The sequence below is a fragment of the Acartia tonsa genome, chromosome 8 (genome assembly GCF_053477335.1).
Source record: "Acartia tonsa isolate MP-2025a chromosome 8, ASM5347733v1, whole genome shotgun sequence".
Classification (NCBI taxonomy): domain Eukaryota; kingdom Metazoa; phylum Arthropoda; class Copepoda; order Calanoida; family Acartiidae; genus Acartia; species Acartia tonsa.
The window spans coordinates 2,069,365-2,357,722 of NC_137267.1; the positions used below are offsets into that span (position 1 = coordinate 2,069,365).

The 288,358-nt window shown below is 31.8% G+C and overlaps 1 protein-coding gene across 1 annotated transcript; it reads left to right on the top strand.

Annotated features, from left to right (window-relative positions):
• The first annotated feature begins 4,897 nt into the window (after positions 1–4,897).
• Positions 4,898–112,935, top strand: LOC145325791 (uncharacterized). Its single transcript, XM_080168752.1, has 10 exons — positions 4,898–5,524; positions 80,213–80,278; positions 80,850–80,907; positions 93,870–93,957; positions 98,715–98,779; positions 102,756–102,852; positions 103,021–103,060; positions 106,739–106,828; positions 106,995–107,065; positions 111,962–112,935. Exons 1-9 carry the CDS (start codon positions 5,508–5,510, stop codon positions 107,047–107,049), a joined length of 576 nt encoding a protein of 191 aa, XP_080024878.1. The 5' UTR covers positions 4,898–5,507; the 3' UTR covers positions 107,050–107,065; positions 111,962–112,935.
• Positions 112,936–288,358: the final 175,423 nt, after the last annotated feature.

A 288,358-nucleotide genomic window follows, 5' to 3' on the forward strand; every position in this document is an offset into this window, starting at 1 on the left:
TACATAGATAGATAGAGCAATCACAAATAAAAGGATAGATAAACTAATTTTTCTTATGTAGGTTAGGTTAGATTAGGTAGTTCTGCTTACTGTTCTATTTGAACATTGAAGTATAGATTACTAGCGGCAGCTATGCCCCTAGAGTCAAATGTGGGGCTCTTGGGGTCGTGGAAAGTCGTACCCTATCCTTTCAATTACAGTTTTTTAATGAAAAAGTTTTTAAAATTTTTTTGGAGGGAGACATTATTTTCTAGGTGTGATTTCTCTTGGGGTGGTGGTAGTACCCTTCCCCCCAAAAATTATAAACCTTACCAGGACCTATGGGAAGCTACGATGTAAATGAAAACCATAACGGTTCAGTGGTTTGTGAGATCCCTTGGTTCACACAGACACACATAGATCCTGTTAATTTATTATTAGGATTATGTCACCTAAAGTTATAAAAACGAACTCATTCATTTGCAACTTTGTGTACTTGTATTAATTTGGATAGTCCAAAATCTTCAATCCAATATTTTTATCTACAGAAGGAGTAATTTTCTTTTTTGGGGACTTGCACCTATCTATCTTCTATTGTCTTATCCTTTAGGAACTAATCTTTTATTCAGATTATATATAGATGTATAGTTTGAGGGATAGATAGATTGTAGGATTATAAGTTTTATAGGATTATGTAACTGAGAAGAACAAACTTCATACACCAGGATATACTAGAATAGATTTAATAATGGATGGATGGATGGATGGATGGATGGATGGATGGATGGATGGATGGATGGATGGATGGATGGATGGATGGATGGATGGATGGATGGATGGATGGATGGATGGATGGATGGATGGATGGATGAATGGATGGATGGATGGATGGATGGACGGACGGACGGATGGACGGACGGATAGATGGATGTCCGGATTGACGGACGGACAAACGGATAGATGGATGTCCGGATTGTTACATGGATAGATGAATTTATGAATGGATAGATTGTTACATGGATTGATGAACTTATGGACAGATGAATATGATAAGATGTATTGAATAACGCTATGATAATAAAATAATTCCTTTATAATTAAATATTATAGTTAGGTATACAAATAGATTATGTGTATAATGTAAAGATTACATTATTAATTTGTGTTATCCCTTTAATCAATCTCAAAAGCTCTCAAAAACCTTGATTATATAATTATTATCCACGTTATACCGTATCAATAAGATAATTTTCAAGCAGCATTTGTAAGTCCTTAACGTGGCTGAATTGCAGTCGAATAAATCAGTTTTGGACGTCAGTTTAAGTGTAGAATATCTTTGCTCTTAATAATAGTGTGATAATATTATAATATGTTAATCAATATTATTTAATGAGAAATATGATCATATCATAATTTAATAAGAAGGGAATTTTTATTTTATTACGTATACCTAGTCCTTTCTTAAAAGCGAAGTTTTTCTATAATTCAAAATGTCCGTCTCCGTTTGTCTGTAATGGTTAGATTTTTTGTTGTTAATTTGATATGTTAAAATTGTTCAATAAATTTGATCATTTTTATAACAGTTAGATATGTTTTATTAAGCCTATCAAATTTATAATACTAGAAAGTTATATTCGTCTGATATTATAGTAATGATTTCTAGGACAACAATGTAATTTTAAAAGCGATGCATCTCTATAATCAAATCCTAAAAATTAAAGTATGTCTTTTTAATGCATCCTGTAATTACAAAAAATGTTATCACAAATTTGTTTAAACTTAAAAATAATGTTCTGCTCATTAAATGTTGAAACCTTTCAAAAATTATTCTTAGCCTGTCGTTCATTCCTATTTTAAAGCTTTTATTGATGCTGTCATCCTTGTTTAAAATAATAATTTATTGGGAAAAACAATACGTCAAATGCCACGCTGAGTTCAAACTAACATTAATAAACAAAATTAGATAGGGTAGCAGATCTAAACTTTTACCAGAAAGTAAATAGGTCCATTTAAATTTATGCTCTGCTTAGTAAGTTCAGAAACTTTACAATAGTTAATGACCGTTTGTTATACTGTCATATTGTAGAGGTTTGCAATCGTAGATGTTGTCATTCATTTTTGATGTATCTAACTAAATAGAATGTACTTTTAGGGAGCTTTATATTGGTACCAATAAGGTTTCAGGCTATTAGCAGCTTACTCTAAGAAAAAATGTATTTGTTTTTTAAAATGTTATTCCCTAGCCACAACAATATCGGAAAATTTATCTAAATTTATCTCGCTTATTTTCTTCAAAATTTTAACATAATATGAAAAACAAAGTATGTACATATACATATTTTATTAAAAATAAAAGAAACAGCAAAATTTTTCTAAGGTTCTGTCCGTCCGTCACTACGTCATTAATAAGTCATACATAATAATACATTTCTTTCTAATTGCAGAAATATTACAATTCAAAGTTTTATCAGGGATCTTAACCCTTAACGGTCGGGGGGGGGGGGGGGCGGTTTTTTCTATCTCATTCTCTGTGTGTGAAAGATAAAGAGCCCAAACTGCGTGACTTTTTAAGTATGGGTATGACACATAACTGAGAGTTGGAATTTTTGAATATCTCCATCCTAGCGGGCACAGGATGTCAGCAAACCTGGCATGGTCATCCAGGTAAAGAGCAAAAATCTTTTTTTGACTAAAACAAAGCATTTTATCATACCAAAATACTAAAATATCCTCTAGTAGTACATCCTAATATGAAATACAGGTGTTCAAGTCACTTTTAGGTTTCAGGTTTGATCCTGCAGATCCTGATCCTCCAGGTCTCCAGAAATCTTTAAAAGGCTCCTGTGGCAGCAATTTTCGACTTAGAGACTTCAAATTTTAAACTTTAGCTTTTCTTACATGTCTACATAACATATTAAAATTTCATAAAGATCCGCCGCGTTTTCCCGCCGACCTTCGACTGCGGCGACTGGCAGCTGCAAAGTACAGCTGCGGCCGATGAAATTTATATTTTGATATTTCTAATGTAAAATTTACATAAAGATAAACATTTTCTGGAAAAAAATTGTTCTTCTAGCTTCAAAATCAAGAAAATTAGAGACGTTCGAAATTTTTAAGTAAAAAAAGACCTAAAAACCAAGGTTGTTAAATAAAAGGGTGAAGGAAGCGAAAATTTTACTTAGACGTATAAAAGGTCAGAAATTCGTAATTAAAGAGGGGACTTGCACAAAATTTTTTAGCCCTCTAGCTCTAATAGGAACTGAGATAAGTTGCGGCAAGGGGCCCGACTGTAAAGGGTTAGGGGATAGGATAAGGAACTTTTGGTACCATTGTAATTTACCATCCAAGATCCTCTTCCTCACTGATTTTTTTTATTTTTTTTTTGCTGCACCAGTTATCGACCCAATTGATCTTGTTTCATTGAAATTATAAAATGCTTACAATTCTAAATAGCAAGGCTATTCAGTCGCCTGCAAGCCTCAACCTTTTAAATTTTGAAATCTAGTTAAATTCTAAACATTACCAAAACATTGCAATCCATCTTTTAAAATTTTTGCCTAAGTATCTGATGGGTTAAAATTTGAGGTTTAATTGCGGCTTTCGCCAGGCTGCTGAGTCCTGAGTTAAATAACTGTTATAATAAAATATGAAAAAATATTCTAAAAATAAAAGTTAAATTGCTGCAACTGTAATTTTTTCTCTCTCAAATCTAAAGCACAGAAAAAAAACACTATCCGTACGGTTTAGCAAAAATAAGCATATGTTGATAGACTTTATTGATAAAATTAAGTGTAGTTTTTAAATCAAATAATTCCATATTTAAAATACTTTAAGAATCGGGTATTATAATTTAAATAACATAAACCTTACGGTATCTAAAAAGTAATAATTTAGTATCTATAATGTTTTTTTCATGTTTTCTAGTTTCTTCAATTCATTGTATTATGTTGGAGTTATCGCCATTAATTAGCGCGATATACGTAGAGCCAATATAAAACAGAGCTCAAACCCGTTTAGATGCATGAAATTTTTTTTTTTGATCGATCTACTGATTTTTAAAATTGTATTGCCATTTGAGTAGATTTGTCATCTAATAGGTATCTAGTAATGGTTTTAATTCCATTTTGGTGAATTTTTTTAGCTAATTTATATGCCAACTGCAAAAAGTGCATCCCAAAGTTTTCATATAACTGGAAAAAAAGTTGGTTGTAGTTTAAAAAGTGGAAATATGTGACCAATTCTCTCTGTTTTTTTCGGAGGAGCGCAGATTTTCCATAATTTGGCCTTGTCTGTTTGTCTTTACTTTACATTTTATTTAAATTGCATGGTCAACAATAATTATTACCGTTTTATTTTTATTTAGTACCTAACAACTTTTTCTACACATAAACTTCAAATTTTCATCAATTTAACACTCCCTCCTTCTCGGGTGGGTTCGAACCAGCAATACACAGGTATGGTATCCAGCATTCTATGAGGGATATTTATTTATCATATGTGGATACAGTTTATGTCTGATTTGGTGTACCTTAATACTAATAACTTCTAATGAACGGGTCTTATTCTTTTAAATATATATCAACTAAAATACTGATAGGTTTACAATTACATGTAAAGTAGTTTTGATTTTAAACTTAGAGAACATTTCTACTTATAAATGATATGGATTTACAAGTACTTGTTTTTTACAAATTGTTTCATAGAAAGTTTAAAATTAGATACTTCTGTCCTTGGAATAAATAGTTACAAATAAATAGATAACATATAAGTAGATAGATATTTTTTTAGCATAGAACATATAAAGACATCTATTTTTCAAGATAGAAAAATATCCATTATATTGTTGTGTCCTAAAAAGTATTTCATTAACATTCCTTAAATTAATTTACTAATTAATCTGTATTATATTTTTAGATCAATATAATGTTCGATAATGTTGTTTCAAAAAGTGAAGTTAAGATATAGTTCTTAAAAATATAATAATTAAAAAACAAAAGTGAAAAGTTACAAATTACAGCTATATATTTAGCAAAGTTTGTTATTAGTTTAACAGAGAAAAAGTTTAATACTTCTTTGAAAAATAATGTCACTGCATTTATTGTGAGCTTAACTTTAAACTTAAAGTGAAAAACCTTCTATAGATTATAAAAAAAAACACTACAAAATATGTTTCTATAATTATGGTAGAATACATACTTTCATATTAAGTGCAAAAATATAATCTTGCAGTATAAAAGTTAAAAAAATTTGTTCTAAAAATAGTCACCAGATGACTTAATTGGATTTTTTATTAAACTAAATCTAGCTTTTAAAAAGTGATTTTGGTTCTTGAAAAATCTTCAAGATTTTATAACATACAGTTATGTGAGTGACAACATAAATTCAGTGGCCTAGACGGTCACCAGGGTGAAAAAGTTAAGATTTTAGTTCCTAAATTATCCGCTAGGTGTTGTTAGTTGCTCTTCTCCAAGCTGGTTTCATTGAGCCGGCAACAGCTGATCGGGCCAACAACTGGGCCATGCCTGAAGATGCCACTTAGCCTCAGGTAAACTATATTCTATTGAATTCAGTGATTTTAAGAGATAAGACAATTAATGGTATATTGATTGTTTTTTCTTCATGAATAGTTATCTAAACAAATCTTGTAATACATCCAAATTATTTATTTAAAAGCTAATATGCTACTATTTGAACTAACCAATCAATATTTTAAGACAACAATTGAAAAAAAAAACAAATTTATAAACTTTAGGTACTTGCATTACTTATAACCTAGTCTTGTGGCGGGGGAGGGGAAAAAATCGGACTCCCTTATTTAAGTTAAGGTTTTAAAGGATTTATAATATATTTTTTTGGGTTGGGTGGAAGGTTTTATGTAACAATAGTTGTAAATCTTCCCAAAACCTATGAAAAGTTACATCGTAAATGTGAAGCATAGCGGTTCAGCTGTTAGCGAGATCATTTAGTACAATCAGACACAATAGTAATATTTTTTTAAAAATAATGCAAGACTTTTGGTTGAACTTTCTTTCTATCTACTTATCCAAAAATGAAATATCTATCTAATGTATACATCTTCCCATATCCATTGTGTTGGTTTTTGTTTAGTTTTGTGTGCAGGCCAATAGATGTATCATTATAGATGGACAGTCAGACACAAAAATTGAAAGGAATTTTTAAAGCGCCTTGTTTTCATCTAGAGATATATAACGAGTGAATGGATTTATCCTAAGAAAGTCATATATTTATAGTGGACTTAAATAGTTGAGATAATAGTTATGTATCGAACCGTTTCATAGACAGCTTCCCGCGGATATTAAAATGCAAAATTATAAGATTTGCACGGGCTACAAAACTAGTAATTATATTATGATTTTTTTTATTTATTCGTTAAAATTGTCTCAAATAGGGTGTTATACATGAATTTTAAGTATAACTGAGAACTGATTCTAATCCAGCGGATGTTAGTTGGTTTCAAAGCCATACTGAAAAAAAATAGGTATCCTCTCGTATCAAAATTTGTAGACTTTCTAACCAAAAATATAGTCGGATTGATCCTCCTACTCTGTTTTTCTATTGGTCTAATATGATATTGTTTATCTAGACTTTGTATATTTATTTGCAGATCTATCAAAATTTTTGTTCCCCCTGAAGGTCTGCTTCTGACAAATATTGTCTTTTTTTCCATTTTCTCATTTTTCACCACAACTATATCATTAATAGATAATATAATTTCTCGTATTCATTCGAATCCGTTGGATAGGAACCGGTTCTCATCCATACGAATAAACTATGTCTAGCATCGTATTATATCCAGCTTTCTACGAATATAAAAATGTACAATCAAAAGATTAAAACCAGTTTTTTAGCCGGTGCCTTCGGCACCTCGGGGCTAAAAAAACTAGTTTACTCTTATAATTGTACATTCTATATCCGCGGAAAGCCGTTTATAATACGATGCGAGAAATAACTATTCCAGTATGGCTTCCAAACCGATTAATATCCGCTGAATTAGAACCGGTTGTCATTGATACTTAAAGCACAACCATCATAAATAGTTTATCTAATCTAATTTTTATAACTTATAGTCCTATTATATAAAGTAGTAAGGTCTTTTTGTGAAGGATCTCTCAACCGATATTGTTCTTCTTTACAGAGAACCTTCTTATAAATCTAGGGAAGGTTTTTAACTATTTTGGGGGAGGGTATCTCCACCCTAATAAAAATGATCTTTTACCCAAAATATTTTTTTTTCTTATTTATTTTTTAAACTCAATTTGGGACTTTTTGGGAGATTTTTCCACCTCTCATCCAGTGCCACTAGAGGCTTCTGGATGTAGAATAATGTAGCCTCTAGTAAAATAATATATGAGCTTCGTTTCTTATGGATTTTTGTCATCCTTGTTCTTTCTGTATTTTCTTAAGTTTCTATCTATTTATACATATATTTGACAATTTGGATATATAGTTACTTGGATCTTACACCAGATGTTCATATTCTCAAATAAAGTGAAACACGCAGCGGGCTGAATTTTTGTCCCTGTCATTATATCCACGGACATTCTCTATCCACTATTCTGTATCTGTCTATATATATATATATATATATATATATATATTTGACACTGTAGAAGTTGCTCCTCAAAGGTTTGTGATTTAATTGAGTTAAAATCCAATAAGTGCATCGTTTCAAATGTAACCCACACACACACATACACAAAATACACACAGACAGACACACAAAACGTACACAGAAAAATTCCCATAGAAGTTTACAAATTTAGAATCACAATTAGGACATAAAAAACTTAATATTTTTAAAGAGATCTAAAGGGTTTAGACAATTGTCGATGAATTAATATAACACGTGATTACCCTCTTTGTAGATTACAGTTAGTTTTTGAATCGTTTGAACACTCAACTTAATTAACCAAACAATCAAAATACAATAAAAGGACTTAAAGTTGATGATAACGAATAAGAAACTTTGGGGACTAGTGTGATAAACAGCCCAATGTCACCTCCTTCTCTTATACATTCGTTTTTTTTTAGTCTGTAACTATACACTATACATATTTATATAATTATCTATCTATCTTTCTGTCTACTATTTTATTTAACTATTCAAGGATTAAAGTAAAAGAATAGAGGGGGCACGAGCTATATGTAACTATACCCACGCGTTGGTGACCCTGTGCCGACTTTTAATTGAGTCCTAGATAATCAATTGAATATCAACCAATAGCATAGGAAATAAAAACACAGCTAAGTCGCTACTAAAAAGTAGAAAGCAATTTGCTAAGAAACGAAAAATATCCCAACCACTTGGTCTAGGTTATTCATCTATACTTATACCTTTAATTATTCAAGGAATAAAGTAAAATAATAGAGGGGGCACGAGCTCTATGTAACTCTTCCCATGGTTTGGTGACCCTGTGCCGAATTTCAATTAAGACTTTGAATATCAATTAATAGGAAATATAAATACAGCTAAGTCGCTACAAAGAGCAGAAAGATATTTGGTGGAAAACGGAAAAAGATCTATATAATACTCTATATACCTAAAGGATGGAGACTCTGTGCCGACTTTCAATTGAGTCTTTAAATATCAACCAATAGCATAAGAAATAAAAATACAGCTAAGTCGATACAAAAGAGCAGAAATCGATTTGGTGGAATCCGAAAAAAGAGGTACATAATACTCTACCTAAAGGATGGAGTGGAGACCCTGTGTCGAATTTCAATTGGGTTTTTGAATATCAACCAATAGCATCGGAAATATAGACACAGCTATGTCGCTACTAAAGAGCAGAAAACAAATTGCTAGCAAAAGAAAAAGGTCCTTATTACTTTGGCTAGGTAGTACATCTATACTTTTACATTTATTATTCAAGAGCTTGATCTTATTTGTAAGGCTTCTTGAAAATAAATTTACCTGTACAATACAATAAATTTAGAAAATTTTATTTATTGCATATTTTAATAAACAAGCAAGTCTATCTATAATACAAAGTAGAATGATGTCTATCTGTCTGTCCGTCCCTTAAGATCTCGGTAACCATTGAACCGATCGGATTCTACTCTCTAGGTAATATACCTACTGATCCTGTGGTGGTTTTAGGCTATTTCATTGGGGTGGTGGGACACTCCTAACCCCCCCAAAAATGAAAAAAATCCCCCCCTCAATTTTTTAAAAAAATATTTAAAATTAGTGGTGGAGATACTTAATTTTTTTTTAATTATTTAAAATTTGTGGGGGCATCTCCAGAGGTAATTATTTTTTTTCTTTAATTAACTCTTGGGGCAAACGAAGCTACCATATCATAGTTAGATTTGACTGATTAAAGTCTGTCGGTATAGCTATGGGAAAAGTATCTTGATATGTTTCTTAGGGAGGAAGGGGACATTGGGCTGTATTACACTAGTCTTCAAAGTTTTATAATAACGTTTTTTATTCGTTTGCATAGCAACTTTGGGGACTTTTATTAAATTGTTATTGGTTGGTTCATTAAGTTGAGTTTCCAAACGTTTCAACCACAAATTGTAATCTATAGAAAGAAGTGATTTTATATTTCATCATTAAGTATGTACAATGTACATCAATTTATCGGCCATTGTCTGATTTTTTAGATCCCTACAAATACTTTAATTTTTTGGATGTGGGGTGCGTTGCTAGGGTTACTTTTTCTTTGAACGTGTGTATGTACCATTCTTCTCCCCTCTGGACTGGTAAGATATACATATCTGCCTGGTGGTTAGCGAGATCTTTCTATACACAGAGAGACAGTAAGATATCCGGTTACTTTTATATAATTATAAAGAGTGTAATTAATATTATTTTTCCTTATTTAATTTATATTATATTACCCAGTGATCTTAAGGGATAAGATAATAGGCCATAAATATCAAATTTAATTACATTTATATACAATGATGATAGACAAAAATACCCCTTTTTTAAGTTTATTGGTTGGTTTGCACACGGCACTATTTTGGGACAAGCCATTAAAATTTCATTAAAAGTACAAGATTAGTTTAATAAAATAAAATAGTTATAAAACTTTGGGTACCCGTCCGTCCCCAATGTCCCCTCCCTTCCTGATGATAAGACTACCTAAACTCTGATATACATTGCGGTAAATATTACATTAATATGTAATAAGAACAACTACAATTATACACATACATACATACATTTTTTCCTTGCGAGGCTACTCTAAAATTCAGTCAGTATATCTATCCGTTGGACTCTCCATATGGCTTTAAGGGTTATGTGTTTTTCTCGGCTGCTGTTCAAAATAGATTGTTGATTTTTTTATTGAAAATTAGGGAAGGATAAGCCATGAGTTTTTTATTACATAATGTTTCTTATTTGTTGGCTTTGAGGACATTTATTGAAATTTTTGGTTAGTTCATTAAGTTGAGTATCAAAACATTTTAACCACTTATTATAAGGGATAATTTTGTGTATAAGCATTGGTGATGTATATTAATTTATCGGCCATTGTCTCATCTCCTTTAGACCCCTGGGTGATTTGATGCTGTTATCCTTGTTTTAAGCATTATTTGATACTTGATAAACAGTAAGAATTTATATGTCTGTAAATAGCAAAAAAATAACAAGTTAGCATTCTTTTTTGGGGGCATGGATCTAAAGGGATAAGACAATTGCTGATAAATTGATGTACGTCCCCTATAATAATACACAAAACTACCTCTTCTCTAGATTAATATTAGTGGTTGAAACATTTGACCACTCAACTTAATTCACCAAAGTCCCTAGAGTTGTCAAGCCAATAAGAAAACGTTATCATAAAACTTAGTGACTAGTGTAATAAACAGACCATTGGCCCCTCTCTCTCTGGATTTAAGTCCATTGAAAGATAGAAAATATTTAGTTGTATTCTGGTAAGCCGAGCGTTCTCGGCCCACAGGGTAACGAGTTCGAGTTCAACGAGCCCTAGCCTTTAATTATTCTACCAAAACAAACAAGCAGGATTCAATCATACAGAAATTATATATTTAAACTGAATAATATTTACAAGCAATGTTTACTATATATATACAACAGATTATAACAATGGTTAGGTTTGAAGGGGGTGTGGGACGCTAGGGCTTAGCTCCCGGCGGTAGACAGGCTGTGGGGGCAGTGGTGGTAAAAGGGGAGGCAGCGCCTCCCGGTTATATAAGCGCGTGAGGGACGCGTGATAGTTGCATGTTTGAGTCCCCTCCCCACATTTAGGCAGGCCAGTTTGACCGCTGGGTTGCGGGGTCAACAGCGGTCATGAGATAGATGGTGATATAATAAGATTAGTGCAGGGGGTTTGTTATCATAAGTCACAGCGAAGCAACTCTGTAAACTGCCTGTCCGTCTGGGTGTCGTATTACCACAACCTCCCCTTCAAGGGTTGCGTGGCTCCCGAGCCACCAGGCCTTGAACCTGGGGATACGACAGCCTATGCCTGCGCAGGACAGGCTCTTCTTGGGGCACAGCTCGATGGAGGACAGCTCGGGCTACACAGGCTCCCCGGGACACTCGTTGCTCGGTCTGACTGTGGTTGGATATCAGCATTGTCAGCTCCTGGTTGGCTTCTAGGCGTGGGTTGGCGACGGCCAAGCCCCGCCGCTGGAAATTTTGCCTCGTCTGCAGGATTAGCTCTGCCTCAGCTGGTAACTGGACACGGAGGCCTAGGCTGACTCTGGTGGTTCCTAAGGGGGGAATGACGATGGCAGAGGGCGCATAGAACTCCATGGGGGCGCCTGCTTGATTCAGGTTGCTTGGTCTCCTACCTCCTACCCGGATGGGGATGGCTGTCATCAACAGGGGTCACATGGCTTCAGCTTCGTCTTCTGGGGCGGCCTCTTCCATCGCAGTGGCTGGTTCTTCTCCTACAGGCTCGCTGCTGGCTGGCAGGTTCTCCATGTCCGCGTCAGGATTCCAGATGGCATCTCTGGGTGGCTCTGGAGCGGGCGGCGGCGGCGGTGGTTCGTTGGGCTGCTCCTGCAGGTTCTCCTCTACTGGGTCACGATCCTGACCGCTAGGCTGTGGGGCGGCTGCGGCTGGCTGGTGCACTGGGAGCTGTCCTGGGTCGCTAGCTGCGGGCGCCGCCGCTCCAACTGGCAGCTCGGTGGCATCCTCGTCGCCGTCCATATCAACTTGGATGTCTGCTGGGATCTGGTGGGCAGTCACATCTCCAGTGTATTTGCGCAGTCGGCCTACATGCGCGGTAACTTCTGAGATCCTGGCTACTGGGGAGGCAGGTTTGATGACATAATGTACTTCTGTAGCTTGCCTTACTACTTTCCAGGGGCCAGTCCATCTCTTGGTAATCTTGGCTGCCTTCTCTGGCACCAGGCGGGGGGCCAGGTACCAGACCAAGTCTCCAACCTCATACTTGGCCGTGCCTTCGTAAGCTGCCGCGCTCCTCCGGATGGCTCCCTCCTCCTTCTGCTGGATGGCATCATACACCGCATAGTAGCGCTGCAAGAGAGCTTGGACGTTGGCTGGAACTGAAGCATATTCGGTCTCTGGCAGCCGCAGTACCATGTCCACCGGAAGTTTGGCCTCTCTCCCAAAGAAGGCCAGGAACGGGGTCACGCCAGTGGATCTGCAGGCCTTGGTGTTGTAGGCGAAGGCAATGGCAGGCAAGTGGGGCTCCCAGTTGTTATCGTCCCTGTCTAGGAACAGACGCATGCCTGTATTGAGCGTCCGATGGAACCTCTCCACTCGGTTGGACTGCGGGTTGTAGGGTGGTGGATGTGTCAGGCCAATCTCAAGCCTGGAGGCCAGTTCCTGGAATACCTGGCCGGTAAACTCCATTCCATTGTCGGAATGGATCTTCAGGGGGCATCCGAACGTGGCCAGGTGGCGGTGCAGCAGGGTCTCAGCCACCGTGAGGGTGCGCTTGTTGGGGATGGCGTAGAGGCTGACAAACCGGCTGAACCCATCTTGACAGGTGAGGATATAGCGGTTCCCAGCTGGGGTCTCTGGCAGTGGCCCCACCAGGTCGATAAATAGGACTTGCTGTGGATCCCTTGCTTCAGTCTCTCCTTGGTAACCTTCTGGACACACTCAGGGCAAGTCTGAACCATCAGGTGGCAAAGGTTGTGGATATACTCAGCCTGCTCTGCTAATTCTTCGGCGCTAGCCGTTGGCATGTTGGCGTCTTCCCGGCGGCTGAGGGCGTCGGCGTTGGTATTCTGGGTGCCAGGCCGGTGGCAGACAGTAAAATCTAGGGCCGCTAGCTCCTCCTGCCAGCGGGCCACCATCCCTGTTGATGTGTTCAGTGATTTCATTTGCAGCAAGGCTGAGGAATCAGTGTTGATCTGGAAGCTGCGGTAGGACAAGATGCCGTGGAATTTTCGGATCCCATACATAATGGCGGCCATCTCTCCCTTCCAGGACGGGTAGCGCGTCTCAGGGTCGGTTGTCTTGCGCCCCACGGCGGCAATCAGCCTCTCCTTGCCATCCTGGCATTGACTCAGTATGGCAGAGATGGCGCGGCTGCTGAAATCTGTGGTGAGCTGGAATACCGCTGGCAAATCAAACCTGGGCGGCGCTCGGATGGGGGCCTTGCGGAACTTGTCCTTGAGTTGCAGCAGCTGGGCTTCCATCTCAGGCGTCCAGGTTAGGGTCTTGGCCGTCTTCTGCCGATTCATCTCGTAGGTGAGGTCTGCATACTCTGGGATGAACAGGCGGTAGTATCCAAAGAACCCCAGCAGCGCCAGCAAATCCTTGGGGGTGCTGGGGGCTGGCCAGTCCAGGATACGGTCAATATAGTCCTCCTGCATGGCTATCCCCTCACGGCTGAGGGTGTGGCCCAGATAATCCACCTTGGATCGAAACAGCTTGGTCTTGGCTGGCTTGAGGCGGATTCCTCCCCTGCGGTGGGCTTCCAAGACCTCTTGGAGCCTGGCCAGGTGGGCCCAGGTATCCTGGTGGAAGGTCAGGACGTCGTCAAGGTATGACTGGAGGTTGGCTGTGCCTAGTGGATTTAGGACCCCTGCAATAAACCTGGAATAGACAGACGGTGCCGTAGCCAGGCCAAAGGGCATCCTTTTCCATTGATACAAGCCCCTGGGGGTGGTGAAGGCGGTGCAGGGCCGGCTGTCCTCGGACACACGGATGGTGTAGTATGCGGCTACCGCGTCTAAGGCACTGTAGACACGGTGCCCTCCAGCTCGTTCTACCAACTGCTGGATCCTAGGCAGGGGGTAGCTGTCCAGCTCCAGGCACTTGTTGAGGGCTCTGTAGTCGACGGCCCAGCGGGTGCTCCCGTCCTTCTTCTTGATGGGCACCAGGGGGCTGCTCCAGGCGGAGTCTGACGGCTCTATAACTCCCTCCTGTAGCCAGGTGTCCAGTTGTTTCTCCAGTTCAGCCTCTTGCCGCGGGTTCAGATCCCTGAATCTCTGGCGGATCGGCTGGGTCCCTGGCTTGAGGCGCAGCTGCAGCTCGACCACGTCTGTGCAGCCGGGGGTAGAATTGGAGAAGACATCTCTGTATTCTGATAACATAGTCCAGACCTCCTTCTTGAGCAAGGGGTCCTTGCGCAGGAACTCGTTGTCTTCCATCTCCAGGGCCTCCCACAACTCCTGCATTTCTGGGGGCTCAGCAGGCTCTTGGAACGAGTGGAGGCGCGGGGGAGGCGTATCAGAGACCTCTAGTATGTCAGGCTTGACCAGCTCCCCAGCCACTGGGAGGCCAGCGTCCAGCAGGAGGGGCACCTCCCCTTCATTTACTACCAATACTCGAAACACAGTGGCGGAGCCAGGCCTGTGGGCATACAGGCCTTCTGGGATGACAAGATCCTCCCCAAACCTCTGTTCTGGGGCAGCTAGTTGGATGGCATCCTTGGTGCGATGGCCTACTAGCTCAACAGGGACTGCCATGACCCCACGGCCAGGCAGGACCACCCGCTTGGCTGTGCGGAGCTGGGGTGGCTGGCCATCAGTTGGAGTGACAGCGCTTAGCCTATACGTGGCTGGTGCGGGGTCAGCTTTGGCTCCGGGGCCCACCGGCCGCGACTTGACGGGCTCGGCTTCTGGAGGGGCTGACGTGTCGGAGCCAGGGGTGGCTCCGAGGGCGTCCGGCCACGACTTGACGGGCTCGGTACTGGGAGAGGCCGAGGTGCTGGGTCCAGCTTTGGCTCCGTGGGCGTCCGGCCGCGACTTGACGGGCTCGGCGCCGGGAGAGGCTGAGGTGCTGGGTCCAGCCTTGGCTCCGTGGGCGTCCGGCCGCGACTTGACGGGCTCGGCGCCAGGAGAGGCTGATGCCTGGGAGTTGAGTGTGGCTCCGGGTGCCGCAGACCGCGACTTGACGGGTCTGGGCTCAGGCTGGGCTGGCTGACTGGCCGGGGGCCCCAGGTAGAGGGGGCCAGGTGGACACGGCTGGCCGTTGATAAAAGTGTCGGCGGAGAAGATGGGCTCTGGAGGGCTGGCAATCTCAGGGAACGTTGTTGGCAGGCTCTCCCTCGGCACCTTGGGCACTGGAGGCAACCCCATGGCTAGCAGGTTGGCCCCCTTGTGTGCGTTGAGCTCAGTGTCCACCCAGTGCGTGCCTTTCTCAACCACACGCGGCTGCTCTGGCAGGGGGCCTGGCAGAGGCCCCTCATAACTTAGCTCTCTCTCGGCTGTCTCCCGGTCAATGGGGACGCCACGGAGTGGGATAAACTCCCCACGCACCCACAAGCAAGGTGGTTGCATGTCGAAACAGAGCCTAGTTCCGAACTCCTTGAGAAAATACCCTCCTAGGTTCAGAGGGTGTGAGAGGTTCCGGACCACAGTCACGTGGTATAGATGGAGTATAAGGGTGTGTGAGACTGCCATATATAACTCTTTTAATTTTCCTATTACCTGGAGGGGCTGGCCTTCCTCGTTAGCAGTCAGGATTTGGGTGTTGTCCGGAATTAACATGCGTTGCACGCCCATCGCGTGCATGAGGTGTTCAGAAATTACAGCAGACCCTGGTACACGGTTGCCAGAATCGATCATGGCATCAACCTGTACATGCTGGGCAGGGTCAGGAGTAGGAAACCTCACCCTGACATGGCAGGGGAAGTGGAGGTCCTGCCCTTGAGACAAGGGGGCCTCTCGTTCGGCTGGGGTTGGCAGAAACTTCGGTGGTGGCCGAACCGCCGCTATGGTGGTATCGCTTACCATGGTGGCTTAGACTGTAGCTTCGAATCACTAGAGCTTATTAATTATCACTGGGTCAACAATTTTATATTTATTTTTATCACTTGGTTGACATTTATACACACTTATGTGTTGTTATCACTAGGAGCTCTAGGTGTGATTCTGGAAGCACTGGCAGCAGGGAATGTCCGTCCTGCAAGGTTCAGAGGGGTGACGGCGGTAGGGAATGACCCGTCCTACAGCGCCGCTGGTTCGAATCCCGAAAATGGCGGCAGGGAATGGCCCGTCCTGCAGCGCCTCGGGTTCGAATCCTGGAAGGCAGCGGCAGGGAATGTCCCGTCCTGCCGTGCCTGTGGCTCAAAATCTGCTATCCGTCGCAGTGGTAGGGCTTACTTGTGTGCTGAAGCTTCGCAGCCACACATTGCCTTCTTAGGGAGACCAGCACCCAGCTGTCTGTCTCGTAGGTTTGGCCTGGGTGTCCTGGGGCTTGTCCCAGCTACACTTGCCAATTTAGACTCAGTTCTGTAGCCGTCTGAGCTAAATTATCCGATTGCCGTGGCTGCGCATCTAGCGCTACTCCTACACGGCACGGAAAAAGCGTCTTAACTGGCGCTTTTAGCAGGCTAAATCTGCTTGCCGTAGGCCAGAGGCCCACATATTGCGTTCAAAATGATGGAAATTCGACCTAAAAAGGCCGTCTCACGGGTCAGTTGGCTTCTCAGTTGGCGGCTGATTGTCCCCTTACTTGCCAAAGGGTCCAATCAGAGGTAGAATAGGCTAGTTTCTGTAAGGCTCGATTGAAACACGCTGACACCAAGTTCTGGTAAGCCGAGCGTTCTCGGCCCACAGGGTAACGAGTTCGAGTTCAACGAGCCCTAGCCTTTAATTATTCTACCAAAACAAACAAGCAGGATTCAATCATACAGAAATTATATATTTAAACTGAATAATATTTACAAGCAATGTTTACTATATATATACAACAGATTATAACAATGGTTAGGTTTGAAGGGGGTGTGGGACGCTAGGGCTTAGCTCCCGGCGGTAGACAGGCTGTGGGGGCAGCGGTGGTAAAAGGGGAGGCAGCGCCTCCCGGTTATATAAGCGCGTGAGGGACGCGTGATAGTTGCATGTTTGAGTCCCCTCCCCACATTTAGGCAGGCCAGTTTGACCGCTGGGTTGCGGGGTCAACAGCGGTCATGAGATAGGTGGTGATATAATAAGATTAGTGCAGGGGGTTTGTTATCATAAGTCACAGCGAAGCAACTCTGTAAACTGCCTGTCCGTCTGGGTGTCGTATTACCACAGTATATTTATATACAGAAATGTATGTACATGAATTACATTCATTATTCTTTCCTAGAGAGAATATATAACTAGATTCTTCACTCACGGAATAAGGGACAAGCAGACGGACGGAAAAAGTCAATTGAAATATGCTCAACAAAAACTGAAAAATATTTTAGGGATTATCATAGAATTATAGATCCGGGCTTAGAAAACTTTTATTTATAATTTTATGATTTTTATTTTAATATTCATAAAAATTGTCTCCAATGCGATAATATACATGATTTTAGTAAGGCAGGACCTAATATAAATCGGTTTTCAAGCTAAACTGGAAAACAACTCCCCGACAAAAGTCCCTTTGATATCAGAGCTTAATGATTTAACATACATTTGGAACTATATATATAATAGTTTTATGTTGGTCATAGGAATCTTCACAACAAATGTTAAACATTTATCTTAATTGAGATCAGATTGGTTACTTATTGCATAGTATCACAGACAGCAGATATTAAAATAAAAAATCATAATATTAAAGCCAGTTTTGTTAGTCCCAAGGGGCCGAAGTCATGGGATAAGAGAACTGATATCAATTTCATAAGTTGTATTCAATAATCGTGGAAAATTGTCTGTAATACAATGTTAAACATGGTTTTTCGGTATTGCTGTAACCGATTCTACTCCAGCGGGAATAAATTGGTTTTAAAGCCACACTGGAATAGTTATTTCTCACATCGTATTATATCCAGCTTTCCACGGTTATAGAATGTACAATTATATTATTAAAACCAGTTTTTAGCCCTGAGGTGCCAAAAAATTATAACAATTATTCTTTAATCCCTGAATCTTGCTAGCTTTACAATGAAGGCATTAATTAAGTACATATACTTTGATAAGCTAACAAAAGGCATCATTATAGATATATATGTGTATTACATATCTATATTAGACCTAAACATTATTTTTATAAAGTTTTTTTTTCATTTTCCTCAATTTAAAATATTTGTGTCCTCCTATTAAATAGATCATCAGTTCCAATTAAGATGTATAAATAAGAGTTAAAAAAGATATGTCTTTGCATTTTGAATCCTTTTAATAGAATAAATAATAAGCAACAAGAAAGAAGTATGTGTTAATAAATTGTACCCCCTGCAGGGGTTTTACACCTCATATCCTGATTGGTCTTGGTGGGGGATTATCATTTTGATATGAAAATGGGGAGGTGTTTAAAAGGAATTTTAAAGAGAAAATAGGTAAAATTGTATCATATGCAGTTACAATTTAATACATATTATATAAAAAAAATACTGCTTTGGATATTGTTCACGTCATGCACTTTCAAAGAAGATATTTGTCCTTATGTGGGCAATAGATATGAATATTGATATGTAATACTGAGGAAGTCTAACTGTATATAGATATGAATATTGCTATGTAATAAGGAGCCAGTCTAACTATATATGGATAATAATATTGATACATAATACTGAGCCAGTCTAACTGTTTAGCTTCTGTTAGCCAGTCTAACTGTATATAGATAGGAATATTGATATGTAATACTGAGCAAGTCTAACTATATATAGATATGAATATTGATATATAATACTGAGCCAGTCTAACTGTATATATATATGAATATTGATTTGTAATACTGAGCCAGTCTAACTGTATACAGATATAATATTGAAATGTAATACTGAGCAAGTCTAACTGTATATATATATGAATATTGATTTGTAATACTGAGCCAGTCTAACTGTATACAGATATAATATTGAAATGTAATACTGAGCAAGTTTAACTGTATATAGATATGAATATTGATTTGTAATACTGAGCCAGTCTAACTGTATATAGATATGAATATTGATATGTAATACTAACCTCATGCTTATTATTGCCAATATTATTATACAAAGCTCTTGTATAAGCAAACATTTGAATGTTTTTTTCTTACAGTTTTTGGGCTCTATGTATTTCTTTTCTTCTAAATTCAATAATAAAATTAATCTCAGACACCTAAACCTTTATAAATAAAATATATGGTTCTATTTTAAGGACTACCTTAATTGTTTAAATGCTTTAAAGTATGCATATTCATAATTTTATGAACTTTAATTATTTATATGCCCGATAATTTTATCCTCAGAAACAAGAGCAATAAGTGGAATGATTAAGATGGAAAGAAATGAATACAATAAAAAAGATGTAACTAAAAGATGAAACAAGACAAACCAAAACATTTTTTGTTGTGTTGCATCTATGTGTATTTGGTGCCAAAGATGCCTGATATGAACCAAGTATGGATAGGTATGCTTACACATTATAGCAAATAATCCCATTAATTGTAGCAAAAGAAATAGTTTGTTTTATTGTTTTTCTCATATTTTTTAAAAAGTAAGAAACTAGTCAAAATTCTTCTTATTAAGTTCTAATAATTGTCAATAATTCTAAATTTAAGTTAACCCATTAGTGCCCAACTTCCCCCCTGTCGTCAGAATCGCTTCAAATTTTAAACACAGCTTCCTTAAGGGATTGTAAGACATTTGTATTTTTAGATTTTTTGATTTGTGGCATACCAAAGAAGTTTTTTTTTTGCGTCGTTTCCGACGCATTCGGACTAATCATTTTTCCCATGCGTCTATTATGTACCATATCGGACTAATCATCTTAGACTTTTACTGTATAATCTATTAGTTGCTTCGCCCCTAACCTCTAGGGTGGGTGGGGAATGTCAGAAAAATAGCATAAAGCCATCCCAAGATATTTTTAAAGCTTTCCTGATAAGTAAAACCAATTCAGACCCGAAATTTCTATAATCTTTAGCTTCAGACAAAAACCTTACTACTTTATAGTATGGAACACTATACTAGCAGCGGTTACGCCCCTAGAGGCATTAAGGGACCCTTGGGTTGGGGGGGAGTCAAACACCCTCTTTTACTTACAGTTTTTAGAGGAAAATTGATAAAAAAAATTGAGAGGGGTTTATTATTTTCTAGGGTTGATTTCTCCTAGGGCGGTTGTGGTACTCTCCCCCAAAATAGTTATAAACCTTACCAGGTCCTATGAGGAGCTACCATGTAAAGGAGAACAATATCGGTTCAGTGGTTAGTGAGATCCCTTTGTACACACAGACACATATACATAGAATGTATATCCTGTTACTTTATTTTAAGGATGTACATAACACAGATACTTTACAATCAGTGTCTGTCTGTACGTCCATTCGTCTATATAAAACAATTCAGAATATAATTATTTGGTACTAGTAGCTACGCCCCTAGAGGCCTTTAGGGGCACTTGAGATGGGGAGAGGTCATTGAATTCAACAACAATATTTTTGTTTTAGATTTAAAAAGAATTAATTTAATTAAGTTAATTCTTTTTTTTTTGTGTTGGCGATTTCTCTTTGGTTTTTTTTTAAGGGGCTATTTCTCTTTGGAGGGTGGTGATACTCTCCCCCAAAATAATTATAAACCTTACCAGGTTCTATGAGAAGCTACCATGTAAAGGAGAACCATATCGGTTCAGTGGTTAGTGAGATCCCTTAGTACACACAGACACATGTAGAATGTATATCCTGTTACTTTATTATAAGGATACATCACACAGATACTCTACAATCAGTGTCTGTCTCTACGTCCATTCGTCTGTATAAAACAATTCAGAATATAATTATTTGATACCAATGGCTACGCCTCTAGAGGCCTTTAGGGGCACTTGAGATGGGGAGAGGTCATTGAATTCAACAACAATGTTTTTTTATTTTAGATTTAAAAAGAATTAATTTCATGTAGTTTATTATATTTTTTCTTGTGTTGGTTGTTTTTTTTAAGGGGCGATTTCTCTTTGGAGGGTGGAGGTAACCTCCCAAAAATAGTTATAAACCTTCCCAGGACCTATGAGAAGCTACAAAGTAAAAAAAGAAGCATATCAGTTAAGCAGATACACAGAGAGATATCCTATCACTCTATTACAATGCTTTAGCTAAGAAATATGATTTTGTCGACAATTATATTGAACAACCCAATACATGACAAACCCTCGCGTCGCCCCCCCTCCCAGCCCCTGTTAGTCCCCAAAGTTTAATAATAACTTTTTCTTATTTGTTGTCTTGCCAACTTTGGGGAATTGTATTTGTATTTTGATTGGTTGGTTTATTAAGTTAAGTGTCCAAATGTTTCAACCACTAAATGTAATCTACAGAAAGATTTTATGGTATAATAGCCCTGAGTAAGTACATCAATTTATCGGCCATTGACTTATTACTTTAGATCCCTAACAAATACATTTCTTAGTTGTAGTGTAGTTGTTAATTAATTGGATGCAATTGTGTATATACAGACGGACGTATATACAGACAGACCATAATTGTAGAGTATCTGCGCTATTTTCATGAATCCCTTAACAGCTAGGCTGCAATAAAAATTACAGAAGTATAAACATATTTACAGTCTTTAATTGGCTGTAATTTTGATATATAGATAGACATACATACATTCACTAGTTGTAAGGTAGCTATTATTTATTTGGATGCAATTATGGAAATACAGACAGGTGGACGTACAGACAGACCCTAGTTGTAGATTATCTGTGCTACTATTTTTATATCCTTAAAATAAAGTAACAGGTTATTGTATGTCTTTGTGTGTGTATCAAAGGACCTTGCTAACCACTGAACCTATATGGTGCTCCGTTACATGGTAGCTTCTACTAGGTCCTGGTAAGGTTTATAGCTATTTTGAAGGAGGGTACCACCCCCATCCCGAGAGAAATCACCCCTAGAAAATTTAAAAAAACAAAATTTAAAAAAAACTTTTTTTTTTAAAATTGTAATTGAAAGAGGGGATTTGACTCCCCCCGCAACCTAAGGGCCCCTAGATGCCTCTAGGGGCGTAGCCGCTGCTTGTATTGTATTCCATACTAAAAAGTAGTAAGGTTTTTTGTCTCAAGCCAAAGATTACAGAAATTGCGGGTCTGAATTGGTTTTACTTATCAGGAAAGCTTTATAAACACCTTGGGATGGTTTTGTGCTATTTTCCTGACATCCCCCACCCACCCTAGAGGTTAGGGGCGAAGCAACTAGCAGATTATAGGAGATTATACAGTAAAATTTTAAAATGATTAGTCCTATAAGGTCAAAAAGGACGCAATGGTTAAAATGATTAGTCCTAATGCGTCGAATACGACGCACAACAAATTATCAAAAAAAAGTATGTAAACTAACTAAAATTAAAGAAAACTTAGCAGAAACTAAAAATATATAATAGATGCTATAATTAATTATAAATAAGTATGTTTTAATTCATTAATAGAAAAAAGTTAGACCTGGTGTGGAAATTTTTTCCTATTTTTTCCACCTCTGCCATGAAAATATGATTTCATCTGGTCATCGAATTAAGTGAGAGCCCAAGCAATGTAGAGGACAAAACTTGAAGCTCTATTCAGTTATTTACAAACATTTAAAAAGGACAGCACAAAAAAATAGAGTGATAGTATAGGTTTGAATTTGTGCGTCGTTTAAGACCCTATTGTCATTAATGGGTTAATTAGGAAAGTGAATTTTTGTCAAATTGTTTTGTAAATCTACATGTTTTTGTTTTATTTTAGATAAAGTTTTTCTTTTTTTTTGACAAAACACCATACAGAAGAAATAGGTAAATGGGGAAAGAATTGTCCTCTAACAAAAATAGGCTTTTGGGGAAGAAATGTCCTCAGAGAAAAAAAGTGGCGGGGTAAAATATGTAATGGGGAGGAGGGAAGAGAAATTGTATGTGGCTCAACCGGAAATTGGAACTACATTCTCTTGATTTGTCTTTTCCCTTCCCACACTGATTTGATCATTCATAGATAGATAGATAAATAACAATAGAGATATCTAGATAGATAATTGGTAGATTTGAAATTTAATTTTATAGAATTATATAAATCTTTATAAAGTTTGGAAGATAAAATAACTAGTATTTGATGTCTATCATCAATAAATTCATTCATGTATTGATAGACACATAGAAAAAGGAGTGGACAGATTTAAATGTTAGATAATATATAAATGGATAGATATAAAGATTGGCAGTAAAGAAGGTTAATATTTCATAATATTATCAATACCATTAATTTTTCAGCGTATCTAGATTTTAGTTTATTTTTGACAAAATGTGTGAGATATTCATAAATTAGCATAAGTCATTCCTTTTCAGAAATTACAAGATTTTTTTATAACTTAACATAAAGATTTTTTTCTATAGATATAGATTTTATATATTAATCTCTTTCAAATATTTGAATATTTCCAAGTTTGGATTATATCATCCTTTTTTGTATTTGTCTTTTTTTTGCAAGATTTGTATTCCTAGTTGATGTGGTATAGATTTCTCTATGACCTACCTACTCAAAGTGAATACTAAACAATGATATACATAAATTCATATGTACAATCCAACTATAACATCAATATTTGTTTTCTTATAACACCAACATAAAAAGTCTTAGGTGAAATCTATGAAAACTATTTTTAAAAAAGCTATAAATAAACTTGAAGCAATTAATCCAGTTTATTTTATTGTTTTCACTTAAACATTCATTTAATTTTAATTTGTTTAATTCTAAAACTTAAAGATATTTATACAAGACTGGTAATTTGTTTCTTTAAAGCCAATTAAGTAATTACACAATTTATATACAAATAACCATTGAATATAGCAAAGTGTATAACTGTAACAATTTTACATTGTAGCCAAAATCATTTACAAAAAATTGCCCTTGATCTTATTATTATTTTCATTTTATAAAAAGTTTAGTTTCTCATGATAGGTTTCAATGAATGTTATTAGATATAATGGTAATGGCAACAAAATCTTAACCTTTCCCCTTCATATTTCCTTTTTCCTTCCAACCTCTCCCCCTCCCTCATCTCTCTCATTTTCTGTCTCGCTCATTCTGAAAAGGAGCAAGAAATGAAAAGTTCTTATCCTTCATCTTTTAATTAAAAGTTTGCCTTTTTAGCTGTGGGGGGTAACACGGATACACAACAGTAGATTGGCCCAATATTTTATGCTTTTTGAATTACAGGGAAACACATCATTAGACTGGTTCAATATTATTATCTGTTGGGGGTAACACTGATACACAACAGTAGATAGGCTCAATATTTTATGCTTTTTGGTTTACAGCACATCATTAGATTGGTTCATTATTATGATATGTAAGAATAAAATGGATACACAATGTTAGGCTGGTACATTATAATTATCTGTAGTTGATAATATGGACAGGCTCAGCATAATTGTATGTGAGGGGTTGTATGGTTGAACAAGATTAGGCTGGCTCAATTCTACATATTATCTGTAAATCAAGAGTCTGACACAATAGTTGTAACATAACATTGATATGAACTGTGATTAGGGGTGACTCAAATATACATGAACTATTGGTAAGAATCTCTTATAGTTTTAGGGATTTTCAATATTTCTATAAATTTAAAATAACTGATGATAAAATTACTATTCCAAGAATAAATGCTAATCTTACTGAAATATGACACTATAGATAAAGTCAGATTGCTAAGCAATTTAGATTTATAATAATATTTTACATTGCTTTGAAATGAGTTTATTTAATCATTTTATAGAGAATTTGTAAATATTTAAATTGAATTGTTAAACAACTAATAAATAGAGATAAAAGTTTTTATTAATTTAAATTTTTGGGATTTTTGAAAGGATTTTTCTTTGAATAGAATTCTTTCACAAACCAAATTTAATTTTTCAGAAGGGAACTAATAATAATTATATTATTCTGTTTCGAACCAAAATTTTTTGTATAAATATTTGAATAATTAAATTATGTAAATATGAAATGAGGGTTTAATTTGAAAAAAAATAACATCTGCCAACAAAAACTTTGTAATATAATATCTTATAAGAAAAGCTACAGTACTGAACAGAAATATTTAACTTTCAAAATTTTGCGACATCCTTATCAGTAATTCTTTCTGGCAAATTAATTATTTCATGTTTTTCAAAATTGGGACGGTCTAATTCGACCAAGTTCCTAGTTTCTCTGTACCATCACTGCCTCATATTTCACATCCTCAAAGAGTTTTATATTTACAAATAGAGACAATACCAAGTAAATTAAAGGGATGTAATTAAAGTTAAAGCAAAAGGCAAACTTTACTATATAATTTTTTTAATAAATAAAAATATTTTACAGAATTGGTGTGACACCCTCTAGTTTCACGCTAAATAAAACATTTTCTCCTTTCAGAAAGAGATTCCTAAATGAATTGCTTTTCACAAATTGGATAAACATTTTACATAAAAGTATTTAAATTTTTTGGCCTTTAGTTAAATTTTTTGCATTTTTTATTGAAAACAATATTGGTAGCGGGAAAAAGTGTCTCAAAAATCAGCTATGTGATGTCATAAAAATAGGGAGAAGAGAGGGGAAGTGTTCAAGAAAAGCCCTAAAAAAGAGATGGATAATCATTTTTATGACGTTACGTGGCTGATTTTTGAGACTCTTTGTCCCGCTACAACTATCAGCTGCGTCCCTTGTATTTGGGGGCTCATTGTCAAAATAGGTTTGGAAGAGCAGACTATCAATAACAATGAAATGAATTTTTTCAAGAACTAATAGTAAAATTACAAAAATACCAAATAAATATCTTTTGATAGTAGTTTGCTCTATTTACACTTCTTTTATGTTGGCTTTGATTAATTTCTTTTAGAGGTTGATAGGGTTATAATAACACTGTAATTTTCTTTTTATAGAATTATATTTAGAAAGGAAAAAGTTTTTTTTTTCTTGAAATATAAAACTAAATAGAATTAGTTTCTTCTTTTCATTTTTGCTTTTCAATGATTTGTGCTATATTTTGTTTTTTGAATGTTAAGATAAAATATGAACATCTTAAATCCCAAAACTTGATGGACCAAGGTTCTTGATTGGTGTAATAATTAAAGAACAAAAAATTTGTTTTCATTGAGAAAGCAAAGTCAATGTGCATAGTACCCATCATACCAAAGGGTTTGATTTATTTTAGTTAATTAAACAATTTTTTTAGGTATGTTATATAATTTTTTAACCAATTATTCACATTTTTTAAAGTGAGTCAATTTTTATCAAATTATCATTGGGAAATTCAACAATTTTTTTAAATTGAGAATTCACTGAAAAGTTGATTTGCTGTGTCAGAAACAACTCTCAATGGCACACCAAAATCTATGAATTTATCAAACCATAAATGAACCCATAAAATTGACATGTTTATAGGACTTTATGGTAAAGAAATCTTTTTCTCTCACTTTTTGCATTTCTATGCCTATTACATAGTTGAACATAACATTTGCTAAAACCACATTTGACTTTAAACACAGAATTTGATGATATTTTTTATTAATCTGCATATTTGTTACACTGTAAACTCTGGTAAATTTGAATTTTATGATGGATCCTTTTCAATTTATTTGAAAGGTTTGTATGTTCAAAATAGTAAGTTTATCAAATATATACACTTCTTTATTATTGTATGTTCTTTATATAACAATAACAATTAAATAAAATCTGCATATATATGAAAAGCTCAGTATGGTTCCTTTTAAAAAATGAAGAATTTGAATAAAATATGCAAAATGTTATGTGAACAGCTGAAAAGTTTATGACTTGTCTTTTTATATGCACATTTCACATACAGCTATTCATCTATTTCTTCTTCATGTTTTTTCTTTTCTTTTTTTGTCATTGAATTTTATTTTTTTGCAAAATAGTAAAAACAATTATCTATATTTCTTTAACTAAAATAAAATTCTTCTTGTAGTTTTGGATAAAATCCTTTTTTATTTTTATACTTATTTATTATAAATGAAAATCTCAGATTTCTTATAATTGAAGAATTCAGTTATCTTAAAATAAGGATTTTCATGTTATTTAACATTTAAATTTCACAAAAACAAGGATGACAAGATCCATAAAAGCGAAGCTCTGAAACTGTAGTACAAACAGACATTAACACTTAGTGTCAGAACTAAATAATCATAATACAAATGAATAAGAGTCAAAGCAAAATTGTGAGTAAATTTGTTGAAAAACTGCTTGATACAGGATAATGTTTATGGACATACTTACATTTTTAGGACTTGATTATAGAGTTGCTTTGCTAATGATATTGTACTTTGTTGTCCCATGAATCAGTATACCAAAAATCAGAACATTCGGATAATTAGTTCACATAAACATTTGTTGTTAAAAAAGTAAAAAATCAACATGTTTAAAATGGACGTACAGACATTCTGGTAATGATTATAGAGTTGATACGCTTTCTACAGGGTCATTCGAGAGAAATGATTTTTTATAAAAACTTAATTATGCATAGAAAATAAAACAATTATGTAAAATCCTTTATATATTTGGAAAACCTATTATGGGACATTTATGTTTTAAACATTTGAAAATGATTATTTCAACAAATTATGTCCTAAAAACCGGTTTTTCCAAAGGCTTTTTTTCGAAGATTTATTGATTTAAAGGTTGTAAAAAAATGTGCACCTTTTTGAAATTCAAATTGCGCAGCTTGTGTTAATAGTAGAAAAATATTATGCATATCGTTAGAATCGTCACAAGCTCTGTTTTTTAAATATATAACCATATAAACCATTCCTATGCTACGCATAGTATAGGCGCTACGAGGTAAAATGTTCCAATTTCTTAAAACTTTTCAACCTTTTTCTCAAACTTTTCAACGTAGCTCCTAAACTATAAATAGCACATAAACGGGTCTTATATTTTCAAAAATTAGAGCTTATGACGATTCCAACGATATGCGCAACATTATTCTACTATTAACACAAGCCAAGCAATTTGAATTTTGAAATGTGTGTATTTTTTGCACACCCTTTAAATCCATAAATCTTCGAAAAAAAGGCCTTTGGAAAAACCGGTTTTTAGGGCATAATTTGTTGAAATAATCATTTTTAAATATTTGAAACATATATGTCCCATAATAGGTTTTCCAAATATAAAAAGCATTTTACATAATTGTTTTATTTTCTATGCATAATTAAGTTTTTTAAAAAATCATTTCTCTTGAATGACGCTGTAAAATATACCTAACTATACAGGAATCCCCATGCAAAGTTTGAAATCGATAGAACATGCCTAAATTAACGAAAAAAGCTATCTGTCTCAGATGTACGGACAGGCGGACCTACCCTAATTATAGAAAAGCTTCGCTTTTAAAAATATATTAGTAATGTATAGGTTTAAATCTTTACAATATAAATAATTTTTAACAAGTTTTGTTTATATTACAAGAAAAAAACTTGAGTCAATTTATGAATCTATCTATCTATGTGGCATGTTTATTGGTATAATAGTTAACTCACTATGTTGTGGTGGTATGGTTCGGCTGAAGGCAATTAACTTATATGAACCATTATACCACTACATAAATATCCATATAATCCTGTAAAATATTTTCATCCAAGAAGCGAATCAATTGAAATTTATCCCGATATATACATTTAAAAGATTTATCAAAATATGGGCTAAGCAAAAAAAGTGCAAATCATTATAAAATAAGGCCTGGAGAAAGATTCAAAGTTCCTAAATAATAAAATATTACTATTTAAAAAGGTTTAAAATTACATATTAATAAAACAAAATAATCTTTTGATATGCTTGCTAAAACAGCTATTTGTAAAATCTTCATGAAAAGAGATATACATAATTTTGGACAATATGTAGAAACACTAAATATAAATCCTAAATGCTATTCAGTGGAGTGTTAGTGTTTGAGTGTGTTTTTAAGGAAAAATTCCAAACATAAATTTAGAAAATTTTAATAAATAGCATAGATATATGCATATAAACATGTAGATTATATAATATTTCATCATTGATACAGACATTGCATTGTTATAGAGAAGTTGTAAAAAAGAATATATATATAATACATGTATTTTACATTATTATGGTAAAAAGATATTGTTAGAATATGGGATCAAATTTACTCCTTCTCACTTTTTGTATATTCACATTTATCATTTTATCTCTTTATATATTGTTAAGAAATAGGATCAAATTTCTTGTCTTTGCATTTATTCATAAACCTAGCATAAATGTTTTCATAAGCTATGAACCTTACTTTTTCCATCTGTCTGTCTTTTTACAATAAAACAGAAGTGCTTAAATAAAAACACAAAATTTGTAATGTTACCTTATTTTTATTTATAATGAAGGATTATTCAAGATGCACCATAGGATTTGTTGCATTTCAGTTGAAACTTTCTTCTTGTTTACACTTCTATCAACTAGTTGATGCTACCATGAATCAACTATTAGAAGATAGTTCGGTACACCGACAAACGTCCTAATACGACAAACGTCCTAATGCGACAAACGTCCTACGCGACAAACGTCCTAAGCGACAAACGTCCTACCGCGACAAACGTCCAACTGCGACATCTCTTTAGTAAAACGTCCTAAAAATTTTCAAAATTATGAAATAAAAAAAATCTTCCAAATTTAAGGACAAAATCCTCTAATTGTAAGAATACTTATCAATATAAAATTCAAAATGGCGATAAAACACAGGAAAATAATCTTTAACTGAAATTAAATTTTTTTGAATAACTTTAACCATAGGCTAAATTTTAAAAATCTGTCCGACAGTTTTCCCAAAGTCTGTGTTGGCTATCAAATGGTATGGTTTCGAACCCGATACATCCTTGCATTACAAAATTCGACCTTTAAATTTTTAGGACGTTTTACTTAAGAGATGTCGCAGTAGGACGTTTGTCGCTTAGGACGTTTGTCGTGTAGGACGTTTGTCGTAGTAGGACGTTTGTCGCGGTAGGACGTTTGTCGGTGTACCGATAGTTCGATATTTAGCAGGTAGAATTAAGTAGATTTTTTTTTTATTTTGTTAAAAGGTTTTCAAGTTGTATTATAGGAAAATTTAAGATTTGGTGATTACTCAAAGGAAACCGTTTTCTAAACTTATTATCATGTTTTTTTTTGTTTACCCAATCTTTATCAATTAAAAAGGTGATTTTGAGGAAAGAAAGAATTGTAGATCAATAACTATCATCGTCATTTCATCTCTGAATTAAAAACAAAACTGTTTTTGGTTTAATTTTCTGGTCTATTGTAATAAATACTTTTTTTTATTTATCATTCTGTGTAAAAAGAAGTGAATGGAATTCCTAAACATTTATTAGCCACATTCCCTCCATCTTTTATTGGAACACATAAAACCCCACTTTTATTCTTGTTTTCAACTTTTGATAAATATGTGTAATTTTAGTTTAAGTTAATAAAAGGTTTTAAAAGCTTAAAAGTTTAGCGGTCTTTAAAAAGCTTAAAAAAAAGTTAAAAATAAGAGTAGGGGGGTATTTTATAGACCACTTAGCAAAAAGAGGAATTGTACCAATTCATTGTTTATCTCTGTGCTATTATTTGATCCAATATTAGTATTATATACATTATATCAGGCATCATATCATTTTAAATCGTAAGGGATTTAGATTTTTAATTATCTAATTTATAAAAATATTGATAAACACTTTTCTTATGTTTTACACTTTTCTAAAAATTGAATGATATAAGTGCATTGAGTTAGATTTTTTTAAAATAAGGATAACAAGTTAATATTCACGAGAAAAAAAAAAGTTTAGAAAACTGCAGAAAAGTTAAGTGCCAAACTGTTTTGTTTCTAAATGTGTTATCTATAATACAAAGTAGAACGATGTCTGTCTGTCCGTCTGACCGTCTGTCCGTCCGTCTGTCTGTCTGTCCCTTAAGATCTCGGTAACCACTGAACCGATCGGATTCTACTCTTCAGGGTATCTACCTATTGGTCCTGTGGTGGTTTTAAGCTATTTTCTCGGGGGGTGGGACACCCCCAACCCCCCCAAAAACCAAAAAATCCCCCCCCATTTTTTTTTTTTTTTTTTTTTTTTTTTTTTGAAGGAGTTTCCATGGTCCTTTATGGTCTCTCGCAATAATTTTTTTTTATCACCTCTTGGGCAAAGCCCCTAGAGGCTAGGGGCGAAGCCGCTAGTGATTATATGAAGCATAACTAACAACTAGATTAGATATATATTTTTTAGTGAGCTAATACTACAGTAATCAATTCAATATAACATTATCATAAATTTGGGATAAAAAATAATAAATTTTAAACAGTTTGGTATATTTAGATGAAAAATATGTTTTGGAAACTTCACTATGCATTAATTTGTTTTTAATACTAATTCAATCTAAACCTTCCATCTATACTCCCAACACACCCCACCCAAAGGCGTGTTAAGTTAGAAAAAAAAACCCGCAGAAACGGTTTACACAGGATGTACTGGGACCTTATGGTGAGTTCAGAACATGCTTTCCCTAAATTGAGTTAGTACCTTCCCATAATAGAAAATTTTAAAATTACTTTTGGTGATCAAATTTTACTTCTATTTTTAGACCACCTTAACCTAACCTGCTTTATTGTCTTATTTTGCCTTTCATGTTTATCATGCAAATTCGCTCACATTACAGTTGAAATGACAGATATTGGAGCTTTCTAAAAAGGTCTCTAACATTTTTCTAGCTCTAATACTTTTTGAGATATTTTATTTTAAAGTATTGTTGTAAAAACATCTTTTACACAGCAAAAAGTTGAAATAAAAAATTAGTTATTTTAGAGAAAATTTCAAGTATCTTCATGTAAATCTCTCTAATATTGCTCCAAATTGACCAAATTGGTCAGTTAAGGTGCCTAAAACTATCTACATTCAATGGACAATACAAATCCACACTTTTTAAGACTTTATAAGTCAAAAGGAGCATGATGAAGTGAATTTTAAAAATGCTGAAGGAAAAAATATTTGCTGTTTATTTAAATAAATTGAAATTTAATCAACTTAAGCAAGGATTTTAAGATAAGTTATGGGGTATAAAGTTGTCACTTCGTAATGAGAAAGCCAATAAAACACAATCATATGATATTTTGAACCAATAGAAACATATCTTAAGAAAAATAGACATAATCATTGAAAATAAACAAGAAATTTGTTAGAATTTTGAGCATTTTCAAGCAGTTTACAAATGTAATCTACTAACTCTAGTAATTTTTTCTAAGAGTAGTTGATTGGCCTTTTAAATTTTTTATAACCTTATGAAACAAAATTAGTTTTTGCCACCTTAAATAAGAAATCATAGTATTTTAAAGACTTTCATGGATGATCTCATATATAATAAAAGAAACAATTTATTCTTAAGCCACATTTTTTTGTTAATATACACTATTAGGTACTCTAAACTAATACTGAGATTTTTAAAAATAATAAATCATAATCAATTATGAGTTTCTTGTACCTTAAAGCACATTTTACATTATTAAAAATGCCTTAAAAGTGATTTATAATTTAAAAAATTAAATTACATTTGTTTCTTTGATATTACATTTTAGCCTTCTCCTGTTGACTTATAAAGTCTCAAAAAGTGTGGATTTGGATTGTCCATTGAATGTAGATAGTTTTAGGCACCTTAACTGTCCAATTTGGTCAATTTGTAGCAAAATTAGAAAGATTTACATGAAGATACTTGTAATTTTCTCTAAAATAACTAATTTTTTATTTCATCTTTTTGCTGTGTAAAAGATGATTTTATAACAATACTTTGAAATAAGATATCTCAAAAAGTATTAGAGCTAGGAAAATGTTAGAGACCTTTTTAGAAAGCTTTAATATCTGTCATTTCAACTGTAATGTGAGCGAATTTGCATGATAAACATGAAAGACAAAATAAGACAAAAAAGCAGGTTAGGTGAAGGTGGTCTAAAAATAAAAGTAAAATTTAATCACCAAAAGTAATTTTAAAATTTTCTATTATGGGAAGGTACTAACTCAATTTAGGGAAAGCATGTTCTGAACTCACTATTAGGTCCCAGTACATCCTGTGTAAACCGTTTCTGCGGGGTTTTTTTTCTAACCTAACACGCCTTCGGGTGGGTTGTGCCAACTATTTACATATCTACATTTCTATTTATTTACAAACAGGTTTAGTTAATCTTAGTACTGTTTTGTAAAATCTATTTATATGTCTATCTATATATCTATCTATCTCCAGACAAGTCTAATTCATATATTTTTAAATCTAAATACTAAATTAACCAATAAGTTATCTATATATTTATATATATATCTATCTATTTACATTTATATCTATGTATCTCCAGACAAGTCTGAAATATATATTCTGGAATGAATAGCCCTATCATGGTTAAAATATTCATACAGACCACTTCTCTCTCTACTGCTTTATTCAAATATCTAGGGATAGTATATCAATAAAAATAATGCTATTTGTTTATAATGCCGTTTGAAAACATTTGTCCTATTTTGTATAAAAGTATGACAACAATATATTAAGATTGAGAACATGAGAGAATATTATTTTCTAGTGTCCTCAGGTATTTATGCAAAACAAATCTTTTGAATGAAAAATAAAACTCTATAGGAATATATTCTTTGATTTTGGACTGCCAATAATTTTTCTTTCAAATTCTGGGCAAACTCTGTTTACTTATTGTGTCTTATTTTAACATCTCACATTTATCTTATCAAATTTCATGGATTTTGTATATTTCATATTTTTTTGGTTATTTCATAAATGTACATTTTTCAGGGAGAAGGAAATTTAAGGGATAAGACAGTATAAAATAAATTTAGATACATCCATATTATTAATAACCCGCGACCGTAGCTCAACACGTAGCGCATCCGCTCGTCGTCGGGAAGGTGATAGGTTCGAATCTCGGTCCGACACCGCGTCATAACTAAAGACGTTAAAATGGTTCCTACTGCTGCTATGTCAGGTGCGCGACATAAATAGTTAGAGTTGGGGGAATGCCTTGGCCCAAAACAGGCGCAACTCACTACCATGCACAGTTAGGACTTTTCAGACAAAGGTCGTGCAATCAAAGGGTTGGTTGTCTGATGGCAAATGGACGCTTTACACCACAATCATAGGGCTTAGGGCTGACAACCCTATCCCATATCCATAAGCCACATTGTTACAGAAACACTGACGAATTGTCAGCGGCCTATGCTCCCCCCTGTGGAGTGAAAAGGGCTTGTTACTGTTTTATAATGATTATTAACAAAAGTATCCTCTTGTAGATTAAAATTATTGGGTGAAAAGTTAGGACCCTTCTAGTTTGGATTTAAGTAATTAAGATTAAAAAAAGAGCCAATGAATAAGATAACATGGTTACAAAAACTGTGTGTATCAGTGTAATTTACAGTTCAATGTCTCCATGCTTGATATTTTTCAATCTATCTTCTTTGGAAAATCTTTTAATTCAAATGATTTTCTTTTGACAGATATACATTGTAAGTTAAAAATCTATCTGAAAAGTCCTTTGCCTTACATTTAGTTTTATATTCATCTACCTATCAATCCAAATGTATGTCTATCTGTCTATCAGTTTATATAAAACAGTATTGGCAACATTTTCCTTCTTTCTGTATTAAGATTTCCTTCTAAAGTTGGTTCTGTGGTTGTTGAACATACTATCATTACAATGCTGAAAAGTTAGCTATATTTATGAAATCATTGGTAATTTCAAGAAAATAACATTTAATGAAATATCTATCCTATCTTATAAATGAATAAGGTTTGTTAGTATTTCAGTGAATATTTTACTTATCACAAAAATTATGGAATTTTTTTTGAGAGCTTTATATAAAATCATTGATGGTTACAGTCTAATTTGTGTTTATCATTACATCTTGGAATGATTTTTATATCCTTTTCTTTTCTTTTTCTAATCAAGTGCCCCTAAATACAAGGGGTGCAAGTTTCTTTCCTAAAGCCAGTTGAACTAGAAAATGATTGTACATAAGGACTGCAGAAACAGCTGTAAATTTATTGATTCCCATTCCATGGCTAGCACCGAAACCTTTTAGAAAGAACGTCCATGTAATAGTGCCAATTTTTTAATTATAAACAGTATGTATTTTATCATATACCTTGATGATTAATTGTTAACCAAAGTTGAATTATTATATCCCATGAGTTTTTACTCTCAAAAAACAAGAGTATGCTATTATTGTTAAAGTAAAAAACTACGCATCTAAATTGTTCTTTTTTGAATAAAATGAAAAAAAAGCAGGATTATTTTTTAAAATCAAAGAATAAAATAAAGTTATACTTTTGATAAAAAAGTAAAAGTCGAATCTATACTCTCCATATAGAGGTTTCCAAAGATTGTTTCATTAACTCGCCCCTTTGTTTTTTCTCCTCTTAATAAATTTGTAAAATTTTTTGGCAAAAATATATGAACATTTATATGCTCAGTATACAATATATACAAAACTCTCTCTGATATAAACATAAAACCACACTATTCCAAATTTAGGACCAACTAGATTCAATTTCAAAAGTTGTACAGCCTTTTTTTCACATAATCTTTTCCAATAGCCTTCAATTACACTAACTAACTATTCTTAACACAAACTTTCTATTGTATTTGGTTAAAAAAATAATGATATGTGAATAAAAAAGCACTTTTATTACAGGAACTTTTTATTTGAATTTCTTAACTGTGCATGATAATGAGTTGCACCTGTTTGAGGTCCAAGGTATTTTTCACTATTAGTGTCACGTTCAGACGTAGCAGCAGTTGGAATTATTTTTAAAATCTTTACTCAGACACAGTTAGGACCCGGAACGAACCCGACACCTCCGTAACAGCCAGCCGACACGTTACCAATACGCTAATACCGATTTGTGTTAATTCTACATAATAGTGTCTTAAGGTTTTGAGATGTCATGCCTATTTCAGCAGTATATATCTTGTTAAAATATCTATAGTACTGATTTTTCCCCCCTATGAAAATATTTAGAAACTTTTTTGCGTATCCACTTTTTCTTTTTAGTTACATTTTTTATTTTTATAAAAATATTATTTTATCCTTTTTAAATTAGTTTTTAAAGCAAATCTACAAAAATGCTAACATTGTCAGTCCTCCGTCTGTCCTGAAGGGGTTCATTACTTAAATTCGCAGCTCTTAGTTGTCGGGGTTCTGAAGGGATAAACCTAAATTTGATGTACATCCCCGACGATGATACACAAAATTACTTATTAAGCCAACGAATAAGAAAGCTTTAGCTTAGTTACACCGAGAAAGCTTATTATTTTTGTATTTAAAATAGCAGTTTAAGATAAATTCTATTTAAATTTATATAAGAAAAGGCTAAAGAAATTTATTATGGATCTAAAATTACGTAATTAAATTTCAACGATGCATCGTCATGGCACCTAATTTCCTTAGCAACGACAATCACCCCAACACAAATTAATGTAATTTTGTATGTTAAAATAGTCATTAATACTTGTTATTTATTCCTTACTGTTACAAAAATCACCATGCGAAATTTTAAAAGGATAATCCATTTTTAACATACCTAAGTAAACGATTATAGCTATTCCCATACAAACTTACGGATAAACCTAATTGTATAAAAGCTAGATAGGTATAAAAGGATAATGTATTATACATCTGTAGATATAGATATAAAACTAAATGTAGGTTAGAAACACGGTTTTCCTTTCTCTGTAAAACCCAAAAAACAAACAATAAATTGTCTGATCTTCAAACAAACAAAAAATCCAACACTTTCCCTTAAGCTGAAAGTGATATAGGATATATAAGAACTTGAAGATTCCTGCAGGGATCAGGTACACAAGTTTTAGAGCTCCCTTGAGGTGCTAGAAACTCCTTTCAATAATTAAAGGGGAATGAGGGTGTGATTTACATGGTTAAATCGTTTGTTTGAGGAATTCACAAAATGATCCTTTTCTTAATCGGTATGTGGATAGAAATATAGATAGATAATATGAATCATAAATAGATAGATAGATTTTTGTCAGAAATATGCATTTATTAAAACTGAAGACATACAAGGACTTAAATTTAGGAAGCCTTTGATATTAGCAGTCTGTAAAAGAGATAGAAAGTGAATAAGAAAGAGACAAAGAGAGAGAGAGGGAAGGAAAGGGGTGTGTGTGTGTGAAAAAGAAAGCGAGCGTGGGAGGGAGATAAATAAGGAGAAATAGTTTACAGACAGAAAATAATTTGTTTTTAACAATTTATTTTTATAAATATTAATTTTAAAACAGATAAATTTTAATTATAATTGAATTTTGGGGAAACAAGAATGACAATATTCATAGATTTCAATAATTAAAGAATGGTTAGATGGATAAATAGATTATTAGGTGAATACATTGGTAGCTTAATAAACGTATAAAATACAAATATTTAGATATATAGAGAATTATGGATAAATTGATGAATGGATTTCAAAGGGATGAATATATAGATAGATAGATGTATGAAAAGATGGATTGATAGATAGAAAGACAGATGATCAAATAGATGGATATATACATAGATAGATAGGTGCATTTTAATGTATTTTTGGTGCAAAACCCTTTAAACTCAATTAAGATTTGGACAGAAAATGATGAATTACACGGAAATTGTGCCACGGGTGTCCATACAAAATCTATAAAAAATACATCAAACTTATATTAGTTAACATTGTCAAAAACCAAACAACAACGAATTCTACAGAAGGGGTATTTTGTTTATAACCATGGTGGATAATTTTAAATAAATTCGATTGGAAGACAGAAAACTTTGGCTATAAACTAGTTGTAAAATTGATGAACATATTTTTGTAATAGCAAACCAGTGTTGCACTCTTTCTAAAAAAATATATAAAAAATCTGACTTTTAGTAAAACAATGGAAAATTAATTTCAAAATTAAAAAGGGACATTACCTAAAGACTTCCAGAAAAAGGTTGGTCAATCAAAGAATCTCCATCTGACCTTAGTTTCTGAAGGATACAATTATGTACACCCCAATAACGATACATGAAATTACCTTTACTGTATATTGAACCAACTTGTTGAAAAGTTAGTAACAACCAATCATTAATAAATGTTCCCAAAGTTTTGAAGCCATTGAAAGAGAGAACGATTTGATAAAACTTTGGGTACCAGTATAAATGATCTTATTTCTCATTAACCTTACAAGTGTTGTAAATTCCATAAAGTAATCAAACTTGTTATGTTGTTCTTTTCAAGAATGTTTTAATATTTTGGTATGATATTTTATTTTATTTTTAGGTATGTAATAATCACAGAAGACTGAATCTTTATTAATAGGTCTAAAAATTGTATCTGTGAAGCAAAAACTTAGCAACTAAATTTTGCATTTGGCGCTTATTGTTTATAAAGAACACAACTCTTAAATACAATTTTACATTTTTGGGTTTGCCATTCTGTCAGTACACTTGTACACTTGTGCAAACAGACATAATACCTTTTTTGTTTGTAATATGTCTATCAAACTATTTATCTATAGATAAATATTAGTCTATCTATTTAAAGAGTTGTAGCTGTCAATATATTCATCTACCTAAATATTACATTCTTGTTTTATTTATTGAGCTATTTATCTTTCTTTTCAATAATCTTTTACATGTCCTATATGAATTGTTTTAAATATTTCCATCTCTTTTTGATTTCTATTTGTTGATATCTGAACTGAACATACATACATTAGCACTTTTGTCTGTATTATTCCTGTTATTCTTTTACATGAATAGCTAATGTAATTGTCCATCTATTTATCTATTAAACTAATAAAAAAAAACGTAGATTTAACAAGAGAGATATTCATTTTATAACACACATACCAAAAATAGTAATAACACTATTTTAATACATTATTAAAATATTTATAGACAAACAATAAAATTGAATATGAATAAAAGTTTAGAACAATACATTATGAATAATGTACAGTGTTAAAAAACCTTGTATATCATCTATCTGTTTATCCAAAGGATAGATTACTAAACAAACAAACATGTATACCATTTTTTGTTTACCTAACGTGATATAGATATACAAGAAAGTATGTATAATATGCAGTTTTACTTGGATCTTACACCAGATTTTCTCTAGTAAAGTCAAACACGATGCGGGCTAAAATAACGAATTCCCTTTTCCACACCCCCCCCCCCCCTCCTTCCATTCTACCGGATGAACGAACTGACCAATAAACGAGTAACTTCTTAGCAAGCTAAATATATGACAAGTTTTCCCCAATCATAATATCCACGTATAGATAATAGATATAAATAATTATCTTTATCATTACTAAGTGGCTTAGCCCTTTGCCACTTTTCTGTCAAAAATGGAGATAAATTTTACCTCCCATTTAATTTTCTAATGAAAGACTAAAAACGGTTTTAAATCAATTTAGACCAAACCTTTTGTTTTCTACTAAATCTTATTGAACACACATGGCAACTATATATTAAAACATATTTATATAGAGAAAAGGACAGACAGGCAGACAAACTGGATTATAGTAGCAACTGCTCAGATTAACTTATACTATACCTATAGCTTATACCACATTCGTCCTACCTTAAAATCTAGGAAAGAGGCAACTTAAAAAAAATATCTTTAAGCATCCTTGCTGGAAAACGAATTAAAGTAAAATGTAGGACTATGCAAATGAATATAAAAGGAGGTACTTTTCCCAAAACTGAAAACGAACCACTAATTACCACTCCCCCCGCAAGAAAAAAAAAGACATCTCTGTAAAACAAAATATCTACAACTCTAAAGTTTTTAAATTGGCCATTACTGACTTATTATCTATATTCTTCAGAAATCTAAAGGGATAAGACAATGGCCTATAAATTAAAGTACTTGCCAATTATAATAAACAAAATCCTGTAGATTTCAATTGTTGGTTAAAAATAAATGAACCAATTAAAAGTAAATCAAAGTAAAACCCATTTGGATCAGCAATTTTTTAGATCTTTAGCTTTAGACAAATACAATCTTTTTACTATGGGATGGTTGGTGGTTATTGAGGGCCCAATGGACAAAAAAGAAATCTAGTAAATGTAAGGAAGAAGGGCAAATAACAAAATCTGCAGTGAATATCAAGTAACAAATGGGTTAGCTCTCAGGAATATTAAGGGACAAGACAATATCCGATAAATTGATAATCAACCCCAATGATGATACACAAAATTGCTCCTTCTGTAGATTTCAATTAGGGGTTGAAACATTTAGACACTTAAATTAATGAACCAAATAATCAAAATTCAATGAAAGTCCCCAAGGCTATTAAGGCAACGAATAAGAAACGTTATTATAAGACTTTGTGGACTAGTATATCTCCTCCCTTTCTAGTAATAGATAGAAAAGTAAATATAAAAAGATCTCGGTAACCAATGAACCGATTGGATTCTACTCTTCAGGAAATATACCTACTGGACCTGTGGTGGTTTTAGGCTATTTTCTTGGGGGGTGGGACACCCACGTCCTACAACCCCCCCAAAAACAAAAAATCCACCCCTAGTTTTAAAAAAATGTATTAGTGGTTTCATTGGTTCCATCTTTAATTTTTAGTAGCGAAGCTACTCTATAATTCACTTTGTCCGTCCGTCCGTCAGTCCGTCAGTCCGTCAGTCCGTCAGTCCGTAACGCTATGGGGGAAATGGGATTTACTCAGCTCCTATAAAAGATAGAATGCTGAAATTTTTTGACAATTAAGTATAAAACATCGATGGCAGTAGGACCGCTTATTAGCAGGTTTTAGGCTATTTTTGTATTTTTCACATTTTTCTCCGTATCTTCAGTGTTAATGGTGCGATTTTCAAATTTTTTTCAGTTATAGATATCTAAATTAAATTTCCCTCTGTTTAAAGAAAACAACCATGACGTTCAGACTGCCTTTAAGCAGGTTTTAGGCTATTTTTGTATTTTTCACATTTTTCTCCATATCTTTGGTGTTTATGGTCCGATTTCCGAAATCTTTTTAGTTATAGATATCAAAATTAAATTTCCTGTCCCTTAAAGAAAACAACTATGACGGTCAGACTGCCTTTCAGCAGGTTTTAGGCTATTTTTGTATTTTTCACATTTTTCTCCATATCTTTGGTGTTTGTTTTAGGCTATTTTTGTATTTTTCACATTTTTCTCCGTATCTTCAGTGTTAATGGTGCGATTTTCAAATTTTTTTCAGTTATAGATATCTAAATTAAATTTCCCCTTGTTTAAAGAAAACAACCATGACGTTCAGACTGCCTTTAAGCAGGTTTTAGGCTATTTTTGTATTTTTCACATTTTTCTCCATATCTTTGGTGTTTATGGTCCGATTTCCGAAATCTTTTTAGTTATAGATATCAAAATTAAATTTCCTGTCCCTTAAAGAAAACAACTATGACGGTCAGACTGCCTTTCAGCAGGTTTTAGGCTATTTTTGTATTTTTCACATTTTTCTCCATATCTTTGGTGTTTATGGTACGATTTCCAAAATTTTTTCAGTTATACATATCAAAATTAAATTTCCCCTTGTTGAAAGAAAACAACCATGACGTTCAGACTGCCTTTAAGCAGGTTTTAGGCTATTTTTGTATTTTTCACATTTTTCTCCATATCTTTGGTGTTTATGGTACGATTTCCAAAATTTTTTCAGTTATACATATCAAAATTAAATTTCCCCTTGTTGAAAGAAAACAACCATGACGTTCAGACTGCCTTTAAGCAGGTTTTAGGCTATTTTTGTATTTTTCACATTTTTCTCCATATCTTTGGTGTTTATGGTCCGATTTCCGAAATCTTTTTAGTTATAGATATCAAAATTAAATTTCCTGTCCCTTAAAGAAAACAACTATGACGGTCAGACTGCCTTTCAGCAGGTTTTAGGCTATTTTTGTATTTTTCACATTTTTCTCCATATCTTTGGTGTTTATGGTCCGATTTCCGAAATCTTTTTAGTTATAGATATCAAAATTAAATTTCCTGTCCCTTAAAGAAAACAACTATGACGGTCAGACTGCCTTTCAGCAGGTTTTAGGCTATTTTTGTATTTTTCACATTTTTCTCCATATCTTTGGTGTTTATGGTACGATTTCCAAAATTTTTTCAGTTATACATATCAAAATTAAATTTCCCCTTGTTTAAAGAAAACAACCATGACGTTCAGACTTCCTTTTTGCAGGTTTTTGGCTTTTCTTTATATTTTTTACATTTCCCCCCATATCTTTGGTGTTTTTGGTCCAATTTTAAAACTTATTGGGATATCAGTATCAAAATAATTTTTCCCATTGTTATGAGCATCTTTTATGTAATTTATTTTGACCATCATCATTATACAAAATATTTTCTCCAATATATCAATTAATAAATACACTTTAAATCTACTTGTACGTATTACCATCCATGATTTTTTTTGTGCTTCGCTACTTATGGATGTTGTCATCCTTGTTTTTAATCATCTCTTTGGGCAAAGCCCCTAGAGGCTAGCGGTGAAGCCGCTAGTGTTATAAATAATAGTAACTTCGCCTCTAGCATTCAGGGGCTCTGTTTGTATAGGGCAGAAGATGGCTAGAAAAAAGTAATACCCATCCAGAATTTATCAGAAAAATATAGCCTAAAAACACTAGGAACTATGTTATTAAAATTAAAAGTACTAGTCTTGAAAAACACTTACTTCTTTAGTTTTTAAGATTTAATTAATTAATTAACGACAGCTAGACCTAAAAGTAGCATTCGATAAATAAATAAATTAATTACATTTTTTCCATATCAACATTAGTATCATTATTACAAGAATATTTGATACACAGGAAATCTCTTATTATCATCATTAACCCCTCTTCTTCATTTATATATATTTATTCCTTTTATGCTTTTCAGAAACAACAAAAGTTTATAGCAAAATTTGCTGGCACTTATTATATACAGTGTGTTTTTTTTTATGAGAACTTTTTGAAAGCAATTTTACCCCACTTATAGTTATCAGAATTTAATGATTAATGGCCTATTTTCTTCGTTTTTTAAGGGAAATTGTGAAACAACAAAAAAAAATTACAGTTTTTGTTGAAAAAGTACAGTAAAGTTGAAAATTAAAAACTTAGGTGTCAACATATAAAATATAGTCCTTTCCATGACATCGCTCCATATGGGGCGATGATTTTCTATAGCTCCTTCAAGGAGCTATAGCATAGCCTCTTATCATATGGAGCGATGTGATAGCCCCTTTTAAGGAGCGTTCATATCGCCTCTTATGATAAGAGGCTATGCTATAGCTCCTTCATGGCCTCTTAATAGCTCCTTTGAAGGGGCGTTAATATCGCCTCTTATGATAAGAGGCTATACTATAGCCCCATGATGGCTCCTTCATAGCCTCTCCATCGCCCCTCCATAGTCCTTTACCTCCAGTGCCCCTTCATCGCTCCTTCATCGCCCCTACATCGCTCCTTCATCTCTCCTTCTTGAAATTTATATTAAATTGTACTTTGATGGCCCCTACATCGCCCCTACATCGCTCCTTCATCTCTAATTCTTGAATTTTATATTACATTGTACTTTGATGGCCCCTACATCGCTCCTCCATCGCCCCTACATCGCTCATACATCGCCCCTACATCGCTCCTTCATCTCTCCTTCTTGAAATTTATATTACATTGTACTTTGATGGCCCCTACATCGCTCCTCCATCGCCCCTTCATCGCTCCTCCATCGCCCCTACATCGCTCCTTCATCTCTCCTTCTTGAAATTTATATTACATTGTACTTTGATGGCCCCTACATCGCTCCTCCATGGCCCCTTCATCGCTCCTACATCGCCCCTACATCGCTCCTTCATCTCTCCTTCTTGAAATTTATATTACATTGTACTTTGATGGCCCCTACATCGCTCCTCCATCGCCCCTTCATCGCTCCTACATCGCCCCTACATCGCTCCTTCATCTCTCCTTCTTGAAATTTATATTAAATTGTACTTTGATGGCCCCTACATCGCTCCTACATCGCTCCTTCATCGCTCCTACATCGCTCCTACATCGCCCCTTCATCGCTCCTTCTCCAAATTTATATTACATTGTACTTTGATGGCCCCTACATCGCCCCTCCATCGCTCCTACATCGCCCCTCCATCGCTCCTTCATCGCTCCTTCTCCAAATTTATATTACATTGTACTTTGTAGCCCCTACAACGCCCCTCCATCGCTCCTACATTGCCCCTCCATCGCTCCTACATCGCTCCTTCATCGCTCCTTCTCTAAATTTATATTAAATTGTACTGTGATGGCCCCTACATCGCTCCTACATCGCCCCTTCATCGCTCCTTCTCCAAATTTATATTACATTGCAACTTGATGGCCCCTACATCGCTCCTACATCGCTCCTCCATCGCCCCTTCATCGCTCCTTCTCCAAATTTATATAACATTGCAACTTGATGGCCCCTACATCGCTGCTACATCGCTCCTCCATCGCTCCTCCATCGCTCCTACATCGCCCCTTCATCGCTCCTTCCACAAATTTATATTACATTGTACTTTGATGGCCCCTACATCTCTCCTCCATCGCTCCTCCATCGCCCCATCGCCCCTTAATAGCCCCTTACCTTAATTTATATAAAAAAGCCCCTACATAGCCTCTCCATCGCCCCTTAATAGCTCCTTACCTTAATTTTTATAACATAGCCCCTACATAGCCTCTCCATCGCCCCTTAATAGCCCCTTATCTTAATTTATATAACAAAGCCCCTACATAGCCTCTCCATCGCCCCTAATAGCCCCTTACCTTTATTTATATAACAAAGCTCCTACATAGCCTCTCCATTGCCCCTTAATAGTCCCTTACCTTAATTTATATAACATAGCTCCTACATAGCCTCTCCATCGCCCCTTAAAAGCCCATTACCTTAATTTATATAACATAGCCCCTACATAGCCTCTCCATCGCCCCTTACCTTAATTTATATAACATAGCCCCTACATAGCCTCTCCATCGCCCCTTAATAGCTCCTTACCTTAATTTATATAACATAGCCCCTACATAGCCTCTCCATCGCCCCTTAATAGCCCCTTACCTTAATTTATATAACATAGCCTCTACATAGCCTCTCCATCGCCCCTTAATAGCCCCTTACCTTAATTTATATAACATAGCCCTACATAGCCTCTCCATCGCCCCTTAATAGCCCCTTACCTTAATTTATATAGCATAGCCCCTACATAGCCTCTCCATCGCCCCTTAATAGCCTCTTACCTTAATTTATATAATCCTTACCTTAATATATATAACATAGCCCCTACATAGCCTCTCCATCGCCCCTAAATAGCCCCTTACCCTAATTTATATAACATAGCCCCTACATAGCCTCTCCATCGCCCCTTAATAGCTCCTTACCTTAATTTATATAACATAGCCCCTACATAGCCTCTCCATCGCCCCTTAATAGCCCCTTACCTTAATTTATATAACATAGCCCTACATAGCCTCTCCATCGCCCCTTAATAGCCCCTTACCTTAATTTATATAGCATAGCCCCTACATAGCCTCTCCATCGCCCCTTAATAGCCTCTTACCTTAATTTATATAATCCTTACCTTAATATATATAACATAGCCCCTACATAGCCTCTCCATCGCCCCTAAATAGCCCCTTACCCTAATTTATATAACATAGCCCCTACATAGCCTCTCCATCGCCCCTTAATAGCCCCTTACCTTAATTTATATAACATAGCCTCTACATAGCCTCTCCATCGCCCCTTAATAGCCCCTTACCTTAATTTATATAACATAGCCCTACATAGCCTCTCCATCGCCCCTTAATAGCCCCTTACCTTAATTTATATAGCATAGCCCCTACATAGCCTCTCCATCGCCCCTTAATAGCCTCTTACCTTAATTTATATAATCCTTACCTTAATATATATAACATAGCCCCTACATAGCCTCTCCATCGCCCCTAAATAGCCCCTTACCCTAATTTATATAACATAGCCCCTACATAGCCTCTCCATCGCCCCTTAATAGCTCCTTACCTTAATTTATATAACATAGCCCCTACATAGCCTCTCCATCGCCCCTTAATAGCCCCTTACCTTAATTTATATAACATAGCCCTACATAGCCTCTCCATCGCCCCTTAATAGCCCCTTACCTTAATTTATATAGCATAGCCCCTACATAGCCTCTCCATCGCCCCTTAATAGCCACTTACCTTAATTTATATAATCCTTACCTTAATATATATAACATAGCCCCTACATAGCCTCTCCATCGCCCCTAAATAGCCCCTTACCCCAATTTATATAACATAGCCCCTACATAGCCTCTCCATCGCCCCTTAATAGCCCCTTACCTTAATTTATATAACATAGCCTCTACATAGCCTCTCCATCGCCCCTTAATAGCCCCTTACCTTAATTTATATAACATAGCCCTACATAGCCTCTCCATCGCCCCTTAATAGCCCCTTACCTTAATTTATATAGCATAGCCCCTACATAGCCTCTCCATCGCCCCTTAATAGCCTCTTACCTTAATTTATATAATCCTTACCTTAATATATATAACATAGCCCCTACATAGCCTCTCCATCGCCCCTAAATAGCCCCTTACCCTAATTTATATAACATAGCCCCTACATAGCCTCTCCATCGCCCCTTAATAGCCCCTTACCTTAATTATGTAACATAGCCCCTACATAGCCTCTCAATCGCCCCTTAATAGCCTCTTACCTTAATTTATATAACATAGCCCCTATATAGCCTCTCCATCGCCCCTTAATAGCCCCTTACCCTAATCTATATAACATAGCCCCTACAAAGCCTCTCCATCGCCCCTTAATAGCCCCTTACCTTAATCTATATAACAAAGCTCCTACATAGCCTCTCCATCGCCCCATAATAGCCTCTTACCTTAATTATGTAACATAGCCCCTACATAGCCTCTCCATCGCCCCTTAATATCCCCTTACCTTAATTATATAACATAGCTCCTACATAGCCTCCCCATCGCCCCTTAATAGCCCCTTACCCGATTTTATATAACATAGCCCCTAAATAGCCTCTCCATCGCCCCTTAATAGCCCCTTACCTTAATTTATATAACATAGCCCCTACATAGCCTCTCCATCGCCCCTTAATAGTCCTTTACCTTAATTTATATAAATAGCCCCTATATAGCCTCTCCATCGCCCCTTAATAGCCAATTTATATAACATAGCCGCTACATAGCCTCTCCATCGCCCCTTAATAGCTCCTTACCTTAATTTATATAACATAGCCTCTCCATCGCCCCTTAATAGCCCTCCATCGCCACTTAAAAGCCCCTTACCTTAATTTATATAACATAGCCTCTACATAGCCTCTCCATCGCCCCTTAATAGCCCCTTATATCCTCCTTCAAAACAGTTATACACCTTCCCAGGATCTATTGGAAGCTACCCTATAAAGGAGAACCATATTGGTTCTGCAGTTAGCGATCTTCTTTGATACATACAGACAATGATCCTGTTACTTTTTATAAGGATTAAAAATAAAATGGCCTAAAGCCATCTCATTACCCATAGGAAGCTTCACTGTAAAGGGGAACCATGTCGGTTTAGTGGTTAGCAAGGTACAGACAGACATACATACAGACAAAGATCCTGTTACTTTATTATAAGGATTAAAATAAAATAGTTATTAACCTCCCCAGGACCTATGAGAAGCTACCCTATTAAGGAGAACGATCTCAGGACCTATAGGAATCTTCACTGTAAAGGAGAACCATATTGGTTCAGCGGTTAGCAAGATCCTTCGGTACAGAAAGACATTCATACATACAGACAAAGATTCTGTTAATTTATTTTAAGAAATACAGATAAAATTGTTATAAACCTTTCCAGGCCTAAAACCATCTCAGGACCTAATTTCTGCCGTTGACAACTCGAGTTAAGTTACTATATTATTTTTACAATGTTTAACTTATCTGTTATTATTGGCTGACGAAAAGTTTGGGCAAAAAAAAAATTTATTCTTCAATGAAATATCTCTCCAGTATAATTTTGCCAAGTGCTAATTTATTAAGAATAAAGTTTGCCACAAATTTACCAAAAAATCTCATTGTCATTTCGCCAGGGAGGATTAGGATAGTTCCCAAAGTGTTATAAGTTGGCTTATCCAAGAGTGCTGTCTAGTCTCCAAAGTTTTATAATACCGTTTTCTTATTCGTTAGATTAACAACCTTGGGGACTTTTTATTGTTTTGTGATTGTTTAGTTCATTAAGTTGAGTGTCTAAATGTTTCAACCACTAATTCTAAACTAAAGAAGGGGTAATTTTGTGAATCATCAATGGGAATAATTAATATATAAACATACATATATATACAGTGTTTTTTTTTATGAGAGCATTTTTGAAAGCAATTTTACCCTACTTATAGTTATCAGAATTTAATGATTAATGGCTTATTCTCTTCGTTTTTTATAACCATTAACAGAAAAGCAAAAAAATATTTCAGTTTTTATTTAAAAAGTACAGTAAATTCAAAATTTCAAAACATGGGTGTCAACATCTAAAATAGTTATTTCTCGCATCGTATTATAAACGGCTTTCCGCGGATATAGAAAGTACAATTATGAGATTAAAACTAGTTTTTTTAGCCCCGAGGTGCAGAAGGCACCGGCTAAAAAAACTGGGTTTAATCTTATGATTGTACATATCTATATTCGTAGAAAGCTGGATATAATACGATGCTAGACATAGTTTTTTCGTATGGATGAGAACCGGTTCCTATCCACCGGATTCAAATGAATACGAGAAATGGTTTTAGCGCATTTTTCTTATGCTCAAATCTTCTACCCTTTCCAAGAATGGAGGGAGTACATTGGGGGGCCAGTATTCCCTCCCTGGTTGAGATATGGCCTTCAAATTTCAAAATGTTCTAGTACATGTCACAAGTAGTATCTATATAAATTTTTAGCTCAATATCTCAACTTTGAAGCGTTTTGCAGCCATTCTTGCAAAGGTAGATTATAAGAAAAATGCACTAAAACCATTTTTAGATGTTGACACCTAAGTTTTAAATTTTTTAATTTACTGTACTTTTTGAATAAAAACTGAAATATTTTTTGCTTTTCTATTAAAGGTTATAAAAAAGAAGAGAATAAGCCATTAATCATTAAATTCTAATAACTATAAGTAAGGTAAAATTGCTTTCAAAAAAGTTCTCATAAAAAAACACACTGTATATATGTATATATATCATTTTATCGACAATCGTCTTATCCCTGTAGATCTCTGATTATCAGAGCATTTTTGAAATATTTGCTGCTTATTTTTTGGCTGCCTTTGGCAAAATAATTTTTTTTCATAAAAAATGTATACAAAATTATCGTATTAATTTGGTAAATATATCATTGCACTTGAATTATTTTTAAGTCACTAACGGCTAATCCCATAGATGACCCTAGGAGTACTTTAATGAATAGATGTGGTGGAGAGGGGGGGGGAGGGGGAAGGTTAAGAATTTAAGGGAAGTGATACCTTCCGGGGGCTGAAAGTGTTAGTCCCCTCCCCAAAATGAAAACTTTTCCTGCGAGTAAAATAAGCTTCAATGTAAAGGAGAAGCATATCGGTTCAGTTGATACTGATAAACATCCTGTTACTTTAATGTAAATATTAGTTTAAGGATAGTCTGTATAATCTCAGGGATAAAGGAAACATTAGGCAATTTTTACAATAGTCTCCAAAGTTTTATAATGAAGTTTTCTTATTCGTTGGCTCAAAACTTTGGGGACTTTTGTCATATTTTGGTTGTAGTGTTGCAATTTTGTGTATCGTTATTAGGGATGGATAAAAATTTATCGGCCATTGTCTTATTCCTTTAGATCCTTGGTATAATCAACTGAATAACAGTTCCAACAACAAAAATTAAGATATTGCTTCGCTTTTTATGGACAAATATCCTGTTATTTTATTATAAGGAAAAAAAATAAACTATCTTAAAATCATCTCAGTACTCAGCGGTTAGCAAGATCCTACGGTATAGACAGACAGACATACATCATATCGGTTTAGCAGCAAACGAGATCCTTTGCTACAGACAAAAAAAAACTTTGTATATCGACTAGCGGCTACGCCCCCAGCATCTATTGGCTCTGTATTCAAAGGGGAATGAATAAAAGCCTAAAGCCTTCCCAGGACTTAAAATAGAATAGCCTAAAACCATCCCTCGACTTAAAATAAAATAGCCTATAGCCATTACAAGACAAATATTAAGCTTACCTGAAATAGAAAGCCCAATCTGTTTAGTAGTTATTGAGATCTTAAGTTTCAGAACAGAAAGCCTTACTAACGTGGACAAACACAGGATATTTCGGACAAATGTCGGAGTGGACATTATATAAGTAAAACGCAGAAGTGTCTATAATATCTTAAAAATTAGGTTTCAACAACATTTGTTTAGTTATTTCTACACAGGTTAGGTTAGGTTAAGATATAAATATACAAATAAGCCCCCTGCAGGGGTTAGGCATATAAAAAAACATATTTGACAGTTGTAAACAATGTGAGAAAAAAATATGTTTTAGTTTAATGAAATGTTCTATCTGTTTCAAACCTTTGCCTTTCGATAGAACTTACCTACTTTGGAAAACTGTTAGACTGATTTTAAAATTTCAGTCTGTGAGAAAAGATATTCAAGATTTTTTTTTGTTTTGAAAGATTTTTATCTTATAAATAAAATAAAAGACACTCCTGCGTTTTACATAAGCAATGTCCACTCCGACGATTGTCCCATTCCTAGGTTTGTCCACTCCAACGTTTGTTTATGTTTTACTACTTTATATAATAGGATAATATGTATTCTTCTTTTATATTTCTCTTTTCTTATTCACTTGCAGCTGCGCTCTTTTTAATGTAAGGAGGCAGAAAAATAGCCTAAACCAATTAGGGGCTTAAATCTGAAAATGAAAAAGCAAAAAACCATCCCATGACCTATGTGAAGCTTCCCTTAAATGGAGAATTTAGTCAGTTTATGAAATTTTTAAGCTTCAGACCAAAAAAAATACTTTTTTTGTTAAAAGAGAGACTTTTCTACAATTAGGGCTAGTCCTTTCGTCATTGCTCTTCTCATTAAGTTAAGCATGTGGTTTTCTCTGCTATTGTTAAAGATAGACTGTTGAGATTTTTAGTGAATATTCCCATGACATAAGTATATCCAGTCTATAAATTATTTTGTCTGTCTCTCAATTATGCTTCAAAAGACTTAGGTTTCGTGATAATCTTTGAGTAATAGCATATTCTCTTAAAGTCTGCTCTATAACTTACTTTGTCTGTTTGTCCATTATATGATCCTTATTCAATATTCTATTTAACTAAAAAATTTCATTCTCTTAGTTTATTTTTTTTCTTTATTTCATTATGTTATTATATTATTTATATTTATTTTATTAATTCATTATATTTTCATTATAATTTTCCTTTTTAAATGCGAAACTTTTCTATAGTAAGGATTGGTTTGTCCGTACGTCCAAACGGTTAGACGACATTTTCTTTAATTTAGACATGTTATAAATATCCTATCGATTTCAAACTTTGCAGAATGATTTCTATAACAGTTGGGTACAATACTATATTCATTACTAGAAAGTATGTACGTCCATTTTTTTGTATAATATCATTGTCCCATTCATCTGGGTTTTGGAGTAATGTTTCTTAGGACAACAAGGTTTAGTATTATAATCAAATACTAAAAATAAAATTATGCCCTTTTACTATATTCTATACTAGCAGATTCGCCCCTAGCCTCAGGGGCTTTGCCCCAAGAGGTGATAAAATTTTTTTTTTGGCGAAATTCGTAATAGGACCAAGAAAATCTTCAGCAAAAAAAAAAATGGGGGGGGATTTTTTTGTTTTTGAGGGGGTTGGGGGTATCCCACCCCCCAAGAAAATAGCCTAAAACCACCACAGGACCAGTAGGTATATTCCCTGAATAGTAGAATATAATCGGTCCAGTGGTTACCGAGATCTTAAGGGACTGACAGACGGACAGACAGACGGACAGACAGACGGACAGACAGACAGACGGATGGACAGACATCATTCTACTTTGTATTATAGATTTACGCTAATTTTAACAAAATTTATGTTTGACCTCCTGATTTTAGAGCTTTGCTTTTGTGAATGTTGTTATCCTTGTTATCTTGCTTTTTTTTCCTTTTTCATAACCTATTATATAAAGTAGTAATCTTTTTTTTGTCTGTAGAAAAGCTAACCGCTGAACCTATATGGTTCTCCTTTACAGTGAAGCTTCTTTTAAGCTCATAGAGGGTTTATAATTATTTCGAGGGAGGGTATCTTCACCCTCCCAGAAAATTCACCCCAAGAAAAATATTACCCCATCCCCTCAAAAAATCTTTTTAACTTTTTAAAAGCAAAGCTTTTCTATATTAAGGATCAGTCCGTACGTCCGTAACGGTTAGCTATTTTCGTTAATTTAGGCATGTGATTCCTGTAGTAGAAAGGTACGATTTAGAAAGTCTATAATCATTATCAGAATATCCGTACGTCCATTTTAAGCATACTAATTATTAACTTACAACAAATTTTTATGTATCAAAATTATCCGATTAATCTGATTTCTGGGATACTGATTCCTAGGACAACAAAATAGAATGTTATAAGCGAATCATATCTATAATCAAGTCCAAAAAATGTGAGTACGTCCTTAAGCATTTTCCTGCATGTAAGCAATTTCTCAATAAATTTACTTACAATTTTGTTTCGAATTTTAAATTTATGTTCTGACTATTCAGTTCTGACACTCTACATTATTAATGTTCATTAAAGGACGCCTGCAAGAAATAACACGCTTTAACTGCTAAAAGACTGCCACAAGAAGACCCAATACCCCAAATTATAAGCCTTCAGCTTCAATAACAAAAAAGTTCTAGGCATTTCAAAATAGCATTTTATGTACAATGGAATTTTTGAAAGATTTCCAATGCTCATAAAAGAAAAAACAATATTAAATTACGTTGCCTAGACATAAAATTATAACCTCATCTTTGTCAGAAACTTAGATTGCCTGTAACTGATTACATTTTTACAATAAAAACACCACATTTCATAGTCAAAATCTATGAAAAAAAATCGATTTAAATTGCATTTTTAAACAAAAATCATAGCGGAAACAAAGGGGTAAACTAATACAAGCTTAGCTGTGATTGGTTGTTAAGCTGATTCAGCCTTCTGATTGGCTACAGTACATTCGGTACAACGCAAGTAAAACTTATTTTTTTTTAATGATTTTGACTATAAAAATGGGTATTTTTATTGTAAAAATATAATTAGTTACTGGAAACCTAAATTTATGACAAAAGTAAGCTTATAATTTTGTTTCTAGGCCACGTAGTTTAATTTTAAAGTTTTCAACATGAGCATTGCAATTCTTTCAAAATTTCCATTGTACATAAAATGTCATTTTAAAATGCCTAGAACTTTTTTGTTATAGAAGCTGAAGGCTTCAAATTTGGGGTATTTGGTCTACTTGTGGCAGTCTTTCAGCAGTTAAAGCGTGGTATTTCTTGCAGGCTTCCTTTAAACTTTTTTCTACCGTTTCAGAGCTTTGCTTTTATAAATGTTGTCATCCTTGTCATCCTTTTAAAACTTAAATTTAAAACTGTAGAGGGTCACATTCCTTCCTTACCTTAATGCCCTACCTTCTATAATGAAGGGGCAATACAATTACAGAGGCTGTACAGGAGCCATAAAGGGCCTATGTTATATAAATTAAGGTAAGGGGCGATGAAGAGGCTATGAAGGGGCTATGTTATATAAATTAAGGTAAGAGGCTATTAAGGGGCGATGGAGAGGCTATGTAGGGGCTATGTTATATAATTAAGGTAAGGGGCTATTCAGGGGCGATGGAGATGCTTTGTAGGGCCTATGTTATATAAATTAAGGTAAGAGGCTATTAAGGGGCGATGGAGAGGCTATGTAGGGGCTATGTTATATAAATTAGGGTAAGGGGCTATTTAGGGGCGATGGAGAGGCTATGTAGGGGCTATGTTATATATATTAAGGTAAGGATTATATAAATTAAGGTAAGAGGCTATTAAGGGGCGATGGAGAGGCTATGTAGGGGCTATGCTATATAAATTAAGGTAAGGGGCTATTAAGGGGCGATGGAGAGGCTATGTAGGGCTATGTTATATAAATTAAGGTAAGGGGCTATTAAGGGGCGATGGAGAGGCTATGTAGAGGCTATGTTATATAAATTAAGGTAAGGGGCTATTAAGGGGCGATGGAGAGGCTATGTAGGGGCTATGTTATATAAATTAAGGTAAGGAGCTATTAAGGGGCGATGGAGAGGCTATGTAGGGGCTATGTTATATAAATTAGGGTAAGGGGCTATTCAGGGGCGATGGAGAGGCTATGTAGGGGCTATGTTATATAAATTAAGGTAAGGGGCTATTAAGGGGCGATGGAGAGGCTATGTAGGGGCTATGTTATATAAATTAAGGTAAGGAGCTATTAAGGGGCGATGGAGAGGCTATGTAGGGGCTATGCTATATAAATTAAGGTAAGGGGCTATTTAGGGGCGATGGAGAGGCTATGTAGGGCTATGTTATATAAATTAAGGTAAGGGGCTATTAAGGGGCGATGGAGAGGCTATGTAGAGGCTATGTTATATAAATTAAGGTAAGGGGCTATTAAGGGGCGATGGAGAGGCTATGTAGGGGCTATGTTATATATATTAAGGTAAGGATTATATAAATTAAGGTAAGAGGCTATTAAGGGGCGATGGAGAGGCTATGTAGGGGCTATGCTATATAAATTAAGGTAAGGGGCTATTAAGGGGCGATGGAGAGGCTATGTAGGGCTATGTTATATAAATTAAGGTAAGGGGCTATTAAGGGGCGATGGAGAGGCTATGTAGAGGCTATGTTATATAAATTAAGGTAAGGGGCTATTAAGGGGCGATGGAGAGGCTATGTAGGGGCTATGTTATATAAATTAGGGTAAGGGGCTATTTAGGGGCGATGGAGAGGCTATGTAGGGGCTATGTTATATATATTAAGGTAAGGATTATATAAATTAAGGTAAGAGGCTATTAAGGGGCGATGGAGAGGCTATGTAGGGGCTATGCTATATAAATTAAGGTAAGGGGCTATTAAGGGGCGATGGAGAGGCTATGTAGGGCTATGTTATATAAATTAAGGTAAGGGGCTATTAAGGGGCGATGGAGAGGCTATGTAGGGGCTATGTTATATAAATTAAGGTAAGGAGCTATTAAGGGGCGATGGAGAGGCTATGTAGGGGCTATGTTATATAAATTAGGGTAAGGGGCTATTTAGGGGCGACAGGGTTTCGGATCCGGATCCGGATCCGGATCCGCAAGGATCCGCATATTTTGAGTCCAAGGATCCGGATCCGGATCCGCAAAAAAAATGCGGATCCGGATCCGGATCCTTAGACTCCAAAAAATGCGGAAAAAATGGAAAAATCTACCTAAATTTATATAAAATCTCACACATTCTCTTGATGAGAGCCAATCTTTAAGGTTTAGGTTCAGACTTGAAAATTAAAAGTATTTTTGACTTCGAATTGAAGAATTAATTTTTTTGAAAAATTTGGTGATTTTATTTTTATTGTCAAAGATCCGGATCCGGATCCGGATCCGGATCCGCACTGACCAAATTTTGAGGATCCGGATCCGGATCCGCATAAAATCAATGCGGATCCGAAACCCTGAGGGGCGATGGAGAGGCTATGTAGGGGCTATGTTATATATATTAAGGTAAGGATTATATAAATTAAGGTAAGAGGCTATTAAGGGGCGATGGAGAGGCTATGTAGGGGCTATGCTATATAAATTAAGGTAAGGGGCTATTAAGGGGCGATGGAGAGGCTATGTAGGGCTATGTTATATAAATTAAGGTAAGGGGCTATTAAGGGGCGATGGAGAGGCTATGTAGAGGCTATGTTATATAAATTAAGGTAAGGGGCTATTAAGGGGCGATGGAGAGGCTATGTAGGGGATATGTTATATATATTAAGGTAAGGATTATATAAATTAAGGTAAGAGGCTATTAAGGGGCGATGGAGAGGCTATGTAGGGGCTATGCTATATAAATTAAGGTAAGGGGCTATTAAGGGGCGATGGAGAGGCTATGTAGGGCTATGTTATATAAATTAAGGTAAGGGGCTATTAAGGGGCGATGGAGAGGCTATGTAGAGGCTATGTTATATAAATTAAGGTAAGGGGCTATTAAGGGGCGATGGAGAGGCTATGTAGGGGCTATGTTATATAAATTAAGGTAAGGAGCTATTAAGGGGCGATGGAGAGGCTATGTAGGGGCTATGTTATATAAATTAGGGTAAGGGGCTATTCAGGGGCGATGGAGAGGCTATGTAGGGGCTATGTTATATAAATTAAGGTAAGGGGCTATTAAGGGGCGATGGAGAGGCTATGTAGGGGCTATGTTATATAAATTAAGGTAAGGAGCTATTAAGGGGCGATGGAGAGGCTATGTAGGGGCTATGCTATATAAATTAAGGTAAGGGGCTATTAAGGGGCGATGGAGAGGCTATGTAGGGCTATGTTATATAAATTAAGGTAAGGGGCTATTAAGGGGCGATGGAGAGGCTATGTAGAGGCTATGTTATATAAATTAAGGTAAGGGGCTATTAAGGGGCGATGGAGAGGCTATGTAGGGGCTATGTTATATATATTAAGGTAAGGATTATATAAATTAAGGTAAGAGGCTATTAAGGGGCGATGGAGAGGCTATGTAGGGGCTATGCTATATAAATTAAGGTAAGGGGCTATTAAGGGGCGATGGAGAGGCTATATAGGGCTATGTTATATAAATTAAGGTAAGGGGCTATTAAGGGGCGATGGAGAGGCTATGTAGAGGCTATGTTATATAAATTAAGGTAAGGGGCTATTAAGGGGCGATGGAGAGGCTATGTAGGGGCTATGTTATATAAATTAGGGTAAGGGGCTATTTAGGGGCGATGGAGAGGCTATGTAGGGGCTATGTTATATATATTAAGGTAAGGATTATATAAATTAAGGTAAGAGGCTATTAAGGGGCGATGGAGAGGCTATGTAGGGGCTATGCTATATAAATTAAGGTAAGGGGCTATTAAGGGGCGATGGAGAGGCTATGTAGGGCTATGTTATATAAATTAAGGTAAGGGGCTATTAAGGGGCGATGGAGAGGCTATGTAGGGGCTATGTTATATAAATTAAGGTAAGGAGCTATTAAGGGGCGATGGAGAGGCTATGTAGGGGCTATGTTATATAAATTAGGGTAAGGGGCTATTTAGGGGCGACAGGGTTTCGGATCCGGATCCGCAAGGATCCGCATATTTTGAGTCCAAGGATCCGGATCCGGATCCGCAAAAAAAATGCGGATCCGGATCCGGATCCTTAGACTCCAAAAAATGCGGAAAAAATGGAAAAATCTACCTAAATTTATATAAAATCTCACACATTCTCTTGATGAGAGCCAATCTTTAAGGTTTAGGTTCAGACTTGAAAATTAAAAGTATTTTTGACTTCGAATTGAAGAATTAATTTTTTTGAAAAATTTGGTGATTTTATTTTTATTGTCAAAGATCCGGATCCGGATCCGGATCCGGATCCGCACTGACCAAATTTTGAGGATCCGGATCCGGATCAGGATCCGCATAAAATCAATGCGGATCCGAAACCCTGAGGGGCGATGGAGAGGCTATGTAGGGGCTATGTTATATATATTAAGGTAAGGATTATATAAATTAAGGTAAGAGGCTATTAAGGGGCGATGGAGAGGCTATGTAGGGGCTATGCTATATAAATTAAGGTAAGGGGCTATTAAGGGGCGATGGAGAGGCTATGTAGGGCTATGTTATATAAATTAAGGTAAGGGGCTATTAAGGGGCGATGGAGAGGCTATGTAGGGGCTATGTTATATAAATTAAGGTAAGGAGCTATTAAGGGGCGATGGAGAGGCTATGTAGGGGCTATGTTATATAAATTAGGGTAAGGGATTATTTAGGGGCGACAGGGTTTCGGATCCGGATCCGGATCCGGATCCGCAAGGATCCGCATATTTTGAGTCCAAGGATCCGGATCCGCAAAAAAAATGCGGATCCGGATCCGGATCCTTAGACTCCAAAAAATGCGGAAAAAATGGAAAAATCTACCTAAATTTATATAAAATCTCACACATTCTCTTGATGAGAGCCAATCTTTAAGGTTTAGGTTCAGACTTGAAAATTAAAAGTATTTTTGACTTCGAATTGAAGAATTAATTTTTTTGAAAAATTTGGTGATTTTATTTTTATTGTCAAAGATCCGGATCCGGATCCGCACTGACCAAATTTTGAGGATCCGGATCCGGATCCGGATCCGCATAAAATCAATGCGGATCCGAAACCCTGAGGGGCGATGGAGAGGCTATGTAGGGGCTATGTTATATATATTAAGGTAAGGATTATATAAATTAAGGTAAGAGGCTATTAAGGGGCGATGGAGAGGCTATGTAGGGGCTATGCTATATAAATTAAGGTAAGGGGCTATTAAGGGGCGATGGAGAGGCTATGTAGGGCTATGTTATATAAATTAAGGTAAGGGGCTATTAAGGGGCGATGGAGAGGCTATGTAGAGGCTATGTTATATAAATTAAGGTAAGGGGCTATTAAGGGGCGATGGAGAGGCTATGTAGGGGATATGTTATATATATTAAGGTAAGGATTATATAAATTAAGGTAAGAGGCTATTAAGGGGCGATGGAGAGGCTATGTAGGGGCTATGCTATATAAATTAAGGTAAGGGGCTATTAAGGGGCGATGGAGAGGCTATGTAGGGCTATGTTATATAAATTAAGGTAAGGGGCTATTAAGGGGCGATGGAGAGGCTATGTAGAGGCTATGTTATATAAATTAAGGTAAGGGGCTATTAAGGGGCGATGGAGAGGCTATGTAGGGGCTATGTTATATAAATTAAGGTAAGGAGCTATTAAGGGGCGATGGAGAGGCTATGTAGGGGCTATGTTATATAAATTAGGGTAAGGGGCTATTCAGGGGCGATGGAGAGGCTATGTAGGGGCTATGTTATATAAATTAAGGTAAGGGGCTATTAAGGGGCGATGGAGAGGCTATGTAGGGGCTATGTTATATAAATTAAGGTAAGGAGCTATTAAGGGGCGATGGAGAGGCTATGTAGGGGCTATGCTATATAAATTAAGGTAAGGGGCTATTAAGGGGCGATGGAGAGGCTATGTAGGGCTATGTTATATAAATTAAGGTAAGGGGCTATTAAGGGGCGATGGAGAGGCTATGTAGAGGCTATGTTATATAAATTAAGGTAAGGGGCTATTAAGGGGCGATGGAGAGGCTATGTAGGGGCTATGTTATATATATTAAGGTAAGGATTATATAAATTAAGGTAAGAGGCTATTAAGGGGCGATGGAGAGGCTATGTAGGGGCTATGCTATATAAATTAAGGTAAGGGGCTATTAAGGGGCGATGGAGAGGCTATGTAGGGCTATGTTATATAAATTAAGGTAAGGGGCTATTAAGGGGCGATGGAGAGGCTATGTAGAGGCTATGTTATATAAATTAAGGTAAGGGGCTATTAAGGGGCGATGGAGAGGCTATGTAGGGGCTATGTTATATAAATTAGGGTAAGGGGCTATTTAGGGGCGATGGAGAGGCTATGTAGGGGCTATGTTATATATATTAAGGTAAGGATTATATAAATTAAGGTAAGAGGCTATTAAGGGGCGATGGAGAGGCTATGTAGGGGCTATGCTATATAAATTAAGGTAAGGGGCTATTAAGGGGCGATGGAGAGGCTATGTAGGGCTATGTTATATAAATTAAGGTAAGGGGCTATTAAGGGGCGATGGAGAGGCTATGTAGGGGCTATGTTATATAAATTAAGGTAAGGAGCTATTAAGGGGCGATGGAGAGGCTATGTAGGGGCTATGTTATATAAATTAGGGTAAGGGGCTATTTAGGGGCGACAGGGTTTCGAATCCGGATCCGGATCCGCAAGGATCCGCATATTTTGAGTCCAAGGATCCGGATCCGGATCCGCAAAAAAAATGCGGATCCGGATCCGGATCCTTAGACTCCAAAAAATGCGGAAAAAATGGAAAAATCTACCTAAATTTATATAAAATCTCACACATTCTCTTGATGAGAGCCAATCTTTAAGGTTTAGGTTCAGACTTGAAAATTAAAAGTATTTTTGACTTCGAATTGAAGAATTAATTTTTTTGAAAAATTTGGTGATTTTATTTTTATTGTCAAAGATCCGGATCCGGATCCGGATCCGGATCCGCACTGACCAAATTTTGAGGATCCGGATCCGGATCCGGATCCGCATAAAATCAATGCGGATCCGAAACCCTGAGGGGCGATGGAGAGGCTATGTAGGGGCTATGTTATATATATTAAGGTAAGGATTATATAAATTAAGGTAAGAGGCTATTAAGGGGCGATGGAGAGGCTATGTAGGGGCTATGCTATATAAATTAAGGTAAGGGGCTATTAAGGGGCGATGGAGAGGCTATGTAGGGCTATGTTATATAAATTAAGGTAAGGGGCTATTAAGGGGCGATGGAGAGGCTATGTTATATAAATTAAGGTAAGGGGCTATTAAGGGGCGATGGAGAGGCTATGTAGGGGATATGTTATATATATTAAGGTAAGGATTATATAAATTAAGGTAAGAGGCTATTAAGGGGCGATGGAGAGGCTATGTAGGGGCTATGCTATATAAATTAAGGTAAGGGGCTATTAAGGGGCGATGGAGAGGCTATGTAGGGCTATGTTATATAAATTAAGGTAAGGGGCTATTAAGGGGCGATGGAGAGGCTATGTAGAGGCTATGTTATATAAATTAAGGTAAGGGGCTATTAAGGGGCGATGGAGAGGCTATGTAGGGGCTATGTTATATAAATTAGGGTAAGGGGCTATTTAGGGGCGATGGAGAGGCTATGTAGGGGCTATGTTATATATATTAAGGTAAGGATTATATAAATTAAGGTAAGAGGCTATTAAGGGGCGATGGAGAGGCTATGTAGGGGCTATGCTATATAAATTAAGGTAAGGGGCTATTAAGGGGCGATGGAGAGGCTATGTAGGGCTATGTTATATAAATTAAGGTAAGGGGCTATTAAGGGGCGATGGAGAGGCTATGTAGAGGCTATGTTATATAAATTAAGGTAAGGGGCTATTAAGGGGCGATGGAGAGGCTATGTAGGGGCTATGTTATATATATTAAGGTAAGGATTATATAAATTAAGGTAAGAGGCTATTAAGGGGCGATGGAGAGGCTATGTAGGGGCTATGCTATATAAATTAAGGTAAGGGGCTATTAAGGGGCGATGGAGAGGCTATGTAGGGCTATGTTATATAAATTAAGGTAAGGGGCTATTAAGGGGCGATGGAGAGGCTATGTAGAGGCTATGTTATATAAATTAAGGTAAGGGGCTATTAAGGGGCGATGGAGAGGCTATGTAGGGGCTATGTTATATAAATTAGGGTAAGGGGCTATTTAGGGGCGATGGAGAGGCTATGTAGGGGCTATGTTATATATATTAAGGTAAGGATTATATAAATTAAGGTAAGAGGCTATTAAGGGGCGATGGAGAGGCTATGTAGGGGCTATGCTATATAAATTAAGGTAAGGGGCTATTAAGGGGCGATGGAGAGGCTATGTAGGGCTATGTTATATAAATTAAGGTAAGGGGCTATTAAGGGGCGATGGAGAGGCTATGTAGGGGCTATGTTATATAAATTAAGGTAAGGAGCTATTAAGGGGCGATGGAGAGGCTATGTAGGGGCTATGTTATATAAATTAGGGTAAGGGGCTATTTAGGGGCGATGGAGAGGCTATGTAGGGGCTATGTTATATATATTAAGGTAAGGATTATATAAATTAAGGTAAGAGGCTATTAAGGGGCGATGGAGAGGCTATGTAGGGGCTATGCTATATAAATTAAGGTAAGGGGCTATTAAGGGGCGATGGAGAGGCTATGTAGGGCTATGTTATATAAATTAAGGTAAGGGGCTATTAAGGGGCGATGGAGAGGCTATGTAGAGGCTATGTTATATAAATTAAGGTAAGGGGCTATTAAGGGGCGATGGAGAGGCTATGTAGGGGCTATGTTATATAAATTAGGGTAAGGGGCTATTTAGGGGCGATGGAGAGGCTATGTAGGGGCTATGTTATATATATTAAGGTAAGGATTATATAAATTAAGGTAAGAGGCTATTAAGGGGCGATGGAGAGGCTATGTAGGGGCTATGCTATATAAATTAAGGTAAGGGGCTATTAAGGGGCGATGGAGAGGCTATGTAGGGCTATGTTATATAAATTAAGGTAAGGGGCTATTAAGGGGCGATGGAGAGGCTATGTAGGGGCTATGTTATATAAATTAAGGTAAGGAGCTATTAAGGGGCGATGGAGAGGCTATGTAGGGGCTATGTTATATAAATTAGGGTAAGGGGCTATTTAGGGGCGATGGAGAGGCTATGTAGGGGCTATGTTATATATATTAAGGTAATGATTATATAAATTAAGGTAAGAGGCTATTAAGGGCGATGGAGAGGCTATGTAGGGGCTATGCTATATAAATTAAGGTAAGGGGCTATTAAGGGGCGATGGAGAGGCTATGTAGGGCTATGTTATATAAATTAAGGTAAGGGGCTATTAAGGGGCGATGGAGAGGCTATGTAGGGGCTATGTTATATAAATTAAGGTAAGGAGCTATTAAGGGGCGATGGAGAGGCTATGTAGGGGCTATGTTATATAAATTAGGGTAAGGGGCTATTTAGGGGCGATGGAGAGGCTATGTAGGGGCTATGTTATATATATTAAGGTAAGGATTATATAAGTTAAGGTAAGAGGCTATTAAGGGGCGATGGAGAGGCTATGTAGGGGCTATGCTATATAAATTAAGGTAAGGGGCTATTAAGGGGCGATGGAGAGGCTATGTAGGGGCTATGTTATATAAATTAAGGTAAGGAGCTATTAAGGGGCGATGGAGAGGCTATGTAGGGGCTATGTTATATAAATTAGGGTAAGGGGCTATTTAGGGGCGATGGAGAGGCTATGTAGGGGCTATGATATATATATTAAGGTAAGGATTATATAAATTAAGGTAAGAGGCTATTAAGGGGCGATGGAGAGGCTATGTAGGGGCTATGCTATATAAATTAAGGTAAGGGGCTATTAAGGGGCGATGGAGAGGCTATGTAGGGCTATGTTATATAAATTAAGGTAAGGGGCTATTAAGGGGCGATGGAGAGGCTATGTAGAGGCTATGTTATATAAATTAAGGTAAGGGGCTATTAAGGGGCGATGGAGAGGCTATGTAGGGGCTATGTTATATAAATTAAGGTAAGGAGCTATTAAGGGGCGATGGAGAGGCTATGTAGGGGCTATGTTATATAAATTAAGGTAAGGGGCGATGGAGAGGCTATGTAGGGGCTATGTTATATAAATTAAGGTAATGAGCTTTTAAGGGGCGATGGAGAGGCTATGTAGGAGCTATGTTATATAAATTAAGGTAAGGGACTATTAAGGGGCAATGGAGAGGCTATGTAGGAGCTTTGTTATATAAATAAAGGTAAGGGGCTATTAGGGGCGATGGAGAGGCTATGTAGGGGCTTTGTTATATAAATTAAGATAAGGGGCTATTAAGGGGCGATGGAGAGGCTATGTAGGGGCTATGTTATAAAAATTAAGGTAAGGAGCTATTAAGGGGCGATGGAGAGGCTATGTAGGGGCTTTTTTATATAAATTAAGGTAAGGGGCTATTAAGGGGCGATGGGGCGATGGAGGAGCGATGGAGGAGAGATGTAGGGGCCATCAAAGTACAATGTAATATAAATTTGGGGAAGGAGCGATGAAGGGGCGATGTAGGAGCGATGGAGGAGCGATGGAGGAGCGATGGAGGAGCGATGTAGCAGCGATGTAGGGGCCATCAAGTTGCAATGTTATATAAATTTGGAGAAGGAGCGATGAAGGGGCGATGGAGGAGCGATGTAGGAGCGATGTAGGGGCCATCAAGTTGCAATGTAATATAAATTTGGAGAAGGAGCGATGAAGGGGCGATGTAGGAGCGATGAAGGAGCGATGTAGGAGCGATGTAGGGGCCATCACAGTACAATGTAATATAAATTTGAAGAAGGAGCGATGAAGGGGCGATGTAGGAGCGATGGAGGGGCGATGTAGGGGCCATCAAAGTACAATGTAATATAAATTTGAAGAAGGAGCGATGAAGGGGTGATGTAGGAGCGATGGAGGGGCAATGTAGGGGCCATCAAAGTACAATGTAATATAAATTTGGAGAAGGAGCGATGGAGGAGCGATGAAGGGGCGATGTAGGAGCGATGTAGGGGCCATCAAGGGACTAAGATATATATAATAGTGAAGGGGCCATGAAGAGGCGATATTTAATTAAATAGCCCCTTGGGATAAGAGGACATATAATCTCCTCTTTAGAAGGGGCGATAAAGGATCATTTAATCGCCTCTTAGGGCAAGGGGCTATTAAATCGCTCCTTTCAAGGAGTCATAACATCGCCTCTTGTTATATGGGGCTATTAAATCGCTCCTTTCAAGGAGCCAATACATCGCCCCTTGTCATAAGAGGCGATCAATTAAAATCATCGCCCCATATGGAGCGATGTCATGGAAAGGACTATACCCCATTTTTCTTTAAAAAATGGATTTTCTGTAGTCGACTTTGGGGGGCCATTACTCCCTCCCTGGTTGAGATATGACCTTCAAACTTTGATATGTTCTAGTAAATGTCCCTAATAGTATCTGTATACATTTTTAGCTCTATATCTCAACTTTGAAGTGTTTAACAGCCTTTCTTGCAAAAGGTTGATTATTTGAGCATAAGAAAAATTCGCTAAAACCATTTTTAGATGTTGACACCTAAGTTTTTAATTTTCAACTTTACTGTACTTTTTCAACAAAAACTGTAATTTTTTTTGTTGTTTCATAATTTCCCTTAAAAAACGAAGAAAATAAGCCATTGATCATTAAATTCTGATAACTATAAGTGGGGTTAAATTGCTTTCAAAAAAGTTCTCATAAAAAAAACACACTGTATAAATGTATTTTCATGAAATTGAAAGGTTTTTAGGAAGCATTAGAAAATTGAAATATCTTTTAATATTAGTTATATTGGATAAACATTTTATTTTCTTATCTACGTCCAGTGTACCAATTAGTATTGTGCATTCAGTAACGCATTTTGTGTCATAAGTGGGTCATGATTTTAAATAAACATTATAGTTAAAATTAATACAGAGTGCATTAACACAAAATGCATGTTGAGCAAAGATAACATCCCAACACCCTATTTGAAATAAATTAAAAATAATGGTAGGTTTTCCCCTTCTTTCTATGCCTAACTCCTGCAAAAGCCCTGCGGGGCCAAATATAACCTTAACTGTCCTCTAGTAATAAAGAAACAAACAAAAAAACTACCCACACCAATTCTTAATTTTTAAAACGGGTTCTCTGTGCTTAAATAGGCCCTTTGAGGAAAACGCTTTATTTAAAAAAAAAACATTAAAATAAATTAAGACAACAAGGAATTTCCAGTTTGTGCTGTAATAATGATTTACAAAACTGATGTTATCACAATGTGATATATTTTTGTGGAAGTGGAGGAACATACCAATTAGCTAATTCATTAGCGAGGACCATACAAAAATAGACATTTACTATACTAGTATGATACAGAATAAGTAAATATATTGAAAAAACAAGGATATTTATCGCCTCTATTTGTACAGCCATATAAGATTATTTTTTATAAAATTTGAATATTTGACAAAAAAATGAGACTCAATTAAATCTCACAAACTCAAAATTACTACAGCAATTATTATATTTTAAAAAATCATTTAGTTGTAGCTATTATCAAATGTTTAACAATTTATGTAAAAATATAACTTATCAAAATGAATTTGTAGTATTATAATTTTGTTTTTGTTAGAATGTGTGTAAATCTCGTTAAAATGCGTAGAAACTGTATGCCAGTATAGACTAACAAACGGTAAACGAAAAACTTAATCTATGACCTTATGAATAGCTTATAACTTTATACACTTAACTTAATAAAACAACCAATCATAATCTAGTAAAAGTCGCAAACGTTGTAATGGTAACAAAAAAGAATATATTAATATAAATTTGGGGACTGGTGTAATAAACAGTCCAATGTCCTCTCCCTCCCTGGAAGTTAATATACATATTAAGAACTATAATTGATATATCCCTTCAACTCTGAAAGAAACACAAGTATACTGTATTATAAGGAAGATAAATAATTTACTTATTTAGTCCCATATGGTTGTAGGATTATAATATTGCTTTCAAATTAAAGGATGACAACATTTGGAACATGGATAGAAAATGAAGTAGCAGGTTTCGTCGTATTTTCACAGTAGCTTATCTCCTATTTCAAGCACTTGTGGAGGTTCTAACCATGCAGGGCCAATTTCCTAAACCTGCAGGCCGGACAATCATTAACTTTACCTAACCTAATTTAAAATAACCTATCAAAAGCTACTGTGCAAAATACGACGAAACCCGCTACTTTCTTTACAGATCCAAATATTTTTTTAAAAATAAGCTCAACAAATCATAAAGACTAATCCAAAGCTATAAAATATTGTGTTGTGTGTTTGTGTATGTTGGTTAAGATCACGTGAATTGCTTGCAATTGATAGGCAATCATACAATAATAAGGAAATAGCCAGGAATCTAAAGAGATAAGACAATAGCCGATAAATTGATGTACATCACCCATAATAATGTACAGGTTAGCCCCTTCTCAATTAGTTATTAAAACGTTTTGGCACTCAACTTATTAAACCAACCAAACAAAATTTAATGAAAAAAGTTCTTAAACCAACAAATAAGAAAACATAAAACTTTTAGGCCTTGAGTGATAAATAGCTCAATGTCCTTTTCTTTGACAAGCAAAATCATCGCAACAAATTCAACCACCTCCAAAAGTATTTCGGATAAACACATTTACCTTTTAGAACATTGAAATCTTGATTTAGCATTACAGTTATACCGACGAACCAAGTAAGGTATATAGTATAAGGTTATTGTTCAGCATTAAAATCTATCTCTGATAACACCCAAGTAAATTGTGTAAGTTATGGAAATGGGGGACAATCATACCTGTTAAGTTTATAAGCCATATATCATAAATAACATATAAGTTCTAGTTTTACAGACTTACAGACGAATGACAGTAATCTATAGTAAATTATAAAGTGGCTTCGCTACTAAACATTAATGAAGACATTAAGATACTGTTTCATTGTATGAATTAAGATATATTTAATACAATTTAATTTGTACAAATTTAGGAAATTCTTTAGATATTTTTAATTCTTAAAATGTGAGTTATTGTAAAATATTTAAAATTAGTGCATCTGTTCTATAAAAATGGTTTTGCTGTAGTCTACCTAACTACGTTATATTAAATAATTTTGAATTAGCAGCTGTGCCCTTTTACAGCTAGGGGCCCTAAATTAGTATATTAGTAGCGAGAGGAAAAAATAGCCTAAAACAATCTAAGAGACCTAATTGAACCTTGCCTGTAATTTAATTTCCTTCAACCATATTCAAGGATTTATTTTTAAAAAAATGTAATAGAGTTGTAAAAAATGAAATTTTTTCATAAATGGTTTTACTTGTTGTTGCTGTGCTTTTTGTAAACATAGTTGTACTTGTTCATGAATGACTTCTGTACTTTATACAGCCATTCTAAAAGAACAAAGATGAATAATTTTTCTAAAAACTTTCCTTATTTGTTCTTTGGATTAGTCTACTACGGTTGTAAGTGAACAAATATATCCTTTGGTACTTTTTTGATTCAGAGTAAAAATATGTATGTGTTATGTATAAGGGATCTAAAGGGATAAGACTATGACCGATAAATTGATGTAAAACCGCAATGATGATACACAAAATTAACCTTTCTGTAGATTAAGATTAGTGGGGAATGTTTGAACACTCTTTTAATGAATTCACTTTAAAATTTACTAAAGTCCCCAAAATTGTAGAGCCAACACATTAGAAAACGTTATAATAAAACTTTGGGGACTAGAGTAATAAACAACCCAATGTTTCATCCCTCCTTGGTTGTGTATACAGATGAGTTTAATTTTGTAAATAGAGGATGTTTTACAAGGGAACACTCCTATCTTGTTTTAAGCACAAAATCATCAAAGTAAAATCTTAATTTCTACTTTTGACTATGGACACCAAAACCCCAATCTTTATTCAAATCCACTAGAAAAGTTTTAAAAGAATAAAAAGATAAATCTCCTTGACCACCACCGTAACTCAGACTAAGTGACTCTTCATTACCCAGGGCTTAACTATACTTATAGAGGTATTATATATAGAGGGATACTTCAGACTAAGTCAATATTCACTACTCAGGGCTTAACTATACTCATAGATGTATTATCTATAGAGGGATACTTCAGACTAAGTGACTCTTCATTACCCAGGGCATAACCTTACTGATAGAGATATTATATATAGAGGAATACTTAAGACTAAGTGACTCTTTATTACCCAGGGCTTAACTATACTCATAGAGGTATTAAATATAGAGAGTACTTCAGAAAAAGTGAATATTCATTACTCAGGGCTTAACTATACTTATAGATGTATTATATATAGAGGGATACTTAAGACTAAGTGAATATTCATAATTCAGGGCATAACTATACTTACATACTAACTCTACTAAAACAGTTATAAGATATAGAGTAACATTTTATTTATTGTAGTAAAGTTATCCAAGAAATAAAGAGTAAGTTTAAATTGAAGTAGATTTGATTTTTTATTGCAAATTTCTGCTAAATAAATAGCTTTATAACAGATGTTAAACAGCAATTTCTGTGCTGATTTTTTGACTAATGCTTCAGCAAATAAAATTATTTTATGGATAAGAGCAAAAAGGATTAAACTAAATAAAAATTGATAAAATAAGAGGGGATGCACATATATAATTTTATTTATATGACATTATAAAGACAGAGGTTGTAGATATTAAACCTCTAATTCTTGAATCCCTCCTATCTGAACAGCTTGAAAGTTGTTGAGAAAATCCTTTTGGATTAAGAAACTATATCTTTACTAAGCCTTAGAATACATAGGTATATCTGTCTATATCTCTTTATAAAAATATAAAAAATCAAAAAATAAATCTAAGACATAAAAGGTGGACTTATCAAGCTTCTACACATTATAGGATTAAATATTACATCTGAAGAAGTAAAACTAAACAATAGTTTAATATTAAATGAAAATCCCTGGTAAATACTAATATATTATAAATTAATCATTTTTAGCATAAATTTGGACTTCGTAATCCTTGTTGTATTTACATAAATAAGCAAAAAAATAAAAAAAAATGTCAATCCATAGATAGATAGATAGATAATGTTGTCATTTAAAGCTATTGTATTCAAAGTATAAATAGAGCAAAGGGGAAAAACTTACATAAAAGAAAAACTATTACAGAGCAAAAAGCTTCCGAAACATTTATGTATATTAAACTTGTATAGATCAATGTATATATTGATATATAAATCATAGTCAAATAAGCAAGCAAAAACTTTTAAAGACATATTTTAGGTAAAAAACGTCAATTAATCAATCTTAAACTACATATCACACTGTACCCTTTCTAATATTTTTATACCTATTTATTTATGTGTTTGGATTCCAAATTTTTTGTCTATCAATTTACCTACTATCTGTATATATCTACCTAAGCTATGTCTTAATCCATCCATCGATATAAAAAGAAGAAGGTAATTATGGCAGACAATAATTAACAGTTGGTTATTTCTGTGTCTCTACCTAACCTATACCTAAATCTATCCAGTACTGAATCTTTCAATCTACTTAATATACATCTATATAAAAAGAAAAAGGTAGTTATAGTAGACAATCAAAAACAAGTTTCTTTGCTTCTCTCTCGACATCTCCTTGATTTATTACTTACTCATGATTGCCACACATTCAGTCAACATTGTTAAAATAGCAAATCTGGCATATTTCATGTTCATATCAACCATGTGATAGCTATCACTATCACTCTTATGAAATCTAAATTAATAGGGAATATAAAGTACCTTGATATTAAAGTCAATTGAAATGTATAAATTGAATAATGTTTATAATGAAAAAATGGTGTTAGTATAGATTATATAATTCTCTGTAATTCATTGAGAAACGTTATGATACAAATTAGAATCATGTAAAATGTATTAACACTTTCTACATCCTAAGCTGCTACAAGTGGCTTTATACATCCTTTATATGGATGTGTGATTAGCCTTTACAGAATTTACTAGTTTTACTCCTTGTAATATTAATCACTGCACATACTTAAATTGTCTGTCAATTATGTATAGCATGAACTGTTCTATTAAAGTTTTAAATATTGTAATAAAAAATATAAATGTAAGTGTTATGTTTACATTGCATGAAAATGTTTAGTAAATCTAAATTAGATGTTCATGTATGTGTTTCTTTACATGTACTATCTATCCTATTACATAAAGTAGTAAGCGTTTTTTGTCTGTCCCGAAGGATCTTGTTAACTGCTGAACCGATATTGTTCTCCTTTACAGTGAAGCTTCTTATGTGTCCTGGGAAGGTTTTAAATAATTTTTTGGAAGGATGTCTTCCCCCTCCCCCCCAAAAATAATCTTTTACTCTTTTGAACACAAATCTAAAATGGGATGAGGTCGACCTCATACCTTAAGTGCCCCTAGAGGCTTCTAGGGGGCATACCTGCCAGTCTATAATAAACTATCAATATCATATATCCACAAAAAGCTATCAAAGGTTTTGCCTTTAAATAGAAAAATCAAAGATATTAAAAGCTTTTTTTTCATGATAGGTAAAGTATTTATTTCTATAATTGATATTAGAGAGGAAAAAATGTTATGAACAAAATAAAAACATCCTTAAAGAATGGAGAAATCAATAATAAAACTCCAAATAACACAGTCAATCACACACTAAATAAGATATTTTCTAAGCAATTGTCCTCATTTTCTTGTAACAAAAAAGATATGGAAAATAATAAAGCAAAAAGCTGTACAAACAAATATATCCAACACAATATGGCAAATATTATCCCTAAATTTAGATATTGTGTACTTACAATCATTGAAAAACATTGGCTGCAGAGAATAAAAGATACTGGAAGAAAGATAAGGAGAGAGAAAAGAGAGATTAAAGAAGAGAGAGGGAGAGGGAAAGATTCTCATGTTTATTGTTACAAATCCCTTTGTATATTGACTTTGATGGGCCAAACTATGTGTGTCAGAGATTTGGGAAAGGGTGTATAAATCATAATAACGGCTTGATAATGAATGCAACTGAATATTTCAGATATTTTTTAAAAATGTTGCATTACATATTTTAGGGAAGGATCTTGTTGTATATTTAAGCTATAACTTATCCCCTTCTGTTTAAAAAATGCTTTAAAGTTACAAGTATTATCTGACTTACTCAAACTAATAAACAGTAAGTTCTTCTACCTATAAAAATAAAAAGGCCTAATATTCGTTTACACATTTTTTTCTATGCAATACATAAGTCTAATAAAATAACTAAAAGTAAATATACAGTTTAATGTTGTATATATGAAAACTATATCTAAGGTTTTTTGTTTTAAATTTACCTATCTTTTTCATCCATGAAATAAAACTAAGGCTTACAAAATTGTCTGGCCAAATGAGAAAAGAAAGATATAGATAGAGACTGATACAAATTTACCCTACTAGCATACCATTATTACAAAATCGCATAATTAAAAATCAAAATCTTAACTTTATGAAGATTGTGTTCCCTGTGCCATTCATAATTTTGAGTTAATAATTGTGAATATTAACTATCAGGGGAACTTAATTTGGCATTAATTGATTACCCTTCTGATAAATTCCAATATACAATTTGCTGTTAAAGTCATGGTAATATTTACTTTTTCATCTGTTTGGTCCTAGACTTGCTGGTGTTCTGTGTCTGCTTTAAATGTGATCTACATAATCAATCATGTTCGATAAAACAATAAAAAAGTGTGAAAAGGGAATAGAGGAAGATTTTTCAACTTTCCCTTGTGTATAGCCTGGAATAGCACAAAACATTTATTCTGTTTATTGCTATTAGGGTAAAAGATTGATATAAATACAGATAAATTTCCAAGGAGACTTCTAGAAAATCTAATCAGGTCATGTATTTATTATTAATCTCTGTGTACATTGTCTAAGTTTAGGCTTAAATATTTTCAAAGAAGGAGTTTTTGTATACTTAAATGATGTTTGTGCACATCAACTCTTACATTATTTTATAAATAAAGGTTATTTGTACTGCAGTCTGTAGCAATCAAAGTACAAAGTAACCAATTCAAAATGAAAACAATACATTTTATAGAAAGGTGCGCCAAATATATAGCAAAATTTACAATAGAAGTACAAACCTACATAATTTCAAGTATAATTTATTAAGAATGTTAGAATTATAATTATGTTCTTATGTTACAAAAAAAGAAACATAATGTAAAAAAAAGATATTATAATCATAAAATATAAAAAAATAGAAATAATGTAAGAGATAAAAAGAGAAAGAGATCAAGAGATATGGGGAGGAAATCTAACATGAAAAGACTTTTTTCTTTCCTTTCATTTCTTGGATAAAATATGAAAATGTTTGGATTTGAATAAATCAGGAATTATGGATTCTTTTTATTGAAAGATTTAAATGTACTGTTTCATAGAAATAAGAATGTAAACTTCCATTGATGCATAAAACAGTGGGTTAAACTTTAAAATATGAATTTAAGGATCTTAAAATGGTTTTTATTTTGCAGTTGCATAAATAATAAACCTGCGATACATCTGAAACCAAATTGTTTCTTCTTTTTTCAAGTCTATACTTCATCAAAAATTCATTATTTTTATTTAAGTATAAGTATTGTTTTTGAATAAAACATGTCAGTAAATTATCTACTATCATTCATGTTTAGCACAACAAATTGACTAAACAAGTTTTTAATTAATTTATGTTTACATTTTAGGTATGTAAAGAGGAGTTACTTATTCAAAAATTTATTAAGCAATTTTGAAACACTAAACATTTTCCAATATTTTAACCTGATTCATTAACTAATAGGCAAAAACTTGAATCTTGTAGGGCTAGAATATTAAATTTCAGATGAAAAAAGGGTTAAGTTTGTGAAGAAATTAACTAAAAATGGTAATTTAGCACGAGGTAAAATGAAACATTAATTCATTTTTTGTCCTAAAATATTTTTTTTCTCTTTTCTTTTTCCACCCTTCACTCTCTCTTTTCTGCCAGTTCCATTAACCTTAGATTGTGTCTCTATAAACCATGTAAACTAAACTTCCTCACTCTTAATCATTTACACCTTCTTCTCTAGTTTAACCACAGTGGAAGTTCTTGTAAAATCAAGAATTTAGATATTTAGTAATTTACACTTTTTGAAATGTTTTAAAATAAAACTTATGTAATATGAAGCTATACTTTATTTTCAAAAATAAAACAAGTTTTCATTATCATTAATTTTTAGAAATCTTCCTTATCCATGTTTTGTAAAACATAGTGCAACAAAAACCACTCTCAATTTTCCTAACACCTGACATATTTTAACAACAAAAGAAAGAAAGAGCTTCTTCTCCCTTTCTTACCAGCTTTCCAATGGATTTAAAAAGTGGTGGAATGTAAAATTTAAATTGAACTGTATGTTTGTTTAAAGCCTAAACTATTAGAAGTAACAAAAAATTTTAAAATTATAAAGTATAATCTTTTTCCAAAAATCCAAAATTCTTAATCCATGATAAATAGGTTGACTTGGTTAGCTCGACCTTGGCTTTTCTCTCTTCTTTTGTAAGATGAGATTAACTTGAAAAGATTTATAGTTAATATAAGTTTGAGAGAGCATGTATATACACAATAATACAAGCTTGTCTCCTTGCAGGGTTAAGACTTTTTTACATGGATAAACATAGATAGATAGATAGGTAATAAGTAAAGTATTTAAATGATTAATTAATTAAATGAATAAATCATTTCTAGATCTAATGGTCTAGATTTCCAGGTCTTTCTAAGGAAGAATATTCAGAATTTTTAAATATCAACCAATATCTGGGGGTATCCAATAGATGTCCAGATTTTTATATATCTAGGATATATCGTTGAATACATTAAACAAAGATGTAAGATGTCAAGGTATACAGCTATCTAGCAGATAATTGAGATATCAATAATCTTACAATGTCTATATAACCACAATTCAAATATATTTCAGATAATAACAATGATTCCCTATGTAGATAACTATCAATTTCAAAGGATATCCATATATCCATCCATATTGCAGATACATAAAATGTCCTAAATACCGAAAAATTCTACAGATACCTAGGGTATTTAGATTTTCAACATAAGAAATTTAGACATCCACAAGATACCAAAGATATACAGCTATTTAAATATCCTGTATATATCTAGAATGTCTAGTGTTATTCTAAAAATGTTTAACCTTAGCTAACTTAGCCTAGGGCACATTATATTACAGCAACCAATATGGAAATACTTCCTCTAGAGTGTCACATTACTGCCGTAATATAATGAAAATGTTATTAGCAAAGAGAATCTTTCAAATAGCAAGTAAAAACCAAAAAAATAACATTGAGATTTTTTTAATAGTTGTTAGGATTTCTAAGCAAACTTGTTTATAAAACTTTGAGTACCCTTATAATTTACAATCCAATGTCATCCTCCTCCATAAAAAAAGTAGTCTAGTTACCAACTAATTGCTACATATTTGTTTGTTTGGTTATCTGTCAGTTTATAGAGGGTGTCAATGCCCAGGATCACAACCTCCCCCAAATATCAAGAAGAAAATTGTAAAAATGGGGGATTTTATGTCAATTCCTTTACAAGGGAAAAGCTAACTATTATGTATTAAGGAAAGAAAGGAAAATTCAAAAAAAATACTAGAAAATCCGGTATACTTGATAGTGTGTGTGTTTGTTGGATTAATATTGCTCTGCTATATTTTAATTAGTTCCTATAAATTGGATGTTTACATGTATACACTAATATACAGGGTGCACCATCAAAATTGTACTATTCATCAAATACTTAGAATTCACTGATACCTGAAGTTCATGAACACTTCTTATCATATTTAATGTCTTTAAAACTTTGGGTACTTCTTCAAAATCTTGAAACTAGCAGTGTCAAAACTTTTTAACCAATAATGTTATTCTACCTGAGTGGTAAATTTAGGAGTTGTGTATCAACAATAATTTGACGCAAATTGTCTTTTCCCTCAAAATCCTTAGGTTATTTATCGCATCTTATTATAAACAGCTTTCCTCGGATATCAAAAGAGTTAAAACAGTTTTGTAAGCCCTGAGGGCAGAAAAGCTAATAATATTCATCAATATCTGTCTAATAGATATACTGGAAATAAAGTTTCTATATAAATATTATATAATTTATGCTACAAAATGGACATTTTTTTGCAACACCTTGTATAAACTGATGGTATATATTCTGAACATAATTATTCCTAATTTGATCTAATGTTCACAATATCCCAATAATTAGATTAATGTTTACCCTCTATATAAACAATATTTACTACTACATTAGTACCTTGCTAGAACAGTAGGCTCTTATTTGACATGCATTTCAGTAGTTTGTATAAATTACATCGTCCTTATAACAAAATGAAAACCTCCTTAAAACATAGAAAAATTATCAGTGAATTATATGTTCATACAGTTTTACAAAAATTCCGTGTAAATTTAAAATCCCTTGAACACCTAATGCCTATTATAAAAATACAATACTTACAGCTTAAAAATATAGTGTCTTAACGTCCCGGGGAACCATTAATTCAAATAATAGATAATTTTATTACATAGTATTTTTTTTATAAAAGCTAAAAATACAACAAATTTCTATAGACCCATGAACTTTCCAGTAATGAATATGGAATTTCTAGGCTTTCTTTTTTGTACAGAAATCATCATTCAAAGTTTTAATTTGATATTATAATGTTTCTAAACAAGTTTAACATTTCCAAATCTTAGACAAAATTGAGAAAAAAATCTGCATTTTAAGAAAATGAAGATTTGGAAATAAACTCAAAATGTAATAATTATGTATTTTGATATTTTTTTTTCTTTTAAAATGTATTTGTATACTTTTTTTGGTACTACTAGTTTGATAATTGGAGGACTAATACTAATTTTAGATGTATAGATAGACAAATAAACCCAAATAAATATATCCACATCAAATATTGGTAATTTTTTGGCTAGACTCTTTACTCTGACTCTCTCATAGGAAATATATACATAACACACACACACACACACACATCCACACACATACAGGGTGAGTGTTAAAACTGTGTTTTAGGTTTTTTGTATACCTACTTTGAGAGATATTTAGGAACACCTGAAATAAATCGAAGTATTTTTCAACACTTACCAATGGCTTACAATTGTTTTTTATTAATATTCCATTTGGTTAAAAGTTTTTGTCACTCTCAATATAAAGGGAAAAATTTTTGACCAAAAGGATTATAACTTTCATAAAAAAAAACAATAAAATTACCCAAAATTCAAGAGCCTTCATTAGTAAATAATTTCTTGAATGTGTGTCTCATTGTCATAGAAATTAAAATTTGAATTATTAAACAAAGTTCAACTAAAAATGAAAAAAAAATCACCATCTTATTAGCTAGAAATTTTATTGCAAGACTCTGTAAATTATAAATACACACACAAATATATATGTATAATATAAATAACTATACTATAGCTAATTCAATGTATCTATAATTGACATAGTTAGGCCAATAGATCTTGTTAGCAAAGGATATTAATGTAAAGCAATTTTTTTTCATATAATCTTTTCTTACATTAGTCATTGATTTTGATATTTCAATCTTTGATATTTGAATCAGAAAATATGTCTTGATGTTCTAATTTAAATGGTATTTAAAATACACAAAAACTTTCTTAGACATACCAACAAATGGACTTGTGGTGTATCTTATAGAAAAGAAATAATTCTTAAGCAAGAAGGTTTGCTATTTGATAAATTTGGCTGTCTTTAAGCAATATTTTTTATTATATGAATGCATAAATACTATGTTCTACAAAATATGACCATGTAACAACCAGCTAAAATATTTTTGGTGGTTGTTTTGGCAGTGAGTAAGAGCCAAACAATTGATGTTAACCTTTAAAAAGCTGACACCATTTAAACAAAGAAAAAAAAAGTACCAAAAGTACCAGCAAAAGCAAAAATTTGTTTATTAATATTTCACTTAAGGATTTGGTGTTGTTGATGTAAAATTTTTTACAAAAATCCAAAAAGCAGATATTTGTTGGTTGTTGGAATGATCTTTAACAAGAAAAAATATATGTTAATGAAAATTTGGATGTCTGTGTGTGTGTATGATGTATGATTGTGTTTTAATGTTGGTGTGAGTATGTGTGTGTGAAAGTAAGACTATATTTTTTGAAAATACTTATGAATAAATTTCAATAGGAGATTTTATGAGTTGAAAAAAAGTAAAAGTCGCTTAGTTTTCAGGTATATTTATTCAATAACACTTTTAACACCAAAATTATTATTATTATGTTATATCAAAAGTTCTGATTCTTTTGTAATATGCATTCATTAAAAAAACTAAAAAAGTTTCTTTACTGGGCTATCAATTACCTAATATGACCTAACCTAACCTGACCTGAAGTAATACCATCTTCATTGATTTTTATTTACTTCAAAAATATGAAGGTGTGGGCTTTTCAGTACTCATCAAGGTTTTGTGGAAAAGCACAAAAAAATCTTTTATTTTTGCTTATATAAAAAGTACACATTTAAAAGCTTTTTACGCATGTAATCTTTTATAAAAATACAATTTTTCCCCTTTTTTGCTTTTGTGTTGATGGTATACAATGAAAAAATCAAATGTTATCTATCTATCTATCTCTGTGCGTCTATCTATCTATGGTATACCTGTATATTTATTCAATGAACACAATAGCCATCAATATAGAAATAACAATATTGTCTTCTCTCATGGTATAAAAGGATATGTAAATAATTCATATACCAGAATTTTTGTGTTTTGTGATTGTTTTATTTTATGTACTAGAGCCCTTGAGGCCTCAAGGGGAACTTCAGGGTAGGGGGATCGGGGTTTAGAAGTTGAACCACCACTTTTAATGCTATTTTTAAAAAAAATATAAAAGATATAGCATAATATATAAAGCTAGAAAATGAAAAACACTTTAAATAATTGTTAGCAAATTTACCATTTTATCACTGTTTACACTATTTCAAATAAAATTATAAAATTCCTTCAATTAACTCTTGGAAAAAATAAGATTAAAGCAAAAAAAAAAAAATTGTTTAGCCAATTTGCTCATCCATTTATTTATTTTTTTCTGTCTCTCACCTAAACAAATATATTTTCTATGTGAAGAGAATAGGGAATACAAGCAACATTATATTATATAATACTAGAAGCTTCGCTCCTAGTGGCCTATAGGGGTTCTTAAATATGAGGTGCTGAGGATTTTATTTGACCTCGACGTTTAGCTTTTAAAAGGGAAATTGAAACCATAAAAAATAGTTTTTTAGGGGGGGTTGGTTAATTTACTCTAAAGGGAACCATATTGGTTCAGCGGTTAGACAAATCATTCAGTATATTTCTATGTACATTTTTTAAATCTCAAAAAATCAAAATTAAATCGTTATTTTATGTCAATTATTTTCACATTGTTAATCTATCAAGACTTTTATTCAGTCAAAACACAGAAACATGGACATGTTTAAAATGTCATTGACTCAATATTAATCTCAAAATTAAAGTTTAGCTAATAAACAAACATTGCTTATTTCAAACAATGATAAACAAATAGATTAGCATTTACATTCAAAACAAAAAGTTTACTAAGATTTTCAATGAAAGTTAGTTTGACAAGACAAACTCTTGGAAGCTAAACTCTATTGGATATGTTGCATAAATAAGCAATTATAGCTAAAAATATATCTAGTCATAATTTGGGTTCAGGCTATACAAATATCATTAAACGTTTTTTTTTCCTTTTTAAAATAAAGACATTTTTGATAAAAGTTAAAACATATTGAAAAGATGTATGTATGTACATATATATTTAAGGAAAAGTGAGATATTTATAGTTTGGCTGACACTTATGATTATACAAAAATACTCCCTTGGGGACAAAGTAGTTTTTTTTATAACTTTAGGTAATACATATTCTACTTGTATTCATACAACAATTGAAGCATATATGTACATATATATTTAGATCAAGTAAATTTAAGCGTTCTAGGACTTATAAAACGATAATTAAGTTATATTTGACTACATAATTTTTTTTATATTTATTGGCAAAAAAAAGTAAAAAGACGTATTATCTATGAATATTAGATTTAAAATAAATGTTTATAAATACTTTGCAATAGTCAAATTGACATAAATTTAACCATAATAAAAAAGTATTTCTTATGATGTAACCATCTGCGAACACCGTAATAGTGTCTGACTGATTATGACGTAACAAAAAAAAATTAGCCAATGAGAGGCCGTTATTGACCAATGGTAAAATTTATAGTGGCCTCTCATTGGCTAATTTTTTGTTACGTCATAATCAGTCAGACACTATTACTGTGTTCTTGTCTGCCCTATATCTTTGTCCGTCTAGTCATCCATAATTTTTTGGTGCTTCGCTAAAGTTCTTCAAAATGTTTGATATTATCTTTTTTATTTCAGTTCCTGTGGGATCTGGTTGTTGCTGGTGATCATGTTAATACTGCCTCAATCTTTTAATTCTCTCAGGTAAATATTTATGCTTGTTTCATGGACTCGACAGCGGCAAATCAGCCTCATATAGACTCAATGAAATTGTCATATAATAACTTTATAATTCAGCTAAATGTCTAAACCTGTTCCTCAATAGACAGTCCATCTTTGCAGAATTTTATTTTTTGCACACAAGCGGTTTTAAGTTTGATGCTATGCGCTACCGTGATGATATCTGCTACCGTGCTCTGATTGTTTCCCTTAAAGCTGGTCTTGTAGGTTTTTTTTTATCCCAAGCAGACTTCTGATACTCCCTCTTAATTTAGCCGGAAATAACCATGGAAAGTGATTTACTTCCAAATTTATTTTGTAATTTGTTGGGGGACACCCTATCAAATATTAAATATAAGCTTATACCAACAATGAAATTATTTCAGGAAAAAAAATCACGAAACCTATAAGTGATTTTCAGCTGTCTTTGTTGGGCAACAATTGTAAAAATTACGACCAATATGTCTGCCCCCCCAAATATTATTTAAGATTTATTTCGCTTGTTGGTTATACCTTATACCTGTTTTGATATTCTAATTAATAAAATTAAATTTAGGTGCTACGTATGTGGGGGAAACTCAGGGACACCCTGTAACAGCGAAAAAGTTGACCAGGTACACTATTATTTTAATTTATAAGACATTGTTATTTATATCTATAAGAAGTGATAATATATGTACAGTAATACCCAGAAAAAAATCTTTTAGGGTTTACAGCCTTTTATTTCTTAATGTATCATCAAAAGCATCACATGTCCTTGATCTTCTAAAAATATCATAAAAAATTAGGGTTTTAAATTTAATTCTTTTGATTGATAAGGGTAAGAAAATAATCATTTCAATAGTAATTTTTACCATTAAATATTGATATTATTGGTGGAGTAAAATATAAATAACAAGTAAACTTGTTATTTTCTTAAATTATTCTTCAGTTAACATAAACACATTTTACAAGCATCAAAAAATTATGAATAACCAAAAAAATTCTTTTCCCAAGAGCTTTTTAGAAACTTTAGCCTTTAAAATCTATGATGATACATAATTGAAAATATTTTTTTTTTTTTTTATCTGCTGTAAAATTGTAAAGGGAACAAGAATATATGCTACTTTTGATGATACATTGAGAAATAAAGACTGTAATTAATAAAAAATACTTTCTCGTTTGTCTTACTATTGAAATATAGATAAACATTAAACAGTGTATAGGCATAATCAAGTAAAATTAAAGTTATTTAAGAATGTTTATTAATAGCCAACTAAACTGACAAAAAAACTGACAGATGTTTTATAGATTACTAGCGGCTACGCCCCTAGAGGCCTCTAGTGGCATTTAAATGTTTTTTTTTTATTTTAAATATCTAATTTAAGAAATAATTTGTCTATGGTCAATCAGCTGTTAAATAATAAATTCATGTATCTACGCAGCGCAACTACGCTACGTAGAGACATTCATATGCTAGCGGCACTATGCGGCAGGAATATTTCAATTTTTTTCGATTTTATTGTGATTTCTCTTGGGAGGGTGGTTGTACCCTCCCCCAAAATAGTTATAAACCTTCCCAGGACCTATGAGAATCTACCCTGTTAAGGAGAACCCGATCGGTTGAGCGGTTAGCGAGATCCTTCGGTACAGACACACAGATACACACACAGACAAAAAAAACATCCTGTTACTTTAGTATAAGGATGTTTGCTGCAAAAACATAATATTACAGAAGTATTTAATTTTAATCTGCTAAGATGGTTAAATAAACCTTATTGAAGCAGATCCTAAAGAGAATAATAAAGAAAATGAAATATCTGTATGCATACATATTAGATGGTTTAAAGTTCCTTAAAATGGTAGATTTGTTCTATCCACATACTATATTATAACAATTTCAAACAAATTTTGGGTGGGTTTATTTTACAAGAGACGATTTCTCTTTGGACGGTGGAGGTACTCTCCCTGTTAACAGTTTTAAAGAAGCTTCATTGTAAAGAAGATGTATCAAATTATATCAGTCCAACGTTTAGCAAAGCTACACTCACACACAGACACAAGGACTGACAAACAGACAAACTTTCTGTTATTTTTATATAAGGACACAATAGCTATAAGAACCATATAGGTAATTCTGTTACTTTTTTACAAGGATACATCTTGAAACATACACAAAAAAATACAATTGATTGAGATAATGAAATTAAAGATTGTTGTTGATTTATGCTTCTAATATCAAAAGTATAAACAGATTACAAACGAGATTTTTTTTAAATCTATGAATTTTAAAACCCTCTAATGCAAAAATATTTGGATCATATGAAGAAAATGAAGTCATTCCTAAAAAGGACAGAAATTCCCTTCCTTGGGTATAGGAAGGCTATTTACTTTCCTTTTTCTTACAAATTCTCAGTAAGGAAGGTGATTTCTGTCCACTATCTTACAAATTCTCACTAAAGGAAGGTGACCTCTGTCCACCATCTTACAAATTCTTCCTAATTCTTAGAAATTCTTCCTTTTCCTTACTATTACAACTATGCTTAATAAATCTACCTTATTTACCCAAATTCTCACTTATTCTCAGAAATTCTACCTTAATTACACAAATTCTCCCTTATTCTAAGAAGACCTACCTTATTCTAGCAAATTCTTCCTTATTCTAAGAAATACTTCCTAATTCTATGAAAATCTACCTTATTATAAGACATTCTTCCTTATTCTAAGAAAATCTACCTTATTCTAAGACATTCTTCCTTATTCTAAGAAAATCTACCTTATTCTAAGACATTCTTCCTTATTCTAAGAAATTCTTCCTTATTCTAATAAGATCTACCTTATTCTAAGAAATACTTCCTAATTCTATGAAAATCTACCTTATTATAAGACATTCTTCCTTATTCTGAAAAAATCTACCTTATTCTAATAAGATCTACCTTATTATAAGACATTCTTCCTTATTCTAAGAAAATCTACCTTATTCTAAGACATTCTTCCTAATTCTAAGAAAATCTACCTTATTCTAAGACATTCTTCCTTATTCTAAGAAATTCTTCCTTATTCTAATAAGATCTACCTCATTCTAAGAAATACTTCCTAATTCTATGAAAATCTACCTTATTATAAGACATTCTTCCTTATTCTGAGAAAATCTACCTTATTCTAATAAGATCTACCTTATTATAAGACATTCTTCCTTATTCTAAGAAAATCTACCTTATTCTAAGACATTCTTCCTTATTCTAAGAAAATCTACCTTATTCTAAGACATTCTTCCTTATTCTAAGAAATTCTTCCTTATTCTAATAAGATCTACCTTATTCTAAGAAATACTTCCTAATTCTATGAAAATCTACCTTATTCTAAGACATTCTTCCTTATTCTAAGAAAATCTACCTTATTCTAAGACATTCTTCCTTATTCTAAGAAAATCTACCTTATTCTAAGTAATTCTTCCTTTTCCTTACTAATTCTCTCTTATTTTCAGATAACCTAGCTTATTCTATGAAGTTCTTCCTTAATTCCCCTAATTCTTCCTTTTTCTCAGATAATTTTCCTAATTTATATTGGGATATCATAACTGAAATAGAGGTATAGAGAATATATAAATTCTGCCTTTTCACCTTCCTTATTCTCTCAAAATCTTGGTTTTTCTCACATATATTTCCTTATGTTTATTGGGATATCAGAACAAGATGTGTAGGATAAGTTTGGGTTGTATCTTTTGACCTGAAATATTTGTTTGTACTTTAGAGGAGGAACCCCAGTCTGGAAAACAAATATGAAATTATCTTAAGAAATAATAGTACATTCAGTATTTTTTTGGTTGTATCTTTTGACATTTAGTGTTTATGTTTTAATTCATAAAATTATTGATAATATTAGCATAATTTTACTGAGAAATAAACCTTATAATAACAGGATAGCAGAAAATAAGAACAGGAGTCTTTATAATCCTTCACTAGCCAACACATACAAATATTAGACCAAAAAAGTAATAATTTCAAAACAAATTTAAATATATTGTTTTTTTTTACTGATATTTTCTTCAATAACTATATGTAATTATCAATCCTTTTATAAAAGTAACAGGATGTTTGTCTGGGCTCCCAAGAGAAATTGCTTAAAGAAAAAGTTCCTACCCTACCCATCAGAAAAAAATTAATTTCCTGGTCAAAAATAAAATACCAGGCTTAGAGTCAGACATTTTTATTTGATTAATTACCCTAAATGTCCATGGAAGCCTCTAGTGGCGTAGCTGCTAGTCTCAACCAATGTAATGTTTTTTTTCACATTCCTATTTATGTGGTACAAACTCTATAGAAGGTTGGCAACTTATTTTTTTCGCCGGAAGTGATTGAACTCAAAACAGCTGATAATTATGAAATCAATTCAAGGGCGTACATTGAAGTTTTACTATTTAACCAAAAGGGGGGGAAAAGTTTAATAAATAGACAATAGAAAAAAAATAAATAGAAAGTTGTAATTGATTAATTAAACTTGGAAATTAAAATCATTTTACCGGCCATTATCTTATCCCTTAGATCTTGAAGACTGGTTTTCACACATTATCCACCCCATAAACTGCATACGGAAGCAAAGGTTTTCTATAATTAGGGTCATTCCGTCCATGTGTTAGCTTTTTTCGTTTATTTAGACATTCAAAACATGCGGATTTTTTACAACTTTTTGTATGAAACTAGCGGCTGCGTCCCTAGCCTTTGGTGGCTTTGTATTTCAATGGGTAGAAAAGAGCAGAATAGACTAAAACCATCCCTAGACTTAAATTAAGATAAAAAAGTTGCCTAAAACCATCCTGTACCTATGTAAAGGTTCTCTACAATGGAGAACCTAAACGGTTCAGCGGTTAGCGATATCCTTCTTTACTTTTTATAATTGGAATAGCGGCTGCGCCCCTGGCATCTAGTAGACTCTTTCTGTTGAGGGGTAAGGAGGTGGAAGAAAAATAGCCTAAAACCATCCCAAGGCTTAAATATAAAATAGCCTAAAACCATCCCGGGACCTATGGGAAGGTTCTCTACAATGGAGAACCTAATCGGTTCAGCGGTTAGCAAGATCCTTTGTTACAGACCAAAAAAGGCTTACTACTTTATATAATACTACTACTTTATATAATACTAGCGGCTACGCCCCTAGAAGCCTCTAGGGGCACTGCACTGGTAGGAGAAGGAAAAGTCGACCTCATCCTATTTTAAATTTGAGTTTCCAAAGAGTTATAAAAATAATTTTTTTGGGGGAGAGGGAGGTTAGGACACCCTCTCGAAAAATAGTTTAAAACCTTCCCAGGACCTATAAGAAGCTTCACTGTAAAGGAGAACAATATCGGTTCAGCGGTTAGCGAGATCCTTTGGGACAGACAACAAACACTTACTACTTTATATAATAGGACTAGCGGCTACGCCCCTAGAGGCCTCTAGGGACACGTAATTTTTTTTCTTTTATCAATCTATTTTAAAATCAGCTATTTACCAAAAATATTTTTTCGCTGATAGATTGTGTTAGTTATGTTTTTTTCCCGGGACATATGAGAAGCTACCCTGTTAAGGAGAACCCGATCGGTTCAGCGGTTAACAAGATCCTTCGGTACAAACTTACAAACACAGAGACATCCTGTTACTTTATTATAAGGATTTATTTATATATGTAACATGGGTTATTTTTTAACATTTTATTAATGGAAGACAATTGTTTCACTATTAAACAGATCATCGGTTCCAATTAAAATGTATAAAAAGAGTTACATCTTTATATAATAGGATAATTATCCTATTCATCATACTTTGGGAATAATGATTCCTAGGACAACAAGGTACAATATCATATGCAAGGCATCTCTCTAATCAAATCCTAATAAAAAAGTACATATATATAAACAGTATCCTGTATTTAACAGTTTAAACATTTTTACAGTAACACATTTATAGTCGGATTATTTAGTTCTGACACTCTAAAGTTTTAATGTTCTTCTTTCCCGCCGTTTTAGAGCTTCAGTTTTATGGATGTTGTCATCCTTTTTAAAACTAAAATAAGGGTTGTGGGTTGACCTCCCCTCACCTTAGGTGCCCTTAAAGGCCTTGAGGAGCGCAACTACTAGTCAATATTCAAAATTAACATTGTGTGTTTGTGTATATCTGTCAATACCTGTGATTATATATGTATATCGAAAGATCTCGCTAACTGCTAGACCAATTTCTGGTTCTCCTTTGCATAAATTGGGGAAGGTACCCCCACTCTCCCAAGAGAAATTACTTAGATAAAGAGGGTACAATGGGCTGTTTAATAATAGTCCCCAAAGTTTTATTATAATGATTCTTATTCGTTGGCTTATTACCTTGTGGAATATAGTGAATTTTGATTCTTTGATTTTTTGTGTTCAAACGTTTCAACCACAAATTTTTAAGGAGTAATTTTGTGTATCATCATTGGGTTGTACATCAATTTAACGGCCATTGTATTATCCCTTTACATCACTGGAAAAATCTGAGAAGAAACAAATTTAAAATCAAATTAACCAGCATAAAAACTAAAGGCATTAATAGTTAAAGTATGTAGAATGCCTTGGCCCCAAACAGTCACAACTCATTACCAATCCCATTTAGGACTTCTCCGACAAAGGTTTTGCAATCAAAATGGTGGTTGTGTGATGGGTGTTAGTGTTACTTAACCTAATACCTCGGGTGTTTGGGCAGTTATTTTGGTTTGTTGGACCTGGCGTTTGAGTTAATTGATAATACCCAGGGATCTAATGGGATAAGATAATGGCTAATAAAATTATGTAAATCTCAATGTTAAAACACAAAATTACCCCTTCTGTAGATTACAATTACAAACATTTGGACACTAAACTTAATACACCAACCAATTAAAATTTATTAAAAGTCCTCACAGTTGTTAAGCCAACTAATAAGAAAATGTTATTGTAAATATTTTTGGACTTGTGTAATTAACAGCCCAATGTCCCCTTTCTCTCTTTCTCTCTGCAAACACCAATATTCTCTGTTTATGTAATACTTTTTGAACCATGGTAGCGCGTACATCCCCAATGATGATGCACAAAATTATCCCTTCTATAGATTAAAATTAGTGGTTGAAACGTCTGAACACTTAATTAACCAACCAATGAAAATTCACTCAAGTGCGTAAAGTTGTATAAACTTACAAATAATAAAACATTATAATAAAACTTTGGGGACTAGTGTAATAAACAGACCATTGTCCCCTCTCTCCCTGAAATAATAAAAGTATAAACAAAATTAAACATGGATGACAGCATCCATAAAAGCGAAGCTCTAAAACGGTAGGACTTACGGACACTAACACATGTATAGTGTCAGAACTGAATAATCAGAATATAAAAAAAGGAGTCAAAGCAAAATTGTGAGTAAATTTGTTGGAAAAACTTCTTGATAGAGGATAATGTTTATGGACATATTTAATTTTTTTGGACTTGATTATAGAGTAGCTTTGCTTATAATATTGTACTTTGTTGTCCCAGGAATCACTATACCAACAAATTATAACAATCGGATTATTAGATCACATAAAAATTTGTTGTTAAAAAAGTAAAGAACCAACATGTTTAAAATGGACGTACGGACATTCTGGTAATGATTATAGAGTTGCTACGCTTTCTTAATCATACCTAAATACTAAAGGAATAATCACCATGAAATCGACAGGATAATTCTAACATGCCTAAATTAATGAAAAAAGCTATCTCTCTCAGACGTACGGACTGACGGACGGACGGACGGACGGACCAACTCTAATTATAGAAAAGCTTCGCTTTTTAAAAAGAATGACAATATCTATAAAAATGAAGCTCTGAAATCAGAAGGACCTCATTGTTATAGGAATCATCATGCCAAGTTTTAAATTGATAAAACAATTTTAACTGTTTAAATTAACGAAAAAAGCTAACTGTTACATACAGACGGACCAACCCTAATTATAGAAAACCTTTGCTTCTACCACTTTGAAGTCTCAGGGATCTAAAGGGATAAGATTATGTGTTCAATTTTTCAACTATAAGTTAAGTCAGTATTTAAATTATGTATCGTACAGACTTTAAGGTTAAAGAAAACATTCACATTTTTAAAAGAAAATATACAATTTAACATTAGCGATTGGGTGGGGTGGGGGAGGGTAGATATATAGATAAATACTATGCTAATTTTTGTACAGTTTACATGATATGTAATTTACATAATTCTAATCTTACGTAACTCCAGTCTTGTATATTTTAATGTTTTTATGTGCAATCTTAGTTCGTTATCGATAAATAATTGCTATTCTGCATAATTTTACACATTGCTATCGTGTTATATAAAGATAAATGATGATCACTGTTCAAAAAGTTTAATTTAAATATTTCTGGAGAGAACACAAAAACTTTCTTTATACCCCAAATAGTACAAATTCATAGTACGCCCTTGCATCCATTACATAATTATCAGCTGATTTATAGACAGACTGAAAATTAAGTTGCCAACCATTTGAGGGGGGGGGGGTGTACTTTTCATTATATACAAATATCTGACTCTCTGCCTGGGTTTTTATTTTATTATTGTAAAGAAAAATTATTTTTTTTTGGGGGGGGATGATTTTCCATTTTGGTCTAATATTTGTATCAGTTGGCAAGTAGAACATATTATTGATACAGCTAGTGTGTTTTACAGACTGGGGTTCCTCCTCTAAAGTACAAACAAATATTTCAGGTCAAAAGATACAACCCAAACTTATCCTACACATCTTGTTCTGATATCCCAATAAACATAAGGAAATATATGTGAGAAAAACCAAGATTTTGAGAGAATAAGGAAGGTGAAAAGGCAGAATTTATATATTCTCTATACCTCTATTTCAGTTATGATATCCCAATATTAATTAAAAAAATTATCTGAGAAAAAGGAAGAATTAGGGGGATTAAGGAAGAACTTCATAGAATAAGCTAGGTTATCTGAAAATAAGAGAGAATTAGTAAGGAAAAGGAAGAATTACTTATAATAAGGTAGATTTTCTTAGAATAAGGAAGAATGTCTTAGAATAAGGTAGACTTTCTTAGAATAAGGAAGAATGTCTTAGAATAAGGTAGATTTTCTTAGAAATAGGGAAGTATTTCTTAGAATAAGGAAGAATTTTTTGGAATAAGGTAGATTTTCTTAGAATAAGGAAGAATGTCTTATAATAAGGTAGATTTTCATAGAATTAGGAAGTATTTCTTAGAATAAGGTAGATCTTATTAGAATAACTAAGAATTTCTTAGAATAAGGAAGAATGTCTTAGAATAAGGTAGATTTTCTTAGAATAAGGAAGAATGTCTTATAATATGGTAGATTTTTATAGAATTAGGAAGTATTTCTTAGAATAAGGTAGATCTTATTAGAATAACTAAGAATTTCTTAGAATAAGGAAGAATATCTTAGAATAAGGTAGATTTTCTTAGAATAAGGAAGAATGTCTTATAATTAGGTAGATTTTCATAGAATTAGGAAGAATTTCTTAGAATAAGGAAGAATGTCTTAGAATAAGGTAGATTTTCTTAGAATAAGGAAGAATGTCTTAGAATAAGGTAGATTTTCTTAGAATAAGGAAGAATTTCTTAGAATAAGGTAGGTTATCTGAGAATAAGGGAGAATTTGTAAGGACAAGGAAGAATTTCTTAGAATAAGGTAGATTATCTGAGAATAAGGAAGAACATGGAGGTATTGGGTTAATTTTCTTAGAATTAGGAAAAATAAGAGAGATTTAGGAAGGTGATTTTTATCTTCTTTTTCAGATATGTAAGAAAAAGGAGAGTGATTTTTGTCCATATTTGAGATATCTGAGAAAAAGGAAGATGATTTCTGTCCTTTTTGGAAGGGAATTTCTGTCCTTTTTAGGAATGACTTCATTTCCTTCATATGATCCAAATATTTAATATGCATTAAATCCTTTTCAAATACAGATAGATGTACTCTTAAAAGTCATATTTTTTTTTATTTCAGTACAAAATTATTTTTAAAAATAAAGGAATTTACAAGTATTTCAGGCACTTTCAAAGATTTGGATTGTTTAAACATGTTTCATAGTTAAGAAAATCTTTAAAATGAGCTTATAAGCTGAGAAAATTTCATGTTATTTAAAAAGACATATCCTAGTTGTGAAAATGATGTTCTACCAAAAAGAATTATAGAAAAGCTAGACTGTTGTATAGACAGATAATCATTTGGATAGATGGATAATTCAATATTGGCTTGAAACCTAGGTCATTGGAAAACCAAATATATGCTTTCATTTAATTGCATTCCCTCTGCTTGTTTGCTTGTTCATGTGTGTGTGTGTGTGTTTGTGTGTTAGGTTAAGTGGTAATTGTATATAGTGCCTATGTATATATATATATGTATAATCTGTGCCTAGTTATACCAAATTCAATGGCCACATCATTGACTAAATAGAATATACAAACATACACATACAATAAACATGAAATAGAATAGATAAACAAAATTTTAATATTTATAACTCTTTTTGTCCATCTGTCAGAACACTAATTTCAAACCAAAACACCTGTCTATTGAGACTTTTTGATTAGTATTCTATTTATAAATGTTGTATTTTTTTGTCTATTCAAAATCGTTTTATATTATGTATTTTAGTTATTTTAGAATAATTTCTCAGGATTCTATGGTGTTTGAAAGTCTCTATTTGTCTGGTGTAATCTATTTTTGTCCTTATCCTTAATAATTGCCTCTCTATTACATTATCTCTATAGTAATTCCTAACCAAATATAATTAATATTAACACCTGAATGTATATTGCAGTTGATTGCATAGGATCTTAGGATCTGCATTTAATCATTCATATGTGTTTTCATGGCTTACTTATTATAATGTGGTGGCTGGCTTTTGAAGGACACTATTATCAATATTGCATTGATTTATTTAGATTGTAAATAATCATTAATGCATAGCTTTAGCAGGATGTTTTTAATAACTTCTTATTATTGACGGTATTTAGGGTTTAAGCTTCAAAAATGGTTTGTGATGCTTCTATGTCTGTCAGATAGTATAATTACAAATAATGTCATAATTAATCACATATATATCAATAAACTTTAAATTATAAAAATATCTAAATGGTATAATATACAGCAGCAACTTAGAGAGAAAACTAGTCCTCTGTGAATATAAGGCAGTCTTATAATTTCTATTTGTAAGTAATTTAAAACAAATTTTATTGATACAAATTTGTTTTAGTCATAAGGAAAAAGGATAAGAGGATGAATACTCACCCCTTTTTCATGGTAAAATACTACTTCCCCATCCCTAAATTTAGAAGCAGACGAAAACTTAAAAACCGCCCAGGGCTTTTTGTAAGTCAATCATAAATAATAATGTGAATAAAAAGAAAAGCGATATTTAGCAAACAGCCGTGGGCGGTCAGAATCAGCTGAATGTTCATTATGAAAAAAATTTCCCCCTTTTTAGAAATAGAAGGATTCATCTTTCATGAACAAATTTTTTAAAATAAAAATAAAATTCTATGTAATTTTTAATTAAAACATTAAAACGAAAATATCTAATCTAATATTCTTGCCCTAAATATGGAAATAGTAAAAAGTAAAAAAATTTTTTTTTTAATAATTTTTAATCCCCCCATTTGAAAAGTAGTGGAATAGCAATAAATTTTAGCGCGGCAACAGCGCTGAGTAGGCCTCTAGGCCCACTGCCTATTTTCGTCTTCTAGTTGCTTCGATTCCTCTCTTTTATTTTTTTCTCTATGGTTTTAGTTAATAGTATATTTATCTAATTTTATAAATCTGGGAAGGAACCATTAACCATAAATTTGATAATCTATAATTGCTTGCTCATTCCCCAGCTAACAATGTGTGTGCAAAGTAATTAATTGAACAAATATATAGAGGTGTAAGTCAGACCCCTGCAGCAGATATATTAATTTAAGTAATTTATGGGGGCAAACATTACATTACAACAAATGAGTTCATCTTATTTTTCCAACAAAGATATAGAAATCTTTCTTTTACACATATCCGTATATAAACTAAGTTGTTTATGACAAGTAAGCTTTTTAGTTCTGGAATGTGTGTTATCTTTTTAGAGGGATGATAGTTTCCTCTATCCAAAAAAAATATTACTTTATTTGAATACTTTCTGAAGCTCAATTTTAGATGTGGTGAAAAAAATAAATTTAATACAAGAAAAAAAATGTCAAAGATAATTTATCTAAATGTTTTAGATCTCAAGATCAAAGAATTTGAATTAAAAATATATCCATAAAAGTTTGTTTACATTTTATAATTTAAAGAAATAGGTCAATATTTAACCCCAAATATTTCTATATAACATAATTAATGTTTACTCGTCTTATTTTAAAAGATTTTTGTTTTGTCAAAATAAAAGAAAACAGGTTAACAACAATGAATTATGATTTTTTCCCTGTTTTTTTGTGCTTTTCTAGTGATAATGCTCTGTCATCTTTCTGCTTTTCTTCTGTCATCAACATTCTAAACTTTCAACAATTCATATAAAACAACAGGATATTTTTTGGCATTGGAAGACATTTTTTTCTTAACTGAGGAAATTAAGCAAAGTATTTCTCATGGTTAATTTATAGATTCTATTGTCAATTTATGTTTGCTAGTCTTATTTGATGATATTTGCTTTTATTCATGTTATAGTAATAATAGTTATAATTTTATAGTAACAACTATTTTAAACTACTAATATTTACTGCCAAACCTTGTATTATCTAACTAAAATATCTTAAACTTTAAAATTTTTCCAATTAGCTTCCTTTTGACAGTATAGTATATTTCATTTGAATATTAATGAGTTTTACAAGAACACCACTTGTGAAAATTCTTATGAATTCTTAGGAATGAAAATTTAGAAAACACAAATTGAGATTTAAACATTTAAATGCATAAGTGGTTCAGTTTGAATATTCATAGAGAGTTTTTTTAGAAAACATTTATGTCATAATGAATTTAAATGAGTTGGAATTCCTTTACATAAGAAATAAATAAAACATTGAAATCTTAAAGTTTCTTTTCAGATTTTAGAGACTAGTTCAATTTTAATTCATTTTCAGATTTTAAATCTATTATAGATAATAGATTTTGAATTATTAAAAAATCTTTTTTTTATTAACATCTATATACCTATCTTTTCCTATTATCTAACTGTACATCTATTATTTTAATCTCGTATATACATACATATATAATACTATATGTAAATACTAGCGGCTACGCCCCTAGAGGCCTCTAGTGGCACTTTAAATGTTTTTGTTTGTTAAAGTTTCTACGATAATTTTTTACGTACGATACCTCTTTATTTGACGTTGAAGTCTCCCATAATTTTTTTAAAATTTCAATTTTTTGTCATTTTTCTTGGGAGGGTGGTAGTACCCTCCCCCAAAATAGTTAAAAACCTTCCCAGGACATATGAGAATCTACCCTGTTAAGGAGAACCCGATCGGTTTAGCGGTTAGCGAGATCCTTCGGTACACACAGACAGACACACAGACATCCTGTTACTTTAGTATAAGGATAGTATATATGTAACTATTTAGGGAGGTATGATTGGTATAGCTGACCCTGTACAGGAATGTAATGATTTGATAAACAACAGAGGATGTGTTAAACAGTTTGTGAATGGAGGTAATATTTTAATAATAATAAACCAAAACTAATGTTTTAGCATCTTAAGAAGTGTTATTTAACTGTTTAGTCTAACCTTAATCCATTTAATTAGACATATTGGAAGGGATATTTGAATGCAATCTCATTTGGTAATTAAATTTTCATTGGAATTTTCTCAAAACCTATCAAACCCCTAAACAAATCATTCCTTAAATGACAGATATTTGACTACTTTAGATTTCAAAACGATTTAATTTTCTGTATGTATATCCCTTTTTGTTGCTACTATTGTATGAAAGCCATTTAATGATGTAGGAAAAGATTTGAAAAATGTAAATTGTATAGTATGGTCTATAAACTGAGGTATTTCAGATTAAATGTCCATAGAATTCATTTTATATAGAGGAACAGAAAATGATTCTAATAAAATATGTAAATTTGTAGGGTATGTGAATTAATATGCGCTTATTGACCTAAAGTTGCGGTACTAAAGGTTTTCTCTAACTTCTTTAATGTTTTTGAAAAAGAAAAAAAAAGCATATAATTTTTCTGTAATGTTCCATTGTAATGTTTAAGAAATGTCTGTTCCTCAATATACTATATATATTATCAAAATATTATTAAGTTAAAACCAATTTTCAGAGGCTTAAAGCTTAAACATATTATTAATTGTAATGGATAAATTTATGTTATTTAGTTATATTTAAATTTTGTAAAATAGTAAAATGTTTTAGTCTAAAATACTTTAAAAGTCTATGGATGAAAATAGAAGTATCGGATTTGATTTTATGGCTCTATAATTTCATTTTTCCCCCCAACTTGGTTTCCTCACTTTCTCTAAGCTTTTCAGGGTGGCCATACAATAAAACAAAAATTTGATCTACATTAAAAAAGATGTGAATACTAAATGTTGGATTTGTTATTATAATAATACAAAAATGAATCAGATTTATGGATAGGCAAAAGAAATCAAAAAAAATAATTTTGCTGTGGGAAATCTGTTTTGCCTCCAATCTATTCTTCAGTTCTTATTTTATTAATTTTCCTACAATCATTGATATTAGAGATAATTCATTTTCCCTGAAAGTTTTCTGGGACTTTCCCTCACTAAAAGTTTGAGTTATTTTGTGAAAATACCCTTTTCTGGCTCTATCAGAGATTGAGTTAAACTCACACTTTTACTTAAATATGTACACATACATGTATCTATCTATCTATTTTAAATTTATATCTCTAATAGATCTATTAAATGTTTATAAACCTAATGTATATGTCTATAATTTACTCTTCTAATATTCTTTTCTTAGATAATTTTTTTTATTCAATGTTAATGTTAACAATTGTAAAATATCTCTTTTTTATAAATAATAAAATGTTTCTTTTGTCCATCACAAATTCAAATCTTTTTGACTGTTTGACTGGATTTTACAGTAGTTTGAGTTTAGCTTTCCATCTACTACCTACTGTATCCTTCTACTTCTTTCAAACTCCTAATTTTCAATTTTCCTTACAAATTATCCATCTATCCTATTTGATGATAGATTAAATTATGCTCACACTTTCAGTCAAATTTTATACATACATGCAGTATGTAAAGGATGTCTCTTTAAAATTCTTTCCCTAAATGTGCTTGAGCCTCTGTTATTCTTATAGAAATCACTTTATTATTTTTTTTCCAAATTTCATTACAATATTACTATTCTTACATTCCTATTAAGTATGAATCCTCTTTTTTTATGGAAAGAAAAAAAAATATTCTTGTAAAATTTCATAAAGATTAGCTAATATTACCTAAGATTAATAAGGTAATAAACTTAACTATCTATAATGTATTAAGATACAAACTTATAACATTTAAAATGTTGATTTTATGATTATTTTGTACCTAGTTACTGCCCTGTAAATTTCCATCTTTATACTTCAAAGGGCAAATCTACATATAACTAAGAATAAATGAAAAGGCATGAGAGTAAAAAGATATTCAAGAATAGACAATGATCACTAATAGAGTTAGGCTCAAAATGCATTGGCCCTTTAATTTGGAGACAAAGATAGCAGAAAGTGCAAAGATTAAAGTAAAATAATATAATGATCTATATTTAATTCTGTCATTAGGACAGGGACCCTGTTTTGATTTTGTATTTTAAATCAGCTAATAGCATCAGAGATATCAACACCGCCGCGTCCTTACAAAGAGTAGTATATCAACCACTTTACATAAGCAACTAGTTATATAAAATAGGAATGAATTTTTCAATAAGTAATTTATTCTATGCCATTTCAATGTCCTAACTGTGTTAGTAAGAAGGAAAGGAAAACAGGAGCATGAAGAAATGATAAAAGTTATTTTTTAGAGATAACTTTATAAAGAATTTTGCTGAAAAAACTGGCTATTTCAAATTAAATCTTTCTTTGTACCTAAGAAACACTTTTATCAAATCTTGATTGAGTTGTTTAATGTTTTCCACCAATAAATTTAATATATAGAAATTTTGTAAGAGTTGGATGATTACATTATATTAATTACATCAACCATAAGATTAATGTGTATATTCTATTTGATTCTGCAAATGTTTAAGGATCTCTAAATTGAAGAGTCTTTATGAGGTTCTTGATATACTAATGTTGATCTTTAATTGTCATTATTTCTCAGTTAATTGCCGTCCTCCTCCCTCCTACTTTTATTTATTTTATTAGTACTAAAGTAGCGTAGCTACCTTTTCAATTGGTCTTATGGACAAACTAAAATCATTGGCTTTAGGATATGATATGTATGGATTGTTTTTATTACTGCTATGACTAATGAATGTTATTGTTTGTAAAACTTCATAAAACAATCACATTCATATACTTTCTTATTTTGTAGCATGACTGATAGAAAAACGGACCGCAAAATTTGTAGTTGTTACTATTTGGTAAAGGATTTTTCAACAAAAATCAGCAGTCTATCTGAAATAGTAGCTGAGAAAATTGTATTTCCCAAATAGCATAGCTGGATGGACAGACAGGAAAAGTTAATCCGTTTAAGATAATAGCTATTCGACAAAAAAGACCTATTAGATAGCTGAGAATATGTTCATTTAATTGAATTTAGGAGGTAAATAAATGTACAGTGCATATACATATAAATTGGGTAAAAGTTTCTGCACCCTTGAAAAATACCAGGGATCTAAAGGGAAAAGACGATGGACTATAAATTGATGTAAATCTCCTATGATGATAAACACACCTAATTCTTCTAAAGACTCAAAGTAATAGTTGCAAATATTGAATAATAACTAGTTTAATCTAATCAATCACAATTTATGATATAAATACTCAAATATTTAAGAACGTGAAAATGAGTTTAAGAACTTTTGGATAACAGTATAATTTTAGGTCCCAATCCTTCCTGAAACATACTCAAGTACATATATTCTTAGTTCAAGGGAACAGTTATCTAAAAGTCCGAAAATGTATGATAATACATGTATAAAAATACAAGTGTAAAAACTACTAAAAATCAAAATTAAAAAAAGGATTTTTTTCCTTTTTTTTTCATACATTTTATTTTAAAAAAAACTTTTAAAAATATTAGAGAAAAAACGCGAGAATTACACAAATAGTAGTAGAATAGGTTTCAATATTATAAGATAGTTTTAAATATAAGGATAAAAAAAGATTATTTCAGTATATTTATGAATAAAGTCCTTGAAAGCTATATACATAATATATTCCATACACCATTCATTGCCTTGTAAAATTTAAATTTTACTAGCTGGCTACGAATTTTGGAGTTAGGAGATAGATAGATAAAAGCAAGATATCTATTTATCTATCTTAAACAATTTATACTTTATCTCTTTTTTCTATATATTTTTCTTTTGTTTTCTATCTATCTAACTACTTTATCTATTATCTATGTCTATTTAACTAACTATCTATCTATCTATCTATCTATATATATACATATACATCTATCTATTAATTTATCTATCTATCTAAGTATCTATCTATCTATCTTTCGATCTATCTATCTAACTTTCTATCTATCTATCTATATATATATACATATATATATTTATGTATATATCTATCTATCTATCTATTTATCTATCTATCTATCTATCTATCTATCTATCTATTTATCTATTTATCAATCTATCTATCTATCTATATATATATCTATATATCTATCTATCTATCTATCTATCTATCTATCTATCTATCTATCTATCTATCTATCTATCTATCTATCTATCTATCTATCTATCTATCTATCTATCTATCTATCTATCTATCTATCTATCTATCTATCTATCTATCTATCTATCTATCTATCTATCTATCTATCTATCTATCTATCTATCTATCTATCTATCTATCTATCTATCTATCTATCTATCTATCTATCTATCTATCTATCTATCTATCTATCTATCTATCTATCTATCTATCTATCTATCTATCTATCTATCTATCTATCTATCTATCTATCTATATATCTATCTATCTATCTATCTATCTATCTATCTATCTATCTATCTATCTATCTATCTATCTATCTATCTATCTATCTATCTATCTATCTATCTATCTATCTATCTATCTATCTATCTATCTATCTATCTATCTATCTATCTATCTATCTATCTATCTATCTATCTATCTATCTATCTATCTATCTATCTATCTATCTATCTATCTATCTATCTATTTATCTATCTAGCTATCTATTTATCTATCTATCTATCTATATATTTTCTATTTATCTATCTAGCTATCTATCTATCTAGTTGTGCTGTTACGTGGATGTTGGTTGGATGGTACAAACAAGTGCCTAAGAAACGGGGCGGCAGAGGTAAGAATAATTAGTAATATTACTTCTAGAAACTTACATGCAATGTAATGCTAGAAAAAAATGAACACTTGAAGAGTAGCGTTCCTACTGTATGCAATATTTTTTTTGTCCTTCCCTGCCCAAATAAAAGGCATACTTCCAGGAATATTTGCATCCAATAAAATTCGTGGATTTTTTTCTTTGTTGTTCAAAGATTTTCTATAAAGAGCTGGAAGAATGGTATTATTCCTAGCAGTTTTTACTTTCTTCTAAGAATATGCAATTTAATAGCAGCGCAGTCACTCTAGTATTTGAGTCAGTGGTTTTAAAAACAGGACAATTATTTAGCTTTTAGTTTTTGTACACTCTCGCAATTTTATCTTTTTCAACATTTCACAAACAAATCATAAAACTTCATGAAAAAAAAATTAATGAACAATTAAAACAACTGTGCTTTTTCATATCCTGCAATCGTTGCGCTACCATAGGACATGATTGTCATTGTATTCTTTGTATTTCTAGGAACATGCAATTTATTTATGATGATAAATAAAAGGTTTTGGTCAGAAATATAAAAAAAATAAAGAAAAAACAAGGATGACAACATTTATAAAAGCAAACATCAACAAAATAAAAAAATAATCAATATTTACAATTTTGATATTGTTCATTATTTGTCAAATTACCCTAAATATAATATAATAGGTATCTACATTTAGATATTAGATAATTTTGGCTTTTATAGCTGCTTACAGTTGACTAATTAACATTTTTGTAATATAACCCCATATATCTACTATTTAGAATTGATAGGACACTTGAATAAAATAAAGGACAAACAAACTCTAATAGTAAGGAAGCTTCGCTTTTAACAAAGTACATTTTATATGATTTTACCAATAAAATTTAGTCACAATTTAATTCTCATTTCCTTATCACAATATAAAAGAAAAATATGGAAAGAAAGAGAAACAACATTCAATTGTACTTTATTTTGACATCAATAACTTTCATTTCAAAAATCACTTTTAAAATTATATCTCCGAAATAGGTATGCCTTGCTAACCTTCCACAATAGTTTATATATTCTGATATATATGATATTTACACCAATAATTAAATAATAGACTTTTACAAATCTTGCACTTAAAAGTCAAATTATAAAAATTTATTTAAAAAGCCTTTTTGATATAATTTTACAATTATGATTAAACTTATTGTTGTATTATTCTCCAACATTTTCTCGGACGAACCCCAAACTGTCCCACTTTGAGAAAGCTATTCCAGTGACGTCATATACGTTTCGGGAAAGAAAAAGGGAAGGGGGGGAGAAAATCTCTTCAAAAGAGATGGGAGAAAAGGGAAGAGATTTTCTTCCCCTCTTCCCTAAACGTATATGACGTCACTGGAATCGTCTTTCTCAAAGTGGGACAATTTGGGGTTCGTCATTTTCTCTGTATCTATACCACATTCATCTATTTTGTCATTGTAATGAATATTCTGTTAAGGAAAAATCACAATCTCAAAAATTTGATTTTCAGTAATCTACTTTGAGGGGCCAGTACTCCCTCCCTGGTTGAAATATGACCTCAAACTTTAATATGCTCTAGCACATATGTCTTATATTATCTGGATTGATTTTAAGCTCTAGTTCTCAACTTAAAAGCGTTTTAAAAATCTCGAAACTGTCCATTTTATTGCAAATTTCTTGCTGATCTGGTGAAAACTCAGGTTGGGATGCCTTGACGTTTGTGTTAATCACAATAATTACAATATAATTTACAGATTTTTAAATTTTCCTTCGTGGATTTTAGAACTCTTATAAAAAACGCAGAAAATAAGATATTAATCATTAAATTCTGATAACTATAAGTGGAGTAAAATTGCTTTCAAAAATTTCTCATAAAAAAACATAGTGTGGTTAAAGCTTTAATAAAGCATATCTAAAAAGATGAACCCTTGAGTTTCCAATCTTTATTTCTAGATCCATGAAGGATCCTATAAATTTACGACTTGTGTCTAATCAGTTATTGGCAACATAGCTTCTTCCCTGTTTTAGAGTTTTTACATTTCAACAAAACATATTAGAACTCTAAAATGGTATTTATCAACTTATCTGCTGATATTTAAGCCTAAAGTCAGTCATTATGCTTTGCCTATATATATTAGTACTTATTTTTGTTATACATTCAAAATTTACATATCTTTGAAATAAATAGAGTCGATTCTTGGATATTTTATCAAAATGTTCTTAGTTTTGATAGAATCATTGAATTAAAATGCAAGGTTTTTTTTCTATGTAAGGTTTTATATTGTAGATAATAATAGATTTTCATTGTAGATCTATGTATTATTTCTTATTAAAAAAAAGATCTATCGCTTTAATCAGCTTTTTCATATGAAGCAAAAAATGGGAAAGGAGTAAAGAACGACCCCAATTTTGTGGTAAAATAAGTTTATTTGGTTTCTAATTCTCAACAACTGCAACTGTTGCGATTTATGTGCACTTTACATGTCCTAGGAGATCAATGCTATTTATCTTACCTTCTTTTTATACACTCTTTTATTTAGTTATATATACTTGTATGCTAGGTTATTTCTTTATATTTATAAATTTAATTTTATTTTAATGCAACACTAATAAACTTTTTAAAAGATCCTGTATCTTTCTATTAATACTTTTTTTCATGCACTACAATAAATGTTTTGCTATTTTTTAACACTGTTTTGTAATTAGATTTTAAGACATTTTGTTACCATGAATATTAAAGCAAAATGTATAAAAAGTATTTTCAATTATTTTCTGTGTTGAAGTTTGCATGCTAATGTTTTTGGTGTTTGGTCTTCATACAATTTTGCAAATTCAAAAATTATATTCTCAGTTTCATTATATTTGCTAACATGATAGGATATAGATTTTTCTTAAGCGCTCATAAAGAGCCTTTGTAGGATATCTTTTCCTATTTTTCAGGAAGATTTTACACAGGGAATTAAAGATATCTTCTAAAATGGAACTGAAAATGCTGGAAAAATATGTCTTGTCTGCGAATTAAGTAATCATGCATTCTATTGCATTTGGCTGAATGGTTTTGGGTTATAATAGCTTTACATAAGTTTGCAGATATATTGTTTAATGCTAAAGCTTACAAAAATATGTAAAACTGCCAAATCTGTGACACTATTTGAATTTTATTTTTTAAAGAAATCTTTTACTGAAATTATTTTGTATGATATAAAAAATAGAACATTAACGGTTTTATGTAAACAACAATTTGTATTTCTTTATGTTATTTTCTAGGCTAGGCAAAGGAAATTCAAAATTAGTTTTGTGAATCTGATAAAATGGTGTTGTAACATTGCAATAAGTTACATTTCTTTATCCTTTAAAGAATTAATTATCGAGGAAAAGTAAATTAAAATTAAAAACAATAGTTTTATTTGTAATTATACAATGATTTTGAATTTTTTCAACATAAAAAATTGTTTTCTAATTTTAGATGATAAAAAATATTAAATAAAAATAATATGAATTTAAAGCAAAATATAAATAATTTTGTATGTATTAAACAAAACACATAGTAAAATTAGAATAGTTAAAAAGAATTGTTCCAGAGGGAATTTGCTGACACAACAATTTACAATGTATACAATTAAAACAATTAAAAACCAACACTACACATTGGCTTGCAAATAAGAGTAAACCAAAATAAGACAGAGAAGAGGAAAAAAGGTTTCTGTCTATCTATTGTGGTCAATATCTTAATCTGTCGCTAAATCTGTCAATCCTACCTTTTAAGATATCTATAGATTGATTGATATTATACTCTATCCATCGGCCTGACTTATATGTTTTTTTATCTATCTATCTATTTGTAAAGATCTTGGTAACTTCAGTAGCATAACAAAGTCCTCTATCTTTATCTTTTCTTTTAGATTGTTTCTATCTATTTACTTATCTATCTATATTTTCCTGTATATTTTCTACCTATGTATCTAGGTGTGTACATGTAGTAAGGATCTGTGTAACTCCAGTAGCGCAGCAAAGTCCTCCTACTTACTCCTTCTACTGCCTCTACTGCTTACAGCTTTTTCAGGTAACTGAATTTTTAGAGCACCTGTTTTTAATTCTTTTTAATAAATTGTTTAATTGTCTTTTTTAATAAAACCAATTTTTTAACTTGACAAATCTGTATTGACATAAATATTAGGCTTGCATATCAAACTGATTTTCACTATCCAAAAAAAATTTTGTTATGTTTCAGTGTACGCACAATCCATACCTGCCATCAGCCTACCCAAACAAGGAAATCTTTCACATTTAATTTTTTTTATAAGATAATCACAATCTGATCTGTTTTACTTAAAAGCAATTGAAATATAAGACACTTCCTTATTACAAATACTTTAGTACAAATTGTCCAAGACCTTAAACCTTTTTTTATGGAAGTTCAAAATGTGGTAAATAAAGTGTACTTTTCTAATATCAATACATTCCTTCCCTACCAAATGAGACCATCAAGTAAGTTTAATCTAAATGCTAAAAAATAGAGAAATAATAAATATAGTTTATTTGCTGAATTAAAAGAAAGTAAAAAACAGCCATATTGACCAATAACTGTCTAAGTCTGTGGTCAAGAGGCTAAAGAAACTAGAAAAAAGAAAGGAAACTTTTTTAATAGTGATGAATAAATAAAGGAAACTTGTGTAAAACTGTATGTTATGTTATGTATATTATATTATACGGATACAATATGTAATATTAATATTTAATCAAAACAACATCAATTCTGTAGAGAAGACAGGATTCATCCTTAGTTTTTTTTATCTTTTTTTATTTCCTTTCATAAAAGTAAAAAAAAGATACCCTCCTCTAAAACAGTTAAAATCTTCCCTTTGCTAAAAAACGCTTCACTGTAAAGAAGATCCATATTGGTTAAGTGGGTACCAAGATCTTAGCTACAGACAAAAAAGCTTACTACTTCATATGATAGGATAGTGTTGTTTCAGTTAGGTTAGAATCAACAATTAACAAGTTGCTTTAAAAGGATGATTTGAGTAGTTTAAAGAATTGATTGATTGTCCATAATGCTTCACTATAAGTTTATACACACTTCGATTTCTTTTAAAAATTACTTAACCTAAAAAAAATATCGATTTATGATTTTATTTTAAGATACAAAACATATTTTTTATTGTAATCTTATTGGTTATTTTGTTAAAACCTAGTTTCCAATTCAATCAGCATGACTTAGATTTAAAAAATGATTAATTGAGTTAAGTGTTTTTGCTCAGGTTGTGTTCAGTGTCATCTGGGGAATACTCAAATATTTTACACTGTTGAACTTATATTATTTATTTTGCTGATTTTCAAATATAAGAATTTTCTTTTATGTAACATAGCAACTATAACTACAAAAAACTATATGTCTTTCTGTCATTATATTTAAACTAAAGGGGTAGTTTCACGAAATGCATTTGAACTTAATTTAGTGAACCGCATATTTTATCCTGGTTAAATGGTTAAACTACATTTATATGGCATATATTTGAAAAAATTTTAATTTTCTACCACGTAGTTTTTAAAATATCAAGACTTGAAAATCGTCTTTTTAAATTGCATAAATCACAAAAAGACAATTTTCAGGTCTTGATATTTTAATAATTAAGTGGTAGAAAATTGAATTCATTTTAAATATATGCTATTTAAATGTAGTTTACCCCATTAACTAAGAAAAAATATGCGGTTCACTAAATTAAGTTTAAATGCATTTCGTGAAACTACCCCTTTGACTTTTTAGTTCATTTGTAAAATAGGTGTCAAAACTATATGGGATATCGAAAAATCTATTTAAAGAAAAATTTAATTCCCTAGCTGCTTTTTTGGGTTTCTGTTTTTGTAATACACAGTTTTACTCTGATTATACATGCTCATTTGTCTGTTAATCTTTATGGGTAACCAAAAAAAAATAAGAGAAGATTGAAACTTGTAAGAATACAACATGGTAATGTAAAAGAAAAATTGAAAAAAAAGATTTATCATTGATAAATGAATTGTAAAGATGTATTATATAGGAAAATCCTTCCATTTTGTTCACATTTCAATTTCAGATTTGTTTTGGTTGTGCTGCATGTATTTTATTCTAGGTTTCAATAACAGGACATGCAACCAATCATTGCTGCAGCTAAAATAATGCCTTCAATATACTTATATTTGAATTTTACCTTTTACTGTGTTATGAAAGTTATCAAAAAATGAAGTCAAACACAAAATTTTGGTTCTAAATTAATCTATTAAAAGCCAATATCATAAGGGACATTCAAGGGTTTAAGGTTAATGAATAACATATCAATTTGAAGGTTTATTGCAATTCATCACCATTATACTGCCTTTTTATATTTAAAAAGTTTTGTCTAATTTTGGGAAACCTTATTGTTTAATCTTTCCTGAAAATTTGATTTCAGATGCACACACTACAGCAAAACTAAGAATCAACTTTCTCTCACACTTTTTGTGTTACATCAAAATCAATTTCTCTAACATTTTCCTTCAATTTTATCCAGATTAACTAATTTCCCATTCTATCTTTTTTGTCTCCCTTTCTCTCTCTTTCTTTCTCTATCAATTCCTCTCTTACTTTTTGTAAGTGTGTGAGTCCTATTATTCTACTAACTGTAATAAGAAAATATATTTTTATCGTATGACAAGAATTTGTTAAAATAAAACAGTTGGAGTGGGACTGAAAGGATGTTAGAGATTGAACCTTTCTAAATATTTATGGTAATTATTATTAATGCATCCCTTTAGCTTTTTTTCATTATCAACCAAAATCAATTGCTATAGGATCATCAGAAACTATGCAAAACTGGTCATACTAAAAAGTATACATTACACCTTTCCATACAAGATAAAGTTAGATAAGATTAACCCAATTTTCCATCAAATGCAACTTCTCTATGGATGCATTACAATTATTTCAGACTTTTTCTATCCATCTATCTATCTTCTAGTTAGTTTTCTATCTAACTTTCTTTCCTTTTTTTGTCAGTTCATTTATATCATGTTTGACAATCATACAAGATTTATTTTTTTATACAATATATTTAGACAATATATATTAAATAAAAAATGTATCTAGTGTAAAGCATGGGATATCAAAAGTTATTACTGTACTACTTTATGAAGCTATTCTTGAAATATATTTTCTTTTTTTGTCAAAGAATATCAGTCAAAATATTATATTTTCATCTTTTCTTTTAGTCTATCAATTGTTTATTGATTTGATCAAAGTCAACTTATTACAATATCAGGGATTCAAAGAAAGAACAAATGTCAATGATTTATTTTTATGTACGAAATTATATTTAGGATAGTGATTTAAATTCCTTTAGTATAAAATGTTAATGTCTGATTCTCCTGGTGAACTAAGCATGTATCTGTATCACTGTCTGATTCTGAGCAGAGGATGTATCTGTGTCAATGTCTGTACTTCTCTGTCTATCTAATCTAACTTTTGTCCAGACCTAAAGACAATTACAATCTTAATAACAGATAAAAACCTGGCTTGCAATAGCAGATATATTTCTGTAATTTAAATGCTTCAAAACTTTATAATAAAATATGTGCATGCATTTCCGCATTTATATCACATGTTGACTCATTGGAATTAAATATTATTACAATTGAACTGACTGCAAAACCATCCTATTCCTTCTCTACCAATATTAAACACTTCCTTTTATATTGGTTTCATTTTTATCCATTGTGTCTTTTCATTCAGATTTATTAATATGTGGAAATGATAGTATACCTCTATGCATTCAAGTTTGAAGTTTCTAATCTTACAATTTTCTTATTCATTTTCTTGTAGCAACCAAATCTTTAAAAAAAAATGATTTCTCAAAGTATCTCAAATAAAATTTCCAGTTATCTATCTTAAATAGCAGCTCAAGGAATAAAACGGTGAATGATGGTGCGTGCACAGGAGCTAGAAGTCGTCACAAGTCGCCCCTCCCCTCCCAATCTTCCCCAACAGAAGAAAGAATTTATAGACATCGAACAAACAAGAAAAGGTAACCATCATTCTTTTCTATCTAGTTTTACATCAATATTAGAATAATCGTAAAATACTTGAGAGAAAAAAAAAACATTATTTTGTCCATCTCTATGAATATCTACCTATCTATTTAACTTTAACATTTTATCAATCTAACTATCTTATTATTTATCTATTTGTAGACGTGTTATTCTCAGAAAGGTTGAGGACAATAATAATCCAATTGTTGTATCCTGACAAAATAGTTCATCACAAAGGAATATATTCTTAGTTTTTTAAAAATTAAGATTGTCAAAAACTCCAATCTTAATCTAAAATATATATTATTATTATAGATCTGCCGTAAGCACTATTTTGATGTAAAATCCTAGAGTTAAATAGATATGTTAGAAAGATAGTTACACAGTACACTTTGTAGACATACAACTGTACTAACCAGATATAGATAGTTAGAAAAAATAGATAGATAATGTGGTAGGTAGATAGATTGAGAGTTAGGTGAACAAACTAAATATGCAGGTAGATAGATTTGTCGAGGAGAAAGAAATATAGGTAGGTAGCTATGTAGGAAGATGAATATACAGATAGGTAAGATTTATAGAAATTAGATTTATAGATAGATAGATACATCTCCTTGTTATATGTTACATATTCAGTCTACGTGCCACCTTTACCACAAAACTCATTTAAAGTTGAATTTGTAAAATTGAAAAGAGTTTTGTAATATTCCATTAGATTAGGAAGTCAACAAAACTCCACCCCTCAACTTCTTTTTTTTGTTGTATAAAATATTACAAAATTCAATAATTATGTACATTAACAAGCCCATAATATAACTTAGGGGCTATTTCATTTGGGATATCGGAGTTACCCTAAAATCAAAAACAAACATTTCTGGAACTTTAAGAAGATTTACTGTAAAGTAGAACCACAGACAGCCAGAATTACAAACTGATAGATGTACATCATGTTTTAATTCCTTTTTATTAGTAGCGAAGCTACTCTATAATTCACTTTGTCCGTCCGTCAGTCAGTCAGTCAGTCCGTCAGTCCGTCAGTCCGTAACGCTATGGGGGAAATGGGATTTACTCAGCTCCTATAAAAGATAGAATTCTGAAATTTTTTGACAACATTCCCATCATTAAGGAGCACAATTGACTATAAAACATCATTGGCGGTCGGACCGATTTTTAGCAGGTTTTAGGCTATTTTTATATTTTTCACATTTTTCTCCATATCTTCAGTGTTTATGGTCCGATTTTCAATTTTTTTTCAGTTACAGACATCAAAATTAAATTTCCCGTCGTTTAAAGAAACAACCATGAAGGCCAGACTGCCATTTTAGCAGGTTTTAGGCTATTTTTATATTTTTCACATTTTCCTCCATATCTTCAGTGTTTATGGTCCGATTTTCAAAATTTTTCAGTTATAGATATCAAAATTTATTTCCCGTCTTTTAAAGAAAACAACCATGACGACCAGACTGCCTTTTAGCAGGTTTTAGGCTGTTTTTTATATTTAACACTTTTCTCCATATCTTCATTGTTTATAGTCCGATTTTCAATTTTTTTTCAGTTATAGATATCAAAATTAAATTTCCCGTCTTTTAAAGAAAATAACCATGATGGCCAGACTGCCTTTTTGGCAGGTTTTAGGCTATTTTTATATATTTAACACTTTTCTCCATATCTTCAGTGTATATGGTCTGATTTTCTAAATTTTTTAAGTTAAGGATTTAAAAATTAATTTTTTGTCGTTTTAAGAAAACAATCATGGCGGCCAGACTGCCTTTTATCAGGTTTTTGGCTATTTTATATGTTTTACATATTTCCCCATATCTTTGTTTTTTTGATCCAATTTTCAAACTTTTTTGGGATATCAGTATCAAAATGATTTTTCTCATTGTTATGAACATCTTTAACATAATTTACTTTGACCATCGTCATCATACAAAATAAAACAAGGTTTCATGTTTATTTTATCCAATAAATCTATTCTTGATTTTAGTAAAAACCTTTTAAATCTACTTGTACGTATTCCCATCTACGATTTTTTGTGCTTCGCTACTTATGGATGTTGTCATCCTTGTTAATTATAACCTTTTAAAATTATCTGAAAAAAGGGTAGAGATGAATATAATCACCAGTGACTCTCTCTCAGTGTAAAACAATACTCAAATTACAATTGGTCAATAATGTAAAAAGGTCAATTTAAGTAAAAGTGTTATAAAAGTGGTGCATGTAAAAGTCAGGTAAAAAATTGTAAGGTATTTGGTATGTAGAACAGGGTAGCAGGAGAGATAAAGAACAAGAATTTTATAATCCAATGATAGAGTAACTAAATTTTAAAGATTTTAAAGATTTAACGATTATAAAATAGATTTATAGAACAACTTAACATGATCAATATCAAAATATTAAATATAACTTTTAGAATTTGGCATTATTTTGAGAATGTTTGTTGAAGGTTTCTGAAGTTTCTGTTCTATCATACATTATATGTTTGAAGTCTAAATATATCTAAATAAAAAGTATCTTTATTATAAAATTCAACCTTCTGAACTTTTTTTTACATTTTACTATTAGAATACTTGTAAAGTAGCTAAGAAACCAAAAATGTAGGATAAGAAAAAGTCTTGAAAATGTTTGAATAATTGACTTAAAACTTTTGGCTTCCTCCACTCTCTTACCCTCAACTCACTCCTTGGAAACTTATTTTAGACAAATTGTTCAAATTGTTGGCCAAGTTTATCTACAACTTCTGGGCCCTTTCTTTGGAAGTGATAGCTAGATATTTAGATAGTCAGAAAGGTAGATAGATGGTAAGATATATAGATAGACAGAATATATTTTCAACAATTATTTAATTGATAGCTAATTTCATCTACAAATATCGTATTCCTTCTTTAGAGTTGAAATTCAGATAGACAGATATTTAGAAAGATAACTTCCAAAGCTTTTGAAATTTTATGTTTCTTTGGGCTAAATAAATGTTAAGAATAAAAGATCACAACCAATGTAATTAAAGAAAAGGCTAAAATGATAGATAAATAGAAAGAAAGACAGATAAATATTAACTTTTGGTAGCAAAACAGCATTTACTTTGAAACATTGAATTGACTAATTAACTATGTTGTTGGAAACTTTAGTTATTACACAAATTGTTATTTTATCTCTTCACAAACTTGGCTTAATAATAGTTCTTCAAGTATTAATAAACTTTACAAGATTAAGGGTTTCATACACATCAAACAAAGATGTATTTAATTTTATTATTTTATATTTTTGTCCCATTCTAAAAATATACTTTCTATTTGCTAAATTGACTATAATCTAAAAATTTATTTGTAATTAAACTCTTTTTTATTTATTCATTAGCTCAAAATTAAAAATTGTGTATGATATCTTACTTTCAAACCATTTGTTTCAAAATATTTCAGTTCTGGTTTTATCAATAAAAATCATATTATTTGTGTTATCCTAAAATTTAATGCCATTGGTCCAAGTTTATTTATAATCTATCTAATAAGAAAATAGCATTTCTAGGGTTTATTTATCTATTCAAATAAAGGATATTTAAAAACATCTACTATACAATTCTACTAAATACTAAAGTAACAGGATGTTTGTCTCTTTGTCTTCTAATGCTGCCTCTGTTAGATTTAATGCTCATACTTCGGATATTTTAAACAAAAAAATTTCAAAGCCAGTTGCCAAACATTTTAACAGTAGAAACCATTCATGGTCAGACATGGTTTTTACCCCTTTTGAAAAACTCCACAAAAAAAGATAAAACTCTGTTGGATATCAGAGAAAAATATTGGATAAGAGAACAGTAGACAGTTGAACATGGGTTAAATATAAATTCATGACAATTTTATGTACCTTTTTGCTAGTTGCAATAAAATTTTTTTTTGGTTTTGTTTTGTTACATTTGCTCATCTTTTTTAAAAAAAATTTTCTTGGTCAAACTTTTACTTAAAGACTGATCTGCAAAGCTGCACCTATACTGAAGTTTTTTCTAGAGCAAATGATTTAATAACTTGTTTAATTTGACCGTCCAACTTTCAAAAAATTTACAAAAAATCAATCAAAAATTTGCCAGTTTCAATTTGTGTTTTGTTATTAATGTACATGGACGAAAAAAAGTAAAATTTTATTTCAAATTTAATTCTATTTTGTTATTTAAACTGCCCTACTTTGCTTTAATTAACCTTGTATAAACATATATCCTATTTATTCACTTTATTTGTTATCAACCATAGGGAATTTTAATTCTTTTTTTTTATATGTAAAAAATTAAGTAATATTTGACTTAAAATGCATATTTTGATAAATTTTAATTGCTATTTTTTTGTTTAGTTCCTGATGATGAGGGCAGTTTTGCCCTCGAAACGTTGAATAGATTTAAAAGTTTGATGCCTTGAGTTTTTCATTCTGAGGATTTTACATATTGGGTCCGTTAACCATTCGTCTTACTTGTCTCTTTGTCTGTTTGTGTGTCTGTGTGTACCGAAGGATCTCGCTAACCGCTGAACCGATCGGGTTCTCCTTAACAGGGTAGCTTCTCATAGGTCCCAGGAAGGTTTATAACTATTTTCTTGGGGGAGGGGGGTGATGGGACACCCCCAACCCCTCCAAAAATGAAAAATATAACATTTTTTTTTACTTTTTCAAAATCTAAAATAAGAAATTGGGTTATCAAACTCGACTCCACCCTCCTCAAGTGCCCCTAGAGGCCTCTAGTGGCGTAGCCGCTAGTTCATAAATATTTTATATCTTGTTAAAACCTTAAGTTAAAGATTATTGTACCTATCCATCTTTGTTTATCTATCTATCTGTGGCAGTGTAAAGTTAAATGGCACAAGTCCAAGTTGTATTTGTTATCTTATCAGACACAAACACTTCCTAAGTTCAATTGATTTAGTCTCTTAGATTTAAGGAATCATGGATAGATTAATAGAATGGAAATTGAGCTTTACCATACTATTTTGGTAATTTTAGTAATGTTTGTATTTTGTAAAACAATTATTACTTGCTTGTTAATCTTCTCTCTACAAGTTACAAGCTATATTGGTTGATTTCAGGAAAAGATTAACAGTAGACAAAAAGAAGTTAATTAATAGAACAAAACTAAGAATATTAACAAAAAAGGTGTTAACTGAAAACAACAGATATGAAAAGAAGAAAAAAAAAGATTATAAAATACAAAATATCAAGAAACAACTGTAGAAGAAAATAGTTTTACAAAAAATCTACCAGATTTTGGAAGTAAAATATTTTAACAATACAAGGGCTTATTATGATAGAAGTTTATATATATTAATTGTTAAATATGACCATTTGTTATTGAAGAAAAAACTGTGCTTTATATTTAGTGATCTTATTAAAGCCCTTTTTTGTGTGAGATTTAAAAACAGTGAGCTTTATCCTCATTTGCGAGGCAAAGAAGAAAGAACTAATAAAGAAAGGCATTTTTTGTCTCAAAAATCCAAAATATTACCATTGTGATTCAAATTCCTTAAAGAGTAAACATTATGAACACTGTGAAAAAAAAACTTTAAAAATAAGAACTAGAAAAATAATTAGAAAATATATATGATATAAAAAAAGAAGTCGCCACAACAACTGCCAGTTTTATTCAATAGTTTAATTAAATCATCTTTTTTTCATAAAAAGTAAAATAATTAATTCTCAATGCCGTCCTGTTTCCTTCATTCAAACAACAGTGGACCCAAAACAACAAGAAAAAATCTACAAATAAAATAACAAACACAATTCAAACAAACAAACAAAAAAAACTTCCCAAAAGTGAAAAATTATAAAATTGTTTATATTTTTTGTTGTCCTATAGTAGGGCTTTAGGACAAAATGTGTTATGAATATAAAAAAAGTGATTTTTTAATGATTTAAAGCTAAAAATATACAAGGTTGTTACTTATTAAATTATTATCATAGTAAAAAGAAGTGAAAAATGCCTGTTTTAGCTCACATTTTTAATAAAAAAACGCTGTACATTAAAATTATATCAAGATAGAAAAAAAAACATTTTATTATTAAACGGTTGTAGCATTAAAATTAAAACTAAAGAGCTGGTTATCTAAAGAAAAATGCCAGAGAAGTGCATGGCAAAATTGCGTTTTCTGGAAGTGCAAAACGGATCCAACCACATCACCTACCCCCCCCCCCCCCCTCCCTCATTATCATGATTCCACACCCCCCTGAGGGATGTTATAAACCTATGTTATCAACTATCAACCCCATGATCAATTCCGCCACCAAGAATTGATTCACAAGATCTCTAGAAGTGAGGATTAGTTTATTAAACTGTCAGGTTAGTTGAACATTTTTTAAACAAGAATTTAAACATACAATAAAGCAACATTTAACGATTTTAATTATGTTTGTTAGAAACTAAATTAAAGTTTAAATATCTAGAACCATTTATCCAATGACTAAAAAAAAACTTTTTCATATTCTATTAAACGCTTTGTTTAATTCAAACCTACATCAATTATAAGAAAAAAACTCAAAACCCTAAAATATGTTATTAACATCAAAAATTGTCAATAATTATTGCAAGTCAGTCTTAAAGCTAACTCTCTTAGTTTCTTTGACAATATTATAATTTTTCTTTATCAAACAAACCTTTTATTAAGACACTAGCGGCTTCGCCCCTAGCCTCTAGGGGCTTTGCCCCAAGAGGTGATCACAAAAAAAATTTTTGGCGAAATTCGTAAAAGGACCAAGGAAATCTTCTACATAAAAAAAGGACTAAGGAAATCTTCTGCAAAAAAAAAGGACCAAGGAAATCTTCTGCAAAAAAAAAAATAGAGGGGGAAATTTTCATTTTTTGGGGGGTTGGGAGTGTCCCACCCCCCAAGAAAATAGCTTAAAACCACCACAGGACCGATAGTTATATACCCTGAAGAGTAGAATTCAATCGGTTCTGTGGTTACCGAGATCTTAAGCTTCAGACAGGCAGACGGACGGACGGACAGACAGGCAGACGGACGGACGGACAGACAGACAGACAGACAGACATCAAGCTACTTTGTATTATAGATATAAAAGGACAGCAGTTTTACAATTATTTCTAGTATGTAAGTCTATACTTCAATTTGAAAATTTCCAAGGGGGAATCCTTGATGGGTGCAGACACTATATATATTTCATCTAGTTTTTAACCCTAATCTCTAGGGAAGCCCAGGTAAAACAACTAATAAACATATATAAAGCTTCCTTAAAACCCAATATGGACCACTACTTTCCGAGATCTTAAGGCTAAGACAAAATAAAACCTTACTATTTATATGATGTCTTGTTTTAAGATTTACTTTAATTTTTATTGACATCCTTACATAAATTACACCATTAGCTAGAACTTAACCCAGATTTATTTCATATTAATATATAATCAATATTTAGGAATAAACGATTATTATTTCTGTCTATAAAAATACTACCCACTTAAAATTGTACTAGTACATCCGTAATTTTTTTAGAACTACAGTTTTTAAAATCTAAATCTGGACACCCAGTCGTATTTTTTCAAATATTCGCCTAAGTAATAAAACACTGGGTTTTTGTGAATATTATTTAGTAAGCTCAATGCCTATGCTGTAAAGTGATATACTTTTATAGATGCTATCATATTCAAAATGAATGCTGTTCTATGTGATGTATTTGTACGTCTACCTATTGTTGTAAATTTTGGAATATTTAAATCGTACTAATAATTCAAACTTGTTAATTTATTGAATACTAGCGGCTTCGCCCCTAGCCTCTAGGGGCTTTGCCCCAAGAGGTGATAAAAAAAAAATTATGGCGAAAATCGTAAAGGACCATGGAAATCTCCTTCAAAAAAAAAAAAAAAAAAATGGGGGGGGATATTTTGGTTTTTGGGGGGGTTGGGGGTGTCCCACCCCCCAAGAAAATAGCTTAAAACCACCACATGACCAATAGGTAGATACCCTGAAGAGAAGAATCCTATCGGTTCAGTGGTTACCGAGATCTTAAGGGACAGACAGACAGACGGACAGACGGACAGACAGACATCGTTCTACTTTGTATTATAGATATGTATAACATTTCTACAAGGTATCATTAAAAGCGTATAACTATTACCAGTTTTCTCTTTGAAAGAATCCTTTATTTAGCAAAGGGAGAGATTATACCCTCCCATTTGCTTTAATGAAATTACCTAGTGATCACATTACCACTCCCCTCTTCCTAATTTGAAAACATTATAGCCCCTCAGTGGTTATGCATAAAGAGAAAACACGTCATTAAAAGGTTAATTTGGGTGGTTTATTGATGATCCATCTGAAATAAAAGGGATATTTTCATCTTTTTTTTTCTATTAGTATACTTACAAAGTTATATTATCATTATTATTACATTTGGTATGTGGGCTAGACCAGTTTAATATTTACATTATTTAGATTTTAGGGGCTCAGTTATATTAGGGAGGAAAGAGACAATGGGCTATATTATACTGGTAGTATAACCCAAAGTTTTACTCGTTATCTGATTAGTTAATAACCTTGCGGAATTTTATAAAATTAGTTTAAACTAGCCGTATCCAAACTTTTTAACCAGTATATAGTTTTTTTTATATTTTTATCAGCCAAGGAGAGATAGTTAATTTCAGTGTGGCTTCAAAACCGATTAATATCGCTGGATTAGAACCGGTTCTCAACCATACTGAAAAACAATATAAGCATTGTATTACAGACAATTTTCCACGAACATAAAAATAAAAATCATAAAATCAATACCAAATTTTAGCCTGGGCCTTCAGCACTAGGGAGATAACAAAACTGCTTTTAATCTTATAATTTTTATTTTAATATTCGCGGAAAGCTGTCTATGATACGACGCGATACATATCTATTATTAAATACCTAGAACTAAACAGCATAAAATTTGTCCACTGAACAGGTCTAATATGTGTATCCATATAATATAAATAAGTATAATATATCCTTATAACCTATTATTACGCTTATATTCCAGGAAAAAATGATTAATTATTATCTTTATGGTCTATTTTTTGTGTTTATATTTAGAGTCTGATATATTTCTGTTTTATAGACCATTTTATTTTTGTATGTCTTTTTTTTTAAATCGCCTGAAAATAGCTTAAAAAAACCAGCAATAAAACAAAAACTTATAATACGTTTACTTTAAAATAATGGGTTAGGGAGGGAGTTGGAGGGGTAGATTTGATATAAAGGATAATGATTAAGATAGATCACGTACCCTCCAACTAAATAGCCAAAAACCGGTCCTGGATCACTCAACTTACTGAATATTTTAAAAACTACCCAACCCCCACCCACCAAGAAAAAATTGTACAACGTTTAAACCCTCCCCAAATTAGCTTTATCATGGCTTGCACATTTTATTACCAGTAAACAGTATGTCCTTAATTATCAGTGCTACTTATGGTCATACTTGTCCTTGTTTATGTCCATACTTGTCCTTGTTCTATATTTGTTTACTAGCGTTTAAGGGAGTATTTGAGGTGGTAGGTGGTTTCATTCGAGAAAATAATAGGATTTTTTTTTTGGGGGGGGGGGGCGAAAAATAACAACCTCCCATTTTTAATTATAGTATTAAAAAATTAGTACATTTTTTGGGTTGGGAGAGGGGTAATTTTTTTCTATGTACGATGGTGATGGTACCCAAAATAGTTTTAATCCTTTCTAAAACATATGAGAAGCTACACTGTAAAGGTGAACCATATCGGTTCAGTGATAAGAGAGATTCTTCGGTACTGACAGACAGACACGCACAAAGACAGATTATTTATCTATCTATCTATCTATCCCCAAATAAGCTTTATCATGGTATGTGCCTTAGCTTGCCAATTTTATTTAAAGTAAAAACTTTAATTTTTTACTTTCTCTCTCTATCTCTCTCTCTCTCTTTCTCTCTCTCTCTCTCTCTCTCTCTCTCTCTCTCTCTCTCTTCTCTCTCTCTCTCTCTCTCTCTCTCTCTCTCTCTCTCTCTCTCTCTCTCTCTCTCTCTCTCTCTCTCTATCTATCTATCTCTCTCTCTCTCTATCTCTCTATCTCACTCTCTCTTTCTCTGTCTCTCTCTTTCTCTGTCTCTCTCTTTCTCTCTCTATCTCTCTCTCTCTCTCTCTCTCTCTCTCTCTCTCTCTCTCTCTCTCTCTCTCTCTCTCTCTCTCTCTCTCTCTCTTCTTCTCTCCTTCTCTTTAATTCTTTCCAAACTCGTTTTTTTTATCTTTTTCTTATTATCGTTTTTTCTGCTATTAATTTTGACAACCTTTACACAAATATATTTTTTATGACTTTTCTCTTAATTGAAGCGTACTTTTTTATTTATTTACGTAAAGATCTTAAGGGATTATGAACATCTCCAATCATGATATACAAAAATACCCCATCAAGATTATTGTGGGTAAAGATTTGCCACTGCTATTATACTTATCAAGATTTAGTAAAGGTTAGCAACATTTTAAGCGGATATAGAATGTAAAATTATAAGATTAAAACCAGTTTTTTTAGACCCGAGGTGCCAAAGGCATGGGCTAAAAAACTGGTTTTAATCTTATAATTGTACATTTTTATATTCGTAGAAAGCTGGATAATATACGATGCTAGACACGGTTTTTTCGTATGGATGAGAACCGGTTCCTATCTACCAGATTCGAATGAATACGAGAAAATAGTTTATGAAACTTTGGTTACTAGAATAAATTGGTTTTACAAAGTCCCCTCCCTCCCCACTTTCATCTTATTATAAAAAGTTCTGTGAATTGATTTAGAATATAAGGAAAATTTGTCGTCAAATTAGGTTGCTAACAAGGACACCATTTATTAATCAGTTCGTGCATCCATCAGGAGGGATGGGGATTGTGTACCAGGGATAGGATAGGGGAAACGTTGCTTTAGCCAGCTGTGAGTATAGCGTAATTAGAATACATGAAAAAAATATGCTACAACAAACAAGTAATACATTTCGATTGTTTCGTTAATATCCAACGTTTTGTTGAATTCAAACTGACGTAAATTATTGAGAAAAATAAACAACAAAAACAAAAAAAGTTAAGAATTTATTCTTTAAAAGCTACATTTATTTTAAATGTAGAATATACGTGGATATTACGACAGGGACAAAATGTCCTTAATTTAGGTTTCTAACATGGAACTCACTTATTGGTCAATTCGTGCATTCTTGGGATTGGGTTAAGGTAAAGGGGGTGAATGGGGTTATTGTTATTTTAGCCCTATGCGGGTTTCACTTTATTAGAGAACATGAAAATCTGATATAATATCCAAGTAATATTATATCCATTATATTTCAAAAAAATGTTTCTATCAAATGGTCAAATAATTATAACCTTTGCAGAAAACAGTTAACCAACCTTTTCCGATTGCACTATTTTATATAGAAACGTAACTACTCTATATCCTGGGTCTGTCCGTCACTTCGTCAGTTTGGGTTACGTACAAGTAGTCTATGTTTTTAACAATGAAAAGAAGAATCTGCCCAATGAATCTTTTTGTATTATTTTATTTTATATACACCTACTGTAACCCTTCCATCTTCAAAAATATCTCCCATCTAAAAAAATATTTTTGTTCGTAAATTACCCCTCCAAAGTGCAAGTGATTGAGTTGATTGACTAAAGAATATCTTTTAAAATTGTCAAAAGGTTTATATTTTTTTGTTTATCATAATTATAGGTGTAAAATCAATATATTGTCCATTGTCTTTTCCCTAGATTTTTTAGTACGGTCCCTTTCGTGGCAACGCCCCTTAAGGGGTGATTCGTCGTATATTCAAAATGGCTTTTGATAGGTTATTTTAGGTTTGGGAAGGTTATATTAGGTGAGGTGATTGCCCCGCAGGGTTAGAAAAAAATACTGTGAGAATACTAAGAAACGCCTCTTAAGGAGCGTTGCCACGAAAAGGACTATACCCGATTTTTCTTAATTCCTTTTTATCTTACTGCATGATATTTCACTGCTATTTTCATAAAATATGCTGTTTCTGCGCTACATTTTGATATGATTGTTTTTGTGTTCTATTTCTGACCTTGTTTTGATTCTATCTATAACCAGAATCCATTTGATTTTTATCAATCTACCCATGCACCAGGCAGGTATGGTGCTGTACAGCCTGCAGATTGAATAGGGAGTGGGGTAGTTGACATGGAATTATTGAAAAAAATAGCCTGGCCTTGTCATAGATAGCTGTGCAGATAGATAGATGGATAGATAACTGGATGGATGGATAGATAGATTGTGCTGTGTTATTGTGCATGGTTATGTCACTCTCAGTGAACAGTGCATCTGGAGGGGGGGGGGGGGGGGGGTCAATACAGAACAACAAAGGTTAACAATGGATAATTTGGTCCACATTCTACCATACCATTATTCTAATATTCATTAGGTTTCTAAATATTTTAAAAAAACTATAAGGTAGATATATTAGCAGTTCTTTCTGTCTTCAATTGGATTATTTGAAAGATATAATTTCAATAAATAGAACAATATTTTTAAATTTAACTTATTTTTTCATTTAACTAAATTATAATGTTAGTGTAAAAAGTAGTAAGGTTTTTTTGTCTAAAAGGATTTTCAAAACTCTGAAAAGTTTTCTATTTACGAATTTTTAATTAAGATTTGGGATGGTTTTAGTCTTTTTATTGCCCTCACTTCCCTGATAACACGAAAATTATATTATTTGCTATTGCTAAGCTTCTAATTTTGCAGCTTTGTATGGAAATAAAGTAAAATATAAAAGTTGATTAGCTGCATTACAAGAACTATGGCAATGCCCTGATATTTTTTTTACAAACAAGCTAAATTTTTTTTTAAAGATCAATGTTCAAAGTTATATTATGGAACAGATCGAGTGTTTGTTTTAAAGCTACTAGTTAAATCATTCCATTATTGCATCATTTGTTCGAAAGACAAACGTCTGAATAATCGGTAGAGCAGATTAATTTTTGAAGAGATTAAAGCCTTGACTCAAATAAAAAGAATGCTTTTTACATGTTTTAACTACATTGTTAAAATGTTTCTTTCAAAGTTGGTGCAAGTTTGAAAAATAATTTTTAATTATGATTTCTTGTAAATTAGAACTAGTATAGATTAGATTGAAAGTATAAGAATATAATATAAAAACTATTTTTAACCAGCGACTTTTCTAGGGGACTCTTTCTTCACAGTGGTAAGAAGGGGGCAGAAAAATAGCCTAAAACCATACCAAGTCTTGAATCTAAAAATAAAGAGCCTAAAATCATCTTCGGACCTGTAAAAGGCTTCACTGTAAAGGAGGACCATATCGGTTCAGCGGTTAGCGAGATCCTTCTCTACAGACAAAAAAAACTTACTACTTTATGTGATAGGATAGCTAACCAATAACGTCTTTCTCTTGACGACATTCTCTTGGTTTGTCTAAGCCATTTACAAAAAAATAAGAATTTAAAACTTTTATGCATACACATTATCTATAACCCACTTTGTCCATTGGCCCATCAATGATTTGTTTGTGCTTTACTACTTGTGGATGTTGTCTTTCTTGTTTTTTTTCTATTAAAATCGATTCTAAGAAGCCAAAATAATTATGAATTATAAGATTTTATTTTGATTAATTTTATCTTTTTTAAAAAATCTATTCACCAATTTTACAGGTTTCATCCTTTTATAACTTTTTGCCAATTTTCTTGAGGAATAAGATTCAAGGAAAAGAATGTATTTCGAGTTTAGGTTTATCAAATATTTTGTCAAGCTGAAATCAGAGCTCGGCAGTTGCGCTTTAGCCGCGACTAAGCCGTTTAGATGCTTTGCATTTTTTTTTAATTAATGGTCAAATATGACAGGTTTAGACTTGAAGCCGATTTATAAAATTGTAAATGGTTGATTTCGCCGATGCTTCCAAGCTATTGCGTTGTTAATGTAAAATTGTTGTCAAAAGGAAGCTCTAGAAAAAAATTAGGTGTTTACTTTAAAGGATTTAACAATAGATATAAAATGTCTTGATGATAACTCTATTGATTTTAACTTTTAACTTGATTGCCGACTTTCTGGTACTGATTATAAAGTTGCTACGCTTAATTTGAACCTAGCTGTTATGTGAATTATTACGCAAAGTTTGAAATAGATAATTCTAACATGTCTGAATTATCGCAAAGAGCTAATTGTTACAAACGGACGGACCCCAATTCTAGAAAAACTTTGTTTTAAACAATAAATTAACCTAGTGGTTATTTATAATTTTAATATTTTGTTTATATTTTAGGAGCTTTGTATTATGGTTGTGTGATCATCTTTTCAAAACAAGCCATCAACAAGTATTCAAATTATAAGTTTTCAAAACTATTTGTAAATAAAAATAACCATTTTGTTGTTAAAAAATAGTACAATGTTTTATTTTGTTGTTATTTTTATTTAAATTGTAATAAAATAAAATTTTATTTAATACACAAAATGACCCAATATAGAAATTTTAAGTTTATGAAAAAGTAGATAAATGTTAAAAAAACTAAAAACTAAAAAAACAGATAATTATTTTATGATTTAAATTACTATTTTGATCTCGTTTTGAAGAAAAACACTTTTTGATTTTTAAGAAAGAAAATATATGTAATTTTTTGTTTCAAAATGTAAAAATTTTAAAATCATGAAGTGTTTACTTTTCAAAATTGAGTCAAATTCGATATCTGTGATAGTTTCTTAATAATTTGAATTTTCACTAAATATGATTTTTTTGCTTTGTAAATAAGGTTCAAGATTTTTTTTTTAATTTAAGATTCGTATTTTGGAATACTCTAAAATACTTTGAATAAATCTTTTATTTTGATTTTAAATTAGATAAAAATACGTTAGGACCTCCCATGTATAAAAAAATGTTAAAATGTTTATTTTTGTTGAAAATCACAAATGTATAGCGAAATCTATTTAAATTTTATGAGTTTATGTATAATGTATTAAATTTTTTTTTGTTTAATAAGTTTATCTACCCACCTATGGTAAAGGGACAGTCAACGACACAAAAAAAGTTTAATATACCTTGTTGTTTGTTCCTTAACCCCTGACTAACCCCTTTGAATAAACCATGGATCCGAACATGAAAAAAATATGAAAAATAATGTCAAATAATTTCTAATGATTTTGCTCAACCTTGTTTTAGTTTGAAATAAATCATTTAGCTTTTGTGCACATTTTTTTATTTTGAAGCAAAATCTTATCTATAACTTACAACGGTTGTTAGTTTTATTTTAAATAGAAGTATTAAAAAATCAATTTTCAATCCTATTTGGTGTAAGTAAAAGAGATTTTTATAAAGTTTTTTATACATTTTATTAGTCGTTGCTATAAATCATTCTTTGGCAAAAATAAATTGAAAATAGGGGGGGTGGGTTTAGTTATTTTTTTATTACTTTAGGTCAGGTTATATTAGATAAAATTTTGAATGAGTTAGCCCCGCAGGGTTAGATTCCCTCCAATGGAGGTTTCGATAGTCGACAGGCAATTTGTGGTAAAGCACCAATTAATATATCCATTAGTCAAAATATTTTTCAAAAATAACCTTTTCCCCCCCCTCAAACTAGGGTTTTAAGGAGCCCCCATAAACAGATTTTAAGGCAGGTTTGCATAAAAAAAGCTTGAAATAAAAATCCATGAGGAGTAAAAATAAAATTCAACCTTAAAAATACATTGAGCAAAAAGTATAACAAGAACACTATTTTTAATGGAAATATAAATATTAACAAATCGTCCCCTCACCCTAAAAAAACATTTCTTAAAAGAAAAATACAATTTTAGCATATGTTTATCAATTCACCAAATTTAAAAACCAAATTTTAATCAGCTTGACATTTTTGAAAATCTAAAGATTTTGTCTGTATAACAAATATATAATAAATTAGTTTGAAGGAGATAATAAAGAAAGTGGGTTAGAATTGTTTGCTAGATTCTTTCTCTTTGACTTATTAGTAATTATAATAATAAGCCAAAAGATAATGCTAATTTACCCATTCAACATTGAAGATATGCCATACAGACAGACGGGCATACATACCTTCAGTTACGTACAGCAACGCTACCAGTAAAAAACTTGAAATTTGAAAAAGTTCACTGAGAATATTGTTAAAAAGTTTTGATGAATTAAATAATTTTGGAGGGGAAATTTTGCTGAGGTTGCCAAATTTTTCAGGGATTCGGGTATAAGTCACTGGACAAGTAATTAATCTTCCCCCAAAGTGTAGTATGTGAAAGCTTTAGGTAACTGGTAGATATTAGGTGAAATTAATGATGTTTTTATTTATTAAATATGGATTGCATCTCTACTCTTCCCTTGAATGTTTATATTCGTAGACACTGAGTATTTTCGTAGTATTCGCTAGCTGCAAATTTATTCAAACCCGCTGCCAATCCGCCTACTTTAAACGCATATGTACCCGCAGCAACTTTCAATAAAATCCGCAACAAAAAACAGCCGCTTATTACAAATGAACAAGGATGACAACATTCATAAAAGCAAAGTTTTGAAGGACAAACAAACAATAACTCGTGTAGAGTGTTAGAACAATAATTTGTAAGTCTAAACAAAATGTGTACATAAATTTGCTTTAGTACTGAATACAGTAAAAGGACATATTTTCATTTTTAGGATTTGATTATGGAGATAACTTAAAATATTATATTTTGTTGTCCTAGGAATCATTATACCAAACAAAGGTGAACAGGATGATTATATCATATTATAAAAAGTTATAGGAATCATGATACAAAATTTGACATCGATAGGAAAAGAGCTAATTATTACGGATAGACGAATTGACCTACCCTTGTAATAGAAAAGCTTCGCGTTTAACAACAATCGCAAAAATATATGTTCAGCTGCAACAATAAGTTGTTTCTATTAGTTCAACAATATGCAGCCAAGTTCTATCGACATCTGCGATGTGGACCTACAGCCGGCTATTTATATATAGCAGCTCTTATAAATACTAAGCTTTAGTTAATTTTCCTGAAAACTACGACTGCTAAGCCTTCTATTCTAGCAAGCTTTGGTCAACTAATAGTGTTTGGACAACTATAGTTTTTTTTAAAATCTATGAGTATACCCTATATGCGAAGAAAAAGCGTGCCCGATAACCGAGCTCGATTCCAGACCACGTCCTACTAAAGACGTTGAAAATAGCACCAACGGCTGATATGTTCCACAGGCGACATGTGAGTTGGTGTAATGCATTAACCTATAAACCGGTGTATTTATACAAATACATAAGTAGGATTTTCAGATGAAGGTCGTGTAATCCAAAAGGTGTTTTTCTGTTTTACTTAACCCAATATCATTTGATGATTATATATGATCGTTGATTGTTTTAACAGGAAGATACTAAATAACCATAAAATATTAATTGTCGTTTATAGTTTTTTTTCTTAATAGATTAATTTATGGAAGGAAAAATAATATAAAAACATTGGGAAAAGCATATTTTCAAACATTTCTGAAAATCGTTGAGAAAATTATCTAATTAATGTTTTATCAATCTAAATAGTTTAGAAGAAATATACTTGGTGTGTGAGGGGTTAACCCAATTTCTTATTTTAGGTTTTAAAAGAAAAATCTTAAAAAATATTTTTGGGGGTGGAAATTTTTTTTTTTTTTGGGGGGGGGTACCCCCACAATCATTTTTAATTTGAGTTAAAAAACGTAAAAAATTTTTTTTGGGGGGGGGGATTTTTCATTTTGGGGGGGTTGGGGGTGTCCCACCCCCCAAGAAAATAGTTATAAACCTTCCCGGGACTTATGAGAAGCTACCCTGTTAAGGAGAACCCGATCGGTTCAGCGGTTAGCAAGATCCTTCAATACAGGCACACAGACAGACAGACACACAGACAAACAAACATCCTGTTACTTTAGTGTAAGGATGACCTAGATCCGGTTCTAATGCAAAGTGCATGAAGCGGTTTCGAAGCCATACTGGAATGATATAATTCTTACTACTTTCTTTTGAGTTTTATTTTTTTTCAGGCCAATTTCTATAATACAAAACATGGATAACCTCTAAAAGGCTGGATGAAATTTTCTGTAACACAGGTATGTCCGTTTGTCCGAAAACATCTTTACTCTTCTATCTTTCTACTAATTACATCATTATTGCACTACTTATGGACAAACTATTTCTTATTTAACAAGGATGACAACATCCATAAAAGCGAAGCACTGAAACGGTAGGACAAACGGACACTAACACTTGTATAGTGTCAGAACTGAATAATCAGAATATAAATGTATAAATGTCGAAGCAAAATTGTAAGTAAAATTGTTGAAAAACTGCTTGATACAGAATAATGTTTATGGAAATACTTACATTTTTAGGACTTGATTATAGAGTTGCTTCGCTTATAATATTGTACTTTGTTGTCCCAGGAATCAGTATACCAAAAATCAGATCAATCGGATTATTAGATCGATTATTAGATCACATAAAAATTTGTTGTTGAAAAAGTGAAAAAATCAACATGTTTAAAATGGACGTACGGACATTCTGGAAATGATTATAGAGTTGCTACGCTTTCTAAATCATACCTAACTACTGCAGGAATCACCATGCAAAGTTTGAAATCAATAGGACAATTCTAACATGCCTAAATTAGCGAAAAAAGCTATCCGCTACAGACGTACGGACGGACGGACGGACCGACCCTAATCATAGAAAAGCTTCGCTTTTAAAAAAACAGATTGACAGAAAAAAGAATATATATTCATAACAGACAGACATACCAAGATATATATATTCATGATTCTTCATCATAATAATACCTAATCATAATAAAGGGATAAGTAATGTGTACTAAAAACAATTAATAGTTATTTCTTTCATCGTATTATAAACGGCATTTCTCGGATATAGAATGTACAATTATAAGATTAAAACTAGTTTTTTAGCCCCGTGGTGCCGAAGGCATTGGCTAAAAAAACTAGTTTTAATCTTATGATTGTACATTTCTATATTCGTAGAAAACTGGATATAATACGATGCTAGACATAGTTTTTTCGTATGGATATGAACCGGTTCCTATCCACCGGATTCGAATGAATACGAGAAATTCTTAGCCCGTGCCTTCGGCACCTAGGGGCTACAAAACTGGTTTAAATCTTATAATTGTACATTCTATATCCGCGGAAAGCCGTTTATAATACGATGAAAGAAATAACTATTATTTATTTATCTTTTAGTTTCTTAATAGTTCGTCAGTCTAACAATCGTAATGATTAATGTGTCCTCTTGACAGCTTTCTTTGTCCGTTGGTCAATCGGTAATGCACTTAGAAGAACATGGGATTTATTTTGGTAAAAAATGTTACTGACCATTGATAATCTAGCTGACAGCCTTCTTGCTCCGTAGGTCTCTCTGTTATTCTTTAAAGGATATCAAATTTTGTTTGAAATGGAAAAGAAATGATTCAACAATTTTATTCTCCTCGTTGTATCAATATAAATAGAAATTAACATATCAAAAATAGACCTTATAAGAGTTGCTACACATGACATTATGTCTTATCAGCGTCAGAATCTCAAAAAAAAACTAAGACAGTTAGAAAGACACTCATACATGCTTTAAATAAATTGTTGTAATTTTTTTTAGAAAACATACATATCCTCTTATTTCATATAATTACCAAATGTAATAAAACATAAATAAGAAAGTCACATTGCGTAGGAGCGGTGTGGTTTGGTGTGCTGAAATACAATTCGATCACGGTAATGTTACAAGATTAGCAAGACTATAATCCTTATGTTATTTTATAGGAATGGAAATGTTTTAGAATCAGCCGAAAGGGTTCTAAAATTTGTGTGACACCAATTCCGCCTAAAAGATATTATCACAAATGGATTTATTATTACTTTGATCTTACCCATATTATCATGTACTCTAATACAGTGAAACTTGAAACTGACTAATAAATTATGCCAATGTTAACAACCTAAATTGACGAAAATTTTTCCAATATCCACGTTTATTCTCTACCCCCCCCCCCCCCTCCACTTACTCCCAATTTTATATGAAACTAATATCACCTCAAAGCCCCAATTTCACCTATTTATGTAATCAATTTCTCTTAAAAATGGATATTTTTGATGTGACTCTTCTGTTGTTTTGTGCGAAAGTGATATCACGCCATGAAATTCTGCAGTAGTCAGATTTTTATAAATAATATAGCACCTTCTATGAATATTCTAGCAAGACATCTAGAAGATAGATAGATACCAAGATAGATAGTTAATGTTATATATTGTCATAAATATTAAAAGCAATATTCATGATTATTACTAAAAGATATCTGGAGAATAGATATACAGATATAGAAAACTATCAGACATAGAAGATACCTAGCTAGATAGTTATATGGAAAACCAAAAGATATTTAGCGATGAACAATTTTAAAACAATCAAAAAATATACAGTCTTGATTTATTCTCGTTGAGTAGATCAATATTGGTATATTATTAAGACCATTATAGTATGAATTATTTGTAACAAAAGATCTCTCAAATGCATTAGCATGTTATTGAACACGGATGACAACCAAACCAAAGCAAAACCAGATTGAAAAATAAACGGACATTAAAACTTTTAGATCGTCAGAATTTGTGTCAGAACATGTATTTGTAGCTCTAAACAAAATTATATATAAATTTGTTGCAAAAAATATAAATATAGAATACTGTATAAGGACAAAATTTCATTTGATTATAATTATAGCTTGTTATCCTAGGAAATATTATGTTTTGAATGGACGTGCTTACTTTCTGAGCTGGATCTTTAAATCATTTTAATAGTGCGCTAAATCACCCCGCGCAGAATTTCAGCCAATCACAGCGTCCAATTTCGTAAAATACGCCACTGTAATTGGCTGAAATTCTGCGCGGAGTTATTTAACGCACCATTGAAATGATTTAAAGATCCAGCTCTGGTAAGTGTTATCGAATGTAAATACGTACGACTCAAATATCGTACCTTACTTTTGTAAGAATCATCATGCAAAGTTTGTAATCGATAGGACAATTCAAACATGGCTATATTAACCATTAGAACTAACCTTTACGTGCGTGCAGAAGAACTGGCCCGAATTATGGAATAATTATAAAATAAAATGCTCTAAAATTTAAAACTTTTTAGTGTCCCTTATTCAGGGAAGGAGAGGAGCTTTAAATAACATTGTTACTTAAAGTTTTATAATTAAACTAGCGGCTTCGCAATCAAGGGGTAATTTTATAAAATTAAGTACTTCTGGTGCTGCAACCACTAATTCTAAATCAACTGCCTAAAAAAATGTATGGCAATTTTTTGTTTTTTGGAGGGGTTGGGGGTGTCCCACCCCCAAAGAAATAGATTGAAACCACCAGAAGACCAGTAGATATATTCCCTGAAGAGTAGAATCCAATTAGTTCAGTGGTTACCGAGATTTTAAGGGAGAGACGGACGGACGGACAGACAGACATCATTATATTTTGTAATATAGATTATCTTTTTCGTTTGCTCAAAATCTTTGGTTATTTTTATTGAATGTTTATTGGCAAGTTCCAAACTAGTTAAATAATAATCAATAATTGTAATCTACAAAAGGAGTATTTTTGTTTATCCACAATGGGTATATATACAGAGAGGGGGTGAACTAAACTAGTACTTAAATTTTTATAATAACGTTCTCGTATTCGTTGGCTTAAACACATTGGGTACTCCTGTTATATTTGATTGTTTTGTTCATTAAGTTGAGTATCCATACGTTTCAATTTACAGAAGGGGTAAATTTGTGTCCCATCGTTGGGGATGTACATTAATATAATGGCCATTAACGTATCCCTTTGGATCTCTGGTATATATCAATATCTGCCTGTCCCTAAGTAGAGTACAGCCTAATGTACATCTAGTGTACAAACACATTAGGGTGCATTTATTTCTCTCAGGCCTGGGGTATCAAAACTGGGTTTAGGGAACAAACCAACACAATAATATAACAGTAATTTTTTTGTCTGAGCTAGACAAAAATTGAGATGTTATTGAGCTCAATGGGAGGACTATAGGATTGGCACAAGGCCCAAATATACATTTCAACGTAATGCATGGGATTTTCTTTGGTAAATAATACAGGCAGATAGATAATATATAGATGTACAGATGGATAATAATTTGATAGAAAGATAGACAATAGTATGATAGATAGATAGATAATAGCTTGATAGACAATTAGATATTAGCTTGATATACATATAGAAAATAGATTGATAGACAAATAGATATTAGTTTGATATACATATATAGATAATAGCTTGATAGAAATATAGATAATAGCTTGATAGAAAAATATATATTAGTTTGATAGACAGATATATAATATCTAGATAGACAGATAGATAATAAATTGGTAGACATGTATATAATAGCTAACTAAGTAGATAGATAACATTTAGATAGACAGAGATATTAACTTGGTAGACAGATAGATAATAGATTGATAGACAGATAAATTTCTTTGAAATAAATAGCAAATAGTGGGGGAAGGGGTATTTTTCGTGTGTTTTAGGTTATGTTAGTTTAGGTTTTGTTGAGTATATTAAGCAGCCCCCCCCCCCCCCCCTATATAAAATTAATTCAAAAATAGGAATGGGTGGTCGAAAACTGTCCTTACTTGGTACTTTTAGGAAAAGTATTAACTTGACTGGTCTAGATTGTAAAGGTTGTAAAACTAAAAATATCCTGCTTCAAATTTAATAAGCTTTTAGAAGTTGTCATACAAACGGGGGAAAAATAAACAAACTTTAGCTTATGATATAATGTTTTATCATTATATAGAATGTCTTATCAAACCGAATTTTGTCATTGATTCTAAACATTATAATCAAAGATCAATGGGCAATAAATTAGTGTATATCATCAATTACAAAAAATTTTTTCTGTTGATTTAGATTTTTGAGAGAAAATATAAGGTACTGCTAAATTATAACTAGCTTCTGGAAACTGATCGAAGAGGGTGATATAATATTTTGGGTACCAGTTTAATTTAGATTGTTGTGATTACAGACAAACAGACAATATTGTAAATAAGTTTTGCTGTCCAAATCAACAAAATTTGATATTATTGTCAACACACTTTTGTTGTTAGAGCGTTTAGTGAAAAAAAAGTGCAACGGAAATTTATACAATTACACAGAAGAAAAACAAATTCTAAACCTTAAACAAAAGGGTTGGTTTTATTAGATTTGTATGTTGGTAGATGACCTAGAACCTGAAATTGACTAGATCGCCTATATTTAATTTTATGATGTACTACTATAGGATATTTTGGTAACATGAAATGCTTAGTTAAAGTCAAAAATAGTTTTGCTCTTTACCTGGATAACACTGTCAGGTTTGCTGGCATCCTGTGCCCGCCATGATTGAGATATTCAGTTATGTGACATACCAATTACCCATATCTAAAAAGGCACAGCCCTCTATCTTTCACTCATAGAAAATGAGATAGAAAAAATGGAAGAGGAAAGGAGAGCATCTCGACCGTTAAGGGTTAAGTTGATAGGATGTTAAAAAAGGTTTTTATAGTTAGATAAATCTTAATAGTTTAAACAATGTTTTATTTTTGAATTGTTTAAGATTCTCACAATGAATAAACGTCTTGATAAAGAAATGATAACTTTTTAGGTTTCAAATGAACATAAATATTACGAAAAGTTTTATGTAAGTACCTACTATAATAAAATCTTTATATAACTTTAAATGTATAGAACAATTTGTACATGGATAAACCAATGAAAAAATTACAGGGAAAATTAATCCTAATCCAATGTTCTATAGGTGATTTTTTTTATTTTGTAGTTTTGTGGAATAACAGGGTTGTAAATTTATTCAGGAATCTAAAGGGATAAGATAATGTTCGATAAATTGATGTACATGATATACAAAATTATCCTTTCTGTTTATTACAATTAGCAATTGAAAAGTTTGGACACCCAACTAAATTAACCAACCAATCAAAATTTAATAAGTCCCCAAAGTTGTTGAGACAACGATTAATGAAACTTTATTATAAAAACTTTGGGGACTTTCCTTAACTGAAAATAATTATTTTCTATTTCTTCTTGATTCAGTTAGATTGAAAAATGTTTCCATATTTCCTGTTTTGACCAAAATACCTTTTACAATCTTTTATTCGCTCTCCCCCCTTCGAAAACATTTTTAACCATTTACTTTTTATACAAATTATTTGATTGGTTTGATACTTTGTACTTGGTATATGTTCATATGTACTCATTTGAAAACTATTCCTTATTATTTTCCTTTTACGGGCAAGACTGCTGTCCATGACACTCTAACGTCAGGTTCAACTACCAAGGATAGCTAAGGATAAACTTTAAATAACAGTGAAATGTCCACTTCCTCCCTCCTTTGCAATAAATAATTTTGTCTTTCTTTACTAGTGGCTGCGCCCCTAGCGTTTAGGTGCTCTGTATTCCGACAGGTATAGAAATAGCAGGTAAACCATCCCAAAAGCCTAAAAAATTCAATAGCCTAAATCCGTTTCGGGACCTAAGTAAAGCTTCCCAAAAAACTTGTTGACCTCTTAAGCTTTGGACAAAAATACTTGTTTATATAATAGGAAAAACCTAAAATCATTACGGTTATCTAAAAATAGACAAATATCAGAGATCTAAAGGGATAAGTTAATGGCCGATAAATTGATGTTCATCCCTAATGATGATACACAAAATTACCTCTTCTGTAGATTACAATTTGTGGTTAAAGAGTTTGGATACTCAACTTAATAAACGAACCACACAAAATTGAAATAAAGTCCCCAAGGTTGTTAAGCCAAAGAAAAAGAAAACGTTATTTTAAGACTTTGGAAACTAGTGTAATTAAGTGTCCCCTCCCTCCCTAGATAAAAGTAGAAAATGTTTTTGTACAATATTTTGAAAGAACATTTGGGGCAATAAAAAAATCATATCAAAGAATTTGGAAAAAGAATATTTTTAGGAAATTGTTAGAAAAATTCGTTTATTTTCATCTTTTCAATATAAAGTAAAATTATGTAAGTCCGTCAGTCTGTCCGATATTTTGACCCAAACTGTCAAATCATTATTAAATGATTGAATAGTATTAGTCTCTACTGATAGTTAAATGTTATTTATCGCTATAAAACGATTTTTATAAACCAAGAGGGGCCGAAAAATCGGGATAACAAGACCATTAATTTTATGATTTTTACTTTAATATTCGTGAAAAATTTTCTTTAACAAGTAATATACATGATTTTCCAGTATGGCAGAAAATCAGTTCTTATCCAACTGATATTAATCGTAAAGGAATTTATTTAGGAGACTTATGAAAGATAGAGAATGAACTATTATCTGAGATCTTAAGGGGTAAGACAAGGGGTGAAAAATTGATGTACATTTACAACTAATAAAAGATTGAGTTTTTTAAACCAGGAAACAGTATTTTTTTTTCAGTCCAATGTCCGCCTTCCTACCAATCATAGATATATAATGAGATATCTAGAAGGATAGCTAGACAGATAGAAAAAAGTCTGAGTAAAAAGAGAAGAGTAAAAGTATTGATAAATCATTGGATAATAACCCAATAAAATAAAACTTTCTACCGTAGTAGTCACAATACAATAACAATATTTTAAAACTTTTAATAAAAGATTGATTTATAAGAGAATACTGAAAATTAGTCTAAAATATATTTTTTTATGTACTAGTACTTTTAGTAATTACCATTTTTAAAAAGCACAGGGCTTTCCTCCCTTTGTATATATGTTTATCTTTGGCAGTTTCCCTAAAAGAAACCCCTACCTTTTTATTTAGAGAATCTTAAAATAAAGGAGTAGATGGGTTGTTGGGTAGTTTTTCTCTTTTGTAATTGTTCTTTTTAATTTCTATAGTATCTTTATCCCTTATCTTAAATACTTTACCTTCATATTACCAAACATGGAAATATTTGTTTACCAATTAAATTCCAGAATCAACTTTCCTGTAGGTGAAAAATAATAAAAGAATAGTTTTGAAAAGTTTTTACCAACAAATGTCATTATAATTCCGAGAGACTTTTTTATTTGTCAACAATATTGTCCCGAGGTTAAGATTACACAAATTATAGCAGGGCTCGGCAGCCTCGTTTATTAGCGGGGCTATAGTTTAACGTTTTGAGGCTGTACGTAAATGATAAAATATATCACCAATTTAAGCGCTGATATCAATTTAAGAAAATTTAAATTGAAGTATTGTTTTAATAAAAATATTTTATGTCTTAGGTGCAGGGATCTAAAGGGATAAGACAATGGCCGATAAATTGATAAACATCCCCAATGATGATACACAAAGTTACCCATTTTGTAGATTACAATTAGCGGTTGAAACGTTTGAACACTTATTTTAATGAACAAACCGATCAAAATTTACTAAAGTCCATAAAGTTGTTGAGCTAATCAATACGAAAACGTTATTAAAATACTTTGGGGACTATTCTAATAAACAGACCATTGTCCCCCCTCTCTCTGATTAAATGTATTATTTTTTATGTGTAATACTAACAAACAGTTTAACAGATTGATTTCCAGAAAAGATGGTATTCTGGTACAGGTATTAGGCTATTTTCACAATAAAAATTTGAAAGCATTGCTCTTGTCCCAATATTTTGGATATCTATAATACAAAGTAGAATGATGTCTGTCCGTCTGTCCGTCCGTCCGTCTGTCTGTCTGAAGCTTAAGATCTCAGAAAATATCCCTACTGGTCTTGTGATGGTTTTAAGCTATTTTCTTGGGGGGTGGGACTCCCCCATCCCCCCCCCAAAGAATGAAAAATACCCCCCCAAAAAAAAATTTCTTATATTAACATAAAATTTTAAAAAGGGGGTTGACTAACCCCCCCCCCCCAAAAAAAAAAAAAAAATCCCTTCCCAAATTTTTTTTATGTTTCTTTTTAAATTAAATAACACAAAAATAGGTTGATAAAACTTCTTGGGGCAAAGCCCCTAGAGGCTAGGCGAAGCCGCTAGTGGTGAATTATAGAGCGACTTCAAATTGATAAAGTTAAAGTTTTATTTAAAAATAGGAAGTAGACAACGAGACAAGAATTGGGGAATAAAACATTCATAGCAGACAGTTCACGTTTCAAGGTCCTGGTATCTACTTTTTAATTTTGCTATCTATCTATCTATCTTTCTATCTAAAAATCCACCCCTGATAGGCAAGGTGTTGTAAAACAAATTTGTTATCTTTGCTCGTGAATTTAACACTTTAAAGAAGCATTTTTTTTCTTGAGTGTGTTAAGCTCACACCCACCGTTTAGTTTAAGGTTGGTGTCAAAAAACGTAGGATTAGTTCCGAACTTTTGGCCCCAGGAAAAACGCCAATGTGTTTCTATCCATTAATCTATGTTAAACTATGTTTTTATCCATTTATATATCTATCTGTAAATTACAAAAAATCGCGCAATTGAAATAGCAGCAGTTTGAGCTATTTTAATTGTTTTAGCTATGATGCGGTCTTTAACTGATTTTCGACCCATCAACTCCCCAACGACGAGTGGATGCGCTACATGTTAAAACACGGTCTTGGGCATCTATTTATCTATCTATCTAATTATATATCTAACTTTCTATATATATATCTATCTATGAGACAGACAGACATTGCCTGATTTAAAAAAAAGGAAGGATGGAGCAAATATTTTCATGTTTCAGGTTTAAAAAGAAATATTTTCAATATTATTGGACACTTTATACAATTAACAACTATAATATCTGGCAGCACAACTTTTTATGGCTGTTAATTTTCAAGGTTTAATAACAGACTTATAGTATATATGTTTATATAGATAACTACATCCCCCCCTTTTCAATAAACCCTTTTCGTCTGCTAGTAAAATGTTTTCTGCTACATGGCTGTGTTAATATTCCCGTTACCATTGCATTGGCTGATTTTCAAAGACCCAATTGAGAGTCGGCACAAGGTCATTGCGACAGGGAAAAACATATATTTAACCCTTTCTCCCTTTAGTGCTTTACTCTAATAGTTAAATAACACGTTTCATTTGAACAATTTTTATACTTAGATCAATTCAATATTCATAATGTTTTTTGGAAAAAGATGATTAATAGTTATTTCTCGCATCGTATTATAAACGGCTTTCCGCGGATATAGAATGTACAATTATAAGATTACAACTAGTTTTTTAGCTTCGAGGTGCCGAAGGCACCGGCTAAAAAACTGTTTTAATCTTTTAATTGTACATTTTTATATTCGTAGAAAGCTGGATATAATATGATGCTAGACATATTTTTTTTCGTATGGATGAGAACCGGTTCCTATCCACCGGATTCTAATGAATACGATAATAGTTATTTCTCGCATCGTATTATATACGGCTTTCCGCAGATATAAAATGTACAATTATAAGATAAAACAAGTTTTTTTAGCCCTGAGGTGACGAAGGCACGGGCTAAAAAACTTGTTTTAATCTTGTGATTGTACATTTTTATATTTGTAGAAAGCTGGATATAACACGATGCTAGACATAGTTTTTTCGTATGGATGAGAACGGGTTCCTATCCACCGGATTCGAATGAATACGAGAAAAATCCTCAAATGTTTTTGAATGATGATAAAAAAATTGATACAATATATCAAACACGATGCTAAAGTCAAATTGACAATTAATTGATAAAAAGACTTGCTTTGCTTAAAAAAAATACATTTCCCTTAAAACATATATATGTATATTTTATGTATATGCAACCTAAACTAATTTTGAAAATCATTCATCTGAATAACACTGTTTTATCTTTATAGCAAGACTATTAAAGTTTTTCATATCCGCATAAACCTTGAATAATAATACAATAAAGTTATTAGATTCTTCACTATCTGATAATATTCATTAGGATTTTGAAAACAGCTTCTAGGTGCATGCCTATCTCATTAATAGGGTGTCATAACAGGGATCTAAAGGGAAAAGACAATGGCCGACACATTGATGTATATCCCCAATGATGATACACAAAATTACAATTATTGGTCAAAACATTTGAACACTCAACTTAATAATTAAACCATCAAAATTCAATAAAAGCCCCCAATGTTGTTAGGCCAACGTATATGAAAAGATTAATTGAGGCCTTTTGTAATGACCTGCCCTTTGTCCCCTCCCTCACTAGTGTTATAACCATTATAAATTAGGACTTTTAGATAAATGTCTTACATGCAAAAGAATGTTTGTCTGATAAGTGTATTTTAAATAATGATTCTAGGCATATCAATATAAAAGTAGCGTGATGTATGTCTGTGTGTGTACCGAAGGATCTCGCTAAATTTGAACCGATATGGTTCAATTTACAATTGGGCTCCTCATAAGTCTCCCAAAAATTTATACTTTAATTTTGTCAAGCAAAAATTGAAATGGGTAGGGCTTAAGCCTAAGATGTAAATGTATTTCTGTTTTATTCTAATAATTTTATTGTACGCCCATAAAGTGTTTACAAGATATAAACTCGAATAAACAGCAAGTTGGGGAAATCAAAACAAATATTCCAATTTTCAATTTATAGCAAATGGATTGTTTTTTTTACCTATTTTTTTCAACAAGTTATTTTATAATACAAACTAGTGACTTGACCTTCGCCTCATTGAGCTTCGCCACTAGCGGTTAGGATAGTCTTTTCTTGTTTATCTTTTTTTACTTACTTTAAAAAAAGTATAAAAAAAGTACCTGAAAGTAAAAAAGAAATACCAAAAATTTTGGGAGAAGGTGTCTAACTCTCTTGAAAATAATTTTTAAAAATGACCACGGGACTAGTAAGCCTATTCCCAGTGAATCAATTTAGCGGTTATCAAGATCTTAGCAGAATTAATTTTACTTTGTGTAATAAATTCGAGGACCATCAAGACTAGCATTTCCGGTAACGCTTCGAAACCGATTGATATCTGAGGACTTTTGCCTTACTAAAATCAGTTTGCCTCACTAAAATTTTAGTGAGGCAAAATTATCCCCTCTAAATTTTTAGTTTGGCCCACTGATTTTAGTGGGGCAAAAGTTTTTTCATAATTCACAGAAAAATCTTGTTTAACAGACAATTTCCAGCGAATATTAAAATAAAGATCATAAAATTAAAACTAGTTGTGTTAGCCCATGCCTTCAGTCCCCCTAAAGGCTAAAAAAAATGGTTTTAATCCTCTATTTTTTTATTTTGATAACCACGGGATGCGATATACGATGCAATAAATAATTATTAAGCAGCATATCACTTTTTAAAAGCTAAGCTTTTCTATAATTAGGGTCGGTCCGTACGTAACGGATAGCTCTTTTTGTTAATTTAAGCATGTTAGAATTGTCCTATCGATTTCAAACTTTGCATGATGATTCCTATAGGAGTTCGGTACGAGTACGAAAGCAAACCAACTCTATAATCGTTACCAGAAAGTCCGTACGTCCATTTTAAACATGTTGATTTTCAACTTTTTTAACATCAAATTTTTATGTGATAAAATTATACGAGTTTTGGAATACTGATTCCTAGGACAACAAAGTACATTGTTATAAGCGAATCATCTCTATAATCAAGTCCTAAAAATATAAGTATGTCCTTAAATAATATCCTGTATTTAGGCAATTTTTCATCAGATTTACGTACAATTTTGTTTCGTTCGACTTTTATACATGTTTATTCTGATTATTCAGTTCTGACACTATACAAGTGTCAATGTTCGTTTGTCCTAACGTTTTAGAGCTTCGCTTTTATGGATGTTGTCATCCTTTTTATGTAGTGTACGCATTAAACCGCCTGGAAAAAGCTCTGCTAGTCCAGTAAATATCAAGGTTTTTATATTTCAGTAGGTTTGATCTGAATATATTCCTTTCAGGGATCTCAAGGGATAAGACAATGGCCGATAAATTGATGTACATCCCCAATAATACACAAATAATTGTCCCTTCTGTAGATTAAGATTAGGGCGTTATCCTCTTAGAAATTTTTTTTCAATTTTGTAAATTTGAGTACCCCCCCCCCCCCCCCCCCCCCGACAACGGTCTGGATAGAACGACGGACGAAAAGTTCCGCAATTCAATTTAAGTTTTTCCTCCTTTGCCTCAATCAAATCGCATTTAGATAGAGGCTAGAGCATATTCATCTAGGCATAGGTAGGGGGGTTTGCGTGTAAAGGGGGAGGCAGAAAATTGAAACAGTATAAATATTTAGGTTGATAGCATATTATTCATTAGTATTTTGTCAGTGGGCAAAATGGCAACATGTAGCGGAAGTAATGGCGTTCAGGGTGGTCAACATGGAGACAAGGGTGTTGGAGGAGGAGCTAAGGGCAAGGGAGATATTAGAGGGCAGAAAAGAAGATACAAAGAAAGAAAGATGCTTGCCAAGAAAATGAAGATGGCAGCTATGAGTGGGAACCAGTACCCACGATGCGACTTTTTTATAATTTAATGATATTGTTTTAACAATTACTAATGGCTCTGTTTAGAGCCCCAATAACTATCAATGAGATTATTATTCTAAAATAAGGGGGGGAGGGGGCGGAAAAATGTTTAAATTTTCGCGCGCTCTTGATGAGAGGGGTAATCTAATTTTCAAAATATCCAAAAAATATTTTAGGTTAGGTTAGCTTATAGTCTAGGGAGCCGAGCGCTGCGGCCACAGATGTTCGTTGTCGAGGGTACTCTAATTTTATAAATTTCAAAAAACTATTTTAGGTTAGGTTAGGTTATAGGCTAGGGAGCCGAGCGCTGCGGCCACAGATGTTGGTTGTCGAGGGTTCTCTATTTTTATAAATTTCAAAAAACTATTTTAGGTTAGGTTAGGTTAGGTTATAGGCTAGGGAGCCGAGCGCTGCGGCCACAGATGTTCGTTGTCAAGGGTACTCTAATTTTATAAATTTCAAAAAACTATTTTAGGTTAGGTTAGGTTAGGTTATAGGCTAGGGAGCCGAGCGCTGCGGCCACAGATGTTCGTTGTCAAGGGTACTCTAATTTTATAAATTTCAAAAAACTATTTTAGGTTAGGCTATAGGCTAGGGAGCCGAGCGCTGCGGCCACAGATGTTAGTTGTCAAGGGTACTCTAATTTTATAAATTTCAAAATACTATTTTAGGTTAGGTTAGGTTAGGTTATAGGCTAGGGAGCCGAGCGCTGCGGCCAAATATTTATGTTATTCTAAACCCATTAAATTACTAACAATATTTGTTAAAAAGTATCGTTAAATTTTACAATTTTTAACGTAAAAATAAATTACTTACAATATTTGTAATATGATGCATTTCATTATGGCTGAGAACCAATTCTAATCTAGCGGATATAGCCGTATAGGTTTATAAAACTTTGGGTACCAAATGTAATTTACAGTCCAATGTTTACTAAAGGTTATGAAACTTTGGGTACCATGTGTAATTTACAGTCCAATGTTTACTAATGGTCATAAAAGTTTGGGTACCAATTAGTCCTGAATTAACATGATTTGCCTTATTTATTACAGGTTTATTAATTGAAAGAAAATTGCCTGTATTATGATCGATTTTTAACGTTTAAATCCCTTTAATTATGCAAACTTTTTCCGTAGGTACTAAGTTTAAAAAGATTACATAAGATCTCAAACTTGATAATGTTTTTGTCCTAAACAGGATGGCATCATGGTTGGGCTTGCCGGCGCTCTTCTTGGTAAACTTAACGGCGAATGTGTTGGTAAACAATTGAGATTTTTCATTTAAATTTAAAACTGTTTGCATCATGGTTGGGTTTCCCGGCGCTAACCTCGGTAAACATTTGGGCGCAAATGTTATAAAACACTAAGTTTTTAAATGTGAAAATTTAATATTTATATTACTCTCTGGCTTTGTACTCTCTCGCGCTCCCCCCCAACCCAATCCCCATGGCATCTTGTCCTGATTCTAATTTCGTAGTAAACTGACGTAATTTTGCTACATGTACAAATATTTATATGTGCTTTTAACTCTCTTGCGCCCCCCCCCCCCCCACCAATCCCCACGGCGTTCCAAAGAGTTCCACTTCCAACCAATCAGAGTGTTTCATTTTTGACCAATCACACACGAGTATTTTGAAAGCTTTGCAGATTTTTTTTTATATAAATAGACTGTAAAGACAGTATCACAATTAGTCGCGTAAGGGCTTGTGGTAGCAACCTGAGTGTTAGCTAACCGGTTGCCACGGCGGCTAAAGAGGCTTATGTCTCTATCTTCCCTCCCCTCCTCTCTTTCCTGTCACACATCATAATATTTTATGGAAAATATTATTTTGTTGTTGGGGGGGGGGGGGGTACTCAAATTTTCAAAAGTGAAAAAAAGAGTTGTAGGAGGAATTTACCAAGATTAGTTGTTGAACAATTAGACACTAAATAAACCAACAAATCAAAATTCATTAAAAGTCTCTTAGGTTGTTTAGCTAACGAATAAGAAAATGTTATTAAATTTCTTTGGTGACTAGTGTAATAAATTGCTCAATGTCCCCTCCCTCCACCCAGATTCATTGTACATAAAATATTTTTAGAAACCTTTTGAGTTTGAAAACATATGCACTACAATTGGCTTTGGTTTTTGAACATTTTGTATAACAGGTACAAAAATAATAAAGAAATTTTTTTAAAACCTCCCAGGGAGGGAGTGACCATTGGGCTGATTATTACACTAGTCTCAAAAGTTTAATAATAACGTTTTCTTATTCGTTGGCTTACCAACTTTGTGGAACTTTATTGGTTTGTTGATTCGGTTGACTGGCCAAACTTTTCAACCACTAATTTCAATCTGATGAATGGTTAATTTGTGTATCAAGATTTGGGATGTACGTAAATGTATTAACAATTGTTATATCCCTTTAGATCTCTGATATCTTCATCTGCAAAATACAAAAAGTTCAAGAAGTTGTAACCTACTAATGTTCCTTTAAAAACAAGATAAAATTCTCCCGCATGATAGGAAAAGATTTCAATAAATCGAGGATAATTTATAACTGTCCATCTTCAGTGTTCTTGCAAAACAGCCTTTGTAAAAGCTTTATAATATAAAAAAAAATCATCATAAGAATACATAGACTAAATACATACAGACTGAAATATGATTACAAATATAGTTAATATTGTTATAACATATATAAGTAGAAATATATCCTTTTACAAAAGTAACATGATCTATGTCTGTTTCGAAGGATCTCGCTAATAGCTGACTCGATATGGTTCTTCTCATAGTTTCCCTCCATCATTTTTTTTCTTTTTAAAACTGAAATTGAAAGTGGGGAGGAGGTCGACTTCCCTTCCCCTCCAACTTCAAGAGCCCCTAGAGGCGTCTAGGGGCGCAGATAAATATTTAAAAATATAAATAGACAGTTTTTTTAATGCCAATATATTTTTAATTGGATTTTTTGTTGCTGAATGGTAATCCAACCTTCCATCTAAAATTCATTCCTATATATTCTTTCTAAAGGTATATTTAAGGAAAAAAGCACTTAAACATTGATACTAAATAGGGAAAACTGTACCGTCATAATACTCTAAAATTGGAAATATAAGATGATTTTAAATATGTTTTTGTGCTTTTTATATAAATTAGCGGTTGCGCCCCTAGTATCTAGGGGCTTTGTATTCTAAGGGGTAGCTTGAAACCACATCCCACGAATTAAACCTAAAAAATAAATCCTTCCATAGACCTATGTGATTCTTTTCTAAAATGAAGAACCAAATCAGTTTATAAGTTATCAAAATCCTTAAATATAGACAAAAAATCTCACTCTTTTACATTTTAGAAAATTTATATCTATAACAATAACGGTTTAAACTTGAAAGCATTATAAACTCTATTAGATATTAAATCATTTATTACTTTCAAAGTTATAAGTTAGGTTGGCTTTTCTATAACTCGCTTTGTCTGTACATTAATCTGTCTGTAATAAAGGTATTTAATTGGCTGCTAATTGAAATATTCTGCTAGTCGTGACTTATAAACATTTAATTCCTAACTTACTCGACCGTCAGTTTGAATTTTACTCTAAGATTTCTATGTTAAAAATCAGCTAATATTTGGGATAGAATTCTTAAATTTATTCTTTTTCTATTGCTATCTACTTCAAACTTCCAAGCTTTTTTACCTTACAATGTTGTCATTCTTGTTTATGCTTATGTTCGGACCTTTTGTTACAAGTTTTACTTTGTACTTGCTTCTAGTACAAATAAGTCTGGATAATTTTCAACCTGATATTCAAATTCAATACTTTGATAAATGTGTAAAGAAATTTCTTCAAACATGATTCGACAACACAGAATTTTTATAATAATCTTTTTATAAAAATCTACAAGCACTGTAAAAAAGATTGGACTTTTATTTGAAAATGTTTATTTCAATGTCCTATTTATATAATAAGGTTTTTCTGTCTAAAGCTTAAGATTTCAAGTAAAACTGAACCTAATGAATTTTTCCTTTTTAGAGGTTCACGCACCTGGCATGGCTATTTATCTTTAGCTTTAAGATTTGGGATGATTTTAGGCAAATTTTTAACTTTGAACACAGAAACGCTAGTGGTGCAGCTACAAGCATGTTATAAAAAGTCAAAGCTATTCATTATATAATTATTACTTTAAATTGCTTACCTATGCTTGATTTTGTATTTATTATTTATCATTTTTTTCTGGATACATTTACATGCACTCTGGTGACACGGTTGGTTTTTTATTAAATGAATAAGTTAGGTTACAATGTTTGGCACTTTCGATATAAGTAAATGATAATAAAAAACCCATAGAATGCGATAATAACTTCAGAAAAATCGAAGAAAATAGTTTTCATACTTAATTAACGTTTTTAAGTTTTTCTTCAAAAAGTTTAGATAAGATGCCTTTAAAAGTCGTCTATGATTTTGTCAGGGATAAAAATGTAACTTTAAAATAAGAATTACAACATATTTTTTCAATTAGTACAAAGTAAAATTTTGAACATTTTATTGATCAGTATATTTTTTTTTAAATGTGAAGTAGAAACCTGAATATTTTATCATGAAAATTGTGTTATGATTTGATTGTCTGCTAGATTACAAGAAAAAAGATACTGACAGTACTTGTTGGTTCTTTAAAAATAATTAGGTAGATTACTTTCAGAACCCCTCTTTTTGCAACGTTATTTCAATAAAACAGAGCCATAGTCTTAGTGTACTCAATATCTAGACAGCCAACCATTGTTTTAGAATTGTTAAATTTTTTTAACTTCTGATAAAAACAGAATTAATGGTATTTTTGTAAATATTATACCTCCAAGAAATGGCTATACTTCCCAATCATATGTTGTGTGATATTTAAGAGGAATTATTTTGATATAATGTCATTAAAATATTCGTTGAAAAAAGTGCTATTCTAGCTTATACTTTACATTTTAATGTGTATGATAATTCAAATAAAAGATAATGAAGATTTATATTATATTTAATTGTTATAATTATAAAGAAAAACCTGGAAACAGTAAAAAACTGACTTTATTTTATTGACGTAGGGAAAATTTTTTCAAATATTTGAATAAAAAAACAATATAAAACAAAATAAATTATTTTTAATATAGTCACAAAAAGGCTTAATGAGTTTAGGAAATATTTCATTCATTAATCATGTCATTTAAACTCTACTACACAGAATACAGTGTAAAAAGATGTTCTCGTTTTAATTTTAAGTAATTTCAAATGCATTTTAATACCTTTTAATGATTTATTTTTTGAAACATCTTTTTATAAAATGTTATTGATTTTTGAAGTTATATGTTAAAATGTTTTTAAATTTTGTTAACATTTTGTTTTAAATGTAGAAAATTGGTAATTCTAAACATTCAAAAAATGATTTTATTAAATTTTCATCACTTAAATTGCATGTTTGATGAAATTTTCAACTGATAATTCAAGAAAAATCATTTAAGTTTTATTATATTTTACTTTGAAATGTTAAAAAATATAATTATTGTCAAAAATGTGGAAGTTATACTTTCCTCAAAAAAAGACCTAAAACATGCAAATTAACACGTGTAATGAGATTTTTTTTCTTTCAGGTTTAATTTTAAGTAATTATTGATATTTTTTGTAAAAAGGATTTTATATAAAAAGTTTAAAAACTCGAGTTATGTAGTGGTTCTAAAAAAGGTTGCGAATTTATGCAATTTTCTTGCAAAAAAAAATTTCTAGGATTTTAAAAATAGCAAAGGGTGTTATTAGACATACTTACAGATACAATTGCTAAGTAATTTTGGCCAAACACTAAAATAAAGTTTTTACATCTGAGGGTCCAACCGTGGTGACTTTAAATACTGATGTTTCTTTGATATAGCAAAATATTAGTTATGAAATTTACAATTACGCGAATAATACATAATTATTTATTACAATTTTACAAATATTCTAAAATTTACTTTTTTGACGTTTATTAAAAATATTTTGGCTTCTAATAAGTCTTTTAGCTGAAGTGATGAAAGATTTTAAACAGGGCTCGGCAGCATTAGCCGCCTGTAAGCCTCATTGAATTCTACCTTTTACAATTTTAAAAATCAGCTTGAAGTCTAAACCTGACCCAAATATTACAATCTCTATATTTAAAAAAAAACTTTAATGAATTAAAACGGTTTTAAATATAAAGCTTAGTCTCGGTTTACGTGAGGCTGCCGAGCCTTGATTTTAAGTAGTGCGCCTGTTTTGTGCAATTTCCGTAAAAAATGTGCAATTTAAAGCTACACAATTCTACAAGTGCAAATAATATGTTTCTGCAATATAGCCACTACCAGATTTCTATTGATTTTAATACTTAATAACAAAAAAATTTAATGATATGAGAAAATCTATTGTGAAAGACAAAAGCGGCTAAAAAGAAGCTTGAAAGTAGTTGTACCGCTGTAAAAGTTATAAACTTAATTATGCTCCACAATAATAGGAATTTCGAAAAAGTTTTAGCTGTCTATCTTTTATTGGAGCCAAGAAAAGTATATTACCCCATAACGTTTCAGACAGACGGACCAATAAGATATATTATTAAATTGAATGATTAAAAATTCCATTTTAAAAAAAAGCTACATTATGACAAGGGTTATTACAGACTATAAATTTGTTGTTTATTGTAATTTAATTTCAGTTGTTATTTTTTTGCTTGATATTGGAGATTTAGCTAACATTTGCATTTATAGAATCTATCAAATTAAGTAGGTTAAAAATTATTTAGTCGTAATGCTTGAACACACCAAATTTTAATCATGAAAAGGGAAAGATGTCCTTGAAAAGTGCCTCCTCTAATTAGCACATTTTAAATCATATGTTTTCCTCTATTTTGCACAATTAGCGCACGCAGGGATCTTAAGAGATAAGACAATGGCTGATAAATCGAACTAGATCTCCTATATTGATACACAAAATTACCACTTCTGTAGATTATAATTAGTGGTTGAAACGTTTTGACACACAACTAAATGAACCAATAATCAAAATGAATGAAAAGTTCCTAGGGTTGTTAAACCAATGAATCGGTCACAATTAACCAGTTCTTAGATTTTATAAGGGATCTAAATAGATGGAGTCGTCTCAATTATGAGAAACATGATAATATTTTATTTCGGCAGGTTAAAATAATTGATTGACAAGTTTGCCACTTTAATATAGTTTGGAACCAAGCAATTGAATTAAAAGATAACGTGGTTATAAAACTTTGAATACCAGTGTAAATGTAAATGATCCCTCCCTCCTTGATAAGTAGATGGTTTGGGATAAAAGTTTACATTTCATAGTTCTGACAATAAATGTTCTCGATTAAGCAGAATTAGTTCAGGGTCTGAATGCTTCCCTAGGTTTAAGGTTTGGCAGCGGTTTCCCTCAAAGTGCCAAGTCAAACACAAAATTCCCTTCCATGCTTTTGTTTTTCACTTAAGCCCAGTTTAGGTCAGATTAGGTTAGGTTGCACTAGTTACAGAGTACCCTGCAGGTTAGGTCTCGAAGCAAGGATTAAAGATAAAGAAAAATCTCCGCCTCCTTTTTAATGATTGCCTTAACCCTTTACAGTCGGGCCCCTTGCCGCACCTTAATCAGTCGGGGGGGGGGGGGGCGTTCAACGCCCCCCCTTATTATCTCAGTTCCTATTAGAGCTAGAGGGCTAAATTTTTTTGTGAAAGTCCCCTGTTTGATAATGAATTTCCGACCTTTTATAAGTCTAAGTCAATTTTCGCTTCCTTCACCCTTTTATTTAACAACCTTTGTTTTTAGGTCCTTTTTTACTTAAAAATTTCAAACGGCTGTAATTTTCTTATTTTTGAAGCTAGAAGAAAAATTTTTTCCCAGAAAATGTTTATTTTTATGTAAATTTTACATTACAAATATCAAAATATAAATTTCAGCGGCCGCAGCTGTACTTGGCAGCTGCCAGCCGCCGCAGTCGGCGGTCGGCGGGAAAACGGCGGCGGATCTTCATGAAATTTTAATACGTTATGTAGACATGTAAGAAAAGCTTAAGTTTAAAATTTGAAGTCTCTAAGTAAAAAATTGCGGCCACAGGAGCCTTTCAAAGATTTTTGGAGACCTGGAGGATCAGGACCTGCAGGATCATACCTGGAACCTAAAAGTGACTTGAACACCTGTATTTCATATAAGGATGTACTACTAGAGGATTTTTAGTATTTTGGTATGATAAAATGCTTTGTTTTAGTCAAAAAAATATTTTTGCTCTTTACCTGGATGACCCTGCCAGGTTTGCTGGCATCCTGTGCCCGCCAGGATGGAGATATTCAAAAAATTCCAACTCTCAGTTATGTGTCATACCCATACTTAAAAAGTCAAGCAGTTTGGGCTCTTCATCTTTCACACACAGAAAATGAGATAGAAAAAACCGGATGGGGGGGGGCGTTCAACGCCCCCCCCCCCCCCGACCGTTAAGGGTTAATGTATAGAGTTGTGGGTTTTATTGTTCTAAAGACACTAAGACAAGTAACAAATCAGCCTATATTATAATTTCAAACAACTTACAAAGTTTATTACATAAGGCATATGGCGATAAGTACAAGAATTTAAAATTATTTTCATTTGGTTTTTATCTGTAAAAAAAGACAAGGATGACCTCCATAAAAGCGAAGCTCTGAAACTGTATGTCAAACAAACATTAACACTTGTAGAGTGTCAGAGCTGAATAAACATAATTTACAAGTATAAGTTTAAACAAAATTTAAATGAATTTTTTTTCATAATTGCTTATTGCTTAAATACAGGCCATACTTACATTTATAGGACGTGATTATAAAGTTGGTTTGCTTATAGCATTGTACTTTGTTGTCATAGAAATCAATGTACTAAAAATCAGATGTATAGGACAATTATATCACTTGTTTCAAATGGCAATAGGGATTTCTGATTATTATTTAACCCTTCAGTTACAGATAGAGACATACATTTTTTTTCTTGTGGTTCATGTGTATTTTTAGAAAAATATACTTTTTCTAGTCAAAGCGGTCAGACCGCTCCTTAGCCGCTTTTTAGCGGCCAGCCGCTAAATATTAAAACAGCTGCAGAGCAGCAAATTTTGAAGGTAAGATTCCCAAATTTTAGGTGGAACTTTTAATTTTCATATAAAAAAAATTCTTTTTTCTGACTATTGCCCCCCCCCCCCCGGCCCGATCTGTAAGGGTTAAAGTTGATTTCAAAACTGTACCAAATACGACACTTTACTTTAAATACTAGTTTTGATAAGAAAAATATAATGGGGAACCATATTAGTGCAATGTTATGCAAATCAAAAGCCTGTTTGTTTAACCCATTAGTGACGAGCGCCAATTTTAAGGGCCGATCGAGCTGAAAATCTCAGGGAAGCTTTATAATGGTAAAAACGGAATTCCAATTTTTTTGTTTTGCTCTAGTGGCGTGCACAGGAAAGTTGCAAAAAAACCCAGTTCGGCCAGGCATTATTACCCGTTTTGGGCGGTTTCCGCCGGCATTAAAACCCGGTTTTGTAGTAAAAACCCGGTTATTTCGACCAAAATTTGAAAAATGTAATTTTTGAATGCCCAAAGTGAGATGAACACTTTTTAGAACTTTGATACGATCCGAAATTGAAAACTACACAACCTCATGTAATCTATAGAGCTACAAGTAATATACGAAGCAATTTATTTCAAATTTAGTGTTTCGGCTATAGGTGCCGCCGTTTTCGGGTAAAAAAACCCTGTTTTGTTGTTGTTGTCAAAAAAGATCTATTAGTAAAACCGGGTAATAAAAATTTCAGACTCCGGACTCCTGTGCCGAACCGGGCTTATATAGGGCGTAAAAAAACGATAAAAAAATTATATAAAAAAAAATAATTTAAATAAAACGAATTCACAAATAGATGTACTTGTCAATAAACTTTAGATTTCACGAAAAAAATCAGCGACTTTACTATAAAAACAAAAAAGTTAGATGGGGTATATTGAATTTTCATGATTTTCAAACTTTGTTGAACTAAACCGGCAAACGGAAGTAAGCAAAACTGCCTGCTCCAGGGGGAAATGAAAGCCAGGGTAGTAGAGGAGGGATTCATACTGAGAATGATGCAATTATGAAGCCGGAAACCGTTTTTTTTTACATTTTCTGGAACCGGGTTTTAATACCCGGTTCGTCACTAATGGGTTAAATTAGAAAGTGATAATTGACCTCTTTACATAGATTTACCATTCTATTTAAAAGATCTCAAAATAATCTAGAAGTTTTTTTAGTAAAAGACAATTTGGTTTGCACTTGTAAATATGGGTATTTAACCCTTTACAGTCGGGCCCCTTGCCGCACCTTAATCAGTCGGGGGGGGGGCGTTCAACGCCCCCCCTTATTATCTCAGTTCCTATTAGAGCTAGAGGGCTAAATTTTTTTGTGCAAGTCCCCTGTTTGATAATGAATTTCCGACCTTTTATAAGTCTAAGTCAATTTTCGCTTCCTTCACCCTTTTATTTAACAACCTTTGTTTTTAGGTCTTTTTTTACTTAAAAATTTCAAACGGCTGTAATTTTCTTATTTTTGAAGCTAGAAGAAAATTTTTTTCCAGAAAATGTTTAACTTTATGTAAATTTTACATTAGAAATATCAAAATATAAATTTCAGCGGCCGCAGCTGTATCCAGCAGCTGCCAGCCGCCGCAGTCGGCGGTCGGCGGGAAAACGGCGGCGGATCTTCATGAAATTTTAATACGTTATATAGACATGTAAGAAAAGCTTAAGTTTAAAATTTGAAGTCTCTAAGTCAAAAATTGCGGCCACAGGAGCCTTTTAAAGATTTCTGGAGACCTGGAGGATCAGGACCTGCAGGATCATACCTGGAACCTGAAAGTGACTTGAACACCTGTAGTTTATATAAGGATGTACTACTAGAGGATTTTTTAGTATTTTGCTATGATAAAATGCTTTGTTTTAGTCAAAAAAATATTTTTGCTCTTTACCTGGATGACCCTGCCAGGTTTGTTGGCATCCTGTGCCCGCCAGGATGGAGATAATCAAAAAATTCCAACTCTCAGTTGTGTGCCATACCCATACTTAAAAAGTCAAGCAGTTTGGGCTCTTTATCTTTCACACACAGAAAATGAGATAGAAAAAACCGGAGGGGGGGGCGTTCAACGCCCCCCCCCCCGACCGTTAAGGGTTAATTTGATAACATATTTTTCCAAAATTAAGTTTTTTGAAGTATATATTAGCAAAAAAATGAAAATTAATAATAAAATGTTTATTAAAAAGTATGTTTAAATTGTTAAATTAATTTAAAGTATTTAAATTTAACATAGAAAGGGAATTTACATCAATTTTATTTTTAATTGAGAAATCTAGCGGCTAAATTATGAACTTTGTATAATAGAAAGGTAAACTGTAATTTTCATTACCTACTTCAAATTATTTTAAAAATCTTGTTAAATAATTAACCCTTAATGGTCGGGGGGGGGGGGGGGGGGTTGAACGCCCCCCCATCCGGTTTTTTCTATCTCATTTTCTGTGTGTGAAAGATAAAGAGCCCAAACTGCTTAACTTTTTAAGTATGGGTATGACACATAACTGAGAGTTGGAATTTTTTGAATATCTCCATCCTGGCGGGCACAGGATGCCAGCAAACCTGGCAGGGTCATCCAGGTAAAGAGCAAAAATATTTGTTTGACTAAAACAAAGCATTTTATCATACCAAAATACTAAAAAATCCTCTAGTAGTACATCCTTATTTGAAATACAGGTGTTCAAGTCACTTTCAGGTTCCAGGTATGATCCTGCAGGTCCTGATCCTCCAGGTCTCCAGAAATCTTTAAAAGGCTCCTGTGGCCGCAATTTTTGACTTAGAGACTTCAAATTTTAAACTTAAGATTTTCTAACATGTCTACATAACGAATTACAATTTCATGAAGATCCGCCGCCGTTTTCCCGCCGACCGCCGACTGCGGCGGCTGGCAGCTGCCAAGTACAGCCCCCCCCCCCCCCCGACCGATTAAGGTGCGGCAAGGGGCCCGACTGTAAAGGGTTAAGTAAGTTTTAAAATCGATGTAACAACTCTGACATGTCTAAATTCAAAATAAGAGCTATTTGGTTCGGACACGGACCGACCCTAATATTAGAAAAGCTTCGCTTTTAATTAGAATGATTAGCAAATTTGTAGTGCACTAGAGAAAAGCAAGAAATTTGATTATTAAAATCAAGTGTAGAAATACCTTAAGCAATGTCCGTCTGACTGACTGTCACTTAATGAGAGTTAGGACTACAATCTTTGATCAGACTGTGAAAATTATATTTATTGTACTTTTTTGTTGTTACTTTTTGGTCAAATCCTCTTACAAAAAGTTGTGTTATGGTTTCTAACCACTGAACTGATAAAAGTAAGAGATAAGATTATATGAGAATTATTGTCGAGCGTTGTTTTGTAGTTGAACCATATTCTTATGGTTTTCAATGTCATTTGCAGGGACAAACTTTTAACTAAACACCCCCCCCCCCCGTCATTTTATCTTCTTGTTGTGTGTATATTCAGTGTAGATTCATACCAAGAAATATTTTGTTTAAACTAGCTGTAACGCACCCTTTAGATGGTAGGGTTGGAGAAAATCATACCCCCCCCCCCTCGAGTTTTTAAAAAAGTTTTGGCACCCTTGTATGAGGGGAAGTAAAAAAGTATACATTAGCGCCGCTTGGCGGAAATTTAAAAATATTTTTGTTACTTTTTGACAATTTCTCTTGAGAGGGTCGGGGTACCGTCCCCTAAATAATTATAACCTACAATTTATGAGAAACTACTCTGGTAAAGGGCAACCATATCGGTTCAGTGGTTAAAAGGATTCCCCTTTACACACACAGATATTTTATAGATGGATTGATCAGAAATACAATACAAATATAAAATGCAAATGATACTAAAATTGAAATAAATACCAATTGTAAAAAAAATAATAAAATAATACTCTTCAATATTAAAAATACTTAAATATTTTATATTTCCAAAATTAAAAATGAGTAAGTTTAACCCTTAAATGCATGAACATACATATATACGTACACTATAACTAGGTTGGCCATCATTTTCTCTTACTGAAAGTTACAAATAGTCTCAAAAACACAATCATTTGTATAAAGTAACACTTAAAGTAAGAGATGGGACAATGGATTGAATATTCAATTTTTAGTCTTAGACTTTGGGTACTGGCTTAAAGGGAATGTGCAAAAATTTTGCTGGTTTTGACTGACTTTGGGTACTAGCACATCAAATCACATCAAATGCCGCTAACTCGCTTTTTAGTTTTGAATATAGCCGACAAGTATCAATAAACTTAATTTGTTATAATATGGCTGGTTTAAAAAACCATTAAAATTTAGGGTTATGAGGCTATGGGTTGAACGGGTTCCAGGGATATTTTTCTAGTAATTAATTACAGAATGGTTATGTCAGTCAAATGAATGTTTTTTTTCTTGGAACTTTTTTCTTATTTTATACAGTCGTAGTAGTATGTAGTTTTCAAGATTTTATTAACACAACCTTTCAAATTTCCTTAATATTTTCTGGATAAATCTGGATTTCATGGTCTTTAAGGAAAAATCTTTTAAATTCTTTATTTTTTTTTGTATGCACAATATTGTAAATAGGTAAAAAAATCAACAATTTTAACCCTGAACGGTGGGGGGGAGGGGGCATTGAATGCCCCTCCTCTGATTTTTTCTATCTCATTTTCTGTGTGTAAAAGATAAAGAGCACAAACTGCGTGACTTTTTAAGTATGGGTATAACACATAACTGAGAGTTAGAATTTTTTGAATATCTTCATCCTGGCAAGTACAGGATGCCAGCAAACATGGCAGGGTCATCCAGGTAAAGGGGCAAAATTATTTTTTTTTTACTAAAACAAAGCATTTTATCTTACCAAAATACTAAAATATCCTCTAGTAGTACACTTTAATATTAAATACAGGTGTTCAAGTCAATTGCAGGTTCCAGGTATGATCCTGCAGGAAGTTTCAAATTGGTCTAGTATAGGTAATAAGAAAAAAAAGAGAACTGCAGTGCAATAGTCTAAAAGCTAGGGACATAGCCATAAATAACAAATTAATTAGAAAAAAAGAGGGTAGTTTGTGCTTTAGCAATAGTTTTCTATACTAATTATATAAAAATACAGAAATGATAAAACACCTTGAATTTATGCACGAAATAATTTTGCAAAATTTAATGTGATTTTTCTACGAGATTGTTTGATTAACTGGTGGATAACAACCCATGTTAATTTATTTTCCTTGCTTCAATAAAGTGCAAAGTCACACAATATTATTCTTTATTTTTTTACAAAAAATAAACAAATACGTTCAACAAATAAAGCAAAGCAATATCAAGGTAATTATTTTTGTTTTACAGTCTTTCCATCCATCAGTCATTATATAGTTTACAACATCTCTAACTAAAAAAATAATAAGAATATACTTTTCAGAGAATATACTGTCCTTAATTCTATAATAATACAAAGTAGAATAGTTGAAATACATGTTTTGGTCCATATGGTTTTTATTTTTTAAAGGGAAAATTCCTCCCGCTTTACTAAAAAAATGTCATTGGTCTGAAAATTATAAAATTCCAATATCAAGCTCTTAGGTTACTGTAGAGTTGACGTTAGAAAAACCTGTGACTGTGGCTTAGCAAGTAGCGCATCCACTTGTCGTCGAGGAGGTGATAATTTGAATCTTGGCTTAATTCCACGTCATAACTAAAGACATAAAAGTGGTACCTACTGCTGCTATAGCAGATGTGCGACATAAATACTTAAAGTAGTGCCTTGTCCCAAAAAAGGCGCACTTAACCCATTAGTGACGAACCGGCTTTTAACGCCCGGTTCCAGAAAATGCCGAAAAAAACCGGTTCTCAGTTTTAGGATTGCATCATTCTCAGTATGAATCCCCCCTCTACTACCCTGGTTTTCATTTCCCCCTGGAGCAGGCAGATTTGCTTACTTCCGTTTGCCGGTATAGCTCAACAAAATTTGAAAACCAAGAAAAACAAGGTGATTTTAAAATACCCCTCCTAACTTTTTTGTTTATGAAGTAAAGTTAGTGATTTTTTTCGTGAAATTTAAAGTTTATTGGCATTTACATTCATTTGTGAATTCGTTTTATTCAAATTATTATTTTTTATATGATTTTTTTATCGTTTTTTTACGTTCTATATAGACCCGGCTCGGCATATGGGGGGAAAGTCTGAAATTTTCATTACCCGGTTTTACTAATAGATCTTTTTTACAACAACAACAAAAACCGGGTTTATTAACCAAAAAGGGGTGGTACCTATAGCCAAAATCTTAAATGTGATATAAATTGTTTTGTATGTTAGTTGTAGCTCTATCAATTACATGAGGTTATGTAGTTTTCAATTACGGATCGTATCGTAGTTTTAAACAGTGTTCATCTCACTTTGGGCGTTCAAAAATTACATTTTTAATTTTTTGGGCCAAATAACCGGGTATTTAGGTCGCAAACGGGCTTTAATGCCGGGGGAAAGCACCAAAAAACGCCAAAAACGGTTATTAATGCCGCAAGGTTTTTTTACTCGCGCCGAACCGGGTTTTATTGCAACTTTCCTGTGCACGCCACTAGAGCAAAACAAAAAAATTGGAATTCCGTTTTTACCATTATAAAGCTTCCCTGAGATTTTCAGCTCGATCGGTCCATAAAAGTGGCGCTCGGCACTAATGGGTTAATACATGCACAGAAGGATATATAAGTTGGAAGGAATTTTAATGTTAGAGAGATATTTGAAATCTGCATCAAATTTTAAGGATTTTTAATAAAATTTGTTTTTTTGTATAATTCTTTATAATTCAGAGATAAGACCAAATATTGAATTCTAATTTAAAATTTTACCATGCCCAGTTGTAACTTAGTATGACCTTATAAAATGATTAAGATTACTTTTTTTATTGTCAATCCCCCTCTTAGCTTATTGTATGCATTACATTGTGTAGTACACAAATTATAATGCAAATAGGATAATGGTTAACCTTAACAATAGATAGAATACCATAGATTAACAACACAAATATTTCTCACATCATACACTAGCAAAAAGAACAAAACTATAATCAGTGTAGACAGATTTATTTGTTACTATTAAAAATATACATACAAATATAGAGTAAAAGTAGCAACAATACTTTAAAAACCTGAGTATTAGAGTACCTTTTAAAAAGACCTAATAGCCCAAAAATATTAACTATTTCCATAATGAGAATCTAAGTAAAGTCAATTCTAAATTTTAATTTTTTTATTTAAGCCAAATTAATTTTAAAGAAATGAAATTCACATATTTATAGGCAAGGAGAGCCCAACCATTTAAAAACATATTATAAACTTAACTTTGTTGACCAAAAAAATGATGTCTCTGTACTTTAAAATGTGTATACATCTATTAGTAAATATAAGCTAACCAAAATTGTATTGTGTATTAGGTTACCTTTGCCTCATCTAATATTGGTTTTCTCATCCTCTATTTATAACATTACATAATTTGTCCAATATATACCTAGTTAGGACCATGGCTAATTCAATTTATTTACTTTTCTGCTTAATTTTCTTTAAAAAGACATAATATTAACAGAATTTTTCAACAAAATGTTTTTAGACTGTTTTGGAGGAAGTAGAGGTGAAATATAACACTTTTTTAAAACTAAAAGCAAAATTAAATTAAATTTTTAGATTTTTTTTTTAACTGAAATTATATGGCTCTGTAAATTTTGATGCTTCATGAGAAAAAATAGACATGATAGGTTTCATTATTTTATGACATGTTACTTGTTGGCTAGAGTTTTCATATGAGATAATCTGTGCATATTTTATTTGTTTGTCTATGTAATATCTAGTTATTTTTCAGATCAAAATAATGATTTATAGATTTCCAATAAAGAACATTGCTGTTTTTGATTATATAATAGTCTGATGCTATACCATTCATATTTTAGTTTTATAAGACAATAGGGTAGTCAGGGGTCAGGTTAAAATTAATCATTAAATACATTAAATACACTATCAGGGACGTCCAAGCTTTTTATTTTGAGGGAGGGAGAAAATGATGGTTTCAAATTTTTAAAGGGAGGAAACTAATGTATTTTTGAAATTTTAGGGTTGGTAGAATGAGAGGTTTCAATGTTTGATGGGGATAAACATCCCTTTGCCTTCACCCTAGGCCGTCTATTGGCACTATGCTGAAAATAAAGACAAATTTAATTAATGATAAATCAAAAGAATGATTAAGTTTCACTTTCTTGCAATAAAAACATTTTTTTTTAATTATCTTGAATATTAATATTACTTAAAATTTATTTATTTTTGTGTAAAGGAAAATCTGAATAATAATTTGAGAGGCAGAGATATGAAAGAGAAATTTATGAATATTACAATTAATTAGTTTCCTTGCATTAATTAGGATGTAGATTTCATTAGAATGTTTCTTTGTTGCAACAATATTTTCCATTTAATTTTATATTTTACTCTTTTCTAATAGAAGCTAGATCAACAATCCTTAAACAAAAGTAACAAGATGTCTGTATGTACTAAAGTATATTGCTAACTGCTGAAACAATATGGTTCTCCTTTTAAATTTTGCTTAAAATTCTTATTTTCAAAATTTAAAGTGAAAATTTGAGTAGGGCCAATTTCTCAACCCCTAACCTCAAATGCATCTAGAGGCATGTATGGGTTTAGCCACTATTATAATATAATAAATGTTTTACAGACGTTTCAAGATAATAATTTTTTTCTGCAGCTGCACTTGCTTATTAACTAATTAAAATATGTCTGTTGGTTTCACTTCTAAACCAAAAAATTCAGCAGTCAGCTTTTCTAATGTGCTAATCAGAAACCACCCAACATGTCATTTATAGGCAATCCACAGCAGTCTTACTGATTTCTCTAATTTTTAATTACATAACATTTGTAAAATGATCAAAGTTTATCCTGAAGTCTGTTAAAAATCACTCATGTTATTTTATTTGTAACTTTATAAAATTTTATATATTGGTTCAATGATTAAATATAAGAATGATATAGCCTAAAACTTGATCCATTCTATAGTAATTGAAATCTTAACCTTAACACAAAACTTTTCTACTCTATGTAATAGGAAAATATTTGTAAATATTTTATTTTGCATTTTTTGATTCCCACCCTCAATAATCATAAAATCTTGTTTAATCTAATATTCACATAATGTAGAATTTATGCAATTTATAATTATATTTGTCTAGTGCACTTCAGTTTTCAATAATTCATATAATTTGTTATATATTTTTTTTAAGGAAGTTTATAACATAAAGGAAGTTTATTATATTTAGATATTTGAATTTTTGTAATAAAATTTTCTATAAATATCTTTTTGATTTATAATTTTAAATGATAAAAATGGACCTGTATTCATAATTTATATTTCTGAATGAAAACATAACTTCATAGCCATAAAGAATTTTTACACTTTCTGTAAGCTTTCCATCCAAGAATCTATCTATCCATGTTGTAAGAAGAGGCTCTTGAATATGAAACTTGGTCAATTATGGGATTAAACTTTGGCTAATCCTCTCCTCAAATCAAGGACAGTGGAACAAAGTTGAAACCAACAAATGTGCAACATTTATCCATCTATTGCATTCCATATTCAGATCCATCTTTAAATATTTGTCATTTGCTTTTAATAGCTCCATATCTTGTATTGTGTTTTTTATTATTTATTTTAAGATATCAAACTTTTTTATCATTGAATTTATAATTTACATTTAATACTTTTTTTCAATTTTTTGTCTTTTTGGATATAATTTAGGTTCTTAATTTGTATAATTTCATTGGCTTTAATCTATTTATTTCTTTTTTATATAACCATGTCATCTATTTTTAGAACTGATCTCAATAATTTCTCATCAATAACAATACTGAGTGTTTCCATTTTAATTTTTGAAAACAATTAACTCAAATTAAACATTACTGACTAACCAACCATACAAAATAAGATATTTCCAATGTCCCTGACGAAATTAAAGATACTTTTGTGTAATTTCTTTGACTATAAGCATGAATAAGAAAAGTCTTTATCACAGTTTTCATTTATTTCTGCCAGATAAAAATTATTCATTTTTTATCCTTTAAAATTCATATTTTTTTTGCAAAAACTGCAAAAAATGAAGCTTTTTTTTTCAAGTGCTGCTTTTACAAAAAATCTATTCAAACTTTCATATTTAGGTTTAAATAGGTGTACTGTACATAAGTTATAGGTTATGAATTACTCCTGATTCTATACAACCATTATATTGTTAACATGATATATGAAATGTAAATTTAAAACAAGAATAAAAAGATATGATACAGGGAAGCTGCAGAATAATGTTTTTCATTTTTTTGGTATCTTCAAACTAATAAGGGAAACTGTTTTTAATTGAATAATTGTAAAGTTCAATGCAATTCAAAGATTATTGATGAAAATAATTATTTAGAAAAAAAAGATTTATTTCATTTAGGTGTAACTTAATAACATAAAATGAAGGGTGAATGCATTACATATACCATAAATTGGTAGGTATAAAAAAAGAGTATAGAGCTAAGCATTTCATAAAAGTTAATTTGTTTCTTTGCTTTCTCTCCCCCCTAAAAATTAAAGGTTAGTAATTAAATTAAATACAATTTCTAATTTTTTCTCATTTTTAAAAGATGAGGGGATAGCAAAAAAGTATTTATACATTTAAACATAACAGGCATATCATAATGCATATTACTGATTGCCCTTTAGATGCTAAGAAACTAATTTAAAATTAGTTTTTCCCATTTGGACAATCCTTTTGTTTGTCTGTACCAAAGGATCTTTATAACCACTGAACTGATATGGTGTTCATTTAAAGTGTATCTTCTTATAGGCGCTGAATTTATGTTTCTAACTATTTTTGGGAGAATACCAACTACCTCCCATGAGAAATCTTCCCTAGAAAAGAAATTACCACTTAGCGGCACCACTGTATGACTTACTTGATTTCCCTTACAAGGGTGCCAAACCTTTAAAATTGAAAAAGGGGGGTCTACTTCCCCCTGCTCTCCTAACACCTCTAGATTCCCCTAGAGGCCTCTCGGTGCACTGCCGATAGTTATCTAAAAAGAAAAACCCATGATTTTAGAATAGCTTTGCACCTAATGAAACTAAATACCTGTTCAGTATTGATAAAATTGAGAATGTATGAGCTCAAGCACACACACATATAGCCTCATCCTATTATTATAGGCCACACACATAGCTCAAACTTTTATTAAATTTGTCAAATTTGACCAATTCTTAGAATTCCCCGATACTTTGGAATTAAATGTGAGCAATAATATTTGAAAAGAGTTCTAAGTATATGTAATGTGTGAGTATTGAACAGTTAGGGTGGGTCAACCAGGTTTTGACAGTTGGTGACAAGGAAAGTATGACATTACAAAACACAAGAAAATTATAACAAATATCTCCTTTGTAAATGGATACCACTTATTACTTTTTGGTTTTCTCCTGGACGTAAAATAGGACCTTTTTTCAATTGATATGAAAATTAAAGTTTTAGATTCTAATATGAAATTTCATATTAATTCTACTAGCGGCTACGCCCCCTAGAAGCCTCTAGGGGCACTGCACTGGTAGGAGAAGGAAAAGTCGACATCATCCTATTTTAAATTTGAGTTTTAAAAGAGTTATAAAAACTATTTTTGGGGGGGAGAGGGGGTGAAGACACCCTCTCGAAAAATAGTTTTAAACCTTCCCAGTACCTACCAGTAAGAAGCTTCACTGTAAAGAAGAACAACATCGGTTCAGCGGTTAGCCAGATCCTTCGGGACAGACAAAAAACGCTTACTACTTTATATAATAGGATAGGTATTCTAATCATGACTTGGAAATTGACTAAAGAAGGCAACAAAGAGGGTCATTTTTTGTGTTGTGTGTAAGCTTGTAGTCAAATATGTTTATTAAGTCAAACTGTCCTTAATTATGATTATGAATATACCCACTTCTAATTTATTTAAATCAGGTAATTACAATAACTGAGGATGTTTCCAGCTTACTTGACAGGGTCATCCAGGTATAGTACAATGATATTTGGTGTATTAAGGTTCTAAGGAAAAAAATAAAACTAAAGAAATGTCCTATATTATACTATAATACAGAAAAATATTTTTCCTTCATATAATATCTTTTTAACCAACAAATATGAAATTATGATATTGATATTTGTACTTAAAAAATTTATGCTAAAGTTTTCTGATAATGTTGCTCCTATAAACTGTAAACAATTTTCCAATAAATCTTTATTATTTTGGGGATTGCAATTTCATATTGCAAACAAAACTAATACCACTTTCTCTTTTACAACAAAAACTTCTCATCTTGGAGGCTTCTTGTAGAAAGATCAATGTTTGTTCATGGTTTTAGTGTGAACACAGGCTGCCATGGAATATGTTAGAACATAATAAAGGTATTATAGTATAGAATAATCAATAGTATCTTTATAAACATTACATGGGCTTATACTTGATCATGTTATGTTTGACTAGGCAATAATGTTGTTATTATATAAACATAAACATGTAGTAATAAATGTAATGCTCATTATGTTGCTAATATGGTATGTGTTCACACATTCATTTAATGTTGCATATTTGAATTTGAAATATATATATTTGATCAAATTATTAATGATGTATATAACATGTCATTGACCACTTTTGCCTAATGTCAAATAGTTGACATAAATTGTGAGATGAATGTATGCTGACTGACAATGTTTGCAGGTAAGGCTTTTTGAGATTGGGTTTTAAATGCAGTTGAAAAAGTTCATTAAAACTTTAAAACTAATTTTTTATAATTTACAATTTATATAGTTTAAATATAATTTAATCAATTAAATTCTGTAAGTTATCTATTTTTATTTTAAAGTAAACTTTTTACAAAACTTTTATTTCTATAATTTGTCCTGTAAGAAAGGACTCTTAAACATAAGCATTATATTCAATTCAGAATCATTGTAGTCAGCAGTGGATATTTGATTCAATTTTCTGTATATTTCCACCCAATAAACTTCACATTTTTGGTAATCTAGTCAATAAAATTTAGCTCACCTAAGCATTTATTGCCTGTTATTTATTCTTTTTCCTGGTTTAGTATTTTTTGTATTTTGTTTTAGTATTTTACTCATATTCTATTTGTTTTTTATGATTTATATACATAGGTCAAGTCCTGAAATCGACTTAATCAAACTACTACTACTTTAATACCTAACCACTTTTTTCCCCAAAATCAATATATCTTAAGTTTTTTTATTCCTGCATTTCAGATGTAAATTGAGTTAAGATATAAACAAAAACAGGAATACATTCGGTTATGCAGTAATACTAGTGAAATTCTCAGTATATTTAGCCTTAGCTGCTAGAACATCTTCTATATTTTTGAATCAATGGAAAGAAAAGATAAAAGTTTTAATTTAGCAGTTGAGGAAGTGTGAGAGTGGATGGAAAGGGGAGAGGGAGAAAGTATAGAATGCATTCACAACAAAAAATCACAAAGTCAAACTTTTGTTGAAAACTTATGAGATTCCAAATGAAAGAACTTTACAGTTTCAATTGATGAAGGAGAGTGAGAATATTTGGGATGGTGCTACCTGTTTTTACAAACTTTGTATTGCAAATATATATATCCCTGTAGATTTGCATTGATTTATACATTTGGCAGATAATGATCAATATTTATTGGCTTCTTATCTATAACTTTTAAATTGTTTTGTCTAACATTTTCATATTTTCAGTAATTCCTTGGTGTGGACCCTCATTATCTTATCCTATTGTTTAACATTGAAAATTTTGTTTGCATGTAATATGTATGTCTCTACAGTGCATTGTTAATTTTACTAAATTTTTTCTAGATTTTGTACCACTAGTAATAATTACCGACCCTAAAAACATAGATAATATGATAATATCTATTAAAAAGTAGGATACAAATTTTCCTTTTTTAAATACGGATCTCAATTAGTTTTCCAGTTGATGCAAAATCAAGAGAATTATTAAAAATTTATATAAAATATGAGAAGCCAATTATCTTCTCTATTCAAATGAAAAATATTTTGTATTTTGAAAGTAATTGGAAAGTTATATAACTTTTAGAATTAAAAAATAAAATGCATAAACTATTTTTAAGTCTTCTTTTTTATACATTATACTCCATTTTTTATAGTTTTCTATGGCTAAAAATTACTTTTTTTTTTAATGTATTCAACTAAATATCTCTCTTAATAGCCATCTTCATCTCGTCATTAATTATCTATCTATCTATCTGCATTTACTAACCACAAGCTCATTGTCTTTATTTTTATGCATGAGTAAATAAAATGGTGGTAAACATTTGTGCAGAAACAAATAGCACAATTTGCATAATATTCGCAAAATTAGCATTGCCTTGCATATTTCTGGTTAGGGCAAGATATACAACATAGAGATTTAATAGAAATATATCTTGACAGACATAAATACTGTTTTGAAACAGTTTCATCTGTTAAATATTTTGAACTTTTCAAATTAATAGTAATTGATATATAAAAATTTTAAGTAATGAGCCAACTAATATTTGATGAAAAATATGTATCTAAATAAAATGAACAAAGATATTAAGATTAAGGAAGAATAAAGAGCCAAAACATAAAGAAAAATAATGTCAGTGTGAACAAGATAGAAGGATAGACAAGCAAAAGTGGTGGAGAGAGAAATATAGTCGAGGGTATAAAGTAAACCAAATTTGCAATGCCATAGGGCACCATCAATTTGCAATACTGTGCTACAGCTATGTTATATATCTCTATAAATTGTAGTATATATTATACACTCACCGATGTTATGTATACATACCCTGTATAGTACATGCCTACCACCAACTTTCTACCAATATTCAGATGTTTATGCACTACTAAAGCATATTTAGTGGAGAAAAATTATGCATTCTAAATAATCATGTGTTTTCAAATTTATTGATTACTCCAGAAATAATAAAGTTTTTCATTACCCCAAAATTTACAAATGTTATATATGGCAATGGGCTTATAACTTCATAAAACTATTTACAACTACTGTCAATAAACCGTAATATATAATCATTTTTGTTTTATAACACATAGGATTTAAAGTAATTTAAATTTCCAATTTTTAATTTTTTTCCCTTATATAATTTCATTATTGAAATAAATTTATTATTTTAGGTAGAGCATTCAATAAGAAAGATTAAATCTTTGTGAATTAAATTTCCAGTCCTCAGCTGTTATCAATAAGTCCTTTTTTTTGGTAAGACAAAACAAAGATAATAAAAATTTAACAAATCTCTTTAAAATCAGTTATTTTATGTTAGAATTCAAAATATTATAAGATGCTTAGACTTGAAATCTATCTATCTTTGTATCTTTTGAAACCATTGCTTAAAAGGAAATGACAGATAGTGCCTCTTAGATAAAATTTAAATTTATCCTTTATCCACCATCAAACATGGGGCAGTACTCATAAATTTTAACTGGTCTCTCTGTTTTTTCTTTGTTTTTAACTTAATAAGAAGTTAACCCTTAATGACCCCTCTGTTTATTTTATATCTCATTATCTTTGTGTAGAGGGCTAAATTTAATTGACTTTTAAAATAACGGCATGGCACATAACTGAGATAATTGAATTTTTTAAAACCTGGCGGGCACAGTATGCTGTCTAGATCTAATAGGAGTTGAGATAAGAGGAAGGAGCGTTCAACGTCCACCCCCTTCCCCGACTGATTTCAGACTGTTAAGGGGTTAAAACAATCAACTTGGAACATTTTGTGAAAGCAAGTTTTTAGATTATTTTTTATAAAAAAATAACAGTAGAATCTGTATGAAATTTATTCTTGAATTAACTAGAGAAAATATTTTATCGATTTGAGATTTGTCTGAAGACTTAGATATTTGGCGAATACCACCCATCAAATTCGCTCCCTTGTGCTTTTGAAGGATTAAGAATTTTGTGAATATGTAAGTGTAAGTGTGGCTGAGTGTGTGTGTGTGTGTAAGTGTAAGGGTGGCTGAGTGTGTGTGTGTGCATGTGTTTCAGTGTATCTATTTGTAAGATGTCAGAGTGACTCAAAATAAAGTTTAAGCTATTACAACTTATTGAAATTTAAAAAAAGAATTAAAACAGTAGCTCATCATATCAAATGAAGTAAAATAATCAATAAGCTAATTAAAGAAAGAATGTAATTTTGATATTTTGTCAATATATGTATATCTAAACATTTTGGGTCTGCTTATGGATTTTTACTACACCTATTGTAATGTTGTGGTATCCGCCTAGGTTAAAGGGCAGACACCCGAGTTCAAATGACTACGGCAGTGCGAACAGACGTGGACACATATATTATAGAGAAGTTACGCTTCTCTAGCAATCACTAAATAACAAACAGAGTCTATTCAGATGTTCCTTTATTCAGGGTCTAAGGTTTACTAAAGTTATATACAACAAACAATAAATACACAGATCGGAATAAGTAATCATAAACAGAATCAATATAAATACATATACAATAATCAGTTTGGGCAATAATGATCCCCCATCCCTGGAAAGGGTGGGGGGAATTAACAATACAGCTTAACCATAATAAGGCTGTCAAAATCTATCATTAATTTTAGGCATAGGGAGGGGGTCGGCTGACCCCTTCCCCAGTACTCGGGGGAGGGCCCTCGGCCCTTCTCCGAACCAAGGTCAGGGTTGCCATAGAACATGGCTCACGGCTGCCGAATACCACAATGTCACGGTCTTTTTTAGCTTTAAGCGATTGTACAAGGCCATGGATTTTCATTTCAACCAATTAATTGACAACCTTCCCTGCAATACTTAACAGCGCATGGTTATAATTTAAGCCTGTTTTGTGGTCATTACATTCCTTTTACATTCCTTATCGGGGCGGCAGAACCTTCCACTTACAAATTATTTAATTTAACGCAATGTGCTCCAAATTCGAACCCGACTCCTCTACAAAAACATACTCAGAAAGTTTTATTATAAAAAGATACTTTTTGCGTCACCCTGAGCATCTGTGTATGAAAATTTGTATGCCAAAATATTCCGCCCCATGAATTTCACTTCAAGGTGAAAATATTCAAAGCCATCATATGCTCTTATGCTAGATAGACAGATGGACAAAGATATATATATGATGAGACATACATAAAAACAAGAGTTTTGACATAAAAAGTACTAAACTTCTATAAGTCAACAGATAGATAGATAGAAGGATGGAACTTCAAATCATACTTTTTTCTTGCATAGTTTTAGTAAAATTAATTTCTCGTATTCATTCGAATCCGGTGGATAGGAACCGGTTCTCATCCATACGAAAAAACTATGTCTAGCATCGTATTATATCCACCTTTCGGCACCTAAGGCCAAAAAAAATAGTTTTAATCTCATAATTGTACATTCTATATCCGCGGAAAGCCGTTTATAATACGATGCGAGAAATAACTATTGCATTATGAAGATATGTTCATCAATCTAGAATTCTAATACCTAGAAGAATGAATTATTTTACAGATACTTAACAGAATGAAGTAATGCAATACTAACAAATATAATACTTACTTTTATCTATGAAAAGGCAGAACTCCTTTCAATTTGTGGATGGGGCTTTTTAAATCCTCATTGAATATAGCTCTGATAATTCAGAAACTAAAAACAATCAAAAGTTGATTTTTTTCAATCTTCCAAAATATTTTTTACAAAGACAAATAAATATGATCATATTTAATAAAATTAAAGATATTAATTAGTAAGAACACACAAGAACAGGACAATAAGAAATGAAATTAGAACGAACAGTTCTAAAAAAATTTCAAGAGGTATTTAATTTCATACAAACGGTCATTGTTGTTTTTTTCAAACGACGGGAAATTTAATTTTGATATCTTTAACGGAAAAAATTTTGAAAATCGATTAATAAACACCAAAGATATGGGGGAAAATATAAAAATAGCCAAAAACCTGCAAAAAGGCAGTCTGACCGTCATTGTTGATTTCTTCAAATGATCGGAAATTTAATTTTTATATCTTTAACTGAAAAAATTTTGAAAATCGGTCCATAAACACCAAAGATATGGGGGAAAATGTAAAAAATATAAAAATAGCCAAAAACCTGCAAAAAAGCAGTCTGACAGTCATTGTTGTTTTCTTCAAACGATGAGAAATTTAATTTTGATATCTTTAACTGAAAAAAGTTTGAAAATCGGACCATAAACACCAAAGATATGGGGGAAAATGTAAAAAATTTAAAAATAGCCAAAAACCTGCAAAAAGGCAGTCTGACCGTCATTGTTGGGTCTCTAAACGACGGAAAATTTAATTTTGATATATCTAACTGAAAAAATTTTGAAAATCGGACCATAAACACCAAAGATATGAGGAAAAATGTGGAAAATAAAAAAATAGCCTAAAACCTGCTAAAAAGCCGTCCGACCGCCATTGATGTTTTATAGTTAATTGTGCTCCTTAATGAGGGGAATGTTGTCAAAAAATTTCAGCTTTCTATCTTTTATAGGGGCTGAGTAAATCCCATTTCCCCCATAGCGTTACGGACTGACGGACTGACGGACGGACGGACTGACGGACTGACGGACGGACAAAGTGAATTATAGAGTAGCTTCGCTACTAAAAACTGAAGAGTTTTAATAAACATTAAACACATATGTACATAAGTTAAGAAGGTAAAAGGAATTAAACTAATTGGGTTAAACCTAAAGTAATTGCTTTCGGTGTTTCATCATATCCGCAAATTGTTTCAAATTCTTAAAATGGCATAAAAGCAATTAAACAAGCGAAGAGCAAAGTGGGAAATGCAGAGATCTAAAGGGATATGAAAATGCCTGATAAAATGAATATATACAAAAATACCATTTCTGTATACACAATTAGTGGTTGAAACGTTTGTATACTTAACTTACTGAACCATCCATTCAAAAGTCAATATAATTCCCCAAAGAAGTTAAGCAAACGAATAAGAAATCGTTATTATAAAACTTTGAGGACTAGAGTAATATAAAAAAGTCCTCTCCCTCCCTTGGGAAATGGGCAGTTATGGGTTTAATTCAAATTTGTGATTGATAATGTGAACAATATGCTGGAAGTGATAGAATACCTTTGCTTTCATGTGTGATGTATAATAACAATTTTCCCTCTACTCAAAACCAAAATAAAATTCATGTTTATTTTATAAGTATGTTGAGAAGCAATTCAACTCTTCAACTAAATTCCGGGTTAAAGGATTTCTGTGAAACCCACAATCCCCCTCAGTTCTGAGGTTTCCTTTTTGGGTATTAAAATTGTAGCGTATACTGTGTACTGGGCAGCCCTACAGGATTAAGGCATAACTGGTATAGGCCCCGCATGGATAGTATCCCCCGTAGGAGCTAGGAATGGAAATAAATTTCAATAATATACCAAATGAAGGGGGTTGGGGGATTCAGTTCTCGACAGGCACTTTGTAAAATGTACTTTTCTAAGCTTTTTAGTTTGTCTTTATATTCAAGAAAATCCACTAAAGTATAAAATAATAATGATAATACTTGTGTAAGAAAATGAATGCTGGCTTATAAATTAGAACTATTAAACTAATATTAACATTATACAGAAAGAACAATGTTTAACATCTATCTTTCTATTATAGTGGTTATCCTACTTTTTATCAAACTTTTACAAGTAAATCTTCTCGGCTTGTTCGACCGTCAGAAACGAATATGCATGTTACAACCGTCTTTTCGATATGGTTACAATTAGAAAAGTGTAACACATCATATGATGTACTAGCGATTCCGCCCCTAGTATCTGTGTTTTCGAAGGGATTGAGAATCGCAGAAAATAATTTAAAACCATCAAAAATTTTTAAATTATATAGCATAAAACATTAAATCAGGTCATTAGTTCGAAATCTTAAGATACAAAGAAAAAAACTTTACTTCTTTTTACTAATGCATTAGAGTGCTATTTTTTTGATCGATTAGGTACAGGTGTACACAGATTTGAACATGAAAAAAGTTTTTTTGTTGAATTAACAAAAGAAGGTGTATTAACTTTTATTTTTATAGCTAGCCGGTGCTTTTAGTAAGTAGTAGATGTACATTTTTCCATAGAATTTAGATATGCAATCGTTTTTTTGTAGACCTCTTTTTTTTTAAGTAATTTAAGTTTTTTTTTAAATTAAGTCGATTTTAAGGTACTAAAATGCAACAAAAAAAAAAAGAAAATGACCATTATGAACAAAAATAGTAAAATTTTAATTTGACACCTTACTTTTTGAATTCTGTGAGGTAATTATTGAAAAAATCGAAATTACCTCACAGAATTAAAAAAGTAAGGTGTCAAATTAAAGATCTTACTATTTTTGTTCATAATAGCCATTTTCTTCCTTTTTTTGTTGCGTTTTAGAACCTTAAAATCAACTTAATCCTTTTTTTAAAAACTTAAATTACTTAAAAAATAAGAGGTATAAAAAAAACCGATTGCATATCTGAATTCTATGGAAAATTTTACATCTACTACTTACTAAAAGCACCAGCTAGCTATAAAAATAAAAGTTAGTCCACAAAAATAAAATGAGAAATTTTGTTACACCAAATATTTTGCCTTCTATGTTAACAAATTATGGCTATTAAATTAATCTAATAATTATACAAAAATTAGTGTTTAACACAAAAGCTCTAAAGTAAAACAAAAATAATGATATTAAATGAAAACAAAGCTCTTCTTTAACAGTTGGGGAGTTGAATCCATTTTTATAGAAGCAGAAATATAATCTATGACTATGGTTTTGACCCTCTAAAAAACGTAATCTACCATTCCACTTTCCCCTTTCTTGGTGATGATATCATCAAAGCCGATATGATTTTTGTAATCTATCATTCCAATTTTGCCTCTCTTGGTGATGATATCATCAATGCCAATACGATTTTTGAAATGTACCATACCACTTTCAAGAGAGGCAACACTGGAATGGTGGTTTACACTTTTAACATAGACATAATTAAAATCATACATACTATTAATTTTTAAATTATGTTAATTGTAGGAATAGATAAAATACTATTTATAATTAAAAATTTTTTATGTAAAATAAAAATAATGACTAGAATATATCATTACTATTATGTCGATTTAAATAAGGAAATCAATGTTTATGAATACGCTGATATGCAAACATAAATGTACCATTCCAGTTTCGCCTCTATTGAAAGTGGAATGGTACATTTCAAAAATCGTATCGGCGTTGATGATATCATCACCAACAGAGGGGAAAGTGGAATGGTAGATTACATTTTTTAATGGGTCAAAACCGTAATCATAGATTATATTTCCGCTTCTAAAATGGATTAAACTCCCCAACTGTTTAAGACGTGTTTTTACGGAACTTTTTTAATGATAATTTTGAATTGCAATTCACCAAACATCTATTAGAAAATTGAACAATTTAATTTCACGAACTTTGTCTATGGGTAAGGACATGTTTTTACTGTCACATACCAGACATAGCACCTTAACGGAACAAGGTTTTCTCAAAGGGAGAGGACATTGTATTGTGAATCAGTAAAGTTGATAATCACACTTTCAAATTTACTCACTTGATTGATTGGTTTTAACTAGAAGCTTCTAAACTGTATAACCAATAACTGTATTTTAAAGAGAGATAATTTTTTTTCATATTTATAACCAAACATGTAGTCTAACATTAAAAAGCAGTATTTCATTTTCTACTATCGGATAAGCCCCCAGCGGCCAAAAGCAGCACATAAGATTTTTTCTTTTATCTATGTCAAGATGATAAGCTGTTTACTAAAAACATCAAATAGGCCGCAAAGATTTATCTTAGGAAGTGGGTTGTAACATCCCAAAAATAGTTGTAAACCTACCCAGGACCAATAAGTAGCTACACTGTAAAAGAGAACTGTATCAGTTCAGTGTTTGCAAGATCCTTGATACAAACAGACAGACAGAGATCCTGTTACTCTTATACAAGGATTTGCCCTTGCATACAATTTATGACTACTTGGTATCTCTCATCTGTGCTAGTGGACAACTTTGAAAAATATTAAGATTCAGGATGATGTATTGTTTCTCTACAATGAATAGTAATCATAACCATGGATAAAGGATATTTATGTAAAATATAAAGATAATTATGTATTATTACTATACAATGAATAGTAATCATACCCAGAGATAAAGGATATTTATGTAAAATATAATTATAATTATGTATTATTACTATACAATGAATAGTAATCATAAAATATTCCTTTTCCCTGGAATAACTAGGAAAACATATTTTTCATTGTTTAGATATTAAATTTATATTTGTAATTAAATATTTCTTAGCCCTGGAATAACTTAGATAACATATGTGTCCTGGATCAGATATAAACTTTTTATAAACTTTCTACTCACTCTTTTACACACACACACACCTGGAAACTAACACAGACAGACACTATTTTATAAAAAGTTCTTGTGCATATTAAAAAGTACTTCATAACTTCCTTTTACATAATGGTTAAATTCTTTTTAAATAGTACAACTATTTTGTAAAAATGTACTAGTTTCCAATTTTATATCTAAGATAACTTAATATAAATAAATTAGTCTGGGCTTTAAAAATATGACAAAAAAATCATGAATAAAAAAACTACTTTTCTTCTGAAATATCCATTATATGATTACACTTTTATTCTCTCACTTTCTCTCTGTAGAAAACTTGAATGTTCTTTTTTCCCTTAAAGATTATTTTACTGTTATTGCAGTGCTACCCTCATAACACTTTGGATCTAGTGCTGTTCACATTAAAATGTTACTGGTAACAATTAACTCCAAAAATCTATGAACTTTTAAAGGCTGCTAATGGCCATATTATGATCGCACAAAATTCAAACTGCCAAAACAAGGCCTACAAATTATTATAACACACAGTAATTCGCAGTGCACATAAATGCGCAAAAAAATAAAGAAATCTTCATAAGTAATGTTCAAAAAAACCCAAAGGCTTGTTAGGTTAGAAAAAAACCCCCGTGGAAACGGTTTACACAGGATGTACCGGGACCTTATGGTGATTTCAGAACATGCTTTCTCTAAATTGAGTTAGTAGCTTCCCATAGTAGAAAATTTTGAAATTACTTTTGGTGATCAAATTTTACTTTTATTTTTAGAGTACCTTCACCTAACCTCCTTTATTGTCTTATTTTGTCTTTTATGTTCATCATGCAAATTCCTTCACATTACGGTTGAATTGTCAGATATTGGAGCTTTCTAAAAAGGTCTCTAACAATTTTCTAGCTCTAATACTTTTTGAGATATCTAATTTCAAAGTATTGCTGTAAAATCATCTTTTACACAACAAAAAGGTGAAAAATAAAATTAGATATTTCAGAGAAAATTACAAGTATCTTCATATAAATCTCTCTAATATTGCTTCAAATTGATCAAATTGGACAGTTAAGGTGCCTAAAACTATCTACATTCAATGGACAATCCAAATACATACTTTTTAAAGACTTTATAAGTTGACAGGAGGATGCTAAAATGTAATATCAAAGAAACAAATGTAATTTAATTTTAATTAAAAATCACTTGTGAGACATTTTTTTAAATGTAAAAGGTGTTTTAAGGAACACGAAACTCATATCTAATAATGATTTAATATTTCTAAACATCTCAGTACTAATTTAGAGTAACTAATGGTGTATATTAACAAAAAAAAATTTGCCTAAGAATAAAATGTTTCTTTTATTATATGTGAGATCATCCATGGAAGTCTTTTTATTACTATGTTTACTTAGTTAAGGTGGCAAAAACTAATTTTGTTTCATGAGGTTGTAAAGAATTTAAAAGGCCAATCAACTATTCTTAGATAAAAATTACTAAAATTAGTAAATTACATTTGTAAACTGCTTGGAAATGCTTACAAATCTAAGCAATTTTTGGTTTATTTACAATGATTATGTCTATTTTTTTGAAGATATATTTCTATTTGTTCAAAAAATCAGATGATTGTGTTTTATTGGATTCTAATTACAAGGTGACAACTTTATACACCATAACTAACCTTAAAATCCTTGCTAGAGTCTATTAAATATCAATTTATTTTTTAAAAAAACAGGAATTATTTTTTCTTTAGTATTTATAAAAATCACTTCAGCTTACTCCTATTGGCTTATATAGTCTTTGTAAGTGTGAATTTGGATTGTCCATTGAATGTAGATAGTTTTAGGCACCTTAACTGTCCAATTTGGCCAATTTGGAGCAATACTAGAGAAATTCATATGAAGATAGTTGTAATTTTCTCTAAAATATCTAATTTTATGTTTCACCTTTTTGTTGTGTAAAAGATGATTTTACAGCAAAACTTTGAAATAAGATATCTCAAAGAGTATTAGAGCTAGAAAATTGTTAAAGACCTTTTCAGAAAGCTCCAATATCTGTCAATTCAACAGTATTGTGAAGGAATTTTCATGATGAACATGAAAGACAAAATAAGACAATAAAGGAGGTTAGGTGAAGGTACTCTAAAAATAAAAGTAAAATTTGATCACCAAAAGTAATTTCAAAATTTTCTACTATGGGAAGCTACTAACTCAATTTAGGGAAAGCATGTTCTGAAACCACCATAAGGTCCCGGTACATCCTGTGTAAACCGTTTCCACGGGGGGTTTTTTCTAACCTAACATGCCTTTGGGTTGGGTGTGTACAGTAGCTTGCCACAAAAAATCATATTTTTCAGCTTTATATGAGAACTTTTTGAAAAAGATTATATTGAGAGGAAGTTTTTGTTGTAAAATATTTTCCTTAGTCCTGAATGCTAAACTAGGGATATAAAGAGATAAGACAATGAACAATATATTGATATACATTTGTTAAGGTGTAGACTGATGTCATGGGGGAGTAAATGAATGTATTATTTAACTCCATTCTGCACGCCTCTTGGGCCAACAAATAAAATTAATTTATAGTACCCCAAGTTTTAGAGCTAACTGACACAGAATCCCAAAGGGGGGGGGGGGGGAGAGAATAGAAGGGTTTGTCTCCCCCCCCCCCTAAAAATTATAAAATTCTTATATATCTCCATGAAAATAAGATAAAGATACATTAGATTTTCCCCCTAAAACATTTGAAACCCTGCATTTCACCCCCCCCCCCCCTAAAAATGAAAAGCTTTAACGTTCCTGATAACTGATAACATAACGTTTTTATACAACTTTTGGTTCCAATGTAATTTCCAGTGCAAAGTCCCCTCCCTCCCTGATATACACCAGTGCAGTATAGTGTGCAGAGCCCTCTGTCCATACATGTTTACCAATATATTCCAGTAGTGCAGGTACTCTACAATCACGGTATCCTATGTATGTTAGTCCGACACTTGTATATAAAGTCCTTATGCAGCTTCTCTGTGGTTTAACGTTGCTGTACATCTGTTCTAAAGTTTAGGTTTATATACATTTTTAAGTATTTTTCGGCGTGCTTTAGGTATCTGATAGTATTCAAGCAAGGTCATTCATAGATAATAAGTGACGTTTTTGTTATTTTTTTATGATGTATTATTTTAACACCATTCTAAATATACCATACCAGATAAATATGTCCAAAAACGTATTTTCCTCACATCTACCTAAGGAGGGAGCTAATTTACACTCCCCCTCTTTCCCCTGAATAACATTGACATCTAAGCTTAATAAAACTGTATTATAGTCTAATACTATACAAATAAACTTGTGACATTGAAAAAATGCCTTTTCATGATAAAAAAAATGGTGTTGAATAGAAAAACTATTTACCACAAATATTTTGAGATGCAGGCCCACAGATTGAGGAATAAATCTTCAGAAAATAAAATATAGATAATAAGGATTCTAAGACAAAGGTTCCATTTAGGATATATCCTATTATATAAAATAGTCCTTCTAATAAAGTAACAGGATGTGTGTCTGTCTGTGTGTACCGAAGGATTTCGCTAACCGCTGAACCGATTGGTTTCTCCTTTACAGGGTAGCTTCTCATAGGTCCTGGGAAGGTTTAAAACTATTTTGATGGAGGTTACCACCACCTTTTCAAGATAAATCGCCCCTAGAAAAAATACCCCCCCCAAATTTTTTTTTTTCTTTCTTAAATCTAAAATAAATTCTTAAAAAGTTGTTATCAAATTCAACTCCCTCTGCCTCAAGTGCCCCAAGAGGCCTCTGGGGGCGTAGCCGCTAGTTAACCTATAAAGGATGACATACATCACAAGCTCTTATTTGGGTGCATCTCTAAACTAAATCTTGAATGGAAATGTAGAAAAGCCCTACAGATAATCAACAATTTGATTACACGATCTTTGTCTAGAAGTCATAAAAACAGTGCATGGTAATGAATTACGCCTGTTTTGAGCCAAGGCATTCTTTATAATCTTATCATCTTTGGCGTTCACCTGACATAGCATCAGTATGATCCATGTTTGACGTCTTTAAGTATGACACGATGTTGAACATTTCACGTTTTGGAAAACAGACAAAGTTTTGGACTAGTTGGTCTAACCCACTGTTTCAATTTCAATGTTCGTGCGTCTGTTTTGTTTTTCTATACAGTTTATATGTGTTGCCATCCTTATTCATGTTTTAAGAATACATATACCTATTCTAACAGGCAAAAAAAACTTTTCTAATACTCTGCGTAGAAAAGACTTAGAATATCAAAAAATGCATTAAATATTTACTTTAACAGATTTTATTTTTACCTTTTTAAAGATTGTACTGTAATTCAAAGAGATTTTTAAAAAACTTACTTTGAATCTATCTTTCTATCTATCCTTCTATTTATCTATATTTCTATCTATCCTTATATTTATCTATCTTTCTATCTAAATTGCTAGCTAACTTTCTGCAATTCTATTTATTTAACCCTTAACAGTCGGGCCCCTTGCCGCACCTTAATCGGTATCGGTCGGGAGGGGGGGGGGTGGCGTTCAACGCCCCCCCCACCTATTATCTCAGTCCCCATTTGAGCTAGAGGGCTAAAATTTTTTGTGCATGTCCCCTGTTTAGTAATAAATTTCCAACCTTAAGTGAGTCAGAGTCAATTTTTGCTTCCTTCCCACTTTTATTTAACAACATTTGTTTTAGGTCCTTTTTTACTCAAAAATTTCAAACGGCTGTAATTTTTTTACAGAAAATGTTTATCTTTATGTAAATTTTATGTTAGAAATATCAAATCATTTATTTCAGCGGCCGCAGCTGTACTTGGCAGCTGCCAGCCGCAGCAGTCAACGGTCGGCTGAAAACGGCGGCGGATCTTTATGAAATTGTAATGCTTCATGTAGACATGTAAGAAAAGCTTAGGTTTAAAATTTGAAGACTTTAAGTCAAAAATTGCGGCCACAGGAGCCTTTTAAAGATTTCTGGAGACTTGGAGGATCAGGACCTGCAGGATCATGCTTGGAACCTAAAATTGACTTGAACACCTGTATTTCATATGAGGATGTACTACTAGAGAATAATTTAGTATTTTGGTAGGATAAAATGCTTTGTTTAAGTCAAAAAAATATTTTTGCTCTTTACCCTGATGACCCTGCCAGGTTTGCTGGCATCCTGTGCCCGCCAGGATGGAAATATTCAAAAATTTCAACTCTCAGTTATGTGTCATACTCATACTTAAAAAGTCATGCAGTTTGGGCTCTTTATCTTTCACACACAGAAAATGAGATAGAAAAAACCGGAGGGGGGGTGGCGTTGAACGTTAAGGGTTAAAAGTGTTAACAAAATTTTACTATCTATATATCTGCCCATCTATCTTATATAACTATCCACCTATCTATCTATTTATGCAGGCATATCCATCCATCTAAATAATAGTGTTTACAAAATTTGGCTTGGGTTATCAACTATTTTTGTGTTCATGCCTCAATGAACTAGGTGCTGGCTCAATAACAACCTCTAAAATATGTACAATTTGTTGTATGCATTGTTTTTCTCAATGAACAGGGATAAGATACTACCAAAGTAATTATATTAGTACTACGGCTTTGTAGGGAAATATAGGTGTAATAATACCAACCCCTAAAATATACAAAAATAAAGGCCTTGACTTGATTCTAAAATCTTGAAAAAGAAAAAAAAAATGTTTTTTTTTTTTTGGGGGGGGGGGTTAGTCGACCCCACTATTTCATTTTTAGTTTTAAACAGAATTTTTTTTTTTTTGGGGGGGGGGTTATTTTTCAGTTTTTGGGGGGTTGGGGGTGTCCCACCCCCCAAGAAAATAGTTATAAACCTTCCATATATATGAAAAGCTATCCTGTAAAGGAGAACCCGATCTGTTCAGCGGTTAGCGAGATCCTACGCTACATGACTTGATAAATCCTCTGGGAGGAGTAGGGTAGAAGACTTTGCTGGGGCTCTGGTGTTGTTGTGCTCCAGGTAGATGCACCTCGTACAGGCTCTTCCTCGACATCCTACCACACACAACTTTACATCTGTTTGAATGCCCGAATAACCCTACTAACCTAGATGTTTTATCCCTATGGACCCAACCTAAAATGGCGGCAGATTTTCTACAACTTGACGAGGGCATAACATGAACAGATAATTCAACAAACTGACTTGACGAAGCTCTGACGAGGCTAATCAATCAATCAATCAATTCTACGCTACAAACAAACAGACAAACAAACACACAAACAGACAGACATCGTTCTACTTTGTATTATAGATAAAAGATATGCATTTAAATCCATATAATAATATAAATATGACAGATAGATAAGGACAGACTACACAGGTTGATTATTAGAAATCACTATAATATATATTGCCTGTTGTATTATTGCCCCCCACCAATTCTAACTCTATCATTTCTCTTCTTGTTTACTTTTTTCCATCATAACTTTTAGAGTCAATACAATTACACTAAGTTTTCTTTTAAGATTTTAGCTATAGGATAATGTTGTATTCTATAGAGGCAAGTGAGGAGTGAGGAATCAAATTCGATAACCAAATTTTTTATTTTAGATTTTAAAAAAAAAATTAAAAAAAACAATTGGGGGGCAGATTTTTTAATTAATTTTTTTTTCCTCTAGGGGCGATTTCTTTTTGGGACGGTGCAGTGGTGGTATCCTCCACAAAAAAGTTATAAACCTTTATAGGACATATGAGAAGCTACCCTGTAAAGGAGAACCATATCTGTCCATTGGTTATTGAGATCCTTTAGTACAGAAAAACAGAGATCCATCAGGATAGAAATATTAGATGTGTGGACGTATTTTTATTCACAGATTTTTCATTTGTTGTTGTTTTAAAAATGCGCCAAAGTATGAAGGAACACTTTTTTTCAACGGCATAATGACACACACACCATGGTGAAAAAAAGTTTTTGGCTTGATTAATGAAAAATGACCTTAGGTTGCAGATTATCCTAGCATTACAGCTAAAAGTTATAATACTTCATTTCTTGTGTTTAAAATGAATACATTTTCTTTTTTTATGAAAATAATAATTTAGAGTTGCTACACATCCAAATAATTAAATAAATCCTTGTTTGATTTATGTATCTATGAATTATAAGATTTTCAAACGTTTTTTTATTTTAAAAACTAATTTTCTTTGGGAAATTCATATAGACTGGGTTGTTAACTATAAAAATGACTAGCGGTTGCGCCCCTAGTATCTAAGAGCACTGTATCCATAAGAGGAGGGATGTAAAGAAAAAATAGCATAAAACCATCACAAGATTTTTATCTAAATAATAAAATAGCCTAAAACCATCCCAGGACAATTGTGATGCTTCCCTAAAAAGTAAAACTCATTCGATTAAGTAGCTATTGAAGTTTTAAGCCTAATACAATAAAAAAAAACATTACTACTTTATATGACAGGATAGTAGAAAAATATAATATATATGTATAGTAGAAAAAAAATTTAAATATAAAATTTTTGCTAAATTCATAAATAACAAAACTGTGAGGACACTGGTGTTTAGTGTGAAATGAGTATTTTGCATGACAAAAGTGTTTGTTCACCATTTTTATACATCCTGACAAAACTTTATTATTATAGGGAGATTTGGCGCCTCCAGAAAAACTATAATTGTTATAATTATCAAGATACACTGATATAGTTATAGTACAACTATTTTGCATGACAAAAGTGTATGTTCACCATTTTTATACATCCTGACAAAACTTTATTATTATAGGAAGATTTGGTACCCAAAGAAAAACTATAATTGTTATAATTATCAAGATACACTGATAGAGTTAGAGTAAAACTATTTTGCATGACAAAAGTGTTTGTTCACCATTTTTATACATCCTGACAAAACTTTATTATTATAGGGAGATTTGGTACCTACAGAAAAACTATAATTGTTATGGTTATAAAGATACACTGATATAGTTAGAGTACAACTATTTTGCATGACAAAAGTGTTTGTTCACCATTTTTATACATCCTGACAAAACTTTATTATTATAGGAAGATTTGGTACCCAAAGAAAAACTATAATTGTTATGATTATCAAGATACACTGATATAGTTAGAGTAAAACTATTTTGCATGACAAAAGTGTTTGTTCACATCCTGACAAACTTTATTATAAAACAGGGAGATTTTATACCCAGAGAAAAACTATAAGTTGACAAATTTTAAACATCCTGGCATCAATTTCAAAATTATTCTTTTCTATTTTTAGCATCAAACATTTGGATCAGTAAAAAATTACAATATTCTTAAAAATAATAAATCCTGCATTACTTTGTTATATGTACTATATAATATGTCATTGATGAAAAAATTTAAAAAGTTAACTTGTCCTCTTCTAGATAATTTTTTTATTTTTTTTTATTCCTGAATTGATGGAGTGATACAATATAATTCTCAATTAAAAATTATTTCACAATTAGATAAACGAAGAAATTCGAGTAGCTAGCTACTTTCTGAATGATTTTTCTTGTAATGTCATTATTACTGTAACTGCGGCTTTTTTGTTTTGTGATTTCATCACCAGTTGTCAAGAACTTTGTTGACAATCAAAGTTTTGTAAAAATGTAGTTTTATCAATGGAATGCACAGGGTTTTGATACCTCTCTTTAACACCCCCTTTTAATAAAAAAACAAAATCAAGGGGGTGGGAGCTTTAGGTGGTTGTATTACATACTACAAATAGAATCCTATTTCATCGTCAGGGGGGTGGGGGAGTGGAGTGGGGTGTGAGCCTTTTGTGAGGGAAAATACACAAAAAAGTTACATACATATCATAAAGATCATGTTGATATACTAACATTATTATGTTTTATTCATACAAGTATATAAAAAAAATCCAAAGCTTTTTGAAATAAAATGGTATTTTGGCACGCGAAGTGCGCAAACTTTTGTTTACATACCATTTTATTTTAAGGGGATGTGACTTTTGTTTAGCTAGGTGTGGTTGAAAGCATTAGCGACCTAGAAGTGTCTCTTCCTTTGTTCCATGTTGTTGTCAGGTTTATAGATCTATAATTTTATTTTTATTCATTAACCAACCTAATCTTAAAAATTTGTGTGTCTAAATATTAAAATACCAAAACAATAGACTCATCTTATCAGGATAAGCTGCACCTTTAGGATCTAGGGTTTCAGTATTCGAAGGGGAAAAGTGGCTAAAAAATAGCCTTAAACCATCTAAACCTGAAATCTGGAAAACAAGATATTATAAAGCCTTTTGGGGCCTATAAGATGCTCCCTTTAAAACGAAACCTCATAAGGAGCTATAGACAAAAAAAACTTACTACTTTATATAATACAATATTATTTGTTTATTCTTTCACTTAAATAAACATACTTTGTGAAGAATTCCTTGATTACAAAGTTCTTGTCATATTTTTTCAACACTGTAAACAATGCAAATTAGATTAATAATATTTACAATTTTTAAGATGTGTAGCTTCTTTATAAATATCATTCTCCCCCATTTGAAGTCTTACATATTTTTAGATTTTTTAATTTCGTACAATTTTTGTTTATTGAAAGTAGTATGATTTCTGTTTGTCTACTTGTACTGAAGGATCTCGCTGACCGCTGAACCTAAATAATTCTCCTTTACAGTGTAGGTCCTTCTAGGTCCAAGGAAAGTTTATAGATAATTTAAGGGAAGGTACTATCACCCTTTCAAGAAATAACCCCCCTCACTTCCCAAAAAAAAGTTAAAAATAGGGTGTTTTGTCTATCCCCCCACACCTTCAAAAAAAAATTTAACTTTTTTCTTAAAATAAGAATTCAACCCCCCACCACCATGCTACAAATATAATGTAGCATCTCTATTATAAATAATAATATAAAATAAAAAATGATAACAAGTTTTGAATCATACTGTCAATAAATGCAGTTTTTATTAATCAATGAATTTCAAACTATAAGAAAGTTAAATCTAAATTTATATGTTAATTTTGCATTTTTGTATTTTCATCTACTTTTTACACTGAGCAATAGGACAATGTTACAGGCAGAATTTTTAAAAGCAGGGCTTCCATATGTACCATTTTTTGTTGAATTGGGACATTTTAGAATTCTCCTACCGATTTCAAACTTTGGATGATTTAGAAGGTGTAGCAACACAACAATGGTTTACCTACAGTTCATAAGTCCATTTTATACATGCTGATTTCACATTTTTATTCTAGTCCTGATTTAGTAGAGAGAGGAGAATTTTGGAAGAATCCAGTTTTTTTTTAATTGAGCTGAAAACCATTTCTAAAAACTGTTAAAAGTAAAAAAGTTTTTTTTTAAGCTCCAATTATATATTTTGGTAATAGGTAAGGCGTAGAAATATATGCAGATCAAGTGCCCATAATGATATGGTCTCTTTAATGTAGCTATAGACAATATTTAAGATGTGGGGAGTTTATTTGGAGAGGGGGGGGGGGGGTCCAATCGCCGAATACGGGATAATACCCAAAATTTTGGCGCAACGTAATCCTTTAAATGAACCGTGGAGCAGTAAAACTGAGATTAATGTTTCATTCCAGTTTAGAAATTATTCCTAGGGCTGCACCTATCTAAGCTACACATCATCCTAAATTTTGAAATCTGTCATCAACTACTTGGTGGGTTATAAGACCAACAAAAAATAGGGGGGGGGGGGGCAAATAGGTATCACTTTATAAAAAAAACTAGCAGCTACGCCCCTAGAAGCCTCGAGTGAAGCCACCCTCCCAAAAAATAGTTTAAAACCTTTCCAGGACCTATAAGAAGCCTCACTGTAAAGGAGAACAATATTGGTTCAGCGATTAGCGAGATTCTTCGGGACAGACAAAAACGCTTACTACTTTATATATTAGGATAAATCCTAATTTTAGTTTATAAATTCTTTTTAGGCCAGAAACCAAGCTACATATAGTTTTTTAAAAAAAAGGTGGAAAAAGCACTAGAATAAAAGATACAACATTCATAAAAGTGAAGCTCTAAAATCAGACGGTAGGACAAACAAACATGAACACTTGTAGAGTTCCAGAATATTAATTTATATGTCTAAACAAAATTGTATGGTGTAATTTATTGCAATATTACTGATATACAGGATACTGTTTATGGCAATACAAGCAAAAAGAGCTACTCGAACAGAAGGACGTACCAACCCTAAATATAGTAAAGGTTTTCTTGTATGAATAGGACATTTCTAACTGATTCAAATGAGCAATAATATATATCAATATCTACCTTAATTTTAGAAAAGCTTCTTTTTTCAAAAGTACCTTATAAAGCAGATTTAATATTAAATCAAAAAGCTCCATGGGTGTTATCAGCTTTTACCTTTTAAAAGCATTGAAGCCTGGATTTGAAATTCTCTAACTTGATGATTTTAACATCAATTTTATTTTCATTCATTTGAAAGATAAAGGAGATCTTGAAACATAGCAGCTAGGCCCCTAGAGGCCTCTTTATGGACACTAAGGGGAAAAGGGGAGGAGGAAATAAAAACTTTACTTTTAATATCAGATTTAAAAAGAAAAATCTAATGTTTTTTTAGAGGCAAATTCTCTTTCTTTCCTGGATCTATAACAAACTTTACTATAATGAGAACCATATCGGTTCAGCGGTCAGAGATATCCTTTGCTACATACAAAAAAAACTTACCACTAACGTTGGTATTATCACATTGATTAAAAAAAGTTTTATTTGAAAAAGTAATGCTAGGCCTAGTAAACAAGATCTAATTCATTCATTAAATTGTAATGCAGGGCATTTTTAAAAGATGTAGAATCAATTCCGTATTTGAAAAATCCGCAAAATGTAGAATAATCGCAAAAAAGACCCAATATTATTTTAGTTGGAGGATATTCAATGATAATATTATAAAAGGTAGGATGAAAAATTGAATGAAATTTACATGTGTAGCCTACAAAAGGTAAAACATTTAATTGGAATTCGTAAGCATTAAAATAGATATAGATGTTCGATTCAGAAGTTCTTGCGCCCCTAGAGGCCTCCAGTGGCACTTGAAATGTTTAGTTTAAAAAAAATAATACGTAACTTTTCTATGTTGCATTCAAGTCTCTGCGTAAAATAAAAATCTCGATTTTTTTGTGATTTTTTTTTGTGAGGGAGGTGGAAACTTCGTCCAAAATAGTTATACACCTTACCGGGACCTATGAGAAGCTACCCTGTTAAGGATAACCCGATCGGTTCTGCGGTTAGCGAGATCCTTCGGTACAAACAAACAGAAACACAAACACACATCCTGTTACTTTACTATAAGGATAAAGATACGGTGTCCTTAGTTTTCCACCAATGCTTCTAATCCTTTTAGATTTAATTTTGGTGATTTGATGGTGTGATGCACTGCACACCCATCTTCAACAAGGTTTTAAGGGATAAGACAATGAACTATAAATTGATATACATTCCCTTAATTCAATAAGAGTATCCAAAGTTTTTAAAATAGCAAATAAGATGAAGTGGTTACAAAACTCTGGATACCAGTGCAATTTATAATTTAATATCCCCTCCCTTCCTGGTCTTCATTGTGTTGGTCAGTTTCTTAATTTGATTTTACTTTTTTTTATTTTTACTGTGTTATGTATGCATGGTTATGTAATAAAAATCTGGTAAAAATTTAAGTTCATTTTAGGTAAAATAATATTTATTTCTATAATACGGGCAACTCAAATTTGGGAAAAAATATTAAAGCTGACTTGTTCTTTAAGTGATTTGAAAAAGTTACAATCCTTTTGTACACTTTTTAACCATAAATGTGGTCGGACTATTTCTACACTTTGTAAAACGTTTATCCAATGAAGGCATAAATTATCCAGGCCTTTATCTGAAAGTCTTAACTGTGTATAGGCCTAGGAATTCCCCCTTGTCCTTCTATTTATGTCACTGGCCTGATAGTCCAAACAAAATGGAAATGCTCCATTTATCCATCTAAAAGGGATATGACAATGGCTGATACATTTATGTACATCCCCAATGATGATACAAAATATTACCCCTTCATGAGATTGCAATTAGTGGTTGAAACTTTTGGTCACTAAAGTTAATGAACCAGTTAAACAAAAATTAAAACATTATTATAAAACTTTGGGGACTAGTTTTATAAACAGTCCAATGTCACCTCACTCCCTGGTAGCTGTGCAGGCTACTCTAAATAAATCATTATCTAAACCTTTCACTTTTTAATGGGTTTCTAAAAATAATAAGCAACAATAAGAGAAAGAATGTGGAAATAAAAAGAAAAATATATTATCCATTAGAATAGTATAAGAATAGAAATACAATTGAAACATAGATTGATAAAATAGAGAGAGAGAGAAAGAGGGAGAGAGGGGAGGAGAAAAAGGAGATATAGAATAAGACAAGGAAGAGTTATGGCTACTTTTTTTTATTTTGACATATACATATATAAAATCGTTTATATATCATAAACGGCCAATAAATAATAGTAGCGAGCCAATAAACAGGCGCAACTGATTTCCATGCACAGTAGGGTCTTCCAGACAAAGATCGGTAAAAAGTTGGTGTTACTTAATCTTATATCCTTGGGCGTTAGAGTATTGCATCCCATTACAATCGAATGATACTCTGACTTTTCTAGTTGATGATTCAAAATCGAAGGAGTATCTCGCTCTAGCAAGTTAATTTGTGTTTCAAAGGGGAGATTTACCTTTATTTTGTTTTGATTATTCATATTTCAAAGGGGGAATAGGTCTTTTAGAGTTGTTATGCATCTAAAACCCTTGATTCATTTTAATTATTTGTATTTCAAAGGAGTGACAACTTTTGTAGAGTTGTTACCCATCTAAAAAGCTTGATTTATTTTGATTATTTGTGTTTCGAAGGGAATATAACTTTTGTAGAGTTGTTTCGCATCTAAAAACCTTGATTCATTTTGATTATTTGTGTTTCGAAGGGAATATAACTTTTGTAGAGTTGCTTCGCATCTAAAAACCTTGATTCGGTTTTGATTATTTGTATTTCAAAGGCTCCTGTCTGTTTGTTAGAGTTTGTAGACTGCCGCATATCATCCCACATGCATACTGATTTATTGCAAAAAAAATTTCATTCTTAAAGAACAGGATAGGAAAATTTTACTGGTGAAAAAGTTTGGACATTGAAAATGTGTTTATAAAACTTTTAAGAATACGACACAATAATAAACAAATAAGAGAGAGTGTTTATTATGGAGAGTAGGACTAAGAGGGAAGGTGCAGTTTGTGCTGTCGTAATAATATTCGATTTTAATGATTTGATAATGGGATGTATACCAGGGATTTAAAGGGATAAGACAATAGTCGATAAATTTATATACAACACTTTATTATGATACACACAGTTACCCTTTCTGAAGATTATAAATAGCGGATAAAACGACACTCAACTTCTTGAACCAACCAATCAAATTTAACAAAAATCTTTTAAAAATTTTAGCCAATGAAAATGAAAACGTGGGGACTAGTGTAATAAACAGCCAACATATCCTCTTTTTATGTGTATATACGGATGTGAAGGTACACTATGTTTGTCTCCCAATATATACACGGAGCAAGGGAATGTTTAATTATAGATATTAAATCCAGATAACTACCAAGATCTAGTGTTGAGGACCATTTTCGTCTATTATCAAATTGCTCTCGGCTCTTTTGTCGCGACTTGACTATGTTTATATTTCCAACGCAATTGGCTGATATTCAAAGAATCAATTGAAAGTCGGTACAGGGTTCACAGGGTGGGGACATACAGTTTTTTAAACCCTTTCCCCTCAATTGTTTTAGTCTAATGTTATAATAATATAACTAAATAAATATTGAATATTAGTCCCCAAAGTTTTAAAACCAACTAGAGATAAAAAATTAGTAATTTTGAAAGTTACATTATTTCTGATTCTACTATTACTCCCGTTCCTTCCTCTTTTAATCAATTTATCTATCTATCACTGCACTTCTATCTTTTTCTTTCTATATTTATCTCTTTCTCTCTCTCTTTCTGTCTCTAATCCAATTTATACCACCAACAAAAGAAAAAAAAATAAGAAAAAAAGCAAACACTCAAAGTCACATTCAAACATGTTTACATTCAAACAATGGATAATTTATATTCATGGATATATTGACAGGGGAAAATTCGTCGTAAATTTAGCTTGCTTTTATGAAACTCATATATTGACCAGTTCTTTAATCCAGTAGGAAGGGAGGAGATGGGATAAATGGGAATGGATGGGAGTTATCGTAATTTTAGCCAGCTCCAAGCATCACTTTATTATAGAAAATGTAAATCTGATGCTACATCCAAATAACAATGTATTGATTTTTAAACAAACACAAACAAATCTAGAAAGACAACATACATAACAGGTAGAGTCTCTCATTAATGATGATTAGCAAAATTACCCCTGTTCTGGATTAAAATTATTTGGTACCAGTTTCATTTATAGTCCATTGTCCCCTCCTTTCCTGCTGAGATATTTGTAGCTAACATACACAAAAACAAACACACTTAAACTTACCTCCAAATAACATAAAAAAAAGTCAAAGATGAATATTAAATAGTTTGTATGTGCCATAAATTGAATGTGTACTTACATACTGGGAGGATGGGAACATTGGGATTTCTATTTTACTAGTCCCCAAAGTAATAATAACTTTTTTTTGGATTAACAACTTTGGGGACTTTTATTGAACTTGATGGGATAGTTTATTAAATTAAGTGTCAACCGCTAATTGTAATCTACAGAAGGGGTAATTTTGTTTATCATCATTGGGGATGTTCTCTATTCAGCAACCATTGTCTTATCCCTGTAGATAAATCGGGTATAGTCCTTTTCACGACAACATTTCCATAAGGAGCGATTCTTCGTATTTTTCACAGTAGCTTTTCTCCTATTTCTAGCCCCTGCGGGGGGCTCTAACCCTGCGGGGCCAATTACCTAACCCTGTGGGGCAATCACCTAACACAATATAACCTAACCTAACCTAAAATAACCTATAAAAAGCCATTTTAAAAATACGAAGAATCGCTCCTTATGGAGGGATGTCGTGAAAAGGACTATACCCGATAAATCTCTGACTCAATATCTTATATAAGTGTTTAGCAAGTCTTATACATATATATAGATCAAATTAGGGCCGGAGGGGACGTAGACTTATTCGTGGGCTCAAAAAAATTTGTGTTATCATAGTTATACGAGCACTGATACCCTCAAGCTTATTTTAAAATATAAAAAAAAGGGGAAAAGAATATTAATTTTCCCTTGTTTATTACTTCAGGTTAGGTTAGTTTAGATAAAATTGCATTGGGAACTGGGTAGCCCCGCAGGTTATGGCTTTGGCATATGAAACAAACAATTCCCCTTATCTTCAGTTTATCTCAAAATAGGCGGGAGGATTAACAATGTTCAACTGGAATCTTGTGGGAAAATACCAAGGATTGGTAAAATTTAAGACGAGTTATATAGTTTTATAGTAGTCAAACTTATAAACAAGGGATCCAAAGGGACACAGCTATGACAAATAAATTATACATCCCAAATGATGATATCTGTAGATTAAAAATAGTGGTTAAAACGTTCGGACACTAAACAATATAAACCAACCAAAGTTCATTGAAAGACCTTAAAGTTAATGAGCTAACGAAAAGAAAACGTTTTCATAAAACTATTGGGACTAGTGTAATAAAAAGCCCAGTGTCCCCTCCTCCCTACGACACAACCAAATCTTTCCAGATTTTGTATAATTTTTTGAGGAACACGACTCCAGTGACGTCATATTTTTCTTTTCCGAAAAAGGGAAGGGGGGAAGAAAATCTCTCCAAAAGAAATGGGGAAAACCCGCTTTTCTCCCATCTCTTTTTTTCTACCCCCCTTCCCTTTTTCGGGAAAGAAAAATATGACGTCACTGGAGTCGTGTTCCTCAAAAAATTATACAAAATCTGGAAAGATTGGGTTGTGTCCTCCCTACGTCTAAGCATAGACATATTATTGACTTTCTAAAGGTTAGGTAGTCTGCTGCGATTTTAGATTATGATCTCGTACTATATACAATAATGTATATGTTGTAAAGATAAATAAAGATCTTTAATACTGTCTCAAGTGGAATATAGAGATGATGGTAGAGTATGCTATCATTCTAGTCTGTCTGTCTGTCTTTGTAAGTTTGGTATTTTTCCTCTAAATACCTTGCAAGCATATAAATCCCGATTTCGTTATTTTGTATATAAATTGAAAACACTGTGCAGACATTTTTTCTATCTGTTCCTTACCCCAGTGGGGAACCCTAACACAGCAGGGTTTACCTAAACATTAGATTAACCTAAACATAAACACATTTAGATTCTGTGCTTGACTTGGTACTTTGAGAAAAACCGGCGTGAATAACTTTGTCTATGTTTTATTGTATCTATTGTCATTGGACAAGATTTGATGTGTATACCCAATGATAATAAATTATCCCCCTCTTTATATTAAGATTATTAATTAAAAGAGTAAAAAACTCGCATCGACCATCAGTTAGGCTATTGTTTTAAAGAGTTTATGAAAACTTAAAAAAAAAACTATTTATCAATAACAATTTAACAGTCCATCCATCATAATATTTCTATGTTTCGCACCCCATAAATTTTAATAACCTTATTTATCTGCCATTTTATTAATATTAATCTATCTATCAAACTATATGTCAATCTATGCAAGCACTACATATCTGTCTATCTATCTACATGTTTGTCCTTCTATCAAAACACGAGTCTAGCTGCTTGAATTCAGGGAGGGAGGGGACATTGGGCTTTTTATTACACTAGTCCCAAAGTTTTATAATAACGTGTTCTTATTTATTGGCTTAATAACTTTAGGTACTTTTATTGAATTCTTATAGGTTGGTTAGTTAATGCTTCAACCACCAATTGTAATCTAAAAGGAAAAATTTTGTAAATCATCATTGGGGACGTACAACAATTTATCGGCCATTGTCTGATCCCTTTATCCCTGGGTTGAAGTAGTTTATTGATTATGGCAAGACATTTGATGTAATGCGAGACATCAAATACAGGATAATACAGCAGGCTGGAAGGGGACATTATGCTGTTTATTACACTAGTCCCCAAAGTCTTATTATGGTTGGTGCATTAAATTGAGTGTCCAAACGTTTCAACCACTAATTGTAATCTACAAAAAGTGTAATTATGTTTATCTATATTAAGGGTAACATAAATTTATCAGCCACTGGCTTATCCCTTTAGATCCCTGATAATAAAGGGTGTCCAATATAAATTCAAACAAAAATAAGCCAAACAATAAAATCTTTTGACCATACTGCTGAATTGTAGTTTTACAAGAAGCAATATTTTGAATGCTAGCTTCAACTTTTTTTAATAATGCTTTCAAAAAAATCTCAAAATTACATTAAAATGTTTACTTATATACAGTTATATTAATAACTTTAGAAATAATTATAGATGGGGTTGTTTCAGGGAAGGAGGGGACATTGGGATAAGTATTAAACTAATCCCAAGAGTTCTAAAATAATATTTTTTTATTTATTAGCTTGACAACTTTGAGGACTTTTAATGAATTTGATTGGTTGGTTGATTAAGTTGAGTAATGAGTATACCATTAATTGTAACCTACACAAGGGATAATTTTCTGTATCATCATTGGGGATGTACATCAATTTAAAGGTCATTGTCTTATGCCTTTATATGCCTGCGTTGTTTACAGATTTTGGCAGGGTACCCAACTAACTAAACACAACCACACAGAGAGATCAGACATAATTGATAAACAATCTAATATCATAATCTTTATGTTATAACATAAATATCAAAATATTATCGTTAGAGATATAAATAGAGGGATGGAAGGGTTAGCGGGTTTTAAAGTATGTATATACTAGGGATATCTAAGAATAGGTAGGTATTTATCAATTACCTAATGCTGTTCATGACACTCTAACGTCAGGTCCAAGGATAACTATAGCCAAATCGCTCCTTTTTGGTCTAAACTCCCAGGCTATTAAGTAAAGTAACACCCATCAGAAAACCAACCCTTCAATTGCAATATCTTGCGCCTGTTTTTTGGCTAATGCCTTCCCTCTACTCTCTTGATAAATGTCACATAACTAAATTAACAGCAGTATCAATCATTTTTAACGTCTTTAGTTATGACGCAGTGTAAAGCCGAAAATCAAACAAATTACCTTTCCGACGACTTGCGAGCAAATGTAGGTAGAGCAAAATTTGTATTGAATTATTATCAAATGAAGATAAATAGGTAGAAGAAAATACAGATTTCCATATTATAGATAGATTAATGGGTAGATTAAAAGATGAATAGATGATAAATTTTCAACAAAAAAATAAGGAAATGTGTTATTGAATACAATTAAATAACTAATGGTAAAACATTTCAAACAATAACATAAACCTTATTAAAGACAATTAAAAGTCATAAGAATGTATTTTGTGTCAGTTTGACATAAGCAAAGCATTTGATTATTGAAGTTTTACTTATTTTGGTTGACTAACTATGTTGTATATTGTACTTCTGTAATCCAATATATAGATTTATCTAAATAGAATCAGCTAACTATAAACTACTACTACCACTATTCTACTAAACCTAGCTTAGGAAACCTAAATTCTAACACTCACATACTTGATAGTAGAATAAAAGTAGAAATTAAACAAATAAAATCATAATATCAGGCTTTTTATCTGAAATTCAACAGAAACCCCCTCCCCATCCAACTAAACTCAAAGTTGATCATATTATTTTCTTCTTTTTTTAGCAACATTTTCTGCCTTTATAGTTCTACAAATTTCTTTATTTTTACCTATCTTTTAATATGTAAATTAAATTAATATGATTTATGTCATTTAGACTGAAGAGGATGCAAAGTCCACCGAAATATATTTCAATAAAAAATAACTAAGAAGTATCAAAGACTTTTTCACTCAGTGAATTTATCATATACTTATACCAAGTCGAGGTTTTATAATTGTAGTTTTATAAAGTGTAGCCTCCTTCCTTTTTAAATAAAATTAAAAACAAATGTGAATTATTTAGTTTCATCGTTTGCTTGTTGTTTACTTTAGGTTGGACTCCCCTGAAGGGTTTAAACAAAGTACTTTAGTTTATAAATAAAAGTGGAGTGTCCTCAACAAGCAGGGAAATCACCAATTATCTTATTTATTGACAATACATGACAATATTGTCCTTGATTCTAAAACCATATTCATATGTTTAAGATTTAATGTTCCAATTACATAATGGTTCATATTTGCATAACTATCCTTTAACAGCATATTAGATAATATACATATTACGATAATGGATATAGGATATAGGTGGATGTATTGACAGGAGGAAATTTGTCGTAAATTTTGCTTTCTAATAAGGACCTCATTTATTGATCAGTTCGTTTATCTAGTAAGAAAGGGAGAGCGTGGGACAAAGAGCATCACTTTGTCATTATACTAGCGGCTACGCCCCTAGAGGCCTCTAGGGGTACTTGAGGAGGGGAGAGTCGAATTTGATAACCCGATTTATTATTTTAGATTTTAAAAGAAAAAGTAAAAAAAAATTTTTTTGAGGGTTTTTTTTTTTTTGGGGGGGGGGGTTGATCTCCCAATTATTTTCTTGGGGCGATTTCTCTTGGGAAGGTTGTGGTACCCTCTCCAAAAATAGTTATAAACCTTCCCTGGACCTATGAGAAGCTACCCTGCTAAGGAGAACCCGATCGGTTCAGCAAATAGCGAGATCTTTTGGTTCAAACACACAAACAGACATCCTAAGGATTAAACAATACATTAAAATCTGGTACAACATCCAAATAACAATATATCGATTATTACTATAGTTTACACATGGTTCACTATTTTCACCAATAAGTTTGAAATCGGGTCAAACCAAATATTAAATAAAAAATTTGTTTATCTAAAAGCCTTATCAATGTCTTCATCAAAATAATTTGTGTTACTTTTTCCGTACTACAAAAATGCTATATATACCGACAGCAGCACATTAATAGTTATTTCCCGCATCGTATTATAAACAGCTTTCCGCGGATATATAATGTTTAATTATAAGATTAAAACCAGTTTTTTAGCCCCGAGGTGCCGAAGGCACGGGCTAATGGATGAGAACCGGTTCCTATCCACCGGATTCGAATGAATACGAGAAATTGGTTTAGTGTATTTTTAAGGTCGAAATACATACGAAGGATTGAAGTCCCCTTCAAAACTTTCATCTTCAAAGCAGACTGTAGAATTTACAGTAAATTAGCGGTACTAGTTTCTAGATTGTTTATAGTGCCTCAAAGACTGTTTTGTTATGCTTTTTATTTGAAAAAAATAAAATTACTTGTTTAGATAACTTTAAACCTTATGTTGAATTTAGTCCATAGTGTATAGTGCATTTAATAGGGGACCTACAAATAATGAAATTGTCTTAAACCTCTCAAAATAGATGCCTGAAATATTTTGGGTAAAAGAGATTACATTTTTTGGCTTTTATTTAAGATAACAGGCTGCTTCTAAAAGCATTATTGTACAATTAGAAAAAGTATTTAGTCATACTAAAAATCATGTTCAGCAACGTATTACATACAATTTTCAACGAAAAATAATAAGATTAATGCCAGTTTTGTTAGCCCGGGGCTCACAAAAATAAATTATATTTTTTTTTCATTTTATTATCCACGGAAGGCTGTTTAAACAACTATGCGTTGAGAACAATTCTTGGCTGTTAAAGAAGATATATATTTTTAACTGATTTTTTGTCAAAGACCATCTACATTTGTTAAACTAAAAAACAAACCCAAAAAGTTTGAATTTGAATCCACTTAATTTTATGAATTTTGAATTTTGTAACACCCCTTAAAATTATTGGTCATAAAGGAGGATATTGTTATTACACTAAAAAGGTCATCTTACACATTTATCAAATTTATTTTCTAAGAAATTTAAATTTTATCAATTTGATAAAAATATATCTTTTTATTTTGTAAGGCTCTATTTTGTAAGATATTTTGTAATTTGTATTTATCCTAAAACGTGTTATCCTAATATAAATTGGTAAGTTTTTTGTTTGTTTTGTAGCTTAAGATTTTGATAATTGCTCAACTGATTGGGTTCTCAACGTTAGAGAAGGTTCAAATAGATTCTTGGATGAATTAATGATGTTTCAATTTTGAATATTGGGATGGCTCTAGACTATTTTACTTTTTGTCATCCCTTTTGATAGTAGAGCTCCTTGATGCTAGAGGTGCAGCCGAACTCTCAATTACGTATCATATAGGGTTGGCATGGATATCCGACCATTTTCAATATAGGGCCGGTTATCCAGCAATTTTCAGAAAAAGTTGGCAGCTGGCAGTCAGCGGCTAAACGTGAGCCTTTTTTATGAAAATCTTTTTCTGGCTACTTTAATATCCGACGTTGGCCAAAAAACCGGCTGGCTATAAAAAAAATATCCGGCCCAACTCTACTGTAATACCCATAATTATCATTTAATTATAGCCCTATATCATTAGCACAATGAGATAGAAAAATCCGTTAAGGGTTAGATAAGAATTCACAGGAAAGGAGTCAGTAATCAGTGCGGCAAACATATATTTATAGAAATGCTACGCATAATAAAATATTCTGATGTTCCAAAACCGGGGCACACAAATAATCATTTACTTCCGAACTCTAAATTGTCTAAAAAGTGTTATCAGTTTAAAAATTGCCAAAATTTGAAAATTAGTAGTAGTTAAGTTATTATAATGATTACAACTTTAAAACGTTTATAATTTCTTAGGAAGGAGTCAGTAAGTGAGTTAGTCAGTACTGAAACAGATACTTCTAGAGTTGCTATGCATAAAAAATATATTTTTAAATGTTCTAAAGCCAAGCCACCAATAATGGTTTGTGTCCGAACCCCAAATTGTACTCTAAATGACCTTGCCAACCTTTTCTTGATGTAAATTAATATAAATGGTCTCAGTTGTGACTTCAGGGTAATTTAATTAACCCTAATTGGTAATTACTAATTGCCAGATAGATAGATAAATCGATGTATTTTAACTTGGATGTTGCACCAGATTTTTACGTACTCTAATAAAGTGATGCTTGCCGCCTGATAAAATAACAATACCCGTTTTACCCCATCCCCTTCTATTCTACTGGATGGACGAACTGACCAATAAATGAGGTCCATATAGGCAACCAAAATTGACGAAAACACTTCCCCTGTCAACATATCCACTTATTCTAAATCCATTGATAGAGATGTATGTAGATATTTTAGAGGTTTGAAATACGTAGAACTTTTATTGCGTCATTAGTAAAGATTAAAGTTTTTGGCTATAAAGACCAGTTTATTCCAACAATGAAATTAATTCGGGGGAAAATCACGAAACCTATACGTGTTTTTCAGCTGTCGTTGGGGGGAAACACATCGTTAAATTGACGACCTCTCCATTTGCCCCCCAAATATTATTTTATATTTATTTCGCTTGTTGTTTATACCTTATACCTGTATAAAGACTATCTTACTTCTAGTGGAATCTGCTTAATAATCATTGAAAAAAAATAAAAAAAATATATAAATTAGTATTTTTTATTTGTTTGTTGCTTAATATCTATCAAACCACTACTCTCTATTTTAGAGAAACTTTATACAAAGGACTCACGATGATTCAATTTAAACTTGGGATGGTTTTAGGCTGTTTTATGTTATCTTTATCCCCTTTGAATAAGATGTCCATAGGTGCTAGAGCGCAGCTCCTATGCAAAATAAAAAAGGATCCGTTTTGATCGACTTTACAGAATAAGTTAATATGAGTGTAAGAGTGCCTATTCCTCACTAACCTATAGACTATTGGGTTTAGAGAAGGTTTAAAACTATTTGAGGGGGGAGGAGTACCTTCATCCTCCCAAGAAACTCAAGAAAGAATGGAAAGTGGAAGGTTAAACCCCTCACCCCCGTACCGTATTGGCAAATATAGCAAATAGTGTACGCATGTGCAGAGAGGGAAGGGACATAGGGCTGTTTATTACACTATAAGTCCCCAAAGCTTTATAATAACGTTTTCTTATTTGTTGACTTAACAACTTTTGGGACTTTCAATAAATTTTGATTTGTTGTTTCATTAAGTTGATGCCCCAACGTTTATACTACTAATTGTAATCTACATAGGGGTTTAATAAATGTATCATTTTGGGGTGTTACATTATTTATTAGCTATTGTCTTATCCCTTTAGATCCCTGACGCCTGTGACATGTGTATAAATAGATTAACTGTGTAATTGTTAATACGATTATTATGCTTCCAAGTAATTAGCATACTAGCCAACATTAAAGTAACCAGTTTAACCTAATCATGGTAAAATGTTCGTCTGCATGGCCTTAAAACTACTCGAATGTTTAAATTTAAATTTTGAGACGTCTTTATAACGAAAATGCGATGCTTACTGGCTTTGATAAATTGTCCTAAACTTTAAATATAAAACAAAATAGCCTAAAACCATATCTGGACATAGGTGAAGTAACCTTAAAATGGAGAACCCAGTTTATCAAGATCTTAATAGACAAAGAGACAAAATCTTAACTACTTTATATAAAAACTAGCGGCTTCGCCCCTAGCCTCTAGGGGCTTCGCCCTATGAAGTAATGGGAAGTCAACCCTCCTATATAGAAATATTCAAAAAAAAAATATTCTTTGTTAAATTACTCTGTGGTAAAATTAAACCCAGGTTGTGCGTTTTGTGCACAAAAATTTCAATTCGTACAAATTAAACCCAGGTTGTTTGCTGGATACACAAAAATTTCAATTCGATAAATTAAACCTAGGTTGTTCACATACACAAAAATTAAAATTTGTAAAAAAAAAATATTTAAAAAAAATTTTTGGGGGGAAGAGGTGGGGGGGTTCATGGGGGCTTTGCCCCATGGTGCAGTGGGGTTCCCCCAACCCAATTACTGGTTTTTGTTTACAAAAGTAAAAAAAATAGAAATTTTGGAAGTTGGGATTTTTTTATTTTTGGAGGATGGGGTGTCCCACCCCCCAAGAAAATAGCTTAAAACCACCAGAGGATCAGTAGGTATATTCCCAGAAGGGTAGAGCCCAATTTGTTCAGCAGTTACTGAGATTTTGCAAAAAATGTAAAAAAAAATTTTTGGGGGGTGTTTTTTTAAAAGTTTTTTGGGGGGTTGGGGGTGTCTCACCCCCCAAGAAAATAGCTTAAAACCACCACAGGACCAATAGGTATATACCCTGAAGAGTAGAATCCGATCGGTTCAGTGGTTACCGAGATCTTAAGGGACAGACAGACAGACGGACAGACAGACAGACAGACGGACAGACGGACAGACAGACGGACAGACAGACGGACAGACAGACAGACAGACAGACAGACAGACGGACAGACATCAAGCTACTTTGTATTATAGATAAATATGTTTTTTTTTATGTTTGTGTGTATATACGCCTAAGAACTTGATAAGACCTACTTTGAAGTGCAATAGTTCTACCTAGATGAAAGATTGAAAGAAAAAATAGTTAACAATATCAAACCGAAAGAAAAACCAGAGAAAATGTAAAAATAAAGGGACAGGTAGATGTGGTGGTTTGCCTCATGGTGCCTATTAGAGCACAGAGACTCCCCATCCTAAATTTGAAATTAATTTTTAAAATTTTGAGAGTAGGATACCTTAGATTAATTAATAGTTATTAGTTAATAAGTATTTCTCGCATCGTATTATAAACGGCTTTCCGCGGATATAAAATGTACAATTATAAGATTAAAACCAGTTTTTTTAGCCCCAAAATGCCGGGTCAAAAAAAACTGGTTTTAATCTTATGATTGTACATTTTTATATTCGTAGAAAACTGGTTATAATACGGTGCTAGACATAGTTTTTTTTGTATGGATGAGAACATAAACGTCCAAGGAGGGGGGGAGGTAAAGGGGTGATTACCCCCCCCCCCTAAATGAATTTGTGGGTGCCGTAGGCACCCCTACAATTTTGGATTTTTTATTTTTACCCCCCACCCCTAAAATAAAAAAAAATGCCTCTATGAAATAAAGATTACCCCCCACCCCAAAAAAAAAAGTTTGGACGCCCCTGGATGAAATCCGGTTCCCCCCCCCCCCCAAATGAATTTGTGGGTGCCGTAGGCACCCCTACAATTTTGGATTTTTTATTTTTACCCCCCACCCCTAAAATAAAAAAAAATGCCTCTATGAAATAAAGATTACCCCCCACCCCAAAAAAAAAAGTTTGGACGCCCCTGGATGAAATCCGGTTCCTATGCACCAGATTCGAATGAATACGATAAAATATACTTCCTTATTTTCTATTTATTTAAAAAATTATGGGGGATGGGGGTATTGGGTTGTTATTTGTTTGCAAGGTATATTGAATAAAGCACCCTAATCAATTTATTTGCTTATCGAGATCTTATGGTACAGACAGACAGACAGATAGACAATCATTCATCCCTTATATTTAAAGATATCAAAGCTCTTCATAATGTCTATAAAAAAGACGCATACAATACAAATGGCCAATATTAACCAAATACACAGACTAAATTACCAATAACAGGCTGGTATACATTTTAATTGACAATTGATAGGCCAGTATAGCGCCATTTTATAGGCACCATAAAAAGCTTGAAGGATATCCCTTTACCCCGGTGTTGTATTTCAGGGAGTAAGGGAGGGGACAATGGATCGAATATTCAATTTTTAGGAGTCTCAGACTTTGGGTACTGTCTTAAAGGGAATGTGCAAGAATTCAGCAGTTTCTGACTTTGGGTACTTGCGCATTAATGCCCCATTAACTAGCTAAGTTAGTTTTAAATATGCAGACAGAAAAATTTGTCCTTAGATGACTGGTTTTAACAAATATTTTTCCTTAAGAAAATGTTATTTCATGTATAGAAACTCTACTGTGATATTTATGTATTAAACGATCTAAGAACCCCTTGAATTAAGGGAGCAGTTTAAAATATATAAGATGGGTTGACGATGTTCTAAGGGTGATTTTTCTAGTGATTAATTACAAAATGTTTACTACATTGTGATGTACTAGTAATTTAATTTTCAGTAAATAATTTTTTTCTTAGAACTAATTTTGTTCCCAATTATATTACCATGATCCCTTTCGATTTTGGTAATTTTTTTGATAAATCTGGTTTTCATTGCTTTTCAGTGAAAACTCTTAAATTGAATTAATTGCCCATGGTCCCCTCCCTTACTCCCTGGTTGTATTTACCTTAGACCTGGTGCCAAAATTTTCTTTATGTTTTGCCTTAATCCACGTAGGGGATTGACAATGAAAAGAAAAAAAACACGAGACACAAAATAGAAATGGTTCCTAGCTAATTCAGTAAAAATAAATAGTTCCTACTGCTTATGTGTCAGACATATGATAGTAAATTTTAAAAAAGGGGGATTGTCTTGGCCCCTGATTATCATTCTTGTATTCAATCAACTTAATGTTTTATTTTTTTACTTTTATTCGTTCTTGTTTTACTATTTATTTTGTATGACAAACATCTTTCCCTCTCATCCCTGGGACAAAAGCCCAGAGTTGTGAAAGGTCAACCCCATGGAAAATGCATTTGGCGGATTTTTTCCAGGTATGATATTTTCTGCTTTGACTTCCATTTTAGACTTATAGCTAATTAAAATAATGTTACATAAGTTGATGTACATTTCCAATGAATTGATAAACAAAATTAACCACATGTCAAATTATCATTTTTTGTTGATACTTTTAGGCACTATTAAATTGGAATCAAGCAATCTAAATTCTGTAAAAGTACGCACATAATGTTTTGGCGCGTTTGCTTGATTTTGTTAGGTGATTATTTTTACATCCACATGACCACCCCTCATTTATCAATCCCTTGTTAATTATGTTTTTGTAAAATTTTAGAAGATGTAGTTCTAATTTAATTATTCAAAATATTCCAAAGACAAAATTTTTTACATGATATTTGAGGAGAAATATCGTTAATTAAAAGAAATTAATAGAATATAATTTTATAAAGTTGTAAGATTACAGTAAGTTTTTTTAATCTTTTTCTATAGGTTAGCGGCGCAGCAATAATATGATTTAAGAACTTGTAATTTAAATAAAACTCAAGTAAAATAACTGCACTAGAAGAAAGACAGAGAAAGAAAGTAAATTGATTTATTAAAATTATGCAGAGAGGGCCAGGTTGTAACAAGGGCTCGGCAACCGCAGCTATTTTCATCGTCATTTTTCCAATAATTAGAATTTTCAGTAAGGCTTTAGATTTTGGCTGGATTAGAATTGGTTTTCAGTCATACTGAAAAATTATGTATAGCGTTATTTTACAGACTATTTTTCACGAATAATATCATTGAATGATAAAATTAAAACCAGTTTTCTTAGCCCCGAGCGTAAAGTAACTTTTCTTGATTTCTTCTGAGTGTAAAGAAAGTTTTCAGTTGTTCGCTTTTGTTGTATATATAAATTGAAAGTTATATTTTCAATTATACAAACAATGGCATCCGTTGCTAGTGGTTCAAAAGCAGCGACACCTTTCCCACAGACATAAAACAAACCGCTGCTAATAAAATAAAATCAGCTACAGCCATAACTAAGCCGCAGTTTTAAAAAGCTGCAGTCCTATCCTGGTTGTAACCTAGCTGTAAGTAAGACTATGTCCTTCACTACCTTACAAAACTAAATTATACAAATGTAATAAAGGTATTAGGTTTTATTCATAGATGGTCAATAAATTTTGTGGGAAGCAAGGGATCTAAACTTATAAGACAATGGCCAAATAATTTAAGTGTGGTAAGTTGAAGCGTTTCAGCTTACCGTCGCGAGTTCGAATCCAACGAGCCCCTAGCCTTAAGGAATTCTACCAATAACAAACTAGCAGTATTTACTACTACAAAGATATATTTAAAACTGAATACATTTACAATAGGGTTATTACTATATATACAAAAATAGATGATAACAATAAGTTAGGTGGGGAGTGTGGGGAGACAAGGGCGTAGCCCTGCGGCGTAGCAACTCTGTATAATGCCCGTCCGTATGCTGCCGTCTTACCACATAAGTACAACCCTAATGATGATACACAACATTACCCTTCTGTAAATTAAAATTAGTGATTGAAACATTTCACAATCAAGTTAAAGAATCAACCAATCAAAATTAAATATTCAAATTCAAGTTCTCAAAATTGGTAGGCCATCGAATAAGAAAGTTTTACTATAAAACTTTTGGGACTATTGTAATAAAAAGCACATTTGTTTCCATTCTTTCTGATACAAAGCATATAATTTAGTACTACTGTTGGAGTTTGAATAATGCCCAAAAAAACACACAACTGAATTATTTTCTATTATTGATGAACCTCTATAAGATAAGTAGCATATGTTTTAGTATTTGATAGCTATAGACCTTTTTATATAACAGCTTACTCAGAACAGTAGGACTTCATTTGAATTATGTAAACTGCTTAAAGAGTTTATTTAAAGATTAATTTGTAGGTAGTTTCTTTTATTTTTCATAGTCTTTTTATTTGAGTATCGTACATGTAAGTAGATATTTTTGTTGAAAAATTGGTCCTCTATCTTTACTATCAGCTGTATTATATTATAAAGATGAGTAGGGCAGCCATCAACATGAATTATGTGAAGCCAAAGAAGATAACAAGAAAATTTTGCGCAGTGTAATCTCTCCAATGACTACACTAGGAATAAAGAATTTTATATCTGTCTGTCTATCTATCTATCTATTCACCCTGTTTTACCTTTTCTTTTCTGCCTTTTATATATATTTGTATTTATCTATATTTGTTACTTATTGCTTCGACTATAGCCTCTAGTCAAAAGTGAAAGAGGTCATGAAAACAGCCTTAAACCACAAAAAAAGACATTAGATTAGCTTTAATAAAATGTTAAATAGATGCAAACCAGTAGTTTTTGAGATATTCAACTCAGATAAAAAAAAATATGGTTTCTTTATATAATAGAAAAGCAAAGCAACTTACTTTGAAAGGAATAAAAGGTTAACAATGAGATAAAATTTTAGAAATAAATAAATGCAATTAGAGTGATATACATAAAGGTCATGGATAGGTTTTTTCTTCTTTTTTTGCAGAGTAAAAGGTTAATAATGACAAAGGAAAATAATTTTCATGTGATAAAATTGTAATTATACATAAATGCAACTATCTTTATAGTAATATACATTGTAAATGAATATAAAGCATATAATCTCAATTGTTGACACAAATTTGAATAATCTAAGATGTAAATGATTTGCCGAAGGCAGTGAAAGGTAGTATAAGCAGTGTATATATGTACTCATCTAGAAAAGTGTTCATGTAAACCAGAAAAGAAAAACATGTACTAAATATGGCTTTAAAGGAAATTAATTTAAGAAGTAGCATTTAATTCTAATCCTACTTTGTAGCCATTCTCTCATGTAGCTTCCCATAGATCCAGTAAGGTTCATAATAATTATTTTTGGGGAGGCTACCACAAGCCTCCCAAGATAAATCAGCCCTTGAAAAAACTTTTCAATCAAAATGATTATTTTTTTCTCTTGAAAAGTAAAAGTAAAAATGAGAGGAGTCCACCTACTTTAAGTACCTGGAGGCCTCTAGGGGCATAGCTGTTATTATACATAATATGAAAACTTAGGTTGAATTATTTAGTTTTTCTTAGCTAAGATTGAAAAGCCTGTTGTATTGCAAGGAGGCCACATTTGCAAGTAAACACAAACTTAACTAGGAAGATATGCATTTGCAATCTACAATCAAATCATTTGGATTATAGGAATCATTTTCTACAAACTGATCATTTTTAAGGTGAGAATACTGGAAGTGAAAAATCTGAGCAATGAATTCCTTTTTTTTTTTAAGTTAAGTGTTAATTATAAGTGTTGTTTTATAATTAATCTTAAAGTTTTTTTTAGAATATTAGCCACAATTTGGATTTGTCACACTTTTTCTTTATTTAAAAACTAGCGGCTACGCCCCTAGAGGCCTCTAGTGGCACTTTAAATGTTTTTGTTTGTTAAAGTTAATTTTTATTACGATACCTCTTTACTTGACGTTGAAGTCTCCCCTAATTTTTTTAAAATTTCGATTTTTTTGTCATTTCTCTTGGGAGGGTGGTGGTACCCTCCCCCAAAATAGTTATAAACCTTCCCGGGACTTATGAGAAGCTACCCTGTTAAGGAGAACCCGATCGGTTCAGCGGTTAGCGAGATCCTTCGGTACACACAGACACACAGACAGACACACAGACATCCTGTTACTTTAGTATAAGGATAAGGCAATTTAAAAGTGTTAATGGTCTCTTCCTTCAAAAGTATTTTCTCATTTAATTGCAGCAATAAACTTTTATGTGATAGGATTCTACACCTGTTCAATTTGCAGGTATGATTCTTGTGACTTTAGAAGTCAAGGCTGTTTGACTTTACTATAAAAAATGAAATCATTTAGGCTTTATATCTATAACACCATTACCTGTGAAAAAAAACTGAGAATTTACTTTTATTTAACATAGAAAATAGGTATTGCAATGAATAAATTTCAATTCGTCATTATTATATATATATATATGTACTAGCAGCTATGCCTCTAGCCTCTTACAGCTCTGTATTTGAGGAAAGGTGCTAAGGAAAATCCATCCCAAAACTTAAACTTAATATAGAATTGCCTTAATCCATAACAGGAGATATGTGAAGCTTACGTTAGAAAGAGAGAGAGAACTCAATCGGTTTAGTAGTTATTGAGATTTTAAGCTTCGGACACAAAACCTAACTACTTTTTGAAATAGGACTAGCGGCTAGAAGATTCTAGATGGATAAACCCTTACAGATAGAGGGGGAGAGGGGCTAAATCAGGAGAACCATAACGGTTCAGCGGTTATTCTCCTTTGATTATCAAAACATCCATTTCTTTCAATATTTAATTAACTTTTTAAGTTGGTTTCATATCTTTTAAAAGTTTAGTTCCTTAGACATGAAAATATTTCTAAGTTACATAACTGAATTGAATAGATCTTGCATAAAAACTGCAAATAAAACAAACATTTAAAATTTGAAATTTATTTATAAATAAATAATTAAATTTTGCAAATAGGGAAAAGTTTTTTTTCTGAATATCTTTTTGTATTTATGAATATTTGTAAGGCTGCCAACAATTTTGCTGAATATGAATGTCTAGTTTTAGCTTTATCATCAATATTTTTAGCAAACACTCTTAAGAGTTTCTTTCAAAACTTATTAATTGAATAATTCTTTCAATAATTAATTAAAATATAAGATAATTTTTTCTCAAAAACAGCAAAAAAGCTATTATTGAAAAAAGTCGTCAGAAGTTTATTTTAATAGAGTTTTTAAGAGTGTATTAGTTAAATAACAAATTTTGGAATACAAAAGTTCAGATGAGGAAGGCAGTTTGCATCGTGTTGACTAAAGAGACTTCTTGGGGGAGAATTTTGATACTTTAGAACATAATAAATTTTAGATTTATTTAGTTTCTTTAATTTATATAATGATTACAAAGTGTAAAATTATATTTTTAATTCAATAACATCATTTGAAGTATCTTACTTATTGTTCATTAAAAAGTTTTTAATTTGAAATTTTTTTCAACTAAAGAAATCTATAGAAAAACACAGTGGCTACTTTGTATTTATTCTGTCTTTGTGTGTTCCAATATGAAGATAAAAGAAAACATATTGGATAGAGACAGAAGGTGATTCTTAAAGCTTTTATATTTTAGTAATATTACAGATCACTAGTAGTTCAACATTGAGAAAAATTCTACTGTCACTCCTTTAGAATTAACAATTTTAGAACATACAAGAGAGAGGCACAAACCAACTGTTGACAGTGATTTGTCAAAGCATTGCAAAAATGAAAATAGAAGATTTACTTATTTTCTTTTTCTCAGATTTATTACTTTTTCATATATCACTTTACCTATATTGAAACAAACAAAGATGATCACATCCATAGGAAATGAATCACATAAATTATGGATTTATAACCAATGAATTATAGAGCCAATGTTGATTGGTCATAAAAGAAATAGAGATGAATTGAACAAAACAGGAAACCTTTTTTTGAATGAAAAAAAAATCAACAGAATCTTTTAAATTATGTTCAACAATAACATCATGGGCTGCCAGACAGATAGATAAAGTGAATTATAAAGTAGCTTTGCTAATAAAGTTAAAATACAAAGAATACACTTTTACACTTTTTTTTCAATACACGAAGATAAAATGTATGTAAAATAATAGCAGTATGTTGTTCTTTCAAGTAGTGTAGACTACATTAAAATAGTTTAATAAATTAAATATTATATTTCTTTCTTTAATATATTCTCCTTATTCATGATATAATTCTGTATATATAGAGTTCTTGGAAATATCTCTATAATTACTCAAACAAAAGATGTATGACAATATATGTACATAGCACCTAATAAATGATCTTTATTGTATAGTTTTTCTATAAAATATTTCCTATTATGTGTAGTATATTCTTTGTGTATATATTATATAATAATTTGCATACTGTTTTTGCTTATTCTCTTTTTTTTATCCAGACAAGAAATATTTTCTTTCAAAAGATAATTAATTCAAAGCATTAAAATAGATAAAAAAAAGTTGTTGAATAATAATAATATGATGTTATTGTAATAACTAAATTTTACTATAAATTTTCATGACAAAGTATAATAATAATAATTATGCATAAAGTTAATGTATTTGGCATTATAAATCCTGTTTTAAAGAAATTCAAGACAAAGTATGTCTATTGGTTCTGGTTTGCTACTCTTTATTCTGATATAATTTTCTCTGCCTGCTTTGTTTACATTTCAGTGGGATGAGGGATTACCAAATCATATAAAAAAATATTGAAACCATGTTTAAGAATTTGTTCCATTTTGGTTTCCAAAACCTTATGATCTTCCACAAAACTTTCACATAATTAATCATCGAAATGGTATAATTTTATTGATAAATAGTATTTTTGTTTGCTTGAAGTATGGGATCTCTAAAATATCAAGACTTATTTATATTCTTAAAACTTCTTATTTAAACTGTGATATTCTAATTGTTGGATAGAATATTCTTGATGCTAGAAACAAAGCAGGTAGACAAAATATGATTTTGTCTGCAACCTCTACATAAAATACTTATTTATGTATCCCATATACCTGATATTTCTGCATTTTGTAGCTATAAATCTCCTGTGAAAATTGGATTCCTCACACTATATGCATGAGCATCATGTACAAGGAATATTAACATATACCAACAAATAATAGAAAAATAACATAGATAAACAATTTTAATTCAGATTATTTTGTTTGAGCGTTTGCTCTAAATTACCACAAACCTTTAGTCCTGAATATAAAAAAGATCAAATGTAAGCCTTGCTGGTTCTTACATATACAGATAAACATATATGTATTACCTAGGTTTTTCTACCTGAATTCATAAAATGATTACATTGGATATTTCTTTATCTTGCTGCTCTATAAAACCTACACCTATTCATATCAAGTTAAACATCATGATAATAAATACACTTTTTATTTCAACATTTTGAAATTAATCTTTACTTTTTTAGACATCTACCTGTGCTATGAGCACAAAAAATATCGAGCATAATAGTGTTTTCTAGTCCTTAGATCACATTAAATACCCAATATTAATCTATTAATCTTTATATCTACTAGCAGGATAAGTCATATTATATACCCAACAACAAATATACAGTTTAGTTATATTTACATATTCTAAACATCACAAAAGTCTTATTTCAAATCTTGTTTCAGGATAATATTGCAATAGTTTTCTGCATTCATTCTATATTCTTTTTTACAATTTCATAAGGAGAAAAAATGTTCTTAAAAAGAATGAATTCTTTTTTTTCTACTTAGAAGGTATTTATGTTAGTCTACCCTTTAAATGTTCTCTAGGCCATTAAGTGCAAAATATATAAAATGACAAACTTCTTACATACAAATCGGCAAGTTATAAATTATCAATTTGTTTGCCTTGTTAGATAAATAATAAATGGAGCAAAGCACAAATAAATGTCTGTTTTTCCACCTGCAGTCTTATCTTTTGTTTACAGTATTATTAATTGAATTTACTTGAATATGCTTGTTAGTGTCCACAAATTATGAATGTAATTGTCCTTGTTGTGCAAAAAAATGTATTTACATAAGAAATTATTCAAATCTAATGAGGTTCTCAAAGATCTAGTCTAGAATATTAACAAAGAAGGAAAGAAAATGCTTAAATACCCAACTATAGTTTAGTATGCTATATGGTATTTTTTTGCAATAAACTATTTTTGTTTTTAATTGTTAAACATGCATTTAATTTTGAAACAGTCCTTTTCTCAAGACCTGGGAAAATAAGTTTAAAGTATCATTATGTATTTTAAAGTTCTTAATTTCATATCCAATTTCATACAGTATAGTGAAGGATCCTACTTACAGCTGAACTGATTTACATATTCTCCTTTACAGTGATTTTTCTTATTGGGCCAAGGAATTTTTCTCCATCCTCCCAATAAAAATGACCACTCCTTTCTTTTACTTTTGCTTTTAAAAATTGAAGAGTTCTTCAGAAGTTCTCTTAGATGATTCTAAGTGTCTAGCTTCTAGTAAGATGAATAAAATAAACTCTGAATCTTTAAAACAGTTTTAGAACAACATTTTTCTTTTCAAAATTACACTTTTCTTTAAAAAAACAAAAATGCCTTTTTCACAAATTATAAAATAAAATTCAATTAATAGTGGGTTTGCCCCTATTTTTGGTAAGAAGTTCTCCCAAAGTTACTTAAATTTTGAAAGCATAAGGTATTTTTTTAATTGCCTAAATTTAATTTTACTTTTAAACAAACTTTATAAAAATTAAGTTATATTATGTATGCCATTTACGAAATATTTATTTACCAACCTTTAGATAAAATAATTGTTTATTGTTTGACCACGGTAAAGTATTTACCTAACAATTTATCTAAATTCTTTCCAACATTTTTAACTTGAGTGAAAAACTCGTTCAATGTAATTTTTAGGAACAAAGATTTTATACATTTAGGTGTTTTCATACGTATTTAATGAAATTTATAATATTCCCATTAATTTAAAACTTTGATTGAAAAAAAGTAATGTAAATAAAAATAATCTGGTAAATTGTGATCTTAAGACTGAGGAAAATCAAATACTAAAAAGACATAAAGATGTAAGATAACAAGGACAAATTTGTTTCAGCAACAACTATTATTAATGAAATAAGTACTAAAAATAGGATGACTATGAAGAAGCTTCTTAACCATTTTCAACAAGGAGAACAAAGTGACAAACCCTTTTATAAAGTTACAAATCAGTGTATATCTAATTTTACATCTGTGAAACAGTTTAAGCCGCCGTCACATTCTAATTTTTCTTCTTGAAAATATACACAACTATATGACTAAAACTATCCATATTTTTAAAGGATATTGCTGGACAAAAGTACACTTATAAAACTTATTTTATTAAATAAGATACTTGAAATATTTTTCTCCTTTCTCTTACCAAGTTTATAACCCTATGTTTTTGTGAGCTTATTTCTAAGATTCAATTTTGAATTCTCTTGAAGACATACGTTTTTTCTTTCGTGCTATTCCCCAGGGTTATAAAGGGATAGGGCAATGGCCGATAAATTGATGTTCGTTGTTCATCCCCAATGATACACAAAATTACACAAACTGTATTATACAATAAATGGTTGGTTTGGACACTCAACTTGATTAACCAACCAATCAAAATTCAAGAAAGTCCCCAGATTTGTTAAGAAAAAGTGATTATAAAATTTTGAGAATCTGTGTTATAAACAGCTCAATGTCCCCTCCCTCCCTGACTATTCCCCCTTTTATTAGTGTTTTTATATCTCAGCAAACATACTTAATAGGTTTATTTGTAATATGTTCATATTTAATAGAAAGCTTACAAGAATTTTTGAAAAAATAAAATGATGTTCATTTATAATGATGATTAGGAAAACTGGGAATTAATGGGAAGGATGCAAACTTGTGTCATGCCAAAGAAATTAAAAACTGCACCTTAAGCACAAGAAATTGTGTGTTTCATCTCATTACCATGCACAGTGATTATCTCCAGACAAATATCATGCAATTAAAGGGTTGGTTGTCTGCTATGTACTCTACCACGGGTATGAGGTGCAGGACTAAGATTCTAACCTCTAAGTTGACAACGACATAAGCATAAGCATAGGACTTAGATAGTTTGTACTAAACAATCAAAAGGAACCCAAACTATTCACACATAAGAAGATGTTACTAAACTAAGAAGATGTTTATTAATATTTGCTAACAATAGAATATGATTATGCTTTACATATTAGCTTACTTATAAGAACACTAAAGAAAAACCACTAAGACAAATCCAATTCAAATGTTTTTACGAATGCCAATGATTTTGGAGCTTAACTCAACATTTTTCTTTTTGATTCATTTCGCCTTATCTAATCCAGCCCCACTGTGCTACAAATTTGTCATGGTATGATAGTAACTAATTTTACCCTCGGAAAGAGGTCGTAAATTTTACGATGTATTGCCCCCCAACGACAGCTGAAAAACACGTCTAGGTTTCCTGATTTTTTTCCCGAATTAATTTCATTGTTGGCATAAGCTGATTTACTACATGATGTCTATCCAAATTGCATTTCAACGCACGCCTCATAACTATATGGGGCTATTACTAACTAATAAACCTTAAATAACTCAACTTAACCTAACCTACAGACTAGTTTCAATGAAAATGTCAGACAAATAAACATCTTTTCTTTGGTTTAAAGCTTGATCATTTCGTAAAAAGTTTAAGAATTGGAAAATGTAAAAATTTACACATCTCTCATTCGATTGTTGTCTACATTCAGTTTTACATTAAAATTTACATGGAATAATGTTTGTAAATCTGATTTGACGCGGCATCTGTGCATTACAATAACCCTTAGCAACCACATGTTATTTACCAAGTATATTTGCGATTACTTTTATTTAATGAAATCTTCCAATTTTTAACATGTACAAAACGGCCTGCTTAATTGCTTCAAGATCCATGTCAGATCTATACAGGAAATAAATGTCTATAAACGAGCTCAAGTTTTCCAAGGAATATATGATTAAAACTCATAGTGCTCCAAAAATCCATAATAAACTCTCATTGCCCAGAACAATAAGACCCATTATTTTACTTTATTAAAAATAAATTCATTTTTTTCATTTCATGTTGCTATTTACCTTATATTGATGTATTTAATTTCTAATCATAAAAAAGAAAATTTAAATTTATAATATGATAAATTTAAGAAAACTATGTTTTAAAAGAATTCGATTGTGGCGACATTTTGTGTGTTCAAATATTAAACTAAAATTGTAATCATCATCATTAACCCTTTGGTGATGGTAATGTAAAGAAAAAAATATAATTTAAAAAAATCTTTTAAAAATCATTTAAATTATTAAATATTTACTTTCTTTTAGATAGTAATGCCGGGTGAGGAAAATAGATTTATTGAGAAATAGATATACATATAGAAAACTAGCCAATAGGGAGATAATTATATCGAGCCAACTCTAGTAATCCTTATATAAGTCTGCTATTGTGCTTGTCTAAATCTAATTTTTATGCCTAAAAAGTCTGTAGTCTTTAGACCTACTTTAGAAAATTTTAATTATGCATCTACTTACATAATTAATTATGCATAAATCTTAGAAAATAAGACCTGCTTCTATATAATTACGGTTTGTTACTGATCATTAGCTTTATGAATAAATTTGTAAATAGACTTTAGTGCAAAGAATATATTTATCAAGCCTTCCCATCCAAAGACAGTTCCAATCTTCACCCGTCTAACTTCAGAGCCATTCTTTCGCTCTATCCTATTATATAAAGTAACTAGTGGCTTCGCCCCTAGCATCTAGGGGCTTTTCCCTACAGGTTCAGGGAAAAATTTTAAAAACCTGAATGACAATTTATCAAAATGCTATTTTTAAAAGCAAAGCTTTTCTATAAATTGAGTCGTTCCGTCCGGTTAGCTCTTTTTATTAATTTAGGCATGTTAAAGTTGTCCAATCGATTTCAAACTTAGTAATTCCTGTAGTTGAAAGGTATCATTAAGAAAGCGTAGCAACTGATTCTTTGGATAATAAAGTACAATGGTTTAAGCGAAGTATCTATATAATCAAGTCCTAAGATTGTAAGGACGTCCTGCAACAATATCTTGTATTAAGCTAGTTTTTAAGAGAAGGAAACAGGATTGCAATGTTAAATATACATTTGCGCTTCCAAAAATTCTAAATACTGTAGAATTTTTTAAAATATTTGTTTTAATAACTTTGTCTTTTTCTCCCGATTTCCCCAAATTTCCAAGTGATGCCTTAATTGGCATAAATGCAAGCATAACTTTATAACTTTGTACTCCGACCAAAGCTAAATTCATCAAGAATTGCACGGCTTTGGGGCTGGGTTAAGTTCTAAATCTGCAAAAATATTAATTTATATTTATCTTTATCAAAACCGATTAATAAAAATATGAAAAAATGAAATAAAAGATTAAATGGAACTAATGTAAAAGTACAATAATGTCTCCATCGAATGAATTAACAGATTGAGTATTTTATTGTTTATTGTTGAGGTCTATTTTGCTAACTTACGTTTTAAACTCTTTCATAGAATGATATGATTAGGGGGTTGTTATATATGTATAAGTTTTTAAATATTCAATATATTGGCCAAGAAAAAAAGATAAAACGGCAGAAAATGTTAAAATAGGACTTAAAAACAAAAGTTGCTAAATAAGGTGAAATGAATTAGGTCGCCAATAATTACTTTACTGTAAAATGAACAGTGCAATCAGACAAAAATGTATATCCTTTCTGTTAAAAGTTGATGTATAAGGGAAAAGGTGTATACTTTTGTCATTTATAGATATACTAGCGTCTTTGCCCCTAGCCTCTAGGGGCTTTGCCCCAAGAGGTAACTAAAAAAAATATTAAAAAAAGAAATTAATATTTCTGGTTCTGCCATTTATTTTGAATTAGTTTCCCCAGAAAACAATTTCTTTTTGGGGGGGGATAGGGTGATTTACATTTTTGGGGGGTTGGGGGTATTCCACCCCCCAAAAAATAGCTTAAAACTACCACAGGACAAATAGGTATATACCATAAAGAGTATAATCCGATTGGTTCGGTGGTTACCGAGACGGACAGACAGACATCATTCTACTTTGTATTATAGATAAATATATAGCTGATTGACAGATAGATAAATATCTTGCTATCCAGAAAGACAGACAGAAATAATGCATAATATATGGCTAGTAAAAGTTATAGTTTTGTATCCTAAGATTGGCAAATGAACTTAGAAAACTGGGGGGAGGTAAAGGAGAAGGGTGAAAAACATACAATAAAACAAAAATCCAAATAAGCAAAGCTAATTTAACAATTGGATGTCGTTTAAAATAAGTTAAAAACAATTATATCAACATTTATACTCAGCGAAGCACCAATAAATCAAAAATTAAGAAACAGACAGATTTAGTTTGCTGCTTTATGTTGCATTGTTAAAAATTAGAAATACACTATAATGTCTAGATTTTTTTTTAAATGTCAGAAATTTTATGAAATTTAACTAGACTATATTAGGACTAGATTTTTTAGATTTTCCATACACTAATAATAACATTCTTAAAATAAACTGAATTTTAGAAATATTGAAAGACAACCACAATGCTTTATGAGAGAGAAGGTGAGAGCAAAGAACCTTCACTCAAAATTACAAATAATAAAGTTAGCAAAAGTAAAAATCAATAATTTAAATGCAATCGAGCGATTGCGGCACTATACAAGGAGCACAATATTTGAAAGTAGCCTTAAACCTTATTAAAACTTAAATCGCAGAAATAAAACAGCTTTAAACTATAACCAAACTCAAATCTAAAAAAAAAATCTTAAAAGCATCTTGAGACCAATGTGAAGTCATCCCCGCCCCCCCCCCCAAATAAGGAATCTTATCTATAATACAAAGTAGCTTGATGTCTGTCCGTCTGTCTGTCCGTCCGTCCCTTAAGATCTCGGTAATCACTGAACCGATCGGATTCTACTCTTCAGGGAATATACCTACTGGTCCTGTGTTGGTTTTAGGCTATTTTCTTGGGCGGTGGGACACCCCCAACCCCCCCAAAAATAAAAAAAACACCCCCCAAAGATTTTTTTTTACATTTTTTGTAAAATCTCAGTAACTGTTGATCAAATGGGCTCAACCCTTCTGGGAATATACCTACTGGTCCTCTGGTGGTTTTAAGCTATTTTCTTGGGGGGTGGGACACCCCAACCCCCCCAAAAATAAAAAATCCCCACTTCCAAAATTTTAAAAAATTTTTGTAAACAAAAACCAGTAATTGGGGTGGGGGAACCCCACTGCAACATGGGGCGAAGCCCCCACGAATCCCCCCCCCCAAAAAAAAAATTAAATTTTTTTTTTAATTTTAATTTTTGTGTATACGAACAACCTAGGTTTAATTTTTACGAATTGAAATTTTTGTGTATACGGCAAAAAACCTGGGTTTAATTTGTACAAATTAAAATTTTTGTGCATAAAACGCACAAGCTGGGTTTAATTTTACCACAGAGTAATTAAACAAAGAATAATTTTTTTTGAATATTTCTATTTAGGAGGGTTGACTTCCCATTACTTCATAGGGCGAAGCCCCTAGAGGCTAGGGGCGAAGCCGCTAGTATTTTATAAGAGAATGAAATTAGAATTGCATAAAAAAGAATAGATTAAAGGGCAAACACAAAAATTAACCTTTACTATATCATCCGAAGCAAATAATTTTAGCTAAATATAAAAAAAATATTTTCTTTGTTGTTTTATAGTTATTAAACTAAAGTTGAAATGAGGAGGTGAAAGGGTTGTAGAATACAAAAAGGGGGGCAAGGGTAAGTAAGATGGGTAACAACATATTTGATCACTAAACTTTGCCTTCGTTGACCCCAATTTTACACTGGTTAGGCAACAAAATATATACAATATACAATTTAGAAATATACACAGATATATCTATAATACAAAGTAGAACGATGCTTGTTTGTCTGTCTGTCTGTTTGTTTAAATATTCTTTGCAGAAGTGACTTTGACAAATACAAAGCATCCATCTGTATTAAAACCAGTCTTTAAAGGTCCAGGGTTGCTACTCTATAAAGTATTTGACTTATAATAACTGGTTTTTATTATATTTTGATGACAAACACTTGTAGACTGAATCCCATCATGTATATCATCAAATGCCACACTTTAATCAAACTGACTAAAGTTTTATTTACAAATTTGATTGAAAAATAAGATCTATATTTAAAAGCGAAGCTTTTCTATAATTAGGGTCGGTCCGTCCGTCCATTCGTACGTCCGTCCGAGATAGATAGCTTTTTTTCGTTAATTTAGGTATGTTAGAATTGTCCTATCGATTTCAAACTTTGCATGGTGATTCCTGAATTAGTAAGGTACGATTTAGAAAGCGTAGCAACTCTATAATCATTACCAGAATGTCCGTACGTCCATTTTAAACATGTTGATTTATCTGATTTTTTAACAACAACTTTTTATGTGATCTTATTATCCGTTTGATCTGATTTTTAGTATATTGATTCCTAGGACAACAAAATACAAATTATAAGCAAAGCAACTCTATAATCAAGTCCTAAAAATGTAAGTATGTCCATAAACATTATCCTTTATCAAGCAGTTTTTCAACAAATTTACTTACAATTTTTCTTCGACTCTTATACTTTAATATTCTGATTATTCAGTTCTGACATTATACAAGTGTTAATGTCCGTTTGTCCTACCGTTTCAGTGCTTCGCTTTTATGGATGTTGTCATCCTTGTTCCTTTACAGTTAACGAAAGGGAAATGGTACATATAAAAAAATATACTACTTATTTAAAATTGCTATAATTATGTGTAAAAATAAATAAATCGTTTCCACTTTGAGATAAAGCAATGCTTGGACATGAATTCATAAAAAATATAGATATGGAAATACAGGATACAGTATAAAGACAAACTTGTATAAAACGTAAAGGACATGTCTAAATTAACAAAACGAGCTTTGCTTTTCAAAAATACATTGATTAAGTGAATAAATCTTTTAACCTTAAAGGGCGAATATAGGTTGAATATGATATGGGCTCAAAAAAACCGTGCCATTCCATAGATTATAAATAACTTAAAGATATTAACATATCTAATTGTATAAGTCTGTTTATAGCTTAAAACCTGTCCAAATCAAGATAATATTATGTAATTAGTGTGGTTCCCTAAGAACTCAAACACCCTAGCATCACACAAGGCTTCGTAGCAAGGTTGAATTAAAAAGCTTTCGTTAAAGGATAGTTGTAATAATGTGGAAACCAATTAATCAGGGGTAAATATACCCTCCTTCTACCTTCATACAAATTATATAAAGTAAAATATTTAAAAGTTTAAAAAAACATCAAATAATGTAAAAAGTAAAAAAAATAATCTATAAAATTTTCTTGGAGGAAGAATGATTTTAAATCCCTGTTTTTTTAAGGTTCGTGTGTGTGTGTGTTGAAAATGCGTACTTGATGGTATATATATTTTCCAGAATTAACCAATGATCTTTGTACAGAAAATAAACTTTAAGACGTATTATTTACCCTAGTCAATACTATTGGCGCACTTTTACGCAAATTATTTTTTCGCTTTTTAAAAATTGAATTTAAGAGTATATAATCTAAAATAATAAACATTTAGATTATCATTTAAGATGCGTGCCATTGTAATAGTCAATCAAACCTAAGCAAAATAGTCAAAAAAGTCTTGTAAAGGGCTAAAATAAACGGTTTGTCGTCAATCTCATTTATCATATATTCAATTGAAACAGAAAATTGCAAAATCTACTTAAGGATTTTTTTGAATTTTTAAATTTGGCACAGATATTCTAAAAGTATGAAATGGCACCTTTCATATAAGCTCATATCATATCAAACCTATAATCGCCCTTTAAACAATATTTGCTGTTCCCCAATTCCTGAGAACAAGATCAAATATTTACTTTCTTTCAAATGAAATTTTGTTTGGAAATAAAGACCCAACCAAAAATCTTTATTTAGAAACAAATACATCCAATGTTTGTGTGTGTGTGTGTGTATGTATGTGTGTGTATGTGTGTGTGTGTATGAGTGTATGTGTGTGTGTGTGTAGTTGTGTGAAAGTGTGTGTGTAGTTGTGTGTAAGTGTGTGTGTGTGTGTGTGTGTGGGTGTGTGTATGTGTGTAATTGTGTATAAGTGTGTGTTGTTGTTGAATGTCCATCTATCCATCTATCTATGATCCGTTATTCATTCTTTTAGTATCAAAGAAACCCTATAATTCAATCCTCTACTATTAAAAATAGATAGCAATTTTTTTTCACGAAGATTCCTTATACAAATGATCATATAGTAGGTAATTTACTTTGTCCGTCAGTCTGTCAGTAAGGCTACAAAGTATTATTATAAAAATATGTGAAAAAGGTTATTAAACGCTCTGTAAATCTTCCTGTTAAAATTCCCATCCATGTTTTTTTGTGTTTCGCTACTTATAAACGTTGACTTTCTTGTTTATTTTTGTGTAACTGTGTATATGAAGCACTGTTATTCATTCATAGCTTAACAAGAATGACAACATCCATAAGTAGCAAAGCACAAAAATTTGTTGATGGGACTGACGTCATTGTTGTTTTCTTCAAACGACGGGAAATTTAATTTTGATATCTTTAACTGAATAATTTTGAAAATCGGACTAAAAACACCTAAGATATGGAGGGAAATTTGAAAAACATAAAATAGCCAAAAACCTGCAAAAAGGCAGTCCGATCTTCATAGTTTTTTTCAAACGCCGGGAAATTTAATTTTGATATTTATAACTGAAAAAATTTTGAAAATCTGACCATAAACACCAAAGATATGAGGGGAAATGTAAAAAATATAAAAATAGCCAAAAAACCTGCAAAATGCGATCTGACCGTCATTGTTGTTTTCTCCAAACGACAGAAAATTTAGTTTTCATATCTTTAACTGAAAAAATTTTGAAAATCGGACCATAAACACCAAAGATATGGGGAAAATTGTAGATAATTAAAAAAATAGCCTAAAACCTGCTAAAAAGCCGTCCGACCACCATTGATGTTTTAAAGTTAATTGTGCTCCTTAATGATGGGAATGTTGTCAAAAATTTCAGCATTCTATCTTTTATAGAAGCTGAGTAAATCCAATTTCCCCCAAAGCGTTCCGGACGGACTGACGGACAGACAAAGTGAATTATAGAGTAGCTCTGCTACTAAAAAGTTTCGCTAGAGCAAGAAGGTACTAAAATCTAAAGTTTTTTTTCAGATTGATTGATTACTTATAGAAACAACAATTTTATCTATTTTCTCAGTATTTTCATAAATAAATTATCAATTTTTAAAAGCGAAGCTTTTCTATAATTAGGGTCGGTCCGTCCGTACGTCCGTCCGTCCGTCCGTAACGGATCTAGCTTTTTTCATTAATTTAGGCATGTTAGAATTGTCCTATCGATTTCAAATTTTGCATGGTGATTCCTTTAGTAGTTAGGTACGATTTAGAAAGCGTAGCAACTCTATAATCATTACCATTTTAAACATGTTGATTTTTTTACTTTTTTAACAACTAATTTTTATGTGAACTAATTATCTGATTGATCTGATTTTTGGTATATTGATTCCTGGAACAACAAAGTTAATGTAATAAGCGAAGCAACTCTATAATCAAGTCCTAAAATGTTAGTATGTCCATAAACATTATCCTAAATCAAGCAGTTTTTTTCAACAAATTTACTTACAATTTTGCTTTGACCCTATATACATTTATATTATGATTATTTAGTTCTGACACTATTATCCGTCTGTCCTACCGTTTTAGTGCTTCGCTTTTATGGATGTTGTCATCCTTGTTTACATGAGCATTTCTTTTTAGATAATAGCTTTTCTTTAATTAACCCTGTCTGTTCGTATGTCAAACAGTCAGTAAGTCTGTAATATGTACGTTAAATGTAATTTAACATCCAGAATATAATTGAAGCCTGTAATTTGTCTACACAAATACAGGCACACAAACAGTGATCATATTACATTTATATAAGGATTATTTTTTCTGTATCTCCCTTTTTATATGTGTGATAATGTTAGAATAGTCGGTGATTTTTATAACAAGTCATACAAGAGTTACATTTTCATAGTATATCAAAATAGTTTATACTTTGTGCTGTAATTTTATCATCACAATTTTTTAAATATCAGAATAGTGTTTTGTGATAAATTTAATATATAAATATCATAATGACGATTTTTACATAATAAGCTATGCTGATATTAAAGTAACAGGATATATGTCTGTGTACCTGTCTGACTGTCCCAAACGATCTCGCTAACATTTACAGGGTAACTCCTTATAGGAAGATTAATAATTTTTGCAGGAGGGTACCACCACCCTCTCAAGATAAATCTCTCCTAGAAAATAAAGATCCCTCTCCCCTCATTTCTTAATTTTTTCTTTTCTTTTAAAACTAAAATTGAATGTGGGCGGGGGGTACGACTTCCCCTCTCCCTACCTCAAGTGCCGCTGGTTAAAAATAAAGTGTCCCTTCCCCACATGAATAAGATGAAAACATTCATAAAATCAGAAGGAAGGACAAACAAACAATAACTCTTGTAGAGTGTGAGATCTTATAAAGTAAGACCTACAGAAAATCTTTGTATATAATAATGTTATTTTTGATATGAAATACATCGCCTAACAAACTTGTACGCGGATGAAAGGGAAAAAAACTGCACCACGAATTGCTTTTTTACAGCTTTTATAGGTACTAAATTCATTGATAAGAATAGCACACAACCAGTTAGAGAATTCAAGATATCTTATCTTCATATAAAAGTATGTCTTTCTAACCGCTTTATTGAAATGTTTATCATAGGTCCTGAAAAGGTTCATATTTTTAAGGATAAATCATCCCTAGAAATTAATTAACTTCTTTCTTTTTCAGACAACTAAACAATAGGTTGTACAACTTTTGTCTGGAATTTATAACTATGCATGGTAATAAAATGCGCCTGTTTTATGCCAAGCCATTCCCTCAACTCCAGGTATTTATGTTGTTAATCTAACAGACCAGTAATAGGAACAATTTTTAAAGGTCTTTAACTTTCCCGACAGTCACGGGTCTATAGCTTTAATTTTTGCAGTCATGAAGTTCTGAGCGCCCATTACCTCTGCTATTCGACTAATATTCTCTTTTTTTAGATTACTATTTTTGAAAGGTTAGGCGTAAAAAATCATACAACCCTAGCAATGAACACAGTAATAGTGTCTGACTGATTATGACGTAACAAAAAAAATTGCCAATGAGAGGCCACTATAAATTTTACCATTGGTCAATAACGGCCTCTCATTGGCTAATTTTTTTTTGTTACGTCATAATCAGTCAGACACTATTACTGTGTTCCTAGCAATGATTAGCAGTTCGAATCTTGGCTCAAGAGAAATTTGAAGAATACAAAAAAAGGGGCCAAAAATTAAGGAGATGTATTAGTATACAAGCTAAAATAAGTACAAAAAAGTAAATTTATTTTAAAACCATCAATAGTTAATACTCTAAAAGCGATTTATAGTGTTTCTGTTAAAAGGAGTCACTAAGATAGTTAGTTAATTTTACAGAGATCCAACGCATCTAAAAATGTCTTGACTAAATTAATGGGTAGTGTGATAGTTGCAAAAGTAGGGTTTCGGTATGGGGAAAGGGGGGAATTACAGCAAAAAGTAAGATTATTTTTGCAAAACAAGGATAAAAAGTTCACTAGTGCGACAAAGACAAAGTACGAAACCTTTCTCACATATTTTTTATTATATCTATTTTTAACTTGACCAATGGAATAACGGATAAAATAAATTATAGATTGGATGTTTATTGGTATAGGAAAAAATGAGCCGTCTATCTATAATAATGGCCGATATAAATTTACATCTCCCCCATAGCGTTACGGACTGACTGACGGACAGACATACTAGGTTAATTAAAGAGTAGCTTTGCTACTAAAAAGTGAAGTAAAAATAAAGTGGGGGGGGGGGTGGGGTTGATATTTGACATTATACATTGTTATGTATAAAATGGGCAAGGGGAAGGTAAATTTTACAGGTTATTTTTGAAAACAACAGAGAATGTCAAGATAATGATGTACCTACTTTGTAGAATGTTGTCCCTGATAAAATTCTTTCTAGCAATAGGGCTTTGATATATGGATTAAAACCGGTTTTTAGCAATACTGAAACATTATGTATAGCAACATATTACTTTTACTATGATAATTTTCCTCGAATATTAGAATAAAAAGATATTGCCAGTTTTGTTAGCCATAGCATTTTTTGTTATCGAATTTTTTTTCTTATTGAATTATTCCTTTTTTTAAAAATCAATTTAAGTCACTTTGTAAGAATCCTTTTGGATTATTTCGCATAAATGCAAGAAAATTGTAAACTTTTTTCAATATCTGTGAAATATTTTTCAATGATAGGATCAGAAAATTATTCAAGATATAGCTCAGTATGCGTATATAAAAGAAGTATGATGCATTTTTGTCTGTATGTTCCTTAAAATCTAATGGACAGCTTTTTAACTACACTTTCCGCGGTTATTAAAATGGAAAATGACAAGATTAAAACTAATTTTGTCCGCCCTGAGAAGCCGAAAATTGTCTGCAATACGATGCCATTCATGATTTTTCAGTATGGCTGAGAACTTGTTCTGTTTTCAACGTATACTACAAATACTTTTAAAGTTCAAAAATGGACGTATATACATTATTCAATTATAAATTACCTGCGCTACCAAAAATAAATCCTTAATTTTAGATAAAGGTACATAAGTGTTTTCTATCTATTCCCTGGCTAATCAATTATTTCTTTCCGAGGAAAAAAAATCTTTTCCCACCAATCTCCAGGGATGTAAAGGGATAATAAGAATGTATAAAATAATAATATACAGTATAGAATCTAATCCTATTAAATTGAAACTTTTCATACAAGAAAAAAATGTATAAGTACTCTTGGGCAGGGAATGGGGCTCGATAAACCTTCTTAGCATAACACCCACCCTCCACATGTTTAAATTCCCCTACAGTTCTAGAATAACCCTTTAGGGTCTACATATTCAGGGTGGTCAATAAACTTAAAGTAGTTCCAATGTTGATTAAAATTATTGGTAAAAAAGTTTGCATTTAATTACCCTAATAAGGATACCTAAGATTTAAATTATCTTAAGATTTATAAAGCCCCCAAATTATTCAAACTCCTTTCTCCCTGGGTATTTAGTATTTTTGAGGGCCTAGGCTAGGTGTTAATTTATTCCAAACTATCCCTTATCCCTGCAGGCGACAAAATTGAAAGTCATCTAAACTAACTTCTCAATTTTCTTTTCCAGTTTAAGATTTGATCATTTCATTCAAACTTTAAATTCCCAGCTGATACCTAACTTATTTTTTATCTTCGTTTTCCATGTTTTTTCCTACTTTAATTTGTTGGTTTTTTTTCAAATCAATATAATAAAGTAATAAAAATAATTGTCAATCATCGACTACAGTATCTGAGTTCGAAAGGAAACAAATATAACGTTCCCATTACTTAAATATGTAAATAAAACAGCCTAAAACCATCTGAGAACCTGTGTGAAGCTTCCCTTAAACTGAGAACTGAATCGGTTCAATAGTTATGGAAATCTTAAGCTTCAGACAAAGACCTTCATACTTTATCGAATTAGATTAAGATTTTTTTTGTCTCTAGCTTAAGATTGCATTATTACTACTGAACCAATTAATTTTTTTATTTTAGAAAAGCAAGATTGTTTTAGGCTATTATTTTTTGCACTAAGCCCATAAATTTATAGAATATAAATATAACACTATTACACTTTTTCCTAAATAAATCATGGAGAATAAAACATAAACAATAAAAAAAAACAAGCAGATTTAATTATCAAATTAGTTCTATCGTCACTTATCAATATACTAGCGGCTTCGCCCCTAGCCTCTAGGGGCTTTATTTCTGAAGGTTCAGGGGAGAATTTAAAAAAATTTGTTTACATATTTTTAGATATTTTATTACTCTTTATATCATTTTATAACTCTTTATAACATTTTATAACTCTTTATAACTTTTTATATTGATTTATATTATTTAAAACCTTTGAAATTTTTCTTTTTTTTATTGTTTTTTAAAATTTCTTTGCCATTAGTCTTTTTGGGGCTTCGCCCCCACAAGAGAAGGAAGTTTTCACAATCTTTTTGAATTTGATAAAACAAAGTTTAAAAGAAGAAAAGAAGTTTAAAAAGAAGAAATATAATTGAAAATATAAGGAAAATATAAAAAAGTATAAAAAAATAAAAAAAAATATAAAAATTAATAAAAATATATAAAAACATAAAAAACATTAAAATTAGAAAAAAATATGAAATTTTTTTTTGGGGGGGGGGAAATTTTCATTTTTGGGGGGGTTGAGGGTGTCCCATCCCCCCAAGAAAATAGCTTAAAACCACCACAGGACCAATAGATATATACCCTGAAGAGTAGAATCCAATCAGTTCAGTGGTTATCTTAAGCTTCAGACGGACGGGCGGACAGACATCAAGCTACTTTGTATTATAGATAAAGCTTTTCTTTCTATCCATCTATATATCCTTCCTTTAAATCTATATATCTATCTATCTTATTGACCTTTATTGTTTAAGTTATCTATCTAATCTTTTACAGAAAGTTGTATTTTGTAGATCCCTCTGTAAAAGTCTCAACTTACCTTGGTTCTAGAAACAAAAAATAATAGTAAATTATAATTCAGTAATTTGAAGTTTAGGTTATTATTTTATTGTTAGGTAATTATATGAAAGACCCTGGGACCAATTCCTAATCTGAGTTTCACAATTAACCTTCTCTTGGGAGAAAGAGAAAAAAAAGAGATGGATATGTACAGTGAAACAGAGATACATGATAGATAAATGGATAGATAGATAGATATATAGATAGATAGATAGATAGATAGATAGATAGATAGATAGATAGATATATAGTTAGATAGATAGATAGATAGATAGATAAGTAGATAGATAGATAGATAGATAGATAGATAGATAGATAGATAGATAGATAGATATATAGATATATTGATAGATAGATTGATAGATAGATAGATAGATAGATAAATAGATAAATAGATAGATAGATAGATTTATATATAGATAGATAGATAGATAGATTTATATATAGATAGATAGATAGATTAAATATTACCTGCGCTATAAATACAAGTAGATAATAGTAAATACTTTTCTTGTCAGGAAGGTGGTATTGGACTGGTATCATAAGTTTTATTACCATGTAATCCCATTTGGTAGCTCAAAACTTAGGGTATTTACATGAAATTTTTATTGGCTGTCCAAACTAGCAGAGTCTAGATTCATAACTACCAATGTTTTTAATTTACGAAAGGGGTAATTTTGTTTATCAACATTTTGATGTGCATCAATTTATCTCCTATTGTCTTATCCCTTAAATTTCCTGCATATAATATAATTGATAAAGACAAGCATATCAAATCAAGTGTAGATTTGCTTTTACCAATACATCAATCAAATTAAATATCTATCTATCATATACATAAATGTATCTTCCTATCTATCAATATATATAGGTTTATTTTATACTTTGTGAAAAGTATTTCATTAATCCTGATATAAAAGTAGTAGGATGTGTGTCTGTCTGTCTGTAGCTTAGGCTTTGGTTCTCCTTTACAGTGAAGATTGGCAGGTCCAAGGAATGCTTATAAATATTTTTGTAGATTCCAAATAGAAATTGCCACATAGTATCATAATGGATAATTATAAAAACCACGCTAACCAAACAGAAATGAATCTTCGGGTTTTGTCGGATTCGTGGCATTGTCTCTTAAGGGGCGTTTCGTAGTATATTCACAGTAGCTTTTAATAGGTTATATTAGGTTAGGTAAATATTAATGATTGCTCCGCAGGGGCTAGAAATGGGAGAAAGGCTACTGAGAAAATACGACAAAACGCCCCTAAAGAGGCGATGTCACGAAACTGACAATATCAAGATGATAAATTATATACATATTTTAAAAATTAATCTTTATTGAATTGTTTATTTGTTTTGCGGATTTTTTCCCTCACGTCAGTAACCCATTTACAGAGTATCTGCGCTTCCAATAATAGATGAATAGCATATCTTAAATGCATATTTACTCATTTTTTGGCAGCAATTTTATTCTCGCTCTTTCAATGTTAAATTCATGTTAAAGGAAGGTTTTGGTTTCAGGCATAAAGTAAAAGAAGATATATGATTGGAAACACAGTGAAATAAAGATAGAGATTTGAAGTATAAGCAGAATCAGTGTTGAGGAGCCGGGAGCCATGGAGCCGCCATATTTTGCTGGAGCTGGAGATGGAGCCGTAATTTTCGTTAAAAAATGGCTCTGGTTCCGGACTAGATAATTAAGAGATTTTTATAAATTACAATTTGGTAACTATGTTTTGTCATGTGCAAATGCCCCTTTTAAGTTTTTCAAGGCCATTTTTATCAAAAATTAAACTTTTAAAACGTTAAAAAGTAAAAAATAGACGTGGGAAAAAAATATGTCGAGTTTTCTTGATTTTAGGTCGAAGCTTGAGCAGGAGCCGGAGCCGCGCCAAAATAAAACGGCTCCGCAACGCTGAACAGAATGCTTAATGGGCATTTACCTCGGTTAAAAGTGTGATTTACTTAACAGTTATTAAAGATCGTTTACCTTTTTTGGAAAAGTTACATTTCATTTTTTTTGGAAGATTCTCAATACTTGAACGTTCATTTTTTAACTAAGTTACATTTCAGTTATTAAAATAAAGAATAAAAGGGTGCATAAGCTATAAACAACTCTGCTCACAGGGAGGTAACCCTGTCTCCATTTTGTATTGGGTCTTTGAAATCAGCTAATAGTGTGGGAAATATAAACACAGCCAAGTTCCTAAACAATGACAGAATGCAATTTGCTAGCAGATAAAGGGTCCCCATCACTTGGGCCATGTAGTTTGTCATTCAAAAAGGAAATATCGCATTTTTAAAGTGCCAATTTGTCCATCCATATTCTTTTTAATATCGCTACTAATGGATTTGTCATCCTTGTTATATAATATTAATAAAAGAGTGTGTTTTAAATTTTTAAAAATATTTAAAACGTCCAAAACATTGAAATGATAGTTGTTAGTGAAACAGGCATATAGAATATATAGAGACTTGAATGCATATCCGATATTAGTCTCTTCCCTTTGTTAATTCATAAGAGTTGAATCACAGTACCATGCTTGGATAAACTAGATAGAAAATTTAGTGTGATTAACCACAAAATAAGAGTTAAAGGAACCAACCTTTAACCCAATTTTCTTTCACTTTTCAATCCATTAGATTACAGATTTATACATTTGTGTAAAAAGTATGCAGATACTCAAAAAAAGAGAAATATCGTTGTAGAGATTTGATAAAACATTTTGGGGATCACAATTAGGAGCTATTTTTTATTAGCAAATTTACTCTATATTTTGAGTATCCCTCTTTCTTTCAGTGCTCCTATGTAAGATAGAAAGTTTTGCTAGAAAAAACCTAATTTTTAAAAAGACCTAAACCTACAAAAACATAATCCTACAAAAGATATAATCCGAATAAAGTTAAGGGATTAAGCTTAAATTACTGAATATACACAAATGTATATCCAAAAATCTTAACCTTACCTAACCAAAATTGATTCAACTTTTAGATTAGGTTTTATGTTGGATTAAGTCTTATGTAGGATTATGTCTTTTGGTGGATTGTATCTTATTTAGGAAAAGTTCTTATGTTGGATTAGGTTTTATGTTGGATTATGTCTTTTGTTGGATTGTGTCTTTTGTTGGATTGTGTCTTATGTAGGAAAAGGTCTTATGTTGGATTAGGTCTTATGCTGGATTAGGTTTTATGTTGGATTAGGTCTATTGTTGGATTAGGTCTTATGTTGGATTTGGTTTTATGTTGGATTAGGTCTTATGTTGGATTATGTCTTTTGCCATTTAGGGTTTTGTAGGATAAGTTCTTTTCAAGGGCGGGGGGAAGAGTGAAGGGGGTTGGACTCCTAGAGGGTGTATTATCCCACTTAACTTAGCTCTTTGCACGCCTCTGAACTAGTATATAATTTACTTGTTCTGTTGGTCCTAGTTATAAGAAAAGCTCATTTATCAAAACACATAAAAACATTTTACGTTGGATATGGTTCACTTTATCTTACACCTACAAAAGACCAACACTACAAAAGACCAACACCTACAAAAGACCAACACCTACAAAAATCGTAATGATGGAAGGTCTAAAGCTGCAAATGGTCTACAATTATAACTGTATTGATCAAATTAATAACATGAATGCTATAAATAGATTATAAACGACACAATTACGATAATTTTTTTCTTGTATCAATGTAATGAAATAGTTGTATAAAAATCTTCTAAATTTTAAAGAAAAAATCTTCCAATTTTTTAACTAGGACAAAATTCAAAACTGAAATTTCTTTCTTGAATAACTTTGTCCGACAGTTTGTACAAAGTCTGTGTTGGCTACGTAACGGAATAGTTTCGAACCTGATACACCCTTGCTTTTAAAAAATCGACCCTTATGTAGTTGGTGGTCTTATGTAGGTGTTGGTCTTTTGTAGGTGTTGGTCTTTTGTAGAGTTGGTCTTTTGTAGTGTTGGTCTTTTGTAGAGTTGGTCTTTTGTAGAGTTGGTCTTATGTTGGTGTTGGTCTTTGGTAGAGTTGGTCTTTTGTAGAGTTGGTCTTATGTTGGTGTTGGTCTTTTGTAGCAACGCCCAATTAAATTCATAAAAGATTATTAATGAATTTATATTTCATTTTTACTGTAAACATATGTATACTAGAGTAAGTAGATTGATAGTTACAATTTGAATATACTTGAATAATACCAGAGCTGGATTTTAATCATTTTAGTGGTGAGCCAGATCGGGGTAAGCCGAATTTCAGCCAATCACAGCGCGGCATTTTATAAAATGCTGTGCTCTCATTGGTGGAAAGTTAGCTCACCCGGATCTGGCTCACCACTAAAATGATTTAAATATCCAGCTCAGCAAAAAGGATACATACACAAAAATATAATGTTTTATTATTTAGATGGAAAGATTTAGATACTCTGAGTTAAATGAATTTTATTTTTGTTTTAAGCGTTTTATATATAAATTTAGATAGACAGATAGATAGTGGATAAATAGATAGATAGGTATTAAGTAATAGTATGGTATGGTAGCCAGTTAAAAGTTTTAAAATAAGTTTCATGTCTGTCTTCACTATAGGTTAGAAATAGGACAAATTTATTTTTAATGGATATTACTGGGGCAATTAAAAAAAATATAGACATTGAAACAAATATGTTAATCTCTTTAGAGCCTCTTTAAAAGCGAAGCTTTTCTATAATTAGGGTCGGTCCGTACGTCTGTAAGTATAGTATAGCTTTTTTCGTTAATTTAGGCATGTTAGAATTGTCCTATTGATTTCAAACTTTGCATGATGATTCTTGTAGTAGTTAGGTACTACTTAGAAAGCGAAGCAACTCTATGATCGTTACCAGAATGTCCGTTCGTCTATTTTTAACATGTTGATTTTTTATCTTTTTTGTGATTTAAGAAGTTTTGAAAGAAATTAACGTATAATTTTGTCGAATCTTATATATTTATATTTTGTACATTCAGTTATGAAACTCTGCAAAAGTTAATGTTTGTCTGTCATACCGTTTCAGAGCTTCACTTTTATAGATATTTTCATCCTTGTTTATGTAATTTTTAAAGATAATACCATGCATAATTATGGCAAAAAATTTTCGTTTGTATAATAGGTATGTTGAGCTTTTCAAATTTATAAACATTTTTTCCCAGACTTTTGTGTTTAGTGTAAAATTGTAGTGGTCACACATACCCATGTACACACACTCACACACACACACAAACACACACACACACACACAAATTTTGTAAGAGTTTAGTTAGGCTGAGTTAGTTCTAATTGGTTTTAGATATATTTTATTCTCTTTCTTTAGATACTTTTTTACCAGCTATACGTACATATATAGATACTCTTTTTAAAAGCGAAGCTTTTCTATAATTAGGGTTGGTCCGTCCGTACGTCACAGACAGATAGCTCTTTTCGCTAATTTAGATAGGTTCGAATTGTCCTATCGATTCCAAACTTTGCATGTTGATTCCTGTAGTAGTTAGGTATGATTTAGAAAGCGAAGCAACTCTATAATCATTACCAAAATGTCCGTAGGTCCATTTCAAACATGTTGATTTTTTTACTTTTTAACAGCAAATTTTTATGTGATCTAATCATCGGATTGATCTGATTTTTGGCATATTGATTCCTGGTACAACAAAGAATAAAGTAATAAGCGAAGCAACTCTTTAATCAAGTCCTAAAAATGTAAGTATGTCCATAAACATTATCCTGTATCAAGCAGTTTTTCAACAAATTTACTTTTGCAACAATTTTGCTTTGACTCTTATACATTTATATTATGATTATTAAGTTCTGACACTATTCAAGTGTTAATGTCCGTTTGCCCTACCGTTTCAGTGCTTCGCTTTTATGGATGTTGTCATCCTTGTTAGTAACAAAGTTACTTAACACATTTTATAGTCCGTCAGTCAGTCTCTCAGTCTGTTCATCCATCTTTCGCGCTTTGGGGGGAATGTGATATTTGTGTTCCAATTTAAAAAAAGACAGCTAACATTTTTTATGCAGATTACCTCCACTAATTGTCAAATAACATATAATTACTTGATCCATCAGTCTATAAGTCATGCATCAAAAGAATAAAGACTTTTCTCTCCTGTCCATAACTTACTTTGTCTGTGTGCCCAATACTGATGATTGGTACTTCACTACTGTTGTTATCCTAATTTGTTATACATTTTTTGGGGGGGATGTGGTACCAAAGATACAGATGAATGAGAAATTAAAGTGGTTCTTTGATTATGTTTATAGTTGAAACAGTTGGTAATCATTTTCACAGGGCAATTCAAACATAATAAAAACATAAATAAATGTTTAATCTAAGATTCATTCTACGGATGGAAAAAACAGAAAACACTAATCTTACAACTACCAAAATACCAAAACTAGACAAATACAGGGAGGGAGGAGATATTGCACTGTTAATTACACTAGTTCCCAAAGTTTTATAATAACGTTTTCTTAATCGTTGGCTGGACAACTTTGGGGAATTTAATTAAATTTTAAATTAAAATTATTACAATCCCCAGAGGAGAAATTTTGTAGAGGATGTACATAGATTTATCGGCCATTGTCTTATCCTTTTAGATACCTAGGACGAATATAAAGGAAAGTTATTGATTGATTGTGTCTATGGTCAATACAAATCTATAGATCAAGATCCCTTCCCACCTCTAATTAAACAAAATGTCAACTTATTAAAAGGACACTCCAAAAACTTATTTTATGTATATGGAAAGGAATAATGAAGATTTAATGAAATTTAAAGCGATTTCATTCATAGTACCTCATTTATAATTCCTCCCCTTTATTTTTTTTTATTGAAAATAAGAGGGGGCGGTGTCGTTTTTGTAAAATCTCACCGACCTTATACCGTTAGGGATTGACAGATGGACAAAATGAATTATAAAGTAGCTTTGCTGTTAAAAAAAACAAAGTGAAAACAATGAATGTCCTTTTATATAATCAATGTACATACAAGAACAATACTATCCGCATGGTGTGAAGAAATTTCAATCTAACCAAATTAAGCAGATTTAATTAATAAAATATCATTTTAAAGCATATAGTATAAAAGCTGACGAATAAAAGTCGTGTTTAAATAACTTTGAGTACCAATATATAATTTGCAAGTCCCTTCTATGTCACTGTAAAAAATAAAGTTTGAGATATTTATATTACAGACGAACGGACAGACACAGGCTAGTTATATAACAGCTGCGCTGCTTATAGCACAGTATGAGATAAAGACAGATGGAGCATGAACAAAACCAAAACTAAAGTACACAGTGTAAATATCTTTAGACATTTAGGGTAAAAATTGTAAATTGACATTCTATTGCAAAAAACGCGATCTTTGGTTTGTTTAAATGTCCATTTATTTAGCATTTTTCAAGAATGTCAAGCGTGGGAAAATTTTTAGAATGTGGGAACCATTTATTTTGATTTAAATGGTACATATGATTTTCATTTAAATTCATTTTTTGGACCCATGAGAAAATTTTTTTAACGTGAGAACCATTTAATTTTCATTGAATTTCATTATTTGGAAGTGTGGGAAAAAACGGGAGAAAAAATATGTTTTAGTATAAAGAAATGTTCTATCAGTTTCAAACCTTTTTCATTCGATAGATCATACTGACTTTGGAAAAACTGTCAGACCAATTTTTGAAATTCAATCTGTGAAAAAAGATATTCAAGTTTTAATTTTTTGTTTTGAAAATATTATTTTACATGTATTGACGCCATCTTGGATTATGATAATTTTTTTTTGTTAGAAGATTTTTTTTCTAAAATATTTTTAAAAAAATAACTTTTTACAATAAAAAAATCTTTGAACTTAAATTGACCAATAATTCAAAGATTTTTTCTCTTTGATTTGGAAGATTTTTTTATGATTTTTATTTTTAATGTCAAATAAAAACACAACAGTGAAAAAAATGAAAATTAAATGAAAAAACGTTTTATGATTTTATTCAAGAAATTATTTGCTAATATCACCTTTTTGTTGCAATAGAATGTTATTTAAGCAAACAAAATTTAGCATAAATGGATATTTAAATCACTCGGTATTAAATGATGAGCTAACGCTTGATCATTTAATACCTTGGGATTTAAATATCCATTTATGCTAAATTTTGTTTGCTTAAATAACTCATTTAAAAAAAAAGCCTAGATTTTTTTTAATAAAGAAGAATTCTAACCCTGCTGGGATATCTGATCCTAATGGGGTCTCTAAGTAATGTACGCTTTCCTTACCCCTACCTAATCTAACCTTACCAAACAAATTGATACTAGTAAAAAGCAAAGAAATGGAGAACATAATGAGTGCCTAAGACCTAATTTCCAATTTTAGTTTTTTTAAAATTTTACTGTGAATAACTAACAGTATACCTTACGCAGAATGCAATTTGTTATAAAAAAGGTTGTTGGGAATCTGGTAGGTCCACGCATTACCTGCATGATCAAATATCTCATGATTTTTAGTTCTTAACCCTTAACGGTCGGGGGGGGGGCGTTGAACGCCCCCCCTCCGGTTTTTTCTATCTCATTTTCTGTGTGTGAAAGATAAAGAGCCCAAACTGCTTGACTTTTTAAGTATGGGTATGACACATAACTGAGAGTTGGAATTTTTTGAATATCTCCATCCTGGCGGGCACAGGATGCCAGCAAACCTGGCAAGGTCATCCAGGTAAAGAGCAAAAATATTTTTTTGACTAAAACAAAGCATTTTATCATACCAAAATACTAAAAAATCCTCTAGTAGTACATCCTTATATGAAATACAGGTGTTCAAGTCACTTTCAGGTTCCAGGTATGATCCTGCAAGTCCTGATCCTCCAAGTCTCCAGAAATCTTTAAAATGCTCCTGTGGCCGCAATTTTTGACTTAGAGACTTCAAATTTAAAACTTAAGCTTTTCTTACATGTCTACATAACGTATTAAAATTTTATGAAGATCCGCCGCCGTTTTTCTGCCGACCGCCGACTGCGGCGGCTGGCAGCTGCCAAGTACAGCTGCGGCCGCTGAAATTTATATTTTGATATTTCTAATGTAAAATTTACATAAAAATAAACATTTTCTGGGAAAAAATTTTTCTTCTAGCTTCAAAAATAAGAAAATTACAGCCGTTTGAAATTTTTAAATAAAAAAAGACCTAAAAACAAAGGTTGTTAAATAAAAGGGTGAAGGAAGCGAAAATTGACTTAGACTTATAAAAGGTCGGAAATTTATTATCAAACAGGGGACTTGCACAAAAAAATTTAGCCCTCTAGCTCTAATAGGAACTGAGATAATTAGGGGGGGCGTTGAACGCCCCCCCCCCCCCGACCGATTAAGGTGCGGCAAGGGGCCCGACTGTAAAGGGTTAATTTATGACGACTTTTTATACAGTTTTGTACTGTGGGAGGCGTAGTGAAACAAGTAAGTTGGGGGGGAAAGTACCAATTAAACGGTGTGCGGTCATTTCCGCATATTATCACATCAGCATATTGTTTCATCAATACACAAAAGCAAATTATACATTAGTATTAGAAGGGGTATACAGTAGTGGATCTAAAGGGATACGACAATGGCCGATAAATTAATATACATCCCCGGCCCTATGATGATACTTAGAATAACCCCTTCTGTAGATTGAAATTTGTGGTTGAAAAGTGTGAACACTCAACCTAATAACTTTGGGGACTATTGTCATTGCCCACTCTTTCTCTGCTGTACAAAGTTTATACTGTGTTAACAAGGACAAAAGGGATGAAAAGTAGAAAATATTTTTTTCATGAAATAAAAGAAATATATTTTTTTTCATTAAATAAAACAAATATATTTTGTATCTTGTATATCAAAATATTGTAGATCCTAAATAAATTTTGTTGAGTAATTTACCACATCGTATAATAGACATCTTTCCATGGATAATTAGTAAAACAAGGTTCCGAATGCCTGAGCTAACAAAACTGGTGCTAATCTTATGATATTTACTTTAATTCTCATGTAAAATTTCTGTAATATTAATAGTAATAGAGTAGCCCCGCTACAAAAAATTATTTTGCTTTTTACCAACTGAGAATTAACGCCAAATTTTTAGATATTTAAATTAATTTTTTTTAAAGATGTAATTGTTGATTATTAAAATCTCGAAAGCTTCTTTTCCAAAAATTAATTTAAATACTAAGAAGAAAAAAAAATTAATCTATGTACTTACTAGCCTCCATGTATTCTTTAACCCTTACAGATCGGGGGGGGGGCTCAAAGAGCCCCCCCCTCTAGTTTTTTCAATCTCATTTTTTTTGTAGGTAAGATGGAGAGCTGTAACTTCATGACTTTTTAAGTTTAGTAATTATACGTCGGCAAGAGTTGATTTTATTTGGATATCTGCTCTGTGTCGGTCGTGGTGTCCGGTCAAAGTCGGTTGGGTAGCAAAAAAAATTAGAAAAAATTCTAAATAAATCTTAATTTCTACATTATGACTTTTATGTATAAGGTAGAAACCTAAAATTTTTTTGGTGAATACTTAGATATCAATGACCATCTGAGAAAAGTGGTGTTATGACCGTTTGACCGCTCCCTGACCGACTTTATGACCGATTTTTGTCCGGCTTTTACTACAGACATATATCATGAATATCGTGGCTTCTATTACAGCTAGAGACCTATAATTTTTTTTGGTAAATCCTTGAGCAATAATAAACAGATAAAAATATTAATTTGCGCCGCCAACCGCCGTTTTACCGCCGTAACCGCCGAAAATGGCGGTTTCCGTTATTTGCCGTTTTTCGGCGATGATCAGAAAAAGTTATTTTTTTGTTATGAAAAATAAAAGTTCGTCCTAAAATTTGGTCATCCTAGCTGCAAAATTGGCCACTCTACAGCTGTTTTAAAATTTAGCGGCTGGCCGCTAAAAAGCGGCTAAGGAGCGGTCTGACTGCTATGACTAGAAAAAGTAATTTTCTCTAAAAATACACATGAACCACCAGAAAAAAATTTTACGTCTTTATCTGTACCAGGAGCCGAGATAGAGGGGGGGGGCTCTTTGAGCCCCCCCCCCGATCTATTAAGGTGGGAATTGGGGCCCGATCTGTAAGGGTTAAGAGAAATAATTCTTTAATTTATACATGGGAACGTTTTATTGGGGCATTAAAAAAGTGGTTTATTTACCACCAATAATTAAAATAAAAAAAAATAAAAAATCTGTATAATAATGTATTTTATATGTAAATAAATTTAATTTGTTAGTAACCTTTATTTGAACACTTTAGATCAAGTATCAATTAATTTGAATGCGTTCGCATATGTTCAAATGAGATCGTATCAAAGTAAATTATGTTTGCAGGTACAAATTTAGTTGAAATATGGAACTTGAAATTGTTGACGGAGTTTATCTATACTTTGAAATGTCTGTCAGCTTGTCATTGTAACTTTTTTTCTGCTTTTGTAAAAAATATTGGAAAACGAATCAGTTTTTACTGTCAATGAGTAAATACATATTAGTTTTTTTATAAGCAATGCTTTTCTATAATTATTGTCTGTCCGTCTGTATGTGAGTTTATTTTATTCTGGGACAGTTAGATATTCTGGTTAATTTAAACAGGTTAGAATTGTCCTATCAATTTCAAACTTTACATGTTGATTCCTATAAAAATTAGGTATAATTTAGAAAGTGTAACAACTTTATATTGACTTATGTTTAAAATTCTGCTTATTAGGTTCTGACACTCTACAAGTGTTAACGTTTGTTTGTCCTACCACCAAGATCTTTGCTTATATGGATGTTGGCTTCCATGTTTGGTTGTTGTTAAAATGAGGAGTTATGTTATAAGATATGTGTCAAAGGGCAATTCTAGGTGAATTTTGTTAAGGGGGGCAGCAGTTCTGATACTTTTGCTTAAACAGGGAGCATAGGCTTTGTCTTTGGAGTGAGAGGATAGATTATAAAAGAAAAAAGTTTAGTTTTGTGGTGTATTTTACTTACATTTAATTTTTTTTTGATAGGTCTCCAGGTTCAGGTGCTGCAGGCTGGAAGGTCACTTCTGGACAGGTATAAATAAAAAAAATAGTTTGAAGAGTTAGAGATCAACTTATTAAACCAAATATGCATCTTTTAGGATGTCATGAGCAAATGTGAATAAAAAAAAATCAGCCTCCAGGTTCAGGTCCTGCAGGCCTCCAGGTGAATTCTGGACAGTTAAAAACTGTAAATTTTTAATTTTATAGTTAGAACAAAACTTATTGTACAAAAGTTGCTACTTTATGGATGGTATGAACTAAATTGAAGAAAAATTTGAAATCGGGCTACAATTTCAGGTAGTGCAGGCCTCCAGGTGAATTCTGGACAGGTAAATACAGAAAATTTTTACTTTTGAAGTTAGAACAAAACTCACTTAACAAAAGTTGCTACTTTATGGATGGTATGAACTAATTTGAAGAAAAATTTGAAATTGGGCTCCAGGTTAAGGTCCTGCTGGCCTCCAGGTAAATTCTGGACAGTTAAAAACTTAAAATTTTTACTTTTGAAGTTAGAACAAAACAAACTTAACAAAAGTTGCTACTTTATGAACAGTATTTGCATGTTTGAAGAAAAATTTGAAATCGGGCTCCAGGTTCATGTACTGCAGGCCTCCAGGTGGATCCTGGACAGGTAAAACTAAAAATTTTCAGTTTTAAAGTTAGAGCATAACTTATTTAACAAAAGTTGCTACTTTATGGATAGTACTTACTCATTTGGAGAAAAATTTTAAATCAGGCTCCAGTTTCTTGCGGGCCCCCAGTATTTGCATGTTTGAAAAAAAATTTGAAATCGGGCTCCAGGTTCAGGTACTGCAGGCCTCCAGGTGGATCCTGGACAGGTAAAACAAAAATTTCAGTTTTAAAGTTAGAGCATAACTTATTTAATAAAAGTTGCTACTTTATGGATAGTACTAGCGGCTACGCCCCTAGAGGCCTTTAGTGGCACTTTAAATGTTTTTTTTTTATATTTAAAATATGTCTATGTTGCTTTTGACATTTATGTTTGCATTTAACACTCTCTCTAATATCAAGAAACGTAAATTTTTTTTTATTTTTTGTGATTTCTCTTGGGAGGGTGGTGTTACCCTCCCCCAAAATAGTTAAAAACCTTCCCGGGACCTCATACAAAACTCATTAAACAATAGTTGCTACTTTATGGATGGTATGAACTAATATGATGAAAAATTTGAAATCGGGCTCTATGTTCAGGTACTGCAGGCCTCCATGTGAATTCTGGACAGGTAAAAACTGAAAAATTTTACTTTTGAAGTTAGAGCATAACTTATTTAGCAAAAGTTGCTACTTTATGGATATTATTAACTCATTAGAAGAAGAATTTTAAATCGGGCTCCAGTTTCTTGCGGGCCCCCAGGTGGATTCTGGACGGGTAAAAACTAAAAATAATACCTTTGAAGTTTAAATAAAACTTATTTAACAAAAAATACTACTTTATGTATGGTATTAAATAATTTACCTATTATCCATAAAGTAGCAACTTTTGTTTAAGAAGTTATGCTCTAACTTTAAAAGTGAAAATTTCTAGTTTTTACCTGTCCAGGATCCACCTGGATGCCTGCAGTACCTGAACCTGAAGCCCGATTTCAAATTTTTCTTCACATGATTTAATACTATCCATAAAGTAGCAACTTTTGTTAAAGAAGTTATGCTCTAACTTTAAAACTGAAATTTTTCAGTTTTTACCTGTCCAGAATTTACCTAGAGGCCTGCACTACCTGAACCTGGAGCCTGATTTCAAATTTTTCATCAAATTAGTTCATACCATCCATAAAGTAGCAACTATTGTTTAATGAGTTTTGTTCTAACTTCAAAATTAAAAATTTTCAGTTTTTACCTGTCCAGAATTCACCTGGAGGCCTGCAGGACCTGAACCTGGAGGCTGTTTTTTATTTTTTCTTCATAAATGCTCATAAAATCCCAAAAGATGCATATTTGGTTTAATAAGTTGATCTCTAACTCTTCAAACTAATTTTTTTTTCATTTATACCTGTCTAGAAGTGACCTCCCAGCCTGCAGCACCTGAACCTGGAGACCTATCAAAAAAAAATTTAAATATAAGGAAAATACATCCCAAAACTAAACTTTTTTCTTTAATAACCCATCCTCTCACTCCTAAGACAAAGCCTATGCTCCCTGTTTACGCAAAAGTGTCAGAACTGCTGCCCCCCTTATTAGTAAATATCGAAGCTACTCTATAATTTGAAATGTCTGTCCGTCTATCTTAGACAGAATAGTGGAAACGATTTTCTCGGCTCCTGTTTAAGATAAAAGGCTGAAATTTCTTGTCAACAATCTTAATGATATGGAGCATAATCAAGTATAAAACATGGATGCCAGTCGGACTCCTTTTTAGCAGGTTTTAGGCTATTTTTAAATTTTTGTATTTTTTCTCCATATCTTTGGTGTTTATGGTCTGATTTTCAAAATTTTTTCATTTACAGATATCATAATTAAATTTCCCGTCAATTAACGATAACATCCATGACGGTCCGACTGCCTTTTTGCAGGTTTTAGGCTATTTTTATATTTTTCACATTTTTGTCCATATCTTTGGTGTTTATGGTCCGATTTTCAAAACTTTTTCAGTTCTTGATATCAAAATTAAATATTCTGTCGTTTTAAGAAAACAAACATAGCAGTTAGACTGCCTTTTAGCAGGTTTTGGGCTATTTTTATATGATTCCCCATTTCTTTGGTGTCCAATTTTCAAACTTTTTTTTGAATATAAAAATAATTTTTCCCATTGTTATGAGCATCTTTTATGTCGTCATTGTACAAAATAAAACAAGGTTTCGTGTTTATTTTCTCCAAAAAATCTATTCTTCATTTTAAAAAATACACCTTAAATCTACTTGTACACATTCCCAGGGGCGTCCAAGCTTTTTTTTTGGGGGGGTAAAAAATTTTAGGGGGGGGGGGGTAAAAAATTTTAGGGGGGGGGTAATTCGTGTTTGGGGGGGTAAAATGGTGCGCGCCGAAATTTTTTTTTACCCCCCCCAAAATTTTTACCCTGGGGGTAAAATTTGATTGGGGGAGGTAATTACCCCCCCTAAAGTCTGTTGGGGGGGGTAAATACTCCCCCCAAATCTGTTGGGGGGGTTAATTACCCCCCCCAAACTAATTTACCCCCGGGGGTAAAATTTTTGGGGGGGTAATTCAATTATGTAAAAAAAGCACCTACCTAATCTATTAAGTTAATAGGTACTATCCTATAACATAAAGTGGTAAGTAAGGTTTATTTGACTATAGCTTCAGATTTCATTACTTTTAATACTGAGTTCTCCTTTTTAGGAAAGCTTCACATAGATCCCATGATGGTTCCACACTATTATAGATTATAGGTCAATCCTTTGAGTGGTTTTAGGCTATTTTTCTCCTCCCTTTTTAGATGTTCTTAGATGCTAAGGGCGCCACTACTATTCAAATATATAGTAGTATCTCATTCTTTAGAACATAAAAATACAATAATTAACTCACTACCCAATGAACCAATATGATTATACTTTAAAGTGAAGCGTCTTATAGGTCCTGGTAAGTTTTATAACTAGTTTTGAGACACCCTGACATCCTCCCAAAAGAAATCGCCTATAGAAATTCTTTTTCATTATTTAATGAAATATTTAATTTAGTTAGGTATCTATTTTATGAAATCTTCAGTGCTTTACAATTACATCTTAGATCCCCGGGATGGTTTAGGGGGGGGGGGGCGGTGATTACTCCTTCCCCCCCCCCCAAAAAAAATTTTCAGTAAAATTTTTTTTTTTAAGAACATTCAATTTGGGGGGGGTAAATACCCCCCCCAAAAGAACATTTATTTTTGGGGGGGTAATTACCGTCTGTCCCTCCGTCTGTCTGTCCATCCGTCCTTCTGCACGTCTGTCTGTTTGTCCTTTGGCACGTCCGTCTGTCCGTCCTTCTGTCTGTCCGTCCGTCCCTCTGTCCGTCTACTCTATCATTCGAAATTTCCGTCCGTCTGTCTGTCCGTCCATCCGTCCGTCCGTCTGTCTGTCTGTCCGTCCATCCGTCTGTCCGTCCGTCCGTCTGTCCGTCTGTCAGGAAGGGTACTGACCATTTAGGGTTAAACATAGAGTAAATTCGCTACTAAAAACTTGAACTCTAAAGTCATCAGAGGTGTTACACGAATTTTATTTAGTTTCCTGCGAAGTTGTCTTTGATACCATCGCTAATTTTCAAAATCAAATAAACGTTTTTGCTGTACAAAATGAAATATTTTAATAATTTTTAGTGCATTTTAATATGGAATGTAAATATTCTCAATAGAAAAAATTTATTTCTATTAAGGCGTTGCAAAGTTTTAAGTTCGCCAAATTTGAGATATGCCTGAGAGCCGGACCTACCATTTAAACTACAACCATAAAAAATACACAAAACAAATGTACAAAAATTCCACCAAATGTCCACTGTGAAAGACTACAAAGTTGTATGTATGTGGTATGACTCAAAACTAATCAAGCCAAAAAATAGATCAACACACACAAAAGGGCCATACAGACATTGTTTGGGTCAGGGAGGGAGGGGACATTGGACTGTAAATCACACTAGTATCCAAAGTACTAAAACAATTAACTATGGTAGTTTTTATTTATTTTTGATTGGTTTATAGTGTCCAAACTTTTCAACTTAAAAAGTCAGTCTACTGAAGAGGTAAATTTGAAATGCACATGAATTTATCGGTCAAACTTAAATGTCTTATTCCTTAAGGTCCCTGGTAAATAAGGAATAGATGACAATATTTTATGTAGGTGGCTCTTTTGACAGGGAGAGCTGTAGCCCATACAAATTACGTTTATTACTAGGTATCGATTGCATTACAATTTATCAAGTTATTAAATAACACAAACCATTAAATATATGTTTCTTATTTATGTTTAAATCATAGATGTTATTAGTTTATTGTGGATTGGAGGACTAATAAGCTTGAGCTAACTCTGCCTATTAGCTCTCCAGATAGCCAGTGGGCTATAAATTATCAAGCAATATTGTACCATAAAAGAATCCGAAATACATTATTATAGAAAAAAAAGATTCAAGACCCTGAAATTTATTATCAGGAGGTAAACATTTTAATTTAATAATTGGATGAATATAAATTTAGCGTCCGCTGTAATTGTCTATCTAACAAATATATATTTAGGTGTAAATAAAAAATATAGGGAGATGACATATAATCGCCTGTTATCTAACTCTACCCAAATTTTTATGAACACATTATATTATTCGTTTGTTTGTTAACTTTTGGTAATCATTCTAACTTCCATTCTTATCTTCCATTGTATTGTCTCTTTTATCCCTGTTAAAATACATCATTTATAGACAGTTTGACTTTTCCGTAGCATTTAATTAACATATTCAATATATTGTAAATGTATCTTTTCTCATATTTGCATTGATAAAAATATAATGTACAATTTTAATAAGATCAGTTAGCACATTTTAAAAAAATATATAAAAGAAAGATTGAACTATGGGCATACAGAAAGCTAGATAGATAGATATAAATAATAAAGATAGAAAGACAGCGAGATAAGCTATTCTTTTGACAAAGGTAGAGTAATCTGATGTGTTAATCTTTGATATCCCACCCCCCAAACCGACACCATAACCCCTCCCAGGAGCAGTGTTTTTACATTGTTGCTGAAGAATCTGTTTTATACTGCTATGGATAATACAATGGACGACAAAATTATGATAATTATTTTCATTCTTCTGGAGAACAAAGATTATCGGTCGAAAAGTTTAGACACGGATATTTATACCAACAAATTAAGTATTCATTTAGTTTTTAAGCAAATATATTATTAAAATCAAATCTACGTAGTTTCCCTTTATACTAGAAGGGATAAGACAAAGGATGGCAAACTTATGATAATCAATTTTCACTCCTCTGTAGAAAATATTTATCTGTTAAAACGTTTGTACCAGCCAATAAGGATTCCATAAAAGTATTCAGTTTTTAACCCTTACAGATCGGGGGGCGGGGGGCTCTTAGAGTCCCCCCCCCGATCTATTAAGGTGGGAATCGGGGCCCGATCTGTAAGGGTTAAGCCAACATAAAAAGTGCAATGTAATTTACAGTTTAATGTACCCTCTCGCCCTGGTTTTAGCTTATTACTTATAGACAAGGGTTTGAAGTAAACTTTTATTATGCTGTTTTACAAAAAGTATTTGGCGGTTTTGGGAAATAACTTTTTGGGGAAGTGTGTGTGTGATGTCCCTATCAATCAGTATCAATTGTTCTCAACCCCCCCCCCCCCATAACACCAAATATTCCCCTTTTGGAACCCATCTTGATCCTAAAGATCCCCCCTCCCCTCCATTTTGACACCCAATATACACACACACACACACCAGGGATCTAAAGGGATATTACAATGGCCAATAAACTGATACACATCCCCAATGATGATACATAGAATTACCCCTTCTGTAGATTACAATTAATAGTTAAAACGTGTGGACACTCAACTTAATGATCCAACCAATAAGAATTCACCAAAAGTCCCCAAAATGTTGAGCCAGCAAATGCAAAAAAAGCTATTATAAAACTTTGGGGACCAGTATAATTCACAGTCCATTGTCCCCTTCTCTCTGCTCACACACACACACACCCAACTTTTTGTATTGTATTAACTTTTCCCTTTTCTTTAGATAAGAATAATCACTAGATGGTAATATTCTTCAATACAGAGTATATAAAAAGTGATAAGAGGTTTGTCTGTGTTATTTTTACTGAAGAAACGCAAACCGCTGCATGACTCTTTTTAAAAGTTATTTTTTGTTATATGTTATGGACAGATTTGTATATTTTTTTCAAACTTTTGACAGTTTGACTAAAAAATAACACTGAGCTCTTTTACTTACATCTAAATTATATATAACTAGCGGATACGCCTAGCATATCCGCTAGTTACTTGAGGAGAGGGGAATTAAATTCCAAATAAATATGATGTGCATCCCCAATAATTATATACAATATTATCCTTTAATTACAATTGGTTGTTGAAACTTTTGGCCAATTATTGCAATGAACCAACCAATCAAATGTCTAAAAAAATCCCAATAAATAAGAAAACGCTTTTGTAAAACTAGTCAAAATAGCCAAATCCCCTTCCTCTCTAGGTATGTCCACACAGTGACTCAGGCTAATACAGGTTGGTAAGATATGTCCGCACAGTGACTCAGGCTAATACAGGTTGGTAAGATATGTCCGCACAGTGACTCAGGCAAATACAGGTTGGTAAGATATGTCCGCACAGTGACTCAGGCTAATACAGGTTGGTAAGATATGTCCGCACAGTGACTCAGGCTAATACAGGTTGGTAAGATATGTCCGCACAGTGACTCAGGCTAATACAGGTTGGTAAGATATGTCCGCACAGTGACTCAGGCTAATTCAGGTTGGTAAGATATGTCCGCACAGTGACTCAGGCTAATACAGGTTGGTAAGATATGTCCGCACAGTGACACAGGCTAATTCAGGTTGGTAAGATATGTCCGCACAGTGACTCAGGCTAATACAGGTTGGTAAGATGTCCGCACGGTGTCTCAGGCTAATACAGGTTGGTAAGATATGTCCTCACAGTAACTCTGGCTAATACAGGTTGGTAAGATATGTCCTCACTGTGACTCAGGCTAATACAGGTTGGTAAGATATGTCCGCACAGTGACTCAGGCTAATACAGGTTGGTAAGATATGTCCGCACAGTGACTCAGGCTAATACTGGTTGGTAAGATATGTCCGCACAGTGACTCAGGCTAATACAGGTTGGTAAGATATGTCCGCACAGTGACTCAGGCTAATACAGGTTGGTAAGATATGTCCGCACAGTGACTCAGGCTAATACAGGTTGGTAAGATATGTCCGCACAGTGACTCAGGCTAATACAAGTTGGTAAGATATGTCCGCACAGTGACTCAGGCTAATACAGGTTGGTAAGATATGTCCGCACAGTGACTCAGGCTAATACAGGTTGGTAAGATATGTCCGCACATTGACTCAGGCTAATACAGATTGGTAAGATATGTCCGCACAGTGACTCAGGCTAATACAGGTTGGCCGCATAACAACACAATAGTAACAATAGTCTCACATGTATTCATTATTAATAGTGTCAATATCATCCAACCAAAACGAATATTTGTATAAATGGATATATTATTATTTGGATCTTACACCAGATTTTAATATTCTCTGATGAAGTAAAACACCCAGCGGTCTAAAATAACAATTCTCCCCTTCCATCCCCTTAAACCCTATCCCTCCCCTTGTACAGAATAAACGAATTGACCACTATATGAGTTCCGTGTTAGCAAGTTATATTAACGACAAATTTTTTTCTGTCAAAATATCCACGTATATTCTACATCCATATGTGTATAATTTTAGATGCTATTTTAGTAGCACAGCTACTTTTCAACTCTTACGTATTCCCACCAGAAATTTTTTTGTTTCAGATCTATAAAAGATGTAACTATTTTTCCTAATATATATTCATCTTCGGATTTATTGATATAGTTGAAATAGTTATTTGATGTGCAAGAATGGTAAAACACTATGATTTGTAACTTGTACTTAACAAATACATATATATATATATATGCCAGACTTACTAAGTGATATGGATTCTCTCAAAAACTGTTTACCAAGATATTTGTAAAAAAAAATCTATCTTTTATTGAATTTATAAAAAAAATTATCTACATGACTATATAGTGTATTGACTGTATGCTTATACCAATTTCTCTTTGCCTCAGTTTTAAAAAGCGAAGCTTTTCTATAATTAGGATCGGTCCGTCCGTCCGTCCGTAACGAATAGCTTTTTTCGGTAATTTAGGCAAGCTAGAATTGTCCTATCGATTTTAAACTTTGCATGGTGATTCCTTTAGTAGTTAGGTACGATTTAGAAAACGTAGCAACTCTATAATCATTTCCAGAATGTTCGTACGTCCATTTTAAACATGTCGATTTTTTTACTTTTTCAACAACAAATTTTCATGTGATCTAATCATCCGATTGATCTGATTTTTGGTATATTAATTCCTGGGACAACAAAGTATAATGTTATAAGCAAAGCAACTCTATAATCAAGTCCTAAAAATGTAAGTATGTTCATAAACATTATCCTGTAACCAGCAGTTTTTCAACAAATCTACTTACAATTTTGGTTCGACTCTTAGACATTTATATTTTGATTATTCAGTTCTGACACTATACAAATGTTAATGTCCGTTTGTCCTACTGTTTCAGTGCTTCGCTGTCATCCTTGTTAAAATACAGGTCATTTTAGTGCTTACCCTCAAAGGGCATAACAAGCACTTTTTACCATTAATTTTATATCAATTTTATGATTTTTTATCACTGCGTCTAGCCCCTGGCGAAAGACCTAACCTTGTGGGCTGATAAATTGAGTGCCCTAAATCTGTTACCCATTACCCAATGTAACCTAGCCTAGCCAATGACCTAAATTAAGTTTTAAAATAAGATAGGTCTATTTCCTTATTTTCAAATTTATTTCTGTGCTCAAGTGGGGAAACGACGACTTTTTCCTACTCGTGTTGGTCATCCTAATGGAGTGAGACAGACTGACTTATAGAGTATCTATGCTTCGTTGAAGAATAATTAGCTTCTAGATATTTTGGGTAGATTTATTTTAAAATTTCTATAAATAGGGTCGGTCCGTCCGTCCGTAACAAATAGCTTTTTTTCGTTATCGATTTCAAATTTTGCATGGTGATTCCTTTGATAGTTAGGTACGATTTAGAAAGCATAGCAACTCTATAATCATCACCAAAATGTCCGTACGTCCATTTTAAACATGTTGATTTTTTACTTTTTTAACAACAAGTTTTATGTTATCTAATCATCCGATTGATCTGATTTTTGGTATATTGATTCCTGGGACAACAAAGTATAATGTAATAGGCGAAGCAACTCTATAATCAAGTCCTAAAAATGTAAGTATGTCCATAAACATTATCCTGAATCAAGCAGTTTTTCAACAAATCTACTTACAATTTTGCTTTGATTCTTACACATTTAAATTATGATTATTCAGTTCTGACACTATACAAGTGTTAATGTCCGTTTGACCTACCGTTTCAGTACTTCGCTTTTATGGATGTTGTCATCCTTGTTTTTATATAATTGTATTTTGCCCATTCCTTCTAAAAAAAGAAAAAAAATCCAGGGAAAGAATATTCTATACTCTATTTTTATCTAACATAACCATTGCTCTGTAAATTTCAATTCAGTATTGTTATGTTTGCATATTATAAACTTCTGTTGTTGGGTTGAAGCAAAGCTGTTCTACAATTAAGATACTAGTGAATCCGTACGTTCGTCGTGTCAGCCGCTCACGTTCAGCCTGCAAGATTGACAGAAAAAAAGCATTAACCTAATCAAATCTAATACAACATAAATAACCAAATTTCTTAAGAAGTTAAAAAATATCAAAAATAAATAAACAAAACATGAAGATTTAATTTTTATATATAAAATAATATTTTTAAAAAAACTTGGTAACCCCAACCATGTAAACATAAATGCACATATCAAAACTTAGTAAAAATTTTAAATTTCTCTATCCAGAATGAAAATTAGTTAAAAGTTTGGATGTTGCAGCAGGGGGCAAGTTCCAGGTAAATAAAAAAGCTTAACAAATCTTTTACAATTTTGTATGTTTTCGAATTTTAATTATCTATAACACAAAGTAGAATGATGTCTGTCCGTCTCCCCGTCCATCCGTCTGTCTATCCCGTAAGATCTCGGTAACCACTAAACAGATCGGATTCTACTCTTTAGGGAATATACCTGATGGTCCTGTGGTGGTTTTAGGCTATTTTCTGGAGGGGTGGGACAACCCCAAGCCCCCAGCTGTGTTTATACTTTCAAGGCTATTAGCTGATTTCAAAGACCCAATACAAATTCGCGACAGTGTCCCCGCCCAGTGGGCAGAGTTACATATAATTAATGCTCCCTCTATTCTTTCACTTTATTATTTCATCCCTAAATGAAAAATATGATTTTCTCAGCTAAAATAAGATCTAAGCAACAAAGAGTTTTCGTTAACTAGTATTTAACAGTAGAATTTTTTGTCCGCTTTTATGTGACATGATACCCATGACAAAAGGACTTGAGTTTTTTTTTTTGGGGGGGGGGGATTCGCTGCAGATGTATGTCGTGTCATTTTTTTTATCTTTTTTAATTGTTACAAAATTGTACAAAACCATATAACTGAAATATTTACCACATTTGGAAAAGGTAATATTTTTTTATACCTATCCCTAAACCTTAAAACCCACCTCCACCTTGTTTAAAAGAAATGCATTGTGTCAAAATAATTTAAAGATATAATCTTTGCAATTTGCCAGGAGACATTTTATCTAATCAAAAACTAAAATTATAGTAAAAAAGAAACACAAAATTCTTTACCCCTTTTTAAGAAGAAATAGAAATATCCAAGACAAATTTATGACAGTTTAAGGCTTTTAAGAATTTAAATTCGTTTGGAAAATTTTATATGAGTCAAAATTTTCTAATGTTTAAGTCCTAAATCAAGTTAATTAATTATAATAAATTCCTTTACAAAAATTTATATAATATTTCCATGCTTTTTTATTATAGTATTAAAGATATTGTTGAAGGCCCTTAATCTGCTAGTTATAGGTTTTTGAAATAGATATTAGATGATTGAAATATAAAATTTTAAGAAAAAAAACATTTCAAATATTCATTTCAGTACATTAGAACAATACAAAATTAAAACACAAATTAGTACTTATAAACTTAAGATAAAATATGTAACTTCTACATCAGTAACAGTATAGAGCCGTTATCATAGGGGGACCATTGGCAGCTGACAATTTGTCAGTGTTTCTGAACAATGTGGCTATTTTTATGGATATGGGAAAGGGTTGTCACCCTAAGCCTTATGATTGCGGTGTAAAGCGTCCATTTGCCCATCAGTCAACCAACCCTTTTATTGCACGAATTTGTCTGAGAAGTCCTAACTGTGCATAGTAGTGCATTGCGCCTGTTTTAGGCCAAGTCATTCCCCTACTCTTATTATTTATGTCGCACACCTGACGCGGTGCCGGACCGAGATTCGAACCTATCACCTTCCAGACGACGAGCGGATGCGCTACGTGTTGAGCCACGGTCACGGGTTAATTTCTACATCAATTTAAATTTATAATATAATATTTTCACAGACAGACCTATGTGAGATGAATGTGTATGAAATTGGCAACTTTAGGTCTCTAAATCTAATCCCTTCCACTTTTCTTTTACTTTTTTTTATGAAAAAACTAAGTCTACACATTTTCACATTGTAAAAAAATATATTTATGGACAATAGTTCTCAGCAAATATTTTAGTTATTATTATAGGCAGAGAGCTAAATAAAGATTAAATTAAATTTAATACCAAATTTTGACTTTCCTTACTTAAAAAAGACTTTAGCTTCTTTGTTTAATTATTGTAAAAATATAATACTTAACGTTATTAAAAGTGAAGCTTTTCTATAATTAGGGTAGGTCCGTAAGTACGTCCGTCCGTCCGTCCGTCCGTCCGTCACAAACGGATAGCTTTTTTCGTTAATTTAAACAGGTTAGAATTGTCCTATCGATTCCAAACTTTGCATGATGATTCCTGTAGTAGTTAGGTACAATTTAGAAAGCGTAGCAACTCTATAATCATTACAAGAATGTCCGTACGTCCATTGTAAACATGTTGATTTTTTTTACTTTTTTAACAACAAATTTTTATGTGATCTAATCATCTGATTGATCTGATTTTTTATATGTTGAATTCTGGGACAACAAAGTATAATGTTATAAGCGAAGTAACACCATAATCAAGTCCTAAAAATGTAGGTTTGTCCATAAACATTATTCTGTATCAAGCAGTTTTTCAACAAATTTACTCACAATTTTGCTTCGACTCTTATACATTTATGTTCTGATTATTCAGTTCTGACACTATATAAGTGTTAATGACCATTTGTCCTACCGTTTCAGTGCTTCGCTTTTATGGATGTTGTCATCCTTGTTCAATTATATTCTATTATTTGTTAACAATATATGTTATACTAAAGATTATAATTTTGCTGTTAAAGTGATTTGCTGGTACATGGAAAGATAACATTGGTTGTATGTTAGTAAAAACACAGATAATTGGCGAAATGCATTTAATTACATTTCCTCTTTTATTTTTCATTTCATGTTATAATGCCATAATAGAAGATAATTTAATGCTTTACTCTAGTTTTACTGTTTTATTTTATCTTATGCTTTAGAAGATTAGATTTGTTTTCAGAAGAAATGAAAATTTTTAATTTCAAGAAATGAAAATTTTTAATTTGATTTAATTCAAAATCATATTATTGTAAACCTCTCTTTTTTGCTATTTTGGAGGCTTAAAGAAAATTCTAACTCACGCTGAAGATTGTTTTTCAAAACAATTTTGTTAAAAGTAAAAAAAGAAGTCATATTTTTTACTAAAAATAAAAAAAAGCTTTGCATATATTTTTTAAAAGTAGTTTCTTAATGAATCACATATAGACAAACTACATATAAAGATATATTTAAAAATATTGATAAATTTTAAACAGTCCCACTTGTAGTTTAATTGTATAGCTTAAAACTTTTCAACCAAACTCCCCCCCACCCACATTTCCTTGTAGCAGTAGAAACAAAAGTTTTATTTGAGTTGTAAATTTTCTGAGCGTGTGTGTGTGGGTGCGGGTGTAGGGATGTGTGGGTGTGAGTGTGAGTGCAGTGAGAAATAATAATTACATGTGTGTATGCTTTTGTATGTGTGTGTCTATGTTAGCCTACCCATTATATTTTCTAACTTCTAGATAAATACAATTTTACCACATTCACACACACACACACACACACAAACACACGCACACATAAAAAGTCCAACAGAAATATAATTGGATAAAAAGCAAAGAATTTTGGAGACAGACTGGGATAGATAAAAAGATGAGTGGAATCCAGAGATCTACAAACAAAAACACAGATTTTCCAGCACAAACATTTCAAACAATTTAATTAAATGAAAGAGCCTTTACATTAATATATAAATTGGTGTTATAAAATTATAAAACAAATGTTATAACAAATCATAAATCAGGAGGATTGGAAAAAATTAACAAGATGAAATAATAAAAATATTCTTTGAATAGCCGGTTTGCCTCTAGAGACCTAGGCTCTTGAGGGGAGGGGGGAAAGTCGACCCCTCTTACTTAAAAAGTAATAAAAATGATTGGTGTAGGTCATTTTTTTCTTGTTGTGGGGGGAGCGGTGGTATAGTGGTACCCTCCTCCAAAAATAGTTATAAATCTTCCCAGGGAAAAATATCCAGTTCAGTGGTTACAGAGATCCTTCAGTAAACAAATTTAGACGGACTCAGATACTGTAATTTGTATATTAGAATAAAAACAAAAAAATTTTGATCAAGGTGTTGTAAATCTATGAAATGTTTTTAAAAGAAAGGAATAAGGTAATACACAATTTGGTAACAAGTTAGGTTGAAATATTTATTAGATAGGGTTGAAAAAGATAATTCCAATTTAGTCAGATTCAAAAATAGACAGGTAGATGAGATAAGGTTTACAAGAGTAAGAAGTTGAGATGAAATATAATTGAGTGGGGGTAGACAAATCTATTTACAATTACTGCATTGCAGACCAGGAAACAAAAAGAATGGAAGGATAGAAAGATAATTTTACAATTTAGAGAAGAAAGTTAAGTAAGTTAGAGAAGTAATATAATCTAGAATTATATGCAGTAACATTTTACATGTAAGTCTTGTTAAAGGTAACTTTCTGTTTGTTAAAATTTCACTAACAACTGAATTAAAATGACCCTTAAAGCAGTAATCAATAGTAGATTAGTAAGAAGTGTAAATAAAAGCAAATAAATTGTAGATCTTTCCAGAACAAAATCATAAGCAATAACATAAATCATTATGATTCTTTTTTTCCTTGATTTGCATTTTTGGTAATATAAATTAAGTTACAATTAATCTTAATATTTTAAACATCTAATATTTGTAGTTTGATTTGAATCTGAGAATTTATACAACTTTTGCAATGGTAAATATTTATGGCAATAGAAATTATAAAATTAAATTACAATTAGTTATATTTTTAGAATAGTGGAAAAAAGCTACAGAGAAAAATGGTATGTCAAGAAAAAACTATCTAAAGAGTAAAGATACATCAACAAATATTTAAGGTTAATGAATAGACAATAATCCTATTTATACCTTTAGTTTTAAAAAGAATTACATATATCCATGATTATAATAATCCATATGTAGATATATCTTGATAGAAACTATGCACTAGAATCTGACATATATACCACAAAGGGAAATGCAGAATTTCAGATTCATGTCCTACATTCCATGGAGAGAAGGTTAGGCAATATGAGGTGCTACTGTACAGGTTAACATTTTACATTATTTGGTACAAAAGTCCATTTAAAAGATAAAAAGGGAACAGTTTTTCAGTTCATATCATTTTTTTAATGATACACTTGAATATTACAAATAGATTTTGAATTACTAAAATTAGGAAATTACAATCTTTCTTTTTCAAATATTTTTCCTAAAAATCAGATATGCCTATCTGTTTTGAAGTTCAACATTTCAGGTAAAAAATGTCAGGGTTCAACAATTGTACAAGTTTTAAAAGTTCTTACATAACCAAAATAATGAAAAGTTTTCTTAATTTATTTAAATTGAATCACCACCTCATTTGAAAACCTTTTGTTTCAACTATTCACTCACTTAATTACTAAATCAAGAGAGTGGGACAATGTTTGGATAGGAGAGTGCAGAAACAGATAGATACATTCTTTACAATTCTACCAAATACTTTTTTTATTGTTTTTTTTCTTTTTGATATAATTATGGACAAAAAGATAATTGCTGTGAAATTAATTCATTTTTAAAAAATCTCAAATATTTCAACAAATAAAGCTATTTATTTGTCATTGTGTCTGTATGTACATATTTTAAGATTTCTAAAATGGCTGAACAATCTGTATTGCATCATTAGATAACCTAATATTTAAAGTTGCTTTTGACCTTACAGTGTGAATTCATGTATTGAAACTTTAATATAAATTCAAATACTTATACTATAACCAAAAATAAAATTTGAAGAAAATAAATTGATTTGCATATAATCCCATTTGACAAGCTACTAATCCATTTCCATAAATATTATTTCAACAACATTTCATATTTGAAGAGTAACAGATTATCCTCTAAACAAACAATATTATTGATTTAGTTTTTCAGAATTAATGTAATTTGTTACTAAAATCAATAAAAACACTTCAATTTAAAAAAAAAATTGTGTCTAAAAGTAAACCAAATTTCAAATTATGTGTGTGTATTGAAAATAAATATTCAAACTCTTTTACATGTAAGAATTGTTGTGGTTCAAGGCAACATTAGGTTATCCCTTCCTTCTTCCTATATGGTTAATTATATTTAAACAAATTTACATACAGATGATGTACCACTAATTATAATACATTAAATGATATATTGAAAACTATAATTTTTAATGTTCATTTTAAATGTTAAGAGTTTTTTTGTAAGATTAAATTTAATTTTTAGGGATAACTTTAATTTTGGTATTGAATATTTAAAATATTTGATTTTCATTTATCTATAATACAAAGTAGCTTGATGTCTGTCCGTCCGTTCATCTGTCTGTCCGTCCCTTAAGATCTCGAATCTTGGATTCTAATCATCAGGGAATATACCTACTGGTCCTGTAGTGGTTTTAGGCTATTTTCTTGGGGAGTGAGACACCCACAACCCCCCCCCCCCCCAAAAAAAAAAATATCTTCCCATTTTTTAAGGCAGGTAGTTTAAAATAGGTGGTTGCACCAGAGGTACTTATTTTTTTTTAATTACCTCTTGGGGCAAACACCCAAGAGGCTAGGGCCGAAGTTGCTAGTTTCCTATGATATAAAGTAATGAGCGTTTTTTTGTCTGTCCCGAAAGATTTCGCTTACCGCTGTACCGATATTGTTCTCCTTTACAGTGAAGTTTCTTATAGATCCTAGCAAGGTTTTAAACTATTTTTGTGGAGGGTGTCCTCCCCCCCCTTCCCCAAAAAAACTATTTTTTACTCTTTGAAACTCAAACTTAAGTGCTCTTAAGGCTTCTAGGGGCGTAGCCGCTAGTTATATATATATCACAAACAAACATTATATTTTCAGGAATTCTGTATCTTCATCTATTTATCTGTATAAAGAAATAAATAATAATTGAGTGTATAAATAAGTATATGAGAGGAAATGTAACTAAAGTCCACTCTCCTACAAAAGGTGTATTGTAAGAAAATAATTGGTTTATTCTTCCATCTCAGTGACTTTACATTTTTTCTTCTTATTTTTATTATTATTTACATATATTTTGTTATAATATAGCTTATTATAAAACATTACAAAAATATAATATCTAAGATCACTTAAAAAACATATTGATTAAATTTTATACTATTTATTTTGGTTGTATTGATTTTATCACTTAAAGATTTAAGCTGGATAAAATATTTAATGGGAATGGATGACAGGAGAAAAATTGCGGTCAATTTAAGTTGCAATTTTCCCTCGCTTTAATGGTTGGGCCGTTTGTCTAGTAGGAGGGGAGGCGATAGGGTAATGGAGAAAAATGGGGAAAATCGTTATTTTAGCCCGCTACAGAGTTTACTTGAATTATAGAACATGAAAATCTGGTGAAAGATCCAAGTAATAATATATCCAATTTAACAGGCTACATAGAGTATGTTTCAGAAAGGCTTTGTGTGATTCCTAGTCAGCCCCTACTTCCTCATCTTAAATTATATTTCTTAAAAATATAGGAAATGTAACCTAAATCTTTTTACAATTATGTGAGATTTTAATGGTCACCCTGTATTTATGTGAAAAGAAGAAGGTAGAGGGAAACTTAGGCCAATTAAAATGCCCTACCCTCCAAATACATTTATCTCATGTTTATACAATTACGCAATAAAAAGAGTTATGATTTTTTAAAATTACATGATTAAATTGATGAAAAATTAAATTCATTGAGTATGTTTTTTTTAAAGCGAAGCTTTTCTATAATTAAGGTAGGTCCGTCCGTACGTCTGTCCGTCCGTCCGTAACGGATAGCTTTTTTCATCTATTTGGGCATGTTAGAATTGTCCTATCGATTTCAAATTTTGCATGGTAATTCCTTTAGTAGTTAGGTACGATTTAGAAAGCGTAGCAACTCTATAATCATTTCAAAATGTCCGTACGTCCATTTTAAACATGTTGATTTTTTTACTTTTTTAATAACAAATTTTTATGTGAACTAATCATCTGATTGATCTGATTTTTAGTATATTGATTCTTGGAACAACAAAGTATAATGTAATAAGCGAATTAACTCTATAATCAAGTTCTAAAAATGTAAGTTATCCAAAAACATTATCCCGAATCAAGCAGTTTTTCAACAAGTTTCCTTAAAATTTTACTTTGACCCTTATACATTTGTATTATGATTATTCAGGTCTGACACTATACAAGTGTTAATGTCCGTTTGTCCTACCGTTTCAGTGCTTCGCTTTTATGGATGTTGTCATCTTTGTTTTATATACAAACAAGTGTTGGATATACATTTTAAAAGAATTTTGATGCTTATTTTTACTATTAGTTTATAAAGATAATGAAACAGCAAACATTAGGTCGAATATAGTTTCTATATACTTGTATAACATAAAGTAAATTTTAAAAGTAGAAACAATGACCTTGATGATACAAATCCATAATACTTTATTACCTGCTTTGTGTAAACATACCAACTTATTCTGTATAAAAAGATTTAGACCAATGAGGGTTGCCAATTGTCAAGGCAATTCATCTTACACAACAAAGGTCTTTATTACCAAGAACATTCTATTCAATTGCTTCTATCTATCTATCCTTATACTTGTCTTTTATCTATCTATTCTACTTTTATGAAAAGTATATAACCAATTTTAGTTTTTATTTCTCTTAAAAAAACATTTTAAAATAATATTCATGTCAAAAGATCCATGCAGTCCTTACTCAAGCCCCTTGTAGCCTCTGCAAGGAGGCTTAATGCTTTCTTCCCAATGATTTTAGATACTCAACAAAACCATAATGTGCCTTAACCAACCAAACTTATCTTAAAATAAAATTAATTTGCTCTTCTAAAAATGGGATTCAAATTTAAGAATTCTGGTTCAATTTGTCAAACATTCTTTATTAAGTTTATACTTTTTTTATTTAGAAGTAATTTAACTTTGTTTTCCCTTCAAATTCTATGTTAGACAACCTGTGTTTGAAAATTTCTTAAAAGAGAATATTTTAATCATAACAGAAGCTTAACTATAATCTCTTTTGTCTAAACCAATATTATACAAATATTCAAGCAGGGATTAAAAAAGTTAGAAAAAAATTACCGTTTTCTGTTTTATTTTTTGAACCACCTTACATTTTTATTATTAAATTCTTATTTTATTTATTACAAAAAACAACAAAATAAATGTTGTAGTCAATAACTATTCATAGTAAATTATTCAAGATAATAAGTTAACTAACTAATTAACCATTTTATTTTTCTGATTATCATAATTATCCCTTACAGATTCTAAATAAATCTTAATTTCTTCATTATGACTTTTGTGTATAAGATAGAGATCTAAATTTTTTTTTGGTGAATACTGGGATATCAATGAACATTTAAGAATGACCCTTTGACCGTTTGACCGCTATGACTAGAAAAAGTAATTTTCTCTAATTATGCACATGAACCACCAGAAAAATTTTTTATGTCTTTAACTGTAACAGGAGCCGAGATAGAGGGGAGGGTCAATAAGCCCCCCCCCCCCCCCCCCCAATCTATTAAGTTGGGAATTAGGGCCCGATCTGTAAGGGTTAAAATTATGAGGATGATACTAATAAGATAAGATAAGATAAGATTTATTTTCCTCAAAGGTACAACATATTTTATTAGATATATATCATACATTAAGTTACTATGCTTTGATTGGTTTGATTCTTCTGTTTTGTTATGTTTGATGCAGGTTTGATAACAATATACATAATAACTATTATTAAGTACCTAGCATGGAATTGACCGAACTTCGTCTCCACCTAGTTACCAGGCCAGTTCGAATAGGATGAAAATAACATTTTACTAGAAAAATTCCATGCAACATTGTACCAGATAGTTGGCATAACCCATTTAGGGTTGTGGAGCCACTGGTGTACTTTGACGCTTGCCAAGCCGATACAATGTTATATGTGCAAATAAATAATAAATAATCTTAACAAGGATAGAATACAATATCTTGCTGTGTATTTCAGACATCCTCCTACTATCAGTTGCAACTTCTCCAGGCGTAAATTCGGAACAATTAAGGAACCAAAACCTTCAAAAGAAGTCGCTATTCCCGTTGTGATCCCTTTTCAGCTCTACCTAGACAGTTTCCTTTGTAACAGATTATTTTCATTATGGAGTGGAGTTATGTCCGGGTCTAAGGACATCTCCACACCAATAATTACAGGATAACGATAAATATCGCGATAACGCTGGTCCAATCCAAAAATCCAAATAAAATAAGATAATATATAACGTATCATGTACCTAAGTGAACAAGGTGTAATAATTGGTTTCGATTCCTACGGAATCTGATTTTTATTTCTTGAGAAGGGATATAATAATCCTCTGATGTACAAATGTACAAAATAAAGATAGGTCATGTGCGATTCCTACGGAATCTGATTTTGGTATTTTGAGATAATGGGAATGTATCCCTAGATGTGTAAGGTTCGATTCCTCCGGAATCTGATTTTTATGTTTTGAGAACTGGTCACAGCATAGCTGTGAATGGGGCATCAATATGGGGGGGGGTGGGAGAGGGGGGGGAGGTGAGGGGAGAGTGGTTTGTGCTCGAAAAACGTTTACATTAATCCATTAATTTCACTTTTTTGAAAGAGAAGGGTAAATGTGGGTCATGGTAAGATAAAAAGAAGGTGGCGTGCTATTGCGCGCACAATTTGGTCATAGCTTAGCTTTTAGTGGAGTTTTAATCTTACTGCTGTTTAGGCACGAAAATGTTCGGAGAGGAAGAATACCAACAAATGTGGCAGCCGCTACGCAATAGATTGACAATAACATATCAACGACTTCTCAATAAAGTTAATGGTGACAATGTCAGTGAGGAAGTGCGTCGTGAGGTAGCCCGTCTACTATACCATCAAGGTTATCTAGAAACCGAATTGGCACTCACTCTGTACAACCCAAACAAAGACTTGGAGTATCATGAAACTAAATTAGGTGAAATTGCTCAGCGGATAACTGCACAAGAGGGGGCCTGTCTCCAACTTTAGCTCCAGAAAGTGGCCATTACCGGTCAGGACCAGTTATGGTCAAGTTCTCTGCGACTTCATATACAAGATATCCGCAAAAATATTCGCGAAAACATCCGCAAAACATCCACAAAAATCAACAATAATCAACAGAGAAAAAGCTACAAAATCGTTACAAGATGTGTCTGATATGGCTATTAAAAAAAAAAAAACTGTTTTGTGAGAGATAATACTGTTAAAATTTGAAAATTTGAAAAGGAATTTGAAAGCTTAAAAAACATAATTTCAAAATGTACCATAAATTCATCGGTTTGTTTTAATTAATAAATCCTAGATATCTTGCTATGAACTTTTATTTTATTATTTGAAAGATGTATAAAGCAATAGGATGTCTGTTAATATGTTAATATGTTGCTATGGAATAATTTTGTATTAGCATCAAAAGAATAAGGATAAAAAATAAGGATAAAAAATATAGGTTGATGAAGTGAGAGACTAGTTTATTAAGGGAGAGAAATCAAGGAATTGAAAAGGTATAGGGGAGGAGGGGGGGGAAAACGAAGAGAAGAAAATGGGGCGTGGTGAGTGGTTTGTGCGCGGTCGTGGCTACCAGCCAGACAGACGGAGCGGCGCTTATCTTTTGGTATGTGCATAGGGGGGGGGGGGGGGGGTGGGTAGAGGAAATATGGGGTGGAAATATGGGGTGGGGGGAAGAGTGGTTTCCTGGTATAGCACAGCAGAATAAAGAAAAATGAAAAAAGGGCGGGGGGGAAACAATTGGTTGTAAAGCATAGGGGAAAATTGCGCGGGAAACGGAAGTGGGGAAAGTGTTATTACTAATTAATAATTTGAATTAAAGATTGCATAATGCATGGTATTAAAACACAAAGGGGGTATAAATATGGGGTAGGTAAGGTCAAGGGTCAATTGTTTCCAAGATGTCAGATCAAGAAGAAGAAGTAGGACAAGGCCAAGGTGCTATACCAGACGGGGCGCCGGAAATTCCGGAGGATGCTGGAGGTGAGGAAAATGTTCCCCTCCATGATCAGGTGCAGGAGCTCATCGCTATGCTCAATTCTAGCGATGAAGTCGATGATCCTGTACCCGTGCACGGCGTCCAGCAGCTGCTAAACCTCGCGGCAGTGCCTGATCTACTCCCATTTCCGGGGGTAGACAGGCGCTGTCTGGACCTCTGGTTTATGGTCAAGCGCAGGTTGATGGGCGTTGTGCACGAGGGCGACATGCTGATGTGGCGGAGATTCCGCAACGATGCCATCAATGAGGAAGTCCTCCGCATGATGTATTCCAACTATGGGTTAGTCGTGAGGTTAATATCAGTAATGCCCACGTACGCCCGTTCCTTCCAGGCCAACATGGACGCCATCGCCACAATGGACCGCCTGGTCACCGTCCAGCAGGACCTTCTGGATGAGCTACTCCAACAGGAACCAGACGGCGTCGACGACTCCAGCGACTACGACGAGTAGATGGCTATGCCCACTACTCATGAGCTTAACCAGTCTGCGATAGTCATCATAATAAATTTCGATATCTAAATTTAAATAAATAAAATATATTTTCGGCCAAAATTCAACCAAAACTTTGTTATTTTTTATTATATAGATAGAGGTTGCGCGATTCGTTAGCTACTGGAAAAAATAATATAAAGTCAAATGTAAAATGTAAAACAGTAAAATGGATAAAAAACAAACTATGCCAAGCTACTCTATACTTGGGTATGTGTGTCGGTTCCTACGGAACCTATTCGGTGTGATTTGAGGTTAAGGAAATGCAGTTTTATTGAATTTTAACAAAATAGTTTAATGCTTACAGAAAGTCGAGGGCTAAAAAGTACTAAAAAGTACGGATAGAAACTTAGTTAAAACAAAAATTCAGATTCAAAATTCAAAAGAACAGAGTTTTAACATTAGAAAAGCATTTGTTGAGTAAAAGAAAGAAAGAAAAAAAATATTTGCATTTTAAAACTCAATCTTATTTAGGTAATAAGTAAAACATTTTTGCTTGAAAATATTTTTATTATCAATTAGTTTAATTTCAAGTGGAAGGTTGTTAAAAATAGTTGGGAAAGAGTTAAGAGGGGCGTGCAGGAGAAAGTTTCTATTGGTGCCCGGTTCGTAAGCAAAGTTGTTCCTGTTCCTTGTGCCATACGTATGTCTGTCTTGAACAAAGTTCCAAGTGTTTTCAAAGATTTTGGGAAAAATGCCTGATTTATAGGCGTGCATGAATTTACAAACATTGAATTCAATTAATAGGTTGAATGGAAGTATGCCATTAGATTTAAAAAATTCAGCTGTGTGAGCTCTGCTTGGCAAGTTTTCAATTATTCTAATGGCTTGCTTTTGTAACTTAATAATTGGTGCTAACAGATACATAGGGCAGGCAGTGAACAGGAGACAACAATATTCGATATTCGACTTAATGTAAGACGTATAGAGTAGCTTTAGGTGTTTCTTGTCCAACAAATGACGCATTACTTTCATACTATAAATTATTTTAGACACTTTGCTATAGACTTTTTCAAGATGATAAGAAAACTTCATTTTCTCGTCTAATTGAATTCCTAAGTGTTTGATACTACCCTCGTTGGTACCGCTCACAAGATCCAACTTAGTGATTTTTGACTCATCATTTTCATTGTGATTGTTCATGTTTACATAAACTTCGAAGTTGGTCTTAGCAGCGAGCTCAGCGGGGGTGAGTATCTCTCGGGGGGAGGAAAAGACCATACATTTGGTCTTGCGGGGGTGTATGAGAAGCTTATTGGCATTGTACCATTGGGTCAGTCTGGGGACAAGCTCCCTTGCAAGGTTGATTAATTGAATAATATTCTGCTTTTCAATGAAGCCCACTGCGTCATCAGCAAAGAGATTGATTAGGATCTCTTCACTGCATGAAACTAGGTCATTGATAAAAATCAAAAAAAGAATTGGTCCCAGGACTGACCCCTGAAGTACGCCAATGATAATGAATTCAATTGTAGAGGAGAAAAGGCCCTTAAAAAATACACGCTGCTTCCTATTTGCATAGTAACTACGGAACCACTCGAGTGCAACCCCCCTTATCCCTGAGTTCTCCAGTTTGCTAAAAAGGATGTCCCTATTTATCATGTCGAAACACTTCCTTATGTCCAAAAATATGGCCATGCAGGAAGCGTTTCGACTGAGTGCTTGGGTGATCATTGTGCTTAGGTTCAATACATTGTGAAAGGTTGAGATCCCTTTCATGAAGCCAAACTGGCGATTGCTAAAAAAAGACCTATCCTCTAAAAACTTAACCAGCGTATCACAGACATATTTTTCAATGGGTTTGGAAAAGTTATCAATGAGACTAATGCCTCGATGATTATCTGCCTCGCTGAGTGAACCTGATTTGTGAAGGACAACTATTTTGGAAGTTTTCATTTTTTCAGGAAAAGTGCCATTTTGAAGTGATAAATTATAAACATGTGTTAGGGGAGTGGCAATGGTATCAGCACAGCGAGACAGAACATACATCGAGACATCATTGATGTCTGTGGAACGCTTAGGTTTGATGCTACGAATAATATTAATAACTTTGAAGGGGTACAATGGTTCAAAGAAGAGGGAATCTTGACATGGGGGTGGTAAGTATTCAAAGAAATTTTTGGGGGTGGAAGGAATTTCAGGCCTTAGGGAAGACCCAATTTGACTAAAATAACGATTAAATTCGTTAGCTATTTCTTGGTCATTTTCAATTTTGTTAGGGCCTACTTGAAGGTATGTGCACTCAGGGGAAGACTTATTAAACCCAATGACTTCCTTAAGAGTTTTCCAAAGTTTTTTCCCATCCCCATTTGCATCTCTTATTTGTTTTCTATAATAGTCAATCTTTGCTCTTCTCACTTGCCTATTGTAATTATTCCTATAGACATTGTAAATACTTTCATTTTCAATTGTTTTATCTTTTAAAAAGTTGCTGTACAAAATATCTCTATGCAATCTACAACGCAATAAGTAATCTGACATGAAAGGCTGCTGGGGCTGGGTACGTTTGTTTTTTCGTTTTTTTCTAACTGGACACTTTTCATTATAAAGTCTCAAAAAGGTTGAAATAAAGTTATCGTAAGCTATGTTTGTGTTGTCCTGACTTAAAACGTGATTCCAGTTAGTGTGGTAGAGTGCATAGTTTAAGGCATCAAAGTTTTCATCATTCAATTCTCTTTTTTCAAAAAAATCTGGAAGTTTGGGTTTATTTACTTTGTCTATTCGGAATGAATTAATAATTGGCAAGTGATCGGAAATTTTTGAAGTTAAAACAAAAGATGACATTAGGTTTTGAATAAAGTTACCTACCCCGAACAAATCAAGAAGGGTTGCAGTGGTTCTAGTAACTCTAGTGGCTCTGGTAACAGTATTTATTATACCGTTAAAAGAAAAAGACTCAATAATTCTCATGGAATTGCTGTTTATATTACTTATTTTAAAAAGGTCAAAATTGAAATCTCCCACAATGAAGTATGGTATATTTAATGCTGCTATTCTATCAATCAAGTCTAAAAAAAGTTCAAAAAATTCCTCGATTTCAGCATTGCTTTGATTGGGTGGGCGGTAGCAATTTAATAAACAAAACTTTAAACCATTGTAGGAAATTTTTAAGCAAATAGATTCAAGGATATTTTCTTTAAATGAGAACTTATCAAATAGTTTATCTACTTTATAATTTTTGCTTACTAGAATACCCACCCCTCCCCCCCTGTTATTTGATCGGAGTTTAACGTGCCAATCATAATTATTAATTCCATAGCAATCCATATTTACATCCTTATTTAGCCATAATTCTTGAAAGCATAGAACATTTAAGTGGATATCATGTTGTCTGAAGAAGTCTACAGTGGGGACAATATCATTATATTTAGAATGTAATGACTGACAATTAATACTAAAAATATTGAGAAGGTTTTCATTGAATGTTTTCAGTTTTTGTACGATACCTTGTTCACTTGAAAAAACACAATTTATTCCAAATTCATTTTCGAAGTCATTAAAGTAGTCGCCGTAAATCGGATTCATAAGATTTAGACCAATGTTATCGTTTAAGTTACCGTTATCCTGGTTAATCTGTTCATTAGGGAGGTTTGTCATAGTAGAGCTGGTCCAGGAGCACCGCAGGAGGAATCGTTTTAACGTCAAGTATGGACATCTGAAACACAGTAGATATTAATGGACAAATAAAGATAGTTAATATACAAAATATTATCGTTGAAACGAAAAAAATTACTATATTTACTATGTTTATTCCGATTGCGTTTAGTTTATGTGTGTGTTGGGGGTGGCAACACATTTAAAAGCTAGTTTAGTTCCCCCTACTCATTTTCATACAAGTTCCATATATTTTATATGTTAATCAGCAGAAAAAAAAGAAAAGAAAACAGAGGTATGATTGAGATCATAGTTTTAAGATTAATATGCGACATAGACGCTCTAGCAAATTTAAATAATATATATATATATATATAATATCATTATTATTACTATAAAGTCCACGTCATATGGATCAGGATTAACTCAAAATATTCAAATCGTTCCGAAAAAAATAACTATGCTGAATGTTTTTAGTTAGGTACCTTTTTTCGCTGTACAAAATACTTAACTATGTTGAGATTACCGCCTTTGTTGCTTTCTTGCTTTCTCTAGCTTTGGCCCTCGTGGCAACAGGATCAGAAGGTGCTGAGTCAACGGTAAATGCCCTCGTGGCAACAGGATCAGAAGGTGCTGAGTCAACGGCAAATGCAGATGCGGCAGATGCGGCGGCAGACGTGGCGGCAAGTGCGGCGGCGTGTGCGGCGGTAGGTGCGGCAATAGATGCTGCAGGTACGGCGGCAGATGCGGCGGCAAGTGCGGCAGTAGATGTAGATATGGCGGCGGTCACGGCGGCAGGTGCGGCGGTGAGCGCGGCGGCAGGTGCGGCAGTGAATTCTTCGGCAGCGGCGGCGGCGGATGCGGCGGCGGCAGGTACTGACTGTGCAGCTGGTGCAACGGCGGCATGTGCGGCACTATGTGCGGCGGTTGCGGCGGTTGCAGTTGCGGCACTACTTGCGGCAGAAACTATGGGAGGAAACACAGCCAGGTCCTCAAGAGCTGGGGCAGGGGCAGACGTTAAATTATGTTGAATCGTGCTGGCTGGGTGGGCAGTAATTGTACTAAACTGCCTTGGGAAGTCATCTTCTGTTAAATCAGCCTGGATCGAGAAGAATGTTTTCCTTTCCTCAGGCGTTAGCTTGTTGAAACGAAGGATTGGCGGTGCCTCAGACAGAAAAAAATCCTCGCTTCCAGGTATGGGTTGAGCCATTTCCTTCAGGTCTTTGCCGAACGGGTTAAGGCAGCGTATCCAGCGGCTGCCGTTCTTGAGTTGGAATTGAACATATTGGCCAGCGACTTTGGCCCTCGAAATCTGGTTGGTGGCATATACAAAGGTCATGGTCTTCCTATTGAGGTCTGACATATCTTGTTTCGCCTGGACTAATCTGTTGGGAAAGAACGGGACCGGTGACGCGTTATTCCTGGGGTTGAACCTCTTGACCTCGGCGTTGTAACGGTCAAGCACAGCCTTCTTATTGTTCATCCACGCGTCAAGGTAGGATCTAGACATAAAACGAAAGATAAAAACGGGGATCTGGCCCTTTGTATATGGGAGCATATGAGCACGCTCAACGATATCACAAAAATGTGAGGGGATATATTCTAATTCCCCTCGTTTAACGGCGGCTTCAAGGGTGGGCCTTATAATGTTTCTGAATATTATAAACTCAGTGATATTTTCACGGCTCCATGGCTGCTGAAAGTTCACTATTCTACAACTCCAATCGCGACATCTTTGCTCTCTTATCGAGTTTTGTAGAAGTTGAAATTTTACGAAATTTTCTCTCGACGATTCGACAGAGTTTAAATAGTCTTTTTGTTGTGTAATCGTGGTCCTAATCGCTTTTTGTTCACTTGCAACAGATTTAGCATCGACGAAATTTTCAATGCCTTCGATAGATTGTATTTTAACATTTAAATCTGAGACTCTCAATTTAATATCGTTTATTTCGGTTTTATGACTGGCAAAAGTACTATGAATAAGCTCATCCCTTACCTTGGCTATATTCGCATCGTATTCTTTAAACTTAACATCCAAAGCTGCGTCCAAATTTGTTTTAAATTTTGACCAATATTCTGGGTTGTCACACGTACTACAGGCCATGATGAAGTGAAGATGGCGGATCCGAGGGTGCTGAGTGAGTGTGTGTCAGCTGACCAATAGTGGGACGCGAAAAAATGTTAGCCAATGGGAGAGCTTATTTGTCGGGAGTACTTTGCGCCGGTAAAATGTTGCCAGACCGATAAATTATCAAAAAGATTTAGAGAGTGTTTTCACTATAAATTGTTCATTAAATTAAATTAAAGCGATTAGGTTACACATAAATTTAAATTTTTTAATTCATTATGTTTATTAAAGCTCAACCTATTATCTCTTGTTATAATTTCCAGCTCTCAATTTGAATCAACTTAATAGTTTTTTTTTGTTGGTTCTATTGACTCTATCTAATGATATTATTATATTACCTACCTAACAAAAAATCTATTACTTGTATTCTTTGCCTATTCCCTGGAAGTATATGTCTAGTGGCCACAAATTATTGAAGGTTAAATACTTTCTACTTTCTTCAGGGAATTTCATGCTAAACAAACTTAATATTACCCTTTACTTATAATTATTTTTTTATATTTACCCTTAACGGTCGGGGGGGGGGGGGGGCGTTGAACGCCCCCCCTTCCGGTTTTTTCTTTCTCATTTTCTGTGTGTGAAAGATAAAGAGCCCAAACTGCGTGACTTTTTAAGTATGGGTATGACACATAACTGAGAGTTGGAATTTTTTTGAATATCTCCCTCCTGGCGGGCACAGGATGCCAGCAAACCTGGCAGGGTCATCCAGGTAAAGAGCAAAAATATTTTTTTGACTAAAACAAAGCATTTTATCATACCAAAATACTAAAATATCCTCAAGTAGTACATTCTGATATGAAATACAGGTGTTCAAGTCACTTTCAGGTTCTAGGTATGATCCTGCAGGTCCTGATCCTCCAGGTCTCCAGAAATCTTTAAAAGGCTTAGAGACTTAAAATTTTAAACTTAAGCTTTTCTTACATGTCTACATAACGTGTTAAAATTTCATAAAGATCCGCCGCCGTTTTCCCGCAGACCGCCGACTGCGGCGGCTGGCAGCTGCCAAGTACAGCTGCGGCCGCTGAAATTTATATTTTGATATTTCTAATGTAAAATTTACATAAAAATAAACATTTTCTGGAAAAAAAATTTTCTTCTAGCTTCAAAAGTAAGAAAATTACAGCCGTTTGAAATTTTTAAGTAAAAAAAGACCTAAAAACAAAGGTTGTTAAATAAAAGGGTGAAGGGAGCGAAAATTGACTTAGACTTATAAAATGTCGGATATTCATTATCAAACAGGGGATCTGCACAAAAAAAATTTAGCCCTCTAGCTCTAAAAGGAACTGAGATAATAGGGAGGGGGGGCGTTGAACGCCCCCCCCCCCCCCCAACTGATAAAGGTGCGGTAAGGGGCCCGACTGTAAAGGGTTTATATATTTCATTAATAATGTACCTACCTATATCTTTTGATTTTCCTGGTGATTCTGAAATTTTGTATCTGATTTGAATTTCCAAATTTGAATTTCATAATAAACTTTTGTACTAAAGCTATGATAATGCTATTTTAGGACTGCATGTATTTCTAAAAAATAAGGATAAAATAATTTTTTATCATTATCCATTTTATCTTATTTTTCAAAAATAGTTATTTAGATAATGTTGTGTAAAGGTATACTGCAAAGTATTCTACCCTACAACTAGATCTCATGGGAGAACATTTAATGTTTAGTCTAGAATTAGAAAGGTTATATACCATGCTTAGTTTATCTTCGGGTGTGTATTACATAGGAAAGATAAATGTAAACATAAAAGTATTAGTTCATACATCTCATTTATATGAATGACTGTTTATGTAGGTTTCTGATTATATTAGGAATTTATTGATTACTTTTTTATTTCTATCTGACCTAACATAACCTGTTCAACTAACTGACAAACGGTCTAACCTTCAGTTTTAGATAAAATATGTTGAAAATATATCAGTTGGTTGCATTAAGTGGACTATTAGATTATATTCATCTAGTTGTATCTTGCAATGATAAATAAGTATAAGATAGTTATGTAAAAGTGGTTTTGTAGGTATTCAGATATGCATGTTCAGTCTGATATAAATAATTGAAGTGGACATAATTGACAACAAGACTTGATTCAATATATTCTGGAATCCTTTTTTCTTATTTCTTGTTTTATTTTTATATTTATGTAATTTTTCTTTCCTATAATAATCTTATTTCTTTGTGTTTTGAGTTTGATACATCAATTACCCTTTACTATTGAAATAATAGTTAATTTTTTGCAACTTTAAATTACCTTTTTTTCTATAATTTAAATATTAGTTTTATACTTTTGTGGCTTAATTTTTTAATGGAAAGGTTGGAAGAATGAACTGTATTCTAATATATGGAGAAAAAAATTATGACAGAAAAAAACATAAATGTGTTATTCATTGTCCTGTCCTAGAATGCAAAATTTTTTTGAATTTTCATGAATGACTATTTTTGTTGTTGTTGTAAACTCAATATATTTTTGAAAATAATTATTTGAATACTATAATTGAAATAAAATATATGTATGAAATTGATAGAAATAAATTTGCACTCTAAGTTGACAAAGAATGCAAAATTTGAACAAAAAATTGTTTGAATCTTACAAAATTTGAACAAAACTTTGTTCAAGAAGAATGGCTCAATTCTTTAATTGTCTAGAAAATTATTAGTTCAAGAGAAGAATTATAGCAATCAAAAATGTTAAGAATATGATGACATTTAAAACCTTTCCTAATGTTCCATTATAATCTTAGTTTTAAATCATTTTGCAAATTATCGAGAACATTGAGAACTGAAAATAGACAGACCCATTAGGTCTCAATGTTTGATGGGTTTGTCGTTTTTATGCGAAATTGGAAATGATTTGTTTATGAAACCTGGTTGAGGTATCTATATAAATACTCGACCAAAAACTATAAACATTATGGGGTCTATCTCCTAGATTTCAAAAACACTTTATCATAGGTACCTGGTCCAAGTAATCTGTGCTTATTCAATTTATTCATGCACCGTACCCCACATTAAAGTTTATAATTTTTTTTAAAAATAGTATGTTCATTAAATACTTTTATAATTGTAATTTTGTCATTGTTAAATATTTCAAGAATAAGGTTGAAATTTGATGAATTCCACCCTGGGGCCAAGATCCAATATCGAAAAAAATTGTTTTCAAAGTTTTATGATAAAGCATTCTAGTCTTAAGTCGCGGCAGGCTGGAGATTCTTTAAATTGACTAAGTAAGAGGGGGAAGGAATAATTTTAAAAGTAAAGAAGAAAAAACAATTTATTTATAAAAACAAAATAATTCATAATTTTGTTATTAAAATCTAGTCAAAATAAAATTAGAGAGCTAAACCTGATAATGAAGAGATATAATAAGATATGGGACATTACACTGGAGAACAAATTTTGAAAAATAGTTTTTTGATTCATATTAAACCTTTCGGTACTCTTTACTAAATCTTGATTTTTGGTACAAAATAGCATTGTTTAAAGCATTCAAACTATTCTACGAAAAAAAATTTTAAATCATAATTTGGTGTATAACATTTTATTATCAATTGTGATAACGTTTTGACGTACAGACCCAAATTATAGAAAAGTATCTTACAGGTCCTTATATATTTATTAGTATAAATATGTCTATATGCGTTTGTATCAACTGATATGGTTCTTCTTTACAGTTCTTATAGTACTTCTACCCTCCCAAGAGAAATTGCCCTTGCAGGAAAAACTCAATTTCTTTAGGGTCGACTAGAGACATCTAGAGTCGTAGCCGCAGATATTAAGATTATTAGGAAAAGAAATGTATTGTACCATTTTAGAATTAGTAAAATGTGCTTGAAACACCCCGGTGATAAATTAATCTAGTTTTGCTCTTTTTAAGTTGCGAGGCTACTTTACAATTGTATGTTTATCCTTGTAACAATTATTCTTCTTTACACAGTAAGGGAGGTGACATTGGCATGTAAAGTACCATAGTACCCAAAGCTTTATAATCAGTTTATCTTATGCTTTGTCAAAAACTTTGGGTGCTTTTATAGAATTTTTATTGATTGTGTACTATTAGTGTCTTTTCATTTTAAACAATAAGTTCAATGTAATGGAAGGGGTAACTATGTTTATAATCATCCATTTTCTTATTACTAAGATATCCTAATTGTCTCTTTATTTTATATATCTTTTTATTATTTTCCTTCTTGTGACTATTAATTCTTTGTTTGTCACACTTTTTGCATACCATTGACCTTGTTTTTCGATTATTTGTATACTGTTGCTGCTCTACTTATGGAAAATATATTCCTTGTTATCTTTGCTTTGTTTGGTGCATCATTTCATTGCACACTTTTGCTCTCTGCGACAATTTTACAAGTGTTACTACCTTTTACCATCTCATTTTTTAGCAACTGTATCATTAGAGAGCATTCTATAACATAAAATTATTTTTAAAGATTGATTAGTTATGTTAAAGCAATTAATTTTTTTTAATTACTTTCAATGCCTTAAAATATATAAGTTTGTTAATTCCTTTTTTTGACAATTTTAAAATTAAATTTTTCTAGGTGTATCGCTTATTGTAAGATAAAAATAATAATTTGAATGACTTCTTTTGATACTTTTAAAAATGAAATAACACTTGAGGGATAATTCAACCCTCCAAAATAGTTTTAAACCTTCCCTGGACCTGTAACAAGTTTCACTATAAAGAAGAACCATATCGTTCTAGTGATTAGCGAGATCATTTACTATAGATAGATAACCTGTTACTTTTATATAAAATTGTAAGGTTATGTTGTTTTAAGGGTGCACCATAAATAGAACCATCTTTTTTTTTCTTGTGATGTTTTCATGCTTGCTTTATATTTATAGATACAACTATACATTACAATTGATAGTTCTAAAGACATTAAGAAATATGCTCTGAATCTTTCAAATAACTCAGTGTTTTACTTCAAATGTATAACAAAAATAGATTGGCATTGCTATAACACTTCTAGATGTATAATTGAAATTGTACTTTTAATTACGAATTTTTAATGATTTTATATGTACTATAAAAAAACCTCTGTAATTTACCCAATAATTACAAGTTGAATATAGCATTTATTGGCTGAGATTAAGTTGATAAAATCAAAGATTTGTAATGTAAAGGTAAGTTTACTACACTCCAAGATTTTTGTCAGAACGCTTTATAATGTATTAGCTCAGATTGACTTGTGAAACGTAATATTATAAAGATTTATGAACCCTTCTTACTTTTCACGGTTAGACCCTCAGATGTCAAAACTTTATTTTAGTGTTTGGCCAAAATGACTTAGCAATTGTATCTGTAAGTACGTCTAATAACACCCTTTGCTATTTTTAAAATCCTAGAAAATTTTTTTTGCAAGAAAATTGCATAAATTCGCAACCATTTTTAGAACCACTACATAACTCGAGTTTTAAAACTTTTTATATAAAATCCTTTTTACAAAAAATATCAATAATTACTTAAAATTGAACCTGAAAGAAAAAAAATCTCAGTACACGTGTTAATTTGCATGTTTTAGGTCTTTTTTTGAGGAAAGTATAACTTCCACATTTTTGACAATAATATATTTTTTTAACATTTCAAAGTAAAATATAATAAAACCTAAACGATTTTTCTTGAATTATCAGTTGAAAATTTCATCAAACATGCAATTTAAGTGATGAAAATTTGGATCTACTGCAGTTCACGGTAAAATATTGCTGGTAACGAATATTGCTAAAAAATTATGAATTTTAAAGGCTGCTAGCTGCCAAACGGCTAAACATACAGATCATACCTGCACACCATTTTAAGCGGCATAAGAAGGCCTACAAATAATCTGGAATAGCCAAGATCCAATGATGCACAGGGAAAGCTTCACTGAAGAAAAACCGCGTAAAATAGGTCTTTTTCGCGCATTTCTCTGCACTGCGAGATAATTATGCATTATTGATTTATGGCTATTCCAGATTATTTGTAGGCCTTCTAATGCCGCTTAAAACACTGTGCGGGCATTAACTGTACGTTCAGCCGTTTGGCAGCTAGCAGCCTTTAATATTCATAAATTTATAGCAATGTTCGTTACCAGCAATATTTTACCGTGAACTGCAGTAGATCCGAAAATTTAATAAAATCATTTTTTGAATGTTTAGAATTACCAATTTTCTACATTTAAAACAAAATGTTAACAAAATTTAATAACATTCTAATATATAACTTTAAAAATCAATAACATTTTATAAAATGATGTTTTAAAAAATAAATCATTAAAAGGTATTAAAATGCATTTTAAGTTGCTTAAAATTAAAACGAGAATATCTTTTTACACTTTATTCTTTGTAATAGAGATTAATCGTCATTTGCTGAAAATGAAACATTTAATAAACTAATTGAATCTTTTTGTGACCATGTTTAAACTTTTTAATTTTTACACTAAGGTGTTTTTTAATGAAAATCTTTGTTGAATTCTCTTTTGCGACAAAAAAAGAAAGGGAATTTTTTACTATTTCTAGGTTATCTTATGTAATTTAAACTATATAATATGAAATAATTTTTAATTGTCTTTCTTTTGAGCCACAAAACACTGTAAAATGTAACATATATACAAAAATAACAATTTTTTTAATGAATATTATAATATCCTTATATGACATTGCGTCAGAGCTTATTCTTTAGATCATATGTTCATGAAAAGTAGTCATAAACTTGGAGGGTTGCGCTATTTATTAGAATATTAAATAAACTTGAATGGTAAAAATATTAGCATAGCCTTTGTCAATTCAAATGCTTTAGGTATATTATTCGGAAAGTTAGTTAAAAAAGAGAGAATTTGCTGTGTATACTGTTGAAAGACTTTCAAAAATGTAAATTACAAAGTAATCCTAAAAGATCGGGTCGTAGGCGAGTCTTAGTCGGGGGTTTTCTGATAGCAAATATTGCGTTATTGGTATACAATGTAAAAAAAAAACATTTTAAAGAAATTCTTTAAATAAAACCCAACGTGTATTGGCAGTACAAACATCTTAATGCTAGCAGACATATGTTTATCAACATTTGCAGAAAACTATTTCCACAAGAAAAATTATTCAGGTTTCTACTTCACAATTTTAAATATTTCTTTCTGATAAAATGTTTGACATATATCGTATAATCATTTACCAAAAAAAATATTTTGATAATTTAGATTTCAGAGAAGATTAATCCTTTCAAAAAACTAAGACGACATTTTGCATCTTCTGTCATGACATTTTAGAAAAAAATATAAAAAAAACAAAATTTAGTATGAAAACTATTTTCATCGATTTTTCTGAAGGTATTATCGTATTCTGTGGCTTTCTTATTATCATTTACTTATATCGAAAGTGCCAAACATTGTACCCTAACTTATTCATTTAATAAAAAACTAACCGTGTTTTATTAATAGTTTACTTTATTATGCTTAATAATATTGTAAATATGGTTTTTGGAAAAATGTCCTCCATAGAAAAAGGTGTTGGATCATTTTTTATATACTTTTACAGAATGAAGTTAAAACTTTATTTTTCCTTTCTATAGTTATGTGTTACTATAGGATATTAGCATATTGTTGAACCATCCTACAATACATGTAATAAGAAAACAATTGCAAAACATATAGAAAAAAGTGTAATCAACATTTTAGCGAAGCGAAGCTGATCTATGATTCATAAAAATGGTTATATGACCTGTTGTTCAGCTTATAGTGGGTACAGTGTAGCCCTACTGGGTTAGGGAGGTATAGAAATTTTTAAAAATATCCTTCTACTCTGCCCTCCTCTTTTGTTATTTTTTTCACAAATAAGGGGTCAGAGATATCAAGTGCTTAAAATAAGAACTTTATGTAAAAGCACCAAATTATGCCATATATGTGCATAATTCTAATATAGTTATGTAAAAAAAAGTAATTGGTGGGGAATATTTTTTTCAGAGGCGACTTCTCTTGGGAAGTAGGGTGGTGTTTCACTTCCCCGGGCCTAAGAAAAGTTAAATTGTAAAGGAGACACACATCAGTTTAGTGTTAGTAGTGAGATCCTTCAATAAACACAAATATATAAACACACAAACATCCTGTTTTTTAAGAAAATTACATGTATTTGCCACTAAAATAAATTGAACTTTTTCAGCAGGAATAATAGATAACCTTTTAAAAAGTTAAAGAGTTAATTTTAAGATGCATCTAACTAATAGTTAAGAACTTTCTTTTCTATTTCTTTCTTTATTTTTAACAAACAGTTAAAACTTACTTTTTTTCTCTAAAATGACTTACATATATTTATGATGTTTATGATTAGCAGACCATAGCAATACCAAGAATAATAATATTCATAAAGCGAAGATTAACAAAGCATCAATTCTGACCAACAAACATCAACAATTATAGATATGCATTACTCAACAATATTTTGAATTTTTAACATAGAAGATGCTTGTGGACATACTTATGTTTAAAGACATAATTATAGAGATGCTTTGCTAATAATATAGTATTACATTATGGCCCTAGGATATCAAATTCTAACAATCAAATGGATAGAAGGATTACATCATGCAATAGAGTTGCTGCGCTTACTAAATTGTACAAAAAAGTTATATGAATCATCATGACAAGTTTGAAATTGATAGGACCATAAATGAAATATTTTAATGAGTCATACTAACTGAAGAACAAAATAGATTATGACAATTGGTAATTAGAATCTCCACATTTATATCAGAAGAATATTTTCTCTATTCATAATCTTTCTATAAAACTTTTAATTGACATATATAGAAAATGAGTGAAGTCGTTAATTACTATAGATAACTATAGGCTGTCTTAAATATCTTATATTATACCTAAATTAATATGTTAGAATCATTGACAGAAATGCAGCTTTAAGGTGCAAAAAACAAGGATGGAAATATCCATGAAAAAGTATTTTGCTCCTATTACCAGATATCCTTTAAAATATATTTTTCTCACTTTACAGTATAATAACAACAGAGTTGCTACACTTACTAGATTATTATCAAATGATGGTTGTAGATGGAAAGATACATGTACTATATATAGAAAAGCTTTGCTTTTTTAACGAAGAATTAAAGTATTGGATGCAAACCTAGTTTTTAAAAAAAGTTTTAAAGTTCATTTAAGATTTCCTCAATTCTTTCTCTTCAAGTCACTATAACGATGTGCTGAAAATGGATTGCCTATTTCATCCCTAATTTCCAAATGTGTACAGCAGATAACCCAATTATTGCAAACGCTATTTTCAGCTACTCCTGTCAAAGGGAAAAGCGATATAATGTATAAACGATTTATACATTATACATTCAAAATTTCAATTTTTCAAATTTTAATTTTTTTTTGGTAGTTTAAAGTTTTTTTTAGCTAGTAGTAAATTTTGAGATAGGACGCGGAAGCTAGGTACACTTTCGGAAACTAAAATTCAGTACATCACTATAACTCTTTATCTCTCTTTCTCCCTCTCTCTATATATAAATCTTTATCTCTTCTGATTTCCCACTCTTTCTCCCTCTTTTTCTGATTGTTTTCCTTAGTTTTTATTTACCAAAAATTTGAAATATAAAGTTTTAAGGAAAACTAAAACAACCCTCTGATGGAACGTTTTTAACATGCATAATTCTACATTTAAGTGCTCCATCCCTGCGGAACTACCCAGTACCCAATACAATCTAACCTAACCTAACCTAAATTACCAAAAAACTTCTTTTATTTCAAATTAATTTTAAAATTAAAATGAGATAAAATAAGATTCTGTGCTTTACAAGGCACATTGAGGGAATTGCTAGAATGCAATTAATATTTTACGAGTCTAGGGGCCCAAAAATTATTATACAGTACAGAGCTAATAAATTCTAGGAGTAGGGGAGAAGCTACTAGTTTACTATCGTATTATAGAAAATATATTTTTTAGTCTGTTGCATAAGATAACTGCAGAACCTATGTTAAGTTCACATAGGTCCCTGGATGGTTTTTAGGCTAATTATTCTTTGGGTGGTTTAAACTATTTTCTGCTTTCCTATCACTTGGAATACAGAGCTCCTAGATGCTACGGGCGGCTTCACAAGTTTATTATAAGAATAAAGTATTGTATAGAAGTGGTATATCATAAGAAATTCACCATTTATTCCAATTTAAAGCAACATTTATACAAACACATCATAACAGTATAAACAGTGTTTTAAAAATTCAGCCAAAGGTATAAGTAAACAAAGATGATGACATTCATAAGTAGCGAAGTTATTAAAGCCATACGATAATAGTTATTTTTAATATTTTCGTAATATTAATCATTCTGTAAATATTCAATCAAATGGATTGAAATTTTTAGTTTCCCTTTTGGGTAATTTTAAAGTGTCTAAAATCAGCCATGTAACGTCATCAAAATGAGGGAGATGAGAGGAAATCTCCTAAAACTGGGATGGATAATACCTCATTTTTTGACATAGATGATTTTTAGACACTTTGTAAAGTTACCCATTTCGAAGAAAAAAAGGTTTGAAGACAACTATTTTGTATTTTAGGTGATGATGTATGAATCACAGTTTAATATATCATGCTGTAATTGATATTTTATCGTTTAAAGTACTAAAAATAATTTTAAGAATTTTTATACACGTTTGAAATAACACAAACTTAGCCTGGTGTGCTGGAAATATAAAAAGCAAATACATGGTGGTTCTCCTAGACAGCTATTAATATTTTTTACATATATAGTCTTTATATATATCTATAATACAAAGTAGAACGATGTCTGTCCGTCTGTCTGTCCCTTAAGATCTCGGTAACCACTGAACCGATCGGATTCTACTCTTCAGGGTATCTACCTATTGGTCCTGTGGTGGTTTTAAGCTATTTTCTTGGGGGGTGGGACACCCCCAACCCCCCCAAAAACAAAAAAAATCCCCCCATTTTTTTTTTTTTTTTTTTTTTTTTTTGTAAGAAATATCCTTGGTCCTTTGTGGAAGATTTCCTTTGTGGAATATTTCCTTTGTGGAAGATTTCCTTTGTGGAATATTTCCTTTGTGGAAGATTTCCTTGGTCCTTCTTATTATTTTTATTTTTTTACAAATTTCACCTTACTCTTTTTTTACCAACTCTTGGGGCAAAGCCCCTATAGGCTAGGGGCGAAGCTGCTAGTATTTATAAATAGTGCATGAATTTTCCGGCTGCTATTTAAGATAGGCAGCTGATTTTTTTGTGAAGCTTCCCCAAACTAATAAGAATACAGTCTATAACTTATTGGTTTTACATAAAATAATTAAATTCATCAAGAAACATGCAATTAACTTAGCTGCTAATAAAAATAGAAATCTTACATTCCTTGGACAAATTCACTGACGTCTATGCCTCTACTAAATTTGTCAGTCCTTCCATTTGTTTGCTGTTCTTAAAATTAAATTATAAATTGTTCTTCGCTACTTATAAATGGTATCATCCTTATTAAAATACAACTATTCGCATTACTTATAACTTCAGAGGAAATTTATATTTGATGAAAGTGATAGAATATTGATATTATGAACATAATTGTCCTTGTTTATTATCTAATTTGTAAATCCTGTGTAGTATTGTAAATTATATTTGTATGTTGGAATAACATGATAAATGATTTCAAGCCAAGCTACAATATTTTTTTTTTGTAAAAATAGGTTTTCTCTAAAAGCTTTAAATAAAAACTTCAATGCATGTCTTATCTATTATTTTATCCCTCAGATAAATTGCCTTAAAGTTTTGCTTTTTAATGTTGCATTATTATTCGGACTTTTTATCAGAGGGATAGGAGACATTGAGTTATGAATTAGAATCTTAGTGATACCCAATTTTTTTAAACACAATCTCTCATTCGTTTGATAAAAAACAGGAAGAAGGGCTAAAGAGGAAACATTAGCAGTACATTTTGAAAATTTTATTCGCTTTATTTATGATCATTTTGATTGGTTGTTTCAAACTAGCAAAATTAAACTTTTCTAATCCTTTTAGATCCCTGATATTAGTACATTTTATTATTCACTTATTTATCTATCTATTCTGAATTAGAATGCTGTGTAGTGGTGAGAAATTTCAAGGTGTTCTATTTTTTTGGAGTTCATATAACTTAGAAAAAAATTTTTTAGGATAATGACTACACTTTCTCTAGGACTCTTTCTATCTCTATTTTTAGGTCTCAATATTTATTATATAATAGTTCTTTGCTATATTTCCTCAATTAAAGCATTGTAAACTTTTATTGTCACTAAGGAGCATAATGGTACAAATTTCTTGGTTGATGTTGATTTTGGATCTAATTTGTAATTTTGAAGGAACAGATTTTATTTAGAATACACAGGTCTCCTCAACAAAACCTTAGATTAAAAAAAATCTCCAAAGAAACGGACAACGGGGCCTTCAAATAGGGCACAGTGGTGGTTAGAATCCGTTGGAGATTAAATCTTAGCTGCTCCTTCTTGCCAGATATTGCAATATGAAGTTTTGTAGTTAAAATGCCTAAAATTACAAGAATTCCAAGGATATATGCATACATGAACACCTTTATTCATCAAATAAAAAGGTGAGTTTAACATTTGAGGAGTTTAGATGTCTCTGTATATGTAAACTACACAGTTCCTCCCCATTTAGAAAATTTTAAAACTTTTAAGAAATTATTTTAACAAGAGTAATGAAAAAGGTACAATGTCCAGTTTATAACTTTAAGCTTTACCCTGGAACCAGTAGGAAAAAACCTCAGTTCAAGTTTACATATAGCTAAAGTTAATTTTTAAAATACTCTCAACCTCCTCCCCCCTCCAACCCCATCACTTACAGCCATAAATTTAAGGGGAGGGGGCGGGGGGGCAAATTAATAGTATTATGTTTTACTCAAAACTACTTAAAGTATTGTGGTAAAAATTTATATGTAAGATTCTTAGGCCCAAAGTTTCTGGAAATATTGTTGACTACCCCCCATCTCCCCCCCCCCCCCTCCTAATGAAATCTAATATGAAGGGGGTGAAGGGGCAGAGTTCTTTAGATATCACTAAAGAAATATATAAGCTTTAGTACTTAAACTTTAGTAGGCTTACAAATATTACTTTTACAAACATTACTGAATCCCCCTCCCCCCCCCCCATCTGTTGGAAATAGTGACTAATGGCATAGGTAAATAATATTGTGTATCATTTAAAAATCTCTAGAGATATTTCAACTTATATAGGCCCATATTTACTTTTATAAATATCTATTCCAACTACAACCCTACCAATTTAGTACAATTATTTTGCTGCATAATGTTCTCCAACCTATTGGACTTATAAAAGAAATATTGTCAACCCATTGCTCCTTTCCCAAACATTGAATAGGTAATTCATATAAAGCAATTTGGAAACTTAAAAGCTTTATTCCAAAGTTTGCTCCTTATTACTTTAGTGGTTCCTGAGTAAAACACAGGTGGTGAGATTGTATGGAGGGAGGGGAGGGCAAGCAATAATTTAATATTTTTTTTTATGGGGGTGGAGGAAATTATGCAGCAATATAATTTTTCTGGTTGGGGTTGGTTGAAGTTGGGGAAAGGCCAGCAATATTTGTTCAAGAATGAAGTAATTATGGACCTACTAAAGTTTAAATCCAAAAGCACACTATATCTTGAGTAATCTCATAGTAAATCACAAGGGTATTGCTATACTCGCTTCTATTACTTAATTGGAGGGGGGGGGGGGAGGAAGATTGTAAAGCAATACGGAGGGAAAGGGGGCTTGGAGGGGGGGTTTCAGCAAAATTTGTAAAAGTTACTTTTGACCTACCAAAGCATATCACAAAGGTTTGCTTTGCTGCTATAATTCTAGCGGTCTCTTAGTAACACAACAGAGTAGTACCCTTTCAACTGCAACCCTCCCCACTTTCTCTCTTTACAAAATGTTATGTTTTTGATTTATGGGGGGAGGGGAAGAGGTCAGCGATATATGAAAAAGTGCTTTGGGTCCTACAACAATACAAATCCAAAAGATTATATATATATCTATTAGTCTTTTAAAACACATTGGAATGATCTTCTGCCACCCCCCCCCCTCTCAATTAGGTTAGGATGAAGGGGAGGGGGGGGGGATAAGGTGGTCAACATAATTTGTACAAACTTTTGGCCTAAAAACCTTACATAAAAATTTTTCTCACTATACTTCAATTAGTTTTTTAGAAACACATAATATTATTATTATGCTCCCCCCCCCTCTCTACCCTAAAGTTTGCAGGTTGTGAGAGTATGGGGGGGGGGGGGAGCAGAATTACTAAAAACACTTGGGCCATATGTAAACTGCAGGTTTCAGGGTAATAGCTTTTAGGATAAAGTTGTAAATTGGACAAACCTCCTTAAGCTTACAGTACCTTATTTATCATTCTTATTTAAGTTAGAAATATCATTTATAGTAGTAAAAATTGTTTTGAATGGGGATGTAGTGTGTAGTTTACATATGAAGAGATATCTAAACTCGTCAAATGTTAAACTCACCCTTTTTATTTGATGAATTAAGGTGTTCACTTATGCATATATCCTTGGAATCCTTGTAATTTTAGTCATTTTTACCACAAAACTTCAAATTGCAATATCTGGCAAGAAGGAGCAGCTAAGATTTAATCTCCAACGGATTCTGACCACCACTGTACCCTATTTGAAGACCCCGTTGTCCGTTTCTTTGGAGATTTTTTTTAATCTAAGGTTTTGTTAAGGAGACCTGTGTAATATATGTATGTGTAACAGAGAAGGAGAAGTAAGCAAATTAAACTTTTTATTTTAGAAAAAACAAGGACAATTATGTCTTATGATTGTTAGGGTTAGCATTTTATAAAACATTAAGTAAAATCAACTTTAAGAGAATAGAATTGCACAACTGGTCAATAATTAATATATCTAAAATACATATTGTTAATACCTATATTTGACACAACTTTAAATTATATACATACATAAACAAGACAGCGCAAAAAGGCACCAAAATACATCATACAATAAAATAACCAATGAGAGGCGAGTATATATTTTACCATTGGTCAATTACAATGTATACTGGCCTCGCATTGGACAACTTTATTGTATGACGTCATTTTTTTGCTGCCATTTTGCGCTATCTCCACAGAAACTAACTTTTTTCAAAAATTACAATACATCTGATGAGATTCAACCTGTGAAACACAAATAAAGTATTCAGAATTCTATAAGAGACACTGATAATTAAATAGTATAGGAAATAATCTAAATTTCCAATAAGAGGCAAGAATTTTTGTTCAGTAAGAGAGATTTCTGAGACAAAAATTTCAAAAATAATTGGAAAGGTAGAATTCTTATAATTTAATGTATATTTCAAGGAATATTTTTTCAAAAGTTTCCAATGATAATATTTTACACTAAAAGAAGATTTTTGTACAACATAAGAATTAATATTTTTTCTCGTATTCATTCGAATCCGGTGGATAGGAACTGGTTCTCATCAATACGAAAAAACTATGTCTAGCATCGTATTATATACAGCTTTCTTCGTCACCTCGGGGCTAAAAAAACTAGTTTTAATCTCATAATTGTACATTCTATATCCGCGGAAAGCCGTTTATAATAAGATGCGAGAAATAACTATTCTTCTAGACATTTTGTTAAATAATCTCCTTCTTAAATTATATTTTTATAAATAAACAAGGGCAATAATATTTTGAGTTAGGTTAGTCATACACTCAATAAAATATTAACCTATTAGTGCCGAGCGCCACTTTTATGGACCGATCGAGCTGAAAATTTCAGGGAAGCTTTGTTATGGTAAAAACGGAATTCCAATTTTTTTGTTTTGCTCTAGTGGCGTGCACAGGAAAGTTGCAATAAAACCCGGTTTGGCGCGAGTAAAGAAACCATTCAGCATAGGTAACCGTTTTTGGCATTTTTTGGTGCTTTCCCCCGGCATTCAAGCCCGGTTTTGTCCTAAATACCCGGTTATTTGGCCCAAAAAATTAAAAATGTAATTTTTGAACGTCCAATGTGAGTTGTAGAGTAGCTAATACTACGATACGATCCGCAATTGAAAACTACATAACCTCATGTAATTGAGCTACAAGTAAGATACAAAACGATTTATATCACATTTAGTGTTTTGGCTATAGGTGCCACCCTTTTCAGTTAAAAAAGCCCGTTTCCTAGAAGTTTTAAAATTTTGATATTATATGTGGACGGGTATCTTTACTCGCTCCGAGCCGGGCAATAAAAATGGCGGGTATATTTACTTGGGCCAAGCCGGGCCAATATAGAACGTAAAAAAACGATAAAAAAATCATATAAAAAATAATAATTTGAATAAAACGAATTCACTAATGAATGTAGTTGCCAATAAACTTTAAATTTCACGAAAAAAATCAATAACTTTACTTCATAAACAAAAAAGTTAGGAGGGGTATTTTAAAATCACCTCGTTTTTCTTGGTTTTCAAATTTTGTTGAGCTATACCGGCAAACGGAAGTGAGCAAAACTGCCTGCTCCAGGGGGAAATGAAAACCAGGGTAGTAGAGGGGGGATTCATACTGAGAATGATGCAATCCTGAAACTGAGAACCGTTTTTTTTTGGCATTTTCTGGAACCAGGCGTTATAAGCCGGTTCGTCACTAATGGGTGAAATGAAAGGAAAACAAGTGTAAGTCCTTTTGAAATAAAAGTAAAGTAAAAGCCTTTAATAGTAACTTTTAGTTTTGTTACATAGGGGATTGTACTATAAATCTAATAATAAACCTTTTATATTTTTTTTTATTCTTTCTATATCTATTAATTTTTTTCCATTTAGCTATTTATCTATTCATCAGTCAGTCCATTTATCAATCTATCAGGCCATCTGTGATTTCATTGTTTATCCATACCTATACATATGTTTATTTGCATTAAAGTGTGGCCATTCTATAATAATAAATTTAATACTTTTTATGTGTCTATAGATATTTATGCACAGATCATTAATATTTAATCCATCTATTTATAAGTTTAGAAGTAGGTATGCAAGCTCACAGATTATTCTATACCTATATGAGCGATTACTTTTTCTGTTTTTTACCTTATGAATTATTTTCAACAGATTTTTTATAAAACGGCTTGCTTTATTGCATCAAGATCCATGACAGATCTATATAGGAAATAAACCTCTATAAATGAGCTCGAATCTTCCAATAGTATAGTGTTTAATACTCATAGTGCTCCAATAATCCATAATAAACTCTCATTGACCAGAACAATAAGACCCATTAATTTATTCTATGAAGAATAAATTATTTTTTTTTTATTTCATGTTGCTATTTGAATTATATTAACCCTTAACGGTTGGGGGGGGGGGGGCGTTGAACGCCCCCCCCATCCGGTTTTTTCTATCTCATTTTCTGTGTGTGAAAGATAAAGAGCCCAAACTGCTTGACTTTTTAAGTATGGGTATGACACATAACTGAGAGTTAAAATTTTTTGAATATCTCCATCCTGGCGGGCACAGGATGCCAGCAAACCTGGCAGGGTCATCCAGGTAAAGAACAAAAATTTGTTTTTGATTTAAACAAAGCATTTTATCTTACCAAAATACTAAAATATCCTCTAGTAGTACATTCTCATATTAAATACTGGTGTTCAAGTAAATTTCAGGTTCCAGGTATGATCCTGCAGGTCCTGATCCTCCAGGTCTCCAGAAATCTTTAAAATGCTCCTGTGGCCTCAATTTTTGACTTAGAGACTTCAAATTTAAAACTTAAGCTTTTCTTACATGTCTACATAATGTATTAAAATTTCATAAAGATCCGCCGCCGTTTTCCCGCCGACCGCCGACTGCGGCGGCTGGCAGCTGCCAAGTACAGCTGCGGCCGCTGAAACTTATGTTTTGATATTTTAAATATAAAATTTAAATAAAATAAACATTTTCTGCAAAAAAATTTTCTTCTAGCTTTAAAAATTAAAAAATTACAGCCGTTTGAAATTTTTAAGTAAAAAAGGACCTAAAAACAAAGGTTGTTAAATAAAAGGGTGAAGGAAGCGGAAATTGACCTTGACTTACGTAAGGTCGGAAATTCACCATAACACAGGGGACTTGCACAAAAAATTTTAGCCCTCTAGCTTTAATAGGAACTGAGATAATGAGGGGGGGCGTTGAACGCCCCCCCCCCCCCCCCCCCGACTGATTAAGGTGCGGCAAGGGGCCCGACTGTTAAGGGTTAAAGTATTAAATTTCTATTCATAAAATAAAAAAAATTTAATTTATAAAATAGTAAATCAAAGAAAACTTAGTTTTAAAATAATACTAGCGTTGCTTCTTTAATGTGTTCAGAAATGAAACTAAAATTTAACATTGAACTAAACATTTTAACCCTTTCAGGACAATAATTTGAAACAAAAAAATACTAAATCTTAAAATATTTTAAAGAAAGAGAGACAAAATTATGAATATGGTTTTAAATAAAAATAATAAAATTTAAAAAAGACGGAAGGAAAGAGAAGTGAGAAAGAGAAACATTTAACCTTTAAAAAATGATTAAAAAAAGAAACTAAAGTCGTAGTAATCTTTATGAATAGTAACTTTTTTGTAATTGGGTTGATATTCAGGGATATTAGACAATGGAAGAAAAAGATTAATATTCAATCTAGCCAACAGCGGGATAATTTTAGAACGCCGCCTCTAGTTAATTTATATGCCTATCTATCCATCTAAGTTCATTAGTTCATTGGTAAGTATGCAAGCACAGATTACTAATCTATATAACTATCTATCCATCTATTTGTAAGTGTAAAAGTAGATATGTAAGCACAAATTATGAATTTACATGCCTATCTATCCATCAGTTTATAAGTTTATATGCTTATCTATCCATCTATTTATAAGTTTATAGGTAGGTATGCAAGCGCAGATTATTAATGATTCTAAGAGTCTAACTCCAGAACTCTTTTCATTTAAAATTCTTCTTCAAGGTTCAAAATTTCCCATATCTGAGATGAAAGAAGAAAGAAATAAGACTAAAAGTTATTTTCATAGTTGAATACTTTCATATTTACAGTTAATTTTATAACTTACATTGGAACTCATTGTACTGTGATTAATTGTTGATTTTTTTACACTAGGAACCAAATTATAAGTATAAAGTGATGTTCTTCCTAAAAAGCAAAAATATATTTTAATATATCCCAATGAGCGGCTTTGCCCCTAGCCTCTAGGGGCTTTGCCCCAAGAGGTAATTTAAAAAAAGATATGTACGTGCCTACCGTGAGAATCATTACATCTTTTATTACCTACACAGTTGAAAAAATTGTGAATGGGTCGCCAATTTTCGCGCCTACCCAGCTTAAAAAATTGCAAATGGGTCACCAACCCCTAGGAAGAATTGCCATTAGACAAAACCCTTCTCCTATTTTTTTATTTATCAACATCAAAAATCTCATATTTTAATCTTTCCTTTGTATAAAAGCTAGAAGGCTATAAATGAAGTATTTTGAAACATACATATAATATTTTTTTAGCACAGGATGACAGCAAAAGTGGTAGGGTCATTCAGGAAAAGAATAAATGTTCTAGACTTCAATAAAGCATTAAAATGACCAAAAAATTAAATATTTTTTATTAACAAATTTCTTAAGGAATACCTATTTATTTTCCTAATTTTACATTTTTTTGTTGGAATGTATTGAATCTCTTTACAAGTAAGGCTAATGTAGTGGGTAAGATGGCTAGCGGTAAGGAATTTCTAGGTAAAAAATTCACACCAATTATGTAACAATTAAAAGATTTTTTAAAGAATTAAACATTAGATTAAAGTTAAACAAAAGCAAAATTTACAGCAAAAGGTCATAGGTATGTAGCAAGTCAACATTAGCACAACGTTAATTCATCATGACGCTCTAGGTACTTGATATTTCTACAAGCTACCTATCATCCATTCTGACGCAAAATACATAAATATAGTCTAAATTTTCAAGGAGGGAGGAAACTTTGGGCTCTTCATTACACTAGTCCCCAAAATTTTATAGTAACGTTTTTTATTGGTTTGTTTGACAACTTTGGAGACTTTTATTGAATTTTGATTGGTTGATTCATTTAATTTAGTGTCCAAACGTTTCATCCACTATTTCACTAATCTTCAGAATGGGTAATTTTGTGTATCATCATTGGGGATGTACATCACTTTATAGGCCATTGTCTTATCCCTTTAGATCCCTGCTAAATTCTTAAATTGATAAAAATTTTATTTTTTAGGTTATTAGATAATTAAATATACCATAAGTAATATTTATATAAAAAAACAAGCTAACACATTTTAAATTTGTTTACTTCTCTTTACACCTATCTTAGCAAAAAAACATTATTGAGAGTCAAAATAGATATACATCAAGACAATTATTTCCATAAGCAGTACACTCATAACAAACTAAGATGATGGTAACATTGAACTAATAAAGATATATATATATATATATATATATAGAAAAAAAGTTTTGAAATCAAATTAGTGATCTTTTTTGGAAATAGATATCAAATTCTAAATCGAAAATTGTAAGTAATCCTCTATTTTAAGATTCTCTTGGTTTCTTGTTTTTAACTTCCTTTTTACTTAACTACACTTTTCTTTTTGAGTTATGTAGCTACTCTGTAAATATTTTTGTCAGTCTGTCTATCCTTCAGACTATTAAGAAATATTTATACTGATCAAAATAATTATTTTGCGATTTTGACATTACCTTTCAGAAAAACACAAATTTCCTCATAATTATTAATCATACCATTCAACATATGTACATTATCTCAAGTTTCACTTAATAATTTTTACTGAAAATATCTTGATATTGCTGAGCTATTTAAAATGGATATAGTTATTCTTGTTAGTCTATACAACCCCCCCCCCCCCACCGTCTCCACCCTCCCCACTCCCAAGAGTATGATAAATGTCTGCAGTAAATTATCTTTAATAAAGAGAACATATACTGTAAACACAAACATAAATAAAATATACTTTACACCACTTTGAGAAAGAATCTATCCCATACATAGCAATGTTTGTCTGTCTGTATATCATCTTGATCTCTCTGTTTTCCCTCATATTTCTATATTTTTTTTACAATTAAGGTTTCTGGTCCTAAAATGCCCATCTTAATTTTCTTAATTTGCTTGGTAACTTTATCAAATTTAATTATTTTATCATTTTAAGAAGCTTATATATCATTATGTTTTCTTCCTTGTTTTATCTGTCTGTTCATAGTTCTACCTACATATATTTTTTTCTTCCATCTATTTACATACAAGACAACACACAGTGAAAACAAAATTGGATAATCTATAATCTATATGTCCTTCTTTCATTGTTCATCAGAATTTTTAAAAATGAATAAATGAAAATATAATTTGTATCTATGGAATTACAAATTAAAGATATAAATCTCAATAATTAGTTCAAGCAATAACAAATTTTATTCAAATCCATAAATTCATAAGTAAACCAAATCTGTGTTAGAAACTTCTTTTGGAAGCCAATAAGCAATAAAAAGGAAAGCAGGATCAAAAACTAAGAAGAGAAACAGATACAATCTTTCATAACTATTAGTTATTTTAATTCCTAAAAATACTTATCTTTAACTAGTTAAGTCAAAGTAAGTCTTTTGATTATTTTTTATTGTTTATTATTTACACTTATATACTCTTACATCTTTGAGTAAATTATTATTAAGAATGTTAAAATATTGTAATATTTCATATATGTAAAACTAATACAGAGACTACATCAGAAATTTAATCTACTGTTATGAATAAGCTAAATTTAGATATAACACTAATTGATATCAAAATAATGTTTTATGAATGTGTTATCTCAAAGATTAAAAAAAAAAAAAAAAATAACATTTTGATTAAAGTCCTCTTTTCTCTGATTAGTGGAATATTTGTACATATCATTTGATTCATTGTATAGAGGCAAAGCTAATTATACTCTTTTCATTGTGTTCTAGACACTCTGCAAAGCATATAACTCATGGAAGAGGGATAAGTTACAATAACACTTTTTTCCCTCCATATTCACTGATTCAGTAATATTTTATTTGTTGAATCATTATTTTCAGGTACATTTAAGTTTATTATCAACCTAATTTGAATTCCAAAATGCTATAAAAATCTCTATTACTTAAATTATTGTAACAAGTCAAGATGTATCCATTCTTCCTGATTTAGCTGGACATATTATTCACTCTCTGCCACACAACACAAAAAATTACAACATTATTTTTTCTTTCAGCATAAAGTGTTATTTTTTGTAGTCAGCTTCTTGTTTTCAATAATAGACAAATTGATATTTGTTTTAAAGGGAAACTTTTTTCTCATTGATTATTTCCTTATTTTAGAATTATTTCATACTAATAGTTAGCTATGATATTTGTGCAATAAATGTTGTCTAGTGTATAACAAGAGTGGTGTGCCAAATATCTGCTAGGCAAAAAAACCTTCACCACCTTTTTGTTGTGCAAATTAACTGAATTGCTACACATTTTTCAACACACAATGAGAGTCACAAATTTTAGATTGGCTGTACTTTCATATTCTAATTTAGTAGAGCAGCTACTCTGAACTTGTTCAATTTTGTATCATTATTTTTACTTAAGATAATTCAAATTTTATGATATCAAAGTTATTTATCTTTTTGCTTCTTTCCCATTTATATGTGTTTTTTTTTATATAAAAGTTAATTATAAATATAAACTTTTGCTTTTTCCTACAAATTATTAGGGTCTGTCAAGTTTTATGTTAAATAATATTTGTTTAGTTGACAAACAGAGTTACAACAAAAAAATGAAATTATTTGCCTTTATGACATAATTTGTAAATAAAAGATTAGAAAAGAAAATACTTGTAGAGGAATTCTTAACTATAAAAATGTAAATGTTGTTCTGTTTGTGTGGTGGGAGCTAATTCCCCCTTATCCCATGAATATTCAAAGGTCGTGGGTCTGCCATTTTCAAGAAAAAAAGGATTCAAAACTTCAAATTTTCTTGTTTTATGAAAATAAAATATAAATATATAGGCTAAAAAACTATAATTTTAAAGAAAATAAAAACTTGCAAAACACAAATTTAAGATGTACATTTTCTAATATTCTATCTTTGTTTCACAAGAAAAAATAATTCTATACAAACTTGGGTTTGTAATTCTAAAAGTATTTTTTACAAAATAACAATGAATAGTAACCTAGTTATTTGTAAAAATGAATTTGAACTTTGTAATAAAATAAAAGTGAAATAGTTCCTTATATAAAAAAAGTTGTCTTTTCTGAAAATTTTAAAACTGAATATATTTTGTATGAATGGCTATCTTTTAATTCCAGGAATAAGATTTGGTCTGAATAGTAAAGAGTATTTCCAAGTATATTTGCAAATATATGATATTGATATTATCATATACCCTTCCTCCTATTACAATTTTTCTTATTTCTACAATTACTGTTCACAATAATTTAAAATTAAATTCTTTTAAGTTAATTTAAGAGAATTAGTTGACAGCATTTATTTAGACAAACTAAAAGTTGGTGGAGGGTAGTTCCTTTACAGATTTTAAACTTTAAACAATTTTGTCGAATTCCCCCATGAATCTGCTCAGGACCAGTACTAAACTTTCCTACAAAATTATAGATTGATCAGTTTAGCCTTTTCTGAGACATTATCTGACATATACTGAGAGGAAGCTATATAGAACTGATACAAAAAATTAACATCTACTTTTAATGTATTTTTAGATTTCCTCGATTTTATTATATTATGCTTCTACTATAAAAAAAAGAGATTTTTAATAAAATTTTAATAAAAAAAATGATTTTTTTTGGTCATCCAAATATGATAAACAAAACATTAATCAGGGGCAAATAAATTTAAAATTCATACAAACTTTGCTTTTTTTAGAATCTAAAATGTTATTTTTCAATGTGCACATAAGATGTTCAGTAATGGAATTCTTGAAACACTAAATACATTCTGTGAATTCATCCTTACAAATTCAGTTTATATATCTCACACATTCATGTGTATGTATACATTACTATAACACACATCTCTTTACTTAGATGTGGTTTTGGCTAAGTAGAATTTACCATTACTTTACCCTGTAATTTAATCTAATATCCTACTCATGTATCAGATTATGTAGTAAAAGGTAAATGACTTTTAGAATATTATGATACTCTGTTACACAAAGATATATTTTACATAAAAATATAAATATTTATGCTAACAAGTTTACAAATAATCAAAATATTGTAATATTTTTCATAAACTTTTAATAAAAGCAATATTGCATGCAAAATATTTTATCCAAGCAAAGAACATTATTAAAGCTATAAATTGTGGCTTTTTAGTGCTGAATACTGGTTAAACACCACATACACATGTATATTTTCTCATATTTTCCCATCAAGGTGAGTTTCCATAGCCTCCTCTTATGTTCCCCTACTCATGCCAAACATTTAAAATAAAAATGACACTTTAAAATCACGTAATGGTAGCAACGAATATGCCAATATTGATTTTTATATAAAGCAATCAAAGATTATTCTTTAAAATCTATTTGGGTTAATTTTATACTAATTTTTAACTAGCTAAACAATTATTATGAAGAAACTAAGGGGTATTACTTAAAAAAATGTTTCCTAACAGGGAAATTTTACTTATATACATAGTTTCAACATTAGGCTACCCATTAAAACATGTAATTGCCCTGTTAACTGCTAGTGAAGTTCATGTTATACATACATTACTTTCAATGAAAAAGAAATTTACAAACTTTTTTTAAAATTTAAAGCTAAAGTTCTAAGAGCTATATTATATACTAGCGGTTACGCCCCCAGAGGGCTCTAGGGGCACTTGAGGCGGAGGGTATTTGATATTCTAACTTCTCATTTTAGATTTAAAAAGAAAAATTTTAAATAAAATTTTGAGGGGGGAATTTTTTATGGGGGTTGGGTGTCCCCCACATTTTAAATTTTATTTAAAAAAAATGAATTGAAAAAAAATGGAAGGGTGGTGGTACCTTCCCAGGACCTATGAGAAGCTATCCTGTTAAGGAGAACCCGATCGGTTCAGCGGTTAGCGAGATCCTTCAGTACAGACACACAAACACACAGATACACATCCTGTTACTTTATTATAAGGATATTAACCTTTCAGAATATTATATTTACTAAAAATACCTTTAAATAAGCTTAATTTGTTAAAAAAAAACATAAAGAAAAAAGTACATAAGTTAATTCACTAAAACACCTGCAAAATTTGACACTAATGATCTTTCTAAAAAAAGTAATTGTCAGAGCAAATGAAAATACTTTTGTATTGGACATTAATGTATCTACTTAGTTAGCAAAGTTAGAATTGGAACAAATACAAAGTCATGTCCAGTGATTGAGATCCCTGTTATAGTTACTATCCCAGGTAAGTTATTCAAAACTTTTCCTTAGATATATTTTTGTTTAGAATGTTGATAAGTTGTCTTCTGTATTTTTGTTTTAAAAACCAATTAGATATTAATATTTTTTCTCTAAAAATACGCCATGCTGCTCCAAACCCTGAACTTGGAAGAAAGTTGTTTACATTCAACTTTTTAGTTTGTCCAACTATCTAGACATTTGCTTCTTTACTATTTAGATACTTTCTTTGAATGCTGTATAGGAAAAGTTAATTGATAATTACAATTGCCACTATATCATTTCAATCTATATGAAAAACAGAATGTAACAAGTTTATTTATAATTCTCTAGAGAGCATTTATTATTTTGTATATGTCACATATTAAAATCATAATATATACTCTTAGGACATAATCCATAGTTAAATCATTTCCCAAGTTCTTATCTATACATTTTTTCCTTTTGATATTATTTTGATATTTTAAAGAAATTAGATAAAAATTTATTTTAACAACTCTGTCCTCTTTTTCCCTAGATCTATATAGAGTATATCAATATGTATTTATATTTATTTTTGATTATTGACAAATTAGTTGTAGACTGCATTGAATATATCTTTCAAATTTGAACCTTATCATGTTAATAACCAGATATATTTAATTAATTTAAAACTAGAGAGATATTAAGTGGCTAATAAGTTTTTTTTTAATATTTGAGAATACTCTAATTATATCTCAATTATTGTTTGACTTTACAAGTAGTATGAGATGCCAAATGATAGGGGTGATCAGTTTAATACTTGACACAAATGTTATTTTCTTCACTTGACATTAACAAATTATCATTACATACAATAACAACATAGCTTATGTAATATGGTATTAAAAAAATATTTGGGTAAAATCTATAAATGTTTGAAGTCTGTTTGTAAATAAAATATTTGTATCTAGTTTGATGTATAAATTTTTAACTCTTGCTCATAAAAAAAGGAAGTAATTATTTTTTCAAAAAAGGCAAATCTAAAAAATTATTAAGTTATTTGTTTTTAGCAAAGTATCTCAGAAACAAATCTTTAAAAGATAATTTCGGTTTGAAATTGTACCTATACACTTTACTGAGGCTAGGGGTGAAGCTATTGACCTTGACCCTAGTAGAATATTAAAATACCTTATATAAAAGAGGATTACACCAGAATATGCAAGAATCCTAAATTAGGTATTTTTACAAAACGAAATATTTTTAAACCTCTAGGCAGCTTCCAGACATAGCAAACTCATTGACCCTCTAAAAAATTACAGGTTTCTGGGATAAATAATTCTCTAAAAATCAGGAAAAAATTACATATTCTTTACTTTTTATAATGTTTTGAAATTTTTGTGGTAGGTTTTTGAAAACATTGATCCTGGGATGCATAGAGAAAAGAAAACAAGGCTT

Coding starts and splice junctions, on each gene's coding strand:
- LOC145325791 (XM_080168752.1), top strand. Junction 80,908..93,869: donor ACAGCGAAAAAGTTGACCAG/GTACACTATTAT, acceptor GTAACTATTTAG/GGAGGTATGATTGGTATAGC. Junction 102,853..103,020: donor ACTGCTTACAGCTTTTTCAG/GTAACTGAATTT, acceptor GTTATGTTTCAG/TGTACGCACAATCCATACCT.